Consider the following 259,171-nt stretch of genomic DNA (forward strand, 5'->3'; position numbering starts at 1 on the left):
TCTCTTGGCAGAACTCTATAAGCCTTTGCTCTGCTTCATTCTGTACTCCAAGCCCAAATTTGCCTGTTACTCCCACTCATTAGCATATGAAATCAACCAGCTGGCAAAAACTAACCACACCACATTCCATGGCTGCCCTCACCCTCTGTGATGGTCCACACCTGTGGAGCTTCTCTCTGAATCCAGATAAATCCACCTCTTACCTATCACTGTGTCTCTCACTGAATTTTTTGCAATGAGACATCAAGAGCCTGGGCTTCATTAGGTCCTGAACCAGGCACCATGGGGTTTGGCCAGGCTCAGGTCCCAGTCGAATATGACTGAGTGACTAGGCATAGCATAGAGTCCCTGCCATGTGGGTTTGAGCCTCAATCTTAGATAAATGGTTTGAAGCACAATTTTCAGAAATGGAAAGATGATGACCTGCCCAATACTTTGTAAGCAGTGGCATCGATGGAGACAGGAGCTGAAGGAAGAGAGGAAAAACCAGTGGGGAAAATGTGTTGAGGAATCCCTTGCATAACCTGCCAGAAAAATCTGCTAAATACCTGGCCTGTGCTCAGTTTTCATCGGTCTGATCCTTGGCACAAGGAAGCTTAAGAACAAAAGAATCCCATCCTCTTGGGTCACAGCTACTGGGGCCCAGCAGGTAGTGGAGCCTTTGGTTCACACTGAGGAGTAGGCCCTGCCAGAGTACCTCAGTTGCACCCACTGCCACTTGCCTGTTCATTGGGGGTTTGAGGAAACATGAAACAAGAGATTGTAAAGGAATTAAGGTTTTGTTAGCCATATGTGCTTCCAGCCACAGGAGCAAGGACCTCTTACCTTAACCGGAGGTGGTCTTGAATCTGAGACTGAGCCACGTGAGCTTTCTGCCGGGTTTGTTTTTGCAGTCCTGTTTTCCAGCATGCTTGGCTTCTTGTCACTTCCCCTGTGCTGGGTTTTCTTCCCATTCAGCTTTCACCACCGAGCTTTCACCAAGGTGGGCTTCTGCTGTGGTTGGTCTCCGCTCCACGAGGGCTGAGCCAAGGTTGTTTCAGGCAGCTTAAACCTGAGTCATGGCACCACATATGTCGGGTGAGTTTGTAACTTCTTCGTTTCTGTATCGTCGTGACAAAAATTTGAAGCGACGGATGGACCTGTGTCAATACAGCCCTGTGTCAATTTCCTTGGAGAGACCAGTGTTACAGCACCATGTAATTTCTTCAGGCAAAACAGTGTTATAGCTCCGTGTTACAGCTCAGTTTTATTTAGAAAGCAAAGGGAAATCCATCCTCGAGGCGTGAGGCCAGACAGACCCAAAAGACGTGAAGAGAAGAGAAGCCCCTGGCTCAATTTTGGCTCCTCTTTTTATACATGTGTCTCCTCCCCTCTGAGCTTGCCCTTTGTAAGTTCGGCTAACCGGGAGGGATGTTTGTTTTACCTGAGGTTCTCACTCCAGTTCTTGGACCTTCCTTTGTTCTTTTTCCGGGATTTTCCCTCCTTTGTCTTTTAGCCAGTGCCACTCTGGACTCCTTTTTTTCCTATTCTAACTACCAAACAGTAAAGAACCTGCCAGCAATGCAAGAGAACTGTTTGGATCCCTGTGTTGGGAAGATACCCTGGAGAAAGAATTGGAAACCCACTCCAGTATTCCTGCCTGGAGAATCCATCCCATGGACAGAGGAGCCTGATGAGATACAGTTCATGGGCTTGCAATGAGCCAGACATGACTGAGAAACTAACACACACAAGAAGTATAATCATATTCTATGTGACTTAGGGCCCATCCTGATGACCTCATATAATCTTCATTATCTCTTTAAGACCCTGCTACTGAAAGGTTGTTGCTGCACTGTAGAAGATGCCTGGATTCTTGGCCTCTGGAGGAGAGGAATTCCGTCCCAGGCCAGTGACAAGGGTTGATCACTCAGAGCCTTTGTGTGGTAAAGTTTTATTAAAGTATAGAAGAAATAAACAAACCTTCTGAAATAGACATCAGCAGGGGGCAGAAAGAGTGCCCCATAGCTAGTCTTTAGCAGGAAGTTATATAGCTACTAGCAGGTTGCTAATTAGAGAAAGGAAATGTCTCAAAACTCAGAGAGTGGTACCAGGACCCTCACTCATAATGCATTTTGAGATAACATTGGCACAATGTGAGTCATTCTGGGCGATAAAATGATTGACATGAATCTTGAAGAAAGGAAGCTTTCCAATCAAATATATACTTTCCTTAACATAAGAGAATAATTGTGTGAATAAAACGTACTGGTTTGCTGAGCCATTATCAGTTCTGAGTCTTAGCTGGAACTGACTTGAAGAAAGACAGAGTTGAAGATTAATACATAGTTCATTAACATAGCATAAGAAAAACATTTCCATAAGAAAAATGCATTGGTTAGCTCAACGTTTGAGAAAAGTTAAGTTCAGGTGGAACCAGGTGTTGTCACAGAATTTTAAAAGAAACCTCCTTTGAAATTTGTATAGAGAAGGGGAAAAGAATCTGACACTTGTAGCTTGTTTCCTCCTGCCACGTAAGAAAGAGATAAAAAAAAAGTCTGACACTTTCAGCCTCTTTCCTCCATTTGGAGACCCCTGGCCCTCCAGCCTGTTACCCTCTCACCACCAAACAGACTCATATTCCAAGGTCATAGGGATTAGTACTTCAATATATGAATTTGAAAGTGGGGAGATACATTCACTCCCATCACACTTTTGACTACCATTTGCTTTGTAGCACCTAAAACAGTGTCTGGAATACAATAAGTCCTCAGTTATATTTCATAAGTTGCATAACAAAGAATCACACGTACATGTAATAATTCGCATGACCCAAGATGGGGAACTTTTTATTTACCAAAAATTATTAAAGGGAGACAACAGTATTTGATTGGGAAAAATAATATTATTAAACTACTTGGAGTTAAAATTAGATTTTAATGCCATCTCTATGATTGGGCTTCCCTGGTGGCTCAACAGTAAAGAATCTGCCTGTCAATGCAAGAAATGTGGGTTTGACCCCTGGGTTGGGACGATCTCCTAGAGGGGGAAATGGCAACCCACTTCAATATTACTGCCTGGATATCTGTCCGTGGAGAATCCCATGGACATTGGAGCCTGGTGGGCTACAGTCCATGGGGCCATGAAAGAATCAGACATGACTTAGCGACTAAGTTACAGCAGTCTATGACTAAAGCACCTGCAGTGATAAGCCCACACAAAGCAACTACAGAGTGCACGACACCTAGAGAGTAGCCCCCACTCGCTGCAGCTGGAGAAAGATGGTGCACAGCAACAAAGACCTACTGCAACCAAAAACAAATCAGCTAATTACTGGGGGGGGGGGGGGAGGGCTGTGAGCTGGGTCCCCTAGTTTTACACTCTGTCTACTTCGGTGTCCTTGCTGATCAATGAATTCATCTGTCCAGGAAAATAATCAAGAAACACAATAGAAATGGGAAAGGTGTATTTGATCCAAACTGAGGCTATAGCTTGGGGGCACCCTCTCAGATAGCTCTGGGGAACTGCTCCATTGAAGCACAATCTTATACCTCATCCAAATAAAGCACATACATCAACACGACAGGATGTATTCCTTAAAGTTTCAAAAGAAACAGACTTAGTACATAGACAGTGAGACAGCAGGACCCTGGTGTCTGGGAAGGGAACCTTATCTTCCAGGGAGTGTTAACATGGATGCCATGAGAAGGGAGTTATTTGTTCTTATCTTCAGAACAGATGTTCTTTACCTCAGGGTTAAAGAAGTTGTGCTGGGAGAGTTGGACAGACTGTCTTAATTCACACACAGTGCAGCCTGAACCATGGATAAGCCAAAATGACTTCCCCGATCCTCAATATGTGAACACCTTCCCCATCACAGGATATAAAAATGTTAGAACCTATGATCCAGCAGTTCTGCCTTTGAGGATATGCCCAGAATAATTGAAAGCACACTCTGGAAGAGATATGTCTACTTCCTTGTTCATAGCAGCATTATTCAAAATAACTAAAACATGAAAGTAAACCAATTGCCCACTGATAAAAGAATCACTAAGTCCATGTGGTATGTGCATAAACTATTATTCAGGTTTAAAAAGGAGAGGAATATAACCCATGCTACAACACAAAGGAATCTAGTACACATTCTACTAAGCAAAATAAGCCTGACAGGAAGGGATAAATAATGTTTGATTCCACTGAAATGAGGCACCTGGAGTGCTCAGATTTAGAGAAAGTAGAACAACGATTGCCAGGAACTCAGAAAGGAGAAAGGCAGGATGGTTGTTGAATGGGTATAGATTTTGCAAGCGGAAAAAAGTTCTGGAGTTTGGTTGCAAAAAATGCAAATGTATTTAATTCTAGTGAAAGGGACACTTGAAAGTGAAAGTGAAGTCACTCAGTCATGTCCAACTCTTTGTGACCCCATGGACTGTATCCTTCCAGGCTCCTCTGTCCAGGCAAGAGTACTGGAGTGGGTTGCCATTTTCTTCTCCAAGGGATTTTCCTGACCCAGAGATCAAACCTGGGTCTCCCACATTGTAGGCAGACATTTTACCGCCTGAGCCACCAGAGAAGTTTTAAAAATGGTTTAAATGATCAGTTTTATGTTTTGAGTAATAACATAAAATTAAAAAAAAAAAAAAACTCTCAGAACCACTCCCTGAGAGTAACCACAGAAGGGTCAAGGCTGATAGCTACATGGCAGGTGCTCCCCACCCACCCAGCGTCATCTCCACCGTAACAACGTAGTGGGTAACAGCTGTCTTCTGTGCTCAGGACTCTCGCTTTGGTCCTTAGAGATGTCTCAGCTCCAGTCCTGCATGACTTAACCTCAGCCTCCCTGACTGTTCCAGTGCTCCAGGCTCTGCTCCAAGGATCCAGTAAGTCTCAGGTCACCCTTTTCTGTAGGAGACTGGGTGCTGAGTTCACATCCTCCCAAAGAGACCTCTGCAACCCCAAGTGCAGGGGGCCAGCCTGGCTTATGACTGACAGTAGAGAGACCCATTTTCCAGATGAAAACAGGAGATGGGAGTTGTCACATTTATGTAGGAATTGGTGATGCACGGGGTTGGATCAGACCATGGAGATTCTAAGACTCTTTTTTTTTTTTTTTTTGACTGGTGCTCAAATAGTATCAAAGATTCCCCTGGAACAGGGTTTATGGACCCTGACTTTAGTGGTTCTGATGTCAGGACCACTGATGTTCAGTCTCCTGTGTAGTGTTGACCTTCTGATTCTGCAGGTTCCTCCTTTGTGAATGCACCAGTGACTGTAAGGATCTTGAGCATCCATGGATTTTGGTATCCTCAGAGGAGGGCTGTGTGGTGATTTATATTAAGTCACCATTGGTTTGCTAGCCCAGCAACTCTGTGAAGTTGGCTCAATTTCTTCTTATTGGCAGTAATTTTAAAATATGGTGGTAAATTACATATAGATTAAAATTTGCCATCTTAACAATTTTTAACTATACAGTTCAGTGATATTAGGTATATTTATACTGTCATGCAACCAATCTCAATAACTCTTTTCACAACTTTTTTCTCTTCTTTTCTAAGAAGAAAACTAAAACTGCATTTCTGTAAACAATAAAGAGTTTTACCCTTCATTCCAGCCCCTGGCAAACCACCATTCTACTTTGTCTCTAAGAAGCTGACTCCTCTCGGTACTTCATAGACATGGAATCATAGCATGTTTTTTTGTGACTGGATTATGTCACTTAGCATAATGTCCTCAGTGTTCCTCCACATTATAGCATACCTCAGACTTTCCTGTCTCTTTTAGACAACAGACTTGTGGACACAGAGAGGGAAGGAGAAGATGGGATGAACTAAGAGAGTAGCATTGAAACATATATACCAACATGTGTAAAATAGATCACCAGTAGGAATTTGCTATGTAATGCAGGGAGCTCAACCCAGTGCTCTGTGACAACATAGATGTGTAGGATGGGGTAGGGGGATGGGAGGGAGATTCAAGAGGGAGGGGACATATGCATACTTATGGCTGATTCATGCTGATGTATGGCAGAAACCAACACAATAGTGCAAAGCAATTATCTTCCAATTTAAAAAGAATTTTTTTAATTATATTTGAAAAAAAGAATTTCCTATCTGTTTAAGTCTAGTAATATTCCACTGTATGTACAGACCACATTGTGTTTATCCATTCCTTCATGGATGGACCTCTGCATTGCTGCCAACTTTCAGCTATTGTGAATAATGCTGCTAAAGAACACAGGTGTACAAATATGTCTTTGAACCCTATTTTCAATTCTTTGGGGTATACACCCAAAGTGGAATCACTGGATAGTGTGGCAAATGTATTTTTCATTTTTGAGGAACCACCATACTGCATCCATAGCTGCTGCCCCATTTTATATTCCTACTCACAGTGCAGAAGGGTTCATCAGCAGCATTTGAGCAAAAACAAAACAGTCCAGAGAAGTATATGACTTGTTCAAGAGTGCCGGGGTGTTTGCAGAACCGAGGTTCTATTCAGTTTCCTGGCTCTTTGAATGCTTGCCCTTAATCAAAATGTTAAACTTGGACTTTGGAACATCAGGGGTGGAAGCCCCCCTCACAATAGCTGGTGGCCACTGGGTCAGCCTAGTCTTACAGAGCAGTGTAGTGAGGAGACGTTTCATGTCCCAAAATGCAGGAAACACAGTCCTCTCATTTCTGATTCAGAACGAAGGTTAGTCCCCCGCTCCTTCCAAGCAGTTGGAGGCCGCTATAGTTTGATCTTTGACTGAGCTGGGCTAGAGTCTGTGCCTCCCCTCAAATGTCATCTCATTCTGCTGCAGAGCAGAGTTCCTATTCCATGTCACTCTGCAAACAATGAAACAGCATGTGTCCAGGTTTCAGGATCCTTGGTGAAAGAAAGTGCAGAGTCTGAGCACTCTGATCAGCAAGCCCCTATCAAAAAGTGGAGGGAATAATGATGATAATTTGCCCTGTTTTGTGGGGCAAAGGAGAAAAAAGATGAAATGTAGTTTCAGCCAAATCAGACAAGCAGGACTGGTTGATTTCAATTAAAAAATCAGCATTCTTATGCCGAGGTCCAGTCCCAGCAGGATCCAGGGGTACCCTCAGGATGAACGGCGTCAGCGAGTGACAGAGAGAAAGAGAGAAAGAGACCAGACCGGGGTGTGCAGCAGAGTCTGGTGTCACTTTATTTTTTACCATAGCTTTTATACCCTAAGTAGTACATTTCTAGGGGGAGGTGAAAGATAAGCATACAAAGTTTAGTTTAACATTACTTCAGTTTTGTCCTTCACGAAACCAGGGTGTTTTCTGCATACTTCTTTGTTCATGAGAGTCTTCTTTCATAGTGGATCTTTGTACATTATCTTCTGGCCTTGGGACCTATTAACATTTTCTGACCTAGGTGAAGGCCAAACTGTTTTCTGTAGTCTATTTCTTATTGTTCTATTTTGCCTTGAGTTTAGCAGAAAACAGAAAAGTTGCAGTCTCATGGTACAGCAGGTTGAAACATAGTAGAAATACAATCCTGTTAATGCAAATGTCAGTCTTTTTGCAAAAGTTCTCAGCTAAATTTATCTAAAAAGTTTACCACACAAAGACTCTGTGGCTCTGGTGAGGCAGCCTCTGTTTTAGCACTCTTGATTAAAATTAACAATTATCTTATTGTTTCCACACTAGGACTAAACTCTTATTTTTTTAAATCCTTAACTATATTAACAATAGTTTTTACTGCACAACCTCAGCACATTAACAGCAATCAAACGTTGATCCAATAACCACTTTTAGAATAATATTTTTTGTGTTCTCTAATAGGGCTTTCTCATCCCCCCCCCCCCCCCCCCCGCCCCGAAGGGCTCTGTGCTTATCAGGGCATTTTGTGATGAGGTTCTTTATGCTGTTTATGATTAAGGTGTGAGCAGTCATGTGCATTAGTACGCATCTGCCAAACAAGCCAGAGTGCCAGCAAAAGGGTTTTTACTTGAAACATTTCCTTCATTCCTGGCCCCTTCATAGGGAACCAGCATCCAGGAGATTTATTAATTAGGGTTCTATGTTGGTCTTTATTTAGTGAAAGAGGAGCAAGAGAGCTCTCAGCAGGCAATGCAAAGATCCGCAACAGGACGAACAAGGACAACAGCAGAGGGGGAGGCTACAGGGTGGGGTAGAGGCCAGGGTCAACCTGGAGGGTCCCTTGTAGCCTGAACAGCCTTGTGTTTCAGGTCTTCTCCTCATGACCTTGTCATGGGTGGGATCTCCCATAATGGCTCCCGGCATTCTTATCTATCCAACTTATACCAATTAAGCACCTATGGTATGCCAGGCTCTGTGTTGGAAGCTTTTGCTTCTGTAGGGGCAGAGGACTTGGCTTTCTAGATTCTTCAGGTGAGCTAACAATTCAGTTGACATAAGACAGATGAACACAGTTAGTTTAATATGTACAGGAGCCCCATAAAAATTTTTGAGGCTCAAAGACTGTCAGACAATTGAGGCTTGTATGACCCCCTGAGTTAAGGAGAAAGAGGTGGGGATCTGGGCCTTCAAATGGGAGGAAGACCATGCACAGAAGGATGAGAAGAGCAAGTGCCTGGTGAACAAATGTTTGCCCACTCCAAGCAGGTAAGTCTTTCTGAAATTAAAAAGTTCTCTCTGGCAATAGCTCTCTTCCTGGCATAGGTCCCCTAACCTGCATTATTTTGAACAGTTAAGGCAGAGGTAAAGAGCTTCTCCTGAGTCTAATGTGTCTTAATTAACTTTAGCTCAAAACAATTTACCTGTCAAAGGGGCACATTTGGGGACAGATAATCCACTCCGTCTCACTTCTTTTCAAGCAAACTTTCCAGTAACTTTGAGATAAATTAGAAGTCTTCTCTAGGATTGTAGAAACCAAATCTCAGAGATGGAGAACTTGCCCCATGTGTCCCTTTACCACCTGCTCCCCATCACTTCCATACTCCATAGAATTGGAACCCTAGTGCCAAGGGCAGATGGACATTCTTAACAGCTTTATATCTTGTTTTCTCAGCAGACTATAGCCTCCTCAACTATGTCTAGGATGTTGCATCAGTTTGCTCGCCAATTTGGTCAGAAGCTCATCCGCAAGCGGCTGCTGGAACCCATAGATGAGTCTGAGAGACCTGTGGCTCATCTGAACATCCTAAACCTGGTGATCTTGGGTGTGGGCAGGATGCTGAGAGGTGCCATGTACCTTGTGGCTGGTGCAGTGGCCAAGTACATAGCTGGACCAGCAACCATCATCTCATTCTTGGTGGCTGCCCTGTTTTCTATGTTTTCTGGGTTCTGCTATGCTGAATTTGGGGCCTGGGTACCACGCTCCGGTTCTGCATATCTCTACAGCTATGTCACGATGGGTCAACTCTATGCCTTCGTCATTGGCTGGAACCGCATACTTCCCTTAGGCATTGGTGAGATGATGGGGCAGCGAACGGTGTGGGGCTTAAGATTGGGAAACTATGTTGGAGGATTGGGTCCTCAGTCATTCATGAACACTTTATTCTTGGCCTCGTGGAGGGAAGTTGATAATAGTGTCAGAAAGACCCCACAACTGCATTCAACTCGTTTCTATCCTGTGTCCTCAAATGATGGACAATGAACCCAGAAGGAAAGGGAACTGTAGGGAGTGGGTGAGAAGGAGGCGTGTCCCACAGGCTCATCCCCTCACCATCGTGAAATCTTTGCTCAGTTGTTGCCCTCCTGGGATTTTCCTTTACTACTTGATTTCAAATTTCATGCCTATTCCCAGCCCTCCCAGTCCCACTGATGTGTTGTCTTGTATAACATTGATCTGCTCCTAACATATTAAAACACCTGACATTTTGGTGAATCATTTGGGTCTACTCTCCCCAACCCATGAAAAGAAACTCTTTGATATTTTGTATTTTGTAGCAGGTATTTTTATATATAGACTTTTTGTATATACAGGGATTTAACTGTGTTTTTAGATCCTATGGCACATCAATTTTTGTTTGTCAATGAACGCTCCTCCTTCTGCCTCTGCAGGCACTGCCAGCTTGGCCAGGGCCTCGAGTTACATCTTTGACAGCCTGATTGGGAATCACATCTCTCAGGCATTACAGGAAACTTTCTCTCTGCACCTGCCTTACTCACTGGCCACATATGCAGACTTTTTTGCCCTGGGCCTGGTACTGCTGATGACAGGTGAGACAGGGCTCAACAACAGGATGGGAAGAGCGGGGTGTGGAGTGGGAGCTGGTGTAGAAAGGCTGACATGGCAAAATGGTGGGGGATTAGAAATAGAAAGAAGGGCCTAGAGACAGAAGCTAAGACATAAACCATTGTGTTCCACCCTTGGCACTATTGACAATTTGGGCTTATCATTCTTTGGTGTGCAGGGGCTGTCATGTGAATTTTAGCTTTTTTTAATCATTATTGAGTGTTGAGTATCATCCTTGGCCTTTGCTCACTAGACACCAGTGACATCTACTCACCCCCAACTGTGGCAATCAGGGTATCTCCAGACAGTGCCAATCCCTTGGGGGCTGGGGAATTTTGTCCCTTGGGGAACAAAATTACCCCCCAGCTGAGAATCATTTACTTAGACCAACAAATCTTCCTCTGTACTGAGGCCAAAGATTTTTTTTTTTACTTGAGAGGAAGCTCACATTCACTTTTTTTCATGTAGCATAAAATTAACCACTTTATTATTTTTCCCAGCTTCATTGAGGTATAATTGACATACAACATTGTGTAAGATTAAGGTGTAAAACATCTTGATTTGTTAGACTTGTATTCTGAGAAGATTGCCAAAATAGTTAACCATCTCAAAGTGTACAATCATTTAGTACATCTGTAATATTGGGCAACCATCACTTCCATCTAGTTCCAAACACGTTCATCACCTCAAAAGGAAACCCTGTACCCACTGAGTAGTCACTGGTGTTTGTCCACCACCACCAACTGCCAGCCCTGAGCAACTATTTCTCTGCTTCCTGTTGTTATTCAGTCACTAAGTCATAGCCAACTCTTTGCAACCCCATGGATTACAGTATGCCAAGCTCCTCTGTCCTCCACTATCTTCTGGAGTTTGCTCAAATTTATGTCCATTGAGTCAGTGATACTATCCAACTCTGTCACCCTCTTCTGCTCCTGTCCTCAATCTTACCCAGCATCAGAATCTTTTCCAGTGAGTCGGCTCTGCCCATCAGGTGATCAAAGTTTTGGAGCTTCAGCATCAGTCCTTCCAATGAATATTCAGGGATGATTTCCTTTAGGATTGACTGGTTTGATCCCCTTTCTGCCCAATGGAATCTCAAGCGTCATCTCCAGCACAACTCAAAAGCATTAATTCTTCAGTGCTCAGCCTTCCTTATGGTCCAACTCTCACATCCATACATGACTACTGGAAAAACTGTAGCTTTGAATATATAGACCTTTGTCAGCAAAGTGATGTCTCTGTTTTTTTAATATGCTATCTAGATTTGTCATAGCTTTCCTGCCAAGGAGCAAGTGACTTAATTTCATGGCTGCAATCACTGTCTGCAGTGATTTTGGAGCCCAAGAAAAGAAAATCTGTCACTGCTTCCACTTTTTCCTCTTCTATTCACCAGAAAGTGATGGGACCAGATGCTATGATCTTGGTTTTTTGAATGTTGAGTTTTAAGTCAGCTTTTTCACTCTCCTACTTCACTTTCATCAAGAGGCTCTTTAGTTCTTCTTCACTTTCTGCCATTAGGGTGGTATCAACTGCATATTTGAGATTGTTGGCATTTCTCCTGGCAATCTTGATTCCAGTTTGTGCTTCATCCAGCCCAGCATTTCACATGATGTACTCTGCATATAAGTTAAAAAAGCAGGGTGACAATATACAACCTTGACATACTCCTTTCCTAATTTGGAACCAGTCCATCGTTCCATGTCCAGATCAAACTGGTGCTCCTTGACCTGCATACAGATTTCTCAGGAGACAGGTAGAGTGGTCTGGTATTCCCATGTCTTTAAGAATTTTCCACAGTTTGTTGTGATCCACACAGTCAAAGGCTTTGGCATAGTCAATAAAGCAGAATTTGGTGATTTGCCTGTATTCCCCTGCTTTCTCTATGATCCAACGAATGTTGACAATTTGATCTCTGGTTCCTTTGCATTTTCTTAACCCAGCTGTATATCTGAAAGTTCTTGGTTCACATATTGCTGAAGCCTAACTTGAAGGATTTTGAGCATAACATTGCTATCATTGAAATGAGTGCAATTGTATGGTAGTTTGAACATTCTTTGGCATTGCCCTTCTTTGGGACTGGAAAAACTGATATTTTCTAGTACTGTAGCCACTGCTGAGTTTCCCAGATTTGCTGACATATTGAATTCAGCACTTTCGCATCATCATCTTTAGGATTTGAAATAGCTCAGCTGGAATTCCATCACCTCCACTAGCTTTGTTTGTAGTAATTCTTCCTAAGGGCCACTTGACTTCACACTCCAGGCTGTCTGGTTCTAGGTGAATGACCACACCCATCATGGTTATCTAGGCCACTAAGACCTTTTTTGTATAGTTCTGGGTATTCTTGCCACCACTTATGAATCTCTTTTGCTTCTGTTATGTCCTTACCATTTCTGTCCTTTATCATGCCCATCCTTTCATGAAGTGTCCCCTTAATATCTCCAATTTTCTTGAAGAGATCTCTATTCTTTCCCATTCTATTGTTTTCCTCTATTTCTTTGCATTGTTCTCTTAAGATGGCTTCCTTGTCTCTCCCTGCTATTTTCTGGAATTCTGCATTCAGTTGGTTATATCTTTCCCTTTCTCCTTTGCTTTTCACTTCTCATCTTCCCTCAGCTATTTGTAAAGACTCCTCAACAAACCATTTCTTAAATTTATTTATTTATTTTAATTGGAGGCTAATCACAATATTGTGGTGGGTTTTGCCATACATTGACATGAATCAGCCACGGGTATACATGTGTCCCCTCATCCTGACCCCCCTCCCACCTCCTTCCCCATCCCATCCCTCAGGGCTGTCCCAGTGCACCGGGTTTGAGTGCCCTGTTTCATGCATCAAGCACAATGGTCATCTTTTTCACATATGGTAATATACATGTTTCAGTGATATTCTCTCAAATCATCCCATCTTCTCCCACAGAGTCCAAAAGTCTGTTCTTTACATCTGTGTCTCTTTTGCTATCTCTCATATAGGGTCATCATTACCATCTTTCTAAATTCCATATGTATGTGTTAATATACTGTATTGGTGTTTTACTTTCTGACTTATTTCAATCTGTATAATAGGTTCCACTTTCATCCACCTCATTATAACTGACCCAAATGTTTTCTTTTTAATAGCTGGGTAATATTCCATTATGCATATGTACCACAATTTCCTTATCCTTTCATCTGCTGATGGACATCTAGGTTGCTTCCATGTCCTGGCTATTGTAAACAGTGCTGCAATGAAAGTTGGGGTACATGTGTCTCTTTCAATTCTGGTTTCCTCAGTGTGTATGCCCAGCAGTGGGATTGCTGGGTCATATGGCAGTCCTATTTCCAATTTTTTGAGGAATCCCCACACTGCTGTCCATAGCGACTGTAATAATTTGTATTCCCAACAACAGTGTAAGAGGGTTCCCTTTTCTCCACACTCTCTCCAGCATTTAATGTTTGTAGAATTTTTGATGGCAGCCATTCTGACCAGCGTGAGATGACACCTCATTGTGGTTTTGATTTGCATTTCTCTGATAATGAGTGATGTTGAGCATCTTTTCATGTGTTTGTTAGCAATCTGTATGTCAGACAACTATTTTGCCTTCTTGCATTTCTTTTCCTTGGGGATGGTTTTGGTCACTGCCTCCTATACAATGTTAGAAACCTCTGTCCATAGTTCTTCAGGCAGTCTGACTACCAGATCTAATCCCTTAAATCTATTTGTCATCTCCACTGTATAATCATAATGAGTTTTATTTAGGTCATACCTGAATGGCCTAGTGGTTTTCCCTACTTTCTTCAGTTTAAGCCTGAATTTTGCAACAAGGAGCTGATGATCTGAGCCACAGTCACCTCCTGGTCTTGTTTTTGCTGACTCTGTAGAGCTTCTCCATCTTCAGCTAAAAAGAATACAATCAATGTGATTTTAGTATTGACCTTCTGGTGATGTATATATGAGGGTTTGTCTCTTGTTTTGTTGGGAAAGGGTGTTTCTATGACCAGTGTGTCCTGCTTTCTGTATCTATAAATATGTCAATAGTTTGAGTATTTCATGTTATATCTGTCCCACAGGACTACTTGTTCTGGGAGCTCCTGAGTCAATCCTGGTTACCAAAATATCCATAGGAAGCAACCTTTTGGTTCTCATTTTCATTATCATCACTGGCTTCATTAAGGGAGATCTGCATAACTGGAGGCTCACAGAACAGGACTACAAACTGAACACATCTGAATCCAGAGACATCTATGGCTTAGGAGGGTAATATTGGCCATAATATATGGGTGACGGGCATGCAGAACTGTTATGGTGTGGACTAAAGATATCTGGGCTGATGGATCCAAATGAAGAAAGTCCTGGAGCCCAGGACTTTCAGTATGAAGGGAGAAACTCAGTAGAGATGGCTGAACACACCTCACACACGTTCTTTCTCTTTCCTTCTCTCACCGTAGCTTGGGCCTTCTGGGTTCTGGAGGGTTTGCACCTTTTGGCGTTGAAGGGATTCTCCAGGGAGCAGCTACATGTTTCTACTATTTTTTTGGTGTTGATGCTGTTGCCACTAAAGGTAACATGGTCACTGTGTGTCCCATCTGGGGTTTGGGAACAGACTGGCTGCTCCTGGCTTAGGGGAAACCTGCTTGTGGAGTGCAAAAAGGAAGGGGATTTTGTGATTTCACCCCAGTGTGTTTTCCTGACCCAACACTTCTTCCTTTTCTGCAGGGATAGAAGCTCTAAATCCTCATCGTTCCATCCCCTGGAGCATCGCGATCACGATCTTCATCTGCTTTTTGGCTTACTCTGGTGTCTCAGCGGCACTCACCCTCATGGTGCCCTACCACCTGATTCAGCCTCACGACCCTTTGCCGCAAGCCATTCTCCATAGTTGGTGGCTCCCCGCCAGATACTTCGTGGCTATTGGCACCCTCTGTGCTCTTATATGCAGGTCAGTGCCCTGGTTTTCTCCCTGTCTACTCTCACGTGCCTGGAAAATCCCATGGATGGTGGAGCCTGGTAGGCTGCAGTCCATGGGGTCGCTAAGAGTCAGACATGACTGAGCAACTTCACTTTCACCTTTCACTTTCGGCAACCCACTCCAGTGTTCTTGCCTGGAGAATCCCAGGGACGGGGGAGCCTAGTGGGCTGTTGTCTATGGGGTCACACAGAGTCAGACACGACTAAAGCGACTTAGCAGCAGCAGCAGCACTCTCACATGATCAGATCTCCCAACCCTTAGGATGGGTAGAGAAGACAGAGACACCTTACCCCAAGCTGAAAAGAGAGCAGAAGCCCCGGTCTGCCTTGCTTCTCAACATCCTTACATGTTTCCATTTTCTCTTCCAGACTCTATAATGCCATGTTCAGAATGCCTCCTTTGATCTACACGATGGCAGAGGATGGGCTCCTTTTCCGGGTACTTATCCGGATCCATGTCCGCACAGGCACCCATGTCATGGCCATCATGTCTGCTGGAAATCTTACAGGTAAAAAAAAAAAAAAAAAAAAATTGAAATCCACGCTTTAACTCATATATTTCCAGCTGTTTCTCACTCCCTTCCCCACCTTGTTTGTGCCCTCATTCTAGGGCTCATGGCATTGCTCTTCACGTTCACAAATCTTGTGGACCTTGTGTCAGTCGGGACCCTGCTTGTTTACTCCTTGGTGGCATTTTCTGTTCTTGTCCTCAGGTGAGACCCCACTACTCCTCGGTAGGGAGTCTTGGAGATTAGATGGGAGGTAACCATCTTCTGCCTTCATGCTATCTTCTAAAAGTCCTGCTCTGCTTAAGACAGGACAGATGTGGAATAGGCTGTGTGATGTTGGATGAGGAGGGGATGCTGTTAATATTGCCTTAAAACCTCTAATTCAGGTACCAGCCAGACCAGAATTTTAGCAAGGATGAGAACACAGGGGAGGATATTGGGGCTCCTGGCCTTGCTGAACATCCTTTGGACTCTGAACCTGAAGCAAGAAACTCAAACATTCTAAAGAGGCTGTGGTTCCCTCCCAGCACCACCCCCACTAGGAAATCTGGCCAGATTGTCTATGGATGTGCCTCACTACTCGGTGAGCAGTGGGATTTCTCTTTGTTCATCTTCTGAAATTGACAGTATGGTGTTGGAATGTGTATTTTGTCAATTGAGGAGTCTTGGTGATATGATGGCCCTTCCTGAGGTGGGCAGCCTGGGGAGAGGTGTGACCCAAGGTCTTGACATCTTCAGCTTCTGAAGTTGAACCTCTTCTCCTCCACCTTGACCCCTGTAGTTCTCCTGATGATAATCTTGAGCCTGATCCTGGTCCAGTGGTCCAGTCAGGCGTTCTCTGCAGACTCTGGGTACACACCAGTGGCTGTGCTGCTGCTGCTGCTCATCATTGGGGTCACAGTCATCATCTGGAGGCAGCCCCAGAACCCCATTCCTCTTTATTTTAAGGTAAGTGACCTTATGTGCCCAAACTGTCCACCTTGAGTGAACATGCTTCATGGTCTAAACATCCAGGAAGTGAGGGGAACGGCTGAAACCAATGGACTCTTCCCTGATCCACACTCCGTACTTTACATACACAGTCTGAGTAGGCACTGAATGCACAGTCTGAGGGCTGGTCTTCTTGCCCACGTGGGGTAGAGTCTCTCATTTAGACATCTGGGGTGTATTCAGGGATGAACTGACTCTGCCCCCACAGGTCCCTGCTCTGCCTGTCTTCCCACTGGTGACCATCTTTGTGAATATTTACTTGATGATGCAGATAACTTCTGGGACCTGGGCCATATTTGGCATTTGGAATGTGATTGGTAAGTGGCTTTCTGGGATAAAGAGACCTCTTGAGTGACTGATCCCAAACTGAGCTCCCCTAAAATTCTTGGCCACCATAACAGGAGGCCTATTGGACGTTTGTAACCATGAAGAGTGCCTACTTATTCTTCTCATTCCTCATTTCCTTACTAGGATTTCTCATATACTTTGGATACGGGATCCGACACAGCTTGGAGGAGAACAATGAGCAACAAACACCAGCTTCCACCTTCCAGACTCTTGACAAAAACACCCCTACTGCTAAGTCATCTTAACCAAAGGTCACAGATGCTGTGTAGAATCCCTACATACATAGGAGGTGTCTTCTGCTACATGAACACTTTCAGCCTCCATGGAGTGTGAAGGTGTATGCATCTACAGCCCTGTCTTTATTGCCAGTGGACAAGTGACTTTAATGTTTTTAATTTTTAAGTATGCTTTTCAAAGCATGATGTACATACAGAAAAGTACAGGCTTCTTAAGTGTGCAGCAAGACCAATTTTCATAAAGGAAGTACAACAACATAACCAGTGGGAGAAATAAAATGCTAAGCTGGCACCTGAGAAACAACTCCTTGGTCCCATCTCCAGCATGAGCACAGAGCTGGCCACTTGAGGAGGAAACACAGGTAATCATGTACTGTGTAAGAGTTACACTATAAATATTAGGTCATCAAAAAGTTTGAAGTAAAAGGTCAGTTTTCATTCCAATCCCAAGAAGGGTAATTTCAAAGAATGTTCAAGCTATCAAACAACTCTGCTCATTTCATAGCCTAGCAAGGTAATGCTCAAAATCCTAAGCTAGACTTTGGCAGTACATGAACTGAGAACTTCCAGATACAAGCTGGGTTTAGAAAAGGTAGATGAACCAGAGATCAAACTGCCTACATCTGTTGGTTCACAGAGAAAGCAAGGGAATTCCAGAAAAACATAAACTTCTGCTTCATAAACTATGCCAAAGCCTTTGACTGTGTGGATCACAACAAACTGTGGAATATCCTTAAAGAGATGGGCATACCAGACTGCCTGACCTACCTCCTGAGAAACCTGTATGGAGCTCAGGAAGCAGCAGTTGGAATCGGACATGGAAGGGTGGACTGGTCCAAGACTGGCAAGGGAGCATGTTAAGGCTGCATGATGTCCCCACTTATCTAACCTAATGCAGAGTACATCACGCAAAATGCTGGGCTGGATGAATCACAAGCTGGAATCAAGATCGCCAGGAGAAGTATCAGCAACCTCAGATGATACCGTCCTAATGACAGAAGGTGAAGAGGAAACAAAGAGCCTCCAGATGAAGGTGAATGAGGAGAGCGAAAAGCCTGGCTTAATACTCAACATTCAAAAAAACTAAGATCATAGCATCTGGTTCCATCACTTCCTGGCAAATACAAAAGGAAAAAGTGGAAGCACTGACAGATTTTCTTTCCTTTGGCTCCAAAATCACTGCAGACAGTGACTGTAGCCATGAAGTTAAAGAATGCTTGTTCCTTGGAAAGAAAGCTATGACAAACCTAGACAGCATATTAAAAAGCAGAGAGATTACTTTGCCAACAAAGGTCTGTCTAGTCAAAGCTATGGTTTTTCCAGTGGTCCTGTAAGGGTGTGAGAGTTTGGCTATAAAGAAGGCTGAACACTGAAGAATTGATACTTTTGAAAACTGTGGTGCTGGAGAAGACTCTTGAGAGCCTCTTGTACTGCAAGGAGATCAAACCAGTCAACCCTAAAGGAAATCAACCCTGAATATTCATTGGAAGGACTGATGCTGAATTTGAAGCTCCAATTCTTTGGCCAAATGATGTGCAGAGATGACTCAATGGAAAAGACCCTGATTCTGGGAAAGACTGAGGGCAGGAAGAGAAGAGAGAACAGACAATGAGATGTTTAGATAGCATCACTGACTCAATGGACATCTCCAGGTGATAGTGGAGGATAGAGGAGCCTGGTGTGTTGCTGTCCATGGGGTCACAGAGACTTGTACACCACTTAGCAACTGAACAACCACAACAGGACCCTGCAGGCATGCCCCTGAGATATTTCTGGTTTGATTCCAGACTACCATAGTAAAGGGAAGTGGCAATAAAGAGAGTCACACAATCTCTTTGGTTTCACCGACTCAATGGACATGGATTTGGGTGGACTCCAGGAGTTGGTGATGGACAGGGAGGCCCAGAGTGCTGTGGTTCATGGGGTCACAAAGAGTCGGACACAACTGAGTGACTGAACTGAACTGAATACTTATAAACTTATGTTTACACTACACTGTATTCTATTCAGTGTGCTATATATTCTGTCTAAAAGATGTGCATACTTTAACTTAAAAGTATTTTGTTGCTGAAAAATGCTAGCTGTCATCTGACAACCCATAGTTGCTGCAAACCCTCAGTTTGCAAAAAGTTCAGCATCTACAAAGCACAATAAAATGACATATTCTTGTACATGTGTAGGTATATATTAAAATATGTATAGTTAATATGCACAATAGATGTATATGTAATATATGTAATAAAGTATATGTGTTAAGGTTCATTGTTGATCTAAAATCAATGTATCTAGTTGTCTTGTAATACTATTTGGTAAATCTGTCACCTATTGGTGTCTGTGTATGCTGTCTGTATTCTAATATCGTCTTGACATATGGGTATAGTCAAACTTTATTAGGGACCATCCTCATGACCTCATTTAATCTTAACTACCTCCTTAAGGCCCCCCACATTTGCAGTCACACTTTTCACCACCATGTGCTTCCTAGTGGCTAAAACAGTGTCTGGAATGCAATAAGTGCTCAGTTATATTTGATGAGATATTTAAGGAAAGAATCATATGTACATGTAATATTTTACATGATGCAAGATGGGGAACTTTTTATTTACCAATAATTATCAAAGGGAGACCACAGTATTTGTTTGGGAAAAATGATATTTTGTTAAACTACTTGGAACAGAAAAAAACTTTAAGGCCATGTCTAATCTATAACTGGTCTTCCCTGGTGGCTCCATGGTAAAGAATCCACCTGCCAATGCAGGAGAAACATTCAATCCCTGGGTTGGGAAGATCCCCTGGAGGAGGAAATAGCAACTGTTTCCAGTGTTCTTACCTGAAAAATCCCATGGATGGAGGAGCCTGGTGGCCTACACCAGGTGATTCAAAAAGAGTCAGACACGACTTACAGACTAAACAACAACAATGTCTAGCTGGTGTTGGCTAGATCATTTCACAGGACAGAAAAAATGCAGAGAGAAATTGGGGAACAGGGGAGAGAAAAGAGGGGTAAGGAGATGGTGGTAAAGGGTTCTGTGAGATGAGAACCTCTTTCCTTTTTCTGATCTCACTTTCATATGAATATCGTGAAGTGATTGATGTAGGTAGGCATCTCATGGAACGAAAGATTTCTAAAATGATTATTCTTGGTATAGATTGATGGGGGGGGGGGGAAACAGTTGGCAGAAGAAGGAGAAAGAGCAAATCATGAGTGTGTTATTCCATGAATGTGTTATTTAAATGGGTGGTTCCCACAGATCGCAGGAAGTCAGTGAGTGGTAGTGAGCAGGGCAAGAAGGTGAGGAGGGGGTTTGGGGAGATAACTGAGGGTCTGCTGTCTTTCCAGGGACAGGGGTACTACATGGACACCCTCCAGGCTTCACACATTCCTCTCCCCTCACCCCATGCCTCCCCAGTTTACTGGCCATGCGAACCTGGAAAAGTCACCTAACCTTCCCTCTAACCCTCTAAAGGCTTGGCAAAGAAGTAGAGAATTAAGACACAGGATGAATCCTTACATAACCTACATAAGACGGGAATTTCAGACCTAGGGTGTTTGGCTCTCTTGATGGAAAATTAAATAACAATCAATGTAAGAAAAAAGAAAAGAGAATTTTGGTTATTTCTGTAACATTCAGATTTTTAAGATAATATCCTGAATTGTGACTGATAATTTACCAGGACATATCAGATTTTTAGGAATTTCATAAAATTTTTAGAACACATATTAATAACATTTATCCTTCCAATATAACCAAAGAAGGTTTATCATCACTTGTTTGACAATGCATGTGTGCTCAGTCATTTCAGTTGTGTCCAACTCTTTGAGACTCAACAGACTATAGCCCGACAGGCTCCTCTGTCCATGGGATTCTCCTGGCAAGGATACTGGAGTGGGTTGCCCTGCCCTCTTCCAGGGGATCTGCTGATGGTACCCACGTAATTATATCTGCCAGTATGCTTAAGTGTAATGAGGTCAGTATCATTCTTTGAGATGTTTTAGGAACTCTCTGAAAAATCCCCAGAATAGCCAGAGGTCAAAAAATGTTTCATTTAGGGCTTCTTTGGTGGCTCAGTGGTAAATCTGCCTGCCTAGGCAGGAGACATGGATTCTGACCCGGGCAGACTCTCGTGTGTGAGAGAGAACTTGCAGAAGGTCAGCTTTCCTGCAAGGAGGTTCGGGCACTCCAAAAAAAAAAAAACAATTCTGGTCAAAGCAAAGATGGAGGTGAGAGGATCTTTCCACTCTCCCACATAAGCAAACATCCCCCCACAGAAAAGGGGAGTGATGAGTGAGTGCTCAGCTACCCTCGTTCTGTAGGACATCACAGGAGACACCTGAGAAGGACATCTACAGCAGCCCCAGAGACCTGAGACGGGACCTCCATGAGGAGGGAGAGGAAGAATATTTGGAAAGATGCAGATAAACATGTCAAAAGGCATGAAAGGGATTGCTTTTCTCAGGGAGTCCAGTCGCATGCCTCTGGGAGCACCACACTGGGGAATCTCTCTGCTGTGTCCACAGGCACCCTCAGTACCCCAAGTGCTGGACCCACACCTCCCCCCACTCTTCGGGGGATTCTTGTGGGACCCTCCCCGGCAACCTCCTGGGGAGCTCAGGTAGACCAGAAACACGCTCAGAAAACCAGTCCCTGCTCTGTTCGAGGGCACCCGCAGACTGGAGCTCTAGAGCCACCTTCTGGAAATCCAGAGACAGGTTTCCAGGAGGCAACCTGGTGGGTTGTCAGAGCAGATGAGATAGAAAAGCTTACATGTAAATCCATGGCTGATTCATGTCAATGTATGACAAAAACCACTAGAATATTGTAAAGTAATTAGCCTCCAACTAACAAAAATAAAAAAATGAAAGACTTCCCTCACAAGGCCTCCCTGGTGGTTCAGTGGTTAAGAATCCGCCTGCCAAGGCAGAGGACCCCGGTTCAGTCCCCTGTCTGGAAGGACCTCATATGCCATGGGGCAACTAAGCCCACGTGCCGCAACTACTGCAGTCTGTGCTCTACAACAAGAGAACCCACCGCAATGAGAAGCCCATGCACTGCAACTAAGGGAAGACTGTGCAGTAACCAAGATCCAGGGCAGACATACTTAATCAATCAATTAATTAAAAATTATTAAAAACAATTATCCCACAAGAGGGAACAGAAAGAGTGAAATAAGTATACTGATACAGAGAAAACCCCAGAAAATAACTCCAAAGGTAACCACTAAAGATTGAAGGAGGTGTCTACTACAAATACAAAAGCATAGTATAGAATTATACTCACAGTTTTACTCACCTTCATCCTCTTGGGAGCAGCCTCTCCACTAAGGAATTTATTACCACTTTAGTTCCCAGAATTTTCTGCTTTGAGTCAGATGAGAGAAACTCAGAGAAGGCTTCTTTCTGTTTAAATTGCATCTCAGATGTTTTCCCTTTAAAATAATCTTCCTAACAGCTCTGGGTTCAAGAGCATCCCCACACAACCAACTAAAACTCACCACAATAGCTTAAGCTGCCTCATTCCTTTTACAGAGTTGGCTTTTCAAGGATAGACACATATATCAATGGGATAGAATCGATAGTCCTGAGACAAATACTTATATTTATGGTTCATCTTACCCATGGGAACCAAGAAAATACAATGGTTAAAAGATGGTTTCGGGGAGGAGCCAAGATGGCGGAGGAGTAGGACGGGGAGACCACTTTCTCTCCTACAAATTCATCAAAAGAATAACTGAACCAGAGCAAACTTCGCAAAACAACCTCTGATCGCTAGCTGAGGTCATCAGGCGCCCAGAGAAGCAGCCCATTGTCTTCGAAAGGAGGTAGGACAAAATATAAAAGATTAAAAGTGAGACAAAAGAGCTAAGGATGGAGATCCATCCCGGGAAGGGAATCTTAGGCGGCATTGCTTGGAGTAGGGTCCGGGCCTGAGTGCCCTGAGGGCAATCGGAGGAAGCTTCTGTGAGTTGCCAACTTGAACTGTGGGAGACCAAAAAAGAGAGAGAAAATTAACCGGCCCGAACACACTGCCGGCCGTTCGCAGAACAAAGAGACCGAGAAAATCCAGAGAAGAGCTCACAGGCTGCGGACCGGCCCAGCCCCGCAGGAGGCAGGAGGCAGAGGGGAGGGGAAGGTCGCGGCGAGACACGGGGCGCAGGCACCCGACCAGCGAGGGCCGGGACTGGGGTTGGGGACGCGGAGGGCAGAAGGCGCACGCACCCAACTGGCGCCAGCGGAAACTGAGACTGGGTCCGCGGAAGGGAGTGGGCGCGCCACACCTGGGGAGAGTGCACCCACCAAGCCCCTGGCTGCCTGGACCGCTCTGACGGGGAAGGCACAGAGAGCAGGCGCAGCTTTTCGTTCCGCGCTTCTGTAGAACACCCGAGGGCTGGAACCTCGCGCAGCGCGGGGCGCGCTCCATATAGAACAGCCGGGAGCCTGAGCAGCGCAGACGGAGAAAGCAGCGACAGCCCCTCCCGGCGGCGCCAGCCCCTCCCGGCAGCGTCAGCCCCTCCCGGCAGCGCCAGCCCGTCCCTGCGGCGCAAGCCCGTCCCCACAGTGCTAGCCCCTCCCTGCAGCGCCAGCCCATCCCCGCAGCGTCAGCCCCTCCCCGCAGAGCCAGCCCCTCCCCGCAGAGCGACGGAACTAGCTATCTGAATAAGAGTCCACCTCCGCCCGCCTGTGTCAGGGCGGAAATGAGGCTCTGAAGAGACCGGCAAACAGAAGCCAAATAAACAAAGGGAACCGCCTCAGAAGGGACTGGTGCAACAGATTAAAATCCCTCTAGAAAACACCGACTACACTGGAAGGGGCCTGTAGATATCGAGAAGTGTAAGCTGGAACGAGGAGCTATCTGAAACTGAGCCGAACCCACACTGACCGCAACAGCTCCAGAGAAACTCCTAGATATAATTTTACTTTTTTCTCTCTTTTTTTTTTTATTTTTTCTTTTTTTATTTTTTCTTTTTTATTTTTTCTCTTTTATTTTCCTTTAAAATCCCCTATTACTCCCCCATTACTCCTTAACTTTCATTTCCATAGATTTTTATGAATTTTTTAATTAGGGGAAAAAATATTTTTTTTTCTTTCTTTTTCTCTTTTTCCTTTTTTTTTTCTTTTTTTTTTTCTTCTTCTTTTTTTTTTCTTTCCTTTTTCTCTTCTATTCTCTATTTTTCTTTTTCTCTTATTTCTTTTGAAGTCCTCTAGTACTCCTCTACTACTCCTTAATTTTCATTATCAATACACTATAACCTTACAAAAAAAAAAAAAAGAAGAGAAGCCTTATTTTTAAACCAAAGATTATTCTCTCCCAATCTTGACTCTCTGTTTTCTACCTCAGAACACCTCTATTTCCTCTTTTCCTCTTCTCTTCCCAATCCAATTCTGTGAATCTTTGTAGGTGACTGGGCTACGGAGAACACTCTGGGAACAGACAGCTGCATAGAGATCTGTCTCTCTCCTCTTGAGTCCCCCTTTTTCTCCTCCTGCTCATCTCTATCTCCCTCCTCCCTCTCCTCTTCTTCATGTAACTCTGTGAACCTCTCTGGGTGTCACTAACGGGGGAGAATCTTTTCGCCATTAACCTAGAAGTTTTCTTATCAGTGCTGTATAGTTGGAGAAGTCCTGAGACTACAGGAAGAATAAAACTGAAATCCAGAGGCAGGAGACTTAAGCCCAAAACCTGAGAACACCAGAAAACTCCTGACTACATGGAACTTTAAGTAATAAGTGACTGTCCAAAAGCCTCCATACCTACACTGAAACCAACCACCACCCAAGAGCCAATAAGTTTTAGAGCAAGACATACCACGCAAATTCTCCAGCAACGCAGGAACATAGCCGTGAACGTCAACATACAGGCTGCCCAAGGACACACCTAACACATAGACCCATCTCAAAACTCATTACTGGGCACTCCATTGCTCTCCAAAGAGAAGAAATCAAATTGCACGCACTAATACACTGACGCAAGCTTCCCTAACCAGGAAACCTTGACAAGCCAATCGTCTAACCCCACCCACTGGGTTAATCCTCCACAATAAAAAGGAACCACAGACTTGCAGAATACAGAAAGCCCACTCCAGACACAGCAATCTAAACAAGATGAAAAGGCAAAGAAATACCCAACAGGTAAAGGAACATGAAAAATGCCCACCAAGTCAAACAAAAGAGGAGGAGATAGGGAATCTACCTGAAAAAGAATTTAGAATAATGAATATGATAAATGATCCAAAATCTTGAAAACAAAATGGAGTTACAGATAAATAGCCTGGAGACAAAGATTGAAAAGATACAAGAAATGTTTAATAAAGACCTAGAAGAAATAAAAAACAGTCAATTAAAAATGAATAATGCAATGAATGAGATCAAAAACACTTTGGAGGGAACCAAGAGTAGAATAATGGAAGCAGAAGATAGGATAAGTGAGATAGAAGATAAAATGGTGGAAATAAATGAAGCAGAGAGGAAAAAAGGATCAAAAGAAATGAGGACAACCTCAGGGACCTCTGGGACAATGTGAAATGCCCCAACATTCGAATCATAGGAGTTCCAGAAGAAGAAGACAAAAAGAAAGGCCATGAGAAAATACTCGAGGAGATAATAGCTGAAAACTTCCCTAAAATGGGGAAGGAAATAGCCACCCAAGTCCAAGAAGCCCAGAGAGTCCCAAACAGGATAAACCCAAGGCAAAACACCCCAAGACACATATTAATCAAATTAACAAAGATCAAACACAAAGAACAAATATTAAAAGCAACAAGGGAAAAACAACAAATAACACACAAAGGGATCCCCATAAGGATAACAGCTGATCTATCAATAGAAACCCTCCAGGCCAGAAGGGAATGGCAGGACGTACTGAAAGTAATGAAAGAGAATAACCTACAACCTAGATTACTGTATCCAGCAAGGATCTCATTCAGATATGAAGGAGAATTCAAAAGCTTTACAGATAAGCAAAAGCTGAGAGAATTCAGCACCACCAAACCAGCTCTTCAACAAATGCTAAAGGATCTTCTCTAGACAGGAAATGCAGAAAGGTTGTATAAACGTGAACCCAAAACAACAAAGTAAATGGCAACGGGACCACACCTATCAATAATTACCATAAATGTAAATGGGTTGAATGCCCCAACCAAAAGACAAAGATTGGCTGAATGGATACAAAAACAAGACCCCTATATATGCTGTCTACAAGAGACCCACCTCAAAGCAAGAGACACATACAGACTAAAAGTGAAGGGCTGGAAAAAAATATTTCATGCAAACGGAGACCAAAAGAAAGCAGGAGTCGCAATACTCATATCAGATAAAATAGACTTTCAAATAAAGGATGTGAAAAGAGACAAAGAAGGACACTATATAATGATCAAAGGATCAATCCAAGAAGAAGATATAACAATTATAAATATATATGCACCCAACATAGGAGCACCGCAATATGTATGGCAAACACTAACGAGTATGAAAGAGGAAATTAATAGTAACACAATAATAGTGGGAGACTTTAATACCCCACTCACAACTATGGATAGATCAACTAAACAGAAAATTAACAAGGAAACACAAACCTTAAATGACACAATGGACCAGCTAGACCTAATTGATATCTATAGGACATTTCACCCCAAAACAATCAACTTCACCTTTTTCTCAAGTGCACATGGAACCTTCTCCAGAATAGATCACATCCTGGGCCATAAATCTGGTCTTGGAAAATTCAAAAAAATTGAAATCATTCCAGTCATCTTTTCTGACCACAGTGCAGTAAGATTAGATCTCAATTACAGGAAAAAAAATTGTTAAAAATTCAAACATATGGAGGCTAAATAACACGCTTCTGAATAACCAACAAATCATAGAAGAAATCAAAAAAGAAATCAAAATATGTATAGAAATGAATGAAAATGAAAACACAACAACCCAAAACCTATGGGACACTGTAAAAGCAGTGCTAAGGGGAAGGTTCATAGCATTACAGGCTTACATCAAGAAACAAGAAAAAAACCAAATAAATAACCTAACTCTACACCTAAAGCAACTAGAGAAGGAAGAACTGAAGAACCCCAGGGTTAGCAGAAGGAAAGAAATCTTAAAAATTAAGGCAGAAATAAATGCAAAAGAAACTAAAGAGACCATAGCAAAAATCAACAAAGCTAAAAGCTGGTTTTTTGAAAAAATAAACAAAATTGACAAACCATTAGCAAGACTCATTAAGAAACAAAGAGAGAAGAACCAAATTAACAAAATTAGAAATGAAAATGGAGAGATCACAACAGACAACACTGAAATACAAAGGATCATAAGAGACTACTACCAGCAGCTCTATGCCAATAAAATGGACAACTTGGATGAAATGGACAAATTCTTAGAAAAGTATAACTTTCCAAAACTGAACCAGGAAGAAATAGAAGATCTTAACAGACCCATCACAAGCAAGGAAATCGAAACTGTAATAAAAAATCTTCCAGCAAACAAAAGCCCAGGGCCAGATGGCTTCACAGCTGAATTCTACCCAAAATTTAGAGAAGAGCTAACACCTATCTTACTCAAACTCTTCCAGAAAATTGCAGATGAAGGTAAGCTTCCAAACTCATTCTATGAGGCCACCATCACCCTAATTCCAAAACCAGACAAAGATGCCACCAAAAAAAGAAAACTACAGGCCAATATCACTGATGAACATAGATGCAAAAATCCTTAACAAAATTCTAGCAAACAGAATCCAACAACATATTAAAAAAAATCATACACCATGACCAAGTGGGCTTTATCCCAGGAATGCAAGGATTCTTTAATATCCGCAAATCAATCAATGTAATACACCACATTAACAAATTGAAAGATAAAAATCATATGATTATCTCAATAGATGCAGAGAAAGCCTTTGACAAAATTCAACACTCATTTATGATTAAAACTCTCCAAAAAGCAGGAATAGAAGGAACATACCTCAACATAATAAAAGCTATATATGACAAACCCACAGCAAGCATCACCCTCAATGGTGAAAAATTGAAAGCATTTCCCCTGAAATCAGGAACAAGACAAGGGTGCCCACTCTCACCACTACTATTCAACATAGTGTTGGAAGTTTTGGCCACGGCAATCAGAGCAGAAAAAGAAGTAAAAGGAATCCAGATAGGAAAAGAAGAAGTAAAACTCTCACTGTTTGCAGATGACATGATCCTCTACATAGAAAACCCTAAAGACTCTACCAGAAAATTACTAGAGCTAATCAATGAATATAGTAAAGTTGCAGGATATAAAATTAACACACAGAAATCCCTTGCATTCCTATATACTAACAATGAAAAAACAGAAAGAGAAATTAAGGAAACAATACCATTCACCATTGCAACAAAAAGAATAAAATACTTAGGAGTATATCTACCTAAAGAAACAAAAGACCTATACATAGAAAACTATAAAACACTGATGAAAGAAATCAAAGAGGACACAAACAGATGGAGAAACATACCGTGTTCATGGATTGGAAGAATCAATATTGTCAAAATGGCTATTCTACCCAAAGCAATCTATAGATTCAATGCAATCCCTATCAAGTTACCAACGGTATTTTTCACAGAACTAGATCAAAGAATTTCACAATTTGTATGGAAATACAAAAAACCTCGAATAGCCAAAGTAATCTTGAGAAAGAAGAATGGAACGGGAGGAATCAACCTGCCTGACTTCAGACTCTACTACAAAGCCACAGTCATCAAGACAGTGTGGTACTGGCACAAAGACAGAAATATAGATCAATGGAACAGAATAGAAAGCCCAGAGATAAATCCACGGACCTATGGACACCTTATCTTTGACAAAGGAGGCAAGAATATACAATAGAAAAAAGACAACCTCTTTAACAAGTGGTGCTGGGATAACTGGTCAACCACTTGTAAAAGAATGAAACTAGAACACTTTCTAACACCATACACAAAAATAAACTCAAAATGGATTAAAGATCTAAATGTAAGACCAGAAACTATAAAACTCCTAGAGGAGAACATAGGCAAAACACTCTCCGACATAAATCACAGCAGGATCCTCTATGACCCACTTCCCAGAATATTGGAAATAAAAGCAAAACTAAACAAATGGGACCTAATGAAACTTAAAAGCTTTTGCACAACAAAGGAAACTATAAGCAAGGTGAAAAGACAGCCCTCAGATTGGGAGAAAATAATAGCAAATGAAGAAACAGACAAAGGATTAATCTCAAAAATATACAAGCAACTCCTGCAGCTCAATTCCAGAAAAATAAATGACCCAATCAAAAAATGGGCCAAAGAACTAAACAGACATTTCTCCAAAGAAGACATACAGATGGCTAACAAACACATGAAAAGATGCTCAACATCACTCATTATTAGAGAAATGCAAATCAAAACCACAATGAGGTACCATTACTCGCCAGTCAGGATGGCTGCTATCCAAAAGTCTACAAGCAATAAATGCTGGAGAGGGTGTGGAGAAAAGGGAACCCTCTTACACTGTTGGTGGGAATGCAAACTAGTACAGCCGCTATGGAAAACAGTGTGGAGATTTCTTAAAAAACTGGAAATAGAACTGCCATATGACCCAGCAATACCACTTCTGGGCATACACACTGAGGAAACCAGATCTGAAAGAGACACATGCACCCCAATGTTCATCGCAGCACTGTTTATAATAGCCAGGACATGGAAGCAACCTAGATGTCCATGAGCAGATGAATGGATAAGGAAGCTGTGGTACATATACACCATGGAATATTACTCAGCAGTTAAAAAGAATTCATTTGAACCAGTCCTAATGAGATGGATGAAACTGGAGCCCCTTATACAGAGTGAAGTAAGCCAGAAAGATAAAGAACATTACAGCATACTAACACATGTATATGGAATTTAGAAAGAAGGTAACGATAACCCTATATGCAAAACAGAAAAAGAGACACAGAAATACAGAACAGACTTTTGAACTCTGTGGGAGAATGTGAGGGTGGGATATTTCAAAAGAACAGCATGTATACTATTTATGGTGAAACAGATCACCAGCCCAGGTTGGATGCATGAGACAAATGCTCGGGCATGGTACACTGGGAAGACCCAGAGGAATCGGGTGGAGAGGGAGGTGGGAGGGGGGATCGGGATGGGGAATAAGTGTAAATCTATGGCTGATTCATATCAATGTATGACAAATAAATAAATAAATAAAAATTAAAAAAAAAAAAAAGATGGTTTCATCAACAATAGTGCTCAGACAAGTATACATCCACATGCAAATAAATAAACCTGGACCAATACTTCACAGTTAAAACAAACAAACAAAAAATAATGGAAGCTTCAATTACGACATGTAATCCCCACACTGGTGGTCTCTGGCCAGTGTTTTAGCAATTGTGTCACTTGTTGTATGTCAGAATCTTGTCCACTCACTAACCCCTCGCTAACTCGCTCAGCCCTCCCCTCTGACTCCAAATTTTCTCCTTCTGTGAGACGTGGTGCTTTTGACCTCTTACAGCATCCTTCCCTTTCCTGCCTTGGTGCTCAGTCTTCCCAGAAAACAAACTCCTTGGGATCCTATTCCATCCCTTTGTGCAAGGCTGGCTGCAGACACGATATCTGTTCAATGCCTTTGTTGTTTGAATTCACATCAGAGATTGTAAGCTCCCCTTCTCCTGGTTGGGGTCCAGCTGGGCTTCAGGGGTCCCCCACAATGGAGTGTCTCAGGTCAGGTGCAGGCTGTGGGGAATTGAGTCATGTAAGAAAACTGTGTGGGAGGAGGAGTGTGAGTGGGTCCCCTGTTCTACTTAGGGTCCTTGATGATTAATGAATTCAAGTGTCCCTGGAAATAATCAAGAAACACAATAGAGATGGAAAGGTTTTATTTGACTCACACTGAGGACTACAGCTTAGGAGGCAGCCTCCCCGAGAGCTCTGAGGAACTGCTCTGCTGAAGCATGGTTTCCAGCACAGTCTTACACCTCATGCAAACAAAACTCACACATCAACACAACAGGGTGTATTCCTTCAAGGTTTCAAAAGACACAGACTTAGTACATAGAGAGTGAGACAGCAGGACTCTGGTTTCTGGGAAGGGAACCTTATATCTTCCAGGCAGTGTTAACCCGGACACCATGAGAAGGGATTTGCTCATTCTGATCTTCAAAACAGATTTTCTTTACCTCAATGGTTAAAGCAGATGAGCTGTGAGGGTCTGACAGGCTGTCTTAGTTCACACACAGTTCAGGCTGAACCATGGATGAGCCAGAATGACTTCCCCATTCCTCAATATGTGAACATCTTCCCCATCACAATTCAGTTCAGTTCACTTCAGTGGCTCAGTCGTGTCTGACTCTTTGCGACCCAATGAACCGCAGCATGCCAGGCCTCCCTGTCCATCACCAACTCCTGGAGTCCACACAAACCCATGTCCATTGAGTCGGTGATGCCATCCACCCATCTCATCCTCTGTCGTTCCCTTCCCCTCCTGCCCTCAATCTTTCCCAGCATCAGGGTCTTTTCAAATGAGTCAGCTCTTCACATCAGGTAGCCAAAATATTGGAGTTTCAGCTCCATCATCAGTTCTTCCAGTGAACATCCAGGACCAATCTCCTTTAGGAACAAGCAGATAAAAATCTTAGAACCACATGATCCAGCAATTCTACCTCTGAGGATATACCCAGGAGAATTGAAATCATACCCCAGAAGAAATATTTGTACACTCATGTTCATAGCAGTTTTATTCACAATATTTAAATCATGAAAGGAACCCGAGTATCCATTGACCAAAGAATAGGTAAGCCAAATATGGTGTATACCAATAACAAAGTATTATTCAGCATTTAAAAAGAAGGGAAGGGACTTCCCTGGTGGTCTAGTGGTTAAGAATCTTCCTGGCAATGCAGCATATGTGGGTTCAATCCCCAGTCAGGGAATGAAGATCCCACATGCCCCAGAGCAAGTCTGAGAGCTGCAACTAAATAAAGCTTGCCAGCTGCAACAAGGACTCAGCACAGCCAAAAATTTTTTAAATGTTTTTTAAAAATGGAATATAATATAAACTACAATGCAAATAACCTAGTGGACATTGGGGTAAGTAAAAGAAGTGTGACAAGAAATAACAAATGCTATATGATTCCATTTACATGGAGTAAATGGTCATATTCATAGAGACAGAAAGTAGAGTGGTGATTGACAGGAACTGGGAAAGAAGAAAGGGGAAATTTTGTTGCATGGGTAGAGTTTCAGTTTTGCCAGATGAAAAAAGTCCCAGAGTTTGGTTACACAAAATGTGAATGAACTTCACATGACCAAACTGCACACTTAAATATGGCTAAAATGGTAAATGTAATGCAATATGTATATTAAGATAAAAAAAATTGAGAACTTCCCCCAAGGGTAACCACAGAGAGTCAAGAGCTGATAGCAACACGGCAGATGCTCCCCACCCGCCCAGCCCCATCCCCACCCCTACAACCCCGGGGATGAGGGCTGCCTTCTGTGCTCAGGACTCCCCGCTTCAGTTCTTGGAGATATCTCAGCTCCAGCCCCACATGGCTTAACCTCAGCCTCCCTGACTGACCCTGTGCTCCAGGCTCTGCTCCAAGGATCCAGTAAGTCTCGGGTCACCCTCTTCTGTGGGAGACTGAGTGCTGAGTTCACACTCTCCCAAAGAGGCCTCTGCAACCCCAGAGTGCAGTGGGGTCAGCCTCTCTCTAGCCTGAGGGTGGATAGACCCGTTTATTAGTTGAAAGGAGGAGGAGTTGAGAACTGTTGTGTTTGTGAGAGAAGGGGTGTGGGCGGGGGTTTTGATCAAGTCTGGAGGTTGGGAGACTCTTTTTAGACTGATGTTCAAACGATATGAAAGAATACCTTTAGGAAAGGCAGAAGGGATAGTTATGGAGTTTGGGATGGACATGCAGACACTGATATACTTAAAATGGATAAACAACAAGGACATACTGTAGACACAGGGAACTCTGCTCAATGTTATTTGGCAGCCTGAATGGGAGGGGAGTTTGGGAGAGAATGGATACATGTATATGTGTGTGTATATATATATATACACACATATATATATGAGTCCCTTTGGTTGAGTCCTTTTGCAGTCCACCTGAAACTATCACAACACTATTTTTTATAAACTTTTTATAAGTATTTTAATAAAATTTTATTATTATAAACTTTTATATAGGGTTTCCATTAGGTGAATCACTGGTTTCAGTCTCCTGTATACTGTTGGCCCTCCAAATTTAAGGGTTCCTCCTCTGTGGATTTTGGGGAAACTGTATCAATGTGAACAACTGCGGATTTGGGTATGTGTAGAGGACTACTGCATGGTAATTTATATTAAGTAATTTTTGTTTTTTCTACACCTGGGAACTCTGTGAAGCTGGCTGTATTATTTATCATTGGCATCAATTTCTTAGATGGTTGTGAGATACTCATGACATAAATTAACCATCTTAATGATTTTAAGTGTACAGCGGGGGAAGAAGAGAGGGGACAGGTTGAGGAAGTAACACAGACATGTATACACTGTCATGCGTGAAATAGATAGCTAGTGGGAAGCTGCCACTAGCAGCTAGGGGAGCCCAGTCTGACCCTCTGTGATGACCTAGAGGGGTGGGATGGGGGGATGGGAGGGAAGGTCAAGAGGGAGAGGAACACATATATACTTACAGCTGATTCATGTTGTTGTACAGCCAAAACCAGCACAACATAGTAAAGCAATTATCCTCCAATAAAATTTTTTTAAAGTATACAGTTCAATAATGTTAAGTGTATTTACATTGTTGTGCAGCCAATCTCTAGATCATTTTTAATCCTGTAAAACTAAAACTTTGACCCCATTTTATGATAACTCTCCACTTCCCCCTTCACCCCAGCCCCTTGAAAACCACCATCCTGCTTTCTGTCTCTATAATTTGATAACTCTTGCAAGTTCACGGAAGTGGAATCATGCAGTATTTGTCTTCTTGTTATTGGCTGAGGTTACTTAGCATAATATCCTCAAGGTTCCTCCATGTTGTAGCACACATCAGAATTTCCTGTCTTTTTAAGGCTGCATAATATTCCACTGTGTATATAGATCACATGGTGCTTATCCATTCTTTCATAGAAGGACATTTGGGTTGCTTCCAACTTTCAGCTATTGTGATAACACTCTTTTGAACACGAGTGTACAAATATCTCTTTGAGATCCTATTTTCCATTCTTTGGGGTATACACCCATAGGGGGAATGGATCACATGGTAAATCAACCCACTTTTACCTTTTGGAGGAATGCCACAACAGATGCACCATTTAACGTGCACAAGGATTCATCAGCAGAACATAATCTAGAAGAAAATGGAGGTCCGCTGAAGTGAATGACTTCTTCAAAGGCACAGGAGTGTTGAGGAAGCCAATATTCTAATAATATTCTCCTGGGTTCTTAACCTTGCTCTTAACCATGATGCTGGGCTTGGACTTAAGAGTATTGGAAGAGAGAGCCCCCTGAAGGTAACTCGTGGTCACTGGGTCATCCTAGCCCTGCAGAGCCATGTGGTGAGGAGACATTTCAGGCCTCAACGGAGCAGGAAACAGAGTCCTGTCATTTCTGATTCAGAATGAAGGTTGGTCCCCCTCCCTCCAAGCAGTTGGGAGACCTCTCTGGTTTGATGCTATGACAGAGCTAGTCTAGAGTCTGTCCCTCCTACAAATTCTATCTCACTCTGCCCAAAGCAGAGTTCCTATTCCATGTCACTCTGCAAGCAACAAAACAGGAAGCTCTCAGTTTTCAGGATCCTTGGTAAAAAATTATGCAGAGTCTGGGCTCTTTGATTACCAAGCTCCTAAAACAGTCACTTCACATGTATCAAAGAGGGATGAAATAATGATGATGACAATCTTCCCTGCATTATACAGGAAAGGAGGGAAAAGGTGGTATGTAGTTTGTGAAAACTCAGAAAAATTATTATGTTCCAGAGCTGGTTGATTTCAATTAAAAAATCATATTCTTAACCATTCGTTTATTAAACTGTTCATTTATTCATTCATGCATCCTCAGTCATGTCTGAATTTTGGTGACCCCTTGGACTGTAGCCTGCCAGGCTCCTCTGTCCATGGACTTTTCCAGGCAAGAATCCTGGAGTGGGTTGCCATTTTGTCTCCTGCATCTCCTGCCTTGGTAGGCAGAGTCTTTACCACTGAGCCACGTGGGAAGCCCCTTTTATCCACTCAACTTATACCAGTTAAGCAGCTTCTGTGTATCACCACTGCATTTGAGGCTTTTTCTTCCCAAGAAGCAGAAAACTTATCTAGCTTCTTCAGCTGGTCTAATAATTAAATTGATGTGAGACAAATCAACAAATTTAATTTGCTATGTATGTGAAATTGTGAAAGTGAAAGTCACTCAGTCGTGTCGGACATTTTGTGACCCCGAATTCTCCAGGCCAGAATACTAGAGTGGGTAGCCTTTCCCTTCTCCAGGGGATCTTCCCAATCCAGGGATCGAACTTGGGTCTCCTGCATTGCAGGCGTATTCTCTACCAGCTGAGCCACAAGGAAAGCCCAAGAATACTGGAGTGGGTAGCCTTTCCCTTCCCCAGGGGATCTTCCTGACCCAGGAATCAAACTGGGGTCTCCTGCATTGCAGGCAGATTCTCCTGCAATGCAGGCGGATTGTTATGTATGAGAGCCCCATAAAAACTTGAGGCTTCAGAGAGTCAAGCAAGGGAGGCTTATATGGTATCATGAGTTTAACATAAAAAGGAAAGAATCTGGGGCTTCAAAGGGGAGGAAGACGGCTCAAAGGAAGATGGGAAGAGCAAATGCTCGGTGAACAAATATTGTTGTTTGTACTCCAAGCAGGGAAGACTTCCTGAGTTTAAACAGTTGTATATTATCAAGTGTGAAATAGATCGCCAGTCCAGGTTGGATGCATGGGACAAGTGCTCAGGGCTGGTGCACTGGAATGACCCAGAGAGATGGGATGGGGAGGGAGGTGGGAGGGGGGTTCAGGATGGGGAACACATGTAAATCCATGGCTGATTCATGTCAATCTATGGCAAAAACCACTACAATATTGTAAAGTAATTAGCCTCCAACTAATAAAAATAATTAGGAAAAAAATAAAAAAATAAAAAGTTGTCTCGTAATAGCTCTCTTCCTGGCATAGGTCCCCTAATCCAATTATTTAGAACAGTTAAGGGAGAGGCAAGGAGTTTCTCCAGAGTCTGCTGGGTCTTAACTGCCTTCAGCTCAAAACAGTATATCCACCAAAGGGGTACATTTGAGGAGATAGAATCCACTCCATCACGCAACCTTTCCAGTAATTTTGAATCATATTAAAAGATGTATTTATGTTTAAGGAACCAAAGCTCAGAGACAGAGAACTTGATCAATGTGTCCTTTTACCACCTGCTCCCCATTACTCCATTGCTCCACGGAATTGGACTCCCAGGATCAAGGGCAGATGGGACTTTTTTTTTTTTTTTTTTTTAAGTAATGTTGTTTAAAGCCTCTTCCCTGATAATTCAGTTGGTAAAGAATTTGCCTGCAATGCAGGAAACCCTGGGTTGATTCCTGGTTTGGGAAGATTCACTGGAGAAGGGATAGGCTAAATTTCTGCTGTACAGATTCAGTGATACATATACATATACACATTCTTTTTCATATTCTTTTCCATTCTGGTTTATCACATGATATTAAATAGAGTTTCCTGGGCTACACAGTTAGGACCTTGTTGTTTAGGATGAACATTCTTAATGACTTTGTGTCTTGCGTTCTCAGCAGATCATATCAACTCCGTCTAGGATGCTGCATCAGTACGTTCGCCAACGTGGTCAGAAGCTGGTCCACAGGCGGCCACTGGAGCCAATAGCGGAGTCTGAGAGTCCTGCAGCTCATCTAAACACACTGGACCTGGTGGGCTTCGGTGTGGCCAGCACCTTGGGAGCAAGTGTGTACATCGTGGCTGGTGCTGTGGCCAAATACATAGCTGGACCAGCGACCATCATCTCCCTCTTGGTGGCTGCCCTGTCTTGTGTGATGTGTGGGCTCTGCTATGCAGAGTTATGGGCCAGGGTACCATGTTCTGGTTCTGTGTATCTCTACAGCTATGCCACCATGGGACAACTGTGGGCCTTCATCATTGGCTAGAACCTCATCCTGTATTTAGTCATTGGTGAGATGATGGAGTGGGGGAAAGCGTGGGTCTTAAGATCAGGAAGCAGGGAGGGAGGAGGATTGGGATCTTCTCTCATTCACACTTTGTTATCTACCTTGTGTGGGAGGTGGATAACATTGGCAGGAAAACCCCACAACTTCATTGTACTCAGGTCTATCCTGTTTCTTTGAATGATGATCCAGGAAACCAGAAGGAAAAGGAACTGTAGGGAGTGGATGAGAGGGAGGCATGGCCCACAGGCTCATCCATTCACCATATTGAAGTTTTTGGTCAGCTGTTGTCTTTGTGGGATTTTCCTTTACCACATGATTTAAAAATTGCAGCTCTCATCTCCCAGCCTCCCTGGTCCCACTTTTCTGTGTTCTTTTCTTGCATAACATTGATCTTCTCCTAATTATACCAAATAGTGACCTATTTTGTGAGTTATCTGGGTCTGCTCTTCCCACCCCAGGAGGAGAAACTCTTTGAGATTAGGTACTTTGTCTTTCTTTCATAACATATCCCACGGCACATAGTCAAGAATCAATTTATCCTTGTTAATGAATATTCTTCTGCCTCTACAGGCACTGCCAGTTTGTCCAAAGTGTGGAGCATCACCTTTGACAGCCTGATTGGAAATCACATCTCTCAGGCGTTAGAGGAGACTTTCTCTCCATATATGCCCTCTTTCCTGGCCACGTTCCCAGACTTTGTTGCTCTGGCCCTGTTGCTGGTGATGATCGGTGAGAAGGGGACAGAGATAGGATGAGAAGAGTGGGGTGTGAAGAAGGAGCTGGGGATGGAAAGGCTTGGGTGAAGAATGAGGGGGGTTAGGACTCGAAGGAAAGGTGGAAGGAAAGGTGGCAACACTGTTGCTTTTTATTCTCGGCACCGTTGACAATTCGGGCTGGATCATTCTTGGTGTGGGGGGTTGTCCTATGCATTGTAAGGTTTTTAAAAAATCAGTGTTGAGTGTGGAGTAGCAAACATTCCAAGCCTTTACTCACTAGACACCAGTGATGCCCTCCCTGCCCCCAGATTCTGACACCCAGAAAGTCTCCAGACAGTGCCAACTAGTTGGGAGGCAAAATCACCCCTGCTGAGAATCATTGACTTAGACCAACAAGCTTCCTCCTCTGTATTGAGACCAAAGATAATTTTCTTTTTCAGTTGAAAGGAACTCCTCATAGCATAAAATTAATAATTGTATTGTTCCCTCCCGGCTTTATTTAGATATATTTGACATACAGCACTGAATAAATTAAAGTTACACAACCCAGTGATTTCATAGACATATACTGTGAGATACGAAATCAACCATCTGAAAGTGTACAGTTCAGTGGCACTTAGTACATTCACCATGTTGTGCAACCATCATCCCCATCTACTTTCAAACATGTTTATCTCCCCAAAAGGAAACACTGATCCCGGTACTCATTGAGCAGGCACTATCGGTCCGCCACCTTGTCGCAGTCTGCAACTTCCCGCCTCTGGCAACCATTAGTCTCCTTTCTCTCTCTATGGATTTGTTTATTTTGAGTGCTTCATATTCCATCTATCCCATAGGAGTAATGCTTCTGGGACCTCACGCATCACCGCTGATCATCATAGTGTTCACAGGCATCAACATTTTTGTTCCAATCTTCACGATCATCTCTGGCTTCATTAAGGGAGACCTGCACAACTGGCAGCTCACAGAACAGGACTACAGACTGAACACATCCGGATCCAGTGACATCTATAGGTTAGGAGGCTATGACCCTTGGCCAGAGAAATGCTTGTGAAGTGGGGGAGGTGGCAGTGCAGAGCTGGGAAGACAGTAGAGACTAGAGAGATCTGGGCTGGTGAATCCACAAGATCAGATGATGGGAGTGCTGGAGCCCAGGGCTTGTGGTATGAAGGGAGGAATCCAGTAGAGATGACTGAACACACGCCACCCATGTTCTTCCTCATTCCTTCTCTCACCATAGCTTGGGCCCTCTCGGTTCTGGAGGGTTTGTGCCCTTTGGCTTTGATGGGATTCTCCGAGGAGCAGCCCTATGCTTCTACTCATTTGTTGGTTTTGATGGCATCGTCATGAAAGGTAACATGGTTATTGTGGGTGCCATCAGGGGCTTGGGCACAGTTTCAGCTGCCCTTGGGCACAGGGGTTGGTAGATGGTTAACCTGCTTTGGAAGATGCAAGAGGAAAGGGGATTTTTTTCTTCTTTTTGCTTTCACTCCAGTGTGTTTTCCTGACCCAGTACTTCCACCCATCCTGCAGGGAGAGAAGCCCGAAATCCTCAGCGTTCCATCACTTTGAGCATGGTGATCTCCATCTTCATTGGCTTTTTGGCGTACTCTGGTGTCTCAGCATCAGTCACCCTCATGGTGCCCTACTACCAGATTCATCCTTTCAGCCCCTTACCACAGGCTTTTCTCCACGTCGGGTGGGACCCTGCTGGATACGTCATGGCTGTTGTCTTCTTGTGTGCTCTTTTATACAGGTCAGTGCCATGGTTTTCTCCCTGTCTACTGTCAGATTCTTAGGTATCTGTCCCTTGGTATGGGGGACAAGAGAGCAAGACACCTTACCCCATGTAGACAAGGGAGGAGATGGCCTAGGCTATCCCTTCTCTCCAAGTCCGCACATGTGTTTCCATTTTCTCTTCCAGCCTCCTGGGCACCATATTTTACATGTCTCAGTTGATCTGTGCAATGGCCAAGGACGGGCTCCTTTTCCGGGGCCTTGCCCAGATCCATGCCCGCACCGGCACCCCTGTCATGGCCATTATGTCTTCTGTAAACCTCGCAGGTGAATAAATGAAACACACTCCTTCTCCAATCAATTTCCTTAACTTGGATTTTTCTAGTGGTTTCTCATCCCACCTTCTCCCCCTTGTTCCTGCCCTCATTCTAGCCATCATGGTGTTACTCTTGGACCTCCGTCATATTGTGGAACTCATGTTAACTGGGATCATGCTTGCTTATACCCTCGCGACTTTTTCTGTGCTTATCCTCAGGTAAGACTCTACTACACCTTGACTGGGAGTCTTGGACCCCTAGGGGTTGATGGGGAGGTAATCCTCTCTGGTTTCATGCTGCCTTCTATTTCTGGTTAAGGCAAGAAAGAGATGAATAGATTGTCTGATGTTGGGTTAGTAGAGACTGCTGTTATTATTGCCTTGGTACCTCTATTCAGGTACCAACCAGACCCGAAGGAGAAAACAGGGGAGGAAACTGAGATGGAGCCTAAAGCTGAAGAAAGTCTTTTGGACTCTGTACCTGAAGCAGGAACCTCAAATGTTCTAAAGAGTCTGTGGTTCCCTACCAGCACCATCTCCACCCAGAAATCTGGCCAGATTATCTATGGATGTGCCTTCCTGCTTGGTGAGCAGTGGGATTTCTTTTTTTGCATTCTGAAATTAACAGGATGGGGTGGGATTCTGTGTCTTTGGGAGCTGAGGAATCTCGTAGCTATGATGGCCCTTCCTGATGTGGGCAGCCTGGGGACCCGAGGTCCTGACATCTTTGTCTTCTGGGTCCAGCCTGTTCTCCACATTGACTCTTGCAGTTCTCCTGCTGATAATCCTGAGTGTGATCCTGGCCCAGTGGCCCAGCCAAGTGTTCTCTGGAGACCCCGTGCTCACAACAGTGGCTGTGCTGATGTTGCTGCTCATCACTGGGGTCACAGTCATCATCTGGAGACAGCCCCAGAACCCGTCTTCTCTTCACTTCAAGGTAGGTGACCTTATGTGCCCAAAGTGTCCACCTTGAGTGAATGAAGTCTGCATGCTTTGAGGTCTAAACATCCTTCACTGAACAAGGAAATGGGGGAGTTGCTAAAACCAGTGGACCTGTCCCTGATCCACACGCAGTGTTTAAAAATCCAGTCTCAGTAGGAACTGAACACACAGGCTGAGGACTGGTCTTCCTGCCCATTTGGAGTAGTACAGTCTCTCTTTCAGACGTCTGGCCTGTGTTCAGGGATGAACTGACTCTGCCCACAGGCCCCTGCTCTGCCTGTCCTCCCACTGGTGGGCACCTTCATGAACGTTTACTTGATGATGCTGATCACCTCTGGGGCCTGGGCCCTATTTGGAGTCTGGAATGCCATTGGTAAGTTGCTTTCTGGGCTAAAGAGGCCTCTTGGGTACCTGAACCTCTTCCTCTTACTCCATCCCCAAACTGTGTCAGACACCATAATAGAAGGTCTTTTATGACTTAGTGACTAAACAACAACAACTGGGCATTTGTAAGTAGGAAGAGTGCCTACTTCACCTTCTCATTGCCTCCTTTCTCTACTAGGATCTATCATATACTTTGGATATGGGATCCGACACAGCCTGGCAGGGAACAATTATCAACAGCCACCAGCCTCCACCTCCCAGACTTAACAAAAACATCCCCGGTGCTGAGTCATCTTAACCACAGGAAGTAGATGCTGTGTGGAATCCCTCCATGCACTGGAGGATCTGCTGGTTCAAGGGGCACTGTGAGCCTCTGTGGAGTGTGAACATGGGATGCACTGATAGCTGTGTATTCACTAACAGAAGACAAAATGACTTTAATGTTATATAATTTAAAAACATAATACGCATACATGGAAAAGTCTGTGTTCAGCAAGATGAAATTTTCTGTAGAAGAATATAAGTTACAAGACCATGTACAAGAATGTAAGCAGCAACTGGAGGAAGAAGTAAAATACTAATCATCCCAGAAAAAGCTCCTCCTTGTGCCTATTTCCAGCAGAAAGATAGAGATTGTCGCATAGGAAGGAAACTCAGGTCCCTGTGTTGTGTCATGAGTTGCACTTTATGGAGGAGGAAATTGCAACCCACTCCAGTATTCCTGCCTGGAGAATCCCATGGACAGAAGAACCTGGTGGGCTACAGTCTATAGGGTCTCAAAGAGTTAGACATGCCTGAGCAACTTAGGAGCAGCAGCATAATTAATATGCATAAGATACATACATATAATATACTGATTAAAATATATGTGCTCATTGTTTATCTAAATTCAGTGTATCTGGTTGTTTTGTAATATTATTTGCTAAATCTCTCAGCCCTTGGTCTCTATGCATGTTATCTGTACTCTAAAATCCTTTTGGTATAAGAGCATTAGTTACATTTCCTTGGGGCCCACCCTTATGACCTTATTTGAAGTGACTTAGCAGTAGCAACCATAATTACCTCATTTTAAAATAATTTTCTTCATTTGAAATGTGAAGTGTTAGTCGCTGCAGTCATTTCCAACTCTTTGCAACCCCATGGACTGTAGCCCTCCAGGCTCATCGGTCCAAGGGATTCTCCAGGCAAGAATACTGGAGTGGGTTGCCACTCCCTTCTTCAGGAGATCTTCCTGATTCAGGGATGGAACTCAGGTCTTTCACGTTGCAGGCAGGTTGTTTACTCTCTGAGCCACCAGGGAAGTCTTTTCTTCATTGAAGTCTCACATTTGTTTATTTTTGGCTGCATCAGGTTTTATTTGTGGTGCTCTGGCAAAATAGTTGCCAGGTGGGCTTAGTCCAGACAAAGGATCAAATCCCCGTCCCCAGCATTGGAAGGTAGATCTTAACCACCAAACCACCCTTCCACCACATACAGTCACATTCCAAGGTCCTAGGGATTAAGACATCAACCTATGAATTTGAAAGTGGAGAGTTACCTTCAGACCATGACACTTGACCCATTCATGCTTCCCAGTAGCTGAAACAGTGTCTGGAACACAGTAAGTGCTCAACTGTATTTGGTGAACCATGTAATGAAAAAATCAAACATATCTGTAATATTTCACATGATCCAAGATGAGGAATCTTTTATTTACCAGGAATTATCAAAGGGAGACCACAGTATTTGCTTTGGAGGGGAAATATTTTGTTAAACTACTTAGACTAGAAAATGAATCTTTAAAGGCATATCTCATCTATCAGTGGTGCATCCTAGATCATGTTGCAGGAGAAAAGAAATGCAGAGAGAAATTGGGAAGAGGAGAGAGAAGAGAATGGTGGGGCAGGGGGTGAAGGATTCTGTGAGATGAGAACGTCTTCCTTTGATCTGGGCTCATTTCATATGAAAATCATGACGTGATGGATGTAGGTGGGTATCTCATGGAAAGCTGTGAAGGCTTTTTGAAATGATTATTCTTGGTGTAGATTGATTAGGGGGATAAAATGATTGGCAGAAGCAGGAGACAGAGTGAATCATGGAGGAAATTCATAAAAATAGGTGGTCCCCACAGGGCAGGGAGTCAGTGAGTCATTGTGAACAGGGCAACAAGATGATGAAGGGGTTGGGGAGATGACTGAGAGTCTGCTGTCTCTCCAGGGGTAGGGGTACAATGTGGACACCCTCGAGGCTTCACACATTCCTCTCCTCCCACCCCATGCCTCCCCACTTTACTGGCCACGTGAGCCTGGAAAAGTCACCTAACCTTCCCGCTAACCCTCTAAAGGCTTGGCAAGGAAATGGAGAAATAAGACACAGGATGAGTTCTTATATAACCTATGTAAAATTTCAGAGGTAAGATGTTTGACTCTGTTGATGAATTTAAATAACAATCAAGGTAACTAAAAAGAAAAGAGGGTTTTCCCTGGCAGTCCAGTGGTTAGGATTCTGCACTTTGAACTGCAGAAAACTAAAAGTCCATCAGCTATGTATGTGGTGCAGCCAAAAAAAAATAAAAAATTTTTACAGAAAAGAGCTATTTCTGTAACATCTGGTCTTTTAATATAATAACTAGAATTATGACTGATGACAATTTGCCAGGACATATAAGATTTTTAGGAATTTCATATAATTTTTAGAACATACATTAATAACATTTATCCTTCCACTATAACCTTAGAAGGTTTATCATCACTTATTTCACAATAATACTCATGTAATTATATGTACCAATATGCCTGATTATAATACTGCAGAGGCTCTCAAAAAATGTTCAAATTAGCTAGAGGTCAAAAAGTACTTCATTTAAAATTTGATTAGAGCTCTTAAACATTTCATCAAAGAGAATCATAGGTCTCTGTGAAACAATGATTATCCATCTACCAAAGTGACAATAAAATTTTTCAAAAACAAATACAGACAGTTACAACAGAGTATTACTGTTGTCAAAATTAGGAGACAAAACTCTATATCTGCACAAGCTTCCTTTTAATATTAAAATTCACTCAGTTGAATTTATCCTCATCTTAGCCAGTCCTAAAGCCAGAACAGAAGTTTTTTTCACACTCCTTTTCCACAAACTTTCTATAATTTCCTTTATTACATTCCAATTTTGTCTCGTGCTTCTCTCCTCTCTTTAATGTCACTTTAGGACAAAATTACCTTCTTCCCCCTTAACAAAAGACATATTTTTCCTTATAATTTTTTAAAAATTTCCTCAAACACAAAGATGTTTTCCTTATTAATTTTGGTAACTCTAATTACACATATTAATCAGAATTCTTAACCCTTAGCAACCTTAATTTGTAATGAAATCTAAGAATTAAGCACCTGACTGCTTGTTATATCAGTATTTCTTAAAATTGAAGTAAAGGACTTCCGTGGTGATACAGTGGTTAAAATTCTGTGCTTCCAACGCAGGGAATGTGGGTTCAATCCATCTGGGAACTAATATCCCACATGCTTCGAAGTGCAGCCAAAAGTAAATAAACAAAAAATAATAAATGAAGTATAATTTATTTAATTATTATATTAGTTTCAGGTGTACAGCCTAGTGATTCAGTATTTTCACAGATTAGACTCCCTCAAAAGTTATGACAAGATAAGGGGTATCATTCTATAATCTATCCTTATAGTCTACCTATTTTATACATAGTATTTATATTTGTAGTAGTTTGTATTTCTGAATCCCATATCCCTAATTTCCCCCTGCCCGCTTCTCTCTCTCCATTGGTAACCACTACTTTGTTTTCTGGATCTGTGAGTCTGTTCCTCTTTTGCTACATACATTCATTTGCAATATCTTCTAGATTCTAGACAATAAAGAATGTACCTGCAATGCAGGAGACCTGGGTCCAATCCCTAGTTTGGGAAGATTCCCTGGAGGAGGGCATGGCAATCCTCTCCTGTATTCTTGCCTGGAGAATCCCACGGACAGAAAAAACTGATGGGCTACAGTCCATGGGGTTCAAAGAGTCGGACACAACTGAGTGACTAAACACACACACACATGTAAATGATACTGCACAGTTCAGTTCATTTCAGTCACTCAGTCATGTCCAACTCTTTGTGACCCCATGGCCCATGGCATACCAGGCCTCCCTGTCCATCACCAACTCACAGAGCTTACTCAAACTCATGCCCATTGAGTGATGCCATCATGTCCATCAGTGATGCCATCCAGCCATCTCATCCTCTGCCATCCCCTTCTTCTCCCGCCTTCAAACTTTCCCAGCATCAGGGCCTTTTCAAACGAGTCAGTTCTTTGCATCAGGTGGCCAAAGTATTGGAGTTTCAACTTCAACATCAGTCCTTCCAATAAACACTCAGGACTGATCTCCTTTAGGATGGACTGGTTGAATCTCCTTGCAATCCAAGGGACTCTCAAGAGTCTTCTCCAACACCACAGTTCAAAAGCATCAATTCTTCTGTGCTCAGCTTTCTTTATAATCCAACTCTCACATCCATACATGACTACTGGAAAAAGCATAGCCTTGACTAGATGGATCTTTGTAGACAAAGTAATGTCTCTGCTTTTTAATATGCTGTCTAGGTTGGTCATAACTTTCCTCCCAAGGAGTAAGCGTCTTTTAATTTCATGGCTGCAATCACCATCTGCAGTGATTTTGGAGCCCCCAAAAATAAAGTCTGATACTGTTTCCCCTGTTTCCCCATCTATTTGCTATGAAGTGATGGGACCAGATGCCATGATCTTAGTTTCCTGAATGTTGAGCTTGAAGCCAACTTTTTCACTCTCCTCTTTCACTTTCATCAAGAGGCTCTTTAGTTCTTCTTCACTTTCTGCCATAAGGGTGGTGTCATCTGCATATCTGAGGTTACTGATATGTCTCCCAGCAATCTTGATTCCAGTTTGTGCTTCCTCCAGCCCAGCGTTTCTCCTGATGTACTCTGCATATAAGTTAAATAAGCAGGGTGACCATATACAGCCTTGATGTACTCCTTTCTATATTTGGAACCAGTCTGCTGTTCCACGTCCAGTTCTAACTGTTGCTTCCTGACCTACATACAGATTTCTCAAGAGGCAGGTTGGGTGGTCTGGTATTCCCATCTCTTTAAGAATTTTCCACAGTTTGTGGTAGTCCACACAGTCAAAGGCTTTGGGAAACAACACTCAGTCATAAAAAAGAACTAAACTCTCCACAGCAATGTAAGCCACTTCATTACATCTTGTATGGTTAGCTTTTTAAGAAAAATTAGAGTATTTTAAATCAATTATACTTCATTTTTTTTTTTAAGTTAATGTCAGAGTCAACTGGAACTTTCCAGTCAGCTCGGTGGTAAAGAATTCACCTGCCAGGCAAGAGACACAGGTTCGACCTCTGGGCCGGGAAGATCCCCTGGAGAAGGAAATGGCAACCCACTCCAGCATTCTTGCCTGGAGAATCCCACAGACTGAGGAGCCTGGCGGGCTGCAGTCCATGGGGTTGTAAAGAGTCGGACACGACTGAGTAACAACAACAACTAAAAGCCAACTACTACATGGAAGTCCCATTTGGAAGGTCTGTGCCCAGTGTTTGAGCATGTGTGGCTCTTGAGGCAGGTCAGAATCTAGTCAGCTCTTCACCCGCCATTCACCACTCCACTTCCCACTCCCAGGTTTTCCTTCACTGAAGAGTAGAGCTCCTGACCTCTTGCGGCAAGTGTCACTTCAATGTCTCTGCGCTCAGCTCTCCCAGCCAACAGAGCTCCTTGAAGAAGACCAAGGCACCCTCCCCTTTATCCTCTTCCATCCCTCTGTGCAAGGCTGGACACCAGGCACGATGCTTGTTCCATGCTTGTGTTGCCTGAATTCACATCAGAGATGTTAAGCTGTCCTTCTCCTGGTTGGGGTCCAGCTGGGCTTTGGGATCCCCCACCCTGGAGAGATTTAAGTGATGTGCAGACTGTGGGAAGCTGAGTCGTGTAAAAGGGCTGGGAGGGAGAAGGTAGTAAGCAGGGTTCCCAGATTTACAGTCCTTTCTTCACAAGGTCCTTGATGATCATGCGAATTCAAGTGTCCGTGAAAATAATCAGTAAACAACCTGTAATGAGAATAAGGAAGAGTTTTCTCTGAGCCGATATGAGTATTGTAGCCCAGGAAACAGACTCTCAGCTCTTGGGAACTGCTCCATTAAAGCATGGTTTCCAGCATCATCTCACGTCCTATCCAAACAAAGAGCACACATCAACATGATGGTGTATTTCAGCAAGATTTCAAGAGAGACAGACTTACTTACTTACTACACTTACAGACAGTGAAGCAATGAGCAGCATGCTGCTGCCTGGGAAGTGAAGAAGAAGTGAAGAAGTGTTAGCCTCTCAGTCATGTCTGACTCTTTGCAACCCCATGAACTGAGGCTCACCAGGCTCTTCTGTCCACAGGATTCTCCCAGCAAGAATACTGGAGCACGTTGCTGTTTACTTCTTCAGGAGATCTTCCCGACCCAGGGATCGAACTGGAGTCCCCTATATTTCAGGTAGACTCTTTACTGTCTGAGCTACCAGGGAAGCTGGTGTCTGGGGAAGGAACATTATCTTCCAGGGAGTGTTAACACGGATGCCATGAGAAGGGAGTTACTCATTCTTATCTTCAAACAGATGTTCTTTACCTCAGTGGTTAAAGCAGATGAGCTGTGAGAGCTGGACAGGCTGTTTAGTTCACACAAAGTTCACGCTGAACAGTGTGTAAGTCAAGATGACTTCTCCATTCCTCAATATGTCAACATTTTCTCCATCACAAGAAGATAAACATCTTAGATCCACATGATCCAGCAATTCTATCTCTGAGAATATACCCAGAAGAACTGAAACCACACTAGGGAAGAGGCATTTGTACACTCATGTTCACAGAAGCATTTTTTACAATAACTAAAACATGAAAGCAACGCAAGTGCCTATTGAGCAAAGAATGGATGAGCCAATGTGGTATGTGCCCACAATAGGAACCTAGTGGACCTAGTGAAATAAGCCTGAGAGTAAAGGACAAATATTGTTCGATTCCACTGAAATGAAGAACCTAGAGCGGTCAGAGTTACAGAGACAAAAGGTAGAAGGGTGATTGCCAGGAACTGGGAAAGGAGAAAGGGGGAATAGTTGTTGAACATGTACAGAGTTTCTGTTTTGCCAGAAGAAAAAAATCCTGGAGTTTAGTCGCACAAGAAGTGAATGTTTGTAATGTGACTGAACTGCACACTTAAAATGATTAAGCTAGCCGATTTTATGTTATATGTATTTTACCACACAAAAAAACATTTTGGAACCTCCCCCTGAGGATAACCACAGAGGAGTCAAGCTGATAGCAACACAGCAGATGCTTCCCGCCCACCCAGCCCCATCTCCACCCCAACAACCCAGGGATGAGGACTGTTTTCTGTGCTCAGGACTCCCCGCTTCAGTTCTTGGAGATGTCTCAGCTCCAGCCCCGCACGCCTTAACCTCAGCCTCCCTGACTGACCCAGTGCTCCAGGCTCTGCTCCAAGGATCCAGTAAGTCTCGGGTCATCCTCTTCTGTGGAAGACTGGGACCTGAGTTCACATCCTCCCAAAGAGACCTCTGCAACCCCAAAGTGCAGGGGCATCAGCCCAGCTCCTGCCTAAGGGTGGAGAGACCCAGTTTTCTAGATGAAAGGAGGAGCTGGGAGCTGTGTGTGAGTAGAGGTGGGGGTGGGGGGACTGGATCAGAGCCTGGAGGTTGTGACTCTCTTCAACCTAACATTCAAACAATATTAAAGATTACCTTTATATAGGGTTATGATGTGAATACTGACATCAGTCTCCTGTATACTGTTGGTCTCCATATCTGAGAGTTCCTCCTCTGTGGATATGGGGACAATGTAAGGAACTCAAGATTCCTCCAATTTTGGTAACTGCAGAGATGACTGAATGGTGATTTACATTAAATTGTCATGGGTTTTGGTACACCCAGCAACTCTGTGAAGTTGGCTCTATTACATATTACCTGCTAAGTTGCTTCAGTCGTGTCCAACTGTTTGCAACTCCATGGACTGTAGCCCACAAGCCTCCTCTGTCTATGGGATTTTCCAGGCAAGAATACTGGAGTGGGATGCCATTTCCTCTTCAGGGGATCTTCCCAACCCAGGGACTGAACCGAGGTCTTCTGCATTGTAAGTGGGTTCTTTACCCATTGTTTAAGCCATTGGGGAAGTCCATTACCTTAGCAGACATTTTTTTATGTGTAAAATACATGTGACATAAAATTTCCCATCTTAAACATTTTTGAGTCCAGTTCAGTAATGTGACACATTTTTTTAAAAGGTTGAAGTCTTTTTTTTTTACTTTGTTTTTTTTTAATTATGAAAGTATGATAACACATTTACAGGAAACTTGGAAAATACAGAACAAGCTTACACATAGTTCTGCTATTTATTGCAGTTATTTTTAAGTCAATTAAGATTTTTAGTGGAGTTTATATCACACGTCAAAAATTAATAGGATGAATATGCAGAGAAGTAGAATCATATAGTAGACCTGAAAAGCACTGTAAACCAATTCATAATTAAGATTTATGCAATTTACTCATAACAGTATTTATTTTTAATTGGAGGATAATTGCTTTACAATATTGTGTTGGTTTCTGTGACACATCAACATGCATAGGCCATAGGTATACAATGTGGCACATTTTGATGCAACATTTTGCTCCCCTCGATTCTCTCACACGTCCAGTAACTTTAAAAGATATTAAAAGTCTTCTTTTTGTTTGAAGAAACCAAAGCTCACAGATGGAGAACTTTCCCAACATGTCAGTTTGCCTCCTGCTCCCCATATCCCCATTGCTGTGTGGAGTTATACTCTCAGGGCAAAGGCAGATGACACTCTCACTCTCTCTTTTTTTAAGATTTATTTGCTTGTTTGTTTTTGGTCACACTGGGTCTTCACTGCTGCTTGCAGGCTTTCTCTAGATGCCGGAGTTGAGGCTACTCTTTTTTTTTTTTCACTTATTTTTATTAGTTGGAGGCTAATTACTTTACAATATTGTAGTGGGCTACTCTTTGTAGAGGTGCCGGGGTTTCTCATTGCAGTGGCTTCTCTTGTTGCAGAGCCCAGGCTGTAGAGAACAGCCTCAGTAGTGGTGGCGCACAGGCTTAGCTGCTCCCCAGCATATGGGATCTTCCTGGGGCAGGGATCAAACCTGCATCTGCTTCATTGGCAAGTGGATTCTCAACTACTGGACAGCCAGGGAAGCCCCCAGATGGACACTATTGATGGCTTCGCATCTTTTTTTCTCAGCAGACCGTAACCTCCTCAACTATGTCTGGGATGCTGCTTCAGTATGTTCGCCAGTTTGGTCAGAAGCTGGTGCGCAGGCGGCCACTGGAGACCAGGGCAGAGTCAGAGAGACCCACACCTCATCTGAACACCCTCGACCTGGTGGCCCTGGGCGTGGGCGACACCCTGGGAGCTGGCGTGTACATCCTGACTGGTGAAGTAGCCAAAATGATAGCTGGACCAGCGACCGTCATCTGCTACCTGGTGACCGCCCTGTCCTGTGTGATTTCTGGTCTCTGCTTTTCTGAGTTTGGGGCCCGGGTACCACGCTCTGGTTCTGCGTATCTCTACATCTACGTCACTGTGGGACAACTGTGTGCCTTCATTACTGGTTGGAACATCATACTGACCTTAGTCATCGGTGAGAGATGGATTGGAGGAAAGGGTGGGGCTTGAGATCAAGAAACGAGGAGACTGGATTTAGGTCTTCATTCATTCATGAGAACTTTGTTTTTGACCTTGTAGGGTGAAGTGGGTATTAATGGCAGGAAAACCCCACAACTACTTTATTCTCAGCTTTATACTGTTTTCCTTAAATGATGGGGCAAGAATACAGAGAAGAGGGAACTGTAGGAATGAGTGAGAGGGAGGCATGGCCCACAGGCTAATCCTCTCACTATATTGAAGTCTTTGCTCAGCTGTTGCCTTCATGGGATTTTCCCTGACATCTGGACTTAAAATTTCAGCCCTCACCTTCCAGCCCTCCTGGTTCCAACTTTTGGTTATATTTTTCTGGCATAATGTTGATTTCCTCCTAGCATATTATTAATAAATAGTTGACCTATTTTGTGAATCACCTGGGTCTTCCCACCCAAACCCATGAAAAGAAACTCTTTGAGATTAGGTATTTTGTTTGAGTCCCCTTCTGCCAAAAAATATATCCCCAAGACCCATATTAGGAATCAGTTTACAGTTGTCAATGAATATTCCTTCAATTGCTGCTACAGCCACTGCCTATATAGCCCGGGCCTGGAGCTACACCTTTGACAGCCTGATTGGGAACCACATCTCTCGGGTGTTACAGGGAACAGTCTCTCTGCAAATACCCTACTTCCTGACCACATATGCAGACTTTTTTGCCCTGGCCCTGGTGCTGCTGCTCACAGGTGAGACAGGGGTCAGTGATAGGATGGGAAGAATGGGGTATGGAGGGGGAACTGGAGTGGGAAAGTCCTGGGGCGGCAGAATGGTGGGGGTTAGGACTGGAAAGAAGGGTTTGGGGAATGAAAGACAGGAAGGCAAGACATAGACTGTTGTTTCCCACCCTTGGTAACACTGACAATTTGGGCTGGATCATTCATAGGTGTAGGGGTGAGCATTTCAAGTTTTAAAAAATAATTGTTGGATGTTGAGTAACATCTCAGATTTTACTCACTAGATACCAGTGACACCCACCTCCTAAACTGTGAAAAACAGAATGTGTCCAGACATTGTCATATGTCCCCGAGTAGAAAAAAGATCCCCTGACATTCGTTTACTTAGACCTATTAATTTCTTCTCTAATTGAGACGAAAGAAGTGTTGCCTTCTTTTGCTTTTTTCTTACACAAATGTGGGGTTTTTTTAAATATTTTATTTATTTATTTGGCTGTGTTGGGATTCAGGTGCAGTTCAAAGACTCTCTACTTGTGGCACACAGGCTCCAGAGTTCAAGGGCTCAGAAGTAGTGTTGGACAAGCTTGTTAACTCCTTAGCATGTGGGATCTTAATTCCCTGATCAGGGATCGACCTGAGTCCCCTACATTGCAATGTGGTTCTTAACCAAACGGCCACCTGGGAAGTCTGCAACAATGTGTTTTTAATTGAGAAGAAATTAACATAGCATAAAATTAAACATTTTCTTGTTTTCCCAGCTTTATTGATATAAATACAACATTGTACACATTTAAGGTGTGCACATGATGATTCAGAGGATGTATATATTGTGAGATGCTTGTCACGGTAAGAAATTAACCATTTTAGAGTGTATAGTTCAGTGAGACTTTGTACAGTCAAAACGTGGGGCAACCATCACCTCCATCTAGTCCAAAAATGGTCACCACTGCAAAAGGGAACCCTGTACTCACTGAGCAGCCACTATACATCTGTCCATCACCAATAGCTGCCTAACAGCTGGCAACCATTAGTCTGCATTCTGTATCTATGGATTTGGTTATTTCTGATGTCTCATATTCCATCTTTTCCACAGGTGTACTGGCTCTGGGAGCTCGTGAGTCAACCCTGGTCAACAAAGTGTTCACGGGCATCAACGTTTTGGTTCTCAGCTTCTTCATCCTCTCTGGCTTCATTAAGGGAGACCTGCACAATTGGAAGCTCACGGAACAGGACTACAAACTGAACATATCCGGATCTGGGGACATTTATAGGTTAGGAGGATGCTCTTTGTTGTAGTACTGCATGTGTCTGTGGTGCAGAGCTCAGAATATGAACAGGAATAAGAGATCTGGGCTGATGGATTCAGGTGATAGGGGTCCTGGAGCCTAGGACTTGTGATATTAAGGGAGGATCCCAGTAGAGATGACTGAGCACACCTCACCCACAATCTTCCTCATTCCTTCTCTCACCATAGCTTGGGCCCTCTGGGATCTGGAGGATTTATGCCTTTTGATTTTGAAGGGATTCTCCATGGAGCATCAAGATGTTTCTATGCATATCATGGTTTTGATTTCATTGCCACTAGAGGTAACATGGTCATTGTGTGTCCGTCCCATCAGGGGGTTGGGCACAGTTTGGGCTGTCCTTGGGCATAAGGGTTGGGAGAAGGCTATTCTGCTTTTGGACATGGGGAAAGGGATTTGATTTTGTGATAGCACCCAGTGTATTTCCCTGACTCACTATTTCCACCCTTCTGGCAGGGAAAGAAGCCCTAAATCCTCAGCGGTCCATCCCTGTGAGCATCATGATCACGATCTTCATCTGCTTTGTGCTGTATTTTGGTGTCTCAGCGGCACTCACCCTCATGGTGCCCTACTACCTGATTCATCCTGCAAGCCCCTTGCCTCAGGCCTTTCTCCACATTGGGTGGGATGCTGCCAGATATGTCATGGCTGTTGGCGCCCTCTGTGCTCTTCCATCCAGGTCAGTGTCATGGTTTTCTCTCTGTCTACTGTCAGATGCTCAGGGTCCCATCCCTTGGACTGAGAGACAAGAGAGCAAGACATCTTACTCCCCATAGACTAGAGAGTGGATGTGCCCATTTCTCCTGCTTCTGCACGTCCTCACCTGTTTCCCTGTTTTCTCTTCCAGCCTCCTGGGCACCATGTTCACCACGCCTCGGGTAATCTGTGAAATGGCAGAAGATGGGCTCCTTTTCCAGGGACTAACCTGTATCCACACCCGCTCAGGCACCCACATCATGGCCATCATGGCTTCTGGAAGCCTTGCAGGTGGATAAAAAGAACCCATGCCTTCTTGGATCAACTTCCTTGACTTGCATATTTCCAATAATTTCTCACTCCCACCCCACCTTGTTTTACCCTCACTCTAGCGGTCTTGGCATTACTCTTTGAGTTCGGTGACCTTGTGGACCTCGTGTCAATAGGGATCCTGCTTGTTTACTTCCTCGTGGCTTTTTCTATTCTTGTCCTCAGGTGAGACTCCACCACACCTTGACCTGGGGCCTTGGACTCCTGAGGACTGGTGGGGAGATAAACCTCTTCTGCATTCATGCTGGCTTCTAGAGTCCTGCCCTGCTTAACTGAGGAGAGGGATAGACTAGACTGTTGTTAGATGAGTATAGGGGCTGCTATTAATATTGCTGCAATGCCTCTAAATTCAGGTACCAGCCAGAAGAGAATTTAAGCAAGAGGGAGAAAACAGAAAATGAAATTGAGATTTCTGAACGTGAAGCAAGTCGTTTGGAATCTGTACCTGAAGCAGGAATCTCAAGGATTCTAAAGAGTCTGTGGTTCCCACCCAGCACCATCCCCACCCAGAAATCTGGCCAGATTGTCTATGGATGTGCCTCCCTGCTTGGTGAGCAGTCGGACTTCTCCTTGGTCATATTCTGAAATTGACAGGATAGGGTGAGAGTGTGTCTTTTTCAGTACAGGAGGAGTCTTGGAGATATGATGGCCCTTGCTGACGTTGGTAGTTTCAGAGATGGGTGTGACCCGAGTTCCTGACGTCTTTGTCTTCTGGGTCCAGCCTGTTCTCCTCCTTGACCCTTGCAGTTCTCTTGCTGATAATCCTGAGCCTGATCCTGGCCCAGTGGCCCAGCGAGGTGTTCTCTGGAGACCCCGTGCTCACAACAGTGGCTGTGCTGATGTTGCTGCTCATCACTGGGGTCACAGTCATCATCTGGAGGCAGCCCCAGAACCCCACTCATCTTATGTTCAGGGTAGGTGACTTTATGTGCCCAAAGTGTCCACTTTGAATGAGTGAAGTTTGGATACTCTATGTCTAAACATCCTTTGCTGGACCAGGGAAGAAAGGGAGTTGCTAAAACCAACTCTTCCCTGATCCACACTCAGCGATTGACATACACAATCTCAGTAGGCACTGAACAAACAGCCTGAAAAGGACTGGAGTCTCCCACTACATGGGGTAGGGTCTCCCTTTCAGACATCTGGGGTGTGTTCAGAAATTAACTGATTTTGCCCACAGGTCCCTGCTCTGCCTGTCCTCCCCTTGGTGAGCATCTTTGTGAACGTTTACTTCATGATGCAGTTGACCTCTAAGACCTGGGCCCTATTTGGCATCTGGATGGCAATTGGTAAGGGACTTCCTTGGAAAATGAGACCCCTTGAGTGACTAAACCCAAATAACCTCCTAACTCTCCCCTAAACTTGACCACCATAATAGGAAGCCTATTGTGCATTTGTAACTGGGGAGAGCACCTACTTTCCCATCTCATCATCTCATTTCCCTCCTAGGATTCATTATATACTTTGCATATGGGATCCGACACAGCCTGGCGGGGAATAATGAGCAACAGTCACCAACCTCTACCTCCCAGACTTGAGAAAAAACGTCCCTAGTGATTAATCATTTTAACTGCAAGAAATAGATGCTGTGTGGAATTCCTCTATGCACTGGACAGTCTGCTGGTTCAGGGGACTCTCTGAACCTCTGTGGAATATGAATATAGGATGTATTTACAACCATGAATTTTTTGCCAGTGGACAAAATGACTCTACTCATGTACTTTTTTTTTTTTTTTTTTTTTTTTTGCCACAGTGAATGGCTTTTAGGAACTTAGTTCACTGACCAGAGAATGAACCCCGGGGCCACAGCAGTGAAATCTCCAAGCCCTAACCATTGGACCTCTAGGGAATTCTTAATGTTGTCCAATTTTTATGTAAACTTTAAAAAATATAGTATATATACAAAAAAGTGCATGCTTCGTAAGTGTGCAGCAAGATAAATATTCACCAAGAAAGTACCACAATGTAATCAGCAACCAGAGAAAGAAATAAAGATATCAACCTACACACAGGAAACAACTGCGCAGCCATAAAAAAGAACTAAACTCTGCAGAACAGCATAAGCCACTTCATTACATCTTGTGTGGTTGGCTTTTTTAAAAATTTAGAGTATTTTAAATCAATTATACCTCACTTTTTTAAAAGTTAATGTAAGAGTCAACTGGAAATTTCCAGGCAGCTTGGTGGTAAAGAATCCACCTGCCAAGCAGGAGACACAGGTTCGATCTCCAGGCTGAGAAGTTCCCCTGGAGAAGGAAATGGCAACCCACTCCAGCATTCTTGCCTGGAGAATCCCACAGACTGAGGAGCCTGGCGGGCTGCAGTCCATGGGGTTGTAAAGAGTCGGACATGACTGAGTAACAACAACAACTAAGAGCCAACTACTACATGGAAGTCCCATTTGGAAGGTCTGGGCCCAATGTTTGAGCATGTGTGTCTCTTGAGGCAGGTCAGAATCTAGTCAGCTCTTCACCCGCCATTCACCACTCCACTTCCCGCTCCCAGGTTTTCCTTCACTGAAGAGTAGAGCTCCTGACCTCTTGCGGCAAGTGTCACTTCAATGTCTCTGCTCTCAGCTCTCCCAGCCAACAGAGCTCCTTGAAGAAGACCAAGGCACCCTCCCCTTTATCCTCTTCCATCCCTCTGTGCAAGGCTGGACACCAGGCACGATGCTTGTTCCATGCTTGTGTTGCCTGAATTCACATCAGAGATGTTAAGCTGTCCTTCTCCTGGTTGGGTCCAGCTGGGCTTCGGGATCCCCCACTGCCGGGAGCCGGCACACGAGATCCTACCCATGACAAGGTCATGAGGGAGAAAACCTGACAGGCAAGGCGGATCAGGTTTTTAGGGATTCTGAAAAGCTGCCCCCGGCGCTCACCTTAAAGAGGATATCTGTCTTTCTGATGGCTTGCTTCAATAGACTACTCCCTAATTTCTGTGACACAGGCAGAAGGCCTTCCCTGATCTCTTTCCAAATAAGAATCAATTTAGAACTTTAATCAATAAGTTTCCCAGGTGGTGGTATTTTATGAGATTATCCAGGGTGAAAGGAGTGTTCTAATTTAAACTCCTTTGCTGGTATTTTAGTTTGTTTGGCAAATGCATTTATGCCCTTGGTACTAATATGCATGATTGCTTATAATACCCTAATCATAAAACAGCATACATATCAATGTATAACAAAACCTACTGAAATGTTGTGAAGTAATTAGCCTCCAACTAATAAAAAAAAAAAAAAAATGTAAATTTGAATTAAACATTTAAAAAAAAAAAAAAAAAGAACCTGATCACATAAAGGCACAGAGCCCTTCGGGGGTGAGGAAGCCCTATTAGAGAACATAAAAATATTATTCTAAAAGTGGTTATAGTTAAAGATTTAGAAAAATAAGAGTTTAAAATTGTTAATTTTAACCAGGAATGCTAAACAGGGGCTGCCTCGCTGGAGCTGCAGAGTCTTTGTGTGGTAAACCTTTTAGATAAATTTAACTGATAACTTCTGCCAAAGGACTGACCTTTGTGTTCATTAAAGAATAGATTACGGAAAACAGCTTTGCATTCACCTAGGTCATAAAATGTCAATAGGCCCCAAGGCCAGAAGATAACGTACAAGACCCTCATAAACAAAGAAGTATGCAGAAAACACCCTGGTTTCGTGAAGAACAAGCTGATGTAATGTTAAACTACCCTCCCGTTAGAAATGTACTAATTTAGGGTATAAAAGCCACAGTAAAAAATAAAGCATTGCCAGACTCTGCCAGACCCTGCAAACACCCCTGTCTGGTCATTCTCTCTCTCTCTCTCTCTCTCTCTCTCTCTCCCCCCCCCACCCAACGCCGTTCATCCTGAGGGTACCCCCTGGATCCTGCCAAGGCTGGACCCCAGCACCCCACCCTGGAGCGATTCAAGTGATGTGCAGACTGTGGGAAGTTGAGTCGTGTAAAAGGGCTGGTGAAGAAGGAATTCATAGGGCCTGGACTCCATCTCAGGCCTGTCTGTGCTGATCGTGCGCGGCCACCTCTCCAGTGGACTCTGAACTCTGTGCTTAGCGCCTGTGGGAATGACAATAGAAGGGTAAGACCCCCCTCTGGGCAGGGGAATCTTGAAGAAGAAAAAACAGACACTAGTCACCCCTGCCTCCGGACACTATCTATCAGAATGTAAGCACAGGCTTATCAGTTATTAACTATTTGGAATGTAACTGCGGGCTTATTGATTATTGACTGTTTGAACACATAACACGTAAATGATGGGGTTATTGTAGTTGTATTTACCCTTCCTTTGTTTATGTAAGTCTCAAGGGAATTGGGGTAGTGGGTTTGGACACATGGGGTATAAAAGATTTTCACAAATGCTGGTCGGGGTCCTTGGCTAAGAGGAGACTCTGCCTTGGGTCCGCCGGTGTAATAAACTGCACTCCACTATCTGCATTGTCCTTCTGAGTGAGTCTGTTTCCCGGAAAGCGTGGCTATAACACTGGGAGGGAGAAGGTAGTAAGCAGGGTTCCCAGATTTACAGTCCTTTCTTTACAAGGTCCTTGATGATCATGCGAATTCAAGTGTCTGTGAAAATAATCAATAAACAACCTGTAATGGGAATAGGGTAGAGTTTTCTCTGAGCCAAAATGAGTATTATAGTCTGGAAGACAGAGTCAGACAGCTCTGAGCACCTGCTCTGTTGAAGCATGGTGTCCAGCGCAGTCTTACACCTCATCCAAGCAAAGAACAGACATTACACCCAACAGGGTATATTCCTTCAAGGTTTCAAAAGAGACAGACTTAGTACGTAGACACTGAGACAGCAGCTCCCTAGTGTCTGGGAAGGGAACCTTATCTTTCAGGGAGTGTTAACACAAGCGCCATGAGAAGGGCATTTCTTTTTTTTTCCCCATTTATTTTTATTAGTTGGAAGCTAATTACTTTACAACATTGTAGTGGTTTTTGCCATACACTGACATGAATCAGCCATGGATTTACATGTATTCCCCATCCTGATCCCCCCTCCCACCTCCCTCTCCACCTGATCCCTCTGGGTCTTCCCAGTGCACCAGCCCCGAGCACTTGTCTCATGCATCCAACCTGGGCTGGTGATCTGTTTCACCCTTGATAATATGCTGTGGGAGAAGGCGAGGGTGGGATGTTTCGAGAGAAGGGCGTTATTTTTTATCTTCAAAACAGATGCTCTCACCTCAATGGTTAGAGCAGATGAGCTGTGAAGGTTGGGTGAGCTGTCTTAATTCACACAAAATTCATGCTAAGCCATGGGTAAGTGAAAATGACTTCCCCATACCTCAATAAGTGAACATCTTCTCCATCACAAGCAGATAAAAATCTTAGAACCATATGATCCAGCAATTCTACCTCTGAGGATATACCCAGAAGAATTTAAAACACACTCTGGAAGAGATTTTTGTACACTCAATGTTCACAGCACCATTATTCACAGTAGCTAAAGCATGAAAGCAACCCAAGCACCCATTGACCATCAAATGGATAAGCCAGGGGGGTACATACAAATAAGACTATTATTCAGCACTAAAAAAGGAAGGGAATTCTAACACATGCTACAACATGAATGAAACTAGTGGACACAATCCTAAGTAAAATAACCTGACAGAAAGGACAAATATTGTTTGAATCTGCTGAAATGAAGTAACTAGAGTGCTCAGATTCATAGACACAAAAAGCAGAATGATGACTGCCAGGAACTAGAAAAAGAGAAAGGGAGAATTTTTGCTTAATGGGAATAGAATTTCAGCTTTGCAAGATGAAAAAAGTTCTGGAGTTTTCACAAAACACGAATGTACTTAACACTACTGAACTGCACGCTTAAAATGACAGGGTGGTACATTGTGTGTTATGTACATTTTGCCACAATTAAAAAAGACCTCTCAGGACCTACCCTGAGGGAAACCGTAGAAGAGTCTGGGCTGATAGCAAAACGGCAGATGCTCCCCGCCCACCCAGCCCCATCTCCACCCCAACAGCCCAGGGGTGAGGACCGTCTTCTGTGCTCAGGACTTCCTGTTTTGGTTCTTGGAGATGTCTCAGTTCCAGCCCCGCACGGCTTAACCTCAGTCTCCCTGACTGACCCAGTGCTCCATGCTCTGCTCCAAGGATCCAGTAAGTCTCGGGTCACCCTCTTCTGTAGGAGACTGGGCGCTGAGTTCACATCCTCCCAAAGAGACCTCTGCAATCCCAGAGTGCAGGGGTCTCAGCCCGGCTCCAGCCTGAGGGTGGAGAGACCCTTTTTCCAGATGAAAACAGGAGTTGGGGACTGTACGTATGAGGAGAGTTAGGGTTTGTGGGGTTGGATCAAGTGTGGCTACTTTGAGACTCTTTTTAGACTCTTTAATATTCAAGCAATATTAAAGATTTCCCTTATACAAAGTTTATGGTGTGACTACTGATGTCAGTCTCCTGTATACTGTTGGCCTCCGTATCTGAGAGTTCCTCCTCCATGGATATGGGGACAATTTAAGAGACTTGAGAATCCTCCAATTTTGGTAACTGCAGAGATGACTGTATGATGATTTATATTAAATTGTCATGGGATTTGCTGCACCCAAAAACTCTGTGAAGCTGGCTCTACTGCATATCATTGGCAGCATTTTTTAAATGGTGATAAAATATAAATGGGCTTCCCTGGTTGGCTCAGTGGTAAAAAATTCACCTGCAATTCAGGAGATGCAGGAGATGTGGGTTCAATTCTGGGGTTAGAAAGATCCCCTGGAGTAGGAAATGGCAACCCACTCTGGTATTTTTGCCTGGGAAATCTCATGGGCAAAGGAGCCTGGCAAGCTACAGTCCAAGGGATAATGGAGTCAGACACATGAGTGACTGAGCACACACACACACACACACAAAATACACATAGCACAAAATTTGCCATCTGAAACATTTTTAAGTGTCCAGTTCAATAGTATGGCACATTTTGATGCAACATATTTTGCTCCCCTCAATTCTCATACACTTCCAGTAACTTCAAAAGACATTAAAAGTTTTTTATTCATGTTTGTAGAAACCATAGCTTAGAGATGAAGAATCTGTCTGATGTGTTATTTTGCCCCCTGCACCCCTTAACTCCATTATTCCAAGGAATTATACTCTCAGGGTCAAGGGCCAATGGACACTCTTTTTTTTTTTTTCCATTGGACAATCTTGATGGTTTTGTGTCTTGTTTTCTCTGCACATCGGAGCCGCCTCAATCGTGTCTAGGATGCTGCATCAGTATGTTCGCCAGTTTGGTCAGAAACTTATCCACAAGCGGCCACTGGAGCCCAGACAGGAGTCCGAGAGACCCACGGCTTATCTGAACACCCTCGACCTGGTGGCTGTGGGTGTGGGCAGCACCCTGGGAGCTGGTGTGTACATCCTGACTGGTGAATTAGCCAAAGTGAGAGCTGGACCAGCGACCGTCATCTGCTTCCTGGTGGCCGCCCTGTCTTGTGTGATATCTAGTCTCTGCTTTGCTGAGTTTGGGGCCCGGGTACCACGCTCTGGTACTGCGTATCTCTACAGCTATGTCACTATGGGTCAGCTGTGTGCCTTCATCACTGGCTGGAACCTCATCCTGTCCTATGTCATTGGTGAGACGATGGATTGAGGGGAGAGTGTGGGGCTTAAGATCAGGAAATTAGGCGGTGGGTTTCAGGTCTTCAATCATTCATGAGAACATTTTTTTTTTTCATTTATTTTTATTAGTTGGAGGCTAATTACTTTACAATATTGTAGTGGTTTTTGTCATACATTGACAAGAATGAGCCATGGAGTTACATGTATTCCCCATCCCGATCCCCCCTCCCACCTCCCTCTCCACCCGATTCCTCTGGGTCTTCCCAGTGCACCAGGCCTGAGCACTTGTCTCATGCATCCAACCTGGGCTGGTGATCTGTTTCACCATAGACAATACACATGTTTCGATGCTGTTCTCTCAAAACATCCCACCCTCGCCTTCTCCCACAGAGTCCAAAAGTCTGTTCTGTACATCTGTGTCTCTTTTTCTGTTTTGCATGTAGGGTTATCATTACCATCCTTCTAAATCCCATATATATGTGTTAGTATGCTGTAATGTTCTTTATCTTTCTGGCTTACTAAACTCTGTATAATGGGCTCCAGTTTCATCCATCTCATTAGAACTGATTCAAATGAATTCTTTTTAATGGCTGAGTAATATTCCATGGTGTATATGTACCACAGCTTCCTTATCCATTCATCTGCTGATGGACATCTAGGTTGCTTCCATGTCCTGGCTATTATAAACAGTGCTGTGATGAGCATTGGGGTACATGTGTCTCTTTCAGATCTGGTTTCCTCAGTGTGTATGCCCAGAAGTGGTATTGCTGGGTCATACGGCAGTTCTATTTCCAGTTTTTTAAGAAATCTCCAAACTGTTATCCATAGCAACTGTACTAGTTTGCATTCCCACCAACAGTGTAAGAGGGTTCCCTTTTCCCCACACCCTCTCCAGTATTTATTGCTTGTGGATTTTTGGATAGCAGCCATTCTGACTGGTGTGTAATGGAACCTCATTGTGGTTTGATTTGCATTTCTCTGATAATGAGTGATGTTGAGCATCTTTTCATGTGTTTGTTAGCCATCTGTATGTCTTCTTTGGAGAAATGTCTGTTTAGTTCTTTGGCCCATTTTTTGATTAGGTCATTTATTTTTCTGGAATTGAGCTGCAGGAGTTGCTTGTATATTTTTGAGATTAATCCTTTGTCTGTTTCTTCATTTGCTATTATTTTCTCCCAATCTGAGGACTGTCTTTTCACCTTGCTTATAGTTTCCTTTGTTGTGCAAAAGCTTTTAAGTTTCATTAGGTCCCATTTGTTTATTTTTGCTTTTATTTCCAATATTCTGGGAGGTGGGTCATAGAGGATCCTGCTGTGATTCATGTCGGAGAGTGTTTTGCCTATGTTCTCCCATTCATGAGAACATTGTTTTTGACCTTGTGGAGTGAAGTGAATAATAGGGGCAAGAAAACCCCACAACTTCACTGTACTTAAGTCTATCCTGTTTTTCTTAAATAATTGGACCAAGAACCCAGAGGAAACAGAACAGTAGGGAGCGGGTGAGAGGGAGGCATGGTCCACAGGCTCATTCCCTCCCCTTAGTGAAGTCTTTGCTCAGCTGTTGCCTTCATGGGATTTTATTTACACCTGGACTCAAATTTTCAATCCACACCTTCCAGCTACCTGATCCCAACTTTCTGTTATATTTTCTTGTATAAAATTGATCTCCTCATAGCATATTAAATAGCTGACCTATTTTGTGAATCATCTAGGTCTGCCCTCTCCAACCCAAGAAAAGAAACTCTTTGAGATTAAATATTTTGTGTGAGCTCCCCCCACCCCCAAAAAATATATCAAGAATCGGTTTATGTTTGTCAATGAATATTCCTTCTTCTGTTGTTGCAGCCACGGCCAGCGTGGCCAGGGCATGGAGTTACATCTTTGACAACCTGATTGGGAACCACATCTCTCAGGTGTTACAAGAATCTTTCTCCCTGAATATGCCTTACTTCCTGGCCAGGTATCCAGATTTTTTTGCCCTGGGCCTGGTGCTGCTGGTCACAGGTGAGAAAGGGGTCAGGAAGCAGGGAGTAGGGTGTAGAAGGGGGAGGTGGGGTGGGAAAGGCTTGGGATTGAAGGATGCTAGGGCATTAGGACTGGAAAGGAGGATGTGTGACACGAAAGACCAGAAGGTAAGACATAGACCATTGTTTCCCACCCTTGGCATTATTGACAGACTGAGCTGGATCATTCAAAGGTGTGGAAGTGTGCACTTCAGGTTTAAAAAAAAAGATTCTTGTTGGATGTTGAGTAGCATCTCTGGGAAAATCAGAATGTCTCCAGACATTTCCAAAAGTCAGTTCAATTCAGTTCAGTCGCTCAGTCGTGTCCGACTCTTTGTGACCCCATGAATCACAGCACGCCAGGCCTCCCTGTCCATCACCAACTCCCGGAGTTTACTCAAACTCATGCCCATAGAGTCAGTGATGTCATCCAGCCATCTCATCCTCTGTCGTCCCCTTCTCCTCCTGCCCCCAATCCCTCCCAGCATCAGGGTCTTTTCCAATGAGTCAACTCTTCGCATGAGGTGGCCAAAGTACTGGAGTTTCAGCTTCAGCATCAGTCCTTCCAATGAACACCCAGGACTGAGCTCCTTTAGAATGAACTGGTTGGATCTCCTTGCAATCCAAGGCACTCTCAAGAATCTTCTCCAACACCACAGCTCAAAAGCATCAATTTTTCAGCACTCAGCTTTCTTCACAGTCCAACTCTCACATCCATACATGACCAATGGAAAAACCATAGCCTTGTCCAAAAGTCAAGAGGTAGACAAATCATCCCAACTGAGGATCAACTACTTAGACCTATAAGTTTCTTCTCTGTATTAAGACCAAATATGGATTATCTTCTTATAAAAATATCTTTTAAATTTTTATTTGTTTATTTGGCTGTGATGGAAATTAGATATGGTGCACAGACTCTCTACTTGTGCCCTCGGGTTCCAGAGTGCAAGGGCACAGGCTTGGTTGCTCTGCAGCCTGTGGGATCTTAGTTTCCTGACTAGGGATCGAATGTGCATCCCCTGCATTGCTAGGCAGATTCTTAAACACTGGACCATCAGGGAAGTCCCCAAAGATGTGTTTTAATTGAGAGGAAATTAATATAGCATAAAACTAAAGATTTTATTATTTTCCCCAGCTTTATTTAAATATAAATACAACACTGTACAAATTTAAGGTTTACATGAGATGATCTGGTACATGTATATATTGTGAGGTGATAGTCACTGTAAGAATTTAACCATCTTAAAGTGTACAGTTCAGTTGTACTTAGTTGTTGGGCAACCATCACCTCTATCTAGTCCAAAACATGTTCATCACACTAAAAGAAAACCCTGTACCACTGAAGAGTCACTGACTATCTGTCCACTACCTCCAACCACCAGCCCTGGGCAACCACTAGTCTGCTTTCTGTTTCTATGGATTTGGTTATCTTGGATGTCTCATATGCCATCTTTCCCACAGGACTACAGATTCTGGGAGTTCGTGAGTTGACCCTGGTTAACAAAGTGTTCACAGGCATCAACATTTTGGTTCTTAGCTTCATCATCCTCTCTGGCTTCATTAAGGGAGACCTGCAAAACTGGAAGCTCACAGAACAGGACTACACATTGAGCATATCTGGATCCACTGACACCTCTAGGTTAGAAGGATTCTCTTGGCCATTGTAATGCATGTGAGGGTGCAGAACTGGGAATATTGTGGGGACTAAAGAGATCTGGCATGCTGCGATTCATGGGGTCGCAAAGAGTCGGACACAACTGAGCTACTGAACTGAACTGAACTGAACTGAAAGAGATCTTGGTTGATGGATCCAGATAACAGGGTCCTAGAGCCCAGGACTTGTGATATTAAGGGAGAAGCCCAGTAGAGGTGGCTGAACTCACCTTACCCACCTTCTTCCTCATCCCTTCTCTCATCATAGCTTTGGCCCTTTGGGTTCTGGAGGGTTTGTGCCCTTTGACTTTGAAGGAATTCTCCATGGAGCAGCTACATGTTTCTACGCATTTCTTGGCTTTGATTTCATTGCCACTAGAGGTAATATGGTTATTGTGTGTTCCATCAGGGGTTTGGGGCCAATTTGGCTGCCCTTGGCATTAGGGGTTGGGAGAAGGTGATCCTGGTTTTGAACATTGAGAAGGGAATTTAATTTTGTGATTTCACTCCAGTGTTTACCGACCCAGTACTTCCTCCCATCCTGCAGGGGGAGAAGCCATAAATCCTCAGCAATCCATCCCCATCAGCATCATGATCACTCTCTTCATCTGCTTTTTGGTATATTTTGGTGTCTCAGCGGCACTCACCCTTATGGTGCCCTACTACCAGATTCGTCGTGACAGCCCCTTCCCACAGGCTTTTCTCCACGTTGGCTGGGACCCTGCCAGATATTTCGTGGCTGTTGGCACCCTCTGTGCTCTTACATCCAGGTCAGTATCATGGCTTTCTCCCCATCTACTGTCAGATGCTCAGGTATCCCAGTCCTTGGGATTGAGAGACAAGAGGGAAGAGCACCTTGCCCCGTGTAGACTAGGGAATGGATGCCCTGGTCTCTCCTGCTTCTCCATATCGCCACATGCTTCCATTTTCTCTCCCAGCTTCCTGAGTACCATGTTCGCCACCCCTCCTGTGATCCGTGCAATGGCAGAAGATAGGCTCCTTTTCTGGGGCCTTGCCCAGATCCATGCCCGCACCCATACTCCCATCATGGCCATCTTGTCTGCTGGAAGCCTTGCAGGTGGATAAACAAAACCCACTACTTCATTGTTTGACTTCCCTAACTTGCATGTTTCCAGTGATTTCTCACGCTATCTCCCCCCCTTATTCATGCCCTCTTTCTAGTGGTCATGGCATTACTCTTTGAGTTCAGGGATCTTGTGGACTTCGTGTCAATTGGGACTCTGTCTGTTTACTCCATGGTGGCTTTTTCTGTGCTTGTCCTCAGGTAAGACTCCACTACACCTTGACTGGGGACCTTGGACTTGTGGGGATTAATGGGGTTGTAATCGTCTTCTGCCTTCATGCTGCCTTCTAAACATGCTTCTCTGCTTAATGCAGGACAGATGTGGAATAGGCTGTGTGATGTTGGATGAGCAGGGGCTGCTGTTAATACTGCCATAATGCCTCTAATTCAGGTACCAGCAAGATCAGAATGTAAGCAAGAAGGAGAAAACTGAGATGAAGCCTGAAGTTGAAGGAGGTCCTTCGGACTCTGTACCTGAAGCAGGAAACTCAAATATTCTAAAGAGTCTGTGGTTTTCTACCAGCACCAACCCCAGCCAGAAATCTGGCCAGATTGTCTATGGATGTGCCTCCCTGCTTGGTGAGCACTGGGATTTCTCTTTGGTCATACTCTGAAACTGACAAGATGGGTGGGAAACTGTGTCTTTGGCAGTTAAGGAGGAGTCATGGAGATATGATGGCCCTTTCTGATGTAGGCAGTTTCATGGGTGGACTCAAGATCCTGACATCTTTGTTTTCTGGGCCCAGCCTCTTCTCCTCCACCTTGACCCTTGCAGTTCTCCTGCTGACCATCCTGAGCCTGATCCTGGCCCAGTGGCCCAGACGTGTGTTCTCTGGAGACCCCGTGCTCACAACAGTGGCTGTGCTGCTGCTGCTGCTCATCACTGGGGCCACCCTAATCATCTGGAGGCAGCCCCAGAGCCCCTCTCCTCTTCACTTCAAAGTAGGTGACCTTACATGTCCAAACTGTCTACCTTATGCGAATGAAGTCTGCATGCTTTGAGGTCTAAATATCTTTGCTAGACCAAGGAAGAAGGAGATTTGCTAAAACAAATGGACCCTTCCCTGACCCACTCTCAGTGCTTTACATACACAATCTCAGTAGGCACTGAACATACAGCCTAAATTGGACTAAACGTGTCCCACCCATATAGGGCAGGGTCTCCCTTTCAGACGTCTGGGCTGTGTTGAGGAATGAACTGACTCTGCCCACAGGTCCCTGCTCTGCCTGTCCTCCCACTGGTCAGCATCTTCGTGAACGTTTACCTGATGATGCAGATGACCTCTGGGACCTGGGCCCAGTTTGGTGTCTGGAATGTGATTGGTAAGTGGTTTTCTGGGATGAAAACTCCACTTGAGTGACTGAACCCAAGCTGAACTCCCCCAAACTGTCTTAATAAGAGACTTATTGGGCCTTTGTAAATGAGGAGAGCACCTACTTTTCCTTCTCACTGTCTCATTTCCCTACTAGGATTTCTCATATACTTTGGATATGGAATCCGACACAGCCTGGCAGGGAACAATCATCAATAGCCACCAGCCTCCACCTCCCAGACTTGACAAAAACATATCAGGTCCTGAAGCATCTTAACCACAGGAAAGAGATGCTATGTGGAACCACTCCATGCACTGGAGAATCTGCTGGTTCAAGAGACACTTTGAGCCTCGATGGAGTATGAAGGTGGAATACATTTACAGCCACGTATTTTTGCCAGTGGGCAAAATGACTTTGATGTTTTACAATTTGTAAGCAAATTTTTAAAAGCATTATATTCATATAGATTCCTGGGTCAGGAAGATCTACTGGAGAAGGGATAGGCTACCCACTCCAGTATTCTTGGGCTTCCAAAGTATTCTTGTGGCTCAGCTGGTAAAGAATCCGCCTACAATGCGGGAGACCTGGGTTCAACCCCTGGGTTGGGGAGATTCCCCGGAGAAGAGAAAGGCTACCCACTCCAGTATTCTGGCCTGAATAATTCCATGGGGTTGCAAAGAGTCGGACACGACTGAGTCTTTCCCTTTATTCATATAGAAAAGTGCATGCTTCAGAAGTGAGCAACAAGATGATTTTTCACAAAAAAGGAAAACAACATAACCAGCAACTAGAGGAAGAAATAAAATATTAACATGCACATAAGAAGCACCTTCTTGTACCTAATTCCAGCAAAAACACAGAGATTGAAACACACATAACTACATATTTTGTCAAGAGTTACACTTTACATATTAGCATACAAATAGGTTGAAAGTAACAGTAACGGAGCAGATATAATGTGCAAACATAATACTAGGAAGCCAAGGCAGCTATATTAATATCAAAGTAGACTTTAAGAAAAAGAGAATACTCACTGATAAATTGGATCATTTCATAATGATAAAGCAAAACAGTCATTTTTATCCCTCCCCAACTTTATTGAGTTATAGTGTAGTGGTGGTGGCTTAGTTGCTAAGTCATGTCCAACTCTTTGTGACTCCAGGAACTGTAGCCAGCCGGGCTCCTCTGTCCATGGGATTCTCCAGGCAAGAATACTGGAGTGGGTTGCCATTTCCTTCTCCAAGGAATCTTCCCGACCCAGCGATGGAACTCATCTCTCCTGCACTGCAGGTGGATTCTTAACTGACTGAGCCACCAGGGAAGCCAGTCACATACTCTTAGAGTTACACAACAGAGTTGATGGGGAAAAGTTCTTTATTGAAAAAAATACTCCTACTTTGCCAGAGGAGAGGGAAGAGGGTGGGAAGTAATGGTTGGCTGATAAATGGCTGCAGTTGCATAGAACTAAAAGGAAGTAAAATTGGAGAGACAAGATTAAAAGGTGGTTGCTGCAGAATTAATGTCTAAATTGGGCTTAGAGACATTGAAGATATTGATAATAATGAAGTAGAGGACTGTTGGTGGGAATGAACAGCTGATGTAGAGTGAACGAGGGATGGAGGTCAAGATATTGAGTACAAGTTATTAGATTAATTTAAAAAACAGATGAGGATGAACAGAATTAGGACATACAATATCTTACAAGTTATGAGATAACAGGCTTAGAAAGCAGTTCATGGAGACTGATTCTTTTGAGTAAAATTTTGATGGAAGAGGCTGACATCACCTGATTGCTGTTCTTCCCTTACTGCTGGGGAACAACCAGGTATTCTGTGTTACCCCATGTGCTGTAACAGGCAACACAGAATACTGTCCATGAAAGAATCTTGATGAGAAGTTGAATCAGAATGTACTCAAGCTTCTAGGTCAACTGCTAGTTCATAGAAGACCTAAGAGTTTCAGCCAAAAACACTATTAGCCAAAACCAGAATGTGGACAATTTTCCAGCAAGGAAAAATGATGCACTTTCTGTAACAGTTAAATGATATGACCCAAAGTGGAGAGTTAATGTAGACATACCTTGGAGATTGAGTTCCAAACCACTGCAATAAGAAGTGGCAATAGAGTCACACAATTCTTTGTTTTCCCAGGGCATATAAGTTATTTTACACCCCACTGTAGTCTGTTCAGTGTGCTATAGCATTGTCTTTAATTAAACAATGTACATACCTTATTTTTAAAGATGTTATTGCTAAGAAATGCTTGCCATCATCTGATGACTCAAGGTTGCCACAAAGCTTCAAATGTAAAGAAGTAAAAAATGCAGTATTTGCAAAGCACAACAAAGAAATGTATATCTGTAAATATGTATGTATGTATCTTTATATTCAATTTATATGTAATTAGCATTCACATAAGTATTAATATTCATAAAATGTGTGCCTATGTAAAGTATTTGTATTAAAACAGTACATAATGTATAGAATGTTATAATTGGGTAAATTAATTAAAATGCGGTAAACAACATAGATGTGTATTATGGAGAAATGTTTTATAGAAGTGGGTGTGGATGTGGGTGTGTGCACTCATTCACTCAGTTGTGTCTGACTCTTTGTGACATGGACTGTAGCCCCCTAGGTTCCTCTGTCCATGGGATTCTCCAGGCAAGAGTACTGCAGTGGGTTGCCGTTCCCTTCTCCAGGGGATCTTCCCAACCCACCGATCAAACACACATCTCCTGCATTGGCAAGTGGATTCTTTACCACAGACCCTTGTGGGAAGCCATTTTATAGATTATACATTTGATCCATCATCTCAGTTTCCTGTACAATCATTTGTATGTGCGGTTTTGGCAGCAGACTTTAAGCAGATGGAGATATATGTCATGAGTAACTTGATAGCTAGGGAAAGGATAATAATATTAAAACAATAATCAGCTATAAAGCAGTGTGGAAAATTTGCCTAGTCCCAAGGGGAACCAATTAATCAGGTCATTGAAAGGGTCAGTCTATGTTACATTTTGCAACCATTTTGCCCCTTGGAAAACTTTTTCCATGTGTTTCTCAATGTCTTCTGAGATAGTAATGTAAGTCAAAGAAGTCATGTGAGTAATAGTTTAATGCCTTCTTGTTTGGCCAGTAGAAAATCTAGGGCAATGCTATTCTCTAAAACCTACTTTGGCCAAGCATTTTAGGTATATCTGTTGTGCTGCAATTCTTTTTGTGGTTTCTTCAAGTTATTTGAGCAATGCTGGCTTATAGATTTCTAAGTATATTCCTGCTTACATATACCCTTGGCCCAGGAACCAAGATTCCCAAAGACTTTGCCACCAGCTATCTTGGTATCCTGCTAATATGGATCACTTAATTCTGTAATGGGGAGGTAGCATAATGACCCAATACGATAAACCTACTTGCCAGTTATTGAGACATACCTTGGGAAGATAGATTAGTTCCAGTACCACATATGAAGACAAAACCCAGGAGAGCAGAAGGCAGATTTGGACAAATGGGGACCCTCATACACTGTTGTTGGGAATCTAAATTTGTGCAAACACTATAAAAAACAATATGGAGGTTTCTCAAAAAACTAAAATTAGAACTACCATCTGACCCAGCAAGTCCACTCCTGGATATATATCCAATAAAAACAAAAACACTAATTTGAAAGGACGCATGCCCTTCAATGTTCATAGCAGCATTACTCACAATTGCCAACAAATGGAAGCCACCTAAGTATCCATCAACAGATGAATGGATAGGGCTTCCCTGGTGGTCCATTTGCCTTCCAATTCAGGGTACACAGATATATGATGCCTAGTCCGGGAAGATCCTACATGCCATGCAGAAACTAAGCCTGTGAACCACAGCTACTGAACCCGCATCCTGCAACTACTGAAGCCCTTGCAACTAGAAACCATGCTCTGCAACAAGAAAAACCCCACAATGAGAAACTTGTTCACTGAAACTAGAGAGTAGCCCCTACTTGCTAAAACTATAAAAAGCTCATGTGCAACAAGGAAGACCCAGCACAGCCAAAAGTAATATAAATTAACAATTTTTTATTGCTTGTAGACTTTTGGATAGCAGCCATTATGACTGGTGTGTAATGGTACCTCATTGTGGTTTTGATTTGCATTTCTCTGATAATGAGTGATGTTGAGCATCTTTTCATGTGTTTGTTAGCCATCTGTATGTCTTCTTTGGAGAAACGTCTGTTTAGATCTTTGGCCCATTTTTTGATTGGGTCATTTATTTTTCTGGAGTTGAGCTGCAGGAGTTGCTTGTATATTTTTGAGATTAATCCTTTGTCTGTTTCTTCATTTGCTATTATTTTCTCCCATTCTGAAGGCTGTCTTTTCACCTTGCTTGTAGTTTCCTTCGTTGTGCAAAAGCTTTTAAGTTTATTAGGTCCAATTTGTTTATTTTTGCTTTTATTTCCAATATTCTGGGAGGTGGGTCATAGAGGATCTTGCTGTGATTTATGTCAGAGAGTGTTTTGCCTATGTTCTCCTCTAGGAGTTTTATAGTTTCTGGTCTTACATTTAGATCTTTAATCCATTTTGAGTTTATTTTTGTGTATGGTGTTAGAAAGTGTTCTAGTTTCATTCTTTTATAAGTGGTTGACCAGTTTTCCCAGCACCACTTGTTAAAGAGGTTGTCTTTTTTCCATTATATATTCTTGCCTCCTTTGTCAAAGATAAGGTGTCCATAGGTTCGTGGATTTATCTCTGGGCTTTCTATTCTGTTCCATTGATCTATATTTCTGTCTTTGTGCCAGTACCATGCTGTCTTGATGACTGTGGCTTTGTAGTATAGTCTGAAGTCAGGCAGGTTGATTCCTCCAGTTCCATTCTTCTTTCTCAAGATTGCTCGGCTACCCAAGGTTTTTTGTATTTCCATAAAAATTGTGAAATTATTTGTTCTAGTTCTGTGAAGAATACTGTTGGTAGCTTGATACTGGAGAGGGTGTGGAGAAAAGGAAACCTTCTTACACTGTTGGTGGAAATGCAAACTAGTACAGCCACTATGGAGAACAGTGTGGAGATTCCTTTAAAAACTTGAACTAGAACTGCCATATGACCCGGCAATCCCACTCCTGGGCATACACATCGAGGAAACGGGATCTGAAAGAGACACGTGTACCCCGGTGTTCATCGCAGCACTGTTTATAGTAGCCAGGACATGGAAGCAACCTAGATGCCCTAGATCTGATAGATGCCCTAGATCCCTAGATGTGGTATATATACACAATGGAATATTACTCAGTCATTGAAAAGAATACATTTGAATCAGTGCTAATGAGATGGATAAAACTGGAGCCCATTATACAGAGCGAAGTAAGCCAGAAAGATAAACACCAATACAATATACTAACGCATATATATGGAATTTAGAAAGATGGTAATGATAACCCTATATGCAAGACAGAAAAATAGACACAGATGTATAGAACAGACTTTTGGACTCTATGGGAGAAGGCGAGGGTGGGATGGTTTGAGAGAACAGCATCAAAACATGTATATTATCAAGTGTGAAACAGATCACCAGTCCAGGTTGGATGCATGAGACAAGTGCTCGGGGCTGGTGCACTGGGATGACCCAGAGGGATGGGATGGGGAAGGAGGTGGGAGGGGGGTTCAGAATGGGGAACACATGTAAATCCATGGCTGATTCATGTCAATGTATGGCAAAAACCACTACAATATTGTAAAGTAATTAGCCTCAAACTAATAAAAATAACTGGGAAAAAAATTAATAATTTTTCAAAAAGAAAAAGTCAGATGAATGGATAATGAAGATTTCATATAAATATTTATATATATGTGTGTGTGTATACATATAATGATATACTACTCAGCCAGTAAAAGAACTAAAACTCTCCACAATAGCTTAATCTATTCACCCCTCTTGTGTGGTTGGCTTTAAAAAACAAAATGATAATCCTGTAAATCAACTATACTTCAATTTTTAAAGAAGTATAATATAATAGTCAACTAGTTATATTTAAGACCCATGTTGCTGGTTTGTGCTCAGTGTTTTAGCCTGTGGGTCATTTGATGGAGATCAGAATCTAGTCAACCCTTTACCAGTACCACCATCACCCCTTCTTCACTCCACTTCCTGCTCCCGGGTCTTCCTTCGTGAGGAGCAGAGCTCCTGACCTCTCACATCAAGTATCACTTCTCTGTGCCTGTGCCCAGCTCTCCCAGCAGCAGAACTCCTTGAGGAAGACCAAGTCACATCCCCTTTATCCTCTCCCATCAATTGTTCAAGACTGAACAAAGCACAATGCTTGTTCAATGTTTGTGTTGCTTGAATTGACATCAGAGATGTTAAGCTCCCTTCTCCTGGTTGGGGCACAGCTGAGCTTGGAGGTCCCCACACTGGGGTGTCTCAGGTCAGGTGCAGACTGTGGGGAGTCAGGTCGCGTGTAAGAGGACTGCGAGGGAGCAGGCTTGAATGGGGTCCTGGGCCTTACAGCCCACATTTCCTAGGGTCCCTGATGATCAAGTGAGTTCAAGTGTCCACAGAAATGATCAATGAAAAGTACATAGCTGAAATAGGAAAGAGTTTTCTTTGAGCCAAACTGCGGACTGTAGCAAGGGAGACAGTGTCTCTATAGCTCTGAGGAACTGCTCTGCTGAAGCGTGGTGTCCAGCACAGTCTTCTACCTCATCCAAGCAAAGGACATACATCAACATGACAGGATATATTTCTTCAAGCTTTCAAAAGAGACACACTTCATACACAGACAGCAAGACGGCAGCTCCCTGGTGACTGGGAAGGGACCCTTATCTCCCAGAGAGTGCTAACACCGATGCCATGAGGAGGGAGTTACTCATCCTTATCTTTAAAACAGATGCTCTTTACCTCAGTTGTTAAAGAAGACATTCTGTGAAGGTTTAGTTTACACGAAGTTTAGGCTGAATCATGTATTATAAGTCAAAACGACGTCCCCATACCTCAATATGTGAACATCTTCTCCATCACAAGCAGATAAAAATCTTAGAACTGTTTGATTCAGTGATTCTACTTCTGATGATGTACGCAGAAGAATTGAATGCACACTCTGGAAGAGATATTTGCAAATTCCTGTTCACAGCATTTTTCACAATAACTAAAGCATGAGAACAACCCAAGTTATCCATTGATCAAAGAATGGATAAGCCAATATGGTAGGTACCCACAATAGAGTATTGTTCACCATTATAAAAAAGAGGAATTCTAACACAAGATACAATAGGGATGACCTTGTGGACATTTTACTAGGCAAAATAAGCCTGACAGGAAAAGAGAAATATTGAATGACTCCACTTAAAATGAAGTACCTGGAGTGGTCAGATTCATAGAGACAGAAAGTAGAAAGATAATTGCCAGGAACTGTGAATGGGAAATGGGAATTACTGTTGAATGGAGCAGAATTGATGTTTTTGCAAGATGAAAAACTTCTGAAGTTTGCACAATTTGAAGGTACTTAACACAACTGACTTGCAGACTTAAAAATGGCTAAAATGGTCAATTTTGTGGTATAGGTATTTTACCACACAGAAAAAAACCTCTCAGAACCACCCCCCACCCAAGGGTAACCACAGAAGAGTCAGGGCTGATAGTAACACTGCTCCCCGCCCACCCAGCCCCATCTCCACCCCAACAACCCAGGGGCGAGGACTGTCTTCTGTGCTCAGGACTCCCCGCTTCGGTTCTTGGAGATGTCTCAGCTCCAGCCCCGCATGGCTTAAACTCAACCTCACTGACTGAACCAGTGCTCCAGGCTCTGCTCCAAGGATCCAGTAAGTCTCGGGTCACCCTCTCCTACAGGAGACTGGGCGCTGAGTTCATATCCTCCCAAAGAGACCCCGGCAACTCCAGAGTGCAGAGGGGTCAGCCCGGCTCCTGACTGAGGGTGGAGAGACCCATTTTCCAGATGAAAGCAGAAGAAGCTGAGAGCTGTTGTGTTTGTGAGAGAAGAGGTGGGAAGGGGGGATTGAATCAACTCTAGAGGTTGTGAGACTCTTTTTAGACTCTTTAATATAGAAATAATAAACTGAGGACCTGGAGGAAAACTTGCCACCAAGAGAGGACATTTTGGAGGTTTTGCTGCCTGGAAGAGGGGTCTCTGGAGTCCCACTCCTAGATCTTTATTGAAGATTTGAAAAGAATTAAATTAAGGCCATGGGGACCGTGAAGGTCACGGCACCTCTGATCTTTGCCATCTCAGTTGCTACCATAGGCTCTTTCCAGTTTGGCTACAACTCTGGAGTCATCAATGCTCCTGAGGCCATCATAAAGGACTTTCTCAATTATGCTTTGGAAGAGCAGTCAGAAACCCCCCCATCCACCGTGCTCCTGACATTCCTGTGGTCCTTGTCTGTGGCCATCTTCTCCGTAGGTGGTATGATCGGTTCCTTCTCCGTTGGACTCTTTGTCAACCAATTTGGCAGGCGCAATTCAATGCTTATTGTCAACCTGTTGGCCATAGCTGGCGGCTGCCTTATGGGATTCTGCAAAATAGCAGAGTCAGTTGAAATGCTGATCATGGGCCGACTGGTTATCGGCCTCTTCTGCGGACTCTGCACAGGATTCGTGCCCATGTACATTAAAGAGATCTCACCTACTGCCCTTCGGGGCACCTTTGGCGCTCTCAACCAGCTGGGCATTGTTATTGGAATTCTGGTGGCCCAGATCTTTGGTCTAGAAGTCATCTTGGGGACTAAAGATCTCTGGCCTCTGCTCCTGGGCTTCACCATCATACCAGCCATCGTACAGTGTGCTGCCCTTCCATTTTGCCCTGAAAGTCCTAGATTCTTACTCATTAACAGAAAGGAGGAGGAGAAAGCAAAGGAGGTCCTCCAGAGATTCTGGGGCACCGAGGACGTGGCTCAGGACATCCAGGAGATGAAGGAAGAGAGTGTGCGGATGTCACAGGAGAAGCAAGTCACAGTACTAGAGCTCTTCCGCTCCCCCAACTACCGGCAACCCATCATTATCTCCATCATGCTCCAGCTCTCCCAGCAGCTCTCTGGGATCAACGCGGTGTTCTACTACTCGACAGGAATCTTCGAAGATGCAGGTGTCCAGGAGCCGGTCTATGCCACCATCAGCACAGGTGTGGTCAACACCATCTTCACTGTGGCGTCTGTGTTCTTGGTGGAAAGGGCTGGGAGGAGGACTCTACACCTGATTGGCCTTGGAGGGATGGCTTTTTGTTCCATCTTCATCACGATTTCTTTGTTACTAAAGAATGATTATAGCTCGATGATCTTTATCTGTATTGGGGCCATCCTGGTCTTTGTGGCCTTCTTTGAAATTGGCCCAGGCCCCATTCCCTGGTTTATTGTGGCTGAACTCTTTGGCCAGGGATCCCGCCCAGCTGCCATGGCAGTGGCTGGTTGTTCCAACTGGACCTCTAACTTTTTGCTTGGACTGCTCTTCCCCCTGGCCACGTTCTACTTAGGCGCCTACGTTTTCATCTTCTTCACCATCTTCCTCATTATCTTCTGGGTCTTCACCTTCTTCAAAGTTCCTGAGAACCATGGCAGGACTTTTGAGGAAATTACACCAGCCTTTGAAGGGTAGGTGCAGACAGGAACCCATGGTGCGAAAGGCCCCATCATGGAGATGAACAGCATCCAGCCCACGAGGGACACCCAACATCTAAGACATGCCTCTACCCACCTCCCTCCCATCATGAAAAGCAGCCTCCCCTGAGCAACTGGGGAGACCTCATCAGCTTGTAACCCAGGGCTGTTCCTGAATGCTGCTACTCCATTTCTTTCTCATCCACACACTCGATGGGTGCTCAGAGGATCCCAAGGCTGGGGTTAGTCATTGTCTTCAATGGCTTTTAAAATTTTAATTTCTTGGACATTCTCTTCAACTCAGGAGAGACCAAGTAAACCTACCTTCATTTCAGGAGGGATTGGCTGCTTGGTATGTGACAACTTGGCCAGCTCCTGCTCCCTTAGGTTCTAAAATTGCCTCAGGGCATTTTGCAGAGTGGGCTAGAACGTACCATTCCCCCCAACCTCAGACTCACCAGGAAGCAGGTACACTTAAGAGTGGAGGGCAGAGAGGGATTCCATAAGAGCTCCTTCTTCACTTCTGTACAGCTCTGCTGAGCAAATTAACTTGAGTTTTATTTATCTTCTGGTTTTATTGCATAGATATTCATTTTTTTAAATATAAAGTAATTTTACCAAATAATGAAAGCATAAGGAAATTGAGGTTAGAGGGAGGTGCTTCAAGAGAGGTTATACGGTGGAAGATTTAAACCAAAGAAGCTAAGGTGCAATAAGAAGGGAAGGATTTAGGGAGAAAGGTCATGCATGATTGGAGGATGCATGATGTGGTCAGTGTGAGGTTTGCACGTTGCCTGTTAACAATTTCTATCCTTCAGATAAAAACTCTCAACTTTCTCAGAAAAGTCATATGCCTGTGTAAAGAAGCTATTGGTTTCCTTTGGAACTTTTTTCTTTTTTTAAGATTATATGTAGTTTTACTTGAAATCTAGGATTATTGCTAAGGTGGGCATTGTATTTAATAGGGGTTTATGGGTTCTAATTTTGGATGGAGTCCAGAGAAGGGATGGTTATTTCTACAAATCCTCTCTCCCCTCACTGGACTAAACAGCTTCTTTCTCTGTAGTGAACTCACTTTAAAAAAAAAAAAAAAAAAATTCCTATCACCCATCTGGTGGGAGAGCCTCCCAAGTGAGCAACCAAAAATCTTGGTTCTTGGTAGAGGTTCATTATTTCTTCAGTTTGTTGTTTAGAGGATTTTATATGTTGATTTTTATTTTGCTTTAAGCCATAGCTTTAAAAGAACTTAGAGATGTTTGTAGCTAACTTGGAATTTGTAACCTCAGCGCTGGAAGACAATTTCTTTTCCTGAACGATTATTATCCATTTGACGTGTTTTATTACATGAGGGTCATCTCATGCCTGTTTATGTCTGTAGCCATGTCAAGTTACCCTTGTTACCATAGTGTTATGTCAGGTGACCCCTGAGGGACTTGAGCTTTCCTCTAGACCACACGTGACGGTCTGTGTGGATGTGCGGCAAGGCCCACACGTGAGCGTGAACGTCTGTGCACTGTCACGAAGCAGTTGCTGGTTATCTTGTTAGGTTCCTAAGGCCCCTATTGGGTATAATGTGTTCAGACTCATTCGTGTATATGTAAACAACACTGCCTCTGCTGGGTGGAATCTGCATCAATGGTTTTCTTTGAAACCAGAGTTCCATCTCATCTGGCTGCCTTTCCTTGTTGGAGAGGACAGAGAGAACTCCCTAAATGTTGAGACTAAGAGTGGGGGACTCACTCTCCACTCAGACATCAGGAGAAGACAGGAAAGAGTATGAGACCAGGACATTATGCCTCCTGGGTGCACTGGAAGGGTGTCATGGGGAGAGGGAGGCATTCTTTTTTTTTTTTTTTTTTTCATTTATTTTTATTAGTTGGAGGCCAATTACTTTACAATATTGTAGTGGTTTTTGTCATACACTGACATGAATCAGCCATGGATTTACATGTATTCCCCATCCCGATTCCCCCTCCCACCTCCCTCTCTACCCAGTCCCTCTGGGTCTTCCCAGTGCACCAGGCCCGAGCACTTGTCTCATGGACATGGAGGGAGGCATTCTTAAGGGGACAATAAGCTTCTAGATCTGGGGGGGCCAGAGGGTTTGCTGAGATGGAGGGATGACATTTGCCACAGCCCACAGCCACCTCCAGGATCATCCAGTATTTTTAGAAGTGGAGACTGGTCTTTTCATCCCTCCTTCCTATGTTGCTTGATCTCCCTTTCCCTCTTTGGTGCTTACATATTTCAAGCCCTTCTGTCAAACCCTCGCCTATGACAGTATTTTGGTTATAAGTTCTCACCATTCCCTCTGGTTGCTGAGGCTTTGGGTTCAAAATTCGCAGAGCCTTGGGACAGGGCTTTGCCGTGACGGGGGACTGTCCTCCAACTGCACCTCTGCTCCGACTCAGACCAGTGGGTTGGCAGTGGTGCAGCATGGAATTTTTCCCAGTTCTCAGTGACAAGGCTGTGAATAATTTCCAAATGGATTTTTTCTATTATTGTTACTATGGTTCTTCATTTTGAAATAAAATTCTGAATGTACATATATAACATCACAGGCTTGGTTTTGTGTGTGTGTGGAGGGGGACCTTCTCTGTAACAGCAAATCAGCTTTAAACACCATGCGGCTGCTCAGTACTTGTTGTAACCTAAACAAGTTTCTTATACGAGAGTTTTGTACAAGTGAAAATAGCCATACTCGTTTATTATGCACAGATGAAATGGAAAAGCCTTAGTGCATTGCCTTGCATACTTCATAAATTGTGTTGCTTGCTTTCAAAAAAAAAGAAAGAAATAATAGTAATGATTCCCCTTATACAGGGTTTGTGATGTAAATACTGATGTCAGTCTCCTGTATACTGTTGACCCTCTGCATCTGCGGACTCCGTCTCTGTGGACACAGGGATGATGTAAAGGACTTGAGGACCCCCAGATTGTTATACCTCAGAGACGACTGTGAAAGGTTGTTGCTGAACGATGAGACGCTGGGATTCTTGGCCTCTGGAGGAGACGAATTCAATCCGGGCCAGAGATGAGGTTGGATCGCTCAGAGCTTTTGTGTAATAAAGTTTTATTAAAGTATAAAGGAGATAGAGAAAGTTTCTGACATAGGCATCAGAAGGGGGCCGAAAGAGTACCCGCCTGCTAGTCTTTAGCTGTAAGTTATACAGTCACTCGCAGTCTGTTAATGAAAAGAAAGGAATGCCTTAGAATTTAGAATGGCACCAGATAATTCATCCCTGGCCATAAAACAATTGACTTGAATCTTGTAGAAGGGCAGATTACCAACAAATAGTTTCATTTACATAGATTAGGGGAACAATATCTGAGTAAGTAGATTGGGCCATTTGGCGGAACTTGCAGAGTCTGGGGTAAATTAACATAGTTTAAGACAAACATTTCCATAAGAAAAAGAAATGTATTGGTTGACTCAAGGTTTGAGAATAGTTAGCTTCAGGTGAAACCAGGTGTCATGGCAACATAGCATTTTAAGAGAAACCTCCTTTTAAATTTGTATAGAGAAGAAAAAATATATATATATCACTGGTTTGTTTCCTCCTGCCTCTTAAGAGAGATAAAAATGTCTGGCACTTGCAGCCTATTTCCTCCGTTTGGAGACCCCTGGCCTTCCTGCCTGTTACCCTCTCCACTGTATGGTGATTTATACTAAATTACCATCATGTTTGCTCTAACCACAACTCTGGGTTGTGAAGCTTGCTCTATTATTTACCATGGCAGCAATTTAGGAAATGGTAGTAACATACTACAGAGCATAAAGTTTGCCATCTTAAAAATGTTTGTGTCCATTTCAGTAATGTGGCCCATTTTGATGCAGCATGTTTTGCCCCCCTCAATCCTCTTATACCTCCAACAACTTTGAAATGTTTTAAAAGTTGCATTTGTGTTTGTAGAAACCAAAGCTCAGAGATGGAGAACTTGCCCAATATATCCTTTTATCACCTGCCCCTCACAACTCCATTGTCCTGTGGAATTGAACTCACAGGGCCGAGGGCAGATGACATTCTTGGTGGTTTTATGCCTTGTTTCTTCTGCAGAACAAAACCTCCTTGATTATGTCTAGGACGCTGCGTCAGTATGTTAGACAGTTTGCTCAGAAACTAGCCCACAGGCAGCTGCTGGAATCACTAGAGGAGTCTAAGAGACTGGAAGCTCATCTGAACACCCTTGACCTGCTGGCCTTGGGTGTGGGCAGAACCCTGGGAGCTGGCGTGTACATCCTCACTGGTGCAGTGGCCCTGTCTGTCGCTGGACCAGCGATCATCATCTCCTTCTTGGTGGCTGGCCTGTCTTGTGAGATGTCTGGGCTCTGCTATGCTGAGTTTGGGGCCCGGGTTACCTCACTCTGGTTCTACACATCTCTACAGCTACATCACTGTGGGTCAACTGTGTGTCTTCATTACTGGCTGGAACCTCATACTGTCCTTTGCCATTAGTGAGATGATGGATCAGGGGGAGTTGTGGGTTTAAGATCAGGAAACAAGGAGGCGGGATTTAGTTCTTCACTCTTCACTCATTCATGAGAACCTTGTTATCCACCTTGTGGGGTAAAGAGGATAACAGTGGCAGGGAACTCCCACCATGTCATTCTATTCAACTCTATCCTGCTTTCTTTAAATGATGGACCAAGAAACCAGGGGTCAGGGAACTGTAGGGAGTGTGTGAGAAGAAGGCATGTCCCATGGGCTCTTCTCTTCACCATTTCGAAGTCTTTGCTTCACTGCTGCCTTCGTGGAATTTTCCCTTATATCTGGTTTTAAATTTTCTACTCTCACTTTCCAGCTCTCCTGGTCCCAATTTCCTGTGACATTTTCTTGCATAACGTTGATCTCCTCCTAGCACATTAAACAGCTGACCTATTTTGTGAAGGCTTCCCAGGTGGTGCAGTGGTAAAGAATCTGCCTGCCAATGCAAAAGACAAAAGAGACATGGGTTCCATCCCCGGGAGGGAAGATCCCCTGGAGTAGGAAATGGCAACCCACTCTAGTATTCTTGCCTGGGAAATCCCATGGACAGAGAAGTCTGGAGGGCAACAGTCCATGGGATCACAATGAATCAGACAAGACAGAGCGTGCACACACGTGCACTCACATTCACACTCACACACACACACACAACTTTGTGAATCATCTGGGTTTTCCCATCCCAACCCTTGAAAAGAATCTCTTTGTGATTTGGTATTTTGTTTGGGTTCCCTCCCCCAAAAAATATAGCCCATGGCTGTATTAGCAATCTACTTATGTTTGTCAATGAATTGTCCTTCTGCCACTGCAGACACCACCACTGTAGGCCAAGCCTGGAGCTACACCTTTGACAGCGTCATTGGGAACCACATCTCTCAGGTGTTACAGGAAACTTTCTCTCCATATATGCCCTCTTTCCTGGCCAGGTACCCAGACTTTTTTACCCTGGGCCTGGTGCTGCTGGTCACCAGTGAGTCAGGGGTCAGAGATAGAATGGGGAGAGCAGAGTGTGGAGGGGGAGCTGGGGTGGGAAAGGCTTAGGTGGCAGAATGGTGGGGGATTAGGGTTGGAATGGTCTCTGATGTGAGAGGCAGAAAGGCAAGACACAGACCATTGTTTCCCATTCTTGGCATCATTGACAATTTTGGTTGGATCACTCATAGGTGTCAGTTCAGTTCAGTTCAGTAGCGCTCAGTCATGTCTGACTCTTTGCGACCCCATGAATCACAGCACGCCAGGCCTCCCTGTCCATCACCAACTCCCGGAGTTTACTCAAACTCACGTGCATTGAGTCGGTGATGCCATCCAACCATTTCATCCTCTGTCGTCCCCTTCTCCTCCTGCCCACAATCCCTCCCAGCATCAGGGTCTTTTCCAATGAGTCAACTCTTTGCATGAGGTGATCAAAGTATTGGAGTTTCAGCCTCAGCATCAGTCCTTCCAATGAACACCCAGGACTGATCTCCTTCAGAATGGACTGGTCCAAGGGACTCTCAAGTGTCTTCTCCTACACCACAGTTCAAAAGCATCAATTTTTCAGTGCTCAGCTTTCTTCACAGTCCAACTCTCACATCCATACATGACCACTGGAAAAACCATAACCTTGACCAGACGGACCTTCGTTGGCAAGGTAATGTCTCTGCTTTTTAATATGCTATCTAGGTTGGTCACAACTTGCCTTCCAAGGAGTAAGCGTCTTTTAATTTCATGGCTGCAGTCACTATCTGCAGTGATTTTGGAGCCCAAAAAATTAAAGTCTGTCATTGTTTCCACTCTCTCCCCATCTATTTCCCATGAGGTGATGGGACCAGATGCCATGATCTTAGTTTTCTGAATGTTGAGCTTGAAGCCAACTTTTTCACTCTCCTCTTTCACTTTTATCAAGAGGTTCTTTAGTTCTTCTTCACTTTCTACCATAAGGGTGGTGTCATCTGCATATCTGAGGTTATTGATATTTCTCCCGGCAATCTTGACTCCAGCTTATGCTTCCTCCAGTCCAGCATTTCTCATGATGTACTCAGCATGTAAGTTTAACAAGCAGGGTGACAATATACAGCTTTGATGTACTCCTTTTCCTATTTGGAACCAGTCTGTTGTTCCATGTCCAGTTCTAGCTGTTTCTTCCTGACCTGCATATAGGTTTCTCAAGAGGCAGGTGATCTGGTTTTCCCATCTCTTTCAGAATTTTCCACAGTTTATTGTGATCCACACAGTCGATGGCTTTGGCATAGTCAATAAAGCAGAAACAGATGTTTTTCTGGAATTCTCTTGCTTTTTTGATGATGCAGCAGATATTGGCAATTTGATCTCTGGTTCCTCTGCCTTTTCTAAAACTAGCTTGAACATCTGGAAGTTCTCGGTTCATGTATTGCTGAAGCCTGGCTTGGAGAATTTTGAGCATTACTTTAGTAGCGTGTGAGATGAGTGCAACTGTGCGGTAGTTTGAGCATTCTTTGGGATTGCCTTTCTTGGGGATTGGAATGAAAACAGACCTTTTCCAGTCCTGTGGCCACTGCTGAGTTTTCCAAATTTGCTGGCATATTGACTGCAGCACTTTCACAGTATCATCTTTCAGGATTTGAAATAGATCAACTGGAATTTCATCACATCCACTAGCTTTGTTCGTAGTGATGCTTCCTAAGGCCCACTTGACTTCACATTCCAGGATGTTTGGCTCTAGGTGAGTGACATTACTTTGCCAACAAAGGTCCGTCTAGTCAAAGCTATGGTTTTCCCAGTAGTCATGTATGGATGTGAGAGCTGGGCCACAAAGAAAGTTGAGCGGTGAAGAATTGGTACTTTTGAAATGTGGTGTTGGAGAAGACTCTTGAGAGCCCCTTGGACTGCAAGGAGATCCAACCAGGTCATCCTAAAGGAAATCAGTCCTGAATATTCATTGAAAGGAGTTATTCTGAAGCTGAAGCTCCAATACTTTTGCCACCTGATGCAAAGAACTGACTGACTCATTGGAAAAGACTAATGCTAGGAAGAATTGAAGGCAGGAGGAGAAGGAGATGACAGAGGATGAATGGTTGGATGGCATCACCAACTCAATGGACATCAGTTTGAGCAAGCTCCAGGACTTGGTGATGGACAGGGAGGCCTGGAATCCTGCAGTCCATGGGATCACAAAGAGTTGGACACAACTGAGCCAGTGAACTGAACCGCTGAGATCACTTAAAGCACTGCACATGTGCATCATGGCGTACTCACCTGGTCATGGGCTACTGTGTGCAGGACACATGTAAGAGCTTCACCATGAAAGCCCTGGTGTTGCTGCATTAGGGCCACATGGCAGGAACATCATGGTTATGTTACATGAGGTTATGTTATGGCTCCATTTTACCTACGTTATGGTTATGGCTGCTGCACCAGACAGGAGAGAGGCTGTGTTATGGCTGCCATGCCAGCCAGGAGAGAATAAATGTGTCTGCAGGTTCTACAATTCCTCACATCTCCTTCCAGCTTCTTAGCTTGCACCTTACCTACTGTGGGTTCAGCAAACAATGTGAACAGTTAGACAACTGGTGTCATGAATAGGATCAGCAATACACCCTCCTCCAGTGGATCTTGCCGACCCAGGGAATGAACATGAGTCTCTTGTGTCTCCTGCATTATAGGCAGATTCTTTACCACTGAGCCACCAGGGAAGACCCCACACACACACACACACACACACACACACACACACACTGGAGTGTTCTCAGGTCATGTGCAGACTGTGGAAAGCTGAGAGGTATAAGAGAACTGGGAGGGAGCAGGGTTTGAGTGGCATCCCCAGATTTACAGTCCTTTCTGCCTAAGGTCTACGATGATCAAAAGAATTCAAGTAGACATGAAAATAAACAATCTCTAGTGGGAATAAGAATGTTTTATTTGAACCAAAATGAGTATTAGAGTCTGGAGGACAGACTCAGAATTAGCTCTGACTAACTGCTCCTTTAAAGCATGGTTTTCAGCACATTCTTATCCTCATCCAAACAAAAAACATACAGCAATATAACAGGGTACATTCCTTCAAGGTTTCAAGAGACAGACTTAGTACATAGGGAGACTACAGGACCCTGGTGTCTGGGCAGGGAGTCTTATTTTCCAGGGAGTGTTAACATGAATGCCATAAGAAGGGAATTATCATCCTTATCTTCAAAACAGATGCCCTTTACCTCAGTGGTTAAAGAAGATGTGCTGTGAGGGTCTGACAGGCTGTCTTAGTTCACACACAGTTCAGACTGAACCGTGCACAAGACAAATTGAGCTCCCCATTCCTCAATATGTGAACATTTTCTCTATCACATTTTCTCTAAAAATCCTAGAACTATGTGATCCAGCAATTCTACTTCTGAGGCTACACCCAAGAGAATTGAAGACACACTCTGGAAGAGATATTTTTACACTCCTGTTCATAACAGCATTTTTCACAATAAATAAAGAATGAAAGCAACCCAAATGCTCATTGATCAAAAAATGGATAAGCCAATGTGGTATGTGCCTACAATAAAGTATTTTTCAGCATTAAAAAAGGAAGGGGATTCTAACACATGCTACAACATGGACCAACCTAGTAAATATTCTACCAAGTAAAATAAGCCTTACAGGAAAGGACAAATATTGTTTGATTCTACTGAAATGAAGTTCCTAGAGTGGCCAGATTCATAGAGACAGAAATTAGAATGGTAATTACCAAGAACTGGGAAAGGAGAAAAGGGGGTTGTTGTTGTTGAGTGGGTAGAATTTCAGTTTTGCCAGAAGAAAAAGTCCTGGTTTGTTTGCACAAAAAAGTGAATCTATTTAACTTGACTGAAAAGTGAAAGTCACTGAGTCATGTCTGACTCTTTACTATCCCATGGACTGTATAGTCCATGGAATTCTCTAGGTCAGAGTACTGGAGTGTGTAGCTGTTCCCTTCTCCAGGGATTCCCAACCCAGGGATTGAACCCAGGTCTCCTGCATAGAAGGCAGATTCTTTACCAGCTGAGCCATCAGGGAAGCCCTACGTGACTGATCCACACACTTAAAATGATTAAACTAGTCAATTTTATGTTATGTGTCTTTTAACACACACACATACACACACACACACACACACACACACACACACACACACACACACAAACCATCTTGGAACCACCCCCTGAGGGTAACCACAGAAAAGTCAGGGCTGATAGCAACACAGCAGATGCTCCCCGCCCACCCAGCCCCATCTCCACCCCAACAACCCAGGGGTAAGGACTGTCTTCTGTGCTCAGGACTCCCTGCTTCAGTTTTTAGAGATGTCTCAGCTCCAGCCCTGCACATCTTAACCTCAGCCTCCCTGACTGACCCAGTGCCCCAGGCTCTGCTCCAAGGATCCAGTAAGTCTCAGGTCAGCCTCTTCTGTAGGAGACTGGGAGCTGAGTCACATCCTCCCAAAGAGACCTCTGCAACCCCAGAGTGCAGGGGGTCAGCCTGGCTCCAGCCTGAGGGTGGAGAGACCCATTTTCTAGATGAAAACAGGAGCTAGGACCTGTCTGCGTTTGTGTGAGAAAAGGTGGGATTTGGGGAGTTAGATCAAGTCTGCAGGCTGTGACTCTTTTTTGACTGGTGCTCAAACAATAGTGAAGATTCCCCTTATATAGGGTTTGTGATGTGAATACTGATGGTAGTCTCCTGTATACTGTTGATCCTCCATATCTGTGGGTTCCTCCTCTGTGGATACAGGGATGACATAAGTGACTTGAGATTCCTCAGGTTTTGGTGACTGCAGAGATGACTGTATGGTGATTTATATTAAGTTACCATGAGGTTTGCTACAACCTTCTGTGAAGCAACTCTGTGAAGTTGGCTCTGTTATTTACCATGGCAGCAATTTAGGAAAACAGGAATAAATACCACAGAGCACAAAATTTGCCATCTTAAAATATTTTAAGCATCCAGTTCAGTACTGTGGCACATTTTGATGCAACATGTTTTCTTCTCCTCAATCCTCTTACACTTCCAGTAACTTTGAAACATATTAAAAGTCTTCCCTGAGTTTAACAATCCAAAGCTCAGACATGGAAGACTTGCTCAATGTGCCTTTTGACCAACTGCTCCTAATCACTCCATTGCTCTGTGGAATTGGGCTCCCAGGGCCAATGACAGATAGACCTTCTTGATGGCTTTGTGTATTACTTTCTCAGCAGATTGTAACATGTCAGCTACGTCTAGGATGCTGCATCAGTATGTTCGCCAATTTGGTCAGAAGCTGGTCCACAGGCAGCTGCTGGAGGCCAGAGCAGAGTCTGAGAGTCCCGAAGCTCATCTGAACACCCTCGACCTGGTGTCCTTGGGTGTGGGCAGAACGCTGGGGGCTGGCGTGTACATCCTGGTTGGTGCAGTGGCCAAAGTAAGAGCTGGACCAGCGACCGTCATCTGCTTCCTGGTGGCCGGCCTGTCCTGCGTGTTGTCCGGGCTCTGCTATGCAGAGTTTGGGGCCCGGGTACCAGGCTCCAGTTCTGCATATCTCTACAGCTACATCACCATGGGACAACTCTGCGCCTTCATCACTGGCTGGAACCTCATCCTGTCCTTGGTCATCGGTGAGAGGATGGATCAAAAGAGAGTGTGGGGCTTAAGATCAGGTTCTAGGAGGTGGGGTTTAGGTCTTCACTCTTTCATGAGAATTTGATTATCCACCTTGTAGGGGGAAGTGGATAATAGTGGCAGGAAAACTCCACAACTTCATTGTTCTCAGCTCTCCCCTGCTTTCCTTAAATGATGGCCCAAGAACCCACAAGGAAAGGGGACTCTAGGCTGAGAGGGAGGCATGACCCGCAGGCTCATCCCCTCACCATACTGAAGTCTCAGCTCAACTATTTCTTTCATGGAATTTTCCTTTACATCTGGATTTAAAATTTCAATCCACACCTTCCAGCCCTCCTGGTCCCAACTTCCTGTTACTTTTTCTTACATAACATTAATCTCCCCCTAGCATATTAAATAGTTGATCTATTGTGTGAATCGTCTGGGTCTTCCCATGCCAACCCATGAAAAGAAACTCTTTGAGGTCAGGTATTATTTTGTTTGGGTTCCTCCAGAAAAATGTAGCCCACGGCCCATACTCAGTTCAGTTCAGTCGCTTAGTCGTGTCCGACTCTTCGCAACCCCATGAGCCGCAGCACGCCAGACCTCCCTGTCCATCACCAACTCCTGGAGTCCACCCAAACCTACATCCATCGAGTCAATGATGCCATCCAGCCATCTCATCCTCCATCATCCCCTTCTCCTCCTGCCCTCAATCTTTCCCAGCATCAGGGTCTTTTCCAATGAGTCAGCTCTTCGCATCAGGTGGCCAAAGGATTGGAGTTTCAGCTTCAACATCAGTCCTTCCAATGAACACCCAGGACTGATCTCCCTTAGGATGGACTGGCTGGGTCTCCTTGCAGTCCAAGGCCCATACTAGATATCAGTTTATGTTTGTCAATGGATCTTCCTTCCTCTGTCACTGCAGGCACCGCCTGTACAGCCCGGGGCTGGAGCTCCACCTTGGACAGCCTGATTGGGAACCACATCTCTCAGAGGTTACAGGGAACTCTTTCTCTGCAAGTGCCCTACTTCCTGCCCACATATGCAGACTTCGTCGCCCTGGGCCTGGTGCTGCTGTTCACAGGTGAGAGGGGGTGATTGGACAGAAAGAGTGGGGTGCAGAGCAGAAGCTCAGGAGGGAAAGGCTTGGGGTAGCAAAATGATGGAGAATGAGGACTGGAAAATAGGGTCTCTGATATGAAAGACAAGAAGGCAAGACATAGAGAGTTATTTCCCATTCTTGGCACCACTGACAGTTGGGGCTTGATCATTCATAGGTGTGGGGGTGTGCAATTTGGGTCTTTTAAAAATACTCATCACTCATTGGATGTTGAGTAGCACCTGTGAACTTTATGCAATAGATGCCAGTGACACACACCTACTAAACTGTGAAAATCATGATGTCCCCAGACATTGTCAAATGTCACTTGGCATACAAAGTTAGCCCAGATGAGAATCATTTATTGAGACTTTATTGAGACCTTACAAAGATGTGTTTTTAATTGAGAGGGAAATAACATAGCATAAAATTAAACATACTATTTTCCCCAGCTTTATTGAGCTATAAATGCAACCCTATACAAATTTAAACTGACATTTGATAGATTTGGATTTAACATGACAATTTGGTAGAGGTATATATTGTGAGATGATTGTCACAGTAAGAAATTAACCACCTTAAAGTGTACAGTTCAGTGGTACTTAGTACATCCAGAATGTTGGGTAACAGTCACCTTCATCTGGTTCCAAATATGTTTATCACCCTGAAAGGAGACACCTACCCACCGAGCAATCACTGTCCATTCGTCCACCACCGCCACTGACTCCATTACCCCTGACAACCACTAGTTTGCTTTCTGTGATTATGGATTTGGCTGTTTTGGATGTCTCATATTGTTTTGGATGTCTCATATTCCATCTTTCCCACAGGAGTTCTGGTCCTGGGAGCTCGTGAGTCGACCCTGGTTAACAAAGTGTTCACGGTCATCAACCTTTTGGTCCTCAGCTTCATCATCCTCTCTGGCTTCATTAAAGGAGACCTGCACAACTGGGAGCTCACAGAACAGGACTACAAACCAAACACATCTGGATCCCCTGACACCTATAGTTTGGAACGGTACTCTTGGCCGTAGCAATGCTTGGGGGAGGTGGTGCAGAGCTGGAGATATGGTGGAGACTAAAAGACCGGGGCTTCCCTCGTGGCTCAGTCGTAAAGAATCTGCCTGCCAATGCCAGAGACCTGAGTTCGATCCCTGGGTTGGGAAGATCCCCTGGAGAAGGAAATGGCAACCCACTCTGGTATTCTTGCTTGGGATATCCTATGGACAGAGGAGCTTAGAGGGCTACAGTTCAGGGGGTTGCAAAAGAGTAGGACATGACTTAGTGACAAAACAACAAAGAGACCTGGGCTGATGGATCCAGGGGATGAGGGTCCAGGATTTGTGGTATTAAGGGAGGAGTCCAGTAGAGATGGCTCAACACATCTCACCCATGTCCTTCCTCATTCCTTTTCTCACCATAGCTTGGACCCTCTGGGTTCTGGAGGGTTCATGCCCTTTGGCTTTGAAGGAATTCTCCACGGGGCAGCAACATGTTTCTACGCATTTCTTGGTTTTGATTCCATTACCACGAGAGGTAACGTGGTCACGGTGTGTCCCATCAGAGGGTTGGGCACAGTTTGGGCTGCCCTACCCCTTGGGTGTAGGGGTTGGTAGTAGGTTAGCCTGTTCTTGAAGATTCAAGAGGAAATTTGATTTTGTGCTTTCATCCCAGCATGTTTTCCTGACTCAGTATTTCCACCCTTCCTGCAGGGGAAGAAGCCCTAAATCCTCAGCATTCCATCCCCTTCAGCATCATGATTTCTCTCTTCATCTGCTTTTTGGCGTATTTTGGAGTCTCAGCCGCACTCACCCTCATGGTGCCCTACTACCAGATTCAGCCCAAGAGTCCTTTGCCGCAGGCTTTTCTCCTTGTTGGTTGGAACACGGCCAGATATGTCGTGGCTGTTGGCACCCTCTGTGCTCTTACCTCCAGGTCAGTGTCTTGGTTTTCTCCCCAAGGAAGGGGAGAGAGTGTCTTGGTTTTTTCTGTCAGATGCTCGGGTATCCCAGCCCTTGGGATTGAGAGACAAGAGAGAAAGACATCTTACCCCATGTAGACAAGGGAGTGGATGCCCTGGTCTCTCCTGCTTCTCCATGTCCTCTCACATGTCCCCATTTCCTCTCCCAGCCTCCTGGGTACCATGTTCACCATGCCTCGGTTGATCTATGCAATGGCAGAAGACGGGCTCATTTTCCGGGGACTTGCCCGGATCTATGATCGCACAGGCACCCCCATCATGGCCATCATGGCTTCTGGAAACATTGCAGGTGAATAAAAAGAACCTACTCCCTCTCTGAATCAACTTCCCAAACTTGCAGCGGTTACTCACTCTCTCCCCTCCCCACCTTGTCTATGCTGTCACTTCAGCGGTCATGGCATTACTCTTTGAGCTCACGGATCTTGTGGATCTCGTATCTGTTGGGACCCTGCTTGCTTATTCCCTGGTGGTTTTTGCTGTGCTTGTCCTCAGGTGAGACCTCACTACACCTTGACTGGGGGCTTTGGGCTCTAGGAGTTTGATTGGGGGGGGGGGGGGGGCGGTAATCATCCTCTGCCTTCATGCTGCTTTCTAAATGTCCCTGTCCACTTAGCTGGGAATAGATAGATTAGATTGTCCAATGTTGGATGAGTAGGAGGTGCTGTTATTATTGCTGTAACACCTCTAATTCAGATACCAGCCAGATCGGATCTTAAGCAAGAAGGAGAAAACAGAAGACAAAATTGAGATGAAGTCCGAAGTTGAAGGAAGTCCTTTGGACTATGGACCTGAAGCAGGAACCTCAAACATTCTAAAGAGTCTGTGGTTCCCTACAAGCACCATCCCCACCCGGAAATCTGGGCAGATTGTCTACGGATGTGCCTCCCTGCTTGGTGAGCAGTGGGGTTTCTTTTTATGGTATTCTCAAGTTAGCAGGGTAGGGTGGAAATGTATCTTTTTCATTGATGAGGACACTTGGAGATAATGGCCCTTCCTGATGTGGGCAGCCTGGGGAGGGGTGTGACCCAAGGTCCTGACGTCTTTGTCTTCTGGAGTCCAGCCTGTTCTCTTCCACCTTGACCCTTGCAGTTCTCCTGCTGACCATCCTGAGCCTGATCCTGGCCCAGTGGCCCAGCCAGGTGTTCTCTGGAGACCCCGTGCTCACAACAGTGGCTGTGCTGCTGCTGCTGCTCATCACTGGGGTCACGGTCATCATCTGGAGGCAGCCCCAGGACCCCACTTATCTTTACTTTAAGGTAGGTGACCTTATGTGCCCAAAATGTCCACCTTTAGTTTATGAAGTCTGCATGCTTTGAGGTCTAAACATCCTTCGCTGGACCAGGGAAGAAGGGGAGTTACTGAAACCACTGGACTCTTCCCTGATCCACACTCGGTGCTTTACAAATCTAATCTAAGAGGCACTGAACACATCCCCAGTAATAACGGAGTCTCCCACCCACATGGGGTAGGGTCTCCCTTTCAGACGTCTGGACTGTGTTCAGGATGAACTGACTCTGCCCACAGGTCCCTGCTCTGCCTGTCCTCCCACTGGTGAGCATCTTTGTGAACGTTTACCTGATGATGCAGATGACCTCTGGGACCTGGGCCCTATTTGGCATCTGGGAAGCGACTGGTAAGAGGCTTCCTTGGAGAATAGGACCCCTTGAGTAACTGAACCTAATCCTTTTCCTACCACCTCTCCCTAAACTGTGTCAGACACCATGATAGGAGGCCTGTTGGACATTTATAAGGGGGGAGAGCACCTACTTTCCCTTCCCATCATCTCATTTCCCTACTAGGATTTGTCATATACTTTGGATATGGGATCCGACACAGCCTGGAGGAGAACAACGCGCAACAGCCACCAGCCTCCACCTTCCAGACTCTTGACAAAGACATCCCTGGTGCTGGGTCATCTTAACTGCAGGAAGTAAATGCTGCGTGGAATCCCTCCATGCCCTGGAGGGTCTGCTGGTTCAAGGACACTCCGAGCCTCTACGGAGTATGAATGTGGGATGCATTTACAGCCATGAATTTTTTGCCAATGGACAAAGCGACTTTAAATACTGAACGGTTTTTTTTTTTTTTTTTTTTGGCTGCAGAGCATACCTTGTGGGAACTTAGTTCCCTGACCAGAGAATGAACCCCAGGGCCACAGGACTGAAATCACCAAGTCCTAATCACTGGACCTCTAGGGAATTCCTAAATTTGTACAATTTTCATGTAAGCTTTTTAAAATATCATATGTATACAGAAAAGTGCATGCTTCATAAGTGTGCAGCAAGACACATTTTTACCAGGAAATTACCACAATGTAATCAGCAACCAGAGGAAGAAATAAAAATATTAATCTGCACATAGGAAACAACTACTCAGCCATAAAAAAAAAAAAAAAAGACCTAAGCTCTCCACTACAGCATAAGCCACTCCATTACATCTTGTGTGGTTGACTTTTTTTAAAAAAAATTTGAAGTATTTTACATCAACTATTTCAATTTTTATATAAGTTAATCTAACAGCCCACCACTACATCTAAGTTCCATTATGAAGGTGTGTGCCCAGTGTTTCAGCATGTGGGTCACCTGATGCAGCTCAGAATCTAGTCAGCCCTTCACCAGTACCCGCGTCCCTGCTTCACCAGTACCCCCATCCCTGCTTCACCCCTCCACTTCCTGGTCCAGGTTTTCTTTCATGAGGAGCAGAGCTCCTGGCCTCCTAGATCAAGTATCACTTCTCTGCCTGCGCACTCAGCTCTCCCAGCAAACAGAGCTCCTTGAAGAAGGGGACCAAGTCACATCCCCTTTATCCTCTTCCATCCCTTTGTGCAAGGCTGGACGCAGGCATGAGGCTCATTAAATGCTTTTGTTGCTTGAATTCACATCAGAGAGGTTAAGCTCCCCTTCTCCTGATTGGGGTCCAGCTGGGCTTGGGGTCTCCCCACACCGGAGTGTCTCAGATCATGTGAAGACTATGGGGAGTCAAGTAGTATCAGAGAGACTGGGAAGGAGCAGGGTTTGAGTGGGGTCCCCAGTTTTATAGCCCTATCTTCCCAGGGTCCTTGATGATCATATGAATTCAAGTGTCTGTGAAGATAATCAATATAATGGGAATAAGCAAGAGTTTTATTTGAGTCAAAATGAGTATGACAGTCTGGGAGACAGACTCTCAGATAGCTCTGGGGAATTGCTCCATTGAAGGACAGTTTCCAGCATCATCTTATATTTCATCCAAACAAAGAACACACATCAAACTGACAGGGTGTATTCCATCCAGATTTCCAAAGAGACAGACTGAGTACATAGACAGTGAGGCAACGAACTTCATCCTGGTGTCTGGGAAGGGAACCTTATCTTCCAGGGAACGTTAACAGGGACGCCACGAGAAGGGAGTTACTCATTCTTATCTTCAAAACAGATGTTCTTTACCTCAATGGTTAAAGAAGATGAGCTGTGAGGGTCTGACAGGCTGTTTTAATTCACACAAAGTTCCAGCTGAACCGTGTATAAGTCAAATTGACTTCCTCGTGTTTCAATATGTCAACATTTTCTCCATCACAAGCAGGTAAAAATCTTAGATCCACATGATCCAGCAATTCTACCTCTGAGGATGTACCCAGGAAAATTGAAAACACACTCTGGAAGAGACGTTTGTACACCCATGTTCATAGCAGCATTTCTCACAATAAAACATGAAAGTAAACCAAGCACCCCTTGATCAAAGCATGGCTAAGCCCATGTGGTCTGTGCCCACAATAGTATGTTCTTCAGCATTAAAAAGGAATGGGATTCTAGCACATGCTACAACATGGATCCTAGCGGACATTCTTCTAAGTAAAATGAGCCTGTCAGGAAAGGACATGTATTGTCTCATTCCACTGAAATGAAGAACCTGGAGTTGTCAGAGTCATAGAGACAGAAAGTAGAAGGGTGATTGCCAGAAACTGAGAATGGAGAAAGGAGGGAATTTTGTTGAATCGGTACAGAGTTTCAGTTTTGCCAAATGGAAAAAGTCCTGGAGTTCAGTTGCACAAAAATGTGAATGTATTTAATGCGACTGAACTGCCACTTAAAATGATTAAACTAGTCAATTTTATGTTATGTGTATTTTACCACACACAAAAAATTTTGGAACCTCCCCTGAGGGTAACCACAGAGGAGTCAAGCTGATAGCAACATGGCAGATGCTCCCCGCCCGCCCAGCCCCATCTCCACCCCAACAACCCAGGGGTGAGGGCTGTCTTCTGTGCTCAGGCTGTCTTCTGTGCTCAGGACTCCCCGCTTTGGTTCTTGGAAATGTCTCAGCTCCAGCCCCATACGGCTTATCCTCAGCCTCCCTGACTGACCCAGGGCTCCAGGCTCTGCTCCAAGGATCCAGTAAGTCTCGGGTCACCCTCTTCTGTAGGAGATTGGGCGCTGAGTCCACATCCTCCCAAAGAGACCTCTGCAACCCCAGAGTGCAGGGGTCAGCCTGGCTCCAGCCTGAGGGTGGAGAGACCCGTTTTCCAGATGAAAGCAGAAGGAGCTGGGAGCTGTGTATGTTTGTGTTGAGGGGAAACAGGTTAGGTGTGGGAGACGGGATCAGGTCTGGATGCTCTTTTTTTTTTGTCTGGAGTTCAAACAATATCAAAGATTACCCACATAGACGATTTATGATATGCGGGCCACTTCATTTCAGTCTCTTTTATGCTGTCGGCACCCCATAATTGGAGGCTCCTCCTCCTTGAATATGGAGGAGACCATCAGGGACTTGAGAACCTGCAGCCTTTAGTACCCATGGAGGAGGCCGCCGTGGTGATTTATATTAAACCACCTTGCAGTACATTATACCCAGCAACTCTGTGATGCTCCTTCTATTATTTATCATTGGCAGCAACTTTGTTAAATGGTTGTTAAAATACACATGATGTAAAATTTACTAACCATTTCAGACTGTTCAGTAAAGCGTACTTACATTGTTGAGCAACCAACCTCTAGAAAACTTTTCATCTTATAAAACTGAAACTGTGTCCCCATTTAACAGTTACTTCCCATTCTCCTCTTCACCAAAGCCCCAGACTAACTACCACTCTACTTTCTGTCTCTACAAATTTGACTACTCTGGGTACTTCATAGAAGTGGCATCATATAATATTTGTGTGTGTGTGTCTGTGTGTGTGTGTGACTGGCTTATGCCGCTTGGCATAATGTCCTCAAGACTCCTCAGTGTTGTAGCTTGAGTTGGAATTCCCTATCATTTCTTTTAAGGCTGCATAATATTCCACTGTACACCCAAACCACAATCCTGCATGGATGAACATTTGGTTTGCTTCCATCTTTCAGCTACAGGGAATAATGCTGCTATGAACATATGTGTACAAATATTGTACACTGCTTTGAGATACTATTTCCATTTATTTTGGGTATACATCCACAGAGGGAATGCTCGATAATTGCTATGTCCAGCACAGCTGGTGAGAAAGACCGGAGTGATGAAAAGACAGACACATATAATTTGGCAAGTGGGGAGACAGGGGCCCTGCTGCTCTCCATGGCAGGAAGACAAAATGACTCCTTTCAGCCTGCACTTTTATTGGCAGAAGTCCCATGAGATCACTAGGAAACAGCTATACTGGGGAGTTTGATCAGCGCACCATAAAGAGGGAGGCAAGTTAAGGCTCTGCTGTTGATCAGGAACATCTTGTTTTGTTTCCATGGAGACAGAGGCAGGGGCAGGCAGTGAAGCGGAGCAGAGAGCATGTCCTTCAGCTTGCTTACTAGGACAATCACGGGGGTGCGGTATTCCACACCCTGGAGACTTGGGGCAGGTTCTGGTCTCTGCTCCGCCAGGCTGCAACATCTCCCCACTTTTGTTTTGACTGCAGGGCCATCGTGGTCAATAACGGATGAGTCTCAGAGGACTCTCTCATTGATCTGAGGCCGAATCTGCAGGCTATGAGGAGTGAAACACAAAGAAGCATTAGTACTCAGGTTCCCCGTAGACCTCCTCCGAAGCCTTTGATTACATTTAAAGGGTTAAGTTCTTGAAAAGAATCTTCACTTTTAGCCAGAACTTCTAAGGCTGGGTCAGCCTGAAGCTGGGCTTGACTGGTAAAAGTAACCTGTTCCTGGAGATGGGCCATGTCTAGTGACACATTGCCCCAAGCTCCTCGGAGGTGATTTTTTTTTAACCAAATCCCAGGTATGTGTAGTCATTATATTTAAGAGGAGCAACCCAGTAATCAGTAACATTCCAGTAGCAAACAAGCTGTTGCTGGTGAGTGTAGGCTCTGTATCTGTTCTCCCGTCCAGTCACTGACAAAGCGCTGTGTCTGCGAGGTCTCTACTAGGGCAGTGGTTGCAACAGCAGTAGCAGCCACTAGAACAACAAGGATATAATTCCTGCCATCAACATCCCCACGAAGCGTTTAAGTGCAATGCACCAGGGAATCAAGTGTCTGGATAATTAAATGCATGCCAGGTGTTGCCTCCCAAGGTTCGGTGAAGTTAACTGGAAGCCAGGCAGCGGGCATACGTTGAAAGACAAGCACAGGGTTGCTCTGTATTACAGCATGATTTATGCAATGATACAGTCTGCAAGATATACATGTTACATTCCATATATTATTTTCATTTTTAATACAAGGATTCCCTACTAAGAACGCTTGTGTGAAAGGCACATACAGTGACTCCTAAGGTCTGACTCTTGGTCACTGTAAGAGTGTAGTTATCCTTGTTTTTAGAGTAATTGCCAGCAGAAATATGGACTGGGTAGAAGGGGAGAGCTATATTTCAAATATACATGTGTAAAGGACCCGATTTTTTTAGTATAGTATCAATATATTATATCTTAGGAGCAGACATTCCTCCTTCATGCCGAACAACGGGACTGGAATTTTGAACAAATGCTTGTGTCTTTCTTACTTTGCACAGGCACAGACTGCCATTTCAGGGTTACACAGTTGCATCCAAGGGTTCGACCGTGAGGTCCCCAGTCATAAAATGTAAGATTGGCAACACAAATCTGATGAGGATGAGGGACCACACCATCCTCCCAATGCGGCCCCTATTCAGATGCATCCCATACTTTGTCTGCTAATGAGTGGATCCAGGGTCAGAGGCTATAGCTTGTGTGGGCCTGCCTTTATAATACTTCCAGCCAATATCGTGTACATTTGAGCTGTTTGATTATCACGTGTTGGCACAATATTTACCCAAGTTCAAGTGTGGACATTAAGGCAATTGGAGCCACTGTCTACACAAAGTGGCAAGGAGGAGGTCAATCCAGAATAATTATACAAGGCTCCTCATGCTAAATCTGGAGGTGCCCTGTTAGGATCAGGGAATCAGTGGGAATCGTTGGCCCAAATTGTGGGGGAAGGGTCAATCCAGGTTAAGGGTCTAGCTGATGGAGGGTTTGGAACGTAAGTCCAAAACAAATCAGCGTCTATTCCAGTTACCACCCAGGAGACGATGCCACCATAGGCAGCAGCACGGTCTCAGGGATCTTAAGTGTTTGCACTGGAGCATCTGTTCGCTCTTCTGACTGAGGCCCTTCAGTTGTCCCCAGGTCACAGAAGGTGCCTGATGAGTGCGTAGCCTCTGGACTTTCTGTGTCGCCCATCGCCATGATCACTTGGGATCCCACATTTCCCATGGTTCAAATGGGGACGTTCATGGTATGGCTTGATGCACACGCTTGGTATCCAACAAGGGCCTTGATATGGCTGAGACACAACCATATCCTCACCCCAGGTTGGTATGGGGGGTTGGCCCTTCCCGTGGACCACCTTCTGGCACCTTGCACCAGACCTGTGGGTGTTGCACTGAAGGGGTATGTGAATGGTGTTTCTCACATGGGGTGAATTTTTGGTCATCTGTTGTGAAAAATTTTAAGGTTAGGAGAGCCAGATGCAGACGTGCAGGTGGAGATTTCCCTGCCATTCCCCCTTTTTGTTTTAAAAGTTGATTTTTAAGAGCATAATGTGCTCGTTCAACGGTAGCCTGGCCAGTCAGATTATATAGGATGTCTGTAGAGTGACATAGACTAGAAGGAGCGAAAGGTTTTAAAAGCTTTACTTGTGTAAGTGGGCCCGTTGTCAGCTTTAAGTTTCTTTGGAATGCCCATATGAGTGAAAGCAGCTAAGAAATGGTGTTGGACAGGAGTGGTGGTTTCACCAGGATGAGCAGAAGCCCAAAGCATGTGAGAATAAGTATCACTAGAAAGATGGAGGTAGCTAAGGCGTCCAAACTCAGGAAAACGGGTTACATCCATCTGCCAACTTTTATTTGGAGTAAGCCCTCCGGGGAAAACTCCAGGTGGTGCAGGTAGATAAGCACTGACTTGTTGACGGGAAGGACAGGCTTGAATAATTTGTGTTGCTTGGGACTTAGTAATGTTAAACTGATGTCTAAGGGAACGGGCAGATTGCTGAAGAAGTTGATGAGACTGGTAAACCTGCTTTAAAATGGGCATCATTAAAAGATCAGCCTGAGAATTGCCAAGGGAGGGGAGAGTGAGCTCGACTATGTGTAATAAAGAAAGAAAGGAAAGGAAAGGAATGGGAATGAATAGCTTTTTGAAGTTGGAGAAACAGGAATAGTTCCTCAGAATTAACTTGTTTAATTTTTGTAGTCTCAATAGACTTGGTCATTCCAACATAGGCAGAGTCACTAACAATATTAATAGGGGTCTTATGTTTAGATACAAGTATTGTAATTACTGCTACTAGCTCCACCCGCTGAGCCGAGGTATGGGAAGTAACTAGAGTTTCTTGTTCGTCAGGACCAGTAATGTCTCCTTTGCCATTGTTAGAGACATCTGTAAAATAAGTAGGAGTTCCTGGGATAGGCGTGGCCTTGGTGACTCTGGGCCCCACAAAGGAAGTTAGGGAAATAAATTGTAATAATTTATGTGCAGGAGGGTGCTTGTCTAAAATGCCCACAGAATCAGCAAGGCCAACCTGCCATGATAAGCAAGTTTGCCAAAGTTGCTGTTGTTGAGTTTTGTCAAAAGGAACATGGAGCATTTGAGGATCAAAGCCAGTCAGCTGGCGAGTACATTTCCTTCCTTGCATAATTAAATTATACCCAAGGGCAATGTACGTCATCAGGGTTTTGCCCTCCTGAGAATGTGGGAACAACCATTCTATGATGTCAAATGTGGGCTGTTCTTGGAATAGAAATCCTATAGGGGCTTCTGGAGAAGCTACGACAATGAAGAGAATAGGATAATCATATTATCCTATAAATACGATTAAGTTGAGCACTTTGAATGGCAATATTTACTATATCGAGTTCCTTTTTAGTTTGTAGAGTCAAGAGTTCAAGGGGAAGAAAGGGCTGAGTCCCCTTTAAGAGTCTCAAAGAGGTATTTAAGTGAGCTGGTAGGAATGTCCAAGGCAGAGCGCAACCAATTAATATCTCCTAAAAGCTTTTGAAAATCATTTAATGCTTTGAGATTATCATATATTAATGGATACTTTCTGGGTTGTAATAGTGGCATTCTGAAACCCAATAACCTAAATAGCAAAAGGGAGCTGTTTTTTTTTTTATTTTTTTCGGGAGCTACATGTAGTCCCCATCATATAAGGTCATGTTGAACTTGGTGAAAAAGTGGGTTTAGGAGAGACTCCTCCGGGGCACCTAAGAGCATGTCATCAATACAGTGAATGATGTAGGCTTGAGGATAGAGGGATCGAGCTCGCTCCAGAGCAGGGGCAGGCACTGAAGCGGAGCAGAGAGGCATCCTGCCCCCAAGGGTGTCCCTTCAGCTTGCTTACTAGGACAATCAGGAGGGCGCAGTTTGCCGCACCCTCTGGTCATGGAGGCAGGTTCACAATATGATAGCTCTCATTATCTCAGACCTCATTGAATACAAACCTAACTGTTCTCTCTGCTTTTTCATCTTGTCATTTCTAGTCTTTTTTTAACTTCTTATTTTGTATTGGGGTATAGCCTATCAATGATGTGGTGATAGTTTCAGGAGAATGGCAAAGGGACTCAGCCACACAAATACATGTATCTCTTCTCCCCCAAACTCCCCTTCACTGCCTGCCCCTGCCTCCATCTCCATGGAAACAAAACAAGATGTTCCTGATCAACAGCAGGGCCTTAACCTGCCTCCTTCTTTATTGTGCCATGGATCAAACTCCCCAGTATAGCTGTTTCCAAGTGCTCTCACGGGACTTCTGCCAATAAAAGTGCAGGCTGAAAGGAGTCATTTTGTCTTCCTGCCATGGAGAGCATGAGGGCCTTGTGACTCCCTCCCACAGGCTCCCACATAACATCGAGCAGAGTTCGCTGTGCTATATAGTAGGACCTCGCTGGATATCCATTTTAAAATACAGCAGTGTGTACATGTCCAGCCCAAACTCCCTAACCATCCCTTCTCCCCCTAAGTTCATCCTCTAAGTCTGAGAGTTTCTCTGTTTTGTAAGTTCATGTGCATCATCATTTCTTTTTAGATTTCACATATATGGGATATTATCAGAGAAGGCAATGGCACCCCACTCCAGTACTCTTGATTAGAAAATCCCATGGACGGAGGAGCCTGGTAAGCTGCAGTCCATGGGGTTGCGAAGAGTCAGACACGACTGAGCGACTTCACTTTCATGCATTGGAGAAGGAAATGGCAACCCACTCCGGTGTTCTTGCCTGGAGAATCCCAGGGATGGGGGAGCCTGGTGGGCTGCCATCTTTGGGGTCGCACAGAGTCAGACATGACTGAAGAGACTTAGCAGCAGCAGCATATGGGATATTATATGGTATTTCTTCTTCTCTGTCTGACTTAGTTCACTCAGTATGATCACCTCTAGGCCCATCCATGTTGCTGCAAATGACATTATTTCATTCTCTTTACTGGCAGAATAGTATTCCATTGTATGTATATACCCCATCCTCTTTATGCATTCCTCTGTCAATGGACATATAGTTTGCTTCCAGTCTTTGGCTATTGCAAACAGTGCTGAAATGAACGATGAGGTGCACGTATCCTTTTGGACCTTTTTTTCCTCTGGATGTACTCCCAGAGAGTGGGATTGCTGGGTCGTATGGTAGCTCTGTTTTCAGTTGTTTAAGGAATTTCCGTACTGTTCTCCATAGTGGTTGAGCCAATTTACATTCCCACCAACAGTGTAGGAGGGTTCCCTTCTCTCCACACCCTCTCCAGCATTTATTATTTCTGGGGTAAATCTATTTTTGATTTTTGGAGGAACACACAATAGTTTATCTGCAGCAGCTGTAACAGGTTACATGCCTACTGACAATGCACGAAGCTTCATCAGCAGTATTTGAACAAGAAGGAAACACAGGTTCAGAGAAGTAAATGACTTGTTCAAAGACACGGGGGTGTTTGAGGAGCCAAGATCCTAATCAGGGTTTCTTGGCTGTTTGAATGCTCGCTCTGAACCAAAATGTTAAACTTGGACTTTGGAGTATCCGGGATAGAAGCCCCCTACTGGTGACTTGTGGTCCCTGGGTCATCCTAGCCCTGCAGAGCAGTGTAGTGAGGGGACATTTCATGCCCCACAGCAGCAGGAAGCAGAGTCCTGTCGTTTCTGATTCAGAATGAAGGTTAGTCCCCCCCTCCCTCCAGGCAGTTGGGAGGCCACTCTGGTTTGATGCTTTGACTGAGCTGGGCTAGAGTCTGTGCCTTCTGCAAATCCCATCTCCTTCTGCCCCAAATCTGAGTTCCTATTCCATTTTCCTCTGCAAGCAATGAAACAGAAAGCTGGGAGATAGCAGTATCCTTGGTGAAGAAATACATGTAGTCTGAGCTCTCTGATCAGCAAGCTCCTAAAAGAGTCACTTCACACATATCAAGGAAGGAAGGAAATCATGATGATAATAATTTCCCCCATTTTATACAGGAAAGGAGGACAAAGACGGTATGTAGTTTGTGCAAAACCAGACAGGCAGAACTGGATATGAACCAGCAGAGCTGGTCAACTTCAATTAAAAAATCAGCATTCTTCTCCACTCAAATCACCCTGTAAATTAAGCATGTAATTAACGCTGTGCCAGGCACCATTAGAAGCTTTTCATTCGCTAGGGGCACAAAGCTTTTCCTTCTAGGCTCTTTGCCCAGTCTAACAAGTTGACAAAAGTCAAATGAACGAGTTTAATTTGCTATGTATTGGAGTCTGATAAAAACTCTAAGGCCCAAATACATTCAAGCAATTGAAGCTTATATCTAAGAAGAAGGGGGTCAGGGCCTGGGGGTTCAAAGGGGAGGAAGACAAGTCACAGGACGATGGGAAGAGCAAGTGCTTGGTGAACAAAGGTTTGCTGCTCCAGGTCTTTTTGAGATAAAAATTCTCTCTGGGAATAGCTCTCTTCCTGGCATAGGGACGTCCCCTAATCTATACTCTTTTGAGCAGTTGAGAGAGAGGCAAGGAGAAGCTCCTGAGTCTGCTGGGTCTAAATTGCCTTCAGCTCAAAACAATCCCCATGTCAAAGTGGGACGTTTTGGGGAGTCATCCCCTTGCCCTCACTTCTCTTAAAGCATATTAAATGTCTTCTTTATGTTTGAAGAAACCAGAGCTCAGAGGCAGAGAACTTGTCTACTGTGTCCGTTTACCACCAGCTCCCCATCACTCCGTTGCTTCATAGAACTGAACTCCCAGGGCCAAGAGTGGAGGGACATTCCTGATGGCTTCATGTCTTGTTTCCTCAGCAGACCGGAGCCTCCTCAGCTATGTCTAGGATGCTGCGTTGGTATGTTCACCAGTTCGGTCAGAAGCTGGTCCGCAGGCGGCCACTGGAGCCCCTGAAGGAGGCTGAGAGCCGCGGAGCTTCTCTGAACACCCTCGACCTGGTGATCTTGGGTGTGGGCAAGATAATGAGAGCTGCCATCTATATCCTAATTGGTAAAATGGTGAAGTACATAACTGGACCAGCGATCGTCATCTGCTTCTTGGTGGCCGCCTTGTTTTCCCTGCTGTCAGGGCTCTGCTACGCTGAGTTATGGGCCCGGGTACCACGCTCCGGTTCTGCATATCTCTACAGCTATGTCACCATGGGTCAGCTGTACGCCTTCTTCACTGGCTGGAACCTCATCCTGTCCTTAGTCCTTGGTGAGATAATGGGATAAGGATGGTGTGTGGCTTGAGATTAGGTAACTAGAAGTGGGGATCGGGGTGTTTGCTCATTCATGAGCACTTTATTATTGACCTTGCAGGGGGAGGTGAGTAATAGTGGCAAGAAAACCCCACACTTTCATTCTACTCAGCTCTCTCTTTCTTTCCTTAAACAATTGGACCAAGAATCCAGAAAGAAAGGAGTCTATAGGGAGTAGGTGAGGAGGAAGCATGGCCCACAGGCTCATCCCTTCACCATATTCAAGTCTTTGCTCCGTTGTTGCCTTCACGGGATATTCTCTTACACCTTGATTTAAAAATTCAACCCTCATCTTCCAGCCCTCCATTTCCTACTGCTCTGTTTTCTTTTTTTACATAACATTGATTTCCTCTTCACATAGTAAATAGTTGACCTAAATTGTGAACCATCTGGGTCTTCTCTCCCCATCCCATGGCAGGGAAGAAAAACATTTTCACATTAGGTGTTTTGTCTGTTTCCCAAAAATTCATCTCATGGCGCATATTAGGGGTTCAATTAATGTCTGCTCTTTCTGCCACTGCAGGCACTGCCATTCTGGCCAGGGCCTGGAGCTACATCTTCGACAGCCTCATTGGGAACCACATCTCTCAAGCATTACAAGGAACTTTCTCTCTGTACATGCCCCACTTCCTGGCCAAGTACCCAGACTTTCTGGCCTTGGCCCTGGTGCTGCTGTTCATGGGTAAGACCGGGCCCAGTGATCGGAGGGGAAGATCTCGGGGTGGAGAGGTGGGAAAGGCCGGGGGGCTGGGGAGCAGAATGGAAGGGGATTAGAACTGAAAAGCAGCATCTGAGATACAAGAGACAGGAAGCCAAGACATCGGCTGATGTTTCCCACCCTTGGCGACACTGACATTTTGGGCTGGGTCATTCTTGGTGTGGGGAGATGTCCTGTACATTTTAGGTTTTTTTTTTTAAATATCATTGTCAGGTGTTGAGTAGCACCCCTGGCCTTTATTCACTAGATACAGGTGACTCCCACCCTCCAGACTGTCTCCAGGCATTGCCAACAGTTCCCTTGGGAATTATTTCCTAGTGTGAATTATTATAAAATCATCCCCTCATGAGAATTGTTTACTTAGATTGACATGTTTCTCCCTCTTTACTGAGACCAAAGACGTGTTTTTAATTGGAAGGAAATTCATATAACATAAAGTTATCCATCTGTGATTCTTTACCAACTTTACTGAAACATAATTGACAGGCAACATTGATTAAGACGTGTACAGCGTCGTGATTTGGTAGGCCTGCGTATCGTGAGATAATAGCCACAGTTAGACATGAACCACCTTAAAGTGTCCAAGTCAGGGGCAATTCAGGTTAGTACATTCACAACGCTGTGTAACAATTGCCTCCATCTACTTCCAAATATTTTCATCACAACAAAAAAGAAACCCGGTATCCACTGAGTAGTCACTGTCCATCTCCCCACCCCTGGTCTGCTTTCTGTGTCTGTGGACTTAGTTACCTAGGATGTCTCATGTCCCATCTTTTCCACAGGACTACAGATGCTGGGAGCTCGTGACTCAGCCCTGTTTAACAAAGTGTTCACAGGCATCAACATTTTGGTTCAAAGCTTCATCATCCTCTCGGGTTTCATTAAGGGAGACCCACACAATTGGCAGCTCACGGAACAGGACTACACCTTGAACACGTCTGAATCCAGGGGCACCTCTAGGTTAGGCGGGTATCTTGGACCATTCTAATGCTCGGTGCGGGGGATGGTTTATGCAGAGCTGGGACTATGGTGGGGACTACGGAGATCTGAACCGACAGACTCAATTAATGGCATCCTGGAACCCAGGACTCATGACATTAACCAAGGAGCTCAGAGATGGCTGAACAACCTCCCCCATGTTCTTCCTCACTCCTTCTCTCACCATAGGTTGGGCCCTCTGGGTTCTGGAGGGTTTGTGCCTTTTGGCTTTGACGGGGTTCTCCATGGAGCGGCTCTATGTTTCTACGCATTTGTTGGCTTTGACGCCATTGTCTCTAGAGGTAACCTGGGCCCTGTGTGTCCCCATCTGGGGTTTGGCCACAGACTGGACTGCCCTTGGGCACAGGTATCACTTGGAGGTTAAAGAGGAAAGCGGGTTTTGTGCTTTCACCCCAGTGCGTATCCCTGACCCAATACTTCCTCCCAATCTACAGGCGAAGAAGCCCTAAATCCTCACTGGTCCATCCCCTTGGGCATCACGTTCTCCATCTTCATCTGCTTTTTGGCCTATTTCGGTGTCTCAGCATCCCTCACCCTTGTCCTGCCCTACTACCAGATTCAGCCTGACAACCCCTTATCACAGACATTTCTGCACGGTGGGTGGATTTCTGCCAGATATGTCCTGAGTGTCGGCATCATTTGTGCTATTACATACAGGTCAGTATGTTGCTTTTCTCCCCATCTCCTGTCAGATGCCAATCCCATCCCTTGGGATTGAGAAACCAGATGGAAAGGCACCTTACCCCATGTAGACCAGGGAGCAGATGCCCCCATCTCTGCACGTTCTCACACATGCTCCCACTTTCTCTTCCAGACTCCACAGTGCCATGTTCCCCATGTCTCAGGTGGTCTACGCGATGGCAGAGGACGGGCTCCTTTTCCGGGGACTTGCCCAGGTCCGTGCCCACACAGACATCCCCATCATGGCCATCATGTCTTCTGGAAACCTCGCAGGTGAATAAACAAAACCCACCCCTTCCTTGATCGGCTTTTTTAACTTGGATATTTCCAGCGGTTTCTCGCTCCCCCCTTCCATCTTGATTGTGCCCTCATTCTAGGGGTCATGGCATTACTCTTCGAGCTCAGTGATCTTGTGGACTTCTTGTCAGTTGTGACCCTGCTTGCTTACACTCTCGTGGCATTTTCAGTCCTTGTCCTCAGGTAAGACTCCACTACACCTTGACCGGGGGCCTTGGACTCATGGAGATGAATCACCTTCTGCCTTCATGCTGCTTTCTAAATGTCCTTCTAGGTTTAAGATAGGAAAGTGGTGGCATAGGCTATGTAATGTTGGCTGAGTAGGGGCTGCTGTTAATATTACCTTGTTGCTGTTGTTGTTCAATCACTTAGTCTTGACCAACTCTTTGCCACCCCATGGACTGCAGCATGCCAGGCTTCTCTGTCCTTCACTATCTCCTGGAGTTTGCTCAAATTCATGTCCATCTAGTCAGTGATGCCATCCAACCGTCTCATCCTCTGTCACCCCCTTCTCCTCCTGCCCTCCATCTTTCCCAGCATCATGGTCTTTTCCATTGAGTCAGCTCTTCACATTTGGTGGCCAAAGTATTAGAGCTTCAGCTTCAGTATCAGTCCCTCCAATGAATATTCAGGGTTAATTTCCTTTAGGACGGGCTGGTTGGACCTCCTTGCAGTCCAAGTGACTCTCAACAGTCTTCTCCAGCACCACAGCTCAAAAGCATCAGTTCTTCAGTGCTCAGCCTTCTTTATGGTCCACTTATCATATCCATATGCAACTACTGAAAAAACCATAGCTTTGACTATATGTACCTTTGTCAGCAAAATGATGTCTTTGCTTTTTAATATACTGCCTAGCTTTGTCATAGCTATTCTTCCAAGGAGCAAGTGTCTTTTCATTTCATGGCTGCAATCACTGGCCACATTGATTTTGGAGCCCAAGAAAATGAAATCTGACACTGTTTCCACATTTTCCCCATCTATTTGCCATGAAATGATGGGAGCAGATGCCATGATCTTAGTTTTTTGAATGTTGAGCTTTAAGCCAACGTTTTCACTCTCCTCTTTCACTTTCATCAAGAGACTCTTTATCTCCTCTTCACTTTCTGCAATTAAAGTAGTGTCATCTGCATATCTGAGGTTGTTGATATTTCTCTGGGCAATCTTGATTCCAGCTTGTGATTCATCAAGCCCGTCATTTCTCATGACGTACTCTGCCTTTAAGTTAAATATGCAGGGTGACAATACATAGCCTTGATGTACTCTTTTCCCAGTTTTGAACCAGTCCATTATTAATGTTGCCTTAATATCTCATATTCAGATACCAGCCGCACCTGAAGGAGAAAACAGGGGAGGATATTGAGATGGAGCCTGAAGCTGAAGGAAATCCTTTGGACTCTGTACCTGAAGCAGGAACCTCAAACATCCTGAAGAGTCTTTGGTTCCCTACCAGCACCACCCCCACACAGAAATCTGGCCAGATTGTCTATGGATGTGCCTTCCTGCTCGGTGAGCAGTGGGGTTTCTCTTTGGTCATATTCTGATATTGACGGGATGAGTGGGAGTGTATATTTTGTCAGTTGAGGCATCTTGGAGATATGATGACCCTTCCTGATGTGGGCAGCCTGGGGAGGGATGTGACCCAAGGTCCTGACGTCTTTGTCTTCTGGAGTCCAGCCTGTTCTCCTCCACCTTGACCCTTGCAGTTCTCCTGCTGACCATCCTGAGCCTGATCCTGGCCCAGCGGCCCAGCCGGGTGTTCTCTGGAGACCCCGTGCTCACAACAGTGGTTGTGCTGCTGCTGCTGCTCATCACTGGGGTCACGGTCATCATCTGGAAGCAGCCCCAGGACCCCTCTCCTCTTTATTTTAAAGTAGGTGATCTTGGGAGTTCCTTGGTGGTCCAGTGGTTAGGACTCTGCATTTTCACTGCCCTGGGTGCAGGCTCAATCCCTGGTCAGGGAACTAAGATCCCCATAAGCCACATGACATGCCCCACCCCCCCCGCAAAAGTAGGTTATTATATGTCCCCAGACTGTCCACCTTGAGTGATGAAGTCTGCAGGCTTTGAGGTCTGAACACTCTATGCTGGACCAGGGAAGGAGGAGGGCTCACTAAAACAATGGACCCTTCCCTGGTCCACACTCGGTGCTTTACAAACCCACTCTCAGTAGACAGTGAGCGCTCGGCCTGAGTAGGACTGTCTTCCTGCCCACTGGGGTCGGGTCTCCCTCTCAGACGTCTGGGCTGTGCTCAGGGATGAACTGACTCTGCCCACAGGTCCCTGCTCTGCCTGTCCTCCCACTGGTGAGCATCTTTGTGAACATTTACTCTATGATGAGGATGACCACTGGGACCTGGGCCCTATTTGGCATCTGGATGGTGATTGGTAAGTGATTTCCTGGGACAAAGAGGCTTCTTGAGGGACTGAACCCAGTCCTCTTCCTACTGCCTCTGCCCTGAACTGTCAGACACCAGAACAGGAGGCCTACTGGGCATTTTTAAGTGGGGTGAGCACTTTCTTTCTGTTCTCATCGTCTCATTTCCCTACTAGGATTTGTCATATATTTTGGATATGGGATCTGGGATCCAACACAGCTTGAAGGAGAACAACGAGCTACAGCCACCAGCCTCCACCTCCCAGACTTGAGAAAAACATCCTTGGTGCTGAGTCATCTTAACCACAGGAAATAGATGCTGTTGGAATCCCGCCATGCACTAGAGGGTCTGCTGGTTCAAGGGGCGCTGTGAGCCTCAATGGAGCGTGAGGGTGAAATGCATTTAGAGCCATGTATTCATTGCCAGCAGACAAAATGACTTTTATGTTGTTTAAGTTTTAAGTAGACTTTTAGAACCATAACATACACACAGAAAAGTGTGTGCTTCCTAAGTGTGCAGCAAGATGGATTTTCACAAAGTACAACAGTGTAACCAGCAACCAGAGGAAGAAATAAAATATTAACCTGGCACATGAGAAACAACTCCTTGTACCCATTTCCAGCAAAAACACACAGATGGGCACATGAGAAGGAACACAGGTAACTGTGTCTTGTGTCAAGAGTTGCCCTTTAAATATTAAGTCATCAATAAGATGGAAAGGGCTGCTCTGGTGCCTCAGATGGTAAAGAATCTGCCTGCAGTCCCAGAGACCTGGCTTCGATCCCTGGATGGGGAAGATGCCCTGGAGAAGGGCATGGCAACCCACTCCAATATTCTTGCCTGGAGAATCCCATGGACAGAGGAGCCTGGTGGGCTAAGGTCCACAGGGTTGTAAAGAGTCGGACATGACTGAGCTACTAATACTAATTAACTAATAAGTTGGAAGTAAAAGGAAAGGAACAGATACGTTGTACAGAGTGACACAAGAAAGCTAGGGTAGCTATATTAATATCAAAGTAGATTTTGAGAAAAAGAATAATAAGAGATAAAGTGGAACATTTAATCAGGTTAAAGCAAAATGATCATTTTATCTTTTCCCCAGTTTTTTTGAGATTTAGTGTAACATGGTTTAAATGATCATTTTTCTTTACTTTTCTGTCATCACAGACCCTTACAGTCACACAGTAGAGTTGATGACAAAAAGTTCTTAATTGGGGGGAAAAAGAAAGAAAACTCCTGCATTGCCAGAGGTGGGGGAAGGGAGTAGGAAGTAATGGTTTGTAGATAAATGGTTACGGTTGGGTAGAACTAAAAGATATAAAGGGACTTTATATATAGATATATAGGACTTCCCTGTGGCTCAGACGGTAAAGCGTCTGCCCGCAATGCGGGAGACCCGAGTTCGATCCCTGGGTTGGGAAGATCCCCTGGAGAAGGAAATGGCAACCCACTCCAGTACTCTTGCCTGGAAAATCCCATGGACGGAGGAGCCTGGTAGGCTACGGTCCATGGGGTCACAAAGAGTCAGACACGACTGAGTGACTCGGCAGCAACAGCAGCAGAGCAGCTTTACTTAGGGGCTTCCCTGGAGGTCCAGTGGTTAAGACTCTGTGCTTCCACTGCCGGGGGCACAGGTTTGATCCCTGGTTGGGGAACTAAGACCCCACATGCTACACAATGTGGCCAAAATGAAACGAAGTTAAACTAGAAAGATAAAAAGTGGTTGCTGCAGAACAGCATGCGTGAAATTAACATTATAGACACTGAAGATGTTGGTAATAATGAAGTATGCCCTGTGAGAATGAACAGCAGGACTAGAGTGAAGGGGGTATGGCAGTCAGGAAACTATATAGCAAAACTAGTAGATGAATTAAAAAGTAGATGAAGGAGGATTAACAGAATTAGTTGCAAGTTCTACTGAAATTACAAGGCTCAGTTCAGTTGCTCAGTCGTCTCCAACTCTTTGCAACCCCATGGACGCCAGGCTTCCCTGTCCATCGCCAACTCCCGGAGCTTGCTCAAACTCATGTCCATCGAATCAGTGATGCCATACAACCATCTCCTCCTCTGTCATCCCCGTCTCCTCCTGCCTTCAATCTTTCCCAGCATCAGGGTCTTTTCAAATGAGTCAGTTCTTCACATCAGGTGGCCAACGTATTGGAGTTTCAGCTTCAGCATCCCCAGTGGCTCAGGCAGGAAAGAATCTGCCTGCAATGCAGCAGACCTGGAGTTGGGAAAATCCCCTAGAGGAGGAAATGGCAACCCACTCCAGTATTCTTACCTGGAGAATTCCATGGACAGTCCAGAGGAGCCTGGTGGGCTACAGTTCACGGACTTGCAAAGAGTTGGATGAAATTACAGCATTAGGACATAATGAATGGAGACTGGAACTGTTAGGTGAAACTTAGGAGGAACAGGTTGACATCACCTGATTATCATTCCTCCTTCACTGATGTGGGAAAACCGGATATCCTGGACCGTTAATACCCAATGTGCTTTGAAAGGCAATGCAGAACACTGCCTATGAAAGAGACTTGCTAAAAGCTGAACCATAATGTAATCAAGTTTCTAGATCAATAACAGTTCATGGCAGACATGAGGGACAGATTCAGATGTCAACTCAGAACACAGTCAGCCAAAACCAGAGTGTGGGGAAATGGTGCACTCTCTATAACAATTAAATAATATGACCCAAAGTGGGGATGGTGCACTCTTTATAACAATTAAATAATATGACCCAAAGTGGAGAGTTAATACAGGCATACCCTGGAGATATTGCTGGTTTGATTCCAGACCACCATGATAAATAAAATATGGCAATAAAGGGAGTCACATACAAACTTTTTTGGTTTCACAGTGCACATAAAAGTACAAAGTACATAGAAGTACACTGCAGTCTATTCAGTGTACTATGACATTCTGTTAAACAATATACATCCCTTCATTTAAAAATACTTTATTGCTGGAAATTCCCTGGCAGTCCACTGGTTAGGACTCAGAGCTGTCACAGCCAGGGCCAGGTTCAATCCCTGGTCAGGGAACTAAGATCCCACAAGCTGAACAGCCAAAAACATACTTTATTGCTAAAAATGTTAACCATCATCTGACAACCCAGTGTTGCTGCAAAACTTCAATTTGCAAAAAATGCAGCATCTGAAAAGCAGAAATAAATGACATATGCCTGTAACGGTGTATTGTGTATACATATTAAAATATATGTGTAATTAATACACATAAAATCTGTACACCTATAAAATATTATGTATAAAAATATATATTTTAAAGTTCATCATTTATCTGAAATTTGCTATATGTAGGTGTCTTTTTTTTTTTTTTTTTTTCTTGGACAACGGCTTGAATTTTATTCTTGTCCCTATTTCAGCTCCAGCCAGCCAGATAGCATTCCTGAAAACAACAGAAATTTCAGGGACTTCCCTGGTGGTCCAGTGATTAAGACTCCACACTCCCAGTGCAGGGGGCCCAGGTTTGACCCGGGTCAGAGAATCAGATCCCATCTGCGGCAACAAAGATTGCATGCTGAAACTAAAGAGCCCGTGTGCTACAAGTAAGACCCAGTGCAGCCTATTAAGTTTTAAAATTAAAATTTAAAAAAAAAAAAAACACGTAAATTTAAGTTTTTATATATAGACTGGATAAACAACAACATCCTATTCTACAGCACTGAGGACTATATTCAATATCCTATGACAGGACTTCCCTGGTGGCGCAGTGGTAAAGAATCTGCTTGCAATGCAGGAGACGTGAGTTCCATCTCTGGTGCAGGAAGATCCCACCTGCTGCGGGGCAACTAGGCCCCTGGGCCACAACTACTGAGCCTGCGCACTAGAGCCCGGGAGCCGACTGCTGAGTCCATGCGCCGCAAGGGCTGAAGCCACGTGCCCTAGGGCCGGAGCTCCGCAACAAGAGAAGCCACCGCAGGGAGAAGCCCATGCGCCACAACGAAGAGGAGACCCACTCACTGCAACTAGAGAAAGCTTGTGCGGCAACAAAGACTCAGCGCTGTCAAAAATAAATACCTACGTTTTTAAAATATATATCCTATGACAAACCGTAGTGGGAAAGAACATTTTTAGGAGAATATTTTGCTATAGCAGAAACAATTGTAAATCAATTATGCTTTCATAAAAAGAAAAAAAGAAAAGAAGTTTCAAAATATAATAAAGTTATTCTTTCATGGTTCTGGAGGCCAGAAGTCCAAAACCAGTGTCACCGGGCTGAAACCAAGGTGTTGGCGGGACCACACACACCCCCTCCCCCACCGGAAATTCTAGGAGAAAAAACAGGTCCTTGCCTTTTCCAGCTGCTGGGAGCTACTGGCTAGTGGCCGCTTCCTCCTTCCTCACGGCCGGCAGCATAGCACCTTCCAGTCTGTCTCGGTCCCGTTTTCTCAGGTGCCTGGTATTTTCATTTGCTGACTCTCGCACCCCTTGGTGTCTGTACGTCCTCTCCGCATTCCAACCTCCTCTTCTTATGAGGACCTATTCATCGTGGGTTAGTACCACCGTGAAAATCACAAAATGTTGTAGTTGGGTGTCTCAAGGTAAGTTACGAAGGATATTTCAAAATCATTATTATTGGTCTGGATTGATTAGGGGTATAAAGGAGTTGCAAAAGCAGGAGACAAATCATGAACCTGTTATTCCCCTGGAATTCCTAAAATGGGTGGTTGCCACAGGCAGCCAGGGGTCAGTGAATGGTTATGAGCGGGGCGACAAGGTGAGAAGGCGTCTGGGGAGGTGGTTAAGCGTCTGCTGTCTTCCCAAGGACAGTGATGCAAATGGAAAGGCAGTGATTTCTTACCTCTGTTTCTTCCCCAGTACCTCCAGGGGGTTCCCCATGGGTCACGCCTCAGGGACCCGGAAAACTTTGAAAACCTCTAATTGTCCCCAAGGGACTGATTAATTCAGTTTCCTGCAAACTCGACTCAAGGGAACGCGTGTAGGGGCTAAAGCTGCGGGGAGAGTTGCCTTTTTCCCACCCTTGTCTGTTTTCTCCTCAAGAATGGAATATGGGGACATCCCTGGTGGTCCAGAGGCTAAGACTCTGTGCCTCCCAGTGCAGGAGGCCCGGGTTCAACCTCTGATCAGGGAACTAGATCCTACCTGCCACAGCAAAAGTTCTCCCATGTCATAACTGGGACCTGGCACAGCCAAAAAGAAAAGAAGAAGAATGGAATATGACCAGTCTTCATAATTTAATTTTCTATTCTCCCACTTGTTTTTCAGTAGAACGATGAGTCCAAAATAAACATATAAACAAAATCACTGGACTTTAGGGAATTGTTTATTTCTTCCTCTTGTGTGTCCAAGTTTTAGCTCTGTAATAATCACCAGAGCGATAGTCTGTGGATAGCATTAAAATCCCCTAGAGTGGGTGTGTGTAAATTTTCAGCCACCAAGCTACATCTCTTTTTTTTTTTTTTTCTAAAAATATCTCAATCAGGACTTACTTGGTGAAAAAAAATTTTTAAGTGATCACTCAGTGGTAGAACTTCCCTGGCAGTCCAGTGGTTAGGGCTCCACACTTAATGCGGAGGGCTCAGGTTCAACACTTGGTCAGGGAACTAGGATCCCACATGCCGTATGGCATGGCCGAAGAACTAAAAACTATTTTTAAAAAGGACTTCCCTTGGTGATCCAGTAGTTAAGACCCTGGTCAGGGAAATTCCACTTGCCATGCAGTATAGCAAAATATGTACATGTATGTGAAAGTATGTTAGTCACTCAGTTGTGTCCGACTCCTTGCAACCCCATGAACTGCAGCCCATCAGGGTCTCTGTCCACGGAATTCTCGAGCCGAGAATACTGGAGTAGGTTGCCATTCTCTTCTCCAGGGCATCTTTCCCACCCAGGGATCGAACCTGGGTCTCCCGCATTGCAGGCAAATTCTTTACTGTCTAAGTAACCAGGGAAGCCCTATACATATACATATAAAATCTCAATCAATCATCATTTAGGGGAATTTATTATTACCAATATATTACAGAGACTGAGGGCTGTCCGCTACCTATTCGCATGCTGAGAATGTTCTATCTTAGGTGGTTACAGGGCTACTCAGAATAAAGACTACATTTCCCAGCATCCTTTGCAGGTGGGTAGGGCCACTTGAACAGTTCTAGCCAATCAGGTGTGGGCTGCAGTGTCTGGCCTGCTTCAAGTTCATCCCTTAAAAAGAACATTCTTCCCTTGTTCCTATTTCTTGCACTTTGCTGACTGGAATATGGTCATAATTGGTGAGCCGTCCTGAATCACACTTGCCCTAATTTTCATCTTCACCTCCCATTTAGTACTCACTCTATGGTGTCTGGTAAGAAATCAAAAGTACAAGCCTAAGGAAAAATATTCAAGACTTTGAAATGGACTGAAAATATGACTGGGTGTCTTCAGTGAAAACAAACACATCCATTTGGCTTATTTGATCCTTTGGGGTGTCTGGAACTTTCTAAATCTTTGAGCTATTTCCACCCTTTCTTTCTTTTTATTTATTTGCTGTTGGTTGTGTCGGGTCAGGTCTTACTTGCTCAGTGGCACGTGGGACCTTAGTTCCCTGACCAGGGATCAAACCTGCTCCCCCTGCGTTGGAAGGCTTGTTCTTCACCGCTGGACCACCAGGGAAGTCCCACACTTTATCTATCCATCTACGAAGGACATTTCCGATGCTTCCATGTCTTTATGGCCACTCATACTTGAACCCCATATTTACATACGTTGAGTGACAACATGCATCCCAATTTTAGAAATGCTGAAGTTGAAAAAAATTATGCATGCAGAAAAACTTCCCATCCAGTTAGTGTTAGGAAAAATTTAACAATTCAAAGTGAGTACTTAAGACTCGATCAGTGCTAGCCCTCCTGATAACTCTGTGATGTTTCACACCTGAAGGTACTCAAGAGACTTGATGAAACACGAGGGAAGTTAGGAGTCAGCTTTTACATAAGAGCAGAGAGAGGCTTTAGTTACCTAGTGAATAGTACCTGCAAATCAGAAAGAATTTTACCTAATTGCCTAACAGTCGATTAGGGCAAGAGAAATGTATTTAATCTTGAGCTTTCTCGGATGGGGGTAATCAAATTTTGAATTATTTTCCAAGAGGACTATGAAGAGTACCCCTGTTTTAATTTTATACTCGGGCGTCTGACCTCTGTCTCAGGGCACCGAGCCAGGACAGGCCCGAGGCTGCAGAGGACTTCTGTCACCACGAGAGGGCGCTCCAACACAACAGGACACAGCCAGGCTTGCACCCTGAGGAAGGGAAATTAACCAGGTGTTTCCTGTAATTTTTTTTAACTGAAGTATAGTTTATTTATAGGGCTTTCCTGGCGGCCTTTTTTTGAGTTTTATAGAGGGACCTGTGACCTCTGTCTCGGCGCCAAGCTAGGCCAGGCCTGAGACTGCAGGGAACTCCTGTCGCCACCAGAGGGCGCGCCAACACGACAGACGTTAACAAAGCCAGCCTTGCGCCGAGAGGAGGGGAACTAACCACTGTTGCCGATATACTTCCTTTTTAAACTGAAACGTAGTTGATACACAGCACTGTGGGATTTTAGGTGTCAGCGGGTTAATTCACATTACGTGTTTATCTATGTGTATTCTTTCATATTTTATTCTTTTAATTACAGGATTATTAAAAGATGTTAAATACAGGCCACTGTGCTATACAGTAAACTCTTCATCTCTATTTTACCTACAGTGGTGTGTATCTGCTAATCCCAAATTCCTAATTTGTCCCTTCCTCCCTTTCCACCTTTGGTAACCATATGTTGTTTTCTCTGTTTGTGACTCTGTTTTGTAGAGAGATTTGCATTATTTTTTAGATCACACATATATGTGATACCAATATCATATTTGTCTTTCCATTTCTGCCTTACTTCGCTTACTAAGAAAATCTCTAGGTCCATCCACGTTGCTGAAAATGGCAATATTTTGTTCTTTTTGGTGGCTGAGGACTACTCCACTGGACATATATGCCACACTTATCTGTTCATCTATGAAGGACATTTCAGTTGCTTCCATGTCTTTATGGCGACTCCTTCTTGAACCCCAATAGTAAGATGCCTTCTGTGACAACATGCAACCCAATTTTGGAAATGCTGAAACTGAAAAAGAATGTGCATGTAGACAAACTGCCCATCCAGCTAGTTTTAGGAGAAATTCTACTGTTCAAAGTGAGTACTTAAGACCCTTGGGACCCGTGCTAGCCCTCCTGATATCCCTCTAATGCCCCACATCTGAAAGTACTCAAGAGATCTGATGAAACACGAGGGAACCTAAGCGTCAGCTTTTGCAAGTGAGCAGATGGAGGCTTAACTTACCTAGTTAAAATACCTGAAAATCAGAAAGAATTGTATTTTCATTGCCCAGTTCTCAATTAAGCAAGGGAATTTTTTTCAATTTGGAGCTTCCATAGATGGTGCTAATCAAATTTTGAATTATTTTCCACGGGGACTATGAAGAGTGCCCTGTTTTAATTTTATACCGGGACCTCTGACCTCTGTCTCAGGGCACCGAGCCAGGACAGGCCCGAGACTGCAGAGGACTTCTGTCACCACGAGAGGGCGCTCCAACACAACAGGCGCGGACATAGCCAGGCTTGCACCATGAGGAAGGGAAATTAACCAAGTGTTTCCTGTAATTTTTTTTAATTGAACTATAGTTGATTTATAGGACTTCCCTGGTGGCTCAGCTGATAAAGATTCTGCCTGCAATGTGGGAGACCTGGGTTTGATCCCTGGGTTGGGAAGATCCCCTGGAGAAGGGAAAGCCTCCTCATTCCAGTTTTCTGGCCTGGAGAATTCCAAGGACTGTATAGTCCATGGGGTTGCAAAGAGTCGGACACGACTGAGAGACTGAGTTGATTTACAACATTGTTAGTTTCTGGTATTCAGCAAAGTGATCCAAATATAAATATATCTATTCCTTTTTTTCTGTTCTTTTTTCATTATAGGTTACTGTTATGCTATATAGTAAATTCCTATTTATTTATTTTATATATGACTGTATCTGTTAATCCCAAACAATGAATTTCTCCCTTCATCGTTTCCCTCTTTGGTAACCATATGTTGTTTTCTGTGTTTGTGACTCTGTTTTGTAGAGAGATTTGCATTATTTTTTAGATCACACATATATGTGATACCAATATCATATTTGTCTTTCCATTTCTGCCTTACTTCACTTACTATGAGGCAAAAATCTCGAGGTCCAACCAGGTTGCTTCAAATGACAATATTTCTTTCTTTTTAGTGGCTGAGGAATATTCCACTGGACATATATACCACACTTATCTGTTCATCCATGAAGGACATTTCAGTTGCTTCCATGTCTTTATGGCGACTCCTTCTTGAACCCCAATAGTAAGATGCCTTCTGTGACAACATGCAACCCAATTTTGGAAATGCTAAAATTGAAAAAGAATGTGCATGTAGACAAACTGCCCATCCAGCTAGTTTTAGGAGAAATTCTACTGTTCAAAGTGAGTACTTAAGACCCTTGGGACCCGTGCTAGCCCTCCTGATATCCCTCTAACGCCCCACACCTGAAAGTACTCAAGAGATCTGATGAAACACGAGGGACTCTAAGCGTCAGCTTTTGCATATGAGCAGTGGAGGGTTAAGTTACCTAGTTAAAAGTACCTGCAAGTCAGAAAGAATTGTATCATCATTGCCCAGCAGCTGATTGAGACAAGAGAAAGTTTTTTTCAATTTGGACCTTCCATGGATGGTGGTAATTACATTTTGAGTGATTTTTCCAAGGGGACTATGAAGAGTGCCTCTATAAAATCTTAATTTTATAGAGGGACCTCAGTCTCCGGGCGCCAAGCCAGTACTCATGGAAAACGGCAGAGGATGTGTTTGACCACCAGAGGGCGCTCCGGCACCGCAGGAGCGAGGAAAGCCAGTCTTGCCGCAGAAGTGAAACCGATCAAGTGTTGCAAGTAATCTTTTAAATGACTCACCCCTGAGTCAAGTTGAGTGAGAGCAAATAGTAACAATCTCAACGGACAGTGGCTATGCCCCGCCAGGCAGCAGAGTAGAAAAGTTCGGATATCTTAGTAACACATTGAGAAATACAAGTGTAAGGATTGCATTGTTCTCTTAGCTGAAGGAAAAAAAGAAAAACCCTCTGAATTGTGAAAACCCAGCCATGACCAGCTAGAGGGTAAAGCAAGGTCACAAGGTCGCGTGTCGGTTTGGCAATTAAGGTGGCCACGTGTTTAAGATCTTCCGCAGGAGTTCCATACCTATTCAGCCAGCTTTTTGTGTAGCGTTTTCAATGCTGATGAATAAAACGTGTAAATTAAAGGCAAGGCAAGCAAATAGCGTCTTAGTTTGGAAGGAGGAAGGAAGGGGAGGGGAGGGAGAAAACACCAGCTAAAAAGGGTCCATTCTTCTTTTAGTAGTTCATGGCCGTATCAGATAGTGCGTTGTGCTACCTGGAGATCGCCCACCCAGGTGTGTGAGCCTGGGGCACGGTTTTCTCAGACAATCCCAGTGGGAGGCAGTTAGGAAGAAAGTCAGAGCTTTTCATCCTGCTAGGAGACAAAACGGATTGTGGGAGTGTCGCCGCCAAGCTGACCACAGGGTCCTCTTCTATTCCAGCTCACCGAGTGATCGCCTGTGCCTGAAAGAAGGCCTTAGAAACTGAAGGTGGGCGCAGAACGTTTGCAAATCAATGTTCTGAGTCACTTGGAACTGAATTCCTTTCACCTGTCGGCTCTTCGGCGTGTTGTTCAGTCGCTCGGTTGTGTCCAACTTTTTGCGACCCCATGGACCGCAGCACCAGGCTTCCCTGTCCATCACCGTTTCCCAGAGTTTGCTCAAACTCATGTCCATCGAGTCGGTGATGCCATCCAACCATCTCATCCTCTGTCCTCCCCTTCTCCTCCTGCCCTCAGTCTTTCCCAGCATCAGGGTCTTTTCCAATGAGTCGGCTCTTCGCATCAGGTGGCCAAAGGATTGGAGCTCTATGGTACTTGGAACAATCTCAAGGCAGGTGAGTGAGATCTCATTAGATTTTCACAAAATGGAAAATGTGTTTTTCTCTGGTAAATAGCAATGAAGATAGTGGGCGTTCTTGTCTCCTCCTTGATTTAAATTTAGACTCTAGTGTTGTTTGTCTTACAGCCTCTGATATTTGCTCATTGAGATCCTGAATTGGGGGTTATCTATCAGTATTTTAAAGAACTATCACTTCCTATTTGGTTATGTGTTAAAATAAATAAATATTAAATTGTGTCAAGCATATCTGGGAAAGATCATGTTTTGTTTTTTTTCCTTAGCTGTGTTAAGATGATAAATTTCATTCATGATTTCCTAATTTTGGCCATCTTTACATTCCTAGGATAAACCCCACTTGGTCAAGATCTTTTTTTTTTTTTTTTTTTAATTTTTGGCTGCTCCACGTGACATGTGAGATCTTAGTTCCTCAGGCAAGGATCAAACCCGCAGGTTTTTGGCCACTCCATGAAGCCTATGAAGGTTTTTTAATATACTGATACATATCATACAATTTTTAAGCACTCCCTCCTGAAACACAGTACTGTGGTCAAAAATGTGATGCTAATCTGATTTCCTTTCCCTTCTAAATTAACTCAATCTGTTGCTCGGATGTGCAAATATTTTCCCCTAAAAACACAAATGAGTAGTTTTCCTAGACTGTGTATTACTGACGAGTCTTCTTGGCCAATTTCCTACTTACATACTTGGCCCTTCAATTTCAAATTCTTCCTTTCAGGAAAGTTTATTAGATGATGGTTTTTATTACTTGTTTTGTTCCCTGGCTTGGGTTTTCTCCCTCAGCTATTTCTATTGTGGTATTTTGGGTCTTCTCTGTGTCTCACTCATTTCTGTAACTTTTCATCTCCGTTCAAACCAGATTTTTTTTCTTCTTTCCATCATCAATTTCACTTGCTCTGTTTTCCGTGAGTGTGTTCATTCCCTGTTTCCTACAGTCTAGCTGGCATTTTGTAAATGCCTCCTTTTTTTAAGTTTCTAATCCTTTTTTGACCCTTGTCAGCTCCTCTTTACATGTCATCTTTTCCCTCACTTACCTCCTTTCTGAGGTTTCCTAACTTTAGATAGATGTTGGTTTGTTTGGTTTTCTTTCTTTTTTCTTTTTTTTTTTTTTTTTGGCTGTATGCAGCCTGTGGGATCTTAGTTCCCCGACCAGGGATTGAACCTGTGCCCCCTGCATTTGAATTGCAGAGCCCTATCCCCTGGACCACCAGAGAAGTTCCTGTTTGTTGTTTGTTCATAACTGCTTATGTTTTATTACTGTGATTTAGAATAAGAAATATATGTTTGGTTGAGCCCATCTGGTTGTATTCTAGGGTTTCCTGGGATTCACTTAGTTTTACCAAGAATATTGTCTGTAGGTATTTTTCTTTGCTGTATTTGCTGGGTGGGCTCTTTCGTGGGGAGAGCGGGGGTGTTTGGTTTGTGTTTGGTTTTAAATAAAGGAATTAGGTATATTCTAAAACAAGTCATCCTTTTAAACTTTTTTTTTAATTTTTAAAATTATCGAAATATGGTTGATTGATAATGTTGTATGAATTTTTGTGTACAGCAAAATGATTGAGTTATACATTCCTTTTCATATTATTGTCCGTCATGGTTTATCACGGGATATCAAATGTGGTCCCCTGTGCTGTACGTAGGACCTTATTGTTTATCCATTCTGTACATAATAGCTGACATTTACTCACCCCAAACTCCCATCCATCCCACCCCTTGGCAACCACCAAGCCTGTCCTCTCTGTCTGTGAGTCTGTTTGCATTTCACAGATACGTTCATTTGTGTCATATTTTAGATTCCACATACATGTGATATCATATAACATTTGTCTGACTTACCTCACTGATATCATATAACATTTGTCTGACTTACCTCACTGAGTATAATAATCTCTAAGGGGACTTCCCTGGTGAGAGACTCGCTGTCAATGCAAGGGGGATAAGGTTCAATCCCTGGTCAGGGAATTTGATCCCACATGCCACAACTAAGACCTGGATCAGCTATGACAATATAAAAAACATATATATTTTTAAAATAATAAGCTCTAGGTCCATCCATGTTGTTGCAAGTGTCATTTTTAAAAACTCACTCTTAACCTCTCTCTAAATGTATTTGTTATTCCTCGAAAATGTATCCATGATTTCCATTCATTCGTTGAATTGTTTATTCATCAAATACCCATGCACCTGCCACATGCATAGGCATTCACATAGCTATGTATGATTTGATCGACAGGCATTCATATAGACATGTATGATTTGATCGACAAGCATTCATATAGACACGTATGATTTGATCGACAAGTCTGCATCAGATGCTATCAAGACCGAGCAAGGCGCTGGGAACATAGAGCAGATGCTGCCTATACATTGCAGAGCAAAACAGTTACTCATGTTTTCTCATCAAATCAAAGGCCCGGGAAGAGGAGTGTAAACAGTTGGCACGTGGTTCTGCTCTTTCTAGAGCTTTTCTCACAGTGCATTTTGAACATCTGGGTGTTGAGTCAGCCAGTTATATCAGATTATATGGCTCCCTCCAAAAGTCCATCCCATTTGTATCCACCCCCGTCTTCCGTTGCAAGATCTGGAACAAGAAAATCTACTGAACCAGGAAACTGTTTAATTAATCCACTGTTAACTGGGGGGAATAAGGCTTTGCGTTGTGCTCTGAACCAGGGTTTCTCAGCTTCCAGGTGGCTCAGTGGTGAAGAATCCGCCTGCCAATGCAGGAGACGTGGGTTCGATCCCTGGATCGGGAAGATCCCCTGGAGGAGGAAATGGCAACACACTCCAGTATTTCGGCCTGGAGAATCCCATGGACGGAGAACCCTGGTGGGCTACAGTCCATGGGGTCACAAAGAGTCGGACACAACTTACAACTCACCACCAACAACAAAATCTCCTTACGCTGCCTCACCTGTTCCCTCCCACGGAAACCATGGTAAGGACTCTTCCCCTTCATCTTGCCTCACCTGTTCTCTCCCACGGAATCCACAGTAAGGACTCCTACCCCTCATCTTGTCCTCACTCCTCTCTGCCTCCTGGCCAAGCTGGTACTGCCCCAGGGCGTGGTAGGCTCCCTCCCCTTGGGATCTGGGAATATAACCCTGCTGTTTTCACTGCTGGCATTTCTGACACCAAACGTGTTGTTTTTCCCCACAGTTCTCCAATCCTCCAGACCCCTAATGAGTGCCCCCAGCCAGCCAACATCTTACCATCATTAACATACAGAAAGGCATTCTCGGGACTCTGGAGATTCCAGGGTTTTCTGAGCTGTCTTGGATGAAGACCAAATATTGAAACAAATGATGCTCTTCTCACTCCCGTCACTCAGGAAATGACAAGGGTTTCAGAAACTCTTTCAGGAACTGGGGACAAAGACACATATTTCTTACTGTATAATAAACATACTATAATAATAAACTATGTTTTCAATGGCAGTGGTCCCCTGGTCTGGTGGCTTCACCATACCTGGATAATAGCAAGGCCTATATTTTAAAACAAGGAGGTAGGATTTCCCTGGTGGAGCAGTGGATAGGAATCCACTTGCCAATGCAGGGGACACAGGTCTGCTTCTTGGTCTGGGAAGATCCCACATGCCTAGACCCCATGCTCCCCAACAAGAGAAGCACCACAATGGGAAGCCCGCAAATCGCAGTGAAGAGTAGCCCCACTTGCTGCAACTACAGAAAGCCCATGCAAAGCAGCGAAGACTCAGCACAGCCAAAAATAAATTAATTGAAGGAAGTTGCTAAGAGAGTAGATATTTAAAAAAAAAAAAAAAAAACAGGGAACAAAATTATCCTCAGTTGAAAAACCATTGTTCTAAATGTACCTGCCAAAGTCATTTACTTATTTTAAACACAGAATAACTTTGCAGGGAAGAATGACTTTATATATGTTCCAAATTCTAAGACAATCTATGCACTCTTCCGTCCTGGTACCTGTTAGAGTCATCTATTTATTTTATGCACAAGATAGCTTAGCAGGGAGGTGTGACTTTATATTTGTTCGAAATTCTAAGATAATCTATGCAGTCTTCTATACCAGTTAAGACACAACTACATCAGCAGGGTCACATAACAGTCAGTCGTTCATTATCACAAAAGCTTGTTTAGCAAACTTACCTCCGTTTCAAAAACATGGTTCGCAGCTTTATATCAGCAGAGTTTTTCACCACAAACATACGAACATAGCTGCTTGTTACTAACAGTCATCATTTCATGTTTACAATCCTCATAACTATTAAAAAAAATTTTGAAGATGTTGTAAAAGTGTTATCTTTTATGATGGCGGTTTATGGAAGAAATGTGTTTGGACTCTAATTTTAAGACACTGAGTGTGTAAATATTTGCTAACTTTTTTCTTTGCTGTCTATGCAAGTGACTGTCCCAGTGCTCATGTGGGTCAGCCATTTCTGTACTTAGAGATTGTCTGCTAAATGGGGGAAGAATCTGAAAAAGAATGGATGTGTTACTCTGGGTGTGACCCTGAAGGTGTTTCTGGGGGAGATGAACATTTGAACCAGTAGCCTGAGAAAAGCAGATTGCCCTCTGTGGGGTGGGCCTCATCCAATCAGGTGAGGACCTGACTAGACCAAGGCTAAGTAAGAAAGAATTCCTTCTGCCTGACTGCCTTTGAGCCAGGACATTAGTGTTTCTTTCCCTGCCCTTGGACTCAGATTAAAATATTGGCTCTTCCTGGGTCTTGAGCCTGCCAGCCTTTGAACAGCCTCTGGGGGCTTCCCTGTTGCCTCAGATGATAAAGAATCTGTGTGCAGTGCCAGAGACCCAGGTTCAGTCCCTGGATTGGGAAGATCCCCTGGAGAAGGGAGCAGTTACTCACTCCAGTATTCTTGCCTGGGAAGTCCCATGGACAGAGGAGCCTGGCCGGATACTGTCCATGGGGTCACAAAGAGTCTGACGCGACTACGTGACTAACACTTTGACTTCACAGCATCAGTCCTCGAAGGCGTCCAGCTTGCTGAAGGCAGGTCTAGGGACTCATCAGTCTCCATAACTGCATGAGTCAATTCCTTACAATAAAATCACTCTACAGATGTAGATATACACACAAATAACCATGCTTATGGGGCTTCCCTGGTGGCCCAGCAGTAAAGAATCTGCCTGCAACGCAGGAGAGGTGGGTTTGATCCCTGGTTTGGGAACCCCTGGAGAAGAAAATGGCAACCCTCTCCAGTATTCTTGCCTGGGAAATCCCAAGGACAGAGGAGCCTGGAGGGCTACAGTCCATGGGGTCGCAAGAGAGCGGACACGACTGAGCAAGTAAACAACAAACCATGTTATGGTCATCCTGTGAGCTATGTCCACCAGATGAGCAACCTTTTATGCCTAAGAGCACAAACTCCCAAATGAGTTCGTCTGCTCCCAGAACACCTCTAGCCCAGACACCCTGGCTGTGTTCACTGGCTCCCCAGGAGATCCACAGATGAACCCTTGTTCCTTTTAAAGTGTGGATCTGCATGCCTCCATAACAACAGTTTAACAACCCTAAGAACAGTGCCTTTCTTCTAACCTTTTTCCTGTGTTCCAGGCATTCTTCCAAACCTTTCAGAGGCTGAGTTCTGACCTCTGAACGGGAACTATGACTCTATCACTCCCAGTCTGGAATGTAGAGTGTCTGAGTCCACACCCACGAGGAAAACCTCTCCGAGATCGTAGCGATCCATTTCTCAAGGGCATATTGACCGGGCCCAGGAGTTTACGATAGTATAAATGAGTAAAGTCAACCTGTTCTGTTTCTTGGACGCTGATGAGAGATAAGAGGCTCCTGGGTCAGAGACAAAAAGATGTATCGCTCACATCACGGCAGGCACACCATGTTCACGTCCATTCTTCTTGTCCCCAAATCCCATCTGGGCGACACAGAGGGGCCCACCTGGATTCCGCACACACAGTCACCTGTGTCATGGCTGAAGGACATTGAGCTCACGGGACTCCACCTCTGTTCAAGCAACCCTGCTCTTTGTTTGAGAAGGAGACGTTCCCTCATCCTCTGAGGTTGCTTGAGGCAAATGCCAGTCTAAGAAATGGCCAGGTGAAGAGAGGCAAACCCTTGGACTCCTGACACACCCAAAGACGACATGCGGGGATGTTCAGGTTCACAACAGATTGCTCTTGGGGGAGCGGTGGGACAACACTGCCTTCCTTGTGTGTGTGTGTGTGTGTGTGTGTGTGTGTGTGTGTGTGTGTGTGTGTGTGTACATGCATGCTCAGTCGTGTTGTTGCAGAAACTAAACACCACACTCGATGAGCTGGAGAACTCAGGTTTATTACACCGGTGGACCCAGAGGATTTAACACTCCAAGCTCCGAGCCCCGAACAAAGGGATTACAGAGTATTTATAGACAGACTGTAGTGGGCAACACTAGCTGTTAATAGGCTGGTTTAAACTAAGGGGTTTCGTGCACGGGAACAGCGGTCAAGATGGGGAGGGTGATGTTTGACCTGGACAGGCATGATGAAGCAGGTTTGCAGGGACTGGACAATTGCAAAGAGCAGGACAAGGGTGAGTGAGATAAACTCCAGCTCCTAGTGTTGCAAGCCCCCACTTTCTGAGACTACGTGACCTACGTGATCTAGACTTTGCAAAGGGCAAGCTGAGTTGCAGAGGCAGAAGGAGAAGGAGGTCATGTAAAATTTTAACTTCTCAGTGTCTCTTTGCAATCCCGTGGACTCTAGTCCACCAGGCTCCTCTGTCCATGAGACTCTCCAGGCAAGAATACTGGAGTGAGCTGTCATTTCCTCCTCCAGGGGATCTTCCCGAGCCGGGGGTTGAACCCGCGTCTCCTGCGTCTCCCTGCTTCGACAGGCGGGTTCTTTACGAGTGTGCCACCTGAGAAGATTATTTTCTCTTTCCTCGTTGCATCATGTCTTTGCTGATTGTCCTGGGCTCTGCCTATGTGCTCCTTTGTGCAGCCTCCCCTTGTAGAAAAGGAGCCCCAGGAGAACAGGGGCTTCGTTTCCTTCGTGGTTTTATCTGCAGAGCCCGTCACAGGGCACAACGGACTCTATAAATATGGCAGAGTAAAAGAATCTCCTGTCAGCTCTCCATCCCCTGCGCCCATCCACCGGCATCCTTCCCAAAGACCCCAAAGCCTTTCCCCCACGTCTGCTCTGACGCCTCACCTGGCTTCCAGGCTTCAGCGTCACCACTGACTTTTCTCCACCCTAAGACTCTCAGAGCACAGAGATCCGATGATTTCATTTCCAGTTTTAAAAGCATCTAATCACTTCCCCTTCCTCTCTGAACAAAAGCCAGAGTCTTCATCATATTCTAAAAAGGCCTCGGGTCATCTGGCTCCTGCCAGCCCGGGATACCTCATTTCCTGCATCCTGGTCCATTGTCCCGCCAATCCATGGCCCTAGCCTTGGGGCTGTTTTTCATATACTCAGGTCACATCCCTTTTAATTTGGGTTGTGGTTGTTTAGTCACACAGTCAGGTCCAGCTCGTTGTGACCCCATGGACTGTAGCCCACCAGGCTCCTCGGTCCATGGGATTCTCCAGGCAAGAGTACCGGAGTGGGTTGCCATTTCCTCCTCCAGGGAATCTTCCCAGCGCAGGGGTTGATCCCACATCTCCTGCGTCTCCTGCGTTGGCGGGCGCGTTCTTTACCACTGAACCACCTTGGAAGTCCTCTTATGTAGGGTCCTCATGCTGATTCTCCCCTGTGTTTTGAATGCCCAGACTCCCTTAGGATCTGTAGGGGCGCTGAGTCCTCCTCCCCCTTCAGTTCTCAGCTCAGATTCACTGTCTCAGACAAGGCTGATGCCTAACCTGCTCAGCTTAAGGAAGGATTTCCCCCAGCCCCCAGTTCCCCAGACCCCCATGTATCCTTGTCTTTGCTTATGTATTGTCTGTCTGTTTCCTTGGAATGTAGCCCTTGATGGACTGTGTCTTTTTTTTTTTGTCCTTCTAGTTTTATTGAGATATAATTAACACACAGCACTGTATAAGTTCAAGGTGAACAGTATCATGATCTGACTTCTATATGCTGTGAAGTGATTGTCGCAATAAGCTTAGTGAACACCCACCATCTCCCATAAATACACAATTAATTAAAGAAATAGAAAATAATTTTTCCCCTTTAGTGAGAACCCTTAAGATTTACTCTCTTAACAACTTTCTTTTTATTTATTTATTTACTTTTTTTGGCTGTGATGGGTCTTAGTTTTCGCGCTTGATATCTTCATTGTGTGAGGTGGAATCTTTCCTTGCGACACACAGACTCTCTAGCTGGGGCTCACGGGCCCAGTAATTGCAGTGCCTGGCCTCAGTGGCCTCACGGCCCGTGGGATCTCAGTCCTCCGACCAGGGATGGAACCGGAGCCCCTTGCATTGCAAGGTAGATTCTTTTTTTTTTTTTTAAAATGGGCAAAGGATTTAAAGAGTCATTTATCCAAAGGTGACATACAATAGGTACATTCATCAGAGAAATGAAAGTCAAAATCACAGTAAGATACCATCTCACACACTAGGATGGCTAGAATCACAAAAGTGGATCACAAAGGTTGGAGAGGATGTGGAGAAACCTGAATTCTCATACATGGGAGATGGAATGTAAAATGGTGCAGCCACTTAGGAAAACCTGTCAGGCAGTTCCTCAAAAGATTAACCCTGGAGTTACCACACAACAATATATGTCCACACAAAAACTTGTACACAAGTATTCGTAACAGCATTGTGCATAGTAACCAAAAAGTGGAAACAAATCAATAACCAACAACTGACGAATGGATAAATAAAACGTGAGATATCTATACAATGGGACATAATTCATCAATAAAAAGAAATGACGCCCAGAAACATGCTGCAACGAAATTGAACCTTAAACATATCCTAAATGAAAGAAGCCAATCACATACGGTAACATATTGGATGATTCCATTTATATAAAATGCCTGAAATAAGTAACTGGGTAGACAGAAAGTAAGGCTGGTAGGGGTGGCGGGATTGGGATGAGATGGCTAAAGGGTGCAGGGTTTCCTCTGAGGGTGATGAAACAATTCCTGTACCACACGAGCCCTCTGATGGGGTAGAAATTGTAGTTTTGAGTCCATGGCATGTAGCATCTAGGACAGTGCTCAACAAAGATCTATTCAATAAATTAAAGCTTCTGAAAAGGTCAGTATTCAGTCTCCCAGACCTTAACAGCATCTCGGCGAGTACCATGAGGACCTCAGTCTCATAGTAGGAGTTACTCTTTAGTAACTGTCAGACACCCAGACTACAGTACAGAATCCTGTCCTTTCCAATTGTAGGGCTTATTACTTGTCGGTTTTTTAAGAGCTTGAGTTCAATATAGCTTTAACTTAGAGACTCAATCCTGTACTTGTACACACACACATCTTTTACCTACTTTTACACATTGATTCTAATTCTTCAATGGCTTGTTCAGCCTCCTGAATTTCTTTGTAAATGACCGCAAGCGGGGCCAGCTCAGCATGCCTTCGAGTCAAGGACCTCCGGTCCCCTTCACTGGCAGAGATGTGTTGCAAACAATGATCAAGTGTTTGGTACTCCTTACTCAGGTCCTCCATATATTTTTGTAGCGCTTTATGCTTCCAGAGCATGCTGGTATCTTGATGACAGTATCTCCTGGAGCAATTCTTATTTAACAGATGATGGAGAACGTGATTCCTGTTTCACCTAAAGACCCACAGCCTTGTGTCAAGAGGGCTCTGTGTAAGCTGATGAGAATGGTGATGGACGTGGCACTGGAGGTGACCATTAAGAGACAGATGTCTAAAAAGCCAGGTAACTAGGTGACGATTCATCTCAGCGTTGAAGTCGGAACCTTCTGTGATCCACTACATTTCAGCCCAGCGGTCACCGGCGCAAGGTAGATTCTTAACCACTGGACCACCAGGGAAGTGCCTCCTAACGACTGACACCTATAATAAACAGCAGGGTTGGTTATCTCTATCATGTTGTACATGACACCCCACTACTTACTTGGAAATGGAAATTTGTGCCTTTTGAGGCTCTTCACCCCGCCCCCACCTCTGGTGACCACAAACCTGATCGCTTTTCCTCTGGGTTTGTTTTTGAAGTATAATCGACCTACAACGCTATGTTAGTTCCTGTTACTCAACATAGTGATTCAGTATTTCTATACATTTCAAAATGATCACAGTCTAAGTCACAATATGTTACCGTACAAAGATATCACATAGTTACCAGCTATATTCCCCACACCATACATTCCATAGCCATGATTCATGTCTTTCTGGCCAAGCCACGCAGTATATGAGATCTTAGTTCCCCGACCAAGGATCAGACCCTTACCCCCTGCAGTGGAAGCTCAGAGTCTTAACCACTGGACCACCATGTAATTCAAAGACGGTTGCTGTTGTGCAGTTGCTAAGTCATGTCCAACTTTTGTGACCCCATGGACTACAGAACGCCAGGCTTCCCTGTCCTTCAGGATCTCCTTGAGTTTGCTCAAACTCATGTCCACTGACTTGGTGATGCCATCCAACCATCTCATCCTCTGTCATCCCCTTCTCCTCCTGCCCTCAATCTTTCCCAGCATCGGGGTCTTTTCCAGTGAGTCACTTCTTTGCATCAGATGGCCAAAGTATTGGAACTTCAGCTTCAGCATCAGTCCTTCTAGTGAATATTCAGGACTGATCTTTAGGATGGACTTGTTGGATCTCCTTGCAGTCCATGGGACTCTCCAGAGTCTTCTCCAACACCACAGTTCAAAAGCATCAATTCTTCAGTGCTCAGCTTTCTTTATGGTCCAACTCTCACATACACATGTGACCATAGCTTTGATATTATGGACCTTTCATCAGCAAAGTGATGTCTCTGCCTTTTAATGTGCTATCTAGGTTGGTCATAGTTCTTCTTCCAAGGAGCAAACATCTTTTAATTTCATAGTTGCCATCACTGTCTGCAGTGATTTGGGAGCCCAAGTAAATAAAATCTGCACTGTTTCCATTTTTTCCCAATCTATTTCCACTTTTTCTCCATCTGTTCATACCTCTTAATCGCCCCCATCTATTTCTTTCCCACTCTAGCCCTTTTCCTCTGGCAACCACTTATTGGTTCTCTGTATCTGTAACTCTGTTTCTGTTTTTGTTATTTGTTCATTTGTTGTCTTTCTTTTTAGATTCCACATATATGTGAAATTATACAGCATTCGTCTTTCCCTGTCTGACTTATTTCACTTGGTGCAATACTCTTGAGGTCCATCCATATGGTCACAAATGGCATTATTTCATTCCTTTTTACGGCCGAGCAATATTCCATGGTATGTAGGACCGTGTCTGTCCGATCCCCTGTACCTATGACCCTTATGCACAGTCAACAAATCACTGCTGGAGGAAAGAATTGTTATCATCTTTATCAGTGCTTTGCCTCAGTCATGTCTGACTCTTTGCAACCCCATGAACTGTAGCCCGCCAGGCTCCTCTGTCCAGGGGATTCTTCAGGCAAGAATACTGGAGTGAGTTGCCATTTCCTCCTCTAGGGGATCTTCCCGACCCAGGGATCGAACCCGCATTCTCTTAGGTCTCCTGCATTGGCAGGTGGGTTCTTTACCACTAAATGCATTTTTCCATCACAGCCCGCTAGAGGGAGATCTCAGCATGCGAGAGCCCCACACAGGTCTCAGATTTGCATAGAAAACTTGGCAAGATCCTGTAAATTTCTGTCCTGAAACTGCCTGCCCCAGACTCCCACCCAGGCATAGACTGAGAGCGACCCCAGGGTGAGAGCCCCCCAGGCCGGCACGGACTCTCACTCTCCAGTTCATCTGGGAGATGATGCATCATTCTGGAAACCTCCAAGGATCCTCATCCCAGCAGAGGAACTGGGCCTGGAGGCAGCCCTGCAGCAGCTCCTGGCCCGCCGGGGTGGACACAGCCTGGCTCGGAAGCCAGATCCCAGTGAGAGATGCCGGAGGACCCAAGTCTGGAGATAAGGACCCTTGGCTTCAAGCTCTAGGCTTCCTTCCTGCTGCCTGTTTGGCAGGTCAGCAATCACTGTTTGTTATCACTGACTCGATCTTTGCAGTGAGGCCCATGTTTCCTCCCCAGGGACAAGCTCGCTAAGTCTCCTTCCAGAATCCAGGTTACACGGGGCATCCGCCTTCATTCCCAGTCGTGAGGCTCCCTGCTGTGTGGTGTGCAAAGTCATGTCCGATTCTCCGTGACCCCATGGACCCCAGGCTCCATCCAAGGGATGCTCCAGGAAAGAATACTGGAGTAGGTAGTCATTTCCTCCTCCAGGGCATCTTCCCAACCCAGGGATCGAGCCTGCATCTCCTTCATCTCCTGCATTACAGGTGGATTATTTACCACTGAGCCACCTGGGAAGCCCAAGGCTCCCTGCTAACCAGATGAAATGATATACCCAGCTTCTGACTCAGTAATAATTTACATGGTAGGCTGCAAAGGAAAAAAGGACAAAATGGTGGCCATATCAGAAAAAAAGGTTGCAAATTGGTACCAACATCTAGTTATAAAATAAGTCAGTCCCATAAAATATTGCATCTGTGTAAGGAGGTATGGGGCTTCCCTGGGGGCTCCGCAGTAAAGAAGCCGCCTGCCAATGCAGGAGATTGCTGGTTTGAGCCCTGGGTGGAAAAGATCCCCTGGGGAAGGAAATGGCAACCCACTCCAGCATTCTTGCCTGGGAAATCCCATGAACACAGGGGTCTGGTGGACTGCGGTCCACGGGGTCGCAAAGAGTCAGACACAACTTAACGACTGAACAACAACAAAAAGTGATCCACAGTAACCATAGTCAATGATACCATATTGTATATTTGAAAGTTGCTAACAGGGTAGATCTTAAAAGTTCTCATCACAAGCAAGAAAGAACAAAACTGTAAGGAGTTCACTGATAGTCCAACAATTTGGACTCGGCGCTTTCACAGCAGTGGCCTGGGTTCAGTCCTAGCTGGGGAGCTAAGATTCCCCCAAGGCACCCAATGTGGCCAAAAATAGATAACTTTTTAAAAATAAATTTAAAAAAAAATTGTAACCATATGGTGATGGATGTTGACTCGATTTATTATAGTGATCATTTTGCAATATATACAACCATGAAATCATTACATCATACTCCTGAAACTAACATAATATATTATGTCAATTATACCTCAATTAAAAAAAAAAGAGAGAGAGGGAATTCCCTCGTGGTCCAGTGGTTAGGCTTCCATGTTTTCACTTCCAAGGACCCAGATTCAATCCCTGATCAGGGAACTAAGATCCCACAAGTCACTCAGGGTGTCCCACCCCCTCCCCAGGAAAAGAAAAGAAAAAAAGATTTCAACAACAGGGGTAGCCCCTGAGGGCATTATGCTAAGTGAGATGAATCAGACGGAGAAATACTGTAGACCATCACTCAAGTGGAATCTAAGAAGCTGGAAATCAGGAAAACCAAGCAGAGGGGTGGTTCCCAGGGCAGAGGGGTGGGGAACACCACCACAGCAAGAGCAAAAAGCATCCCAAGAATATGAAAAAGGAAGGCCTTTTTAAAGGTCTCGCCTCTGTTGCTACACCTAGATACTTGGTCTCTCTTTCTTTCTTGGACACCACCATTGGTTAGGCTTCTCGTGCATGCTTCCAGTGTTTATGCAAAAACCCAGAAAATAGGAAAATCTATTCCTCTCTTGCAACCTTTCCTCAGACAAAGGATGGCACAGTTCCTAAGCCGCTCTGCATCTCGTGGTTTTATTGAACAGTAGATCCTGGATATTTTCCTAGGCTCTGGTCACACCTCTGTAAACAGACTCTCCTCCAGTTACCCACTGGAGTCGGCCGTCTCCTGACTCGAAGGGTGACTAGTGAGCCTTCCTGCCGGCTCAGTGGTAACGAATCCGCCCATCAGCGCAGGAGACTCGGGTGCAGTCCCTGGTCCAGGAGGGTCCCACATGCCTCGGGGCAACAAGCCCATGTGCCACCACTACTGAGGGTGTGCTCTAGAGCCCAGGAGCCAAAACCACTGAGGCCACAGGCTGCAGTTACAGAAGCCGGGGCGCCCGGGAGCCTGTGCTCCGCAACAAGAGTGGCCATCGCAGTGAGAAACCCAGGCCTCATCACTAGAGAGGGCCCTCCGCTCACTGCATCCGGAGAGAGCCAGGGCGCAGCAACAAAGACCCAGCCCAGCCAAAACTAAGTAAATTGAAAAGGAATTTTTTAAATGGGTGATTGGTACATTGGGACATCTGGAAGCCACACAACCTGGGTGGGCTACACACACCCTGGAAGCCAGACGCTTGGTGTTTTCTCGGGGATGATAAGGCCGAGAGGCTGTGCAGAGGGTCTGACGTGTGAGGTCATCTTTAACTCACAGTTGCCACACCCACATTCCTGTCAACACTATTCTCAATTCCTACACACCCCTGAGGTCCTCCAGACGTGCCCAGGGTCTGCCTAACTGATGCTCCACATTTTCTTCTGGGAGAGACTCAATTTCCAGCACCAACTTCACTGTCATGGGAGCCTGGGGGGTAAATTCCAATTCATGAGCAAGTTCCAGAAAGAAAGTGGGTTCTTCTCTCCCTGTATTGTTTCCCGCTTCTGTTGTAGCCAAGCGTTCCGGGAAACAAACTCACTCAGAAGGACAATGCTGATAGTGGAGTGCAGTTTATTATACCAGCGGGCCCAAGGCAGAGTCTCCTCTTAGCCAAGGGCCCCGACCAGTTTTTGTGAAAGCCTTATATAACCTAGATAGCATATTAAAAAGCAGAGACAATACTTTGCCAACAAAGGTCCGTCTGGTCAAGGCTATGGTTTTTCCAGTGGTCACGTATGGATGTGAGAGTTGGACTGTGAGGAAAGTTGAGCACCAAAGAATTGATGCTTTTGAACTGTGATGTTGGAGAAGACTCTTGAGAGTCCCTTGGAATTCAAGGAGATCCAACCAGTCCATCCTAGAGGAGATCAGTCCTGGGTGTTTATTGAAGGGACTGATGCTGAAGCTGAAACTCCAGTACTTTGGCCACCTCATGTGAAGAGTTGACTCATTGGAAAAGACCCTGATGCTGGGAGGGGTTGGGGGCAGGAGGAGAAGGGGATGACAGAGGATGAGATGGCTGGATGACATCACCAACTCGATGGGCATGAGTTTGAGTAAACTCTGGGAGTTAGTGATGGACAGGGAGGCCTGGCGTGCTGCGATTCATGGGGTCGCAAAGAGTCGGACACAACTGAGTGACTGAACTGAACTGAACTATATACCCTAAGTGTACTTGCTCAAACCCACCTCCCCAAATTCCTTGAAACTAGTCTGGACAAGGTGAAAGAGTAATACGATCAAAGTTAACCCATGACTCATGTCACAAGACTAGATGAACAGTGGATACTTATCAATAGGCCTGTGGTCATATCCCGATAAACATAATGGAATTTACCACTTTGTTCTGTTACAGAGATAATTAGCATATTCTTTTAGGCAATGGAGTGTCCAAGTCCAAGTCCTGAGGCTCTTTTATCCGGGAGGTCTGGTTTCCCATTGGTATGCCATTTCTATAGACACTGGGCGCAAAATTCAGAGTCCATTGGGAGGGTGACCATGCGTGTAGCCTAATGTTCACAGCCTGGTCTAAGACGGAGTCCAGCTCTGTCTGTTTCCTCTCTCACTTCTTCTTCAGCAACTCCTTTGTGCCACAGTTCAGTTCAGTCACTCAGTCGTGTCCGACTCTTTGCGACCCCATGAATTACAGCACGCCAGGCCTCCCTCTCCATCACCAACTCCAAGTTTACTCAAACTCATGTCCACTGAGTTGGTGATGCCATCCAACCATCTCATCCTCTGTTGTTCCCTTCTCTTTCTGCCTTCAATCTTTCCCAGTGAAAGGTTGTTGCTGAGCTGTGAAAGACACCAGGATTCTTGGCCTCTGGAGGAGAGGAATTCAATTTGGGGCCAGTGACGAGGCTTGATCACTCACAGCTTTTGTGTGATAAAGATTTATTGAAGCACAAAAGAGACAGTGAAAGCTTCTGACATAGACATCAGAAGGGAGCAGAAACGGTGCCCCCCTGCTAGTCTTTAGCCAGATGTTTTATGTCTGTTAGAAAGCTATTAGTCAGATAAGAGAGGCACCTCAAGGCTGAGGGAGTCTCACCAGGCCCCCTTCCCACAATATGCATTTTAGAGATAGGATGGAATGAGATGTGTCATGCCCCAGCCATACAACAAGTGATACAAATACTGGTTTGATGAGCTATTATCAGCCCAAGGTTTGAGAAAAGGAAAAATAGTAGGCTTAGGTGGAACCATTTTGAAGAAAGGCAAATTCCAAAGCAAATACATAGTTTCATTAACATAGCTTAAGAAAAGCATTTCCATAAGAAAAGCGCATTGGTTAGCTCAAGACCTGAGGAAAGTTAAGTTCAGGTGGAACTAGGTGTCACCATGGCAACATAGAATCATAAGAAAAACCTCCTTAATTTTGTATAGAGAAGGAAAAAAAAAAAAAGTTGACACTTATAATTTGTTTCCTCCTGCCACTTAAGGGAGAGATTAAAAAATGTCTGACCCTTGTAGCCTATTTCCTCTGTTTGGAGACCCCTGGCCTTCCTGCCTGTTACCCTCTCACCAGCATCGGGGTCTTTTCTAAGGAGTCAGTTCTTTGCATCAGGTGGCCAAAATATTGGAGCTTCAGCTTCAGCATCAGTCCTTCCAATGAATATTCAGGCTTGATTTCCTTTAGGATGGACTGGTTTGATCTCCTTGCAGTCCAAGGGACTCTGACGAGTCTTCTCTAACACCACAGTTCAAAAGCATTTGAACTGTGACTTTGCCACACTGATCGTCAAACATGACTTTTGACATCACTGAGCCAGAAGAAGGAATGAAGTTAGGGCATTTGTAGACACGTGAAACTGTGAAATGAGTGAAGTAAGTCAGAGAGAGAAAAAGAAATACTGTGTATTCATGCATACATGTGGAATCTAGAAAAAATGGTAAAGATGATCTTATTTGTAAAACAGAAATAGACACACAGATGTAGAGAGCAAACATGTGGACACCAAGGGAGGAAGGAGGTAGTGGGGGGATGAACTGGGAGACTGGGACTGATACAGACTTCGGGGAGTTTGTAATTCCCTCGGTTCTGTCTCGGCGCAACAAAAATTTGAAGCAACAGATGGACCAGTGTTACAGCCCTGGGACAGACCAATGTTACAGCTCCGTGTTACAGCTGTTTTATTTAGAAAGTAAAGGAAAATACATCCTCGAGGCGTGAGGGAATGCCGACCCAAAAGACATGAAGAGAAGAGAGGTCCCCGGCCCAAAATTAGCTCCTCTTTTTTATATGCTTTTTCTCCTCCCCGGGGCCTGCCCTGTGTAAATTGGGCTAGCCAGGAGCGCTGTTTGTTTGTTTTATCTGAGACCCTCACTCCAGTCCTCAGACCCTCCTTTGTTCTATCTTCACGGGCTTTTCCCTTCCTTGTTTTTTAGCCATCGCCATTCTGGACTCCTTTTTCCTATTCTGAGTACCTAGCATATATTATATATATGCTATTGATAATATGTGTGGAATGGATGACTGGTGAGAGTGTATAGATGACTAGTGAGGATGTATAGTTCAGGGAACTCTCTCTACTCAGGGCTCTGCGGCGACCTAACTCGGAAGGAAATCCAAAAAAAGAGGGGGCGATATGTATACATGTAGCTGGTTCACTTTGCCGTGCGGCAGAAAGTAACACAGCACTGTAAAGCAATTACACGCCAACAAAAACTAATTAAGAAAAAAAACAGGAAAGTGACTTGAGGTGAACAGATGTCTTATTTCATTTGAGCTGCTGCAATCAAGCCGGTAACTTACACACAAGACATTTATTTCTTATGGTTCTAGAGGCTGGAAGACCAAGATCAGCGCAGCAGCAGTTTGGTGACTGGCGAGGGTCTGCTTCCTGGCTCACTCTTTTCCCGCTGTGTTCTCACATGGCATAGGGTCTGGAGGATGCTCTGATGGGCCTTTTTTTTTTTTAGATTATAGTTGATATACAAAGTTAGGTTCAGATGTGCAGCCAAGTGAATCCGTTATACGTATACATACAGTAGTGGTGTAGTGAAAGTCGCTCAGTCGTGCCCAACTCTTTGCAACCCCATGGACTGTAGCCCGCCAGACTCCTCTATCCAGGAAATTCTCCAGGCAAGAATACAGGAGTGCATTGCCATTCCCTTCTCCAGGGGATCTTTCCGACAACCCAGGGATCAAATCTAGGCCTCCTGCATTGCAGGCAGACTCTTTACTATCTGAGCCACCAGGTAAGTAGATATATACATATGTATATCTCCACTCTTTTTTAGATTCTTTTCCCATCGAGGTCACTACCGAATACTGAATAGAGTCCCCTGTGCTAGTCGTAGGCTCTTATTAGTTATCTATTTTATACACAGTAGTGTGAAGGGATCCTTTATAATGACATCCACCCCATTAACAAGTGCTCCACTTTTATGACCTAGTGACCTCCCAAAAGCCCCCACTTCCAAATACTGTTATGTTGGGAGTCAGGATTTCAAAATACGAATTTCAAGGGGTATAGACATTCAACCTATAGTGACAGAAGTTCTAGTTCAGTTTACCACTTTTCACTTGCACACGATGATTCTGTGTCCTGTTTAAGAAATTGTTGCCAATCTCAATATCGCAAAGACGTCTTCTTCTTGAATATGCTGTTTGATCTTCCTCGGTTAGACCTAAGAACCATCTGGAAATTTATTTGGGGATATGATAAGAGGGGGCTTCCCGGGAGCACTAGTGGTAAAGAACCCACATGCCAATGCAGGAGACAGAAGAGATGGGAATTTGATCCCTAGGTCAGGAGGATCCCCTGGAGAAGGAAATGCAACCCACTCCAGTATTCTGGCCTGGAGAATCCCAGGGACAAAGGACCCTGGCAGGCTACAGTCCAGACGGTGGCAAAGAATCAGACAGGGCTGAGCGGCTGAATAACAGCAGCAGCACGGTGTGGGGTAGGGTCATCGGCTGAGCAATACAACAAAACAACAAAAACCACGTTCATCCTTTCTCCACGGCAATGCTGCGTGCGTTTGTTCACGTATCGGTGGCTTTCAACGTGTGTGCATGTGCCTGAAATCTGTATTCTGTTTCCTCGGCCTGTATAATCTGTCTTTGTGACAATACCATGTTATCTGCCCCCATTCCCCTCTGCAGTCCTGGGTTCATCCACGTGGGCTTTCTGCTCTTCCAGAAACACGTCGGGGGCGGGGGGGGCGGGGCGGGGACAGTCCCCTGATGCGAGGGGGGGAAGGGGTTCCCTCTCCCTCAAGGCACTTGCTCTTTCCCGCGCCTGGAATGAAAAGCCTTCCTTGGCCTCTGGGTCATCTTCATCCTTCAGCTCTGAGCTCAAAGGTCACACCCTCCAAAGACCCTTTCACTCAGCCTAGGAGACACTTGTGCGCTTCCTCCATACCGTTTGATTTCCCTGCGCAGAAAAGACAACTAGTCTAGGGGTTTGGTTCCTCCCCGTCTCTCCTCCAATGTGCGGGGCGTAGCAGCGAGCTTCTTGGCGATCTCGCACACTCGCCCCTGACACCCGGCCGGGAAAGGAAAAGAAGACCGACGCCCTTGTTCCATTTCCAGGCTGAACGTGCTTTACCCTCGCCGTCCGCTAGAGGGCGACCCCACACGGAGGCGCCCTCCCCGCCTCTCCGCCCCCATCGCAGGGCCGAGACCATCTTGAGTTGTTTTCGTGTGTTTTGGGCTGGCCCTGTGCCTTTTCGCTGCAGATTTAGAAAGAGAGACCGCAAGTGGTGAAAACTTGGGTTCAGCCCCAAGATGACCTGAAACGAGGTCTTTCTATGGAAGCTGCCACTGTTCTGAGGTCCCAGAGGGCATGAAGAGGTTACCTGGCTCCAGGAGGTGACCCCAGTCTCCAGGCCACAGACACCTCCCCCCCCCCCCCCGCCCCAATCCCCAATAGGTATGGGATAAATCCCATGACCGTGGATCATGGTTTGCAATTTTGTATGTTAGATTCCCCACTTTTTTTTTTTTTTTTTTTGGTCCCCACTTATTTTTATCTGTGAAGGCGAACTGCGACATTTGTGATCAGCTTCCTCTAGTCTTCTCGTAGATGCTCAGGAGAAAAAGTCATCTGTATTCATTTGTCATCCTAAGGCTCCTTGCCTGGCAGATTATAAATAGCTCGTTAAAATGTATGCATCCTTCTGTGGTTGGACTTGGTAATGCATTTACCAGGAGAGAAGACTCAGAAAACGCACCAAAAAGGGTAGATAAAGTTCCAGTTGCCCAGTCCTCCTTTCCCTTTGGTCTGAGCCCATTTCTTGTGTAGCTTTCCAGAACTTTCCATGGCATATATTATATCATATTAATATGCATTATGCATCATATAATAATTAGCATATACTGACGTGGAGTCATTGTCCTAAGTATTTTCTGTGCCTTGAGTCATATAATCTATTTATAGATATGATTTTAAGTAAGTAATGTGTTCATGTGTTTAGAATTTAAAATTTATACACATACAGAAAGAAGTTTCAGTCCCACATCTCAGTTTTCTGTTGTTGTTGGTTTGTGTTTTTTCTGCTTTGGGTTTGTTTTTTGTTTTTGTTTTTGTTTTTTTTGCTACACAGCATGAGGTGTGTGGGATCTTAGTTGCCCACCCAGGGATGGAACCTGAGCCCCCTGCAGAGGAAGTGTGGGGTCGTAAACCTGGACCATCAGGGAAGTTCCTACTTGTTTTGTGGAGGTTTTGCCCGCTCTTGGGGAGGTTACCACTGTTCTGAGTCTCTTGTGGACTGTTCCAGTGTTTATACAAAACACAATAAAATAGGAACACATCTTCTTATTTTCATATTTTCTCACGCAGAAGTTTCAGTTCAGTTCAGTTCAGTCGCTCAGTCAATACTCTGGTCACGCAGAAGGTTAAATCCTTGTAACAGGGTTCCGCATCTTGCCTTTTTCACTTAAGACTGTTATCCTGGGAAATCTTCCATTTAGGTAACTAGAGCTTCCTAATTCTTTTTTTTTTTTTTTTTTTTTTAAGATATACATCTTGTCGCATTATCTGGAGGTACCAGAGCTTATTTATCCAGTCCCTTATAAGCAGAGACTTGATTTATTTCCATCTGATAAGTACATTTAGCAGGGGAGTTTTACAAACCAAATAAGATTTCCTTCCTTCCTTCCCCACCCCTCCAGCCCTTCCACCACAGGCAGCCTACGTTTTCCAAACAGAAGACTTCAGTCTATTTTGCTGAAGAGATTACGATGAAAATCACCATCTGTTAATCCAATCTGCATCACGAGGAGAAAGAAAATCATCTCATGGGGTGAAACCTCCTCTCAGAAAGGTGGGGGGTGGTTTCCTGGGGGTCTCCAGCAATGGTGAGAGTTGCTACCTATCCGGGTTCTGATTTGCAAGTGAAAGGCATGTGGGAAGCAAAGGAGGGGGTTAAGGGCAGGCCACAGAACAGAGTAAATGGCCGAGTGCAGGGGACGGCCGGGGAATGTAAACTGGCCGGAAGCCAAGAATACACAGTGGAGAGAATGCTCTTGTCACGTGCACCCAGCCACCCAGGCCAAGAAGCTGCCTGGCCACCGGCCCCCCCTGCCCACCCCGGTCACTCCCTCCACTCAGCACTCAGCACTCAGCACTTCATACCTTCACCCTTGAAGCTGCACTCTTAATTTCCAATGTCCTTGCTTCTTTCCTGCCCAATTCAAAGCCCTGGAAGGAAGCATTCAGCTAAGAGAGGGAGAAGAAGGCCAGTCTTGGTCCCTTTAGTCCTCCTAATAAATCAGACAATAGTGGCACTTCCTGGTGGTCCAGTGGTTAAGCCTCTGCCTTCCAAAGCAGCGGGCATGGGTTCAATCCCTGGTGGGGGAACTAGATCCCACGAGTCGCCTAGCCAAAAATAAAAAAAAAAAGTCAGACAATAGCTCCCACCTGTGTGTTTACAAGAGGTTTAACTAACCCCAGTAGAGGGTCCCGTGCTGGGAAGTTCCCATGGCACCAGACCTGGTCTGTAGTGTTTATACATGCTGAAGCCTGGAGAGGAAATTCTAGAAGCAGTAGCTTTCCACAGCCACCCTGACCCCAAAGACCAGAGAAATTCCTTCACAGAGCAGGAGCCCTGGAAAACCACAGATGTCTAACAGCTTTAGGAACCCTGACTTCCTGTTTATTCAGTTTTTTAAAATTGCATTTTGTCAGATACTCTTTTAGCGCATATGTGATAGTCACATGGTTTTTTTCTGCTTGGCTCTGTTCATGGGTTAAATCTCATTAACGGTTTCTGAATATTAGCCATCCTTCCATTTCTAGAATAAACCCCACTTAGTCACAAAGTTTTGTTTTTTTTTTTTTAATACTGCTGGGATCTGTATCTAGCACAGGCTGAAAGTGAAAGTATGAAAGTGTTGGTGGCTCTGTCGTGTCCAGCTCTCCTGCAACCCCATGGACTATGGCCCACCAGGCTCCTCTGTCCATGGGATTCTGCAGGCAAGAATACTGGAGTGGGTTGCCATTTCCTCCTCCAGGGGCTCTTCCCGACTCAGGGATGGAATCCTGGTCTCCTGCGTTGCAGGCAGAGTCTTTACTGTCTGAGCCACCCAGGGGAGCCCAGTACAGGCGTCCACACTCCAAAAAACTGACTTTCAGATTTCCGAGTTTAAGCAACTAACATACTTCAGTCCAATATGATGACCCTGCTCTGTGCTTGAAATGTGGCCAGTGGAACTACAGAACTGAATTTTACATTTTATTTATGTATCTTTTACGTAATATTTTTCTTTCTTTCTTTTTTTTTTTTTTTTTTTCTTTTCTTGACTGAGCCATTAGGCGTGTGGAGATCTTAGTTTCCTGAGCAGGAATCGACCCTGCACCCGGCCCACCCCACCCCCCACATCCACACCCACAGCACTGGAGGTGCAGAGTCTTAACCACCGGACCGCCTGGGAAGTCCCATCTTCTTCCTTTTAACTTTTGTGGTAAGACACACATAACACAAAATTTACCTAAAATTTTCCATTTTTGAGCATACAGTTCGGTGGTCTTCATTCAGTGGTGGTACAATCATCACCACTCTACACATCCCAGAACTTTTTTTTTCCATTATCCCAAACTAAAACTTTGGGCCCCTTAAATATTCACTCCCATTCCCCCTGCCCCCAGCCTTGGGTAAACACTATTCTACTTTCTGTCTCTATGGATTTGACTACTTTACATAGTGGAATCCTATAGTATTTGGATTACTATAGTATTTGTGGTAGTGGAATCCTATAGTATTTGTTACTTGGTGTCTGGCTTATTTTACTAAATGTAATGTCTTCAAGGCTCATCCATGCTGTAGAATTTCATTCCTTTGGGGAAATGAATTACTCAGCAACCTGTGACTGATACAGAGATGTATAGAAGTTGATGGATTTGAAAGAGAATATAGGGGACTTTCCTGGTGGTCCAGCAGTTAAGACTCTGTGCTTCCACTGCAGGGGGCATGGATTTGATCCCTGAATTAAGATTCTTGAAGTGGCTGCAAAAAAAAATTTTTTTTTCAAAGTGTTAGGTTAGTTTCCATGGGGCTGCCATAACAAAGAGCCACAGGCTGTATGGCTTAGACAGAAATTCATATTCTCACAATGCTGGAAGTTAGAAATCCTAGATCAAGTTGGAGATTGGCTTCTTCTGAGTTCCCTCTGCCTGGCTTGTTGACAACCATCTTTTCTTTGTGCATTCACGTGGTCACAGTGTGAACATTCTTATCACCACTGAGGGGTACATTTCCAAAAAAGGCAAGCTTGAAAGGTAAGTTTTCTGTTATGTGTATTTGACCACAATTGAAAACAACAATTATTTCTCAAAAAGTCACTCAATGAAAGGTTCTGTGAGCAGGAGATGCTGAGTATTAGCAGCAGAATATCGCTTGTTAAGAGAGAAAGTAAGTTGATGGGAAGAAGGATATATTTAAGGGTCAAAAAGACAAATAGAAGTGTTCTGAGTCAAAAAACTAAAAACAGAACTACCATATGATCCAGCAGCTCCACTCCTGGGTCTATATGCAGAAGCAACAAAAGCATTAATGTAACAAAAGCATTAAAAATATACATGCACCTCAGTGTTCCCAGTGTCATTATTGCGACTGTCAAGGTATGGGAGCAATCTAAGTGCCCGTCGACAGATGAATGGATAAAGATCACACACACACATGCACAATGGAACACTAGTCGGCCATAGAAAGAAAGGAAATTTTGCCATTTGCAACAATATGAAAAATTTGGAGGGTATTATGCTAAGTGAAGTAAGTCAGACAGAGAAAGACAAATACTGTATTTTATCTCTTATATGTGGAATCTAAAAAAAAAAAATAGTTAATATAACAGCAATAAAAAAGAAACAGACTCGCAGATGTAGAGAACAAACCAGTGGTTACCAGTGGGCAGAGGGAAGTGGGGAGGGGAAGTGTAGGGGTAAGGGATTAAGAGGTACAAACCATTATGTATATAATAAATACAAGGATATATAGCACAACACGGAGAATATCGCCAATGTTCTATAATAACTGTCAACGGAGTATAACCTTTAAGAAGTGTAAATCACCATATTGTACACCTGTAAACTTATATAATATACATCAACTCTACTACAATTTAAAAGACAAGAAATGCAAAAAAAAAAAAAAAAAAGGCAAGAAGGATTAGCGTGAGATAAGAAGAACTTCACTGTTGTTCAAGAACAGTCCTGGAAATATTGTCACATTCTGGTTTCAGTTTAGGGAAGTTGAGGAACTGACCAGCCAACGACTTCTGGTCTCTCTCTAAATAAAGAAGGTAGGTCATAGACTGAGAACTCAGGCCAGGCCAAGGGCAGAGATCAAAGAGCTTAAAAATAGTGTGCTTGTCACTATGGCAATGAGGAGGAGCCGACCAGAGGATTGCAATGGGGCTGTAGGCAACACTGTACGGGGGCAGTCCTGAGTTTGCTCATCACGTCTTTATGACTTCCCCGGTGGCTCAGATGGTAAAGAATCGTCTGCAATACAGGAGACCTGGCTTCCATTCCTGGGTCGGGGAGATCCCCTGGAGAAAGGAACAGCTACCCACTCCAGTATTCTTGCCTGGAGAATTCCATGGACAGAGGAGCCTGGCAGGCTGCAGTCCATGAGGTCACAAAGAGCTGGACATGACTAATACTTTCACTTTTTCACTTTCACCATATCTTTATGCCTTGTAATATGACTTTCTCCAGTGATGTTCAATTGCTTAGGGAGAAACATATGCGGGGGAAAAACCCTGATAGATGGGCTTTTTCTTTTTTAAAAAAAATTTTTTTATTTTATATTGGCTTATGCTCAGATGCTCACTTGAGTCCAACTGTTTGCGACTCCATGGACTGTAGCCCACCAGTCTCCTCTTTCCATGGGATTCTCCAGGCAAGAATACTGGAGTGGGCTGCCCTTTCCTCCTCCAGGGGAACTTCCCTACCCAGGAATCGCACCTGGGTCTTCTGCATGGCAGGCAGATTCTTTACCAACGGAGGCACCAGGAAGCCCAATTTTACACTGGAGTACAGTTGACTTATAATGTTGTGTGGGTTTCTGGAGTACAGCAGAGTGATTTAGTTATACATATACATGTGTTGGAGAAGGAAATGGCAACCCACTCCAGTACTCTTGCCTGGGAAATCCCATGGACAGAGGAGCCTTGTGGGCTGCAGTCCATGGGGCTACAGAGTCAGGCATGACTGAACCACTAACACTTTCATACACGTATCTTTTTTTTTTCCAGATTCTCTTCCCATATAGGTTATTATAGAGGATTGAGTAGAGTTCCCTGTGCGCTATGGTAGGACCCCGTGGTTTATCTATTTTATATATAGTAGTATGTTTGTGTTAATCCCAAACTCCCGATTTATCCCTCCACCCTCGACCTTTCCCCTTTAGTAGCCATAAATTCGTTTTCAAAGTCTGTGAGCCTCTTTCTGTTTCATAAATAAGCTCATTTGTGTCCTTTTTGAGATTCACACGATCGTTGTCTTTGTCCCACTTACTTCGCTTAATATGATCATCTCTAGGTCCATCCATGTTGCTGTGTGTGTGCACACAGTTGTGTCCAGCTGCTTGCGACCCCATGGACTGTAGCCCACCAGGCTCCTCTGTCCATGGGGATTCTCCAGGCCAGAAAACTGGGGTGGGTTGCCATGCCCTCCTCCAGGGGATCTTCCCGACCCAGGGATCAAACTCCCATCTCCTGCATTGTCTCATGGGTTCTTTACCACTAGCACCTCCTGGGAAGCACCGAGTCGCTTCATGCCTTCTCTCTGTGGCCGAGTAATACTCCATTGTACATCTGGACCACACCTGCTTCATCCATTCCTCTGCCAGTGGGACATTCAGGTGGTTTCCGTGTCTTGTCTGTTGTGGACAGTGCTGCTGTGAACATAGGGTGCACGTACCTTTTCAAAGCGTGGCTTTCTCTGGATGTGTGCCCAGGAGTAGGATTGCTGGATCATATGGTAGTTCTATCTTTAGTTTTTTAAGGAACTCCACACTGTTCTCCATAGTGGCTGCACCAATTTACATTCCCACCTACAGGGTGGGAGGGCTCTCTTTTCTCCTTATGCTTTCCAGCATTTGTTATTTGTAGACATTTTTTGACGATGGCCATTCTGACCAGTGTGAGGTGGTACCTTGTTGTATTTTTTTTTTCCAAGTGTAGGCATTTTTTTTTAAATAGTCACATTCAGTGTCTAACATTCTCCACTTTAAGAAGCTGTCTGAGCCTAAACTCTATTTGTTCATTTATTTTATTTTAAAATTTTGGCTGCATGGGGTCTTCATCTTGACACGTGGGTTTTCACTAGTTGTGGTGCATGGGCGGGGTGGGAAGGGGGCTTCTCTTATTGAACCCACGTCCCCTGCATTGGAGGGGAGATTCTTAACCACTGGATCACCAGGAAAGTCCCCTCATTGCAGTTTTGATTTGCATTTCTCTAACAATTGGCGATGTTTAGCATCTCTTCCTATGCTTTTTGGCCATCTGTATGTCTTCTTTGGAGAAATGTCTATTTAGGTATTCCGTAGGTGGGCTTTTTCTTTTTCTTTTCCAGGACTGGGGTGATAAAAAGACAGAATGGCAGAGGAGTGTTAAGTATCCTAGTGTGAAACGAGGGTCACTGAAATGATAGGCTGTGGAAGTGCATCTGAAGAGGAAAGCAAGGAAGGAGCATGCTGATGGACTGGGGGCTCCTCTCAAGTTAAGACAAGATCACAAGTGGCTATTGCTAAGGAAGTAGGATGCAAGCAGAAATCGTTGATGTCTGAGAGGCATGGAGAACCCAGTGGAGAGGTGGATGCTACGGTGTGGAGGGTAATGTTCGCATAGGTCTTCTAAGTCAGTGCCTCCCAAACACTGTCACATCAAGGGGCAAATAGAAACGTGACAATATTTTCTGCAGCTCATGGAGATGAACAAGAGCAGCCTGGCAAAAGCCAGGGGCAACCAGCCACTCTGAGGGCGGAGGAATCCACTCGACCTAGTCATGGCAAATCTGTCTAGACAGAAGCTCTCTAGAGAATTTCAGGAAACCATGTGGAAAATGAGGGCAAGTGACCAGGAAGTCCACAGACAACAAAACGGTGACAGTTACGGTCAGAGAACAGACTAGGGGGAGATATCTGTCTCAGAAAAGGGAAGAAAGAATACAGTCAGTTCCACAATTATGATGGCTTGACTTCGTTGTTCAGTTTTATGATGGTGCAAAAGCAATTCGCATGCAGTAGACACTGTACTTCAAATTTCAATCTTTTCCCAAGCTAGAGGTATGCTGTATGATACTGCCCCAGAATCACCAGATTTTCCACCAACTTCTGCTTTCAGCACCCTATAGATTCTGTCCTGGCCAGTCACAATGCTGATAAGACCTTGAAAGCAGGAAAGCAGAAGTCAGCTGATAACATACTTTGTATGTCTCACTAAAATACACATGCCAGAGCAAGGGAGATAAAACCCCATAAAAACCGGAAGTTTGTCACTCAGGAACTTTCCTGGGAATCCAATAGTCTGAGGACAGTGGGAATATACCCTCCAAGTAAAGGAGTTATTACTCCTTGAACTCTTTGTGGTGGTTTAGTTTCTCAGTTGTGTCCAACTCTTTGCGACCCTATGGACTGCAGCCCACCAGGCTCCTCTGTCCCTGGGATTGTTCTGGCAAGAATACGGGAGTGGGTTGCCATTTCCTTCTTCAGGGGATCTTCCTGACTGGGGGATCGAACTGGCATCTCTTACGTCTCCTGCATTGACAGGCGGGTTCTTTACCACTAGCACCATCTGGGAAGCCCTAGTTAGCTCTGAATCAGGGCTGGTTGGATCCAATCATGTGACTGGGGGTTGAAACTCTCAGCCTCACTCCCTGACCTCCAGACAGGCTAGGGAGATGGAGCTTGCGCACTGATGGCCTGTGATTTCACCAACCAAGCTTCCGTAATGGAGCTTCCATAAATACCCTGAACAGCGGGATTCAGAGGGCTTCCAGGCAGGTAAATGCATCAAGGTGCTGGGTGATGACACACCCAGAGAGGGCCTGGGAGCCCTGCATCCCTTCCCCATATCCTCCCCTGAGTATCTCTTCTGTTTGGCTGTTGCCAAGTTACATCCTTTATAATAAATCAGTAATATCCTGGTGGCTCAGACAGTAAAGAATCTGCCTGCAATGCAGGAGACCCGGGTTCAAAAGATCCCGGGGTCAGGAAGATCCCCTGGAGAAGGGCATGGCAACTCACTCCAATATTCTTGCCTGGAGAATTCCAAGGACAGAGGAGCCTGGTGGGCTACAGTCCGTGGGGTCACAAAGAGTCGGACACGACTGAGTGGCTAACACTCGCACTTTCAATACTAAGGGCCTTCTTGAGTTCTGCAAGCCATTCTAGCAAATGATGGAAGCCAAGGACGAGTCCTGGGAACGCCCCAATTTCTAACCAGTCGGTCAGACGCAGGGGAGGCCTGGGACTTGTGGCTGGAGTTCAGTCTTGTGGGACTGAGCCCGTTACTTGTGGAGACTGATGATAATTGCAAGAGGTTAGTGTGCCCAGATTCAGAGAAGGCAATGGCAACCCACTCCAGTACTCTTGCCTGGAAAAATCCCATGGACGAAGGAACCCGGTAGGCTGTGGTCCATGGGGTCACAAAGAGTCGGACATGACTGAGCGACTTCACTTTCACTTTTCACTTTCATGCTTTGGAGAAGGAAATGGCAACCCATGCTGTTCTTGCCTGGAGAGTCCCAGGGACGGGGCGGCCTGGTGGGCTGCAGTCTATGGGGTCGCACAGAGTCGGACACGACTGAAGCGACTTAGCAGCAGCAGCAGTGTGCCCAGATTGAGACACTCATCACTCAGTGGCTGTCTGGAGTTAGAGAATTAGTGGCCGATGCGGAAAACAAACACACAGTTGCTTGTCAGAGGTGTCAGGAGCAAAAACCAGCTCATAATCTGTCCCCAGGGTCAGTGGGAAAGAATCTGTGTGCCAATGCAGGAGACACGGGTTCCATCCCTGGTCCGGGAAGATGCCACATGCCGTGGAGCAAGTAGGCCCATGTGCCACAACTATTGAGCCCATTCTTTAAAGCCCGGGAGCTGCAACTACTGAGACTGCGAGCCTCCCTACAACCAGAGAAAATCCCGAGCAGCAACGAAGATCCAACACAGCCTAAATAAATAGTTTGTTGGTTTTTTTTTTTTTCAATCTGTACCCAGGTCTACTCTCCTCTAAAACCTTCCATTACAGAGAGTGCTAGTAAGACTTAAGTAGACCCGATGACCACCCCGTGCCTCTCGGTCAGCTTCTTCCCCACCTAGTCTCCCCAGTGCCTGCTTAATGTTCACAGCTACCTGCTGATGAACAAAGCGGCTGTGGTGGGCTACGCACGGATCTGCCTCCTCACAGCTACGGAGCTTCGTCAGCGATGGAGACCCGCCTTGCTGTCCTCGGCAAGCAGTGTTGGGCCCCCTAAAGTGCTATGGTTCTCTAGGGAGTCCAGTCAAACACCTGGGCACCCGAGGAGCACCTTGGACCTCTTCCATCGTGGACGGGGTGCTGACCTTTTCCTGCCTGGAATAATGAACTCTCGGTTCTGTTTGCTTTCCTAGCCAACAGCGGCATCTGTGTACAAACTGAATGGCCCCATTCACCGTCAGGTTAACCCACACAAGACTGCTTCTGATCAAAGGCCCAGGTTTGTTAGGAAGTGAGGGGGCGGGTCCACGCACCCCAGCAGCAGAAAGCGGCTACTCTCACTGAACAGAGGCACAGCCTGCTGGAGATGGGTTCAGTGCCCGGCGGCAGACGGCATCTCTGGGGTCTGGGTGCTGTCCTGGCAGGATGTGGGTAAACACTCTGAACCAGCGGCACATACCTTTCACCACGTTACACAAGACCCAGGAGCCGTCCGGGGTCACGTCTCAGGATCACACCCCATATGACTCACTCTTTAAATGTTTGCTTCCTCTTCCTGCTACCCTGCACTCTGCTGTTTTGAGGTTTCAGTGTCTTAAAAGCGGGTACAGTGCCACCGGAGAGTACACCGGCAATAAACTCTGAGCGGTGACGGCCTCTTTACTATTTGGGGGGCCCGTCTCAGGGGTGCCCTGGTGGCTCAGACGGTAAAAGAATCCGCCTGCAATGCAGGAGACCCGGGTTCGATCCCTGGGTGGGGAAGATCCCCTGGAGTAGGAAACGGCAACTCATTCCAGTATTCTTGCCTGGAGAATCCCCATGGACAGAGGAACCTGGCGGGCTACAGTCCCTGGGGTCGCAAAGAGTTGGACACGACTGAGCGACTAACTTCATGGCTTTGAGAGTGCCACTTTGGGGTCAGACAAAGATCTGGGCAAGAAGGGGGTAAGAGATGTTTCTTTACTGGGGGTCAAGGAGGTGCGTCCCTGGAGATCCTCCAACGAATACCTTGTCCTGGCTCCCTAGACATTCCCACGCGGGGCTCCTAGAGACCCTTCCCCTATGCAGGGCACATAAAGACAGACAAAGGTCTGCCGCCTTTGCAGGACACAAAAGGGGGTGTGCAGGCTCCACAGCCCTTCAGCCCCACCTCACCCTCCCCAACTGCAGAGCGCAGGTGCCCCCCAACCCCTCCCATCTCCGAAGGGCACGCAGCCCCGGGCTCCGAGCTCCAGCATCCTCTCGGACCCCTCCCTTCGCGACGCGCGCGGCTCCCACCCTGGGGCTCGGCCTCAAAGCCTCCTTCCTCAGTTGTCGGCTTGGAAGACACCCGGCGGCTGCGGCGCGGGCGGCGCCCGGGAGAGCGCGGCGTCGCCGAGCAGCCGCAGTCCCGCCGGGCCCCGCCCAGCGGCAGCCGCGAGCCAGGCCGCGCCGGGGACCAGTGCAGAGCGCGGTGAGTGAGCCGGGCCAGCAGGGATGGACCCGGGCGTCCCGGTCTCCGTCCCGCCCCAGCCCTAGGCCGAGCATCCCGGCCTTCAGCTCCTGCTCGCTTCTGAGCTCTGTCTATTCGTTTCAGGGCCCCGGAGCGGACCCTGAAAAAGGACCCCGCGGCCCCTCCCTGCTCTGGGCCCCGGGCAGAGCAGTCCCTTGGCCCCCTCCCTCCCTGCAGCAATCAGGAATCTGGCACCCCCAGCCCCCAGCCTCGCCCTCATTAAGCTTCTGCGCCCCTCCCTTTTTCCAGGAGCCAGGAATGCAGGCCAAAAATATCTCTCGCTTCCATACCCAAGAGGCCCGGCTTGCAACCCCATCTGCTCCGAAAACCCGGGAGTCTGAGCCGTAATTGCTTCTAGGAGCCAAGAATCTGGGCCCACAGCCTGGGACTCCATGTCCCCGACTCCCACCGCCCTGATCCCAGAAATCTTGCTACCAACCATCCCCACCGACACATGGGACTTTGGGGTCCGGCCCATCCGTCCCTTCCACCGCGAACCGCATTACAGATAGAGGATTAGGAGGGCCCACGTTACTCCTCCCTAAAATTCCTTAAACACTGCAATCCAACCACTGTTCTTTTGGGGACCCAGGAACCCCCTAAAGTCTAGGGATCGACACATTTCCCATTTCAGGGACCCGGGAGACAGAGACCCTAACAAATAGACCCCAGGAAAGAGAGGCCCGCTCCCCCCAGCCGCTTTGCGACCCAGGTGTCCAAGGTTTCATCCATCCTGGCAGAGGAGGGAGATGAGGGGGGAGGGGGCTGGAAGGGGAGAGGGAGAACTGACCGAGGTGAGACTGGGGTGGGGACTTGAGCTGGGGGGTGGGGGGGCGGCTCTGTCCTAAACAAAGGCCAAACAGACGGGTTGCCATGGCAACGGCCTTCCCGGGCCGGCCCCGGAGAGTTCTCCATCCAGCGCTGGGGCGAGGAGGGCAGCCCTCCCGAGCCCGGACCCCGCCAGCTGTTGTGTCTTCCTGTTTTGTCACCACGGAAACAGTGACCTCAGCCCTCCGCCCCACCGCTGGCGGGGCGGGACCCCTGCGGCGCGGTCCTCCGCCGGAGGGGGTGCGGCCTTGCCTCCGGCCCCGCCCTCGGGGCGGGACTGGGATAGCCCGGGCCCGGGACTCCCTAATCCGGCTTGAGCCCGGAGTTCCGGCCCCGCCCACCCTCACTCCACGGCCGGCCAGCCCCACCCAGACCGCAGACCCTTCTAATCTGCAGCTGTCGCCTCTGCTTCAGCCGCAGCGGTCGCTGGCCTGTAAGGTGAGGCTGCGGGAACCCCCCCAAGGGTGGCCGCAGCGTCCAGGATTCTGGGTGCGGAGGGGTTCCAATTGTCTCAGTCCCGAAAAAGGTGGTCTGGGTCAGGACTCGGGTCCTGGAGAGGAGACGGCTGGGGGCCTGAACTCACACAGGTCGTAAGTCTGAAAAAGGAGGTGGGGTGGGGCCTGGACTCCTGGATCTGATGGAGGAAGGGCTGGGAGCCTGGACCTCTGGGTCTGGGGGAGGAGGGGCTGGAGCCCTGGACCCCTAGGACTGAGGGAGGAGGGGCTGGGGGTCTGGACCCCTGGATCTGACGGAGGAGGGGCTGGAGTCCTGGATCTGATAGGGGAGGGGGCTGCAGGGCTGGGAGGCTGGGGGCCTGGACTCCTGGGTTTGATGGTAGCGGGGCCTGCATTCCTGAGTCTGAAGGAAGAAGGGCTGGGGACCTGGACTCCTGGGTCTGAGGGAGGAGGGGCTGGGGGCCTGGACCCCTGGCTCTGAGGGAGGAAGGACTGGGGAGCTGGGGGGGCTGGGGGCCTGGACCCCTGGGTCTGAGGGAGGAGGGGCTGTGCTCCTGGAGGAGCTTGGAGTTGGGAATCCTGGGTTTGAGGAGAGTGGCTGGGGTCCAGAATTACGGACCTCCTCCCCCTCCAGGGGGCAGAATCCGAACTTTGGACGCAAAAGGTATTGAGCTTCAGTACCCATGCTGCCAAAGTGAAGATGGACTGGGTCGCCAGGGGTGGAGAGGCCAGGCTGGGGTTTCAGGGCGCGATTCTGAGTTTTGGAGTGATGGGGTGTGGTGTTCGGCGCGGAGGTGGGGACAGGGCTGGGGCGTGGCCCGGGACGTCCTGAGCTGGGTTCGGAAGCCAACGGGGTGTTTCCTCTGCCTGCTTGGGTCTCCGGCGGCTCATTCCTGAGCTCTGACCTCAGGCCACGGCTGGGGGCTCGGAGAGTGGGGACTGACCCCAACCCTCCAGGTGGTCCGCGCGCTAACTCACCTTCCAGGGGAGGCTCCCCGAGGCCCCGCCCTCTGCCTCCTGGGCGCGCCCCACTTCCTCCTAACGGGTCAGGGGAACGGGAGGCGGCAGACTCCTGCGGGGCACCTCCCAGGTGGCCCGGGAGGCTCCGCTCCGGCCGGGGGAGACCAGCCCTCCGGGTGGTGGCGGAAGGTGTGGCCACTGTCTTCGAACTGGATTCCAATACTGTGCAGTTTCCCGCCGCCACCCCTACCCCGAGATGCCAGGCGTGCGCAAGGCGAACCCAGGGGTCCAGGTACCCAGCCCTTCCTCCTGGGGCTCCGGGCTCCCGGCCCGCCTTTTAGGGACCCAGAACTCACATTTAGAAGGACCCAGGCATTCGACCTAGCAGCTTCTCCTCCCGGGACCTGGAGTCCGGGCTCCACTCCCAACCCTACCGCCCCCCGCCCCCGCTCCCCGCCCCAGCATCCCTCCTTCCCTTCACCCTTCCCCTCCCCCGCCAGAATCCCAGGAGCAGGGCGGGGGTCGCGGCGCCGCCTCCCAGTCGTCGGCACATTCCGAATGGCTGGGCAGACTTGCAGCCCTTATAAGGACGGAGACGCGGCGCTGCCCGGGCTGCTCGCCCCGGCAGCCGCCGCCCAGGGCCCACCCCCGCCGCCGGCCTCCCCCCAGCCCTCCCTTCCCCCGGCTCTCGCGCCAGGGCAGGGTTACGATCACAGTCCGCCTACGCCGCCCCGCGGGGCCTGCACTCTTCCCAGCTTTCCTCCATTCCCGCCCGCGCAGGTTTTTTTGGGGGGGGTGGAGAGGGGAGGAAGGAAGGGGCGGGGCTTCCCTCGAGGTCACAGTTCGGGATTCCCGGGCCAAGTCCCCGCCCTGGCTGGGAGGCGCGCCCGGGGTCCACCACACCGCCTCGCCGCGAGCTCTGGGCCAGCCCGAGCGGGCTGGGCAGGGTCTGAGCTGGACGCTGACGTCTTCTCCCTCCTCCCGGCGATCAGCCCTTTTCCAGGTGTCTGACCCAATCCGCCTCCAGGACCGAATCTCTTTCTGGTGGGGGCCCTCCGCCAAGACCGCTGGTGAGTGGGGCCGGGGGCCTCAGACTCTTAGGTCCGAGCCGGGGAGGGGTTCTGGGGTCTGGACTCCTGGATCTGAAGGAGGAGGGGCTGGGGAATTTGGCCGCCTAGATCCCGAGACCTGAGGAAGAAGTATGTTCAGGAACTGGTCTCCTGTGTCCCCAGGAAGCTCTTGTGAGGGACAGCTGGGCTGTGACCCTGCCCTCCTACACTGGAAAGAGGAAGTTTTATTGCCCGGGAGTTGAAAGAGGCCTTTTGAGCTTGCCAGAGGTGTTTCCCTGGTGGCTCGGTGGCCAAGAATCCGCCTGTAATGCAGGAGACATGAGACTGGGGTTCTATCCCTTAATCGGGATGATCCCCTGGAGGAGGGCATGGCAACCCACTCCAGAGTTCTTGCCTGGAGAATCCCATGGACAGAGGAGCCTGGCGGGCTGCAGTCCATGGGATCGCAAAGAGTCGGACACGGCTGGAGTGGCTGAGCAGCAGTAGCCGAGAGATTAGCTATTTTAGGGCCTGAGTGAGGATCTGGACACTTGGTCAGGAGTTTGAGGCCAGGGCCTCATTCCTGAGTCTTTGGGACAAGGACACTGTCTTTCTGAACCTGAGAGACCCAGAGATTTCAGTGGCCTGGGTCAGGGGAGGGGGCTAAGGTTCCCGGAAGTTGGGGACTAGCTGGCTTGGTTCCTGAAGGGGCCTGAACCTCATGTTGGGGGAGAGGCAGGAGGAAGCTTGACTTCCTTTGGGTTGAACTTCCCCAGGCTCCTCAGGGGGGTGCAAGTTCCCCAGGCTTCCCAGGTGGTGCTAGTGGTTAAGAACCCACCCGCCAGTGCAGGAGACTCCAGTTCGATCCCTGGGTGGGAAAGATCCCCTGGAGAAGGGCATGGCAACCCACTCCAGTGTTCTTGCCTGGAGAGTCCCATGGGCAGAGGAGCCTGGCAGGCTGCAGTCCACGGGGTCACAAGGGTTGGACACGACCAGAACGACTTAACACACAGATACCCCAGACCTAAATCCCTGTGGCCACAGGAGGGGTGCTGCTGAGGTTGCTAATACCCAGTTCCACCTGGGGAGAGACTCCCCTTCAGTGAGAGGTGGCAGGCTGGAAGCCTGGGAGCTCTGATCAGATGTGGGTCCCTGAGAAGGTCCCCGAGTGATGGCTAGACTCTTGAATGTGTCTGGAGGCTGGAAGTGTTTGTTAGATCAAAGAAAGTTCTGGCTGCAGATCCCTGGGTACCCAAAGGAAGGAAGTTGCAGGGGTGGGGTTTTTAAGAGATCACAGAAGACAGGGTCTCTTATTCTGATGGGGGTGGTGGGGAGGGCACAAGACGGGGACGCTTTAGAGCACAATCCTTTTTTTTTTTTTGGTTGTAACCCAGGGCATGTAGGATCTTAGTTCCCCAACCAGGGATTGCCCCCTGCATTGGAAGTGCGAAAGTCTTAACCACTGGTCCACCAGGGAGGTCCCTAGAGTAGAATCTTGAGTGGCTGGGTTGCTGAGTCCCTGGGGGAAGGAGAGCAGCTTTGTGTGTCTGGAGTGGAGGGGGGATAAAAAAGAGACGTGATTTTACAAGAGTTGGCTTTCAGGGTGAAGAAAGAAGGGTCCTGGGGAAAAGAGAGACAGGGTACCTACCCTCCTGAGCTCTGACAAGAGGCTGGAGTGGGGGTGGGGGCTAACACCTGGACCACCAGCATCCCTGTAGGCCTGGGACTGGCCCGGTTTGAAAACTGAAAGGCCCAAATCCCGGGTACCCCTCCAGCTAGAGTCCAGATTACACCATCCACAATGGCCCCTCCAGGGAGGCAAGTGCCCCAGGGTGGGGGGGACCCTGGATCCTCCAGTTTGGAATGTTCTTAGGATCTTCTCTCCCCTCCCCCCAGCCATGCCGGTGACGGTAACCCGCACCACCGTGACAACCACCATGTCGTCGTCCTCCGGCCTGGGCTCCCCGACCATCGTGGGGTCCCCTCGGGTGCTGACCCAGCCGCTGGGCCTCCTCCGCCTGCTGCAGCTGGTCTCCACCTGCGTGGCCTTCTCGCTGGTGGCCAGTGTGGGCGCTTGGACGGGGCCCATGGGCAACTGGTCCATGTTCACCTGGTGCTTCTGCTTCTCGGTGACGCTCATCATCCTCATCGTGGAGCTGGGTGGGCTCCAGGTCCGCTTCCCGCTGTCCTGGCGCAACTTCCCCATCACCTACGCCTGCTACGCCGCCCTCTTCTGCCTCTCCTCCTCCATCATCTACCCCACCACCTACGTGCAGTTCTTGTCTCACGGGCGCTCTCGGGACCACGCCATTGCCGCCACCGCCTTCTCCTGCATCGCCTGTATCGCCTACGCCACCGAGGTGGCCTGGACCCGGGCCCGGCCCGGCGAGATCACCGGCTACATGGCCACCGTGCCCGGCCTGCTCAAGGTGCTGGAGACCTTCGTGGCCTGCGTCATCTTCGCCTTCATCAGCGACCCGGTGCTATACCAGCACCAGTCGGCCCTGGAGTGGTGCGTGGCCGTGTATTCCATCTGTTTCATCCTGGCAGCCGTGGCCATCCTGCTGAACCTCGGCGACTGCACCAACGTCCTGCCCATCGCCTTCCCCACTTTCCTGTCGGGCCTGGCCCTGATCTCCGTCATCTTCTACGCCACGGCCCTGGTCCTCTGGCCGCTCTACCAGTTTGACCAGAGGCATGGCGGTCAGCCGCGCCGGCAGATGGATGTCAGTTGCAGCAGAAGCCACACCTACTACGTGTGTTTCTGGGACCGCCGGCTGGCCGTGGCCATCCTGACAGGCATCAACCTGCTGGCTTACCTGGCCGACCTGGTGTATTCGGCCCGCCTGGTTTTCGTCAGGGTCTGAGCCTCGTCCCCGGAGTGGGGGTCTCCCTAATTCCCCCTTCTCCCCGGAGGCCCTTCCGCAGAGCTCTGGGCTCCTGCCGACTTTTCTCACATCCCTCCCAGCCCTTCCTGCGCCCTTGTCTGTGTCCCTCAGGCCTCCTCCTGCGTTGCCTCCCTTCCTGTTCTGTTTGGGAGCCACATCCTGTTTCACTCCTGCCTGCTCTGGTCTCCGACGTTCTCTGCTTTGAGGCTCTCTTCTCTTTTCATCCTGTGTGTTTCCGCCTCTGCCTCCTTTCCTGACCCCTTGGGAGTGCTGAGCCTTCTTCCTTCTCAGCCCCACCAGCCCCCGCCTCCCACCTCCAAAGGTGCTGAGCCCCACATCACACACCCCCTTTTGCAGCTTTTCATACCCGGGGCCTCTGGAGGGGCCTCCTTGCCAAAGCATGCCTGCCCGCCCTGGCTGTGCCTTAGTTGATGTGTGTGTGTGTTGTGTGTTTGTGTGTGTTTCGGGGGGTGGGGGGGGTAGTTAGGAATCAAGCCCCCTTTCTCCCAGTGGGGGTGGGGGGTATGTACACTGTTCCTCCCCTTTAAGTTAAAAAAAGAAGAAAAAAACACTCTGGAGGTCAATAATTCCCAGTGGGCTGGAGGCTTAAAGCATAGACCCTGGGTCCCTAGGCCCCACCTGGTGCTCAGCCTCACCTGAGATTGGCTCCAGAATTTTTGCCAGGCTTATTAAAAACCCACTGCCTAGAGGCCATCTTAAAGGAAGCAAGGGATGGACGCATTCCATCCCAAAGACACTCTGAGTTATTGGAGGGAGCTGGCAAAGAACTGCAGGGTCTTGAAGACAACTGTCTCAAGTATTTGTGAGGGACAGGGAGGTGGCCCTCCAGCTTCAATGTTAAAAATAGTATCTCCTGACTTTGCTGGGAAGATAAGAAAATGGCCACTGCCAGCCTTCAAGGTGATGTTAGCCTGGGTTTTTTTTTTTTTTTCCTGGTCACAAGGGCAACAATCACTGGCTGGCCCTGTTCTTAAAAGGGAAGTTTCTTTTCAAATTTTTTTTTCTGGAGGGTAGGGTGGGGGGGATGGGGATTGCTACTATGCCATGGTCGAAGGAATCGCATTGCATTGCTTCAGTGTGTGTGGTACACACACAGGTGTGTTTCTGTGTGCTCATTGCTTCCTGCTGCAGCTTCCTGCTTCTCTGGGACTCACGTGTATAACATGATCTATATAAATGTATAAATATATTTTTTATTTTTTTTTTTTAATTCCCTGGCGCTCTGGTTCCCATCGGCCCCTGCTGACAGTCAGTCACAGAGAGAAGCCTTGTCCCTTCTCCCACATCCATAATGTTCATTCTTTTTTTTTTTTTTTTAAAACCTCAATATAAAGATAAAAGAAAGATTTGTGCCTGCTTTATTTATGGGGAGGGCTCCAGGAGAGAGGGCAAGGCCCAGACTTCTGGGTCTGGTAGGAGAAAGAGGCTGGGATCAAAACAACCTTGGCCTCATCAGAAAAGGAGTGAGTCCAGATCTTCCAAATTTCTCCCTCAAATGAAGAGAGCTAATTAGGATAGACACGAACAAGATTTCTCCCTCTTTAGGGCTTGCCTGATGGTTCAGTGGTTGGGAATCCACCTGCCAATGCAGGGGAAGCAGTTTCTATTCCTGGTCTAGGAAGATTCCACATGCCACGGAGCACCTAGGTCCCTCTGTCATGACTACTGAGCCCGTTCTCTGCAGCGAGAGAAGCCCCTGCAATGAGGAGCCCATGCACTGCAGCGAAGAGTAGCCCCTGCTCCCGGCAACTAGAAAGTTTGAGCGCATCGACAAAGACCCAGCACAGCCAAAAAGAATTTGTAAAAAAGAATTTTTAAAGAACAAAGATCCCTCTTTGGAGTCCTACAAGCATTTGAGAAATACCGTGTCTTATTCCGATTGCAGCAGAACCCAAGCACCACTTCTTACTATCCCCCCTCTCAGTCATCAAACACTGTATTCTTCCTAAATCCGACAGAGGATGAGATGGTTGGATGGCATCACTGACTCAAAGAACAGAGTTTGAGCCAACTCCTGGAGATAGTGAAGGACAGGGAAGCCTGGCATGCTGCAGTTCATGGGGTCGCAAAGAGTCGGACACGACTTAGCAACTGAACAACAACAACAAAATTCTATTTATATCTGTCACATTCTCCAAGCTCCTTTAGTTTTGCTTCACCCAAGCTACTGTTCAAGCCTCCTCCTTGGACTACCCTACCTGCAGCCCACCTTGACCCAGAAGGGTGCCTTGCTTTCAACATCCGGATCTGGTCCTGTCCTCCTCTGCTCAAATTCTTCCATATCCCACTCCACACTGCCCAAAGGTAACATCAAAGCCCCTGTCAAGGCTTTCAGTGTCTGACCCTCCCTGTATTCCCACTCTCAGCTCCATTTTACCCTCAGTTGTAAGCTCCCTGACACACATGGTTAACAGAACACTTCCAAGATCAAATGAGTTACTCCTGCCACGAATCTCTGTCCCACAGGTTTGTCAGATTTCTCCAGGACTATCAAAAATACATGTGACATGACTTGGGGGGAAATTCAAGGATCGTGCAACCCATTTTCTCCACCTACAGCCGCAAAAGCAATTGGGAAGAGATACTGCAAAAGAGGGAAGGGTCCCGCTGGAGGCGGGGGAGGGCTATCTAGAGCAGGCTTACTCCCTTTGGGGGAGGAAAAGCCTCGTTTCGGTCTCTGCACTGTCCACCCTGGAATTCCAGGGGACCTAAATCAATCCCCACCTTCTCGAACGGCGCCTCTCTCCCCACCCCACGCTTGACCCTCTTCTGGAATGCACCAGAACAGCTGTAGGACCAAGGGTGATATGCTGGCGATTCGAGAAGAACCCAAGCCGAACTGGAACAGAGCGTGGTGGGGTTCCTAGGTACGTTTTCGGGGCCACCCCCCGCCCCCTATCCTCTATCCTGGGGGACGGCGGACGCCTGGAAGGGCTGGAAAGCCAGTGGCCCCCACGTTTGGGGGTTTAGTGCTCGGATTCGCTCACGCCCCGACTAGGCTTTCAGAAGCGGACCTCGACCCCCGCCGAGTCCCAGGGAACGTGCAGTGGGCGTCTCGCGTCCCCGGGCTCGCCGCAGCGCCACGCCCTGTTTCGCGGGGCATGCCGGGAGAGAAAGTTCTCAGCCGCGATGCCAGGACAGCCGATCCGCAGACTCAGACTACAAGTCCCAGAGCGCATTGCACCTCGCAGCCCCGGCCCGGTCGTGGTTGCCCTTGGCAACAGAGCCTGTCTCTCCTCCCCTCCCACCCACAACAAGCCGGAACTGGGAAGCGCTTGCGAGCAGGGGGAGGGACAGGCTGCCACCAGAGAGAGGCAGAGACCCTGGGCAGAGGCCCAGGAAACCTGACCGGGCCAAACGTTCGGAGAGATCCTCCCAACCCCAGGACGGAGATGCCCAGGGTATTTCAGAGCCGGGGGTGGGGAAAGACTGAATCAGTAAGAGACGTGGAGGGAGGGAAAGACCTTCCACCCACCCCCCGTCCCCGAGCTGAGAGGGATTCACAGAGACAGAGAGACATACAGAGTGAGTGAAGAAGGGACAAAGATAGAGCTGGAGAGGGGAGAAGGAAAGGGAGAGCGATCAACTTCAATATTCAGAGAGGGACCCCCAGCGATGGAGAGAGACTCACAGAGTCAGAGAGTGGTCAGAGAGGAACAAGCAGAGAGGAACGGAGAGGGACAGAGAGAAAGCATCTGCAAAGACCAGGGGAGAGAAATGCAAAGAACCAGAAAGATGAGAACATAGAGAATGAGGCAGGGAGACAGACACAGTTTGACTCTCAAAGAGAAACACACGGGGGGAAGGGGAAACAGAGATCCATAGAGACAGAGACAGGGAGGGAGAAGGAGAGATTCAGGGAGACAGACTTTGGAGTGAGAGAGAGAGACACCCCAAGACCCGGGAGGGGGGTGGTCCACAGGGGGAGTGATAAACAGCTGGAGACACACAGCGAAGAAAAGAGAGAAATAAAGACAGAAATTCTCAGAGACAAGAAAAGGAGCCCAGACCCACCCAGAAAGTCAGAGAAAGCTGGAAATACAGGGAGAGGAACAGAGGCCGAGGGAAAGGGACACTCCCGGAGGGAGACACAGACGTACAAAAATCACAAGAAGCCCAGAGGGAGACTTGGGTGACATCCGAAAAAGTGAGACGCCGAGACTCCCTCCTGCTCACCGTTGGATCTCAGCACCAACACAAAGTTTGTGCAATGAAACGGGGAGACCCCTCAGACGGAGACCCTAGGGGAGTTGCGGTGGACTCACAGGAGTCGCCGCGGCACCCTGGAGGGGGTCGGAAGACGGGGCAGCGCGGCAGATTGGGGAGGGGGCAGGGCACAGAAGAGAGGGTGCCCCCCCCCTTCACCCGGCCTCCGGAGTGGGTGTGCGGACGTGTGTGTGTGTGTGTGTGTGTGTGTGTTGGAGACGGGGGGCATAGTCCCTGGGCTCTCCAGGAGGGTGGGGGGGGAGACGCCTTTAAGCCGAAACCCCGCCCCTCGGTCGTCATGGCAACGCCTCCCCCCGCCCGGGGCTCCCACATTTCAGCAGGTGCCGGAGCCGGAGCTCCCACCACCGCCGCCGCCCGTGCCTCCGGCTCCTCCGCGCCCGTGCTCTCGGCTCTCGCTCCCCCTGGCGGAGCCGGCGCGCCCCGAGGCTCCGCTCCCGGCCCCGCGCGCTCGGCTCCTGGAGGTGCCTCGCCCCTCTCACTCCCACCGCGGCATCTCCCGCCGGCTCTTCTGTCCTGCCGAGCCTCCGGCTAGTCGCCCTTCCACCTGTTTCCCCAGACAGGCAGGATCCCGGTCCCTGCTACGTTCCTGGGGCCATGTCCGGCCTGGGCCCCGGCGGAGGCGATTCAGAGGGCGGACCCCGGCCCCTGTTTTGCAGAAAGGGGGCTCTGAGGCAGAAGGTGGTCCATGAGGTCAAGAGCCACAAGTTCACCGCTCGTTTCTTCAAGCAGCCGACCTTCTGCAGCCACTGCACTGACTTCATATGGTGAGGGAGGGGGCTGGGGCCCCGGGGGATGGGGTCCCCTGATGAGCAGAAAAGAAGGGGCAGCGGCCCTGGCTCCTGGCCCCCCGGCTGGGCACGGGTTAGAGGCCGGCACTCCAGGGTCAGAAAGAGGGAGGCAGGCGTCCTGGCCTTCCGGGTCCGAAGGAAGGGGCTGGGGGCCTGGGCTCCTGGGTCTGAGAGAAGAGGGACACGGACGAGGGGGGCAGGATTTCGGGGTCCTGGGAAGAGGAGGCTAGCTGGGGGTCCGACAGGAGGCGGGTGGGAGTACGCGGGCCTCCCACGATCCGCAGAGGCGAGGGGGTCCAGCACCCTGTTCTGCACTGACCCCAGATCCTTGACTCTCACAGGGGGATTGGAAAACAGGGTCTGCAATGTCAAGGTAAGAGCTGGGGACCTGGACTCCTGGGACCCTCGGGAGGGTGGAGGCTGGGGACCCGCAGCCTAGGCTGCTTGACACACGTGTTCGCTGGTCCCCAGAGAGGCGCGGGGGAGCCCGGGGCGGGGGGTGTGGCAGAGACACTGCCTGCAGTGGGGGGGGGGAAGCTCTGACGGTGGGGCCACCGCGGAGGTGGCACTGGGGGCCCCTCCCTCGGCCGGCTCCAGGTGGGGACAGATATTTGGAGAATCTGTTGCCATGGGAACAGGGAGATTTGGGAAAGGGGAGCTGAAGGGGGGGCTGGAGATGCAAAGTCAGAGCCCCCCCCCCCCAGACTGCCGTTGCCATGACAACAACACCCGTCCTAGGAAGGGGCAGGCCGGGTGGGGTCACCGATGGGCGGGTGGGGGCTGGGTGGGGCCGGCAGATATGGGGGCCGGGGGAGGTGGGGCGAGTCCTAAAGTACCAGCTGCTACTGCCGAGAGCAGAGTGAGTCAGGGAGGGGGGCAGGCCGTCGGCGTCGCCCCCAGACTCACTTCTGCCCAAGTTGATGCTCTCTGTTCTGTTGAAGGACCTCTCTGTGTCTCCTCCCTTCTAGTCTGCCAGCCTCTCTCTTCACTTTCTAATCTCTGTCCCTGGATCCTGCTTTCTCTCTCTGTCTCCCTCTCTTGCCCTCTCTCTATCTCCCTCTCTCTCTCTCTCTGTCTCTCTGCCTCTCTATCTCTGTCTCCAGCTCTGGCTGTGTATAGACACTGGGTGCTCTGTGTTTCTCTGTTTCCGTGACTCTCTGCATCTCTGTTTCTTTCTTTGGATCTTAGAATTTCTGTCTCTCGGTGTCTCTCTCTCTCTCTCTGCATGTCAAGGTCTCTTTGCTTTTCTCTGTATCGAACCCTATGGAGATCCCTCTCTCCAGGGTTTCTTTCTGTCTGGGTCTTCCCTCCTTCTGATTTTCTGTCCACTGGGGTCTCTCTCCGCTCTGGGTTTCTATGATTTTTGCCTTCAGTCTGCAGTTTTGTGGTTCATCGACGATGCCACGAATTTGTGACCTTCGAGTGTCCAGGCGCTGGGAAGGGCCCCCAGACGGACGTGAGTGCCCGGACACCTGGTTCTCCCTCCTCGGGCCGTGCCCCCGCCCTCACCCCCTCGGCGTCCGTCCCAATTTCTCCTGCTATTTTTAAGGCTGGGAGGGGAGGGGGGCTGGAGAGATAGGGAGAGCTGGTCTGGCCCAGATTCCCTGCCCTTGGCCTGGAAAGGGGGAATGAGAGGGGACCGAGACTGGCTGGGGACCCAGGTGGGGGACAGAGAGGAGGCCGGGTGAGGGGACTTCGGTGCTGGAGGAGCTCGGCTGTGATCCAGGCACTAAGAGATTCAGAAAACAGAAGGATGAGGGGCAGAGAGACAGAGAGAGGGAAATTGATGCAAGCACTGAGATCCTGAGATAAGACAGAGAAAGAGAGCCCAGAGATGCAGAAAAAAAGAGACCCAGGCAGATTGGGGGAGGGGGAGAAAGCAAGAGCAGTGGAACAGAGTCAGCGACACTGGGAGGAAAGAAAAGGGAACCCAGAAGGACTGAGAGACAAACTCAGAGACAGAGGGGCAGACACTCAGAAAGGGAAACTAGAATAGAAAATGGTAGATTCAGGGAACTGCTTAGCAGGTACTGAGAGAGGGAAGCCCGAGAGATCCTGTCATATACACGCACACACATATGTGCATTTATAGATGCCCCCTCTGTATGTGCCATGCACATACATATATTTGCATACACAGACACCCGTGTGCACACACATATGTATGAATATTGTATATGCACACACACACAAATTTCCCCATGTTGCACACACATATGTGCATGCACACATCCCTCGTGTACGCACACACAGATACACACAACCATTCTCTCCCTCCTCTCCACCCCCAACATCAAGGGGCTAACAAGAACTGTCCACCCTGCATGCCCACCCCCGATCCCTCCTTCACTCTCTGTCTGGCCCTGGGGCTCCTCTCTGTGAGCCTCAGTTTCACCCTCTGTAAAGTGGGGCTGACCATCTAGTGCTGACCTGGAGAACTTTCCGGCATGATGAAAGCATTCTGTATCTTTGTCATCCAGCTGCCAACCACCATAGCTAGCCATCAAGGGATGGAAGTTTAAAATCCTGCTTGGTTTAGTCACTAATTTGTGTCAGGCTCTTTGCGACCCCATGTACTGTAACCCGCCAGGCTTCTCTGTCCATGGGATTCTCCAGGCAAGAATACTGGAGTGGGTTGCCATTTTCTTCTCCAAAAAATCCTGCTTAATTTTAATTAATACATAGCCACCTGTAGGATTTCCCTCATCCAATGGTTGACTCCACAGTCCCACTGGAGATGGCACAGGTTCAGTCCCTGGTCAGGGAACTAAGATCCCACATGCCATGCAGAACAGCCCAAAAAAAAGAAACAGCCGCCTATAGTTAGGGCTACCGTGTGGGATAGGCATCAATCTAGACGCCCCCAGGCTTGTTTTGACAGTTCAGTGAAGTCAGGCAGCATGAGACTAGCCCAGGGTTTGACACAGAGTTGGAGATGGTTTTATGGTTAGCAGATGGAGAAAGAGGCGGGTTGAGAAAGAGAGAGAGCACACCACGGAAGTCCATGAGGCATTCTGCCAGCTTGTCAGGTCAAGAAAACTGAAGTTTAGAAGATGCGACTTCTGAGAACATAGATTGAGCTCCACTATCTCCCAGCACCTGTATGTATTATGATTTGCTGCCTCACCCGCCCACTGCCACCACCACCAAACACTCCATCTGATTTGCCCAAGGCTCATTCCATGTACTTAACAGGGATCTTGTACATAGCATAAGAATGAATCTTCTCAACAGCGTATAAAGTTAGGTATTGTTCCTGTCCCCATCTAACGGAGGTTCTTGGGCCAGGACACCTGGGCTTGAGTCCCACCTCCACCGTGTGTTGGTTCTGTGACCTTCCAGAAGTTAATTTACCTCTCTGCACCTCTGGAGTTCCTTGTCTGTAAAATGGGGTTTAATAGCCATGCCCTCATCTGATAGGATTGTTTTAAGAACTGAATGAGGCAACTCCTTGGGTATGAATACCTGGTATGTAGTGAAAGACAAAATACTAATTATTATCACTGTAAAATTGTTACTATTATTGGTGAGGAAATGAAGGGAAATAGTGCAGACAAGGCCTTTCCTCTCTATCTGGCTTTCTTTTTTCTCTGTGAAGCATTAAGCTTTTATTCTTGTCAGCAACACAGATCAAGGGCTTAAGAAGTGCTCAGGGCTCCAGACGCATGATTGCATTCCGTCTGCACAAGAACCCTTTCAGGGAGGTCTCACAGTCCCATTTTATGGCGAGGCTCCCTGAACTTCTCGAAAGGGTGGTGTGGGGGAAGGTCACACAGCTGGGTCATGGGCAGAGTCAAAATTTAGACCCTAATCTTCCAAATTGGAACCCCAGTTCTGGCTCCCTTTTTAATGGCTACTTTCACCCTGAGAATAACCACAGCAGCTCCCTTGTCAGGTACCCTGCTGGGAATTTTCACCCACAGCATCTCATTTCATGTGGCAGGAACACTGGAAGCTCGGGTCAGCTAAAGGTCTTTAGAGGTTCAGAGAATGCAACTGCCAACACCTTTCCTCACCCAAGTACCATTCAATCCCCGCTGAACTTCTAAATAAAATCCTAAGAAGGTCTTGAATTTTCACCCTATAAAACTCTTACAGTGCACTCATAGAAAATCGAACCCGGGTCTCCAGCATTGCAGGCAGATTCTTTACCATCTGAGCCACCAAGGAAGCCCCAAAGTGTTCGTCACTCATTTGTGTCTGACTCTTTCCGACCCCATGGACGGTAGCCCACCAGGCTCCTCTGTCCATGGAATTCTCCAGACAAGAATAATGCAGTGGGTAGCTATTCCTGTCTCCAAGGGATCTCCCCAACCCACAAATCAAATCCGGGTCTCCTGCACTGCAGGCAGATTCTTTACTTTTGGAGCCACCAAGGAAGCCCGCTTAGAAAAATGCAAATATCAAATTTTTTCGTACTCAGACATTGCTGAGGGTGGAAGGAGGAATGCTTTTCCTGGTGTCTTAAATTCATGCTTAATTGGAATTGAGCTATGAGCACTGCTTCAAGATATAGATTGTTTATTTCCATTGGGCAGATAAAGACACTAAGGCTCAAAATCGGGCGTGTACCTGAAATCACACAACTGGGGAATGGCCCAGCTCTTGATTAAACCCAGGGCTGTGTGGGGACTGCAATAAAATCACCAGTAACAACCATGGCAGTAATGACAGCACTAACACTGCCGAGCACGTTTGACCAGACCCTGCTGTGTGGTTCACACTTAACCTTTGGGATACCTGGGTCCCTAAAACTGAGAGGGCATAGTCTCCATCCCACACGCGGCTCAGAGAAGGCTGGTCGTCACTAGCCAGACATTGAAAGAGGCTGACCGTGAATGATCCGGGGTTCGTGGTGGCCCACAAGTCCTTAGAGAACAGCTTGTGGAAGACTATGGGGTAGGGACTGTGGACCTTGGAAGCCTCCACTTCCTTCAGATTCTTCCCAAATTTCCACCTTGTTGGTACAACCTTCCCTGATCACCCTATTTCACATTTCAATCCCCCCCACCCGACCCCTGACGGTGCGCATCCCTGCTCCATCTTTGTCCAGAGCATCTGTATCCATACCTCATACTATATATTCTGAGATTGTTTTTATGGGGACTAGTTTTTAAAGTCTTTATGGAATTTTGTCACAATATTGCTTCTGCTTATGTTTTGATTTTTTGGCCCCAAGGCATGTGGGTCTTAGCCGCCCCGCCAGGGATGGAACAGGTACCCGCTGCACTGGAAGGCAGAGTCTTAACCACTGCACCACCAGGGAAGGCCCTATATATTTTATTTGTCGTGTTCATCTTCTGTCTCCCTCCACCAGAAAGTAAAGTCCACACGGACTGCAGTTTTTATTGGTTTTGCTCAGGGTCTCAGTCCTCGCACCAAGAAAAGTGCCAGGCACGCAGTAGGTGCTCCATAAATACTGGAGAGTGAATGGGTGAGGCGGACCAGCAGGAAGACTGGGAGAGCAGGGCTGAAGAGGAAGAGTGGGGAGGGGCGGTGCTTGTTCAGGACGCCCTCCGGCCCCCTCTTCTGACCGACTCCTCCCGACCGCCCCCCACCCCAGGATCCCCGGAACAAGCACAAGTTCCGTCTTCACAGCTACAGCAGCCCCACCTTCTGCGACCACTGTGGCTCCCTGCTCTACGGACTGGTGCACCAGGGCATGAAGTGTTCTTGTGAGTCTGCGAACCCGGCACTTCGGGGCCCCTGCAAAAGCGCAGAGTAACGCAAGTGGTGGTGGGGAGTGGGGGGGAGCATGGAGGAAGGGAAGTGGAGCCTGGAGTTAAAGGCGGGACCCGCAGTCCCACCTCCCAGTTCTGTCCCACCCGCACCAGGCTGCGAGATGAACGTGCACCGGCGCTGTGTGCGCAGCGTGCCCTCTCTGTGCGGCGTGGACCACACAGAGCGCCGGGGGCGCCTGCAGCTGGAGATCCGGGCGCCCACTTCCGATGAGATCCACGTCACGGGTGAGACCCCGCCTCCTCCCCTGGCCCCGCCCCCTTCATCCCAGGGACTGGGTCGAGTCCACACGAGCTGCCCGCCCACTCTCACCGACCCAGGGAAGCCACGCCCCCTCACAAAGGTCACGCCCGCACCGCTGACCCCGCCTGCACCGGCTGAGCGCCACCCGGCCATGCCCCTTTCCTCTCGAGGCCCCTGGTCTCCAGCCTTGCTTCTCCTGATGGCTGTTCTAGGCATCAAGGTCCTGGGGGTGGAGGTGGGTGCGGACGAGAGAAGAACTGGTCCCAAGGGAGGTTCCGGTTTATTACATGGCTTCCCAAGTGGCACAGGAGACATAAGAGACCCGGGTTCCATCCCTGGGTTGAGAAGATCCCCTGGAGGAGGGCATGGCAACCCACTCCAGTATTCTTGCCTGGAGAATCTCATGGTCAGAGGAACCTGGCGGGCTACAGTCCATGGGGTAGCAGAGTCGGACACGACGGAAGTGATTTAGCATGCACGCCCTGGTGATATGGCCAGGATCCTAAGGGAGCCAGGGACTTTGGGTTTGATTTCTGGGTCACTGGCTGGGGAAAGGGCTTCATGCCCCATCTTCTGGGTACTGGAGAAGTAAAAGATTTTTTTAAAAGGGAAGAAAAGGAAACAAAAAACATGGGTCATGGAAGAGGAAGTAGAGAGATTGGAATTTGTGACTGTTGGCTGGGGGAAGGCTCCCGGGCCTCTCCCTGGATCTTAACTCCATCTGCCCTCCTTCATCTCCCCCCTCAGTTGGTGAGGCCCGGAACCTCATCCCAATGGACCCCAATGGTCTCTCCGATCCCTATGTGAAGCTGAAGCTCATCCCAGACCCTCGGAATTTGACCAAACAGAAGACCCGCACGGTGAAAGCCACGCTAAACCCTGTGTGGAACGAGACCTTTGTGTTGTGAGTCTCGGGTGCAGGGGAGGCCCGGTGATGACTGACAGAGAACGGTCTGAGAGTCCTAGTGGCCCACAAGACTGCAGAGAGCAGGTGGTAGGATAGGAGGAGGCCCGCAAAGGGAGAAGAAGGCGGTGGGAGGAGAAAATGAAGCGACTGAGAAAGAGGGATGGAGACCCAGAAGGTGACCGTTTTAGAGTTAAGACAAGAGATCAGAGAGATTAGACAGACCCCGAGACTCAGAGGAAGAAACATAAAGCCAGGAGAGACACAGACGGCACGGGGCGGTGTGTGATAGGTGGGCGGCAGGAAGAGAAAGAGAAGCCAGCTGAGAGAAAGACAGAAGGACGGTTCTGGAGGGAGAATAGGGGAGAGATCCGGAGAGAAAAGCCCAGAGGCACAGATGTGAAAGACCAGGAGGGGGACTGAGAGAGCGCTCTAGGTCGACTTCGGGCCCAGGTGGGGAGAGGGACCCTCTTCGGGAGGACCCGGGGTGGGAAGACCATCCGCAGAGCAGGAAAGAGGCCCCAGCTCAGGAGGCTTATGGGCTCCTGCAGCATTGAGGGTGCGGAGGTCGGGGAGCCACGAGCTGGCCCCTCACTGCGCCCCTCTCTCCCCGCAGCAATCTGAAGCCCGGGGACGTGGAGCGCCGGCTTAGCGTGGAGGTGTGGGACTGGGACCGGACCTCCCGAAACGACTTCATGGGCGCCATGTCCTTCGGCGTCTCGGAGCTGCTCAAGGCGCCGGTGGACGGCTGGTGAGGGGCGGGCGGGGGCGGGGCTCGGCGCCGGCATCCGCGTGTCCTTCCCCTGGGGTGTGGTCTCTCTCCTTCCGCAGCCGGCATCCGCGCCTCCTTTCCCGGGCATGTGTTCTCTCTCCTCCCGGACGGACGCCGTCCTCTCGGCCTCCCTGGGCTGTTTTATCCTCCCCCACCCCCGTCCCTCTCTTCTTATCTCACTCTTTCTCTCGTTCTCTCTGTCTCTTCCCCCCTTCTGATGTCTCTGCCTCTCCCTTGGGTGTCCCCCCACCCCCACCCCATCCGTCTTCCCAACCCCCCCCCCCCCCCCCCCCCCCCCCCGCCACCCCGCTCTGGTCTCCGTCTGTACGTCAGGTACAAGTTACTGAACCAGGAGGAGGGCGAGTATTACAATGTGCCGGTGGCTGACGCCGACAACTGCAACCTCCTCCAGAAGTTCGAGGTACCCAGACCCTGGCTTCCCCGGCCCATCCCAGCCCCGGGGAGCGCAGCCTCCCACAGTTCAGAGCCGGCCTTCCCCAGACTCCATCACTGCTTGCCCACTGGTCTGGGGACGAAAATTCCCAGGAGACCCTGGAGTTCTTTCTGCTTTTCTAAGGGACTGCTGGGAATTGGAAGTCCTATCCATCCAGGACTTCCCAGGTGGCGCTGGTGGTAAAGAACCCTCCTGCCAATGCAGGAAACACAGGAGAGGCGGGTTCAATCCTGTGTTGGGAAGATCGCCTGGAGGAGGACAAGGCAACAGACTCCAGTATTCTTGTCTGGAGAACCCCATGGACAGAAGAGCCTGGTGGGCTACAGTCCATGGGGTCGCTAAGAGTCAGACACAACTGAAGCTAACTAACACACATGCACACAAATCCATCCCTATGGCTTGGGGATCCGGGGGCCCCCACCCCCTGCTTTAGGGCCATCGTCTGCCTCTCCCAGGAGGCTCTGACTCTGATTTCTTTTCCCCCAGGCCTGTAACTACCCTCTGGAACTATACGAGGTGAGAAGAGTCAGAGGCTTGGGTTGGAGGCAGCTTCATTCCCGTGGTTTGTATCTGTCCCTGACACATCTCATCCCTCTCATATCTGTCTGCATTGCCACACGCATGGGTGGAGAGCATACCATACCTAGGGGCAGGTCTTGTGTTTGCTGAGTAATCTGCGCTCTCTGGAGGTCAGTCTGACCCTCAGGCAATTCCCTAAGGTAGGGACAGCATCACAGATTCCTTAGATTCAGGGATGCTGAGAGGCTCTGGGGCCCTCTAGCTATCAATTCTGGGTCCCGTGTTTCTGGCATTCCATGGACTGCGGGGCCTGGCTCTGGAATTCTGTGGTCTGTCATTCCAGGCCTGTGGGTCTCGGATTCTGTGGTTACACTTCTGTTTCTTCCTGGCACTGAAGAAGGAGCAGAGCTCTAGGAGATGTAGGTCCAAAATAGGGTTCTCTCTGCCACCTGCAGCTCCTGAGGCAAGTGTTTTTATGCTGATCGCATTGCAGTCTTCAGCGTTTCTATTGTTGGGGGATGGTAGGAGGTGCACAGCGGATGGGAGGATCCCAGTACACTTGGGGAACTTCCATTGTGCCCCAACTCCCCTCTGGGCTGAATTAACCTTGGGGAGCAAAGGTCAGGATCCCCAGCTGGGGCCGTACCCAGCCTCTGTGATCTGTGTTTAATGACTTGTGGGGAACCATGGCCTCAGGCGCCCTGCCAGCCAAGCCATGTATGTATGAAGTGAAGTCTTCCAACTGGCCTGGGATGGGCCCCAAATCCCCCACCCCCAGCTCCCCACCCCACTGTGCGCCTCTCCATAAGGCCGCCAGTAGTGTCTGTCATCCCACCCCGGGAAGATTCAGGAAAGGGGCTCTCGCAGACCCAGGCCCTTCTCTGTTCCTGACTTTGTGGGTGTGTCCCCCCTGGAGTGGCCCCTAAGGACCCACTCTTGTTGGATGAGGACTGGGCAGGGCCGCCCCCAGAACAGGGCCAGCCCGTGAGCTGGAAAAGTCAAAGGCGTCTGAGGAATTCCCAAGGGCGTGGTGTGTCTGGGGCACTTTCAGTTTCACAGGTTTCCTGCCCAGCACAATCCCTGGGTCAGGGAGATCCCCATGCAGAAGGACATGGCAGCCCACTCCAGTATTCTTGCCTGGGAAATCCTGTGGACAGGGGAGCCTGGTGGGCTCCAATCCCTGGGGTCACAAGAGTCGAACATGACTTAGCGACTAAACTACCAGGGCACCCAAGAAGCACAGAGGTTAACCCAGTCTGGCAGGGGCCGGGGGAGGTGATCAGGGAGGACTTTCCTGAGGAAGTGACACCTGAATTGCTCCTTGACTTTTTCTGTCCATTTCTCACTGTGGCCTTTCTCTCCTCCATTGGTTTTTGGTTTGGTTTGTTTTTTTTTTTTTTCACTTCCTGAACACCTATTTCCTGAAGTTTTACATAAGTCAAGCCCTATTCTGGGAGTAGAATCAGGCCATACCCTGGGGAGCTCCTCTTTCAATGAAAGTTACAGATAGGGAAGGAATGTATTTGATCAGGGAGATGGCCTCGGACACTGGGGAGTCCTAAACCTCCGGCAGGACCTGAGAAAGTCAGAGAAAAACTTCAACAGGAAGTACAGGATTCCCTGGGTAAAGGAAAAGGAGGACAGATTTCCAGACCAAGGAAGGAACACGTGCCCTCTTTCTCTCTTTCTTCCCTGTTGGCTCAGACAGTAAAGAATCTGTCTTGCAATGCAGGGGATGTAGGTTTGACCCCTGGGTGGGAAAGATCCCCTGGAGAAGAGAAAGGCAAGCTCACTCCAGTATTCTTCCCTGCAGAATTCTACGGACAGAGAAGTCTGGCAAGCTACAGTCCACAGGGTCCCAAAGAATCAGCTATGACTGAGTGACTAACACTTTCACTCTGTCATTTCTTCTTTCAAAACAAACATTTTTACTTGAGCCCTCTGTGTGCCAGGCATAGTTCTAATCACTGGGGATATAGCAGCAAACAAGAAGAGAGGGGGAAAAAATACACTCCTGCCCTCCTGGGAGGAAGACATTAAACAAAATAAAGGCACTGATGATCCTGTGTTAGACAATGATGAATGACTATGGAGAAAAACAAACGCTAAAGATAGGGAGTGCTGTTTTGTGAGACTTTACAATAAGCAGGGAAGGCTTCACGGAGAAAGTGACCACTGGGCAAAGAGATAAAGGAGATGAAATAGCCGTAAGGATAGCTCAGAGCCTTCCCAATGGAGGGAAGGTCACGTGCAAAGGCCCTGAGGTGGGAGCAGGCCAGCTATGTCTGGGTTCAATCCCTGGTCAGGGAACTAGATCCCACATGCTGCAGCTTAGACCCAGCGCAGCTAAATACGTTCATTTTTTAAATAAGTAAATAGACCAAGTGAGATGGGAGGGCACTGGAGGTGGCCCGAGATGGTTTTGATTCAGAGAAGAGGACTGCCTCTGTGTTGAGAACTGACAGTAGGAGGAGGAAGAAGGCATCATGGAGGTCCAGAGGTGAGTTGCCGGCAGCTCGGCCGAGGGAGGTAATTACGGTAAGAGCGTTCAGGTTCTGAATGTGCTCTGAAGTTAGAAGTTCAGGACCTGCATTCAGCACTCGACTCCAGACCCAAGCCGCCTGCTGGGTGATGGTGGAGAAGCACAAAGGAGGGAGACACAGTCTCTGGCATTAATGAGTTTTGATTTCTGGCTCTGCTTTTTACCTGCTGTGTGGCTTTGCGCAAGTTGCTTACCTTCTCTAAGATGGGAGATCGGGTGGTGGCGCTGATGGGGAGGATTGATGGCATATAGTAAGCTGTCTAAGTGCTAGCTGAATACTAAACTCTCCAGGCAAGTGTGCTGAGTCTCTTCAGTCGTGTCCGACACTTTGAGACCGAAGCCTGCCAGGCTCTTCTGTCCGTGGGATTCTCCAGGCAAGAATCCTGGAGTGGGTTGCCATGCCCTCCTCCAGGGGATCTTCCTGACCCAGGGAGTGAACCCACATCTCTGATGTCTCCTGCATTGTCAGGCAGCTTCTTTACCACTAGTGCCACCTGCGAAGTCCAGTGTTAACCGTTCAGTCGTGTCCAACTCTTTGGGAACCCATGGACTGTATCCGCCAGACTCCTCTGTCCATGGGGTTCTCCAGGCAAGAATACTGGAGTGGGTTGCCGTTTCCTTCTTCAGGGGATCTTCCTGACCCAGGGATCAAACCCAGGTCTCCTACACTGTAGGCAGATTTTTTACTGTCTGAGCCACAAAGGAAGTCCAGTAAAACCTCCAGGCTATGGGAAATCAGGAAAAGTCCCTAAATCAAAGATGGGTGTGGAAACAGCTTTTTTTCTCTCTCCATCTTCCCATCTCTGTGTGTCTCCGCTTCCCTTTTGTCCTTGGATGCTGTCTCTCTGAGGGGCACCCCCTTATCCCCTTCCAGGGTCTGACTAGCTCTGCATGTCTCCCCTTTCTCACAGAGGGTGCGGACGGGTCCCTCCTCCTCTCCCATCCCCTCCCCATCCCCCAGTCCCACCGACTCCAAGCGCTGTTTCTTCGGGGCCAGCCCTGGACGACTGCACATCTCGGACTTCAGCTTCCTCATGGTTCTAGGAAAAGGCAGTTTTGGGAAGGTTGGATTCCTGGGGCTCCGGGGGAAAGGGAGGATGTCTGGGGGAGGGGTTGGGTTTCTTAGGAATGAAATCAGAGTCTGGGGAAGGAACTAGGCTTCTGAGCCCCCAAAGATGGCTTGATGGGGCCTCTTGAGTTCCTGGAAAGGAGAGACCTAAAGATGTGGATACTTGCCCTGAAGGAGTGGCTGGCCACGTCAGGGCATCCGGAGAGTGAGAGGGGGGACCGGCATTCTGTTTCTTTGTTTCCTTGAAAGGGAAGGCTAGGGACCAGCGCTCTGGGTTCCCAGATGGACTGGGCCTCTGTCCCTAGGTGATGCTGGCCGAGCGCCGGGGCTCCGATGAGCTCTACGCCATCAAGATCCTGAAGAAAGACGTGATCGTCCAGGATGACGACGTGGACTGCACCCTGGTGGAGAAACGCGTGCTGGCCCTGGGGGGCCGAGGCCCCGGAGGCCGGCCACACTTCCTCACCCAGCTTCACTCCACCTTCCAGACTCCGGTGCGAAAGGAGGGGGCCCCAGGCTGGCTCAGGGGCCCTGCCTTATCCCTTCCCCCTCAACCCCCCAGATGCATTCGCATTGGCTTTGAGAGTCTGAGTTTGGGGGAGGGCAGAAGAGCCCTGCGGACTCTGAAGGGGCGTGGCTGGCTCCTCAGTGGGTGTGGCCAGCACGCAGGTGGCGTGGAGGGCGTGGCCAGAGGGCTGGGAGCCTGAGTGGGCGTGGCCTGAACTCCCTAGGGGTTGAGTGGGTGTTTCTGGAGTACCGGCTTCTGGAGTAAAAGAGTGCGTGAGTGAGCTTGCCTACAACTGGGCTCTGCGTGATGAGGCTGTCACTCGTGGGTTCTCAGTTACGGAGTCATCAGAAATAAGGCGTTTCCGAACACTGTGAAATGGGACAACAAGTCAGAACTGTCAGAGGTTAGAGAGGGCGTGACTCTACTTTCAAGAGCTCTGAGTGGGCGTAGCCAGCTTCCTGGATTTTTTTTTTTTTTTTTTTAATTAGTATTGGGAATTCCCTTCTGGTCTAGTGGTTAGGACCGCCATGCTTCCACTGCAGGGGGCCTGGGTTCGATCCCTGGTCGGGAATTAAGATTCCCACAAACCGGCAAGGTGCAGCCAAAAATTTAAAAATAATTTAAAAATTAGTATCATTTGCAAGTGAAGCCTGAACAGCTTTGGCCCCTAGCTGGTGGCCAAAACTGCATGTGTGAGTGAGTGGATATGGAAAGAGGTTTCAGTTTGCCTGAGACTTCAAGCAAATGGTGGACCTCAATCTTAAATCCTGGGAAGGGAGGAGGGGAACACCCGACAGTTGAGAGTAACAGAGGATGGAGTGGGTGGAGATTCTGTGATGGCGGGTAGGCGTACACAGTTGCCCTGGATTTCTGATTGCATGGGCCCAGAGCCTTCCACGCTGGCCTGGAGTGGGCAGGAATGGACGTTTCCCTCCCCTGATGGATGTATCTTTGCCTCTAAGCCCCTGTCCACCCCCTCCCCAGGACCGCCTATATTTTGTGATGGAGTATGTCACCGGGGGCGACTTGATGTACCACATCCAACAGCTGGGCAAGTTTAAGGAACCCCACGCAGCGTGAGTCTTGGCCAAGAGAGGAGGGTGGGGGGAAAGTGGAAGGGAGCGGTGTCCCGCCTCTGGCCTCCTGACCCCCCGCCCCCTCCTCCAGGTTCTACGCCGCAGAAATCGCCATCGGCCTCTTCTTCCTCCATAACCAGGGCATCATCTATCGGTGAGCAGTCCCGGGCCCTTCAGTGGAGGGAAGGGATTCGAGCTTAACGGCTCCAGGCTGTTAACTCTCTCCCCCTTCCTGCAATTCCTCCCTGCTGCACCCCAACCCACCCGCAGGGACCTGAAACTGGACAACGTGATGCTGGATGCCGAAGGACACATCAAAATCACCGACTTCGGCATGTGTAAGGAGAACGTCTTTCCCGGGAGCACCACTCGAACCTTCTGCGGGACCCCGGACTACATAGCCCCCGAGGTAAGCCCACCTCCCCGGCTCTTAGAGCTCTCCAAGCTCGCTGCGTGGACGTGCCTGGGGGTCTAGTGTTCGTAATGTGGGGACCTGACCCCGGGGTCTTCACGGGAGTCATGGACTGTTCCAACCACCTGAGTGTTGTAAGTGGGCGGGGCTGGGTCTCAAAATAGGCAAAGTGGGCAAGAACTGTGGGTGAATGTTCCGAAAGAGCGGGACCCCCTTTAGGGATTCTGGAGAACAGGACCTGTTACTGGACTGTTCTAAGAAGCTGGGGGAAGAGTCCCAGTGTACTCTGAGGGGGTGGGGCCCATCCTACTAGAACATTAGGCTTGTGGAGGCTGTCCCCTGAATATTTCAAGTGGGCAAGAATCAGCTCTGACTTTGCTGGGGGGTGTGGCTAATGATCGGACTGTATATTATATAAGCAGACTGAGAGCAGGTCCCGACTTTTCTTCTTGGGAGAGGTGGGGTTGATGGTGCTGTCCTGGATCTTTCTTGGTGACTCTGTGCTTCTGCCTGAGTAACCAGCCAGTGGTTTCAAAACATAGCTGCTGGTCAGCATCACCTGGGAAGATTTCGAAAAATACACACAGCTTCCCGCCTCTGACTCTGGTCTGTTGTGGCTGGAATTCTTCAGGGCTGGCGACAGCTATCTTTAACCAGTCAAGAATCTGGTATGTGTCCAGATTTAGGACTCTCTGGGCTCTTGAAGTTCTGACATTGTAAGGAGAGAGTTCAGTTATCTAGATATTCTAGATGCATGGGCGGAACTTGCAACTTAATGCTGAGATCGTCTTTATGTTGGAACCAAAGGAATGTTCTGAGTAGGAAGAATCTGCTTCTCAAATGTTCCAAAGGATGGAGCCAAAGCGTTCTGAGTGTGAAAAGTTTGTGCTGAAAGCATTTAAAGTCGGGTAGGGTTTCCAGGTGGTGAAGCTGGAGGGGCCCACCTTTTCTTAAAACACAAATGACAGTTGCTCACCTTTCTCCCTCCCTGCTAGATCATTGCCTACCAACCCTACGGGAAGTCTGTTGATTGGTGGTCCTTTGGGGTTCTGCTCTACGAGATGTTGGCAGGACAGGTAAGGGACGCTGGGGAGAGGCTGGTTTGGCTAAAGGCAACACAGAAGGGGTGCCACCTGTTACATGGCCTAGCTCAGGAGGAGCAGGTCAGGAAGGGATGTCTTTAGGCTGAGTGTAGGAAGCTGTGGGGAGAAGTCCGTCTACTAGAAGAGCGCTCTCCGTGGTTCTGAAACATTGACTTCCCACAGGCTAGGGGTTCTTCCCCCTTTTTGTGTCTTGGACCCCTTTCTGAGAACAATGCTTTTAAACACATGAAATAAGATAATAGCATTACAGAAGAAGTCAATCATATTGAAATCTGGCTAACAAAATGTTAAAGGCTTGATTGAGTCATTTAACCAACTAAATAAATTTAACTTAAACGTGTGTGGTTGTCTAAGGGTATTAGAATATGGACTTATATGTGATTCACTACTAATGAATTAAATGGTATTAAATAGTAATATCTCACAAGAATAGGAAGCAGGTAGAAAGGCCTGTCAGTAATTTTAAAGTAGAGATGACTGTTTTGGTTTTTTCCTTTGAGATATCTGCAACCCTTATAAGAAAATATCGGTGATTTCCATCAGTGATAAAGTCGCAACTACTGCTGGGGTTTCTTTCCTAAATTTATAAGGCTGAATTTCAATTTTAGATTCCAAAAAAATAAGAATGCATGTTTTTTTCCCATCCAAATTCAAGGACCCCCCACACACACACACACTCAGTTGTAGAAACAGACTCCCTAGACCCCACAGTAGAATCTTTGTCTGGATACTGCTTTTCCAAATCCAAGAAGACTGGAGGCCACTCATCCAGCCAAGAGAGTGCTTTTACAATTTTTTCCTGCAGTTTTTCTCTCTTCTATTTAAATGACACATTGCCTAATTAACACCTTGCTGATTTACATAGCAGATAAAGAGAGGCAGAGCAGCAAAGAGGTGCAGAGAGCTGAAGCATCTCAGATAGAAAACAAGAGCCTCTGAGAGTGAGAAAGAAATAGCTTTGGCGGTCTGGTCATGTTTTTCTCCAGGAACTGGGGGCGGGGGGAGGGGGTGGCCGGGGCGGGCTCTGCTTGTGGTGGGCAGGTAGTCAGGCCTCTGACTCTTTACCGCCTCTACTTTCTTAGCCACCCTTTGATGGAGAAGACGAGGAGGAGCTGTTTCAAGCCATCATGGAACAAACTGTCACCTACCCCAAGTCACTTTCCCGGGAAGCTGTGGCCATCTGCAAGGGGGTGAGAGCCCCTTGACTCCCAGATTCTCCAGGCCCACAACCCACATGCCCCACGACTGCCATCCAGGACTGCCCACACAGTATCACTGCACATTAGGAAAAGGCTCCCACTCCTCAAGTCGATTTACTCCCATCTGCTGAAAAAGCTTATATAGCACAGAGATCTTGTTAGAACAATCACATCCTGCCTTGCTGCCCCAGGCAGTCCAAGGGCGGCCTCTACCCTGTCCTGGACTCCCCGCCTCTCCCCAGCTCAGGGCAGGCAGCGCTCAGCCGAGTGGGTCAGTCAAACCTAACTCCTGCCACTTTTCCTCCTGCGGGATCTGGGGCAAGTCACTCTGGGAGCCACCGTCTCCTCCTCCGGGGTTGTGGAGTGAAGGCAGGAGAAGGAGCCGAGCCTACAGCAGATGTTAGCAGGCTTCTGCTTCGAGCTCCTGTCTCCACGTCTCTCTGACCACATCTCTCTGGGCTTTTGTCTCATTCCTCTGCCTCCATCTGCACACGATGGGTGTTCTGTGTCGCTGCCTTGTTGTTTGCTTTTTCTGTGTCCTTCGGGGTCTCTGTTCACCTCTTCTGTCTTCTTCCTCCTCTTTCTGGGTCTCTATTACCTTCTCATCCACCCCCCTTCACACACACACACGCACATGCACACGCACACTGGATCTCCATCCTTCTCCTTCTGGGTCTCTCTCATCTTCTTTTTCTGGGTCTATATTACCTTCTCACCAACTCCCCTTCACACACATGCACACGCACACATGCACACGCACACTGGATCTCCATCCTTCTCCTTCTGGGTCTCTCTCGTCTTCTTTTTCTGGGTCTCTATTACCTTCTCACCAACCCCCCTTCACACACACAAACACACACACACATGCACACTGGATCTCTATCCTTCTCCTTCTGGGTCTCTCTCATCTTCTGTTTTGGGGTCTCCATCTTCCCCTTTCTCTGAGTCTCCTCCTTCATATGGGGTCTTCATCCCTCTCTCCGGGTGTTTGTTTCCTGAGTCTCCCCCACCCCTTCCCCTCTCCTCCCTTCTCTCTTCTCCCCGCTGAGTCTTTCCCTCCTTCTGGGTCTCTGTTCTGCCTTTTCTCTGGGTCTTCTCTCTCCCACCTTCTTCTCTTCTGCCACTTTCCCTTTGGGATGTTTTCCCAATCGTCTTCCTCTCTTTCTGGGTTTCTCTGCCACTCAAACCTTCACACCCTGATCTTGCTCGTTTCTTTGTCTGTCCCCGGGTCTCTGGGTTTGAGTTTCATCTACCCCGCCTCATGTATCCCCCCTTCTCCTCTTTCTCTCTCCCTCTCTTCTCCCCCCCCCCATCTCTGCACCCCACCTCGGTTCATTCTTCTCTTTCTGGATCTCCATGCTTGTCTCTCCCTATTCCTCCTTCCTCGTCTTCCCCCCACCTCCCTGCCCTGTGTTTCTCTGGGCCTCCTTGTCTGGGACTCTGTCTGTCTGTCCGTCTCTCTCTGTGTTCCCTGCAGTTCCTCACCAAGCACCCGGCCAAGCGCCTGGGCTCGGGCCCGGATGGAGAACCCACCATCCGCGCTCACGGCTTTTTCCGCTGGATCGACTGGGACAGGCTGGAACGATTGGAGATCGCGCCTCCGTTCAGACCCCGCCCGGTCAGTGCCCTCCCGGGAACACCACGCTGGCCCCTAAGAGGGTGGACCAGCCTTGCGTTCCGATGCTTCATGGTTCGCTCCCGGTGTTTCCCGCAGTGTGGCCGCAGCGGCGAGAACTTCGACAAGTTCTTCACTCGGGCGGCGCCGGCCTTGACACCCCCTGACCGCCTGGTTCTGGCCAGCATCGACCAGGCCGAGTTCCAGGGCTTCACTTATGTCAACCCGGATTTCGTGCACCCGGATGCCCGCAGCCCCATCAGCCCAACGCCTGTTCCAGTCATGTAATCCCACCTGCCGCCACCAGGCGTCCCCACGGCTCCCTCCTCCGCCCCGGCCTTGGTCCTCGCCTTACCATGCCACCCCCGTTTCCAATTCTAGACCTGGCTCCCCAGCGTTCTGGCCTCTGCCCCGCCCCTCGGGCTCTAACCGCCCCGCCCAAGCGTTCCTGGCATTCCGCACTCCCAGTACGATCTCTAGAGTCTTACCGTGCGCTAGATTCTGCTGCTGTTGAGCCCTAGATTCCGACCTGCCTGAGCGTCCTGGACTCTGTCCCACCAATTTACAGAACCGCCGACACCATCCCAGTTCTTCTTCTTCTTCTTTTTTTTATTTTCGTTTTGTTCTTCCTTCTTCTTCTTCCTGGGAAATAGTCTCATGGGGTGGGCTGTTCTAGACTAGGATTCCAGAACATCCCCCACCTCCGAGGCCCCACCCACCGCCGCTCCAGTTCCGGAGTAAGTGGGAGGCTGTGCCCCCTTGCTCCAGTGCCCCTGTTCTGCGCTCTAGGGATTCCTGGGACGTATGGAAGATACCCCCCCCCCCAGTCTGTTCTCCTTCAGCTTTCGTCCCAGGCTCCCCCACCCCCAGACCCATCACCGCATGGCTCCTCCAGTCCTGCTTGGAACCCCACCTCTACCCAAATGCCTGCCACTCTTGGGACTCTCTGCGATCCCCTCTTCTGCCCGGCCACAGCTGCTGGAGAATAAATTTGGGATGCTGATGCTCAAGCGTTTGGATGTTTTTCTTCTAAGCTTGGAGAATGAAGGGGGATGGAGGTGGGACGGTGACTGTACAGAGAAACACACACATAGAGGGGCTGAGTAGGAGGCTGCGGGGGGTGGGGGGCAGACGCAGAGACCCATAAAGTGAGAGAAGATACCCATGGCATGAGCGCAAACAGCAGAGACCCAGAGAAAGCAGAGACACACAGAGAGAGGACCAAAGTGGACACGGGAACGAAAAGGCAGCTGTACGCACAGACAGCTGAGCGTGTCAGGCAGAGATCGGGAGCACAGAGACACAAGCCCACACACATTTGCCCGGAGCAAGGCAAAGCTCCCAGGCACACAGGACAGGCTGAGTCTCGGAGGCTGGGAAGTCGGAAGAGGGAAGACAGAGGCAGCCCTGCCATTGAGAGACCGTACGACAGAGAAACCTGTGAGCTTAAGGCTCAGCGACGTGAGGCGTAGGGCGGACAGACGCACCCTGCGGGCCTCTTTCCCTTGACCCACTTGCGAGTGAGGGGCGTGGAGGGGACAGTCCCAATAGACTACACTTCCCAGCGGACCCTGTGGCAGACCCTCCCCCCAGGCGCGGCCCCCGCCGCCGCCAGGGCTGATGGGAAGTGTAGTCCCTGGATGGGGACAGGCCCGTGGAACGGTGTGCTTCTGTCTGCGTTTGGAGGGGACTGAGCCCCAAAGCTTCACAGGCTCCCTCGGGGAGCCCCGGCGTCTCCTCGTCCCCGCAGACTCTTGGGTTCCGGAGACTCGGTCTGGCTGGATGCTGGGGCTCCCCCTGTCTCCCCCCCCCAGCACAGCCGCGGGGCCCCCATCCGTGCCCGCGGCCCCCAACCCCGGCTCCGACCCTCGGCGGGCGGCCTGCCCCTTTAAGAGTGGCCCCGCTGACATCACGGCGGGGGTGGGGGGGTGCTGGCCCGGCTCCCGGCTCCGCGGCGGCTGCAGGACGCGGCTCCGCTCTGCGCCCGCCCGCCGCTCAGGGGACCCCCGGCCCGGGACGCCCCCTCCCGTCTCCTCCAGCCGCCCAGACCCCAGGCTGCGCCCCCACGCCTGGTCAGAGCCCCAGTCTTCATCAAGGGACCCCCAGGACCGCCCCTGCTGTCTATCTGTCTCAGGGTCTCTCCTCTCTTTCTCTGTCCCTCCCTCTTTCTCTCCCTCCTTGTCTCTCTCTCTCTACCTCAAGGTCTCTGGGCCTCAGCATCTCGCAGCCCAAAGGCCTTTGACAGTCTACCTGTCTCTCTGTGACCTCTCCACTTCCAGGAGCCTAGAATCTCTGAGCCTGGGGGAAGAGGGGGCCTGCCTAGATCCGGTCTCTGCCTCTCCATCTCTCTGTCTCTTCCAGGCCATCTCTGTGTCTCCTCCAGTCTCCACACCCGGGAGTCTCAGAATTTCACAGCCTCCGGGTCTCAGCTCTGGGCAGCCTCTCCGCCTCCCCGTGCGCCCCTGCCCCTCTCGGGCTCCCCTGCCTCTGTTTCTATTCTCTCTCGCTCCCTGCCTCCCCCATTCTCGAGGCCCATCTCCCTCCCTCCCCGCATCCTATCTCCCCCCTCCTCCTTTCCTGCCCCTCCCCTCCTCCGCAGTAGCCAATGAGCGGCCGCCGGTCCCAGCTCCCGGCGTCGTCCGCCGAGTGAGGCCGCGGGCGCGGGGGGTGGGGGGTGGGAGGCCGGGAGGGGGCCGGGACGCCGGGCTCCGGGGCGGGGGCGGGGGGCGCGGGCACCGGCGACCCCGGTGGCGGCGGCGGCGGCGGCGGCCGGGGGAAGCCGCGGGGTCGGTCATGCGGCTGCGGGGCCCGCGGCCCGGAGCGTCCGCCAAGCCCTGAGCGAGGTGAGCGCGAGGGGAGAGTCCGGGAACCAGGTTGGTGGGGGACGGGGGGTCCTCCTGAGGCGGCTGGGGGTCTGGACTAAACGGGGCTGAGTGGCTCCTGGGGATGAGATGCCCGCGATCGGACGCCCGAGTTCGGGGGGCAATGGGCGATGGAGGGATGTTTAGGCCTGAGGAACCCGGGGGGATGGAGTCCGAGGGTCCCAGAACGGGGCAACCGTACTCTCAGCCTCCGAACCTCGGAGACCGTGGGCACGGGAGAGGGTGCGGGCCGGATCCTCGAGGGAGGCGGTCCTGGTGAGGGAGGAGGGCCCGGGCCCACGAAGGGCCGGCTGTGAGTCTGAGGAGGGGTCCCCGGAAAGAGGGCGTACGTCTCCCCAGGATTGAGGGCCGATGGAGTTTGGACTTGGGGCTTGGAGAATGGGGACCCCCGGGGATCCAAAAGCCTATATCCAGGAAAGGCAGGGATAAAGAAGGATAAGAAGGAGGCTTTGGGCCTGGGGAAGGGAGGGGGGTCCCAAAGGGGGAAGGTTTGGCGGTTGGAGGCGAATGAGGAGATCGGGGCGGGCCGTTGAGAGTGTGGAGGAACCGAGTGAGGAAGGAGGGGCACCCCAAAGCGGGAGTGAGAAGGGTGCCGGTGGGCCACGTCCCAGCCGTCTGAGTCGGTGGAGCCAGTGAGGGGAGCTGAGGTCAGCTACCTGGGACGGAGGCAGCCCGCGAGACAGGGGTTCTGACGCTGGTTTCTGAGATGAGCGGACTGGAAGGAGAGCAGGCAGCTGGCGATCAAGCCCTGGAGCCATGGGGCGGGGGTCGGAGCTCCGGCGGTCTCAGACTCCTGAATCCCTCAGGAGGCGGGAGGTGGGGGGGTGGGGGGGTGGGGGGAGGTGAGGCGGGGGGGGGGGCGGGGAGGGGGGGAATCCCTAGAGGCTGGGGTTGGGGAGGGGCCCAGACAGGGATGAAGGTTGTCTCAAGCTCCAGGGTTCTTATCCGGGTGGTGTCAAGTTTAAAAAATTTCAATTTCAAGGCTCCAGGAATTCTGGTCAAGGAGAGTGGGGGCTCAAGTCTTGGCCGCATTGTTGGTGGGGGGGAGTGCTGGTTAGGGCTCTTAACCATCACAGTTAAAAAGGTGATGGAGATCGTGGTACTCAGGTAGGTTGAGGGCTCCGGTTGAGATAAGATGGGGATCCCAGTTTGAGTCCCCCAAATCATGAGACTGTGTGGTTTAGGGAGAAATTCTCAGGAAAGGGTGAGTGTGGTGGCTAAGGGATTAGGAGCACCCTGGAAGGAAATCTCCAGATTTAAGATTGGACTTTTTGAGGCCACAGCCATGAACTTGGAAGCTCTCTTGTTTTGAAGGTCCAGGGTTCGGGGGATCTGGGTTCCAGGTTGGAGGTTGAAGAGGGTCTATAATTGGAAGCCTTATCTGGGGGAGCTAGAGTCCAGGTTCTCTGGGAGGGGATTTGAGGGATCTTGTAACGAAAATGGGGATTGCAGACTTCCTGATGTGGGTTTTAGAGTTCAGAGCCCTGATTCCTATTGAACGATGGTCACTTGCTCTTAATAGGATACTGAGAGGTGGGGGTGTGGGGGGAGGATTCCCAGATCAAGGTTTTGGCATTCTGAAGTCTCTAGCCAAAACTCTGCTCCAGGTCTCTAGACCCCAATATCCTGGGAGCCAGCAGCCTGTGATGGAGTTCTAGCACCCCAGGTTCAGAGGCTTGCAGGGATTTGGGATGGTGTGGGGGATTAATGTTCTGGAATCTTGAATCTGGGTTGTCGTCCATGATTTCAGATTAGGATGCCAACTTGAGGTCAAGGCACCATACCAGAGTTAGAAAGTCAAGGTCTTGGCATTAGAATTGGACGTTAAGGGTCAAGAGAAGAGTCCAAGGACTTCTCCAGTGGTCCAGTGGCTAAGACTCTGTGCTCCCAGTGCAGGGGGCCCGGGTTCAATCCCTGGTCAGAGAACTAGATCCCATGTGCCACAACTAAGAGTTTTCAAGCTGCAACTAAGACCTAGCTCAGCCAAATAAATATATATATATATATTTTTTTTAAGATTTCAACTAGAATGGGAGGCTTGAGGTCAAGGCCAGGGTACAGGATTAGGGTCCCTGGTTAGCGACCCACTTGGGGGATTTCCGGTTCCCATTAAGAGTCAAAAAAGGGGGATCAGGGTGTCAGGTCCGGGCACGGAGTCGGGATTGGTGGCCTAGGTTAGGATTTCTAGACAAGTTACTGGTCCAAACCCTGGCTGGACTCACGGGTCAGGGCCCAGGGGGCAGATAGGAGAGAGTTCCGTTCGGGGGGTTGCTGGTTCTGACCCAGGGCCGGTGTCCCCCGTGGTTGCATGCTGTCTGGGGGACTCTAGCGGCCCCAGCGGGGCTCTCCACTGGAGCTCCCGGTCCCTCAGGCCCCGCAGGGCGCCCCCCGCCGCTGAGGATGAGTCACTGCAGCAGCCGCGCCCTGACCCTGCTGAGCAGCGTGTTCGGTGCGTGCGGCCTGCTGCTCGTGGGCATCGCCGTCAGCACGGACTACTGGCTGTACATGGAGGAGGGAACCGTGCTGCCGCAGAACCAGACCACGGAGGTCAAGATGGCGCTGCACGCTGGCCTGTGGCGAGTCTGCTTCTTTGCAGGTACAGGCCTCACCTGCCCACCAGTCAACCGTCCCTGCCTTTGCGTGGCACCTGAGAGTCCTCATCCACACTTCCCTCCCACGGGTACCCGAAACCCAGAAATCAAACCCGTGTCTCTCCTGGACAGTCACATGTCTACCTGGAGATTCTATATCTAAGGTTTGCCAGGTGGCCGCATTGCGTAAAGAATCCGCCCGCCAGTGCAGGGAGACGCAAGAGACGCGGGTTTGATCCCTGGGTCAGGAAGATCCCCTGGAGAGGGAAATGACAACCCACTTCAGGATTCTTGCCTGAAGAATCCTATGGACAGAGGAGCCTGGCGGGCTGCAGTCCATGGGGTTGCAAAGAATCAGACACGACTTAGCAGTGGAGCGCGCGTGCGCGCGCGCACACACACACACACACACACTCAATTTCTAGCGCTTTTGTCCCTGGATTCAAGAACCCGAACGATCACACAATCTCCAGGTCCCTAATCCCCAGTAACCCCCTGGAGCCCCTCGCCCCAGAGAAACAGTAATCCTAGTTCAGAACTTGTCTCCTGTACAGTTCCGTTTTTGAATGGGAAGGATAAACAATATCTATGCCTCCCAGCTACTACGGACATCTCTCATTCTAGGAATCCTTTCCCACCTCAACCCCCAGACCTTTCCCTCTTTAAGGATCCAGGAGACCTGGCCCATAACCCCTTCTTACTAGAGACTCTGGCTTCCAGCTTGTCTTCCTCCAACCAACTTGCAACTAGGGCAACTTGAAATAGGAGCTGCCAGACTCCTGCCCACACCCTTCTGTGACCCCCTAAGAGGAGCACAAATGAAGTACAGAGTAATACAGAATAGACAGACACTAATCCCCAGAACATTCCCATCCTGGGGTCTCTTGACTGTGCGTCCTGCCCCTGACCGCCCTGCCTTCTTATCTTCCCCCAGGCCGGGAAAAGGGTCGCTGCGTGGCCTCAGAATATTTCCTTGAACCAGAGATCAACTTGGTGACGGAAAACACGGAGAATATTCTGAGTGAGGGGAAGCAGGGGGATGGGAGGGTTAGGCAACCAAGGGGCAGAGTGACAGGACGGGTCCTGGGGAAAAGGTCAGGCCAGTTGGCGCTAGTGGTAAAGAACCCGCCTGCCAATGCAGGAGTCGTAAAGAGATGCGGGTTCATCCCCTGGGTCGGGAAGATCCCCTGGAGGAGGAAATGGCAACCCGCTCCAGTATTCTTACCTGGGAAATCCTTTGGACGAAGAAGCCTGGGAGGCTACAGTCCATGGGGTCGCAGAGTCTCGCACACAAGAAAAGGGATGGAGTGGAAGGGAAGCAATGCAGGCTTGAAAGCAAGCAGAGTGGGTGTGTGAGGAGGCGGGGCCAGGTCGAAGGGGGCGGAGCCTGGGAGTGGGTGGAGTCAAGGGCTAAGGGGTGGGGTCAAACCAAGGAGGTGTGGCCTGGGCGAGGGGGTGGGGCCAGCAGTGGAAGTTTCAGAAAGGGGCGAGGGGGTGCAGAGATGAGGAGGATTCAGAGGTGACCTCCGTCTTTCTTCCTACCCCTCCCCCAGAGACAGTGCGCACAGCCACCCCCTTCCCCATGGTCAGCCTCTTCCTTGTGTTCACCGCCTTCGTCATCAGCAACATTGGCCACATCCGCCCGCAGAGGACCATTCTGGCCTTCGTTTCCGGCATCTTCTTCATCCTCTCAGGTAAGCCCAAGGAAAGGACTGACAAGCTCCAGGACCATTTCAGGTGCCAGGAACCTGGGGCTCCTCTTCCAATAAGACCACCACTTCCTTGCTGGGTAATCCTGAAGGAATTGCAGAACCTCTCTGAGCCCCACTTTGCTGCTCTGTGGAATGGAGCATTTCTCAGTGAGCGTTTCTTGGGTGCTAACTGGGTGGCAGGCTCTGTTCTGATACAATAACCTTGTGAGGTAAATGCTATTAATAACCCCATTTTACAGTTATGGAAACACACACTCAGCGGAATGAAGTCATTTACTCAGGGCCATACAACCAGTGAGAGGCAGAGATGGGACTCAACCACACACATTTCGCCTCCAGAGGCTGTATTTTTAACCACTCCTGATATTTTAGCAATTAACAGTTTGCAAGGCTCTTTATGTTCTGCGCGAAGTATTACTGGAACATTTTTCAAACAGAAAAGTCGAAAGGACCCTGTGCCCACCACTTAGAGTTGATCATTACCACATCACAGGATTTGCTTTATCCTGTACCTGTCCATCTATCTTTCTACCCATCCATCCATCTATTTTATTATCATTTAAAAATGAATTTCAGAGCGAGTTGCAGGCATCAGTACTCTTGACTCTAGATTCTTTACCATGCCTGTCACTAGCTAGAGTTCAATGTTTGTTTATAGTTATCTTTTCTTTTGAGATCTAAGGCTCTTTTGCATGAGCAATCTCACAAACGTCTCATAACGTCTCTGTCCTGGAGTTATTATTAGAACTAATTTGATAAAATAGGGATACCGGGTCTTGAAATTGTGCAGGGAGTTGCCTGAGATACCAGTGTAAGCTGGTTCCCTAGGGACTCAAGTGTCCTGAGCTCCAGAGGAGAGCTCTTTCTGAAGTGTTCCCATCCTCCAAATTTTAGCTCAGTCCAGTCCAATTCAATCCAACTCAGCTCAGGTCAGGTCACCTCTGCTCTGACATACTTAACTCCATCAATCTGGCTCAACTGACCCCAATCTATTCTGACTCAGTTCTTCAGTTCAATTCGAATTACTTCAACATGATTTAATTAAACTCCGTTGGGGCCCTTTTAATTCAGTTGATATTTTATGAACAAAGCCCGATGTATGTCTTGCTCCCATTACGTCCCCTGGGGCCTGCACTCGGCCACATCTTTGGAGTCAGCTCTGCAAATAATTGGAGATGGATCTTCAAAAACCCCCTCCCCCAGCCTCCTCCCGGCTCCTCACCCAGCTTTCTCTGGGCTAAACCTCCCCCGTGCCTCCAACCTAACCTGACAAGACCTCTTCCCCAGGAAAGCAGGGTGCAACCTCCGTGCAAACTTGAATCACAGCATGCAGAGCCAGACACCAAGCTAAAATAAGACAAGTATCATATCACCATTTCAGAGTGTCAGATGGAAAAATTGTAGCCTAGAGAGACAGAAAGTGGGGCAAGGGTAGGGAGCATGGGGACTTTGATTCAACCCACCTGAAATGTTCGAAGGAAAATCCTATTGTTCGTGATTTACAGAAGTGGAAACCAAAGAGGCGATAAAGCTGATAAATGACAGTGTTGGCATTGGAATCAAGGGTGTTCTCATCCCAAAAGCCATGCTTATATCAATGCATCAGGACCTGACTTCCCAAGGTCAAGTTAAGTATCAGTTGGTGTTGTCAGGGCTGGAAATCAGGCCTCTGATGTAACAATAGAGTAATTTAGGGGCATTGAACCCCACTTCCTGAACTTCACTTTATAGACTATCGTCTATGCACCCCACCAGAGATAGCCAAGGTTGCAGCCTGTAGTGGCTGAAGGTTCATGCTGCTGTGAACCTAGAAAGACCTGGGTTAAAATCCTGCCACTTAGCCTGTGAGCCACAGCCTTCCTTTCTGGAGCTGTTGACTGGGCAGCCTTGGTCAGGGGTGGGAAAACTTTTTGCTCAGGGCCAGACAGTAAATAGTCTGGGCTTTGTTGGAGTGCCAAAGCAGCCAGAGGGGAAGCAGTGGGCCTAGCTGTGTTCCAATAATCTTATTTAAGGAGCCTGAAATTTGAATTCAACCTAGTTTTCATGGATCGTGAGATTTTATTATTCTTTTTTCTTTTTTTTTTCTGACCATTAAAAAAAAAAAATGTAAAAACCACACTTAGCTTGCAAACTGTACAAAAACAGGCAGTGGGACCAATAGTTTTCTGACCGACCCCTGGCCTAGATCATGGATGTGAAGGCCCACCACAGGGCCTGGTCTATAGCAGTAAGTGCTCAGCATGTGGTAGTTTTAAATAAATAAATGCATACTCACATACAGTCATGAATAGTAGTAGTAGCGACAGCAACCATAATAGAAAACAGTTAATTGAGTGCCACGGTTTGGGGAAGTCCTAAGTGCTTTGTGCAAATTAAGTTATTTCTTTTTCTTCACCTCATAAGGCAGATACTATTTTTATTCCCATTTTCCATTTGAGGAAGCAGAAAGCTCTCAGAAGTTCAGTTGCTCCACAGTGGAAGCGGGATTCCAGACCGGTCTTTCACCCTGGCATTCTACTGCCTCACCGCAATTAAAAGTCATAAAGACAAAGGGGATTAGAAGAGAGGAGAGGCGGGGGACTTCCCTGGTGGTCCAGTGGCTAAGACTCCATGGTCCCAGTGCTGGGGACCCGGGGTTCCATCCCTGGTCAGAGAACTAGATCCCACATGGCCAGCAACAAAGATCAAAGATCCCACACGCACATCTAAGACCCAGCTAGCTGAAAGAAAGAAAAGAAGGAAAGGGTGGAATTAGTACCAGAATCTTAGATCTTGGAATGGAATGTAGTAGTGCAACCACTTCATGTTCCCAATGAGGAAACTGAGACTTAGAAAGAGACAAGAGTTGACCAAGGTCTGGTAAATGACGATGTTGACATTCAGTTTTGGAGAAAGTGGCAGGAGGGATAGGGTGTTGATGATCCCTCAGGGTCCTGTGTTGGGAACAGATTAAAAGGAAAGAGATTGGAAATGGAGGAGGCTTATGCAGTGGTCCAGGCAGGAGCAGATAAGGTTCTAGCTGGGGAGGGAGATGGGAGGATAAAGGTGACTGGATGGCTTTGAGAAAGAAGGATGTTGACAGAAGAATCAATAGAACCAGATGACTGACTGGGTGTGATTGGTGAGAGAAGGGGGAGGAGGCTGGAGTGACATTGGTTTTCTTTTTCCAGGTCAGATGAGGCAAGCTTCCTGTGCCTGGCTCATATTAACCCCTGCTCCTCAAACATGTTCCATGTGTCTGCTCTTTCATTCATTCACTCATCAAACAGTTACAGAAACATCTTCTATGCCATGCCCTTACTGAGCACTGGTGACATGCTGAATCTTAAATGGCAATCTTCATGCAGTCAGCCACAAAACAGCTCCCAGCTGCATGCCCATCAATGCTGGTCACGCAACACTTAAATCCCTTCAGTGCCTCAATGCATTTCTATTGCACTTAGAATACATCCCAACTCCTCATGCTGACTTACAAGGTCTTACATGATTTGGCTACTGCTCAGACTTCTGGTCTCATTTTTCCTAACTCACTAACACTCTCTCCACTGCTGCACTGCCCTTGAAATGCTAATCTCAACCTCACTTTTGCAAGCATTAACCCTCCATGCTTGGAAGTCTCTTTCTCCTAATTCCCCAACTTTCCCTCTTCAGATTTTCTTTCTCTGACAATGGTACCCAATGTTGCTTTGCCCCCACTATACTACCCATCACATTCCCTATTTGATATTTGCTTTATAGCACTTATTGCTAGCGTCATCTTATTCATTTTCTGCCTGCTTCCACCGGAATGTAAACTCCAAAAGGCAGGAAGGGACTTCTCTAGTGATCCAGCAGCTAAGACGTTACACTTCCGGTGCAGGGGACCTGGGTTTGATCTTTGTCCAGGGGACTAGATCTCACATGCTGCAACTAAGAGTTCACAAGCTGCAACTAAGGAAAGAGCCCCAGTCCTGCAACTAAGACCCAGTGCAGCCAAATAAATAGATAAATAAAAGGCAGAGACATGCTCATGCTTGTATCTTCAGAGCCTAGATGAGTTGCTGGTACAAAGTCCATGATGAAATATTTGTAGAAGAGATCCTTGATAAGGAAAGTTCAAGGCATTCTGAGAAAAGGGAAGATGCTTTAAGCTGACAGAGTAGGGTGCTGGAGAGGGTGGGAGGGACCAGAATTTCAAGAGCAGGTGACATCTAAATTGATGCAGAAAGGGCGAGGGGGAGTTTTTCAAGTAAAGAGAGAAAAGTGCCTGGTACAGAGATGCAATTCACAGCATGCGTTAAGACCCTAGAAAGCGGTAAGACTGAGGTAGCCACCCGTGTAGCTCTCCATGGTCCTGAAATTCTTTGTTCTAAATCCAGGTTGTTCTATTCAGCTTGGAATGTAGGTGATTCTTGCCTTCTGTGCTCTAAGAATTCTGAGCAGATGTAGTGGAGGGGGGAGGGAGAAGGCCGGATTACAGAGAAAGGAAGAGGGAAGGAGAGAGAAAAAAGAGGGGAGGAGGAAAAAACGGGAAAGAAGGTTATTTTTAGAGAACCAGAGTCACCGTAAAATGCCCAGGAAGGAGAAAGAATGACAAGAACAGCTTCTGACATTGTTTTTAGATAACTTTCAATCATTAAAACAAAAACAAGAGCAAAAGCAACAACAGAAAGCTCCTTCTCTTCAGAAACGTTTGTTCCCTTCTCATCAACCCTGTTCCTGACTCTCTGTAGGGAGAATGTTTGTCTTTTAGATCTGAAATGTGAAATGGGCCTTGAGGTGAGACAGGAGTGTTTTGCAGGTTTTCAGATCAAAAAGAGCCTGGATAATCAGACTGAGGAGCGAATACTTTCTCCCATGGATACTAGGGTGCCGAGAAAGGATTTTGACAAGAGGAGGGCAGAGTCTGATATGGGTTTTATTTAGTTATTTAGACCAGGGATGGAACCCGGGCAACTTGCAGTGGTAGGGCAGAATCCTAACCACTGGACTGCTAGGGAACTCCCTGGTACGGGTTTTTAGAAAGAACCAGTATCTGAAACAAAACAAAAACATACAGGACTTCCCTGGCGGTCCAGAGGTTAAGACTTCACCTCCCAATGCAAGCGGTGTGGGATCGATCCCTAGCTGGGGAACTAAGATCCCACATGCCTCGAAGTGTGGCAAAAATAAGAAAAGAAAGAAACAACAGTATCTAAAATAGGGAGACGGGTTTGAAGGCAATGGAACAGGCACAGGGAATAAGCCTCAGCTGGATTAGAGGACTTGGGGACGCACAAAGGGATTTTAGATTTATGAGAGATTCAGGAAGGAAAATAGACATGATCTGATAGTTGACCATCCTTGGATGAGGGGAGTGGGATTAAAAGGACTCCCCTGGGCTTCCCAGGTGGCTCTAGTGGTAAAGAACCCACCTGCCAATGCATGTAGATGGAAGAGACGCATGTTCAATCCGTGGGTCGGGAAGATCCCCTGGAGAAGGAAATGGCAACCCACTCCAGTATTCTTGCCTGAAGAATCCCACAGACTGAGGAGCCTGGTGGGCTGCAGTCCACGGGGTCTCACCGAGTTGGACGCGACTGTAGCAACTGAGCACGCAAGCACTCTGTTTTAACTTTACCATTTGAAAGTAAGTTGCAGGCATCACTAAGCATTTTAATATGCATCTCTTAAGAGTAATGACATTTTTCTACATAACTGCAAGACCATTATTAAACCTAGAAATTTTACAATAATTCCATAATATAATCCATTCCATTTTCAAACTGTCCTCGTCATTCTAAGAATGCCTTTTATAGCTTTCCCCGCAGAAACAGGATTCAGTCTAAGTTTATGCATTGCATTTAGTTAATTTCTCTTTTAGTCTAGACTAGTTCTCATACTATATTTTTTACAACACTGACTTTTAAAATATATTTCATTATGAAAATATAGAAAGGATAGTGTGGTGTGCCATGCACCCTTCACTCAGTTTCAACAATTATCAACATATGGCGAAGCTTTTTTTAGTCAAACTTGCCATATCTCCCTTCTGCACTTCACTACAGGATTTTAAAGTCAGTCTCCAGCATTAAATCATCTTATCCACTAATATTTCAGTATATCTCTAAGAAATTAGTACTTTGTTATTTAACATAACCACACTGCCATTATCTGCCCAAATAATGAAGAATCGCTGCTTAATATAAATTAATATCTAGCCAGAGTTCAACTTACCCACTTGTCTCATAAATGCCTTTTTAAAAATTTTTACAATTAGTGTGTTGGAAACCAGGATCCAAATTCCACTTGTGCATTTAGTTGATAGATCTCTGAAGCCTCTTTTAATCTCTAATAGTCCCTCTCCTATTTTTTCTTGCCATTCATTTGAAGATATCTAGTCATTTGCCTCATGTAATCTCCACACTTTTGATCTTTCTGTTGTGTCCTTGTGTTGTGATCTTAACATGTCCATCCACTCTATGTTTTCCTGTAAAATTGTAGATCAGATCCAGGTTTGACTTTGGGGGTGGGGGAGTGGGGCAAAAATACCTCATAGATAGGCGGTGTTATTAAGTCCTACTGCATTGCATCAGTAGACATAACACTATCTGTTTGCCTCTCTTTTTGAGATGTTAAGATTAATCACTGGCTTAAGTATTATAATTTGGCTCATACCATTGTCCTTTTGAAATCTATAAGACAGGATGTCCTGTAGAACACCCCACATCCTGCCTCTGTTTGATTGTTTCCTCATGGCATCATTTGACTTCTTCCTCTTCCTTTGTATTTTCTGTAACCGGCAGTTATGTCCAAGGTAGAGACTTGATTAGATTCTAGTTAAGTAGGTTTGGTAAGATTTAGAAGTGGTGCCATATTCTTTATAGCCCATCACTTCAGGTAGCAAATAATGTCAAGTTGTTCCCACAAGGAGTGGAAAAATGTTTGCACCCCCTTGGTAAAGGGGGTGATCATTAGAGCTCTCCTTTGAAAAGGCACATTTTTCTCTTTACAATGAATAAGCCATTTGCAGGGTAACATTTTTGAATCTTCAGGGAGTGGAATTCCTGTTTGGGGACACCTGTTTCATTTAAAATTTGTTGTTTTGGCAAATTTTTAAACGTACAGAAAAGTTGCAAGAACAGCACAAAGAATTCTCATGTTCTTCAGCTGGACCAAGTTTTAACATTTTGCTACCTTTGTCTTTTTTTATTATTATTATCACTATTCATTTATTTCTGGCTGCTTTGGGTCTTCATTGTGGTGCATGGACTCCAGAGTTCATGGGCTCAGTTGCTCTAGGGCATATGGGATCATCCCCGGCCAGGGAGTGAACCTGTGTCCCTGCGTGGGAGGGTGGACTCCCAACCACTGGACCACCAGGGAAGTCCCCCACCTTTGTCTTTTTCTCTGTCTTATGTGTATATCAGTCAGCTCAGATCAGTCGCTCAGTTGTGTCTGACTCTTTGTGACCCCATGGATGCGGCACACCAGGCTTCCCTGTCCATCACCAACTCCCGGAGCTTGCTCAAACTCACGTCCATCGAGTCAGTGATGCCATCCCACCATCTCATCCTCTGTCGTCCCCTTCTCCTCCTGCCTTCAATCTTTCCCAGCATCAGGGTCTTTTCCAGTGAGTCAGTTCTTCGCATCAGGTGGCCAAAATATTGGAGTATATGTGTGTATATGGGCATATATCTATATGTTATTAATACATTATATTACCATAGATAACCACTTGAACATAAGTTGCAAACACCTCACCCTTTTAAAATTTTTTTGTTTTTTAATTTTTACAATGTTGTGCTGGTTTCTGCCATACGACAATGACAATCAACCATAATTATACATATGTCCCCTCCCTTCTGAGCCTCCCTCCTCTCCCCTCATCCCACCCTCTAGGTCATCCCAGAGCACCAGACTGGGCCCCCTGTACCACACAGCATCTTCTCACCAACTATCCATTTTACACACACTAGAAACACTTCACTCTTAAATACATCAGCATCAGATATCTCCTAAGGACAAGTATATTTCCTTTCCTAAGCATAGTACCATCATCCAATTCAGGAAGTTGAACATTTATACAGTTTTACAGCTAATACACAATCCATATTCAAATTTCATCAGTTGTCTGCACGCTGCCTTTTTTGATATTTTAAACATTTTTGGCCGTTCTCAGTCTTGGCTGCTGCTTGCAGGCTTTCTCTAGCTGTGGCGAGCCGGGGCTCCTCACTAGGTGCACAGCGCTCTCATCGCCGGGGCTGCTCCTGTTTTGGGGCATGCGCACTAGGCTCTCAGGCTTCAGTAGTTGTGATGCACCGGCTTAGTTGCTCCACAGCACCCACACTACCTTTTTTTTTTTCCCCACTGGCTGCTCCCCGGGGCCTGTGGGATCCCAGTTCCCTGACCAGGGATCGAACCCAAGCTCCCTGTAGTGGAAGAACAGAGTCTTCCCTGGTCCATCAGGGAAGTCCCCACACTGCTTTTTATGGTCCGTTTTTCCCCTGATTCAAGATCCAGGCTAGGATTCCACTCTGCATGTCCTTGATGTGTCTCTTTTCATCTTTTATATAGTTCCTATGCCTTAAAAAAAAATCTTTCATGTTGACGTTTATTTTTGAAGAATGCAACCAGTGTTTGTAAAACGCCCCACATTTTCTCCTGGAGTGGATCCAGGTTACACATTTCCAGCAGGGACACTACATAAATGAAGTGGTGGTGTGATCCCATCAGGAGGTCGGGGTGTCCGTTTGTCCCACTATTGGTAATGTTAGCTTCAGGCACTTGGTTCAAACGGTATCTTTCAGGCTCCTTGATGATAAAGGGGGCTTTCCAAAGTATCTTTGTAATTAACAGATATTCCACGAGGAGATTCTGTCATTCAGTGATTTAACAACCTCTGATGATGCTTGCCTGCAGCCTAATATCATTGTGTGCGTGCGTGCTAAGTCGCTTCAGTCATGTCTGGCTCCTGGTGACCCTATGGGCTGCAGCTGTTGCTGGGCATGGGCTTTCTCTAGTTGCAACGAGTGGGTGCTCCTCTCTAGTTGTGGAATCTCCCCAGGTCAGGGACCAAACCCGTGTCCCCTGCATGGGCAGGCGGATTCTTCACCACTAAGCCACCAGGGAAGTCCTGATCTACTTTCTCTGTCTATGGATTTGCCTATTTTGGACATTTCCTATAAATGGAAGTGTACAATATGTGGTCTTCTGCATCGAGCTTCTTTCACTTAGCATATTTTCTAGGTTCCACCATGTGGCAGTATAAATCAGCACTCCATTCCTTTTTTTGGCTGAATACTATTCCTTTATATGGCTATACCACATTTTGTTTATCCATGCAGTTGATAGACATTTGGGTTGTTTCCACGTTTTGGCTATTATGAATAATGCTGCTGCAAACATTGCTGCACAAGTTTTTGTGTGAGCATATGTTTCCAGTTCTCTCGGCTAAATACCTAGGAGTGGAATCGCTGGGTCATATGGTAATTCTATCTTTAACGCTTTGAGGAACTGCCAAATGAAATTCCTATACTTTTTACATGCCACAAAATACTCTTCTTCTGATTTTTTTTTTTCAACCACTTAATCATATAAAAGTCATTCTTAGCTAGTAGACCATACAGGAACAGGGGGTGGGCTGGATTTAGCCCTGGGTCGGGGGGGGGGGGGGTCGTTTTTTGTTAACGCCTTTCGTAGGCAGTGGAAGCAATTCAGATTTATTCTGGGTGTGATGGACACACAGATGTTTGTTTGTGTAATAGGATTCTAGGGGAAGGTGCTAATGAGGATTATGGAGATTAATTTAGGGCCAGGGATTTTACTGCCTCCTTAAGCCACCTTTAACAGATTCCTATGTGGCACAGCAGTAAAGAATCCACCTGCCAAGGCAGGAGACAGGAGACATGAGTTCAATTCCTGGGTTGGGAAGATCCCCTGGAATTGGCAACCCATTCCAGGATTCTTGCCTGGAAAATCCCATGGACAGAGAGGCCTGGTGGGCTACAGGGTTGCCAAGAGTCAGACATGACTGAGCATACACCCACTGCAAGCCACCCTTGTATGGCTACGGTTTAAAAGAAAGTTCACCTTCAAGCTTCCCTGGTGGTCAAATGGTTGACTCCAAGTTCCAGTGTACAGGGCATGGGTTCAATCCCTAGTCAGGGAACTAAGGTCCCACATGCCACTCATATAAAATATATATGTTTATTTTATATACATATATATGTTAGAAAAAGAAAGTTCAGCTTGAGGAAGTGATACTTGCCTCTTAAAAATTCTCAAATGAGACTTCTCTCCATTTTCTCCCTGTACCTCTATATTCTCAACTCTAAACAGAGATAAAAATTGTACCTACTTGAAAGTGTTATTGTGAGGTTTGAATGAGTTAATGCATATAAGACACTCAGAATGGTGCCTGGCACAGAGCAAGACCTACACAAGCAGCTGCTATTATTATTGTTGTTGTTATTGATGTTATTATCTATACAGCCTCAGTTCAGCTTCATCCTCCCCCCTGTGGGCCTATCATAGCTCCAGCATTTCTCCCCTCCAATCCCTTCCCACAACCTATCAGCCCCCAAAGGATCTTCTAACACTTCAGTCTGGCCCTGTCCTCCCTCTGCTCCCAACATTCCGTGGCTCCCTAGTGCCCTCGCCATCAATGCCAAGCTCCTCAGACTGGCATTTGAGGCTCATCATGACAATGCCCCTGCCCAACCTTCTCTGGCTTCACTTCTGGTGGCTGTGGGCCATGTTTTTTAGCTGCATGGATGGATCAGTTTAGCGTTCCCCCTCCAATTCTGGTTGGAACAATGCTAGTCCCTCTGCCTTGCCTGGGGTGGTATCAGGGTTTTCCTGCATTCTTCCCTGGGCCTCATCCTTTGGGATTTAGGACAAAATCCAGCTTCCAGGAAACTTTCCTTGACTCCTTCCACTCCTACCCCCAGGTGGCTTTGGTGCCTTTTCTAGACCTATGGATCTTTACGCTACTATTTCATCTGCAATTTTTTTAAAATTAATTTTTCTGGTGCACACACAGTATGTGTGAGATCTTTGTTCCTTGACCACGGATCAAACCAGCACCCCCTGCAATGGAAGTTTGCAGTCTTAACCACTGACCGCTAGGGAAGTCTCTGTGCTACCATTTCTCTTACAGTACTTGTCACCATGGATGTGACTGCTGGCCGGTGTCCATATTTGCCTTCCCCAACTGCGCTGTGAGCCCCTGGATGGCAGATCAGGGATGCAGGGGTGGGAGGAGGGAGGAGGAGGCTATTGATTTATCTCTAGACTCCCTGCACCCAGCCCAGGACCAGTCCACAAGGGACTTCAATTGATGGGAGCTTCCCTGGTAGCTCAGACTGCAAAGAATCCATCTGCAATGCAGGAGACCCTGGCTCAAGAAATTCCCCTGGAGAAGGGATAGGCCACCCACTCCAGTAGTCTTGGACTTCCCTGGTGGCCCAGACAGTAAAGAATCCACCTGCAATGCGGGAGACCTGGGTTCCATCCCTGAGTTGGGATGATCCTCTGGAGGGGGGCATGGCAACCCACTCCAGTATTCTTGTCTGGAGAATCCCCATGGACAGAGGAGCCTGGCGGGCTACAGTCCATGGGGTCGCAAAGAGTCCAACACGACTGAGTGACTAAGCACAGTACAGTCCAGGATAGAATGGGGTGGGGGGTGGGGGGAGAAGATGGCAGTGGGATGCAGGGGGCCTGGGGCTGGGGAAAGGGGTCTACTGCTAGTGGACCAAGGGCATCCCTCTACTCCCCCAGGCCTCTCCTTGGTGGTGGGCTTGGTTCTTTACATTTCCAGCATCAACGACGAGGTCATGAACAGGCCCAGCAGCTCGGAACAGTATTTCCACTATCGCTATGGGTGGTCTTTTGCCTTCGCAGCGTCCTCCTTCCTACTCAAAGAGGTGATGTCTGTGGGGCCCAGACTTCAGAGATTTGAATGGGGACCGGTGGCAGGGGCATGAGCGATTCCTGGGTCCAGGAGGAAGACCAGACCCTCCAGCTCCTGGGATTCCGGAGGAGAAGGGGGGTGGCCTGGACTCCCAGATATCCGGAAGGATGAAGCGGGGGACTCTGACTCCTTGGATGGGGGAGGGGGGGGCGGTGGGGAGGGAGGAGGAGGCCGGGGCCCTAATTCCTGGCTTCTGGGAAAGGAGGAAGCTGGAGGCCTGGAATCCTGGGTCCTGGGAGAGGCGGGGCTGGGGGTCTTGAGCCTTGGGGTCGGGGGTAGCCCGGGGCCAGCCTCGGGGACTCTGGTCCTGCCTTGTCACAGGGAGCCGGCGTGATGTCCGTGTACTTGTTCACCAAGCGCTACGCGGAGGAGGAGATGTACCGCCCGCACCCGGCCTTCTACCGCCCGCGTCTCAGCGACTGCTCCGACTACTCGGGCCAGTTTCTGCAGCCCGAGGCGTGGCGCCGCGGCCGCAGCCCCTCGGACATCTCCAGCGATGTGTCCATACAGATGACGCAGAACTACCCTCCCGCCATCAAGTACCCCGACCATCTCCACATCTCCACCTCGCCCTGCTGAGGCCCCGCCCCCGGAGCGCCCTGCCTCCTCCTCCTCCTCCTCCTCCTCGCGGGTCTCGTCGCGACCGCGCGGCTCCAGCGCAAGTCCTAGGGACGCCTAGTCCCGCGGGGAGGAAACTGCGCGCGCGTTAGCCCAGCCTCGCCGCCGTGGCCCCGCCCTCTCCCTGGTGCCCCGCCCAGCCGCCATAGCCCCGCCCTCTTTCCTGACCGCTGCTCTTCATTGGTCCCTTCCACTTCCAGATGACTCCTCCCCCTGGAAGACACGCCCCTTTCATCAGGCCCTGCCCCCCCCCGCCGAAAGGCTCCCAGGTTTCCGGGTTCTTTGCGCCCAGCGGCCGAGCGCGCCCACCTCCGTGCAAACCGCCCCAGTTACCTTTCGCCTCGGCCGGGGGCTCTGGGCTGGAGAGTAGGTTCTGGCAGCCGCCAGGAATGCCAAACATCCTCTTCTCCTCTCTGCCCCGGCTAGCCTTTCTCGGCCCGGTCTCACCTCCAGACCTTCGTGGTCCTCGCGTACAGTGAGTGAAGCGGGGGAGGCCCTTCCTGCTCCACCCCACACCCCCACCCCATCTCTAGGGTGGGGTGGGGGCCCGGAGGCCCCGGCTATGGTTAATCTGGCCTCACCCGCCCCCCACTGCACACACGGGAGACCCCGTTCTGTCTCACCTGCTGGACACGTCTCGGCCTTCTGAAGGCTACCTGTCTTTTCAAGGGCGCTCTTTAACGGATTTTCTCGCTCTCTCTCAGCTGACCTTGGCTTCTTTTTTCTTCCTCTGCCTCCCCTGCCTCCAGGCCTCCTCTCCACCTGCTCATCCAAAGCCCCCCTAGGTGTATCCAGCGCCCCCACGCCACGCGACAAGAATGGAGACCCTAGGGTGGAGGGAAGTCCTCCACGCCAATTCCACGCCTGTGCTCGCCTCTTCCCCCTCGAGGCCCCGTCGTGGGAGGGAGAGGCAGTAGCGGGGGTCGACACCCCCCAAACCTCGAAGTCTTCCATTTTCTGGCACCTCCCCCCTCATTGAAGTCCCCCTCCCCATCTCAGATCCCCCAACTCTGGCCTCTTTCAAGGGTCCGTCCGCCTCCTAGGACAGATGGGGGGGTTTCACCAGAAACTCACTCACTCCCTTATTAGGGGAGGAGGGGCGAGGTAGCACAGTATTGTACACGGAACCAGACAGGCCCCCTGGGTGGGAGGAGGGGGGCAGGGGAGGGACGGGGGGTTTTTAGTTTGCATCTTAGGTGGGAGGGGGGAGGGGGGACTGCAGCAGTTAACCTGTCTTTACGCAGCGATTTTTAACGAGGCTGGGGGGAGGGGGGGCTTTGGAGATGGGGGGAGGGGTGGGGTGGGGGGCCTGGCTCTGTTATTTACCGTGTATCATATGTAAATACCGACAGAAACTTCAATAAACTTTATTTCAAACACTTCTCTGCCTGTCCGGGGGTGGGGGCATTGGATACAGAGGACGAGTCTAGGTCTCTAGCGGGTATACATGTGTGTGGTGGGGGCGGGGGGGGTGCTACAGAATAAAGTTAGTTGTTTGTTAAACTGCTTAATCATCACAGTTATTAACAATCTCACTTTATGATTCAGTACATGTAAAGCGAGTAGGACAGCAAATGACACAGGTCAGGATCAATAAAAGTTAACTCTTGGTATCACTGACCAGGGCTTCCCAGGTGGTTCAGTGGTAAAGAATTCACCTGCCAATGCAGGAACTGCAGGAGACATGGATTGGGACTGATCCCTGGATTGGGAAGATCCTCTGGAGGAGGGCATGGCAACCCACTTCAGTATTCTTGCCTGGAGATTCTCATGGACAGAGGAACCTGGTGGGCTATGGTCCACGGCGTCACACAGAGTCGGAAACAACTGAGCACACAGCACGCATGATAATGACCACTTACAGAACTGTTATTACTCACTTTCTTTGCTTCGTTTTTAAAAAAGTTGTTCTTTTCTTTTGGTTGTGCCCCAGTGCATGGGGGCATCTTAGTTCTCCACCAGGACATGCTCTCTGCAGTGTCCTAACCAGCGGATGGCCAGCCAGAGCATTCCCTGCTTCATTTAATTTCCTCCCTGAGCTTGCACATTGAATTTATTGGATTCCTTTTGCAGCTGGGTCCATAGAGGTGAAATGGTTCACCCAGGGTCACATAGGTGGAAACTGGAAGAGCCGTGAGTTGGAACTAGGTTCTTCTGGTTCCAAAAATTAAGCTTCCTTTCTTTTGCACCAAGGAGCAGGGGCTTTTCCTAATGCTTGGTGACACTATGGAGAGATAACTACTATCATTTATTGTATCTACTATGTATGGGAAGCCACACACTTCGCTGCCATCCATGATCTCAGGAGACGTTCCCAGAAGCCCTTTAGGTAGGGCACAGACACACACATTTTACAGGTGATGGAGGGAGGCTCAGAGCGGATTCCAAGGTCTGTGATCCCACCTACTACACTGAGGGATTGCAAACATCCTAAATGCTTGATAAGCTTATTCTTGAAATACACTGAAAAAGAAACACAGTTCTAGCACTTGGATTCCTCGTCTCTCCTAGATTTAGCCTCTAGGGGACAATCAGAACAGCTTCTGCAGCCTCTACGACATCCTACAATGGCCACGACCCCATTGATCAAGCTGCCATTAGGTGTCAGATGCTGTGCGGAGCCCTTTTCATTTATCAGCTCACTGGTTTCTCCCAGACATCCTCTAAGCAAGGCATTCCAAAGAGCCCCATTTTGAGGATGGGGAAACTGAGACTCTGGGAGGTAAGGTCACCCAGCTGGAAGGATGCAAAGGAGCATTCACACCCAGTTCTGCCAAATTCCAGCATCTACCCTAGCAGCTGCTATATTTTACTTCGAATTTGATGCAAACTCATTCTGTGACCTTGAGCGAGTCTTTTAATCTCTGGGGCTTCGGTTTCTTTTTCTGTTAAAAAAAAAAAAAAAAAAGAGGAGGGGGGTGGGGTAGCAGAACTCCAAATCCCGAAATCCCTCGGGAACAGAGACAGTGGTGGGGGTAGGTTAGCAGGAGAGAATTAAGAGTCAGCAGGATCAGACTCCCTGAGGGAAATACTCTGAGTCATTTTCAATGATTTCAGGAATTTCTGGAGGTCATGCTCAAGAATTGGGAATGGCAAATGCATTTTGGCTTCTTCGTCAAGATGAATTGATTCCTAATGGCCACTTGGAAGCACAGTGTTGAGAAGGATCTGCTCAGTGGGAAAGACTGTCCCCCATCGATTGGTACTGTCTGCCATCCTGTTCGTTTCGTGCTGTCTGTCTTGCGAGCAGGATTAGCAGTTGTGGTGCAAGTGCTGAGGTATCTGCTGAGTTTTGTCTGGAACTTAACAACAACAAGTCCATGTTTGTTAAAATAAAAAATTAAGTTAATGTTTTTGGTGGTTCAAATTTTACATTTCAAAAATACAGTAGGATTCCATATAGATTTATTTTTTTGGAAGGAATACTGTGAAAAGCCTGTCCTACTTCTGACTTCTTGGCATCCAGAAATACCCTTTGCCCTAAGGTATTATCATCTTTTACTGTATAATTTCGGGAACACTACATGCATATTTAAGCATATATATTGTTGTTGTTGTTTAGTTGCTCAGTCATGTCTGACTCTTTTGTGACACCATGAACTGCAGGCTGCCAGCTTCATCTATCCATAGGATTTCCCAGGCAAGAATACCAGACCAGGTTGCCATTTCCTTCTCCAGCAGAATCTTCCTGACCCAGGGATCAAACCAGCATCTCATGCTTTGCAGGCAGATTCTTTACCACTGAGCCGCCAGGGAGTGTTTTGAGCCCTCATACAGGTAAATCTGTGGGCTAGTGGTAAAGAACCCACCTGCCAATGCAGGACACCCAAGAGACATGGGTTTGATGCCTGGGTTGGGAAGATCTCCTGGAGTAGGAAATGGCAGCCCACTCCAGTATTCTTGCCTGGAAAATTCCATGGACAGAGGAGCCTGGTGGCTACAGTCCATGTGGTTGCAAAGGGTTGGATACAGCTGGGCTGAGTGACTGAGCACAAGTATTCACAACAGTTATTTTTCACTAAATAAGTTTATTTATGCTAGCATGCAATGAATTTATTACTTTTTTTTTGAATTTATTACTTTACTTAAACAATACATACTTTAAAATATTTTGAACTTGGATTTTGAATATGCTAAATGTTGGTAGGCACAAACAAAACTTTTCGGTGTCTGCTACAATTTTTAAGGGTAGAGAGGGGTTTTGAGGGCAAAAGTTTTCATCATTGCTGCTGTATGCCATGGAGGCAATCTATCAGATGCAGAGACTGGCCTGTTTTTTTTTTCAAAGGCTCTGCAGTGGTCCCTTGAATGGAGGTAATTTACTTTAACAATAAACTCATTTTTATTACAAATGTAATACTTAGTCACGATTTTCAAATTTAAAGAGCCAGAGAAGGATAGAAAGAAAAAAGAATAACTTTCTCCTCATTTTTCTCAATCCTAGTTTTGATCCCCAGGGGGAACAATTTTTATCAGTTTCTTCTAGATCAGCGGTTCCCTGCTCAGGGTGAATTTGCCTCCAGGGAGCATCCGACAATGTCTGCGGACATTTTTGGATGTCACAACTGGGGAGGGCGTGATATTGGCATATAGTGGGACCAACGATGCTGGTAAATGGCCTACAATGCACAGACAGCCCCCCACCCCCCCCAACACACACACAAAGAATGATCTTGTCCAAGAAGTGACTAGTGCTGGGGTGGAGAAAAGCCTTCTTTAGACATTATTTGTTCATTTAAATATTCTCTCCTGCTTTTCTTTTAACCTTTATTTTTATTAACACAAATGATATTTTGCTAAATCAGTTTTAAAAAGTGATTCAACTCATAGGGGATTAGCGATCCTTTTGAACACCAGATAAAAACCCCAGAAAGCAATACCCATATTTACAAAGTTTTGTACATAATTTCGGGAGTTTCACAGTCACTAAATGAGCCCTGCCAGAATCCCTTGGGTGTGGGATTTTTGTTTGCTTCTTTGTCTGTTTTCTAAAGATGTATCTGTTGATGTATTTTGGGCTGCACTGGGTCTTCCTTGCTGTATTCAGGCTTCCCCTGGTTGCGGCGAGCAAGGGCTACTCCCTCGGGCTTCTCAGTACGGTGGCCTCTCTTGTTGCAGAGCAGAGTCTAGGGCATGCGCGCTTCCACAGCTGCAGTGTGTAGACTTGGTAGTTTTGGCTCCTTGGCTCAAGAGCAGAGGCTCAGGAATTGTGGTACATGGGCTTAGTTGCTCCGTGGCATGTGAGATCTTCCTGGACCAGGGATCGAACCCATGTCCCCTGCCTTAGATTCTTAACCTCTAGACTACCAGAGAAGCCCAGGTTTTATTTTCTAGCCATACCGTGCAGCATGTGGGATCTTAGCTCCCCAACCAGGGATCAAGTCCTGCATCCCCTGCAGTGGAAAGGCAGAGTCTTAGCCACTGGACCACCAAGGAGGTCCCCAAGGAGGCGTGATTTTCGAATCACAGCCGTAGAGCACCCCAACCAGAAAGAGAGAAATCACTAACTTTGCACCCCTCAATCCCTTCTTAGACAAGAGGATGAAGGGGCAGAGAGAGCAATAATTTGGTTCTGGGTCCTTTAGGGAGGCAAGGCAAAGCAAAGATTGGAACTCGGGCCACCTGACTCCCCAGCGCTGGAATATTTCCACTTCACCCTGAATGAGGACGTTTTAGAAACGCTGATCTTCTCTTCCTGGTACAGCGGGAAAACACGCCACCAGCGCTCTGTTCCTCTTGAGGAAACACAAAGGGCCCAGCTGTTGTTGATGAGAAACACTCGGGCACCTGGGAAAAAGCACATTCAGGATGTGAGGCGGGGGAGAGGGGTTGGGCAGGGACTGCTGGCGGGGTAAGGGACCCTGAAATACGCAGCCACTCACTCCCTGAGTCGTTCATTCATTCCTTCATCCATCCATTCATTCTGCATCTATGAACCACAGCTTCCTGTCTACCAGGGCTGGGTTCTGGGGGACACCAGAGTGAACGAGACCCCTGCTTGCCCTGAACAGCTCCTGGCTCTACTGCGGGAGCCCGACCATTGGACCAGTCACAATGCAGGGTGACTGTGCCCTAGTGGGAACACTACCAGGTGTGGAGGAAGCCCAGTTGTAACACCTGATGCAGCCTTGAGACGTCAGGGAAGGCTTCCTGGAAGAAGAGGCAACACAGTTGAATCTTTAAGAGCAAGTAGAGGGTTTGTCACATGGCTGAGCGATGGAAAGGGAGTCCGGAAAAGGAAGCCACATTCAGAAACCTTGAAAGCATGAAGGAGCTGGACGTGGTAGGGAAAAATAACTCCAGCTTGCAGGAGGCATTGGGGAGTTTCCTGGTGGTGCAGTGGTTAGGAGTCTGTGCTTTCACTGCTGAGGGCATGGGTTTAATCCCTAGTCAGAGAACTAAGATCCTGCAAGCCTTGCAGCATGGCCAATAAAATAAAAAGGCTACCTTGTAGGAAGCAGCAGTGGGGATGGCATAAGATGAGACCAGTGACCTTGCCAGAAGGACACAAGTGAGGAAATTAGCTTTTTCCCCTGAGGGTAAGAGGGGGCTATCGGAGAATTCTGAGCAGAGGAAGGACAAGGGCAGTTCTGAATGTTAGAAAGGGGCCAAGTAGAAACTGGACTTCGGGGGAAGGGAACCAGTGGTAGGAGCTGATGGCACAGTCCACCCAGAAGCAGGTCAGAGAGGAGGAAAGGGGAGCAAAAGGGACCCTGGAGGGAGATGGGTCTATGTTCGGGGACTGGCTGGTTGTCAGGAGCAGGGGAGGGGAGACAGTGAGGAGGCATTGAGGAAGCATCGCCTGCAGGACCCCTCTGTGAGTTTCACAGTGCAGAGTGATTTACAAGGCATCCTAGCTATCTGTGCTGCATAACAAGTTACCCCAAGCACGGGGGCTTAAAACAACACGTGTTTACTATCTCACAGTTTACCGTGGAATCTCGTACAGTTCAACAGGGGTCTTACAAGCCTGAAACCAAGAAGTCGGCTGGCTGGGTCCTCATCTGGAGGTTCAATCAGGAAGAGATGCACTTCCGTTCCCTCAGGTTGAATGGAATTCACTTCCTGCGATTGTGTGACTGAAGTTCCTGTAGCAGGGTTTTTTTTGGTTTTTTCTTTTTTGCCTTGTGATCTTTTCGGGACCTTAGCTCCCTGACCAGGGGTTGAACCCAGGCAGGGCGATGAAGGTGCTGAGTCCTAACTGCTGGACTGCTAGGGAACTCCTTCATATTTTGATTATTGGATTAGTTGTGCGATGCACATTGGAGTGCATGTATGTTTTTGACTCAGCATTTTTGCTGCATATGTGCCCAGGAGTGGGATTACTGGGTCATACGGTAATTCTGCTTCTAGTTTTGCAAGGAACCTCCATGCTGTTCTCCAGAGTGGCTGCACCACTTGACATTCCCACCAACATTGTAGGAGGGCTCCCCTTTCCCCACACCCTTTCCAGCGTTTCCATTCTAACTAGCCTGAGCTGATTCTGGACTCTTTCTAAAAGAGACCACCTGACTAGGTCAGGCCCACCCAGGATAATCTTCCTTTTGACGAACTTCGAATCAACTGATTAGGGACCTTAATTACACATGAAAAATCCCTTCCTCTTGCGTACATTGTAATCTAATCATAGGGGTGACACCTTATCCTATTTTATAATCTTGCCCACATTCAAGTGGAGAGAATTCTACAGGGGTGTGTGCTCCAGGTGGTGGGTATATTGAGGGTCATTTTGGAGTTCTGCTTACCATATGAGATCAGGGGATGTGAGGCTGGAGGACCCACTCAAGGTTAGGGGTTGGCAGACCTATCTTTGAGCCTATAGCTTCTAGGCCTCCAGGTTAATTCCGTGGGAGGCTTCGGTTAATGCAAGATGAATTCAGGAGCAAACTTAGAAATGAGAGCTGAAAGGGTCCATCTTCTGCAACACCCCTCTGAAGAGTCCTTCCATGAACTGAAGGCTCATTCAGTGGGTCTAACATTTCTAGGATGCAGAATGAAATTCAGAGATGCTGGACTTCATTTCTTAAAAGGATAAATATGTGATCCAGACATTACACCCCTAGCTATATATACCTCCAAAGTGAAAGTGAAAGTTGCTGAGTCGTGTCCGACTCTTTGCGACCCTATGGACTATACAGTCCATGGAATTCTCCAGGCCAGAATACCAGATTGGGTAGCATTTCCCTTCTCCAGGGGATCTTCCCAACCCAGGGATCGAACCCAGGTCTCCTGCATTGCAGGCAGATTCTTTACCAGCTGAGCCACCAGGGGAACCTGCTATATATATCCAAGAGACATGAAAAAATGTTGCCACAAAAAAGTGTACACAAATGTTCACAGTAGCATTACTCAAGTGGCCAAATCCAGAACTAACCCAATATCCAATAGACAAATGTGGTGTATCCATACAATGGAATATTATCCTGCAATAAAAGGAAATGAAGTACTGATACAACATGAATGAACCTTGAAAACATGATGCTAAGTGAAAGAAGCCCATCACAAATGAACATATATGATTCCCTTTATATGAAATGTCTAGAACTGGCAAGTAGATTAATGGTTCCTTAGGGCTGGGTAGGGTATGTGGGGAGATGGAGGGTGGTGGCTGGCTGAGGGGTGTGTGACATCTCCTTGGGATAATGAGATTGTTCTTAAGTGTATCTAAGGTGGATGCGTGCCCTATTTTATAAGTATAGTTAAAAGCCTTTGAACTGTACACTTGAAGTGGGTGAACTGCATGGCATGTGTGTTCTATCTCAATAAAGTTGCTAGAAAAAGAGAGAGAAAAAAGATATGCCCTCTGAAAGAAGAAATCATAAGTCTTGTACTTAACGCCACAAAATTCTTCTAACCAACAGAAGAATTAAAAATACTTCTAGGGAGGAAAATGAGATCTACATGAGTTAAAGCCTAATCTATCAGAGCGAAGAATCTATGATGTATAATGTTGATACATCTAGAAGATCATTATTGAGGGATGTAAAGGCAAAGAAGAGAAGAAATAGTTGAAAATGGTAAAAGATTTCCAATAAGAAGCAAGATTCGAGGTGGAACAGACTGAATTCTTTTTATTTATGATCTTTTGCTACTGACACCTAGTGAGTAGAGTCCCCTGGATGCTGGGTAGCCCACTCCCCCCACCCATCACAGAGAATCATCCAGCCCAAGTGTCTGTAGTTCTGAGGTTTAGAAACCCTGGCTAATTTTATCATCTTCATGTTGTTTTCACCCTTTCAAAGTATCTATTTTTGCTTATTTATAGTTCCCCCAGTTAGGATATAAACATCTCCCCCATACTCCAGCCAAAGAACCAAGAGGCAGTGAAAAATATCACAGTTTCTGGAATATGAAAACTTGACTCGGTGTTTCCATTGTTACAGCTTCCTATTTGCAGGTTGTGTTTACCCCTCTTAGCCTAAGTTTTCACATCTTTAAAATGGGAGCTAAGAAGAGAACCCAGAAGACCTAGTCCATGCCTGCAAATCATTTAGGATCTGTAACCTTCAGCAGTCCATTCATATCTGTTACCATTACTGTCCACATCTCTCTCCTCCTTCCTGACGAAAGAACTGAGGCTGAACAAATGTTTCTCAAATGGGTGAATTCCAGGCCCCTTCCCTGGAGGCTGGTGTTTCTTCGCTTCTAAATCAAGGATGTCAGAATGCCTCTCTAATACCCCTTTCTCCTGTGGGTCACGGTGAGGATTCAGTAAACTTACCTGTGAAATTCCAGTGGACATCTGAGATGCTGCTGGGGGGAGGTAGTCGGATGTGTGGGGAGCACAGGGTTTCTCTGTCTTCTGCCAGTGCCCCCACACCCCACGGCAGGGAGGAGCTGACCCAGGAAGAGACACAGGAATGGGTAAGCGGCTCTGAAGTTCATCACCTTTTGCTGACCAGTCACAGCAACTCCCTGCAAAGAGGCTGCTTCATCTCCAGACCTGACTTTGTATTTCCTGGGTGATCGTGGGAAAATCACTGCACATCTCCAAGCCTCGGTTTGTTTATCTTCGATATGGGAACATCCGCGCCCATGTTGCAAGGACTCAGCAAGGATTCCATGGGACAGTATGCAAACTCGCTAGCCCAAGTCTGTGGCTAGGGCAGCTTTTAGTTTCTGAGGTTTTGTTTGGTTTTCTTAATTGGGGTATTGTTGCTTTTCAGTGTTGTGTTAATTTCTGCAGTACAAAAAAGTGACTCAGCTATATGTACACATATATCCCCTCCCTTTTGGAACTTCAGTTCAGTTCAGTCGCTCAGTGGTGTCCGTGTCCGACTCTTTGTGACCCCCATGAACCGCAGCACGCCAGGCCTCCCTGTCCATCACCAACTCCTGGAGTTCACCCAAACCCATGTCCATCAAGTCGGTGATGCCATCCAACCATCTCATCCTCTATCGTCCCCTTCTCCTCCTGTCCTCAATCTTTCCCAGCATCAGGGTCTTTTCCAATGAGTCAGCTCTTCGCATCAGGTGGCCAAAGTATTGGAGTTTCAGCTTCAGCATCAGTTCTTCCAATGAACACCCAGGACTGATCTCCTTTAGAATGGACTGGTTGGATCTCCTTGCTCCCATCTAAATTGACATTTCTCCAAAGAAGACATTCAAGAGGCACATGAAAAAACGCTCAACTTTACTAATTTTTAGAGACAGGCAGATCAAAACTACAATGAGGTATCACCTCACACCAGTCAGAATGAGACATCATCAAAATATCTACAAACAAGATCTTTTAGCTTTTGGTTCCATTTTCCTGAACACACAGTCTTGAAACACTGCTTGCCTAGAGCAGCCCATAGAGACCTTTTCTCACTGGTGTTCCTGTGTAATTGCAGGCGAGTTTTTGCTCCCATTATAACTGAGTCTAGAAGAGAGGAAGCGTCTTGCCCAAGGTCACACAGTGGCTACAGGCAGCTCTGAGGTTTGAATCCCCAAACCAAACTTTCTGACTCTCATCTCAGATTTTCTACCTGGAGTTGCCCCACCTTCTACCCACTGGCTAGTTCTAGAACTTGCAAATCCACACATCTCAAAACTGTTACATAGCACTCCAACCCAACCCCAGACAGACTTCTTTAAAACTTATTTCCACTCAAGCTTCATACATCCTACTTTTCTCCTCACTCCCATCCCTATCTTGGGACGAATCTAACTCTTTGAACTAGGGGTGGGTAGGGGGTAAGAAGAAAAAAAAAATATTGGTGAAACTCAAAAGGCTTCCTATCCTGGCAAATTGAATATAATTTTATTTTCAATGGCTCTTTACCCTTGCCACTTGGTGGGGGGTGAATGGTGGGGAGACTCGGGGAGGTGGAGCTTTTCCTTGGATTTGGGGAAAGGGGAGAGCTCCTGGGGTCCTTTTTAAAAGGCCCTCCCCTCATTTCCGGCCGCTGCTGCCAGCCTTGGCTGGGCGCCTGGATCCTGTTGCTATGACGACAGGAAGAGGCGGTGGCGGCGGCAAGCGATGCTGTGGAGAGATGGAGGCTAGTGGGGGTGGGGTGGTGGCTTTGAAATGGGGATGGGGGTAGGGAGCGGAGGCTGGGGCCGCGGGCGGGGGCGGGGGCAGGGGGATCCTTTCTCTCTGACCTGCTCCGTTGGCCGGAGCCTGGCCCCTCTATTTTCCTCCGGCTTCTTTTGGATGCCTCTGCCGTCTCTACCTCTGTCTCTCGTTCTCTGGATCTCTCGCTCCCCCAGCCCCAGTCTGTCCCCATCTGTCTCCCTCTCTGGGTCTCTCTCTTCCCCTCTGCACCTGCCTTTCTGTCTCCAGGCACTTTCTGCCACTCAGCTCCCGCCTGCCTAAATTTCTTTCGCGTTCTCTCTCTCCTCTCTGTCTCTAGCGTTCTTCTCTCTATTGGGACCGTTGCCCCCAGCCCCAATTTCTCTCCCTGCCTCATCTCTCCCCTCCTCTCCCCCTCTCTCTCCCCCATGCTCTCAGTCTCTCTCTGTCTGTCTCCCCCCATCTGTCTCTCCTCCCCCTCTCTGGATGACTCTCTCTGTCTCTTCTTTCCTCCTGCTACCCAGATCCTGACCCCCCATCCTCTCCCTCGCCAAAATCTTTCCCCACCCCCATCTCTCCCCCGTCTCTGGCTTTCTCGCTTTCCGTCTCTGCCTCTGTCCCCTTCTCTCTCTGAGTATTTCGCTCTGTGTGTGTGTGTCTCCCGCTCCAACTTCCTTCTGCTACCAGCCGCTGCCTCCCCCAATTTTCTCCCTCCCCCATTTCTGTTTCCCCGACTCCGGGTCTCTCTCTTTCCGCTTCTCCTGGCTCCGTCTCTCTGCCTCCCTCTCTGGGTCTCTCTCTTCTTCCCCAGCTTCCCCCTGCCACGCAGACCCTGCCCCCCCATCACTTCCCTCCCCCCCTCCATCTCCTCTCCGTGGCTCCCCCATCCTCGGCGGCTCCCCTCCCCCCTCCCTCCTCCTTCCCTCTCTCGTCCTCCAGCTCCGCACTTTACCCGGCGACACGAGAACCAAATTGTCTCCTCACCTTTTTTTTTTTCCCCATCCCGACCCCCTCTCCCTCGGGGGCCCGAGCTCAGAGCTGCCCCCCAGCTTCCCCTCCCAGCTCAACACCCCCATTCCCCCCTGTCCACCTCCTCATCACCGCCCCCGACCAGGTCGGACGCCTGGGTCCCTCGCTGCTGGGGGAGGGGGAGCAGTGAGAATTGGGAGCCCCAAGGGCTGTTCTGGGGGGGTTGCCGACAAGAGGGCTCAGCGTCCCCTCCCCAGTGCATCGGAGAGTTGACCTATCGTTAACAGAGGTGAGACAGATCTTTTTATTAATCGGAGGTGGGTGGATGTGTAGAAGGAAGGCTCTGTGACCCCCCCAATTCTGGAGAAAGGAGCTGGTCCCCTTCCGAGGGAGAGGGGAAGATGACCCCTCTCATATACCGGAGCTTTCGAATTGGGGGGTCCCCTGCTCCCTCCTTTGCTGCCGCGGACAGGGGGACTAAAGGAAGAACCCCTAAAACCAAGCAAATTGCCCCCCAAATCGACAAAATGGAAAGATCTTCCGATCTTGATTTGATGGAGAATTTCGCTCAGTGGCCTTCTCTTTCCATCCTTTCCTTATCCTGGGGATGGGGGCTTTAGGGGGCCCCGCAGGGGCAGGGGTACACCCCGGGGTCACAGCCTCACCCCAGGTGGAGGCAGGAATTTGCTAGGACAGTGGAGGTGATGCTGCCTGTGGTGAGGGGCACAGACGCGGAGAGAAGAGGCCGAGAGACGGACAGGAGGGTAAACTCAGCATCTTTCTGGAGAGGAGAGAGGGGAAGGGTCCAGAAGTGAGGAGAAGTAGTGGGGAGGTGGTCTGAGGATGTCAGCGTCCAGGGCACTGATGAATCGGGCTGGGCCAGGGGCCGTGCGTGGGCAGGCAGGAGTGGAGGGGAGGAGAGAACACACGTGTGGGGCACTAGGCCCAGTTGCCATGGAGACACCCCCCATAGACAACCTTTCCAACACCCCTCCTTGGAGCAGACCCAGTGAGGGCCAGCTGATGGGGGCGGAAGAGGCCAAGGTCACCCTGATATGGGACCCAGTATGGGGTTGGTTTTTTTCCACCCCCTCCCCTAAGGTTTCCAGGTTCTTAACTGGAATAGGGGGTTTGGGGGAAGAAGTGTGGGAAAGTGAGTGGTGGGAGCAGGTAAGGGATGCATGCCTGGAATGGGATGGAAGAAGCAGGGCTGGGGGGGGGCATGGTGGTGGGGTGCTGCGGGAGAGGAAAGTGAACGGACACTTGGGGGGTGCTGAGTGGGAAATTATTCCTGCTTGAAAGAGTTGTAATCTTGGGGATCAGATTTTTCTGAGGGACACTATCTGTGGAGGGGAGCTTTTTAAATTTGGAAGAAAAATTAATGTACAACGGATGTTGCTGCACCGGTGAAAGAGTAGGGGGAGGTCTGGGGGTGTTCCCAAGAAGGGGATTTGGGGGGGGGCTGGTGAAGAGCCATGAAGGGGATTCTCTTGAGCAGAAGAGATGTTGGGAGCCAGAGTGAGTGGAGCAGGATGGCAGGAGTTTATGGGATTGATTCTTCATGATGTGAAAGTCGGGCTAGAGGTGGGGGGAGGAGGTTCTTGTAAGTTCAAGAGAGAGTGGGGGGTCAAAGTGAGCTGGGGAGATCTGGAGTCGATGGAGGGGGCTTATCCTCGTGGGTGACAGACGGGGCATGGGGGCAGTGGGGAGCTGGTGAGGGGGGGCAGGGGAATAGGGTGGGGGGATGCTCGGCAGGGGCGGAGGGATTTCCTTCCACCGCTGAGAGTTCACAGGTCCGAGCTTGGCAGATTTCTGAATGGAGAGGAGTTTGGGGTCTGGAGAAAGGGATTCCTGTGAGTAGAAAATGCCATGCAACTCACGGAGGAAATTTTTCTTAATGGAGGAGAAAGCGATGGCTATGATGAGTTTGTCTAAGTTGAATCCGTTTCGGAAGACTCCCATAAGGAAACAAGAGAGTGGGGGAGTTTTCCTTGAGTCCAAGACACGGTAGGGGATGGAAGCGTGGTCCAAGGCGTCAGGTGGGGGCAGTTAGAGGGGATGTCTTGGAGATGCGGGCCATTCTTCTAAACCAGAGAGTCCAACACTGTTGGATTGTTTAAAAGAATCCCCTGGGGAGCTTCTAAAAACCTAGATGCTCAGGGCTACATACACCCCAGACCGGTGAAATCAGAGTTTCTCAAGCAGCAGTGTCTTTCAAGGTCCTCTGGTGGTTTCAAGGTGCCATCAAGGTTGAGAACCCTGGTCCAGAGACTGGGTCCTGGGGCTGGGAGTGGGGTGGGGGTAGGGGAGATTCCCATACAGAGAAGACTGTGGAGGTGAGGTGGTGGTAGCTGTGTTTTTCTGAGTTGTGCAAACAGTGAGGATTAGTTGGGAAGATTTAGGTTCTGTCGTGTTCTTGGCTTTTTTTTTTTTTTTTTCTCCAGCTACAGAGAGATTGGGAGATTTCTTTTTCCTAAGTATAGGCCGTGGTAGGTGAAGAGGTGGGCCTTGCAGGGGAAGATAGGGAAGGGGGAGAACGTTACGAGAACATTTTGTAAGAAATGAGGAGCAGGACAGGGGTTCCTTGGGAGGAGGAGGCTCTGGGGGCTGGGAGTGAGGGACGGTTTCCCTGTGTGTGTTGGCAGGGGCAGTGAGGCCAGGGGGCGGAGTCAGGGGGGGCCTGGAAAAGTGTCCTACCCACTGGCAGGGATGCAGGGATGGGGGGTGGCTTCTTCTCAGAAAGAGGTTAGTGGGAAGACTTTCTTGGACACAGGGAAATGTTTTTCAGAGCGAGGGAGGCAGAGGTAAGCATCATGGAAGGCGTTTCTTCAACCTAGGAAACAGTAGGGGTATTTTTTTTTTTTCAGCGTGGGGAGGGGTGCAGGAACGGTATCCAGGTATCCAGGCGAGCCGGCCTGTCTAATCCTTCTCTCGCCTTACCCCTGCCCTCTACCCGCAGGCGACCATGGCGGCCCTCTGACCCCGTCCCGGCCTGCAGCCTCCTCCTCGCCGGCCCCCTCCCCAGCCACCCCCCTCTCCCCGGCCCTCCGCCCCCGGGGGGCCCCCCACTTCTGCCTGCGCTGTGACCCCCCCAGCCGCCGGCACGGCCCCGCCCCCGCTGCCCCGGTGGTGGCCCGCGGCCCCCCGGCTGCCCCTGGTCAAGCTGGAGTCGCTGAAGCGCTGGAACGAGGAGCGGGGCCTCTGGTGCGAGAAGGGAGTGCAGGTGCTGCTGACGACGGTGGGCGCCTTCGCGGCCTTCGGTCTCATGACCATCGCCATCAGCACGGACTACTGGCTCTACACGCGCGCCTTCATCTGCAACACCACCAACCTCACGGCGGGCGCCGGCGGCGACGACGGGCCCCCCCAGCGCGGGGGCGGCGGCGCCGCGGAGAAGAAGGACCCCGGCGGCCTCACGCACTCGGGCCTCTGGAGGATCTGCTGCCTGGAAGGTAGGGCCCCGCGTCCCCGCCCCGGGGATCTCCCGGGTCTCCCGCGGCCTCCACCCTTCTCACGCTTCTCTGGGTCCTGACCCTCTCCTGAATCCCCTCCCCAGCTCGCCTCTCCATCACTCAGCAGCGCCCCTTGGTCCTTATCCTCTCCCCTCCCTTCGCGGAGAAAGAGCCCCCTCCTCTCTCCCTCCCACCCCTCCGGGGGTCCGGCCTCCCTCTACCAGGGGACACCCTCAGCCTGGACCCCAACGCTGGCATCCTCTGCCTTCCGCCCTCCTGCCCACTCACCCCTGATCTCCAGGCTGCTCCTCCTTGCCCATGGCATCGTCCCTCCCCGAGTCCTGGCTCTGAGCCCCCCCACCCCCGACCTCCGATGACCCCGTTTCCAGCGCCTTCCTCAGCCCCTTTGACCCTCTGGCCCCATGTGGGCTGTTCGTCCCCTAGCCCCATCAGACCGGAACTCATGGTCCCCTCCTCTTTGCTTTTGGGGGCTTGTCTTCCGGGAGTCTTGTCCTGGCTTTCTCTCCCCGCCTCCGCCCCTGGTCCTTGTCCTTCCAGACCCTTTCCCAGGCTCTGCTTCCCCTTCCGTCCACTCAGCCTCCCTTTGGCCGCTTCTTGCTGCGGAGGCCACTGCCTCTTGCAGTCTCCATCTGCGCTCTTTCCCTGGTCCTGCTGTCTCCCTCTTGCAGCCTCCCTCCCAGCCAGTTCCCCCTGCCTCCCATCTCCCCCGACTTCCCCACGGGGCCAGCCCTCTTCCTCTTAGCAACCCCTCCATCCCACTCTCAGCTTTGCCATTTCTTTCCAATGGCATGGAGGTGCTGGGCTGGGGAGCAGGACACCTGAGTCCCAGTCCTCTTGTGCATTGGTCCCCCCTCCCCATGGGGCCACTATCTGCTCATCTCCCCCAGCCTCACCAGCCCTGGTCTGAAGGAACCAGCCGATCCCCAATTTTGCCCTACTGGGCCCCAGAGATCACAATCCATCACTTCTTTTTTTTCTTATTCCTTCTCTTTTCCCCAACGTTTCCTCCTCTGTTTTGCTTGACAGTCTCAATAAGCCAGGAATGTTATTATCTTATTTAATCCCCTGGCAGGGGCGGGATACCATCCTCCAGTTGGAGATGAGGAAACTGAGGTTCAGAGAGGTTAAGTCACTCGCCCAAGGTCACCCAGCTGTGGCTGGGGGCAGAGCCAAGAGAACTCTGAAGGATGGGATTTACAGATATGCTTTGTCTGGCGTGCAGAGCGTTTAAAACCGAAACCACAATCAGAATTGGTTGCCAACATTTAAAAATAGGGAGACTGCACACTGAGATCTGATTTCCAGCTTCTTTTGAACTAGTGGAAGACCTGGTAACATGGGGCTGGCATTGTCCAGCAGCCCTGGTCAGCCAGATCCGAGTTGCTGCTGCTTCTTCAGACCATGCGTGTGGGTCTCCTTTTCCCCAGTCATCTGTGCTCCCTATTGCCTCATACCCATCCAATTTTCCCATGGTGTTACTCTCTTCCTCGTGTGGGAATCTGACTTCATCTTCATTCCCTGGTCTGACCGGGCATCAGGCACAGAGCCGTGTGTGGGGAGTTGCCTCTTGGAACCCCCAGGACGATGTACTGGGAATCATAGTATTTCCATGTCTTCATCCCCTCCTTCAAAAACACTGTTTATTGAGTTTCTACTATGTGCCAGGCACCGTTCTTGATACTGGAGCTAAAGCTTCAGTGCAAGGAGAAACAGCAACCACCGAGATCCCTGTTTTTATGTGTCTTATATTCTAGAAGGGGAGACAGATGATAAGAGAGATGAGTAAATACAACATCTAGGGTGTTAGATGGAGCTGAGTGCTAAGGAAGAAAAAGAGCAAAGGAGGGGATGGGAAGTGTTAGGGGCAAGAGTGTGAAGCTGCAGAAACTGGAGATAAAGGAGGCTGAGCCGGTGACATCCGAGGGGTGGGCTGAATGGACCCAGAGATGGAGCCACGTGGCTTCTGGAGGGAAAGGCTTCAGGCTGTAGAAACGTGGCTCGTCAATGGGAATGTGCCTCCTGTCTGACCGAGGGGAGGCCCACCCAGCCAGGGCAGAGCTGGTGCGGGAGGAACGTCGTAGGAGGTGCCGGCAAGGTGCATGAACTTTCAGGTCCTGGGATGTGATCTGCTTTTCCCATCGCCGGCTCCTGAGCAGAGGAGTGACAGGAGCTGGCTGAAAGGTTAAGGGGATCGCTGTGCTGTGTCTCTGAGAGGGAGGCAGGAGGGAAAGGGGAAGACAGGAGGAGGCTTATCCGGGGTGGAATTGAGAGCACCTTCTGCAGCTACAGTGGGCAGGCAGGAACTGCTGATGGGGGCAGTGGCAGGATACGAGAGAAAGGAGTCTGGATGTCTTGAGAGCAGGGTTTTCCAGCCTCAGCCTCGTTGACCTTTTGGGGGTTGGATAATTCCGCGTTGCAGTGGCCGGTGGTGGTGGGGGGCGGTGATGGAAGGAAGGTCCTCTGTGTTGTAGGAGGTTCAGCCGTATTTCTGGGCTCTACCTCCAAAGACCAGAAGCCTGCATCAGCGTGGCCACCAAAACCACCAACTGTTTCTAGACTGAGAATAAAATTGCCTCTAGTGAGAGTCACTGCTCGAAGTCTGTGTCCTGAGCCCCGGAGAATGTGGTCGGGGTGGAGGCGGGGGGTATTTATCAGCTGGAACAGCTGGTATTTTATGTATTTGTCTTACTTTCTCTCAGTTGTTTAGTGGCTCAGTCGTGCCCAACTCTTTATGACCCCATGGTCTGTAGCCCGCCAGGCTCCTCTGTCCACGGGATTCTCCAGGCAATAATGCTGGAGTGGGTAGTCATTCCCTTCTCCAGGGGATCTTCAGGACCCAGGGTTCGAACCTGTGTCTCCCACATTGGTAGGCAGATTCTTTACCGCCTGAGCCGCCAGGGAAGCCCTAATTTATCGTAGGGAGGGCTATCACGAGCTCAGTTTGGGAAATGTTAAATTGAGGGTGCCTGCTGGTGATAATGTCTAAGATAGAAGTCTGCATGGGAGAGGACCCACAAAACATCGCACCGTCAATCTTGTAGGCTTTGTGGGGCGTGTGATCTCTGTCGCCGCTACTCCTAAAAACAACCAGAGACAATGCGTGAGTGGATGAGCGTGGCTGGGTTCCAATTAAACTTCCTTTGCGGGCACTGACATTTGAATTTTATATCATTTTCTCATACCACGAGAGAGTCTTCCTTGACAGTTTTTCAATCATTTTTTTTTTTAAATAAGTAAAACCTACTCTTCGCTGGGTTTGGCCGTTGGGCCGTATTTTGCTAACCCCCTGATCTAAGACATTAGTGATAAGATGTATGAGGCCAGAGTTCAGGGGGACGTCTGGGCTGGGGGGGGGGGGCGCGGAGGGTCATGGCATGAGGATGGATGAGCAGAGACAGAAACAAACACACAAATTAGTTGAAGGGCCAGCGACTGAGCTAGTCCAGTATTCAAAGACAGTCAGACAGATGAGAAGAGCCAGCAAAGTGAGCTAAGAAAGGAGAGACCACAGAGGTTGGGGGGAAATAACGGGCTAGGTGGGGTCCCCAGAGACAAGGGAAATGACTTAAGGATGGGTTCAAGGCAGGTCGGCTTTATTGTTACTTAATCACCATTCGTGTGTCACTGGATTCTCACAGTAACCCTGTGCACTGTGTTACCCCCATCTCCAAAAATGAAAGCTTAAGGCTCAGAGAAGGGAATCAACTTTCCCGAGGTCACACAGCTAACAGGCCATCGAGTCCGCACTGGAGTCTGGATCTGGTTTGTTTCCTAAGTCAGCACATCCACCAGCCTCCATCCTATCCAGGGATCCGGGATTGTGGAAACTGGCCCCCCGGGGCTGCGGTTCCCTGAAGGTGCTGTGTCCCCAGGGGAATTCTTGGGGCTCATCCTGTCTCCTTCAAAGTGTCTCTGAGAAATGCAGTAGGAAGTGGTGATGGAGACCCGGACTCTGGAACAGAACTCATTGGGTTACTTCCTGCCTGCCAGGCACGGAAATGTGACCTTAAGCCACATGTTCAACGTCTCTGTGCTTTTCACCATCGGTGAAATGGGCGTTATTATAACTCCTAACCTACAGGGCTATGGAGGGAACCCCATGAGTTATTACATGTAAAGCACTCAGGAGGCCAGTAGACCCAGCGTAAAGGCTAGACAGTGTAGCTTCTATTCTGTTCTTATTATTAGGAATTTGGGTGACCCATCTCTGAATCTCCCCTCCTTGATAATGCAGAAGTCCCATCCCTCAACAAGCACTGCCCAACAGAAACGTCACACAAGCTGCCTCTGTACCTTAAACGTTTCTGTGCTGTGTGCTTTGCTGACTCGCTCAGTCCTGTCTGACTCTTTGCCACCCCATGGACTGTAGCTTTCTACTAGCGACATTAAAGGGCTTCCCTAGTGGTCCAGAGGTAAAGAATCTGCCTGCCAATGTAGGAGACATGGGTTCAGTCCCTGGGTTGGGAAAATCCTCTAGAGAAGGAAATGGCAACACACTCTAGTATTCTTGCCTGGAGAAGCCCACAGACAGAGGATCCTGGAGGCCTACAGTCCACGGGGTCGCAAAAAGTCGGCCACGACTGAGTGAGTGATTAAACAACAACAATAAGTGACGTTAAAACAAGTACAAAGGGAAGGTTCAATGAATCTAATTTAATAAATGCAATTTTACAATATAATATATTAATATAAAGGTTAGTAATTGATTTTATTTAACCAAGCATAGCCAAAATGTTATTTTAGTATGTGAGCAATATAACAAATATTAATGAAATATGATACTTTTTTCTTCATAATAAATCTGAAATCTGATGCATATTTTAGGCTCACACTTCAACTGCCACCTTTCAGAACCAACCTTCCGGGGCTGGGGGCATTCAGATGGGTCTAGCCCCCTTCTCAGGAAGGAATCTCAGCGCCCAGAGTTTGGACCTACAGCCCAATTTACTCTAGCAGCCTATTTAAAGCCCCCGTGCTCAGCACTTTGCAGGCCTTATTATCTCATTGAATCCTCCCAATTGCTCCAGGAGGGAAGGTATTATTATCACGAGAGTTTGTCAGAGCAGGAAGCTGATGGCCAGAAAGGGGAAGTGAGTCAGCTACAGGGCCACCCAACAGGCGAGGGGCAGTGAGCACGTCCTCACGGGTCCTCGCCACGGTGCGCACGCCTTCACCCCCAGCCTGCCCGGGTCTGTGCTCTGCGGGCCCTCTGGGATGCGCCGGTTTGCATCACCACCATCCCTGCGCATGCAGAGCTCCCAGCCCAGGCGGTTGGATAATACGCAGAGGCAAGCCGCATAACCCCCAGGTGTCTGCTCTTTAACTCTCCTGTTTCACAGCATGTGCATGCTAAGTCGCTTTAGTGTGTCCGACTCTGCGACCTGGTCAACTGTAGCCCGCCAGGCTCCTCTTTTCATGGGATTCTCCAGGCAAGGATACTGCAGTGAGCTGCCTTGCCCTCCTCCAGAGGAATCTTCCCGACTCAGGGATCGAACCTGCATCTCTTACGTCTCCTGCATTGGCAGGCAGTTCTTTAACCGTGGCGCCACGTGGGAAGCCCCACACATACACGGAGTGAACACTTATCAAACCTTATCTGGTCATATCACCATCCTCATTTTCCAAGCCAGGAAGCTGAAGCTCAGAGATATTCAAAACCCCAAAGCCACACAGCTTGGAAGTGACTGTCCTGGTATGCGGAGCCAGAGAATACACTTTCAAAGCCCAAGCTTGTGGCTACCATGACCACTGTGCTCTACTTCCCTAAAGATGCTCGCTTCTGGGAATTCCCTGGCAGTGCAGTGGTTAGGACTCCATGCTTCCAACACGGGTTCAATCCCTGGTCCGGGAACTAAGATCCCACAAGCTGCACAGTGCAGCCCAAACAAACAAAAAGCTCACCTCTGAGGTCCAATCTGTCCTCCTCATGATTTAACATCTACATGGGATTAAGCAACTTGTTCAGCTTTAAGCCTCGGTTCCTAGTATCCCTAGGGTTGGTCATCCATGCTGAGGGTATTGTTCAGTCGCCAAGCTGTGTATGAACCTTTATGACCCAATGGACTGCAGCATGCCAGGCCTCCCCATCTCTCACCATCTCTCAGAGTTTGCCCAAGTTCAAGTCTGTTGAATCAGTGATGCCATCCAATCCTCTTCTGAGAGTGTTAACACCTGTCAAATGTTTGGAGTGGTGTTTGGTGTGTGGTTAGCCATCAGTAAGTTTTATTCTAGTTAAGTGGACTTCCCAGGTGATTCAGTGGTTTAAGAATCCACCTGTAATGCAGGAGACACAGGTTCCATCCCTGGGTCAGGAATATCCCCTGGAGAAGGGAATGGAAACCCACTCCAGTATTCTTGCCTGGGAAGTCCCTGGGACAGAGGAGCCTGGTGGGTACAGTCCATGGGGTCGCAAAGAGTCAGACATGACTTAGTGATTAAATAACAACAAAGTACTAGTTATTATTACTTCCAGCATGACTAGTCTGTGGAGAGAGTCTGCATGCCGTCTACTTTCCATGCTCAATCTCATTGAATTATCATTCATGTTTTGAGAAAAGTACTATGATCCCACTCAAGAAAGAGAGAACTTGAACCCACCTACCACACCACAGTGGATGTGCTGTTGGGTAAGCATTTGCTCCCCTAAGATGTATCTTCATTCATTCATTCAACTGCTTTTTTTTTAAGTGTAGTAAAATGCACATAGCATAAAATATATCATCTTAACCCATTTTAAAAGCACAGTTCAGCAGTGTTAAGTATATTTACATTGTGTACCAGGCTCCAAAACACTTCATTGTGCAGAATTGAAACTCTACCCATTCTTCCCCACTCCCAGCCCCTGGCAACCATCATTCCTTCTGTCTCTATGAATTTGACTGCTTTAGACACCTCATATGAGTGGAATCACACAGTGTTTGTATTTGTGTGACTGACTTATTACACTTTGCATGTCTTCAAGGTTCATCCAGGTTGTGGCATGTGTCAGAATTCCGTTGTTTTTAAAAGGCTGGATAATATTCCGTTCTATCTATATGCCACACTGTTTATTGGCTCATGTGTTGATGGACACTTAGGTTGCTTTTGGCTGTTGTGAATAATGCTGCTACAAAAATGGATATATTTGTATATTTCTTAGAGACGTTGCTCACAATTCTTTTCCTATATACCCAGAGGTGGGATTGCAGCTAAGATTCCACATGCCTCCTGGCCAGATAAACCAAAACCTAAAACAGAATTATCGGATTCCCTGGTGGCTCAGAGGGTAAAGAGTCTGCCCAAAATGTGGGAGACCTGAGTTCGATCCCTGGGTTGGAAAGATCCCCTGGAGAAGAAAATGGCAATCCACTCCAGTATTCTTGCCTGGAAAATCCCATGGACAGAGGGGCCTGGAGGGCTAAAGACCACAGGGTCAAAAAGACTGAGTGATTTCATTTTCACTTTCATAGTAATTTTGTTTTTAATTTTTTGAGGAACCTCCATCCTATTGTCCATAGTGACCGAACCAGTTTACTTTCCCATCAACAGTGCAGACAGGTTCCAATTTCTCCCCATCCTCACCAACACTGGTTATTTTGTTTTGTATTGTTTGTGTATAGTAGCCATCTGAATGGGATGGCATCTCATATCTATGAGATAGTATTTCATTGTTGTTTTCACTTACATTTCCCTAATGATTAGTGATACGGACCATCTTTTCATGTGCTTCTTGCCCATTCAATCATTCTTATATACAAACATCAAGCATTTCCAATTCTCTAGGCATTGTTCTTGGTGTTGGGACACCTACAGGCTTAGATTCCAGTGGCAGCAAACTGCTGTGTGTTTGAATTCTGCTTACACCACCCATCAGCTGTGAATCAATGAACCCTTTGTATGCCTCTATTTCCTCATCTGGACAACAGGTGTATGACGTGGTATCAACGGAACACTCAATTGTGTTCCCAGCAAAGTGTTAAGTCTCTGTACTTGGATTCAACCCTTGTAACAATCTGGGAGGTGCATCCTAGTATCCCCCATGTTATAGGAAAAGGAACCGAAGCAAACTGGTCCAAGTAAGGCCAATGAGGATGTGGTGTAAGGACATGATGGATTCAGGCTTCATTATCAAACAGCGCGACTCCAGTTCTTAACGTTCGGCCACTGCACGACACCAATACCATTATCTATTTCATGGGTCTCCTGGGAGCTCTGGATGAGTTAATCTACCTCAGAAGCAGTTAACAAATGTTAGTGCTTAGTGGAATTATTCACTGCCTTGTAGTCCTCCTTTCCAATCCTTTCCTTTACCTACATTTCTTTCCCTGTCATCTTCTGCCTTGAACCTCCCCTTCTGCTATCCTTATGGTTTATAATCTAATTCTTTCAACACTCATTTCTCGACGTCTCCTTTGGTGCCAGGCAATGCTAGAGACACACGAAAGAATCAGACCCCATGCCCTCCCCGTTCAGGAACTCTCAGAGTGCTGAAGAAGCAGCTCATAAAGCAACCCAATATATGCTAAAAAATAAAAATGAAAAAAGAGTGGCTACCCGCCAGAATGGGTGGGAGGGGTCTGTGTGAGGGAAAACTTCCTCAAGCAAGCAGGTGCCCCGGGCACTGTTCTCTTGCAAGGGTTAAGTTCTTCTCCAAGAAGAATGTGAACAGAGTTCCCAAAGCCCTGGGCAGAGGCCTGGAAATGGGAAGGTGCCTGGAGAATTGAGGAAACAAAGTGTTTCTATTACTGATTTATATGCCAGTCTCCAGCTATGTAAGGATGCGTGTTCTGGGAGGGAGGAGGGGGCTGTGATGGCAGAACCCCTGGAGGCATACCACACCCCTAGCTTGCAGGCATACCGCACCCCTAGCTTGCAGGCATACCGCACCCCTAGCTTGCAGGCATACCGCACCCCTAGCTTGCAGGCATACCGCACCCCTAGCTTGCCCCGGCTTGTTCCAACCGCTCCATCTCTTCCCAGAGGACTGCAGGTGCTGGGCTTTTGCCAAAAGAGGGGGCACCATACTCCCCAAACAGGATTGAAGAGACGACCACCCCAGTGATCCACTGGGGCTGCTCTCTCCTCCACGGGGACTCAGGCTTCATAGGGCCTCGTGGGAAATGGAGTCCTCTTGGCCCTCTGTCGTCTCTCCGTTTTCCTGTGCGTTTTCAACGGGTTTTGAGTTGAAGAGTGGCTTGACATTGCTGAAACCAACACCTTCTTTCTTACAGAGGGGGAAACAGAGGTCGGAGAGACTGTCCCCGTCCAGGTTACAGGGCAAAGGTCCTTATGGCCTTTTAGTGAGTGTTGGATGTTTTCCTTTTTCCTTTTTTTTTTTTTTAAACCTGGTTGGCAAACTGAGACCAGAGAGTTTGAAAGTTTGTCCCAGGTGCGCAGACACGCCCAGGAGCCGGTACTTCCTGTCTCCCCATCAGCCCAGAAAGAGAAGGGGTTTGAGGAAAGGGGAGGGGTGTCTTTTCTCACCCACGGTTCCCCAACTGTTAAGTGCCCACCACCATCACCCCCCATTCCCCTCCAGGGTTGAAAAGAGGAGTCTGCGTGAAGATCAACCACTTCCCGGAGGACACGGATTACGACCATGACAGCGCGGAGTATCTGCTCCGTACGTGGGGGCCTGGGGCGGAGCTGGGGGGACTGCTGGGCTCGGGCACGTGGGAGGGGAGAGGGGTCTGTGCTCCCGCGCTTAGATCGACGCGCGGAGATGAGCTTGTCAGCCAGTCCAAGTCAAGATAGCGAGATCCTCTGGCCTCAGATTGGCTCAGTGGGCCCTCTCCCGCCCCCTCCTCTCACCTCGGGGCCGGGCAGAGGGGGGATCCCCGGAGCTGATTGGCTGCCATGCCGGCCTGGGTACTCCGGGCAGTGACTGGTTGTCCCTCTCCAGGCCGGGATTGGCCAACCGCACCCTGGGCCCTAGAGGCAATCTGCGGCGCGGTCTGGCCACTCCCGGGAGCTGGCTGGGGAAGCCCGCGGTGCGATTGGTAGCGGCAAACCCCGAGTTGTGATTGGCTGCGGCCTCAGCCGGGCTCAGAAATCGCAGAATCCGGTTGCTTGGGGTTTGGGGGAGAGTGAAAAGGACTGCAGAGAGAGGGAGAGAGAGAGGAGAAAGGGAGAAAGAGTAGAGAGACCCAGAGCTACGGATGAAGCCAGGCAGAAAAGGGAGGCGAGAAGAGGCAGGGAGCGATGGAGGGGGCAGGGGAAGAGAGAAGAGGGACCCGGAGAGACAGGTGAAGGCAGGCGGACGGGGAGTGGGGGGCAGAGCGGGATTTAGAGATGCGATAGAAAGAAGGATCTGGAGAAAGGGGGAAAGGCGCAAAAGAGAGGAAGGGAGCGCGCGTGCGAGAAGGAAAAAGAGAGGGAGATGGTTCACAAGGGAAATAGAGGCGTTCAGAGGCGGGGTGGGTGGGGTGGAAGAGAGGGAGAGCGGTTAGAAAAATTAGAGGGCAGGAAAAATATGCCAGCAGAACGACAAAGGAAGAAAGAAAAGGACGAAGAAAAAGGGGGGGGGGGGCATCAGATCGCGAAAGAGAGAAATCTTAAAGAGGAGAGAAAGTGAGACAATAAGAAGAACCAGAACGCGGGCAGAGGGGAGGAATGGGAGAACCAGCGGGGGGACAAGGCACACAGGAGGCGCGGGGCGCCAGGGGCGCAGGCGGCCGTGACTGACGCCCTGGTTCCCCCACCCCACCCCCCACCCCTCTCCTGTCTCTCCCCAGGGGTCGTCCGGGCCTCCAGCATCTTCCCCATCCTCAGCGCCATCCTGCTGCTGCTCGGGGGCGTGTGCGTGGCGGCCTCCCGCGTCTACAAGTCCAAGAGGAACATCATCCTGGGAGCAGGGATTCTGTTCGTGGCAGCAGGTGAGAGGCAGAGGGAGGGGGCGGCCCACCTGCGCGCGCGCACCTGTGTGTGTGTGTGTTTGCGCGCGCGCGCGCCTGCAAAGCCACCCTGCCGGGGCTCTCCCTGGGGCCCGGAGCCTTCCTAGGCTCTATCCCAAGCTCCACCGTCACCCGCTGGGCGAGGGAGGTGTAGCCTTCCCGCCGTCTTCTCGGGGAATGAGCCCAGCTCAGACAGGTGTCTACCGCGTAATCCTGGATTCCAGGAGTTCAGATTCCAAAACCGGCGGTCCAGGAGATGGAAGGGGAGGAGCCTGGGAGAGGTGGGGGCTTGAGGCTGAACTGAGGTCTAGAGGATCAGGAGGACCCTCGGGAGAGGGAGAAAAAGTGATTTGAACGCAGATGGGGAGGAGCCTGATCTAGGGGGCCGGACCTTGTGGTCTTCGGTGTATCCAAGAAATGGCCGGTCCTGAGAACGTTTCAGGCCAACTCGGTAGTGAGGCAGGGCTTCTTAAAGGGGCAAGACCCCCCTCCTATTCGACGTGAGTCGTACTGGGCAATTCCGGAGCTTAAGAGTCTTCTCAAAGCGGTGGAATCCTGAAGAGGAGGAGGGTTCAACGTAAATAGCAAGGGGTGCTTTCAGAGAAGGATGTGACCTGCAGGGGTGTGGCTTGGAGGATTTGAAAGTCAGGGCTAACTACAAACTGGGCCTAGGGTAGAGTCTGGCCGCGATCCTCAGGGGGCGGGACTTGGCAAGCTGGAGGTGGGGCTTAGACTAGAAGATTGTCTAGTTCCTAAGTTGTGTCCCCCTCTTTCCTGCTCTAATAAGGCTACCAAGAGGAAGGCCTAGAATAGATGATAATCGTGAAAGAGTTCAGATCAACCAGAGTCGGGGTCTAGAGAGTCAACGGGATTACCATTAACAGACTTAAAACGAGCCAAGGGTGAGGCCAAGATTTATAAAGTTAGGGGGGAGTTAGACCAATCAGCATAGGGCCTGGGTCATCTTATCAAGGGCAGAGTTTAGGCCAGCCAGGGAAGGGCCTGGACCATCTGGGCAGGAGTTAAGCCTGTCTAGGGCAGGGCTTGGGTCTTCCTGGAGGGATCTGGACCACTAAGGGTGAGCCTGAACCATCTAGGGTGGGCCCTGGACCAACCAGGGCAGCGTTTAGAACACCTAGAGTGAGCTTTAGAACAACAGACTAGGACCTGAATTAGGCAGGGATGGTGGGCCATCCGAAGCAGGATTTGGGGCCGTTTAAGGTGGGGCCTGGGAGAAGGCAATGGCAGCCCACTCCAGTACTCTTGCCTGGAAAATCCCATGGACGGAGGAGCCTGGTGGGCTGCAGTCCATGGGGTCGTGAAGAGTCGGACACGACTGAGCGACTTCACTTTCACTTTTCACTTTCATGCATTGGAGAAGGAAATGGCAACCCACTCCAGTGTTCTTGCCTGGAGAATCCCAGGGACAGAGGAGCCTGGCGGGCTGCCGTCTATGGGGTCGCACAGAGTCGGACACGACTGAAGCGATTTAGCAGCGGCAGTAGCAGCAGCAAAGTGGGGCCTGAGCCAGCTGGGGAGGAATTTAGATCATCTGGGAAGGGCTTGGACCATGTCAGGGCGAGCATAGATCAACACGGGGCGGGACCTAATTGCCCAGTATGGTATATGGACCATTTGGGGTGGGATCTAGATCATAGTGGGTGGAGCTTAGACCAGAGTGGGGTGACGACTAGACCATCAGGGGTGCAGCTTAGGCCAGGGGGCGGGGTCTGGACAAGTCAGGCAGGGTAGGGCCTATCTGGAGCGGGGCCTAGACCTTCGTGGGTGGAGCTTAGGCCAGGGGGCGGGGCCTGGACAAGTCAGGGCAGAGTAGGGCCCCTCTGGAGCGGGGCCTAGACCATCGTGGGTAAAGCTTAGGCCAGAGCTGGACGGGGCCTAGATCATCAGGGGTGGAGCTTAGGCCAGGGGGTGGGGCCTAAGCCATCGTGGGTGGAGCTTAGGCCGGGGGCAGGGCCTAGAACATTGTGGGTGCGACTTAGGCCAAAGCAGGGCGGAGCCTAGACCATCAGGGCAGAGCCTAGATTTGGGGGTTGGGGGAGGGGGCAGGGCCAGGGACGGCCTCGAGGCTCCCGTCTGACCGTCCCCGCCCAGGCCTGAGCAACATCATCGGGGTGATCGTGTACATCTCGGCCAACGCGGGCGAGCCAGGCCCGAAGCGGGACGAGGAGAAGAAGAACCACTACTCGTACGGCTGGTCCTTCTACTTCGGCGGGCTGTCGTTCATCCTGGCCGAGGTGATCGGCGTGCTGGCCGTCAACATCTACATCGAGCGCAGCCGCGAGGCGCACTGCCAGTCTCGCTCGGACCTACTCAAGGCCGGCGGGGGCGCGGGCGGCAGTGGCGGGAGCGGCCCCTCGGCCATCCTCCGTCTGCCCAGTTACCGCTTCCGCTACCGCCGCCGCTCCCGCTCTAGCTCCCGCTCCAGCGAGCCGTCGCCGTCGCGGGACGCGTCTCCCGGCGGCGCCGGGGGCCCGGGCTTCGCCTCCACGGACATCTCCATGTACACGCTCAGCCGCGACCCGTCCAAGGGCAGCGTGGCCGCGGGGCTGGCGAGCGCCGGTGCCGGCGGCGGGGCGTACGGCGGGGCGGCCGCGGGCGCGGGGGGCGCGGGGGGCGGCGGCGGCGGCGGGGCGGGAGCGGAGCGGGACCGCGCGGGGGCGCCCGGCTTCCTCACGCTGCACAACGCCTTCCCCAAGGAGGCGGGTGGCGGAGTCACGGTCACAGTCACCGGGCCGCCCGCCGCGCCAGCGCCCGCCCCGCCCGCCCCCGCCGCGCCCGCCCCAGGGACCCTAGCCAAGGAGGCCGGCGCCTCCAACACCAACACGCTCAACAGGAAAACCACGCCCGTGTAGGGGCGCGCCTGGGGGCGCGGAGGGGGGCGTGTCCGGGGCGCGTGCGCGGGCGCGCGTGCAACGAGGCTGCCGGGGGTCGGGGGCGCCCCCCTCCTTCCCCGTGAGCGCGCTGGAGACTGCTCGGCCTTCCCCCGCGCCCCCTCCCCGCCCTACCCCCGCCCACCTGGGTGTGGGGGAACATCCCCCCACCCTCTGAATCAGGGACCCTGAGGGAGGGGGAAGGGAAGGGAAGGGAGGGGGCCGTTGGGAGCGAGCATTGTGTTTTATTTTTTTGTGGGATTGGGGGGGAGGGGGGAGGGCTTTGGTGTTTTTTGCAGTTTTGAGACGTTTTCTTTTTAATGTTTTGCTGTGTGCATGTGGGGGCGGGGCGGAGGGAGGGACTCCCAGCCCAGCCCAACTCCTGGAGAGGGGCCCATAACACAAGAATATAGAGTTATACCTACAAACTATATATATATATGCTCTATATAAAGAGACAGAAAGACCAGAGGGATGCAGAGAGGCACAGTGCGGTGGGATGGGCATGGGCATTCATTCACTTCTTCGTTCATCATTCCACAAGGGTTTCAAAAACACCTGCCATGTACCAGGATGGTGGCTGGGGAGGAAACAAACAGGCCCGGAGACAGACTCGGTCATTCACTACCAGCTGTTTATTTGAGTACTTCAGTTCCAAACATTGTGCTGAATGCTGAGTCTACAGAAGGGAGGAAGTCAGACTTCCCCAATGTCTTCACAGAGTTTATATCTTGTGCATGAGACAGACACTAATCAAAGAACTGCATACACAACAGTAAGTTACAGTTGGGGCAAAAGAGAAACCCGAAGTGCTACAAAATCCTCCAGCAGTGAGGCTAACCCAGTTTAAAAGGAAAGGATATCCCAGGTAACACTGAAAGGATGACAAGAAGCCAGTCAGGTGAAGCTGGAGGGAAGTGTCCTAGCCAGAGAACAACACATGCAAAGGCCCTGGGGCAGGAGGAGCTTCCAGAAAAGGCTAACATGTATGTACTGAGCCAGATGGAGGTGGAACAAGGTGAGACTGGAGATGTAGACAGGGCCAGACTGCCCAGGGACTTGTAGGTTAGGTCGGGTTTAGATTTCTTTTTTTAATATTTAAAATTTCATTTTAGAATATTTATGGAAAAAGAATCTTAGAAAATGAATTTTTTCTCATGTGGCCAAAACTGGCAAAGATTGGTGGTGGTTTAGTCACTAGGTTGTGTCCAACTCTTGCGACTTCATGGACTGCATAGCTTGCCAGGCCCCTCTGTCCATGGGATTCTCCAGGCAAGAATACTGGAGTGGGTTGCCATTTTCTTCTCCAGGGAAGAGTTTAAATTTTAACCCAAGGGCAGCGGGGAACCATGGAGTAGCTTTAAACGGGATCATAACATGAGCGATGGGAGGCGGAAACTCAGAGGTGAGAGTGAGAGGCAGAGACGCGTGGAAACAAGCATCAAACACAGGCACTGACCCTTCACACTCACACTGGTGGGAGGGGGCAGATGATTACACAAGACTGAAGCACAGGCCTGGTGCTTTATGGGCAGGAGAAACACTAGGACTTAGAGATTCATGTTTCACTCATTTATTAATTCAGCCATTCATTCACTCCTTGACATTTCTGGACCAGGGAGTGTGCTAGAATCAGGATCCCCAGAGCTGCTCCCAAGGAGGAGTCAAAAACAAGACTCCAAGCAGGGTGATTTTTGGTGCAGTAACAGGGACCAGGATGGGCACCCTGACCAGAGAAGAAGAGAAAGAGTGCCCAAGTGCCAGGAGTGGGCAGTCCTCAGGGAAACTTCCTGGAGAACCTCAGGCCCAGCCTGGGTTTCCACAGGATGAGTGAGGAAGGCTTTCAAGGCAGAAGAATAACTCAAGTAGGGTGGGGGGGAATTGAAAGAGCATGATGTACTGGGGTCAGGACTCCTCCTTTTGGGGTGCAAAAGGTCAGGGTAGGTGTGGGCGGAAAGACCAGAGAAGCAGCTAGAAGCTAGAGTCTAAATGCACTAGGGTTCCAGGCTGGTGGGTTTGGACTTTATTCTGAGGGTGATGGGAAACACAGGAGAGTTTGGAGCAGGTGAAAAGCAGGATGAGACGTGAGTGTCAGAAGGAACCACCTGGGACGTGGGAAAGGAGTGGATAGGATGTTGATGCTGTGAAATAGATGAGACAGGATGGCAGTTGGGCTGGGAAAGGGCTAGGTGGGTAGAGAAGGTGGGAGGATGGATTTGAAGGTCATTGAGGACACAGAAGGGACCGCACTCACTGCGTTTCTCTTCATTTGCTCAGCAAGTATTTCCCAAGACCCCCTGTGTGGCAGGTTCTCTGTTCAGTGATACTAGGGGGAGCAGGGAGGATTCAGAGCCTGCCTTGCCCTCCAGGCGCTCCCAGCCTGGTGGGAAGAAAGACGTGAACACAGATGAGGGGGAAGTGGTTGGCAACGGTGCCAGGCTCCACCAGCTTCTCTCTTGATAACATGGAGCAGCAGAAAGCCGTAGAACAGATGAGGGATGGGACCACAACTGGGTGTTAGGAATTTCCCTCTGGGGTCCCTGTGGTGGACAGGAAAGACCGGTGGGAGGGGACCATGGAAGAATTCCATGAGGGCAGTGTTGGAAAGAGATTCTGGGAAATGTGGGGAAAGGAATACAACTCGCAGGACAGAGGGGCACTTACTGTAGTGATGATAAATGGAGAGGACTGGAAGACGTGGCATTAAAAGACACAAACGGGAGGAGAAGGGAAGCAGAGCTGGCTAGGGGGTATTGGATTCTAGTGTCCAAAAGCCAAACATACAGCAAGACAGAGGTGGAGCATGAGCAGAAGGCAGAGGGATGGCGGGGGTGGGGGAGATCAGGGCAACAGAGGCCCAAACTGAGTGAGTTACAGGGACAGAGGAAAAAAAGACACCAGACAGTGATCCAGAAAGGAGAGGAAAAGGGGCAGGGGAGGGGCTGGCACAACGATGCCCAAGTCAGGTCAGAGAAGTCTCAGAGAAGCAAACATATACACATACACAGAGAGATGGAGGGAGAAAGATGCAGGGGGATGTGCCCAGAAAGAAAGGTGGGGATTCAGAAGCACGCTTAGGGTATAGGGACGATCCATTTCTTTGATTTGTTTTGGTATTCAAGAAATCATTATTGAGTGCTCACCTCTTCTAGGCCAGTCTAGGTGCAGCGAATGTTCAAGGGAACAGATGGCCAGGGTTTTTACTGTCCTGGAACTCACAGGAGAGACACACAAGAAACAATAAGGAATCTCAGTTACAGAGAAGTGTTTCTAAAATGAAAAGGAAAAAAGGAAAGAGAATTCCCTGGTGGTCCAGTGGTTAGGATTCCAAGCTTTCAGCGCCGTGGCCGGGGCTCAATCCCTGGTGAGAGAACTGACATCCCACAAGCCACAAGATGTGTCTAAAAAAAAAAAAAAGTGAAGCAGGACATGGTGTCTTCAGATGAGGAACCTCAGGAAGAACCCACTGCAGAGGTAACAAGGGTTGTGAGAAGGAAAGGCACTCACCAAACATTCTGGCCAAGCAGTGACGCAGAGCCCTGAGAAAGCCACCCATTTTCAAGAAGACACCATGGAGGGCAGAGGAAGAAGGGTGAGCAAATTAGGCTGAGGTCCCGAAGCATAGTCTGGGGGCCCGTCGTGTGGGGGCTTGTAGCTCTGGGAGGAAATCTGAATTTTACTCTAAATTCAGTGGGATGAGCATAAGAATGACAGCCCCTATTTTTATTTAAGAACGAAGTAACAGACCCACATTGCTGTGCTGAGAAGAGATTTAGGAGTGAAGGTGGAAGGAAGGAGTTAAGAGGGTGTCGTCCTTTTCCAGCTGGGGCTGCTGCTGGCCTCGACTAATGTGGAGGAACAGGGCGTGGGATTGTGGAGGCAGGGTCTATGGTGGTGGCTGCAAACTGGGTGTAACAGAGGAGGGAAAGAAGAACCAAAGAGAGAGAGAAAAGGGAACGCTTTTAACTGGATCTGTGAAGCTTGGGTGGTGCTGTTCTGTGCTGCCTGGAAGGGGGTCATGGGGGAGAAGGGATTATGCAGGAGGAGCCAAGCAGCCTCCTTGGGACGAGACAATCTGAGATGCCTATGAGACATCCAAGCCTAGGTATCAGATAGCCAGTTGGACATTTGAGACTGAAGCTTGGGGGAGAAGTTGTGGTTGGAAATCTAAGTTTTGGAAATGTCAGCAGAGAGGAGACAGCATGTTTAAAGCCCCAGGACTGGATGAGGTGACCTAGGAGATGAGTGTGGAGGACACAGAAAGGACCCTGGCCAGGGACTCGGGGTGGGGGAGGCATCTCTGTGGGGGCGGGAGGAAGGAGGATGTAGGTAAAGGGGCAAAGAGTGACCATGAAGTAGGCAGAGACTGTGAAGCTGGCAACCAGCCAAATGCTACTGAGAATCAGGAGAGGATTCATGGAGCATGGGTTAGATAACATGACTTTGACCGCGATGACACGTGGCCATCGCCATGCAGTGAGGGGGACTGGAGTCCTGCTTGAGTGAGGGGAAGGAAGAGAGTCACAGAGGGGAGGTGGAGGGAAGGTGAGGTCATCCTTTTGGCATGAAACTGTCAAGAGCTTTCCGGCCCAAGAAAGCTCACACCCTTTCTGTGAAAGAAGTAGGAAGGGCTGCGTCCGAGAGACAGGAGAAAGACAAATGCATGCTGAAAGGACGGAGCCATGGCCACAGGCGAGACTGAGAGCCATGGGGAGACCGGGGCAGGAGGGGAGCACAGAGGCAGGGCAGAGGTGCTGCAGGAGGGTGTCCGATTTCTCAGAATGGAGACACTGGTCGGTGTCACCCAGCCCAGCTCCCATCTCACATTGCCGCCAGCACCGGGCATCTTCTCGGGTTCCCCTCTGGGTCCTGCCAAGGCCTGGGAATACCCGCGAGGTGAAGGAAAGAACAAGCTTCACTCATTCATTTAAGAAATAGTCCCTGAGGCCTTCCAGGCACCAGGCCGCACAATCTCAGTGCTGGGAGCTCAGATCCACAAACAGGCAGTGCGATCCATCAGATGCAGGGGGAGGTGTGCTCTGAAATTGGGGGGTGGGGGGCTTCCCTAGCTTGGGATTGGATGTTGTGTGTCACCATCTCCCTTCACCCTTCCATCTGCTCATTCATTCATTCAGATCACCCATGCACACTTCCTAAGGCTTCCCGTGGGCGCAGTTTGGGCTGGGCAGTGCTGAGGATGGTGAGATGGTTCCTCTGGCACTGGAGCCTTGCGGAAGGCTCGGACACATGCCCACAATCGGAATCACATCCCAGGGCGATGCGTGCCCCAACAGAAGTGGCACAGGGTGGACAGACAGGGTGAGGGTGCACGGGGCCGGCGGGAGCGGCCAGCCAGGGGCGAAGGAGCTGGGGAGAGGTGGGTCCCACCGGGCGGTCCCCGAGGGGCTGAGGCGGGGAGTGGGGTGATGATCAGGCCCCGCTGCCACTCCACACGGATGTCTCGTCCTGTCCCCGGGGGAGCCGGAACTGCATGGACGGTCCCCCAGGGGTGCCCCGTCTAATAAACTCGGTGAAGAGGACTGCGGCTCTGGATCCCGTGCCCGGGGCACCAGCTTCTGCCTGAGGCCTGCCCTTTCTCCCTCCTGGGGAGCCGAGGCCCCCAGCGTGGGGCGCTGTGCTTCCTTCAACATGCAAGGGATTTGGGCCCCCGGCCCCTCCTCCGTCAGAACCAGAGTGCAGACCCCCAGCCCCTCCTCCCTCAGACCCGGGGGTCCAGAGCCCTGGCCCCTTCTCTCAGCCTCAGGAGTCAAAGTCCCCAGGTTTCTTCTCTTTCAGGGACCCGAGAACCCTGGCCGCAGCTTTCTCCTCCCTCAGACCCAACAGTCGAGTTTCCAGGCGGGCGCGCTCGGCCCGGGTTCCCCGCCCGTTCCCGCCCTCCAACACCACCCCCCCGCCACACACACACACACCCCAGGAGATCGGACCCTCAGCTCCCGCCTGCGCCCCTGAAGGAAGCAGACGTCCCTCCGGGCTCCTCTGGGGTCGAGACCCCGCCCCCAGCCCCTCCTCCGCGGGCAGCCTTCCTCCTCCCCGCCCCTCGTCCCCTTAAAATACCCGGGGTCCCTATGGCAACGGGCGCGGGCGACAGGTGCGGGTGTTATTTACGGGTCGAGCCCGAAATAGCCGGCGAGGGTGCAGGGGGCGGCGGATGCGGGCGAGGCCGGGAGTGCGCGGAGCTGCCGGGCCGGCGGGCGGCGGCGCGCGGAGCCGGCGGTTCGGAGGCCTCGCGGAGCTGGGGGCGGCGCGGCGCGGAGGCAGGAGAGCCAGCGGGGTCCCTGCCCGGGAGCCGGGGGTGGGAGGCCCGAGGGAGGCGCCCGGCCTGGAGCGGGCCCGGCCCAGCCGGCCCTGGGAGCCCGGGGGAGGGGGAGGCGAGCGATCGCAAAGAGACACCCAGTCCGTTCCGGGCCCCAGCCGTCCTTGGAACCGCGGCAGGACGTGGTCCCCACTTTCTGAGCCGCGGTGCGGACCACAGCCCCTTCATCTGAGCCCCAGTGCGGACCCCAGGTCCTCCTCCCGGGTCTCGGGGTGGGGGGTATCCCTCAGCCCCCTTCTCTGGGCCCCACGGTCCCCTCGGCCCTGGTCCCCTCGCAGCCCCTGGGCAGATCTTCTCCGCTCTCCTCTCTGAATGGCCAGGTAGAAGCCCCCACACCCATTTTCTGGAATTCCAGCAGGTCCCCAGCTTCCTTGCTCTGAACCCCAGCCAGGACTTTGCTGATCCCTCTCTGTGAAAGTTGGGGGGGTCCTACTGCCTCTCTGACCTCCCCTTCGGAGCCCCCTGCACCCCAGTGTTTCCTCTTCTGAACCCCAGAGGGGACCCAACTCTTTCTCAGACTCTGAGCCCAAAGGAAGCAAGGAAGCATCTCCCCCCACACCCACCCCACACACGAGGACCTCAGCTCCCCTTCCTGAGAACTCCAAACTCTGAGCCTTAGGGGGAAGCTCGGATCCTTCCTCCCGCCCCAGGAAATACAGTTTCCCTGTGGAAACACAGACTCTTCCCAGTGGGGACCCCAGAGCTGACCCTCAGAGCTTCCGCTGACCCTCAGTTTCTCCTTCTGTAGCCCTCCCAACCCCGCTCCAGGGTACCCAGGATCTGGCCCTGAGGCTGGGGGAACTTTGCTTTTCTCTGATCCCATCTTCTTTGCTGAGCTTCTCTGGGTACCCGACCTCCCAACCCCCGCGAATCTCAGAGGCTTCTCAGTTCAGGATCTAGTATTTTCTCGGTATAGTATATTATCTAGTATATTAAGCCCCAGAGGTGACCTCGACTTCCCCATCTGAGGTTCCTGGGGGAACTCAGACCTTCCCTTTTCCGAGCCCCTCACCCCGGCTGCTAGACCCCAGGCGCGCCCCCTCCCCCCCTCCCCCCCCCTCCCCCCGCAGAAGCCCGCCTCAGCTCTGCCTTCTCGGCCCCGGAGCCCCACCGCCCGCCAGGCGCGATGATGATGTGGTCCAACTTCTTCCTGCAAGAGGAGAACCGCCGGCGGGGTGCCGCGGCCCGGCGGCGGGCTCGCGGGCAGCCCAAGGCCCAGATGACCCCGGAGCGCGAGGGCAAGATCAAGCTGGCGCTGCTGCTGACCTCCGTGGGCGCCACGCTGGCCGTGCTGGCCGTCGGCACCGAGTTCTGGGTGGAGCTCAACACGTACCGGGACAACGGCAGCGCCGTCTGCGACGCGGCGCACCTGGGCCTCTGGAAGATGTGCACGAAGCGACTGTGGCAGGCGGACGTGCCCGCGGGCAGGGACACCTGCGGGCCCGCCGAGCTGCCCGGAGGTGAGGCCGCCGCCCGCCCCGCGCGGGGGCTGGGGCCCCCGCAGGCCGCCGAGGGGCCGCTGTCCGAGACAGCCGAGCCCCAGAGAGGGCGACCTTGCACCCTCAGAAGGAGCCCCCCACCCTGCCCACTTCAGCCTGTGCTCCCGGGAGTAACTCTGCCCCAGGAGCACACCCTGCAGAGAGGGAGTCTGTACCCCCAAACTAGCCTGGGTCTCCAGGCCAGACCCAGACTATGCCAGGACCTCCAAAGCTCCAGACCCCCAGCACAACCCATGATCCCAGACATTTGTGTGCCCCTGGACCAGTCTGTACCCCCAGAGAACCCATAAGATAGATAGAAAGATAGATAATAGTTGTGTCTGACTCTGTGCGACCCCCATGGACTGTAGCCCACCAGGCTCCTCTGTCCATGGGATGCTCCAGGCAAGAATACTGGAGTGGGTTGCCATGCCTTTCTCCAGGGGATCTTCCCTGACCCAGGGATCCAACCCGGGTCTCCTGGATTGCAGGCAGATTCTTTACTGTCTGAGCCACCAGGAGGGCCCCAGAGAGCCTGTGTCCCTAGAGAAACCTTGTGTCTCTGATCACAGCCTGAGGCCCGAGCCCCAGATGGTGACTCTGGACACAGTTGGTGCCTCAGACAGCCTGTGTCTCCCCAGAAACGCCCCCACCCCCCTGAGACAGCCTGCTCCCTTAGAGAAAGACTCTGGGTTCCCGATGTCAGCTTGCTCTTCCCACTCTGGAGACAGCCTGCGGCCCAACCCCGCAGGCCCTGGGGAGGCAGCCCGTCTTGACGCCTACCCCAGAGTACAATCTGCTGTTCCCTCCTACCGAGTCCACCAAGACAGAGCTCTCAGGAGACACCTCCCACCTCCCGGGGCAGCCCTCCTGCTTCCTGGGAGATCTTTCACCTCGTGTCCTCAGACTGGACACTCCAGCCCCCCTCGCTGTCTCTTCCAGACACCCCCACAGCCCTCACTTTCCCACAGAGTGGCTCTTTCACCCCTAGCCCTGCCAGAGAGCTATCCCATACCTCTCACTCTCCCAGACAGGACACGCCATGCCCTAAACTTATACCAGTGGGGACACCCTATACCTCCTGGGAACGGAGATGAGATCTCACTCCACCTCTACTGACCCAAGGAAACTATCTGACACCCCCTCAGAGCCCATTTAGGATGTCGCATGCTTAACTGCCCACACGACATCCCTCTTTCCTCTCCAAAGGATGTCTTATCATCTCATGTGTGTGTTCAGTTGCTTGAGATGTGTTCAACTCTTTGCAACCCTATGGACTGTAGCCTGCCAGACCCCTCTGTCCATGGAATTCTCCAGGCCAGAATACTGGAGTGGGTTGCCATTCCCTTCTCCGGGGGATCTTCCTGACCCAGGGATGGAACCCAGGTCTCCTGCATTGCAGGCGGATTCTTTACACACACCCTTGATAGCAAAATGGTATGCCACACGCCTTTGTTCTGAGATACCCACCCACTCAGCGTGCAGACGGCTGTTTCTCACCCCGCAGAGCCTCAAGCAGATGTTCCCAAATTTTTGAGAAATGGGATGCTCTGGTGAAAAAAAAAGTGTTAGATGTTGTAAATTAAATATGCTCTAATAAAAAGTTTTGATAGAGATAAAGTCAGAAATATGTATTAGATGATTATGTAGTGCCTGGCTCTGTCATAAGTATTTCATCTGCATTAACTTATCAATCCTCATAGCAACCCTGCAAGTAGTTATTATCATCACAACCCCTATACGTAGTTATTATCATCCTCAAAATGAAGAGCAAGAAGTGTATGTAAATGGATCCAGACTTCCATGGTGGTCCAGTGGTCCACACTGCCAATGCAGGGGGCACAGGTTCAATCCCTGTTTGGGGAACTAAGATCCCACACATCACTGTAATGCAGCCAAAAAAAGAAAAAAATTAAAGTTAAGTATATGCAATTGGAAAAGAACTGAAGTTTTTTTTTTTTTTTTTTTAAGAGAGAGAGAGAGAAAGAAATATGAATGGCTCCATCTAAGCACCCAGGCTAGTCATATGGGGTTTGAACCCTGGTCATCTTGTTCTTAACAACCACAATATACTGCATCTCATTAGTCTGTAAATATGCCCCAGAGGTCCTCACTGCACTGGATGGGATGTCCCATCCCGCCTAACTGCATACTCTGGGGTCCTTCACACCCCTTGATGTCTCCCTAATGATCAGAAAGGGCTTCAACCTTCTTAAAGGACCATCCCCATCAGCCCACAGTCCTGACCCTTCAGAGGACATCTCCCAGCTTTCAAGGTTTCAGAAATATCCCACCCATCTCATCGCCCATCAAAGGACATCCCCAAGCAGGGATGACCCATATCCCACTCTTTTTCCAAATGAGATGTACCATAGCCTCTGAGATAAGAGACAAGAAAATCTAAATCATTAGCAGCCAAAACAGGGTGGCCAGATACCCCACACTCTCAGAAAGATGTACCACGCCCTCTCACTCTCTAGATGAGACTTTCCGTTTCCCTTGCAGAGGAAGACCGCGTTTCTCCCAACCACTACAGACGGCATCCTTGCCCTTTGCTCCACTGCATGAAGCACCTTCTTCTTCTTGCTGCTGCAGAATCAGGATTCACTGCTCCAGCCAGGATACGTCATGCCCTTCTCCTTCCCTCCAAGTACCAGGTGGAGTGTCCACATCACCTCACCTGACTCGGGAGCTTACCTCTTGTCCTTCAGCATCCCTCTTCAATTTGAAAAGTTGCTTCCCACTTCCCAAGACCACCTGCCCTCTTTCCTGTTTCCTCCCCCCCTCTTATTCAAAACTTCTCTCCTCCCCTCTCATCCTTCTTCTGCTCAGTTTCCCCATCTGTGGAATGAGAAAGCTGATTCTAGGTGTGTTCTATGGGAAATTCTGGCTTTAAAATGTAACTTAGAAAGCATCTTCCCCCCCACCCAAAGTGTGGGGTTCCTTAAACTTCAAGTACACAGAGTTAGATGAATCATAACTTTTCAGCTTATGTCACAAAATCATTATCAGCCTTAGCTGGTTCTTTCTTGCGCATTATTTTACATTCTTTTTTTTAATTTATTTTTCCTAGTTCATCTCTTTAATGCATTGGATATATATTTTAACTTGGAAAATATACAGTGTTATTTTTATATATGTATTTTAATTTACATAAATGATATCATGCTCTAGATTTTTTTTCCTATTTGTGATTTTTTTTTTTTTTTTGCTCAATGCTGTGTTTCTCAAATCTCTCCAATCTACTTTGTTATTCTAGTTCGTGGCTACTGTGTGCTGCAGAGGCTTGCCTGGGGAGCATCTATCACATTTACTTGTCTATTCCCATCGAGATGGACACTAGGTTGATTATTCTGACTCCCTGTTTTTATAAACAGTGTTGCAATGAACAGCACGCAATACATGTATTTTCCTGCATGTGGTTTTTTCCTGGATGTATACCCAGAAGTGAAATTGCTGGGCTGTAGGGTATAAACATGCTTCATTTCATAAAGTACTCCAAAGTGCTTTCCAAAAGAGGCCAGTACCTATTACACCCCCAGATGTTTCCTCTTATCCTTCTTATCCTTCCAAGTGCTTAATATTATCCTTTTAATATTTGCCAATCTAATTGATCTAAAGTGGCATCTCCCTGCTGATTTAAGTTGCATTTCTTTGATCCCCGGTGAGATGGAGCATCTCTTTATGTTCTTGTGAGTAATCCGGGCTTCTTCTCCTATGAACTGACTATTCATCTCCTTTGCCCATTTTTCTACTGGGTTACCTCGCTTTTCTTGCTGATCAGCAGGGGTTCTTTGTGTAGTCTAGACGGGAACCCTTTCTGAGGTAGAGAATCTCTTCTGAATGTGTTAACCTTCTGCCTGGATCTTGGTATGCTCTGTTGAATAAAGCGGTTATCCGTTTCAAATCTCATTTGACCCTAAACAAGCCATATGACAGAGTCAGGGAAGAGACTATTAACTCACTTTGTAGAGGAAGAGTCAGAAGCTCAGAAAGGTCAATAGCCCTCTCACAGCCACAGATCTGGACTTTTCAGCTCTGGATTGGAGCCCCAGCTCCTGGATAGCTGTGTGATAGCAGGTGGTTTTCCTTTTCTGGACATCATTTCTCTCTATCAGGGATGCTAATGTCATATTTCTGGGTTATTGTTAGCTTTGCTAAATGTCCAGCCCTGATCTTACACTAGGGATCTCCATGTCATTACCTCTCTTTTTCTCTCCCCTGCTCCTACAGAAGCAAATTGCACTTATTTTAAATTCTTCACCACTGGAGAGAATGCACACATCTTCCAAAGAACCACAAAGAAAGGTAAGACCATTTCACCCGGCAGAGGGGATGTGCTGACCACACCAAAGGAATTCTTTTCTTTTTAAATTGACATAGAGCTTGTTTACAATATTGTGTTGGTTTCAGGGGTACAGCGAAATGATTCCATTATTTTTTTCAGATGATATTCCCTTATTTATTAGAAGGTATTGATTATACTTCTCTGTGCTAGACAGTAAGTCCTTGTTGGTTATCTACTTTATGTACAGTAGTTTGTATGTTAGTCCCAGAGGAGTTCTCAATAGCATCATGCTCTTCTCTGCTTTGCCGCAGGACGGGCACAAGCTCCTAAGCCTTGGGAGGTCTCACCTTTGGGGAGAGGTGGTTCTTCAGAACCCTCTGTCCAGGGTTCCTGCCTCAGCTCCGCCTTTGCCACATGCTGTGTTACTTTGGGCAAGTCCCAGCCCCTCTCTGTGGGCAGTACGATAACATCTCACAAGTGTGATTTCCCACATGCTAAACACAGCCCTGAGGGTTTCATTTATAAGACTTCCAGCCCTTTCCATGACTCTGCAGGACAGGGGTTTTATCTTAATCTTCCAGATGAGAAAACGGAAGCCCACAAATGGTTTATTTTCCCAGGAAGTGACAGAGAGAGGCACGATTTAAACCCAAATAATTCCAACTCCAACTCAGTGCTCTTCTATAAAGTATGCTGTGAAAATGGAAATGTTTCTGAATCTGCACTAACTAGTATGGCAGCCACTGACCAAATGTGGCTGGTGCGACTCAGACACTGAGTTTTCACTTTTGTTCCATTTAAATTCATTTCAAATGAAAACACCATCTGTGGTTAGTGGCTACATACTAAACAATGAAACTCTTAAAGACTTTACCCTTTCTACCCTAACCACAGTTTCTCCACCACCCCAGTACCTTGGTATCCTCACCAGTAAAGGAACTGTGATCATGTCATCAACCTTATCTGGTCTTTATAAGGATTTAATGAGATGATGCAGCTAAAACATACAGTATGATGCCTGGCACATAATAGGTCCTCATTAAACAGTGGTGTCTTACCCTCTCCACTCCTTCCACTCCTTTCTTTCTTATCTTGGTGCTAAGTGGTCTTGGGCAAGTCACTGTGCCCGCCCACCCAGCCACCCACCCTCACCCCCACCCCAGGATAGTAAAATACTCTCAGGGCACGTCTATGGACCAAGTGCTCTGTGCCAAGTTGTACACTGGGCACATTACATGGGTGCTTTGTAATCCTCACAGCAGACCAAATAGGGACTTTTGTCTTGATTTTTCTAGAAGACGAAAGTGAGGCTCAGAGAAGTTCAGTGGCTTTAGCAGAATCTTCCAGCTAGGAAGTAGCTAGGGAGAATTCCAACTTGGATCATCCCACTATAATATACTGCCTTCTCTGTTGTCTCCCACACACACACAACCCACTGCCTCAGTTTCCTCACTGGTAAACAAACGGTGACCAGATCATAAATAATAATTGGTAGTTCCCATCTCCTTCTAATCCTGGCTCTGCCCATTCTTGGCTCTGTGACCCTAGGCAAATAACTGACCCTCTCTGAGCCTTGGTTCCTTCAACAGTATAAGTAAAATATTGGCTCTGCTACTTGAAAATTCTTCTCTAGTCCTGGCTCCTTCATATTCCTGGTTCTGAGCGCCTATAGGGGAGTTCTGCCCACTTCCTACATCCAGTGTTGTCTGTTTCCCCTCCCCCTCCTCGCAGAGGTGAATCAGGCAGCTGCCGTGATAGCAGTGCTAGGCTTGGCAGTTATGGCCCTGGGGTGCCTCTGTATCATCATGGTGCTCAGCAAAGGTGCAGAGTTCCTGCTCCGGGTTGGAGCCGTCTGCTTTGGCCTCTCAGGTGAGGGTTGAGAGTCTACAGACCAAGGATACTGCATGTTAGGAGATCTGGACTTCAACCCCTGTTGCATGCTGGGAGGTCGGGTCTTCAAGCCCTGTTGCATGCTGGGAAGCCGGGTCTCCAAGCCCTGCTGCATGCTGGGAGGTCAGGTCTCCAAGCACCATTGCATGCTGGGAGGTCGGGTCTTAAAGCACTTAAAGTATTGCATGCTGGGAAGTTGTGTTTCCAAGCACTGTTGCATTCTGGGAGGTCGAGGGAGGTCTCTAAGCATTGTTGCGCATTGAGAGATCAGGTCTCCAAGCACTGTTGTGTGCTAGGAGTTGGCAGAAGCTCAAGTGCTATAGAACTCTCAGAGATGGAAGAGTTTTAAGTTCTGCTGCTGACTCAAACACTTTTTTAGATTGGAATCTAGGGCCTCCAAGCACTGTTGCCTGCTCGCAGGGTGAGGGAGATCCCCATGGGCTGTTGCATGCTGAGAGGTTCAAGAAGTTCTCTAAGCACCGGTTGCATGCTGGGAAGCACAAGGGCTATAGTACTCTTAAATATGAGAAAATTCCAAGCACTTTTGTTGGCCGAGAACTGAAGGTTCTCTAGACACTCTTTCAGATTTGCACTTGGAGCCTGTAAGAACTGTTGCATTTTTGGAGTTGAAAGTCCAAAAAGTCTGCATCTTGTGAAATGTAGCCCTCACTGGATCAGATGCTTTCTAAAGTGGATAGATAGGTCATTCATTATAAAAGTTTCATTAATCTTTCATGGATCTACTGAGCATCTTCTATGTTCCAGGCAGTAGGCTAAGGGCTGGAGATATAAGATTCATAAGACAGACACTGTGTCTGCCCTCATAAAGCCTAGATTCTGACAGAAATAGATAGTAACCAGCAATTACATATATAATTCAACTATAGTTGTGATGAGAGTTATGATAAAGCATATAAGGGGTACACACTGGGGTGTGAGAAAGTGGTATTAAATTTCTGAGAAAGTGGTATTAAAGCTGATAATCAAATGAAGAATAGAAATTACCCAGAGTATGGTGTTGACAGTAGTGGTGGCCATGTTGGTGGTGATTGTGTGGTGGTAGTGATGCTGGTAATATGGTAATAGTGATGATAAACAGTATGTGTGAAGTCTGTGAAATATTTGGCAAGTTTGAGGAACAGAATGAAGAGCAGAGCATAAAGCAGGGCAAAGTTGGCACAAATGTACAAGGTAACCTTAATCCAAAGATGAAGTAGAGGCTTGGTGAAAAATGAGGCAAGGGAGATACGAGTGGTCAAGAGCACACTCAAATAGAAATGATTAATAATCACATTCTTTTCGAAACTATTTATTCACTCACTAGACTGTGTCAGGTCTCAGTTGTGGCACCTGGGATCTTTCACTGCAGCTCACAGATGCTCTAGTTGTGGTGTTTGGGCTTGGTTGCTCTACAGCAAATGGGGTCTTAGTTCCCCAACCAAGAATCAAATCCACATCTCCTGCATTGCAAGGTGGACAACCAGGGAAGTCCCAGTAATCGCATTCTTATTATTGTTTTGTGCCTTAGAGAGCTTCCTAAATAAAGGGGGGAAAGTCAGTCACTCCCTTTCCTTTGTTTGATTTATCCATTAGTTCACTTAAATCACTGCTATGCACACAGACCCATTACACTATGCATATGTGTGAAGACTATACAAGAAGGAAAGGTTAAGGAGATTATCATCTGGCTAAGGACATAGAAATGATACAAATTATCCCACAGTTATAAACTGCAGTCAGTGCCCAAGAAAAAGTAGAGTCCTGTGAGAGTGCCTAATGAGGGCACGTGATTTAAAGCAAAATTAGAGAAGGCCTCTCGGAGGAGGTGACACTTAAAATGTCAAAGTATGTGTAACCAAGCTAGAAAAACGTTTGGTGAATTTCAGGTCCTGAAAGACAGCCAGTGAGTTTGGAGCATGGAGAGTGAGGATACAGGTATAAAAGACAAACCAGGAGGGATTTTCCTGGTGGTCCAGTGGTTAAGATTCCATACCCCCAAGCAGACCAGGGTTCGAACTCTGGTCAGGGAAGTAGAACCCACATGCCACAACTAAGGTTTCACATGCCACAACTAAAGAGCCCATATGCCGCAACTGAAGACCCAGCAAAGCCAAGAAACTATTAAGAGATGAGTGATCTTGAAGAAACTGCTTTCCATCTCTGAGTTAAAATTTCATATTTATGAACTCATGCATTCAAGTATATATTTATCAAGTACCTATCCTATCCATCCATCCATCTATACTCTGATCTGTCAATCATCTCCCTCCCCACTGCCTTTTCTTCCTTGCTTTTCCCCCATTTTTCTCTTTCTCCTTCCATTCATATATTCGTCTATCTGTCCATCCATCCATTCATTCAATGATACAGTATGTCTTTAATATCTAGTAATTGCTGGATGCTGTGTTAGGTACTACTGGGGACAGAATGAAGACCAGATTAAGATGATTCCTGTTGTCATGGAACTTTTAGCTTGGTAGGAATTTGGTGTTGGTGTTATTATTGAACTCATACTTGTGTTATTCCTGAGGGTACCATGAAAGTGTGGACGTTAAAGTGTTTTATGAAAGTCTCGGGCACAAAAATGTTCTGCAAAATGTACAACCAAGTAAAAGTGAAGGGTAGATTTGACTCCATAATTATTTTCCTTATACTGGATATCGGGGCAGGTGGGGGTTTTGAGGTCTCCCTAGACCTCACACATGTTCAGGTTATATTGTTTTTCTCCATGAAGTATATGTGTCAGATGTACTATGTTTTAGGGGCGTGAAACAAACAAGTTCCTGGCCCTCACACATTTATACTCTATTGGGAGAGATAGAAATCAGGCAGATAAATAACACATATAAATTAACATGTTAATAATTACCAACTGTGATTAATGCTATAAATGAACAGTAAAGAGTATAATGGAAACCTGTAACTGGGTAGACCCAACAGAGACTTAAGTGGTGGTGGTCAGGGAAGGCTTCTCGGAAGAAGTGTAACTTAAGTAGGGATGTAGAGAATGAGGATGTGTCATGTTGGCTTAGGGAGGGGTAAGCAGTTATTCCAAGCACCATAAAGGTCTCCAGGCTTGAACAAATTGGGTGCATTCAAGTCCTGAAAGAACTCTTACACCATACCACTGTAGGATGGGAAGGGCAGCTTGAGAGGAGGCTGAAGAAGTAGGCCGGGGCTGGGTCCCGTGGACCCTTCTAGGTTGTACGAGAGAGGCCTTGCTTCTGCCCCTAGCCACCACCCCTGAGTTCTGGGCACAGCTGGCTTCTTTTCGTCCATTTGGGTCTCAGCCCAAGTGGCTGTTCTGATGATGCCATCTCGAGTCCCAGCCCCCGCCCCTGGATGCCACACCCCTTCCCATCACTCTGTTTTTATCTCCTTCCTAGCGTGCATCACTGTCTGAAATTACCCTGTCTTCTCATGTGTTTACTTTGAGAGTTACAGCCTGCCTGCCCACAGGCCAGCAACAGCCCATAAATGTACTTTGTCTGGCGGGCAGTGTATAGAGGTTTCTCTGAGCCAATATTTAAACTCACCCAATATTTTGGGTGAATGCCCCCCCAGGAAATAATAATCAGTTTTCAAAATTCTAGCTGTTCTTGGAAAGCCAGAAAATCTAGTCCGTTAAGTCCCTGCTTCTGGTGAGCTGCCGTTGGCTGAAGCTGGGTCTGGGCCACCCTTTGTCATTGTCCCCAACACACCTGCCTGCTCATCTGTTTATACTTTCTCTTTGTCCCCTGGAGGCCTCAGAGTTTTGCAAGCCTGGGTTTATTTGTTTACCATCTGCCTTCTCCAAGTAGAACATAGGTTCTGTAAGGGTCTTTGTTGGTCTTGTTCCTTTCTTTTTTCTTTTTTTAATCAAATTGCATTACAACTTGCCTGATTGTCTTTTCATTTTGTAATCTGCCATCATTCTTTTTTCTTTTCAGCTTAATTGGTATATGAGTGACAAGTATAAATTGTGTGCATATGTACATATAGACACTTTATATGGGCTTCCATGAGGGCTCAGACAGTAAAGAATCTGCCTGCAATGACAGAGACCCGGGTTTGATCCCTGGGTCAGGAAGATCCCCTGGAGGAGGGCATGACAACCCACCCACTCCCACCCACTCCAGTCTTCTTGCCTGGAGAATCCCACGGACAGAGGAGCCTGGTGGGCTACAGTCCGTGGGGTCGCAGAGAGTCAGACAGGACTGGACACAAAGCGTGGCACATACATGTATACATGCTATTGTGTATAAGGTGTGTGATGTTGCTGGGTTTTCGTTTGTTCTTTTTGTTTTTTGGCCACACTGTGTGACTTGCAGGATCTCAGTTCCCTGACCAGGGATTGAACCTGGGCCACGGCAGTGAAAGCGCCAAGTCCTAACCACCACGCCACCAAGGAACTCCCCTCCCACTTGATGTTTTGATATACATCATAAAATGGTCATGACTATCAAGCTAGCTGACATGTTCATCACCTCACATACTAATCGTTTGTTGTTGTTGTGTTGTTTTGTAGCAAGAACATTTGAGACCTCTCTTAGCAAGTTTTACGTATTTGGTACATTAACTATAGTCACCTATGCTATGCTTAGTCGCTCAGTCGTGTCCGACTTTTTGTGACCCCATGGACTGTAGCCCGCCAGGCCCCTCTGTCCATGGAATTCTCCAGGCCACAATACTGGAGTGGGTAGCCTTTCCCTCCTCTGGGAGATCTTCTCAACCCAGGGATCGAACCCAGTCTCCCGCATCGCAGGCGGATTCTTTACCGTCTGAGCCCGCAGGGAAGCCCGTGGTCACCACACTGTACCGCAGACCTCCAGAACTGATTCCTCTTGCAGCTGGAAGTTTGTGCTCTCTGATCAGCATCTCCTCGTTTCCCCTCCCCCCAGTCCCTGGCAACCACCGTTCTACTCTCTGCGTCTGTGGCTTCAACTAAGTTAGATTCCATCATCACTTCTTACTAAAGTCTTGATGGAGTCTCTCTTTTTTAAAATTAGTTTTACTTATTTATTTATTTGGCAAAAGGAGAAGGGGGCAGTGGAGGGTGAGATAGTTGGATGGCATCACTGACTCAATGGACATGAATTTGAGCAAGCTCCAGGAGAGTGAAGGACAGGGGAGGCCTGGCGTGCTGCGGTCCATGGGGTCGCAAAGAATCGGACATGACTTGGCGGCTGAACAACAATGACAGAAGTTATCTGGCTGTGCCAGATCTTAGTTGCGGCATGTGGGATCCAGTTTCCCGACCAGGAGTCCAACTCCAGGCAAGCTGCACTGGGAGCGTGCAGTCTCAATCACTGGACCACCAGGGAAGTCCCTTGATGGAGTCTTAATTTGCCTTTTGATTCTTGATTCCTTGGTTTGCTTTATTCTTTTTTTTTTCTTTTTTTTTAAGCAGTGAAAGACACATAAAAATTACCATTTGAACCTTTTTTTAAAAAAAACCTTTATTTTCTATTTTGACCATGCAGCGCAGCATGCAGGGTCTTATTTCTCTGACCAGGGATGGAACCCACGCCCTCTGCACTGAAAGCATGAGTCTTAACCATTGAACTACCAGGGAACCCTGCACCGTTCTAAGTGCCCACTTCTGCGGCGTAAGTTCATTCACACAGTCGTGCAACCATCCCCACCACCCATCTCCAGCACTTTAGCATCTTCTCCAGCTAAAACTCTCTCCCCATTAAACACCAACTCTCCGCTCCCCCTTCCTCTCCCCCAGCACCCACCTTCTACTCTGTCTCTGTGAACCTGGGTCTTGCTCTTTCTCTCCGGCTTCCAAGACTGTGCCTGCTATAGAGCAGATGCTTAGTAAGCGGTCGTTGAAGGGGTGCTAGTGAAACCACAGAAATATGTCTCGGGTCGGGGGCACTGGGAGGCTCCAGTCCTTGATATCTCAGCGCAGAAGGAATTCAGCAGAAGGCAAAGTGATGGATAAGAAGTGATCTAGTAGAATAGCACGCTTGTAAGGCTTGTAAGTGGGCAGGTGAGAGGGTGCCGTGCTGAGGACTTAGTGGGCTACAGTTTTATAAACAAGAGAAAAGTGGAGAGGGGAAGAGGATCCCCTGCTCCCTCATTCTCAAGTCCACGTCCAGCTTCCATCATCAGCTCCTCCTCCATGTCAGGGAGTTTTCTTGTCCCTCCATTGTCAAACTCTGGATCAGGACGATCCCCTGGAGGAGGGCATGGCAACCTCCTTCAGTGTTCCTGCCTGGAGAATCCCATGGACAGAAAAGCCTGGCAGTAATTAGCCTCCAACTAATAAAAATAAATGAAAAAAAAATTCAAGGAGTTGCAAAGAGTCAGACACGACTGAACAACTAACACACACACACGGTCAGAGGAGGACTGTCACAGTGCAATGGAAATGAACAAAAAGGTGGTAACCTCCACTAAAATAAGGTAAAACACCTCAGGTTTCAGCATAATGTCCCCTTGGCCTCATATTTTTGCTTTTAGCGCACGTGCCCGGAGAAGCGTGTCCTAGGGGTCGTTAACTTCCTGAGCCCACTGGGCAGCATGTGGGTCTCAGGCCACCACTGTTTTATTCTGTGAGGGCATGTCTCATGCTGCATGGTTTGATTGCTCAGCAAGCCTGCTTGGTTTTGGTTTTGTGGTTAAGCAAACCTGCTTTTTTTTTTTTGGCTGTGCCATACAGCTCACAAGGATCTTAGTTCCCTGGCCAGGGATCGAACCCACGCGCCCTGCAGTGGCAACATGGAGTCCTAACCACTGGATCTCCAAGAAATTCCCTGGCATGTCTTCTTGAGTGGTCATTAACTTACAGGGGTCTCCCGAACATTCTCCTTTACTCCTGATCCCCTGGGGGGATTACCTCCTTTAATTAATCACCTCCTTTGTCCCTTCTCTCCGCCCCATCACTAGGAGGGGTCCCTCAGGTTTCTGGCTTGAGGAAGCATGTTTTGGGGGCTATATTGGGGTAGGTGCTCAGATCTCAGAGGGGGACCCCTGAGGCCTGAGGACCACGTCTGTTCTCCTCTCCCTGCAGGCCTGCTGGTCCTCGTCAGCCTGGAGGTCTTCCGGCATTCCGTGCGAGCCTTGATGCAGAGGGTCAGCCCCGAGCCCCCCGCGGCCCCGGCCCTGACCTACGAGTATTCCTGGTCCCTGGGCTGTGGCGTGGGGGCCGGCCTGGTCCTCATGCTGGGGGGTGGCTGCTTTCTGCTGCTCACCCTGCCTCCCGGACCCTGGAGTCCCCTCTGTCCCAAGTGGGGCCAGCGGGCCCCCTAGCGCCCCCGTCGTGCCTTCTCTCAGCAATTTCCCAACGCCCCTCCACCCTCCCCATCATCCCCTTTGCATCTTTCACCCCGTGCCCCAGAGAGACTGTGTTCTCCGGACTATGGGGCCCACGCTGTTTGCACAAACCTGCCTCTCCCCCTCGTAAATACCTTTTTCCTCTGTAAATATGTTTTTTTTTTTTTTCTCCATGGCTGGATTTGGGTTGCTTGGGGGTGGGACGGGGAGAGGATTTTTTTTGCAAACGAGGGTCCCCAGAGAAGACTGCTGGGGGCCTGATGGGGTAACTAGGGGGTGGGGGTGGGTGGGCGAGGTCAGGGGTCTTGGGATGGAGTTGGACCTTCTCCTTGCCCAGATTGGGATGTATTCAGTTGTGGGAGAGACTTCTGGGCAGAGTGGGGAGGGGAGAATCTCTGGGCCTGACCCGGCTGTGGTCTGATTTGGGATTAAAGGTTTGGAAGTTTAACAACTTTGGAGTCACTGTGATGTGGGGTGTGTATTCCAGGGTAGGGAAAACGGGTCATTGTGCTCTTCAGAAAACCTGCGCCTGCTGCTCACAGCCCCAAAGTCACTTGTCAATGGACCCATAGTGAGTGATGGAAAACCCAGTGGAACACAGGCACTGTTCCGGGTTGAATGGGGTCCCTGCGGGAAGTATGTGTTGGGGTCCGAGCCACCAGGACCTCAGAAAGTGACCCTGTTTGGAGATGGAGCCTTTGCAGAGGTGATCCAGTGAAAATGGGGTCGTTAGTCCAAGCCTAGTCCAGTAGGTGCTTGCGCTCAGTCACTCAGTGGTGTCTGACTCTCTGCGACTCCATGGCCTGTAGCCTACCAGGCTCCTCCGTCCATGGGCTTCTCCGGGCAAGAATACTGGAGCGGGTGGCCATGCCCTCCTCCAGGGGATCCTCCAGACCCGGGGATCGAACCCCAGTCTCCTGCGTTGCAGGCGGGTTCTTGACCATCTGAGCCTCCTGGAAAGTCGCCTGGTGCCCTCGTGTGGGGAGGAGACCGGGACGCTGAGGGCGGACAGCGGGCAGGCGAGGTGAAGAGACACAGGGAGAAAACGACCGTCTCCAAGTCCAGGAGGGCTGCCTGGGAGAGAGTCCTGTCTCAGCACCGGGGAGCCACCGGCCCTGCAGACGCCCGGACCTCAGGCCTCCGGTCTCCAGTGCCCCGAGACAGAGCATTTCAGGGCCTAAGCCCCCAGTCTGGGGGCTTGGTCAGGGCCGCCCCAGCAAGCGGGCACAGCTGCCAGTGCCTGGCAGGGGGCCTCAGCTGGAACAAACGCCTACAAATGTACAAGTGGCTTTGGACATGGGGGTGGGCAGCAGCCGGAGGTGTTTTGAGGCGCGTTCTAGAATCAACCTAGATTGCCTTGATGAGACCGTTGGTAGGTGTACGACGTGAAGGGAGTTCTGAGGAGGACTCGGAAGAGGGGAGGAGAGCTGCGGAGAAAGTGTCCACCATCTCAGAGAACACTCAATCATCAGGAGCGGGATGTTGGCAGAAGACGGCCCCCCACAGCTCTCAGGAGCAGGCCAGGAGCCCGGTGTCAAGTTCGAGCCTTGAGCCCGCGGGCCCAGCCTCTGCCCGGGAGGACCAGTGTGCGCCTTTCGACTCAGAAATCTCAACTGGAGCCAAGAATGAATTCTTCAGTTAGGTAGGCTGAATCGCTGAAGCTGAGCTCAGAGGCCAAAGTCTCTTAAATTTAAGTTTAAAAATATTTAAATACGGAATATGTGCTGGCTTATGACTACAAATGTTTAAATATTGTGAGTGTGAGTCTCTTAAGTGCTTCTATATTAAAGAATAAATTATAATGTGATTATATATGATATATGTATTACATAAAACATTATATATAATTTATAAAATTTACTCTAAATTCAGTTAAATATATTAACAGTATATATATTTTATGTGTATAATATATATAATTACAGAAATATTATAAATTAACATACTTAATATAAACAGAAAAATAATATAATATAATATAATATAATGTAAAACTCTAACATAATATAAAATTATATATAATATATACCAGCATTATATATGATTATAACATCATAAGCAGATTGTTATACTAACATTATGGATATCATGATATATTATATATTCATATAAATGTTTCTATATTTAATTATAGATTATAAATACAATTAATCATACATAATTATAACATTATAATTTTATATAAATATATTAATATTATATCATGTTATATAAATAGAGCATTCATAAGATACATATATGTAACAATATTTCTACAACATAATGTATTATATAAATAATGTAATTTATATGTAACATGTCACATATGAATATATTACTTATATTTGTAATGTTATTTATACAACATAACCTATATACATATAATACCTATATATATGATATATTTATACAATGTGATTATACACATATAACACATGTATGTACCATGATAATTACACTGCATAAGCCTTATAATGTTCATAACGTGGTTATGACTCGTCCCCGGGCTGGAAGCCGCTTCTTCAACAAGCAGATCTCTCTTCCTCCGGGAGGGGCGGGTAGCCCTCTCTGGACTAACCGCGGCTGCGCCCCGCAGGGATCCTTCTCCGCGTTCCTGCGCCCTGAATCGGCGTGGTGCTGAGGGTACTGGTGCAGAGCCGGGCAGGTGCGGCCCCGTCCTGTTGGAGCAGCGGCAATGCTGGGCTGTGGCCGAGAGTGGGGCGCTGGGCCCCGACTGTCCGGTGTGGACGCTGGCCCCCCTTTCAGCGCTGGAACGGCTTGCTCACCCTCTGAGGCTCAGCTCCCGCACGCGCGTGTGCGTGCGTGCCTCCTAGAGACGGGTAACATTGCTAACACGTTCCCCGTGGAGGGAACGCCGCAGTCATCCCTGCAAAGCCCTGGAAGCCCGCCAGGCGCGGGTCACAGCTCCATCGGTCTTGCCGGTACTGCTGTTCATCGTGGCACTTCGGCCGGGCGAACAGTAGAGAGTCAAAAGGGACCCCCGTTGGGCTGACAGTCCAGCGATGGAAACATATTAATCACGTAATCACACTAATGAATGTGTAATTATAAACTGGGATAAGTGCTGGGAAAAGAGATCATGGATAGTTGGTTTTTTTCCTACTTGATGATGTGCCCAGAGAACTCGGGGAAACCCAGAGAAGTCTGCCCTGAGGGCGGGGTCTTCAGGTCTCTGGGGAAAGGGGGAATGACTCTGCCCCGTGGGCTCTGCACCCTGCACCCTCTTCCCACCTGGGGTCTTTGTGGCTTTTCCAAAAGTGAGAGAAGGAAATAGACGAATACCTGGAATCACATCAAAACGTTCACTTGCATCTCATCACCTCGTATTTTTTGAAGGAAAATAGAAGTTTCTTCAAGTCTACCACCTTTTCTGTCCTTTTTTGTTTACATGTTGTTTATACTGACTTTTGGAGCACAATTTCAAGCTTCCAGAGACGTTGCAAGAGTCAAAACAGTGCATGCATGTGTGCTCACTCATGTCTGACTCTTTTCGACCCCGTGGACCATAGCCTGCCAGGGTCTCCTGTCCATGGGATTCTCCAGGCAAGAATACTGGAGGAGGTTACCATTTTCTCCTCCAGGGGATCTCCTTCACCCAGGGATTGAACCTGCGTCTCTTGCATCTCCTGCTTTAGCAGATGGATTCTTTACCACTGCACCACCTGGGAAGACCCCTAGAGACATATACTCTTTACTCAGATTCGCCTATTGCTAACATTTTACCCTACGTCCAGATGTGTGGGGTTTGTGTGGGGGGGCTGGTTTTTTTATTCAGCAAGCATTTATTTTTAAATGTGAAGTGCACCATATATGTGCTGACTTATGAATACAAATGAATGAAAAGTCTGAGTTTGATTCTCTTAAATGCAGACTTAACATTCCATAGAAAGAATTAAAATTTAAAAAACGCCTACTAGGGGACTTCCCTGTCAGTACAGTGGTTAGAACTCTGTGCTCCCACACCAGAGGGCACAGGTTTGATCCCTGGTCAAGGAACTGCGGGAGAAGGCAACGGCAACCCACTCCAGTACTCTTGCCCGGACAATCCCATGGACAGAGGAGCCTGGTAGGCTGCAGTCTATGGGGTCGCTAAGAGTCAGACATGACTGAGTGTCTTCAGTTTCACTTTTCACTTTCATGCATTGAAGGAAATGGCAACCCACTCCAGTGTTCTGGCATGGAGAATCCCAGGGACAGGGAAGCCTGGTGGGCTGCCATTTATGGGGTCGCCCAGAGTCGGACATGACTGAAGCGACTTAGCAGCAGCAGCAAGGAACTGCTAATCTCAGAATCCAAACTGAGAAAAAGAGCTAGTCTCTTGGAAACTCCTGGTATTTCCTCACTAACTCCCCTCTTCAAGGCACAAGTCTCATAGGTAAACTAGCACAACTTGAATTTTGACTAAATCATTTCTTGACTTTTCTTTATAGTTTTACAAGCCAAAATTCTATTATCTTTTTAAAAGGTGTTGTTTCATTTTGGTTATGTTTGAACTTTATGTAAATGGAATCATTTTATATGTATTTCTCTGTGTAATTGTCTTTTTTTTTAGGCCCAAAGAAGAGGACTCAAACTCATGGCCAGAAGGCTTGATAAGCCCCACAAGAAGCATTTTATTTAGCCTTCAGAATGTTTACTAAGTTTATTTACAACCAACTGCAGTTGCAAAACAGTCGGTGGGGGGGAGGAATTCCAGAGTTCCAAAAAGCAAGACTTGCATTTGCCAAGGCAGGCAAGTATTTACATACCATTTACATTGTATTTACAACTCTTTACATAGTATTTACACGGCGTCAGGTAATAATGAGTCATCTAAGGATTATTTAAAGGATAAGGGAGGATTTGTGTAGGTTCTATGTGAATACCGAGCCACTTGAATGAGAGACTTGCGCGTCCGTGCGCTCCGGTGTCTGCGGTGGGTCCCGGTCCTCTCAGATGGGGGTGAGCAGAGGAGGACCCCGTCCCAGTCTCAGGAAGCAGCCTGGCTTCCTGGCTGTGTGTGCTCAGGTAAGTCACTTCGCCTCACTATTCCCAGTTTTCTCCTCTGACAAGTAGGGGTAATAGTGTTACCTACTTCACGGGGCTGTTGGCAAGATTAGTGAGTTAATCCATGTAAAGTCTTTCGTTGCTGCTTTTTGCACCCATGGCTTGTGGGATCTTAGTTCTCTGGAAAGGGATGGAACCCGCACTCTTGGCAGTGGAAGCGCAGAGTCCTAACCACTGGACCTCCCTCCTGGGAATCCCTTCCTTGTAAAGTTTTTGGTAGGAGACCTCTTGTATAGTTAAGTGCTCAATAAATGTGAACTTTTTTCTTCTTTGTTTTTTTAGTATTTTGGCCACGATGCACAACAGATAGGATCTCAGTTCCCTGACTGGGTATCGAACCTGCATCCCCTGCAGTGGAAGCGCAGAGTCCTAACCACTGGACCACTAGGGAAGTCCCAGTAAGTGTTAACCGCTGATGGTGGTAACACATAGTGCTGTATATAATAAGTGTGTAAGCGGTGGCTTTTTTCCTGTCATAGTCCATCATTTAATCTCTCTTTCCCCACCTCGTCCTCTGAGGGTTCTGGCAGGCACCAGACTCTAACTTTAGCCACGATTGGACGGAGGCCCACTGATCCATGAGAGCTGAGCGCTGGAGATGTAGTAGAAGGTTTCCTAGCAACAGAGGAGTTTGGGTGGACAGCAGCAAATCCCTGAGTGGTTCCCTAAGAGGAGGAATGTAGGCAGGATTGAATCTATTTGAGGCAAAACGGGAGGAGATTGACAAGGGCCACCCAGAGTGTTGGTTTCTGAGGAATGTCTCAGTCCTGCTCCCCAGAGCTCCTGGACACGGTCCATCACGTTCTCTTCTCCTCTGCTTCTCACCCTCTCTGCCTTCTCCTTTTCTTTCCTCCTCTCTCCTCCTTCCCCCTCTTCTCTTACTATTATCACTGAAAATAATAACAGCTAAACATGTGCTAAGTGCCTCATCTCTGCCAGGCACTGTCCTCAGTGTTCTGCATGGATGCATGTAAACCTCACGACCCTGGGAGATGCTCCTGCTATTATCCCACTGAGCAGATGAGGAAAACCGAGGCACAGCCAGCTCAAGGGAGCCCAGCCGAGAATGGCCAGAACCATACCTCAGGGTTATCCAGAGATTTTTGTCGTCTCACGCAGGCATTGCTGGAGACCTGGCGTGAATGCTGACCCTAACCGGAGAGTCTGACCTTCAGGAACCTCCTCCGGAGCCCTGCCTCCCCAGTGCTTCTGGCGTCACAGGACCCTGAGTTGCCGCCACTTCTGCACAATGTAATTCCTGCTCTGAGGGGGAAGAGAACCTCAGGAGACCTTGCAAGAGTGAGGCTGTGCAAGAACCAGAACCAGTTCAACTTTGATGATTCTGGACAATTATGAGAGCCGGTATTCCCTACCCTGAGTATCCCCGACTCTATAGCCATTCCCTCTGCTTGCTGTTAGCCCTGAATGGCCCAGGCATTCACCTGAACCAGTCATCACAACTTCCATTTCCTTTTCAAAGTCTAGGAGTGGCTCAAACAAACACATGCATACACTTGTTCACAGCAGCGCTATTCACAATAGCCAAAGGTGGAAACATCCCCAACACCCATCGACTAAAGAGTGGGTAAACCGAATGTGGCCTGGTCATAGAGTGGAATATTATACAGTCATAAAAAGAATGAGGTACTCATACATGCCACCATATGATCTACAGACACATGATGTTCAGAGAAAGCAGCAGACACAAAGGGACCCATGGAGTCCAGTTCCATTTATTTATTTGTTTATATTTTTGGCTGTATTGGGTCTTTGTTGCATCATGCTGACTTCCCTAGTTGCAGGGAGCGGGTTCAGTTGCCCCGTAGCTTGTGGGGTCTTAGTTTCCCCGATCAGGGGTCAAACACAAAGCCCCCTGCATTGGAAGGCTGATTCTTAACCACGGGAGCATCAGGGAAGTCCCCCGTATGGTTCCAGTGAGATGAAATACCCAGAATAAGTAGATC

At 47.9% G+C, this 259,171-nt stretch overlaps 12 protein-coding genes and 2 long non-coding RNA genes across 25 annotated transcripts; 13 read left to right on the forward strand and 1 right to left on the reverse strand.

Moving 5' to 3' along the window:
- The first annotated feature begins 9,015 nt into the window (after positions 1-9,015).
- Positions 9,016-17,195, forward strand: LOC122692870 (cationic amino acid transporter 3-like). Its single transcript, XM_043900683.1, has 11 exons — positions 9,016-9,385; positions 9,981-10,139; positions 14,206-14,392; positions 14,584-14,696; positions 14,852-15,074; positions 15,473-15,612; positions 15,714-15,816; positions 15,999-16,195; positions 16,394-16,560; positions 16,811-16,919; positions 17,074-17,195. The coding sequence occupies exons 1-11, from the start codon at positions 9,016-9,018 to the stop codon at positions 17,193-17,195; spliced, it is 1,890 nt and encodes a 629-aa protein (XP_043756618.1).
- Positions 17,196-36,974: 19,779 nt separating this feature from the next.
- Positions 36,975-41,702, forward strand: LOC122692501 (cationic amino acid transporter 3-like). The gene is given in 11 exon segments (XM_043900115.1): positions 36,975-37,344; positions 37,911-38,069; positions 38,893-39,070; positions 39,297-39,409; positions 39,590-39,812; positions 39,981-40,120; positions 40,226-40,328; positions 40,508-40,695; positions 40,880-41,046; positions 41,316-41,424; positions 41,614-41,702. Coding segments are annotated over 11 exon segments (1,839 nt in total).
- Positions 41,703-50,749: 9,047 nt separating this feature from the next.
- Positions 50,750-55,720, forward strand: LOC122692502 (cationic amino acid transporter 3-like). Its single transcript, XM_043900116.1, has 11 exons — positions 50,750-51,119; positions 51,706-51,864; positions 52,946-53,123; positions 53,327-53,439; positions 53,613-53,835; positions 54,004-54,143; positions 54,245-54,347; positions 54,536-54,732; positions 54,930-55,096; positions 55,363-55,471; positions 55,632-55,720. Exons 1-11 carry the CDS (start codon positions 50,750-50,752, stop codon positions 55,718-55,720), a joined length of 1,848 nt encoding a protein of 615 aa, XP_043756051.1.
- A 5,677-nt stretch (positions 55,721-61,397) lies between these two features.
- Positions 61,398-68,024, forward strand: LOC122692506 (cationic amino acid transporter 3-like). Its single transcript, XM_043900120.1, has 11 exons — positions 61,398-61,767; positions 63,598-63,756; positions 65,217-65,394; positions 65,677-65,789; positions 65,956-66,178; positions 66,347-66,486; positions 66,591-66,693; positions 66,884-67,071; positions 67,268-67,434; positions 67,707-67,815; positions 67,963-68,024. Exons 1-11 carry the CDS (start codon positions 61,398-61,400, stop codon positions 68,022-68,024), a joined length of 1,812 nt encoding a protein of 603 aa, XP_043756055.1.
- Positions 68,025-75,980: 7,956 nt separating this feature from the next.
- Positions 75,981-77,384, forward strand: LOC122692508 (solute carrier family 2, facilitated glucose transporter member 3-like). Its single transcript, XM_043900122.1, has one exon. The coding sequence runs from the start codon at positions 75,981-75,983 to the stop codon at positions 77,382-77,384; it is 1,404 nt and encodes a 467-aa protein (XP_043756057.1).
- Positions 77,385-88,057: 10,673 nt separating this feature from the next.
- On the forward strand, positions 88,058-93,413 carry LOC122692871 (cationic amino acid transporter 3-like). The gene is made up of 11 exons (XM_043900684.1): positions 88,058-88,427; positions 89,339-89,497; positions 90,343-90,529; positions 90,935-91,047; positions 91,224-91,446; positions 91,642-91,781; positions 91,882-91,984; positions 92,186-92,385; positions 92,582-92,748; positions 93,017-93,125; positions 93,292-93,413. Exons 1-11 carry the CDS (start codon positions 88,058-88,060, stop codon positions 93,411-93,413), a joined length of 1,893 nt encoding a protein of 630 aa, XP_043756619.1.
- Positions 93,414-104,173: 10,760 nt separating this feature from the next.
- LOC122692504 (cationic amino acid transporter 3-like) lies at positions 104,174-109,927 on the forward strand. Its single transcript, XM_043900119.1, is given in 12 exon segments — positions 104,174-104,543; positions 105,110-105,268; positions 106,087-106,264; positions 106,472-106,584; positions 106,738-106,960; positions 107,118-107,257; positions 107,362-107,464; positions 108,600-108,787; positions 108,985-109,151; positions 109,558-109,666; positions 109,832-109,854; positions 109,856-109,927. Coding segments are annotated over 12 exon segments (1,845 nt in total).
- A 10,085-nt stretch (positions 109,928-120,012) lies between these two features.
- Positions 120,013-123,422, forward strand: LOC122692518. Its single transcript, XR_006340678.1, has 3 exons — positions 120,013-120,319; positions 120,568-120,665; positions 123,372-123,422. It is a non-coding gene; the product is annotated as an uncharacterized LOC122692518 (long non-coding RNA).
- Positions 122,751-154,768, reverse strand: LOC122692517. The gene is made up of 3 exons (XR_006340677.1): positions 154,698-154,768; positions 123,901-124,053; positions 122,751-123,450 (listed from the first exon to the last, which is right to left on the reverse strand). It is a non-coding gene; the product is annotated as an uncharacterized LOC122692517 (long non-coding RNA).
- MYADM (myeloid associated differentiation marker) lies at positions 151,993-159,645 on the forward strand. 5 transcript variants are annotated; one of them, XM_043900127.1, is made up of 3 exons: positions 151,993-152,059; positions 155,334-155,411; positions 157,287-159,645. In XM_043900127.1, the coding sequence occupies exon 3, from the start codon at positions 157,289-157,291 to the stop codon at positions 158,255-158,257; it is 969 nt and encodes a 322-aa protein (XP_043756062.1). In that variant the 5' UTR covers positions 151,993-152,059; positions 155,334-155,411; positions 157,287-157,288; the 3' UTR covers positions 158,258-159,645. The 5 variants fall into 5 exon arrangements, with proteins under 5 accessions (XP_043756062.1, XP_043756061.1, XP_043756063.1 ...); XM_043900126.1 differs by lacking the exon at positions 151,993-152,059 and adding an exon at positions 153,227-153,364; XM_043900128.1 differs by lacking the exon at positions 151,993-152,059 and adding an exon at positions 153,383-153,516.
- A 138-nt stretch (positions 159,646-159,783) lies between these two features.
- On the forward strand, positions 159,784-182,479 carry PRKCG (protein kinase C gamma). 4 transcript variants are annotated; one of them, XM_043900080.1, is made up of 20 exons: positions 161,604-161,700; positions 162,844-162,987; positions 163,083-163,290; positions 163,656-163,687; positions 164,688-164,770; positions 168,878-168,989; positions 169,149-169,280; positions 170,044-170,200; positions 170,817-170,951; positions 171,306-171,393; positions 171,913-171,942; positions 175,399-175,551; positions 175,862-176,050; positions 177,049-177,140; positions 177,232-177,294; positions 177,411-177,549; positions 178,548-178,628; positions 179,738-179,845; positions 181,332-181,472; positions 181,569-182,479. In XM_043900080.1, the coding sequence occupies exons 3-20, from the start codon at positions 163,121-163,123 to the stop codon at positions 181,755-181,757; spliced, it is 2,094 nt and encodes a 697-aa protein (XP_043756015.1). In that variant the 5' UTR covers positions 161,604-161,700; positions 162,844-162,987; positions 163,083-163,120; the 3' UTR covers positions 181,758-182,479. The 4 variants fall into 4 exon arrangements, with proteins under 4 accessions (XP_043756018.1, XP_043756014.1, XP_043756015.1 ...); XM_043900081.1 differs by having other exon boundaries at positions 163,087-163,290; XM_043900083.1 differs by lacking the exons at positions 161,604-161,700; positions 162,844-162,987 and adding an exon at positions 159,784-161,166.
- A 951-nt stretch (positions 182,480-183,430) lies between these two features.
- Positions 183,431-202,586, forward strand: CACNG7 (calcium voltage-gated channel auxiliary subunit gamma 7). 2 transcript variants are annotated; one of them, XM_043900135.1, is made up of 6 exons: positions 183,431-184,312; positions 186,681-186,947; positions 187,877-187,963; positions 188,496-188,636; positions 200,397-200,542; positions 200,911-202,586. In XM_043900135.1, the coding sequence occupies exons 2-6, from the start codon at positions 186,752-186,754 to the stop codon at positions 201,166-201,168; spliced, it is 828 nt and encodes a 275-aa protein (XP_043756070.1). In that variant the 5' UTR covers positions 183,431-184,312; positions 186,681-186,751; the 3' UTR covers positions 201,169-202,586. The 2 variants fall into 2 exon arrangements, with proteins under 2 accessions (XP_043756070.1, XP_043756067.1); XM_043900132.1 differs by having other exon boundaries at positions 183,433-184,312; positions 186,723-186,947.
- Positions 202,587-213,824: 11,238 nt separating this feature from the next.
- Positions 213,825-236,448, forward strand: CACNG8 (calcium voltage-gated channel auxiliary subunit gamma 8). 2 transcript variants are annotated; one of them, XM_043900123.1, is made up of 5 exons: positions 213,825-213,962; positions 216,633-217,125; positions 226,664-226,747; positions 227,859-227,999; positions 230,130-236,448. In XM_043900123.1, exons 2-5 carry the CDS (start codon positions 216,939-216,941, stop codon positions 230,888-230,890), a joined length of 1,173 nt encoding a protein of 390 aa, XP_043756058.1. In that variant the 5' UTR covers positions 213,825-213,962; positions 216,633-216,938; the 3' UTR covers positions 230,891-236,448. The 2 variants fall into 2 exon arrangements, with proteins under 2 accessions (XP_043756058.1, XP_043756059.1); XM_043900124.1 differs by lacking the exon at positions 213,825-213,962 and adding an exon at positions 216,412-216,477.
- A 574-nt stretch (positions 236,449-237,022) lies between these two features.
- Positions 237,023-252,612, forward strand: CACNG6 (calcium voltage-gated channel auxiliary subunit gamma 6). Of its 3 annotated transcripts, XM_043900136.1 has the most exons (4): positions 237,025-238,702; positions 242,954-243,028; positions 244,740-244,877; positions 251,899-252,612. In XM_043900136.1, exons 1-4 carry the CDS (start codon positions 238,369-238,371, stop codon positions 252,135-252,137), a joined length of 786 nt encoding a protein of 261 aa, XP_043756071.1. In that variant the 5' UTR covers positions 237,025-238,368; the 3' UTR covers positions 252,138-252,612. The 3 variants fall into 3 exon arrangements, with proteins under 3 accessions (XP_043756073.1, XP_043756072.1, XP_043756071.1); XM_043900137.1 differs by lacking the exon at positions 244,740-244,877 and having other exon boundaries at positions 237,024-238,702; XM_043900138.1 differs by lacking the exons at positions 242,954-243,028; positions 244,740-244,877 and having other exon boundaries at positions 237,023-238,702.
- Positions 252,613-259,171: the final 6,559 nt, after the last annotated feature.

The sequence above is a fragment of the Cervus elaphus genome, chromosome 4 (genome assembly GCF_910594005.1).
Source record: "Cervus elaphus chromosome 4, mCerEla1.1, whole genome shotgun sequence".
Taxonomy (NCBI): domain Eukaryota; kingdom Metazoa; phylum Chordata; class Mammalia; order Artiodactyla; family Cervidae; genus Cervus; species Cervus elaphus.

Excerpts from the sequence above, each read along its gene's own strand:
- LOC122692502 (XM_043900116.1), top strand. The coding sequence starts at position 50,750 with ATGCTGCTTCAGTATGTTCGCCAGTTTGGTCAGAAGCTGGTGCGCAGG. Across the intron at positions 53,440-53,612 it reads TGATTTCATTGCCACTAGAG|GGAAAGAAGCCCTAAATCCT; the intron begins GTAACATGGTCA and ends CCCTTCTGGCAG. Across the intron at positions 55,097-55,362 it reads CCACTCATCTTATGTTCAGG|GTCCCTGCTCTGCCTGTCCT; the intron begins GTAGGTGACTTT and ends TTTTGCCCACAG.
- LOC122692871 (XM_043900684.1), top strand. The coding sequence starts at position 88,058 with ATGCTGCATCAGTATGTTCGCCAATTTGGTCAGAAGCTGGTCCACAGG. Across the intron at positions 90,530-90,934 it reads GACACCTATAGTTTGGAACG|CTTGGACCCTCTGGGTTCTG; the intron begins GTACTCTTGGCC and ends TTCTCACCATAG. Across the intron at positions 92,749-93,016 it reads CCACTTATCTTTACTTTAAG|GTCCCTGCTCTGCCTGTCCT; the intron begins GTAGGTGACCTT and ends CTCTGCCCACAG.
- PRKCG (XM_043900083.1), top strand. The coding sequence starts at position 163,121 with ATGTCCGGCCTGGGCCCCGGCGGAGGCGATTCAGAGGGCGGACCCCGG. Across the intron at positions 163,291-163,655 it reads CACTGCACTGACTTCATATG|GGGGATTGGAAAACAGGGTC; the intron begins GTGAGGGAGGGG and ends TGACTCTCACAG. Across the intron at positions 176,051-177,048 it reads ACTCCACCTTCCAGACTCCG|GACCGCCTATATTTTGTGAT; the intron begins GTGCGAAAGGAG and ends CCCCCTCCCCAG.
- CACNG6 (XM_043900136.1), top strand. The coding sequence starts at position 238,369 with ATGATGATGTGGTCCAACTTCTTCCTGCAAGAGGAGAACCGCCGGCGG. Across the intron at positions 238,703-242,953 it reads GCCCGCCGAGCTGCCCGGAG|AAGCAAATTGCACTTATTTT; the intron begins GTGAGGCCGCCG and ends CTGCTCCTACAG. Across the intron at positions 244,878-251,898 it reads CGTCTGCTTTGGCCTCTCAG|GCCTGCTGGTCCTCGTCAGC; the intron begins GTGAGGGTTGAG and ends CTCTCCCTGCAG.
- LOC122692870 (XM_043900683.1), top strand. The coding sequence starts at position 9,016 with ATGTTGCATCAGTTTGCTCGCCAATTTGGTCAGAAGCTCATCCGCAAG. Across the intron at positions 9,386-9,980 it reads CATACTTCCCTTAGGCATTG|GCACTGCCAGCTTGGCCAGG; the intron begins GTGAGATGATGG and ends CTGCCTCTGCAG. Across the intron at positions 15,075-15,472 it reads CTCTGTGCTCTTATATGCAG|ACTCTATAATGCCATGTTCA; the intron begins GTCAGTGCCCTG and ends TTTCTCTTCCAG.
- CACNG7 (XM_043900135.1), top strand. The coding sequence starts at position 186,752 with ATGAGTCACTGCAGCAGCCGCGCCCTGACCCTGCTGAGCAGCGTGTTC. Across the intron at positions 186,948-187,876 it reads GCGAGTCTGCTTCTTTGCAG|GCCGGGAAAAGGGTCGCTGC; the intron begins GTACAGGCCTCA and ends ATCTTCCCCCAG. Across the intron at positions 188,637-200,396 it reads CATCTTCTTCATCCTCTCAG|GCCTCTCCTTGGTGGTGGGC; the intron begins GTAAGCCCAAGG and ends CTACTCCCCCAG.
- LOC122692506 (XM_043900120.1), top strand. The coding sequence starts at position 61,398 with ATGCTGCATCAGTATGTTCGCCAGTTTGGTCAGAAACTTATCCACAAG. Across the intron at positions 63,757-65,216 it reads CCTGGTGCTGCTGGTCACAG|GACTACAGATTCTGGGAGTT; the intron begins GTGAGAAAGGGG and ends TCTTTCCCACAG. Across the intron at positions 66,179-66,346 it reads CTCTGTGCTCTTACATCCAG|CTTCCTGAGTACCATGTTCG; the intron begins GTCAGTATCATG and ends TTTCTCTCCCAG.
- MYADM (XM_043900127.1), top strand. The coding sequence starts at position 157,289 with ATGCCGGTGACGGTAACCCGCACCACCGTGACAACCACCATGTCGTCG.
- LOC122692508 (XM_043900122.1), top strand. The coding sequence starts at position 75,981 with ATGGGGACCGTGAAGGTCACGGCACCTCTGATCTTTGCCATCTCAGTT.
- CACNG8 (XM_043900123.1), top strand. The coding sequence starts at position 216,939 with ATGACCATCGCCATCAGCACGGACTACTGGCTCTACACGCGCGCCTTC. Across the intron at positions 217,126-226,663 it reads GAGGATCTGCTGCCTGGAAG|GGTTGAAAAGAGGAGTCTGC; the intron begins GTAGGGCCCCGC and ends ATTCCCCTCCAG. Across the intron at positions 228,000-230,129 it reads GATTCTGTTCGTGGCAGCAG|GCCTGAGCAACATCATCGGG; the intron begins GTGAGAGGCAGA and ends GTCCCCGCCCAG.